Source organism: Orcinus orca, chromosome 15 (assembly GCF_937001465.1).
Source record: "Orcinus orca chromosome 15, mOrcOrc1.1, whole genome shotgun sequence".
Taxonomy (NCBI): domain Eukaryota; kingdom Metazoa; phylum Chordata; class Mammalia; order Artiodactyla; family Delphinidae; genus Orcinus; species Orcinus orca.
The window spans coordinates 6,823,851-7,044,409 of record NC_064573.1 but is presented as its reverse complement, the minus strand read 5'-3'; the positions used below and the strand labels follow the sequence as shown (position 1 = coordinate 7,044,409).

At 40.4% G+C, this 220,559-nt stretch overlaps 1 long non-coding RNA gene across 1 annotated transcript; it reads left to right on the top strand.

Annotated features, from left to right (window-relative positions):
- Positions 1 to 35,679: 35,679 nt before the first annotated feature.
- Positions 35,680 to 154,475, top strand: LOC125961258 (uncharacterized). The gene is made up of 3 exons (XR_007471708.1): positions 35,680 to 35,744; positions 143,510 to 143,673; positions 153,339 to 154,475. It is a non-coding gene; the product is annotated as an uncharacterized LOC125961258 (long non-coding RNA).
- Positions 154,476 to 220,559: the final 66,084 nt, after the last annotated feature.

Below are 220,559 nucleotides of genomic sequence, written 5' to 3'. Positions count from 1 at the left end.
AATAATCCCATTCATGAGGGCTCTACCTTCCTAGAGTCCCCACCTCTTTATACCATCACATCAGGGATTAGATTTTAATATATGAATTTTGGGAGGACACAAACATTCAGTCCACAGCAACACATGACTAGATAAAATACAGAAAGCTAAGAAAGCAATTTTCATGGACCTGGGTTCAATTCGATACAACAGCCATTTGTTGGAGTCCTACTGTGTGTCAGGTCCAGGGACTTGTTATTGGATCAACATGAGTGAATGAAATGTTCTTATCTGTAAGGTGGTTAGAGGGGAATTGAATGAATTACAAATAATTTTAACTAAATGATTGAAGGCAATTGAATTTTATGTAATGTTTGCCTTTATTTTTGTTATAAAATGCTTGCTTATACTTCAAGGCTTTTAAACGGTGATAGATATGGATGTTGACTTGACATTTCAATACTACTGATCACAAAAGTGGTCCTTGCATTATAGCCAGGAAAGAGATGCCCATACAAGGAAGAAGCCTCTGATGTGTCCCTATACATAGGTTAGAACAGACTACTTGTTAACATTTTGTGATTTTTATTTCATTAGTAAAATTGAAAATACACTGTAAAGCAACTAGCACTTCTATGAAAACATAAATATTTTAATTATTACATACCTTCAAGACCAGAAAAGGGAGTAATCTAAAAAAAGACATGTATCAATAAAACGCTGTGGGCTGCATTGAAGATTTAACGTATATTTACTTTGATTTCCCTTAATAAACGTTTAATTTTTAATTTTTATTATTAAAAAATTATCAGGGCTTCCCTGGTGGCACAGTGGTTGAGAGTCCGCCTGCCGATGCAGGGGACACGGGTTCGTGCCCCGGTCCGGGAAGATCCCACATGCCGCGGAGCGGCTGGGCCCGTGAGCCATGGCCGCTGAGCCTGCGCGTCTGGAGCCTGTGCTCCGCAACGGGAGAGGCCACAACAGTGAGAGGCCCGCGTACCGCAAAAAAAAATTATCTCAGACATTTCCGCTCTTCCAGAAGAGGAGAAAGAGAACTTTTCAGAATTTGGAGCTAGGGAAATACTTACACTTGCATCCACCTTTGTTATGGAATTTTAATCATACAGCACTGTTGCAAATAAATCTTCTGAAAAGAGAGCAGCTACAAAAAATTGCAGCTAGATGTGCACCAGATGTTTTTCTAACAGGCAGTTTAACTGGATTATATAAATCGAGTATAATGATGGTTTTTAAATCTCCATTTTCCCCAGGTCCATTTTATTTTATGATTCTATCATCAGATTTCTTTGGAGACACCCAGGTTTCCTGTCTTTTTTTCTGTATTCTTTTCATTTTATACCTGCTTTATCCTTTAATTTGAACTTGAATCACAGTCATCCTTGTCATCTGTTCTTTCCTTTTTCTCCTTTTAGTTCTCTCTCTTCTATATCTTTCTAGAATATTTTATACACACATAGCTTTTATTAGAAACAGAACTTTTTATTAGAACTTTAGGTTAGAAATTCTCCAACCTAAAAGTTTTCTTTACTTTAGAATATGATCCAAAAGGTGTCTAGTTGAATGGAAGCAGGGATTTAAAAGGCTGAGATTAAATATGTTAACTTAAATTTTGATATCTGAAAATAAGATATGATGAGCAGTACAATGAGTTTATTTGATGAATAATTTGGCCTCTTTTGCTGGCATTAGAATAAAATTGGTGAGGAAGAAACCTCATCTGTTTTGGTTAATTAACAATTTTCTTGCCGGTGTGTTTTGTCTGGATGTGGCATTTAGGAATGTCAGATACATAAATATTGTCATGCTAGAGAGAGATGTTGTGGGAAATACTTTGGTTGCTGTATATGCACTTATTTAGAATTTTAATTCAGCTTCTGGTATGTTTGTTTTATCTGTACATATGTTCAACTCCGTCTTGGTTTTCTATCCTATGGTGTTTAGGAAGCACATCTATCTAAAACATCCCATCTATTTTTTTTGTCTTTAATGATACAATACAATTTATTAATTTTATTAAACCTTGACCCTTGAGTAAGCATCTTTTTAATATTTTGTGTGACAAAATGGGAAGTATACATAAAACATTTTAGCTTTATATTGAAGTACGAAGGCTCTCATGAGGTTGAATTGTGAGCTGAACTGTTGGCTTTTTGCATAGAATACCATTTTTCCTTGAAAGAGCCACTGATACACAACCATACACATCTATGGCTGTTCAGATTTGTGTATTCGACAGACCTTTCCTTAAAAATGTCAATTCAAGAAAACAAAATACTATATTTGTTGCCAAGGATAAAATTGGAAATTTCAGGTAAAAATTTACATTTTTGAAAACTTGTGTCTACCCTGAGCTTGAAAACTTCCTAGTTCTTAAAGATTTTTCTGACGAGCTCAATGGTGATACAAAGGTAACTTTTTGATATTGTGCAGTGAAATGTGTGAACATGTGGAAGATCAGTATAACTCAGTAAACCAATATTTTCTAAAAAGTATCAATGTATAATGTCACAGAATTATGTGTGGTAAGAGAACGATCCAATGTAAAAGATAGACCAATCGATTTTAAAGTAATAGAGTAAAAATATTTACTTAGACAATTTAAGTTTCCACACTGTAGCTAAATTAAAAAAAAACTTCCACTTACTGAGTTTTGGTGTAGTTTCAAAAAAGAAATAATATCCCCAATCATCTGAAAATAACTATGAAAATACTTTTCCTTTTCTTAAGTATATATCTGCATTAAGTCAGATATTTTTCATATACTTCAGCAAGAGTAACCTCTCAACATATTGAATATAGACCCTTATATGAAAATTCAGCTGCTTCTATTAAGCCAAACATTAAAGATATTTGCAAAAATGTAAAACATTGCCACTCTTCTCACAGTTCTTTTCTTTCGGAAATATAAATAATTATAATTATTTATAAAAATATATCATTTTCTTTAAAAAATAATGGGTTTATCATCATTCATTTAAAATAAATACATGCTTCTGAATTTTTCAGTTTTAATGTCTAATATAAAAAGTGACAAATGTAACATCCATCACCATTCATAGTTACAAATTTTTTTTTCTTGTGGTGAGAACTGTTAAGATCCCCTCTCTTAGCAACTTTTCAATATGTAATACAGTATTATTAACTATAGTCACCATGCCCTGCATTACATCCCCATGATGGATTTATTTTATAACTAGAAGTTTGTACCTTTTGATACTTTTCATTTAGTATGTTTCTTCTTGATGATGTAGTATATCCTTTAATAATTCTTTCAGACAGGTTTGACTGTGGATGATAAATTCTCTAAGTCTTTGTTAAAACTTCCCATTTATTTTTCTAGGAAAGTAAGCATATTTAAGTAAATACTTTGGTGGTTCTGGAAATTTTCTGTAATTTTCTATGCAGATACACACATATACATATTAATATTTGCCCCTATATAAACTATATTTATTATGAAAATAACGCTTGACAGTTAAAAACCAAGAATATGGAAGTCCTTCCCAGAGCTTTATTTATTAATGATTGGGTGTCTGTTCTTCCCAGCTTTTCTCTACGTCCCTAACCGTGGTTCTTACATTTCAGAAGGCATCAGAATCTACAGGGGGGCTTTATTAACAGAGATTGCTGAAGCCCATCTCCACCATTTTTTTTTTTTTTTTTTTCGGTACGCGGGCCTCTCACTGTTGTGGTCTCTCCCGTTGCGGAGCACAGGCTCCGGACGCGCAGGCTCAGTGGCCATGGCTCACGGGCCCAGCCGCTCCGCGGCATGTGGGATCTTCCCGGACCGGGGCACGAACCCATGTCCCCTGCATCGGCAGGTGGACTCTCAACCACTGCGCCACCAGGGAAGAAGCCCCCATCTCCACCATTTTTGATTCAGTATGTCGTCGATGGGGACTGGTTGATTTTTAACCACACGCACATAATACTTTGAGCAAATTTCTCAAAAGTTTTTCGGTGTTGCTGATATTGCTGGCCTAGGAATCACACTTGGAGTCCACTGGTCTATAAAATGCTATAGGTTAAATTGGTATTTTTCTAATTTCCTTTCCCCAAATGTAAATTAGGGGAGGCATCAAATTAATTTTGCGGTGGCCTTGAAACTGCCTGCCTTGAAATCCTCACTTTGTCAACAATAAAAACTGTTGCTGTTGTTATTATTATAGAGTAATGTACAAATATGATCAAGTATTACATGCTTGAGGTTAAAAAATCATACGGTACAGAGGCATTTAAAGTGAATAGCAACTTCCTCCCCTTCTGTATTTCCAGTTCTCAGAGGGAACCATCTTCACCTCAATTAACCCTTTTCTCTGGCATTTACCCCTATATATTGCTATTATGTTTAAATTGTTTCTTGATTCATCACTTTTAGACACATACTTGTTTTGTGAGAGGAATCCTTGAATTAGTAAACCAAACTTCTCTGTCTCCATCCCAGAAGGATTGTATTACTAATTTTAGTTCCCTGATTATTTTTAGACTCTAAGTAGTATTTTACCTTTGTATTTCTTGTTTCATCAGTTATAGACAATAGCTCTTGATTCCTCACTTCATGATAGGAAGATAACAATAACATTATTCTTTCAGCTCTTCTCAATTTCTAGCTCTTGTTTTCTGTGATTTCGTCACATGACCTTTCATTTGATTCTATAACCAAAATTGTCCTCTTTTCTTTGTCAAGATTTTGATAAGAACTTGAAAATAGAATAGTTTACTTGATCTCACTATATGCTTATTGTTCACTAGAGGGCCATGTAGTGTAATGATTGTATTGTCTTTGTTTTATTATTATTTTTTTAAATTTATTTGTTTTTGCCTGTGTTGGGTCTTTGTTGCTGCTTGCGGGCTTTCTCTAGTTGTGGTGAGCAGGGGCTACTCTTTGTTGTGGTGTGCGGGCTTCTCATTGCAGTGGCTTCTCTTGTTGTAGAGCACGAGCTCTAGGCTTGTGGGCTTCAGTAGTTGTGGCGCACAGGCTTAGTTGCTCTGCGGCATGTGGGATCTTCCCAGACCAGGTCTCGAACCCGTGTCCCCTGCATTGGCAGGTGGACTCTTAACCACTGCGCCACCAGGGAAGCCCTGTCTTTGTTTTTGAACTCTGTTTCACATGGAGTTTCTATTGACTTTTTTTTAAAAAACTTGACTCTTTGCCTTTATCATAGTCTAATTTTTATTTTTTTTCTGTTTATTATTTATTTATTTGGCTGCATCAGGTCTTAGTTGCAGCATGTGGGATCTTTAGTTGGGCATGCAGATCTTTAGTTGCAGCATGTGGACCCTTAGTTGCGGCATGTGTGACCTAGTTCCCTGACCCAGGATTGAACCTGGGCCCCCTGCATCGGGAGCGTGGAGCCTTGGCCACTGGACCATCAGGGAAGTCCCCTCATTTTTAAATAAATCAATATCATACCAACTATGTTGTTAATTTCCCTTTACCCAAAGGCCTCTCTCTGAGACCTTTATCTTTTTTCTCTGATCTTAGGTGGCTTTTTCCTAGGACTGCTACATAGCTCTCACCTAGGGATCCCCTTCATAGCTCTCCTCAGTTGGGTCCACTCATTCCTATATCCCCTGATTTCTTCTTTCTCATCCTTTTTCTTAACTTAGTCCTTCCTTTTGCTGACTTACATTCTTAATAAAGTTACTAAGGAAATAAGTATTGTGAGTCCTACCATGTTTAAAAATGTCTCCATTTGGCATTTAAAATCAATTAATTGGTTGACTTCTATAGAAATTTCTGTTAAGAATGACTTTCCCATCAGGAATCTGAAGACGTTGCTACATTGTCATCTGCCATCCAGTACTAGTGATGGGAAATTTAATTCTTTCTCCTTTGTAGGTGATTTTCCTCTATCTTCTGTGGAAGCCTTAATATCTTCTCTTTATTCTCAGGGTTCTAAAAATTATCTGATTAATTTCTTTTTTCTGTTCCTTGTGATCTCTGTTTGGAATCTGTTACTTTGGTGGAAAACAAACTGGATTTCTTTTTTTATTTTATTGAATAACTGTCATCTCTTCTCTTTGTTCTGTTTTTCTATGAGATATTTTAAATTTATCTTCTTCCTGTCCTCCTGCTAACATTGTTGGCCATTATATTTTTAATCTCTGAGTCTTTTCTGATTCTCTGATTTTTCCTTTTTCATAGCAACTGTTATTATTTGTGGATGGAATATCTCCTAAGAGGCCACCAAATTAGACTTTTAAAAAAAGTTCTATTTCCTGCCTTGTGTGTTTTCCCTTTTTTTTTTTAATCCTGGGATCTTTTTGTTTTGTTTTGTTTTTATAAATCTTGGTCTTTATGTTGCAGAATTTCCTCAAATGTCTGGTGATGCTTGGTTGCCCATTCATATTTAAGAATGAAGCACTACGGGCTTCCCTGGTGGCACCGTGGTTGGGGGTCCGCCTGCCAATGCAGGGGGCGCAGGTTCGTGCCCCGGTCCGGGAGGATCCCACGTGCTGCGGAGCGGCTGGGCCCGTGAGCCATGGCCGCTGGGCCTGCACGTCCGGAGCCTGTGCTCTGCAATGGGAGAGGCCACAGCAGTGAGAGGCCCGCATACTGCAAAAAAAAAAAAAAAAAAAGCACTAACAGACAGACCCCAGGAGGCATGGGTTAGTTTTCGATATATTCTAAAATGCCAAGCTACACATGGCTTCGTTTGGTGCTGTGTCCACTATGATGTCCTCCCCAATTCTTCTCAACATTATTCTCAATTTCTTTAGGGAAGAGCATCTTTTTCTGTGACTTGTATTATACAAACAGTCTGCCAAGTGTTTTGCACATGGAAGTTGGGAGTGGAGTGGGGAATCAACATCTATAGGCTGTTTTAATCCACGTATCTCCTACTCCTTCTTTCCTGGCTCTTCTGAGTCTTGAGTTCCTCCAAATTGGCAGCTGGCTCAGTGGAGCTCCCCACAGGGCACCTTCTGGGCTGTGATCTTCCTGCTGTGCTTCGTCATTCACATCTCCTGCCTCCGGGCCATCTTGTAATCTTTGGCCAAATCTCTCTCTCATTTAAGAAAATTATTGTGGCTGTTTTTTATTCATCATTCTAATGACATCTCAGGAATGGAGGCAATAAAAGCATATTCTTAATCTTGTGTCCAAAATATAAAGGGTCACATATCAAAGTTTATATTGAATGTATGTTGTAGTATCTTGCTTTGGTGAAATCACAATTTATAAAGAATTGTGTTTCGGCAGGATTTTTAAAGTAATGGTAGACTTTTGTTGATGAGTTAGTATTCGGAACCAGCTGTCAGTCAGCGGGTCTCTGACAAAGTCCTTATTTCATTACTGTAAGCACAGGAGACTTTTTTACATGGAAGAGGTCCAACTGAAGTTTTTGTGATAGACATGTTCTATGTCGTGCTTTCCAATGTAGTATCCTGTGTGCCTGTTGAGCGCTTGAAACATGTCTAGTGCTGCTGAGTAACTGAATTTTAAATTGTATTCACTTTTAATTAATTTAAATTTAAATAGTCCATGTGACCGGTAGCCACCATGTTGGACAGGCCATTCTAGATCATTGGATCATTTAGTTTTCTTAAAGTACTTATAAGTGTTTGCTTTGAGCCCATCAGAGTATTAGTTCTTTAAAGGCAGCGATGTGGTCTGTCTTGGTCCCTCTTGTGTCTTCAATGCTTATTATCACTGTACCTGGCACACAGTAGGTGCTCAAAAATATTTGTTGCCTACCTAAATTGAGAATTGAGAAAGATGACACGTTTTTAGTGTGCACATAGATCTGAGTTTTTCAGCCGATATCTCGGTGGAGATTCAAGACTAGGACTGGGTTGTAAAGAATAGATACACCACTTTCTACTTCAAAACGTCATTTAACACAAGCTGTTATGTTGCTCATAGAAACACACTACGTTTCACGGGAAGCTTTTCTTCTACCTGGATGGCATGTTTGCCCTTTTCTCTGTTCTCTTTTCTACTTAGCTAAATCGTCTACATTAAGATTCAGCCTAGGTGACCCTGTACTCCAGGAGGTATTCTGTGACTGTTTCACCCACTCTTCACTTAGCCTTCTCCTCCCTCGGTCTGGATTAGATGCTTCTGCTGCGTTATTGGCGAGCTGCTCAGTACTCACCATGTGCCGCTCACATGTTTTCACCACGATACTGCGAGCTTCCTGAAGGCAACACCTTGTCTGATCAGCTCCGTTTCCCAGCATAACACCTGAGAAGGGCAGGCATTTGACTAGCTCTCTTACTCATATTAATTGCTAACCTTGGCTGTTGTATCTAGTACTAGTGGCCTAGGAGGTAAATATGTAATATCCCAACCTGTTTGTGGCTGTGGCTTGCGCTTCTCTTATTTTTAAATGCAATTATCAGAAGTTGAGAAAAGGACCTATCTTTCTTGGTACTTAGCATATATGGTACAATTTAAACATGGATGAATACCAAGAATTTATAGCTAATGAATTTCATTAATCCTCATCCATGTATTTACGGAAAAGATTGAGCATTTAGCAAGCTAGCATTACTTTGTCTGTGCATCTTCTCTTGTCTGGAGCTGAGAGGAGAATGCTAAAATGCATCTTGTGTCTGGGTCGAGGGCTGCACGTGGTGATTGTGGAGCTGACGTGAGAGGTTGCGGTGTTTCAGAGGGTGGGGATGGATACCATTTCCTTCAGTGGGGTTTGCATGTCTGTGAAGCACATTTCAGCAAAACAAGCAGATGCCAATAAACCGTCCTCTTAGTAAAACAGGAATGAGGCAAACAACCAGGTGTTTTCCTTAACATGAGCCACGCAGAGAGACACGGGCTGGATAACAAAACAGCCCAGGGTGCTTTGTGTCTTTATAGGAGAGAGGTGGGAGGGAAAGACACAGAAACCAGGGATCATCATAATAAAGGCTGTAAGAGGATTAACTATCAGGGCCGGAGGAAATGTTTCTGAACCACGATGGCCGGGAGATGCTGAGGCAACGTGATGTGCTGCCCTGGGGGGTCCTGCCCGCCCTACACCCCCCCCCCCCCCCCGCCCCAACCATGGTCTCCCTAGTAACTTACTGCCACATCTCTACCCCTAACTGAAGAGGAAAGAATCCATCTCAGGGCAAACTCCAAACTTTGGCCACACTCCCCACCTCAGGCTATCCAGCTCCCCAGGTTCCCTGAGATGGAGATGTCTCCTGCGGGCTGCACTGAAAGAGCAGGGCCAGTGTGTTCAGGGTGTCCACGTTTGATCCGTCAGCACAGCCTCCCATTTCCACCCAGGAGCATCCTTTCTGCTCGGGCAACTCTGTCTGGAAGCAGGTTTTCATTAGCTTCAGCCGGAGGGGGTACCTTATTCACACACATCCTCTCTGAAACTAACATGCAGTTTCTGAATCAGTTCTGGAACTGACTCTCACGAGAGGTTTTACTAGATTCCTCATCTCCCCTTGAATCTATACCACCCCCTCCCTCAGATCAGACAGAGGAAGGGAAGATACCTAGTGAAGGTCAGCAAAGGCCAGAACACGATGCCCCCGCGAGCCTGTCCTCTGCTCACCGCCCTCCCTCCACCAGCTCCTGTGACGTGGGGAAGCCAGGCCTTGGTTCTGGTATAGCACTGTCCAGGGCGTGGCCTCCCATGGAGCATCCTGGGTAGAGCCCATAGCTTTAGGCCAGAATCTTTTTTTTTTTTTTTTTTTTCCGGTACGCGGGTCTCTCACTGTCGTGGCCTCTCCCGTTGCGGAGCACAGGCTCCGGACGCGCAGGCTCAGCGGCCATGGCTCACGGGCCCAGCCGCTCCGCAGCATGTGGGATCTTCCCGGACCGGGGCATGAACCCGTGTCCCCTGCGTCGGCAGGCAGACTCTCAACCACTGCACCACCAGGGAAGCCCTAGGCCAGAATCTTGATCAAGTTTTGGCAGGACAAGAATGACTTTGATTAACTCCTATAACACCAAAACTGCAAAATATATTTAGCTCTCTGAGGTTGGTGGAAGCAATGAGAGTTATTTTCAGAGATACTGTCCATCTCTGGGGGACCTCCAAGCCTTGCTCAGGAAGGGAGAGGCGTCCAACACAGACCCCGAGCACCGCTGAAATCCACTCCTCTCAGCATCACAGGGTTCCCCTCAATGTAGCGTCAGCTGCACTCTCCCCTAAAGACTCAATACAATTGCATTAGCCGTGGAAGACACTGCAGAACCCACTGCTGCGTCTGTTTTCGGGGCCGTAATTGCAACGAGCATCAGCGTCCTCTCTGCGCCCATCCTAAGTTCCGGCCAGCATTTCAGCTGCTCTGCCTGCGCAGGTGAGGTGATCTGGGCTTATCCTTGGGGGCTGGAGTGGGGGAGGTGTGTTCTCTTCTTCGTCTTCCCAGGATTGGCTGCTGCAAAGACCTACTCCCTATTAAAGGCATCCAGGGCAGCCCAGGGTCCTTTCTTGTCTTGAGCCACTAGCAGGAGAGGCAACATGGCCAGGTGGGAGTGGTAGCTTTAGACTCGGGTAGAACTTTACCTTATCCTCTTGTGGGAGTGATCATCACTCTAGAAACCATAACCTCTGATCATGTAAACCTTAAGGGTACAGGGCTGGGGAACATAACTTCCCCAGGGGATGTCTGGGGCTGGTGGGTCGAAGGTCATCCCTGGTCTAAGGTCATGCTTCGCCGCTGGCTCCCAGGGTGTATTTTAGCCACTGGGGACACAGCAGCATACAGCAGCCTCTGGTTTCCTGCGTCCTAGAGGACGAAGCCTGGGTCGTAAACCCTCGCTGGGAGTCGCTTAGTGACTCGGCCACCTGGACTAAAGAAGGAAGAGCAGAGCCAGAGAGGGGCAGGTCATGTGGGACAAAAATGAAGGGACAGAAGCGAAGGAGGGGGAAGTCGTAGCGGGCTTCATGGGAAGGAGGGCAGGACACTTCTCACCTCTCGTCTTACTGTCCTCCAGTCTGGCTGCGTTTCCACGTCTCCCCTGAAACTGCCCTGGTCCCTCAATCTCTGAATCCTGAAATACTCCCCTAGGCTTAGTGCACTCGAGCCCGCAGCCTCAATACCTTCCAAACACTCTCCCACTGCTTCCGTAAAGTGAGGTCCGCTCTCTCTTCTCCAGTCCACACTGCCTGCTCCTTCTTAGATGGAGTCTGTTGATTCCTCCTTGTCACCTCTGTCATCACTGAATAGCAAAGTGCATCGAGGCTGGACCTCCTGTTCCTTGATGACCTTCCCTCCCTGGGACACATCATGGCATCAGGAATTCTCTGTATGCTTATACCCCCCAATTGGACTGCAGAACAAACTTCTCCCCTGGGCTATAACTCTTTGTATCCAACTGCCTACCTGACATCTTGAGTTCAGTGTGGAACACAACTCTTGCTTCCCATCCTTCATGTGTTGCTGCAAGTGGTTGGAAAAAAAAAAACTAACTTTTTATTCTTCATTAGAGTTAATTTATATAATTAGAGTTAACTTAGTTAAAATATAATTAGAGTTAACTCTATGAGTTTATTTAGTTTTGTAGCTTAAATCCTCCAGGTTTAGCTTATGTAGTGTGTGTACTTTAAAAAAAAATTAATTCTTAAGTGTACGTTTGTGGCCTCTTAAATAACAGCTCAAGGCTCTTCTCCATCTTCCTGCCCCACTTACTTCATTCTGTCCTAATTGCTTTTGCAAAGCACACATGGCTATGGAGCTCTGGAATTAAGGAGGCAGCTAGGGAGGAGGAGAAATGCCCAACCCCTGACCTCCTGAAAGATTCCGCTTCAAGGAATCAAGATCTCGTACAGTGAGGCCTCCTCTGCTTCTTTCTGCTGTGGGTGTGGGTGGTAATTCTGATGTAAAGTACACCCACTGCTTTCTTCTCTGACCTGGGATTCTGCATAAATATTATCTAAAATCTGGTTTCTGAATTTGGTGGAACTATAGGGAGAAGGAAAAAAACAAGGGCAGTGGTAATTCCTGGTTGGGTGTCCTTAACGACATTAGATAAGTTCTATGACTTCAGATTTCGGAATCATAGAATGTCTATTAGATTCATATATTTAACAAATTTACCAGGTGCTTACTAGATACCAGGTATAATACATGCTTGATTTTATCAGGAGAGAACTAAGTATCCACACTTAGCGATCATGAAAATCTAAAATATAGCTACAGAATAATTTCCTTTTCATTTTTTGAGAACACATATACAAAGAAAATACAACTGTGGTTTCCCACTGTGAAAATAGTTATATGGGAAAACTAGAAATGATGAATCAACAGGTAAGGTGGGGAATCCATGGGAGAGGGCAACTCAAAGTTATCCATGCCTTTCTTAATGTTTAGTGACTCAGGAAATATCCAAACATAGGGAATACTTTCTATTAATTCACTAATTTGTATTGCTTAGTCATTCTTGTTTGTTTCCTAGGTTTTTATAAATTTTCCTGTTATTTTGCTATTCAGTGATTTAAAAAACATTTTTTTTTTTCCCTTAGCCTGCTCTGGCTAATTGTTTAGTGAAATTTAAGAGGTCATGTAAGAAAGGAATATTTTCCCCTCTTATCCTGTTTGTGATATACTATCTATGTTAGCATTTCTGCGTGAGAAAAATAGGCCGTGTATAAATGAATAGGTGACAGATTGGCTCATTCTTCAATCATTATGTGAGGACAAAACTCAGAAAGGATTGTGTCGCATTAATTAAATATGAATAATGGCTATGAAAATGAATCAGAGAAACCATTGTTAGAAATCTCTTGGGAACCTGTTCTTCAGAAAATATGTGTGAGAAAAGTCATCCTCCAATGGAGAGGAAAATGTCTCTTTATGGAGTTTATTTGTATACGTATTTTGAAAATCTAAATTAACTTGTTAAACAGTGAAACATAAAATATATGTGAGTTATTCAAATCTATAAATTTAAACTCAGTGTAAATTCCCTAAAAATATTATACATGCATTAAAACTATCAAGCTGGTATGCCATGGAGTGGTAGGCTAACATTTTTGGGGGCACTGGGGCTCTAAGTATTCTTACTGTTTTGAATGGTTGAAACAGTGTCTGATGTAATTTTGGTGTGTGAGACTCATTCAAGTATGAAGCATATAAAAATGTTCAGAAGGTGTTTCTTATGATTGCTGAGATGCCTGCACGTGTGGGCATTTTCTTCGATGGCAGTAAAATATGTTGCTGAAGTGTAATTGTTTCTACTTTGACAGCATTTGACTATAAAAAGTGGTCAGATAAATCAGTACTTACACTTCTCATTGACTCTCTGGGGGAAAAAAAGGCAAGTCTTTATTAGTATTGATATTTTAATTCTTTGGATGAAATATTTCCCACACTCTCAAGTACTCTCATAAAAATTCTGAGAAAACCTTGTTCGTTCACTTAAAGATCGATCCATTTATCAAATTTATAGTGTCCATATTTTTAGCAATAGATTTAGAACAAAAGAATGGACCGCACCAAACAAATCTCCATTTATATTTATTTAAAATCTGAGAGATAGATCTCATTTTTCTCATTCTACGCTCAGGTTCTGCCCACCCACATGTTCATATTTAACCCGACTTCTTGAGCCGAGTGGTTCTAAGCACGCTCTTGCTGCCTGACTCACGTGAAAGCCAATACTGTTGTTGCAGGAAGGGGGACGCCTTCCAGGGCCCGAGAGTGGGCTCTTGTCTAACACTCGGAAATGAATTGTCCAAGGAGACACACGCGCTGACAAAGCAAGAGACCTTATCGGGAAGGGGCGCCTGGGTGGAGAGCAGCAGGGTAAGGGAGCCCAGGAGAACTGCTCTGCCACGTGACTCGCAGTCTCGGTTTTATGGTAATGAAGTTAGTTTCCGGGTTGTCTCTGGCCAATCACTCTGACTCAGGGTCCTTCCTGGTCACCGCCCAGCCAAGATGGAGTCAGCGAGGAGGATCCTAGGAGGTCGGTAGGACATATGGACTGGCGTCTCCTCTCTCCTTTTGACCTTCCCCGAATTCTTCCGGTTGGTGGTAGCTTGTTAGTTCCCCGTTCCTTACCTGGACCTCCTGGTGTAAGAGAACTCATGCAAGCGGTTACTATGGTGCCCGGCCAGGGCGGGCGGTTTCACTCGGTGGTTTCCCTAACACCATGGCACTGGCTTTTGAGAAAAGAAAGAGCTTTATGCAGGTGCACCAGCAAGCAGACAGGAGGCAAGCTCTCCAGTCTGTTTCTTCATCCAGTGTTTGGGGCACAATGTAAAGAGTTAGGGGAATTTCAAACTTGGAAGCTGATTGGCTCGTTGCTAGTTAATCCATATAAACTACCTGTGCTGCTGGGATCCTGATTTTCTTCACTGACCAGCTTCTTGCTTTGTAAAGGGCTTCAGTGGCAACATTTCTATTCTTTGAGTGCCGTGAACTGCAGACTCTTGGCTCCAGGGTCATCCTGGAGGCATGGGTTCCCGTCTTGCACCTGCGCAGTGTTGCCTCTGTAAAATAACCCTAGGTTTGATTAATTAACAACCTATTCAGGGAGGCCAAAGCAGTTTAAGCTGGTGCTGTTTCAAGTTGATTAACCAATAACCCATTTACGAGGCAAAACTAGTTTTAGCTGGTCAGTGTTTTGCGTGCTGTTTCAAGGTTACTGTTTGTTTTTATCATTTTGAAATAAAGATGCATATGTAACAAACAAATATATTCCTGTTGTTAAAAGTTCAAACAATGTGTATGAATCTAAATCTTCTCCCCAATTAACCTCCTTCCTCTTTTCAGAGGTGACCATGTATGTTACTTTTCTATTTTTGGGTAGCAAATCACCATAAATTCAGCAGCCTAAAAGAACGCTCGGGTATCATCTCAGTTCTGAAGGTCAGAAGTGCCGGGGGCTCAGCTGGTCTCCCTGGTCGGGGTCTCACGAGGCTGAAATCAAAGTGTTGTCCAGAGTAAGCTTCTCACCTGGGGCCCAGGGCGCTCTCCCAACCTCAGTGGTTCTTGGCAGAATCATTTTACTTCTCGTGCTTTCCCTGTGGTCCCCTCCATCTCCAAGCCGGCTGGGGGCTCTGTTTCTGGTGCTCTCATTGTTCTCCTGATGCCTTTTGATTGATCTCTTTGACTTTTTCTTCCTCATCTGGTAAGAAGTTCTTTTTCAAGGGCTCATGTGATTAATGCGGGGCCCACACATAATCCAGGAGGACCTCCCTATCTTAGGGTCACTTGATGAATAATCTAAATGACATGTTTTGCCATGTAACTCCTGGGCATGACATGAGGGGATGAAGCTCATGGGGGCCAAAAATCTGCCTACCGAATGATCGTAGTCGATTTGGTACTTCCTTTTTTTTTCTTTTTTAACATCTGTATTGGCGTATAATTGCTTTACAATCGTGTGTTAGTTTCTGCTTTATAACAAAGTGAATCAGTTATACATATATCCTCATATCTCTTCCCTCTTGCGTCTCCCTCCCACCCTCCCTATTCCACCCCTCTAGGTGGTCACAAAGCATGAGCTGATCTCCCTGTGCTATGCGGCTGCTTCCCACTAGTCATCTGTTTTACATTTGGTAGTATATATAAGTCCCTGCCACTCTCTCACTCTGTCCCAGCTTACCCTTCCCCCTCCCCGTGTCCTCAAGTCCATTCTCTACGTCTGCATCTTTATTCCTGTCCAGCCCCTAGGTTTTCCAGAATTTTTTTTTTTAGATTCCATATGTGTTAGCATATGGTATTTAGTTTTCTCTTTCTGACTTACTTCACTCTGTATGACAGACTCTAAGTCCATCCACCTCACTACAAATAACTCAGTTTTGTTTCTTTTGATGGCTGAGTAATATTCCATTGTATATATGTGCCACATCTTCTTTATCCATTCATCTGTCGATGGACACTTAGGTTGCTTCCATGTCCTGGCTATTATAAGTAGGGCTGCAGTGAACATTGTGGTACGTGATTCTTTTTGAACTGTGGATTTCTCAGGGTATATGCCCAGTAGTGGGATGCTGGGTCATATGCTAGTTCTATTTTCAGTTTTTTAAGGAACCTCCATACTGTTCTCCATAGTGGCTGTATCAATTTACATTCCCACCCACAGTGAAGAGGGTTCCCTTTTCTCCACACCCTCTCCAGCATTTATTGTTTCTAGATTTTTTGATGATGGCCATTCTGACCAGTGTGAGATGGTATCTCATTGTAGTTTTGATTTGCATTTCTCTAATGATTAATGATGTTGAGCATTCTTTCATGTGTTTGTTGGCAATCTGTATATCTTTTTTGGAGAAATGTCTATTTAGGTATTCTGCCCATTTTTGGATTGGGTGGTTTGGTTTTTTGACATTGAGCTGCATGAGCTGCTTGTAAATTTTGGAGATTGATCCTTTGTCAGTTGATTCATTTGCAAATATTTTCTCCCATTCTGAGGGTTGTCTTTTGGTCTTGTTTATGGTTCCCTTTGCTGTGCAAAAGCTTTTAAGTTTCATTAGGTCCCATTTGTTTATTTTTGTTTTTATTTGCATTTCGCTAGAAGGTGGGTCAAAAAGGATCTTGCTGTGATTTATGTCATAGAGTGTTCTGCCTATGTTTTCCTCTAAGAGTTGGATAGTGTCGGGACTTAACATTTAGGTCTTTAATCCATTTTGAGTTTATTTTTTGCGTATGGTGTTAGGGAGTGTTCTAATTTCATTCTTTTACATGTAGCTGTCCAGTTTTCCCAGCACCACTTATTGAAGAGGCTGTGTTTTCTCCATTGTATATTTTTGCCTCCTTTATCAAAGATAAGGTGACCAGATGTGCATGGGTTTATCTCTGGGCTTTCTATCCTGTTCCACTGATCTATATTTCTGTTTTTGTGCCAGTACCATACTGTCTTGATTACTGTAGCTTTGTAGTATAGTCTGAAGTCAGGGAGCCTGATTCCTCCAGCTCCGTTTTGCTTTCTTAATATTGCTTTGGCTATTCGGGATCTTTTGTGTTTCCATACAAATTGTGAAATTTTTTGTTCTAGTTCTGTGAAAAATGCCAGTGGTAGTTTCATAGGGATTGCATTGAATCTGTAGATTGCTTTGGGTAGTAGAGTCATTTTCACAATGTTGATTTTTCCAATCCAAGAACATGGTATATCTCTCCATCTATTTGTATCATCTTTAATTTCTTTCATCAGTGTCTTATAATTTTCTGCATACAGGTCTTTTGTCTCCTTAGGTAGGTTTATTCCTAGGTATTTTATTCTGGTTGTTGCAATAGTAAATGGAAGTGTTTTCTTAATTTCACTTTCAGATTTTTCATCATTAGTGTATAGGGATGCCAGAGATTTCTGTGCATTAATTTTGTATCCTGCTACTTTACCAAATTCATTGATTAGTTCTAGTAGTTTTCTGGTAGCATCTTTAGGATTCTCTATGTATACTATCATGTCATCTGCAACAAGTGACAGCTTTACTTCTTCTTTTCCAATTTGTATTCCTTTTATTTCTTTTTCTTCTCTGATTGCTGTGGCTAAAACTTCCAAAACTATGTTGAATAATAGTGGTGAGAGTGGGCAACCTTGTCTTGTTCCTGATCTTATTGGAAATGGTTTCAGTATTTCACCATTGAGGATGATGTTGGCTGTGGGTTTGTCACATATGGCCTTTATTATGTTGAGGTAAGTTCCCTCTAGGCCTACTTTCTGGAGGGTTTTTATCATAAATGCATGTTGAATTTTGTCGAAAGATTTCTCTGCATCTATTGAGATGATCATATGGTTTTGTCCTTCAACTTGTTAATATGGTGTATCACATGGATTGATTTGTGTATAGTGAAGAATCCTTGCATTCCTGGGATAAACCCCACTTGATCATGGTGTATGATCCTTTTAACGTGCTGTTGGATTCTGTTTGCTAGTATTTTGTTGAGGAATTTTGCATCTATGTTCATCAGTGATATTAGCCTGTAGTTTTCTTACTTTGTGACATCTTTGTCTAGGTTTGGTATCAGGGTGATGGTGGCCTCATAGAATGAGTTTGGGAGTGTTCCTCCCTCTGCTATATTTTGGAAGAGTTTGAGAAGGATAGGTGTTAGCTCTCCTCTAAATGTTTGATAGAATTCGCCTGTGAAGCCATCTTGTCCTGGGCTTTTGTTTGTTGGAAGATTTTTAATCACAGTTTCAATTTCAGTGCTTGTGATTGGTCTGTTCATATTTTCTATTTCTTCCTGGTTCAGTCTCAGAAGGTTGTGCTTTTCTAAGAATTTGTCCATTTCTTCCAGGTTGTCCATTTTATTGGCATAGAGTTGCTTGTAGTAATCTCTCATGATCCTTTGTATTTCTGCAGTGTCAGTTGTTACTTCTCCTTTTTCATTTCTAATTCTATTGATTTGAGTCTTCTCCCTTTTTTTCTTGATGAGTCTGGCTAATGGTTTATCAATTTTGTTTATCTTCTCAAAGAACCAGCTTTTAGTTTTATTGATCTTCACTATCGTTTCCTTCATTTCTTTTTCATTTGTTTCTGATCTGATCTTTATGACTTCTTTCCTTCTGCTAACTTTGGGTTTTTTTTGTTCTTCTTTCTATAATTGCTTTAGGTGTAAGTTTAGGTTGTTTATTTGAGGTGTTTCTTGTTTCTTGAGGTAGGATTTTATTGCTATAAACTGCTTAGAACTGCTTTTGCTGCATCCCATACGTTTTGGGTCGTCATGTTTTCATTGTCATTTGTTTCTAGGTATTTTTTTATTTCCTCTTTGATTTCTTCAGTGATCTCTTGGTTATTAAGTAGTCTATTGTTTAGCCTCCTTGTGTTTTTATTTTTTACAGATTTTTTCCTGTAATTGATATCTAGTCTCATAGCGTTGTGGTCAGAAAAGATACTTGATATGATTTCAATTTTCTTAAATTTACCAAGGCTTGATTTGTGATCCAAGATATGATCTATCCTGGAGAATGTTCCATGAGCACTTGAGAAGAAAGTGTATTCTGTTGGTTTTGGATGGAATGTCCTATAAATATCAATTAGGTCTGTCTTGTTTAATGTATCATTTAAAGGCTTGTGTTTCTTTATTTATTTTCATTTTGGATGATCTGTCCATTGGTGAAAGTGGGGTGTTAAAGTCCCCTACTATGATTTTGTTAGTGTTGATTTCCCCTTTTATGGCTGTTAGTATTTGCCTTATGTATTGAGGTGCTCTTATGTTGGATGCATAAATATTTACAATTGTTATATCTTCTTCATGGATTGATCCTTTGATCATTATGTAGTGTCCTTCTTTGTCTCTTGTGATAGTATTTGTTTTAAAGTCTATTTTGTCTGATATGAGAATTGCTACTCCAGCTTTCTTTTGATTTCCATTTGCATGGAGTATTTTTTTCCATCCCCTCATTTTCAGTCTGTATGTGTCCCTAGGTCTGAAGTGGGTCTCTTGTAGACAGCATATGTATGGGTCTTGTTTTTGTATCCATTCAACCAGTCTATGTCTTTTGGTTGAAGCATTTAATCCATTTACATTTAAGGTAATTATCGATATGTATGTTCCTACTATCATTTTGTTAATTGTTTTGGGTTTGATATTGTTGGTCTTTTCTTTCTCTTGTGTTTCCTGCCTAGAGAAGTTCCTTTAGCATTTGTTGTAAAGCTGGTTTGGTGGTGCTGAATTCTCTTAAATTTTGCTTGTCTGTAAAGGTTTTAATTTCTCCGTCATATCTGAATGAGATCCTTGCTGGGTAGAGTAATCTTGGTTGTAGGTTTTTCCCTTTCATCACTTTAAATATGTCCTGCCACTCCCTTCTGGCTTGCAGAGTTTGTGCTGAAAGATCAGCTGTTAACCTTATGGGGATTCCCTTGTATGTTAGTTGTTGTTTTTCCCTTACCGCTTTTAATATTTTTTCTTTGTATTTTATTTTTGATAGTTTTGATTAATATGTGTCTTGTCATGTTTCTCCTTGGATTTATCCTCTGTGGGACTCTTTGTGCTTCCTGGACTTGATTATCTATTTCCTTTCCCATATTAGGGAAGTTTTCAACTATAATCTCTTCAAATATTTTCTCAGTACCTTTTTTTTTTCTCTTCTTCTTCTGGGACCCCTGTAATTCGAATGTTGGTGCATTTAATGTTGTCCCAGAGGTGTCTGAGACTGTCCTTAATTCTTTTCATTCTTTTTTCTTTATTCTGCTCTGCAGTAATTATTTCCACTATTTTATCTTCCAGGTCACTTATCCGTTCTTCTGCCTCAGTTATTCTGCTACTGATTCTTTCTAGAGAATTTTTAATTTCACTTATTGTGTTGTTCATCATTGTTTGTTTGCTCTTTAGTTCTTCTAGGTCCTTGTTAAACGTTTCCTGTATTTTCTCCATTCTATTTCCAAGATTTTGGATCATGTTTACTATCATTATTCTAAATTCTTTTTCAGGTAGACTGCCTATTTCCTCTTCATTTGTTAGGTCTGGTGGGTTTTTACCTTGCTCCTTCATCTGCTGTGTGTTTCTACATCTTCTCATTTTGCTTAACTTACTGTGTTTGGGGTCTCCTTTTCACAGCCTGCAGGTTCATAGTTCCCATTGTTTTTGGTGTCTGCCTGCAGTGGGTAAGGTTAGTTCAGTGGTTTGTTTAGCCTTCCTGGTGGAGGGGACTGTTGCCTGTGTTCTGGTGGATGAGGCTGGATCTTGTCTTACTGGTGGGCAGGTCCACATCTGGTGGTGTGCTTTGGGGTGTCTGTGGCCTTATTATGATTTTAGGCAGCCTCTGTTCTAATGGGTGGGGTCGTGTTCCTGTCTTACTAGTTGTTTGGCATGGGGTGTCCAGCACTGTAGGTTGTTGGTCGTTGAGTGGAGCTGTGTCTTGGTGTTGAGATGGAGATCCCTGGGAGATTTTCGCCGTTTGATATCACGTGGAGCTGAGAGGTCTCTGGTGGACCAGTGTCCTGAACTTGGCTCTCCCACCTCAGAGGCACAGCCCTGATGCCTGGCTGGAGCTCAGAGTAAAAGGGAGAAAAAAAGAATGAAAATGATAAAATAAAATAAAATGAAATAAAGTTATTAAAATAAAAAATACTTATGACAAAAATTTTTAATGTAATAAAAATAAAAGAAAGACAGAAGAGAGCAACCGAAGCAAAAAACAAATCCACCAATGACAAGTGCTAAAAACTATACTAAAAAAAAAAGAAAAAAAGGAACGGACAGACAGAACCGTAGGACAAATGGTAAAAGCAAAGCTATACAGACAAAATCTCTCACAGAATCATACACACACACACTCGCAAAAAGAGAAAAAGAGAAAAAATATATGTATCATTGCTCCCAAAGTCCCCCTCCTCAATTTGGGATGATTCGTTGTCTATTCAGGTGTTCCACAGGTGCAGGTACATCAGGTTGATTGTGGAGCTTTAATCCGCTGCTCCTGAGGCTGCTGGGAGAGATTTCCCTTTCTCTTCTTTGTTCTCACAGCTCCCAGGGGCTCAGCTTTGGATTTGGCCCTGCCTCTGCGTGTAGGTCGCCTGAGGGCGTCTGTTCTTTGCTCAGACAGGACGGGGTTAAAGGAGCCGCTGATTCGGAGGCTCCGGCTCACTCAGGCCGGGGGTGGGGGGGGGGGTGGGGGGGGCAGGGAGGGGCGCGGAGTCCGGGGCAAGCCTGCGGCTCCAGAGGCCAGTGTGACGTTGCACCAGCGTGAGGCGGGCCGTGCGTTCTCCCGGGGAAGTTGTCCCTGGATCCCGGGACCCTGGCAGTGGCGGGCTGCACAGGCTCCCGGGAGGGGAGGTGTGGAGAGTGACTTGTGCTCGCACACAGGCTTCTTGGTGGCGGCAGCAGCAGCCCTAGCGTCTCATGCCCGTCTCTGGGGTCCGCGCTTTTAGCCGCGGCTCGCGCCCGTCTCTGGAGCTCCTTTAAGCAGCGCTCTGAATCCCCTCTCCTCGCGCACCAGGAAACAAAGGTAAGAAAAAGTCTCTTGCCTCTTCGGCAGGTCCAGACTTTTCCCCGGACTCCCCCCGGCTAGCCGTGGCGCACTAGCCCCTGCAGGCTGTGTTCACACCGCCAACCCCAGTCCTCTCCCTGCGCTCCGACCGAAGCCCGAGCCTCAGCTCCCAGCCCCGCCCGCCCCGGCGGGTGAGCAGACAAGCCTCTCGGGCTGGTGAGTGCTGGTCAGCACCGACCCTCTGTGCGGAAATCTCCCCACTTTGCCCTCCGCACCCCTGTTGTTGTGCTCTCCTCCGAGGCTTCGAAGCTCCCCCCTCCGCCACCCGCAGTCTCCGCCCACGAAGGGGCTTCTAGTGTTTGGAAACCTTTCCTCCTTCACAGCTCCCTCCCGCTGGTGCAGGACCTGTCCCTATCCTTTTGTCTGTTTATTCTTTTTTCTTTTGCCCTACCCAGGTATTTGGGGGGGTTTCTTGCCTTTTGGGAGGTCTGAGGTCTTCTGCCAGCGTTCAGTGGGTGTTCTGTAGGAGTTGTTCCACATGTAGATGTATTTCTGATATACTTGTGGGGAGGAAGGTGATCTCCGCGTCTTACTCCTCCGCCATCTTGAAGCTCCTCTCGGCACTTTCTGAATGAAGGTTTTGGTGGTCAAATATGTAGCTAACTTTCATGAGTTGCCATAAGTACTTGACAAGAGGGTGTTTTCACTGTTTTCTGAGTTTTCTATATAAATTAGATATTTTCTTTAAATCATTTAAATCTTGACATGTTTTTACCTGCTTGTGTTAGAGTTTCAACTCGTTTTAAGCATCTCATGCTACTAGCTTGTTTCTATTTCTTGTCTCTCCTGCCCTTCTTGCTTTACAGATGTTATGGCCATGCTATTTGGAGCACAGTGATTCCTAAGTTATGTTCATGGTGAATTGTACCTTCTGGGATTTGAAGTACTAGTCTTTGCCCTTGTAATTTTTTTTTTTTTAATTTTGCAAAGGTTTTGGCTCTGTATTTCACAGCATCACTTACTAAGATCATGATCTCTCTATTCTCTCTTTCTTTTTGGTTTTGTTTCATTTTCTTTTCCTTTTATAGTCAACCTTTTCGGTTCTGTTTAGATTTTTCTTCTGTGTACAGTTGTTTTTGTTTTGGAATCAAACACAGATTCTTTAAGTTGTTGAGTTTAGCTCATTTACAGTTATTAATGTGACAGATAAGTTTGGTCTTAGTTATTTTATAGTATATTGACATATTTTCTGGTTTTACAGATATTAAAAAGCATTTCCGAGGTCTCTGCTTCTTTCTCTTTTGGTTGTGGGTGTGTGTAGTGTTTATGATACTATAATGTTCACATTTCTTTGCTTTCATTCAAGGGGTTGTTGTACTTTAAGTTCCTCATAAAGTGTTTGGCCACAGATTTTTCTGTTCTCCGGCAACATTTTTTTCTTCTTCTGGTGAGTGTTATTCATCTGTTAATAAGTTTTACTGACCTCTTCCCTCTTATTTTTCATTATTGCATATTTGCTTTGATACGCTGCCACTCCCTTTTATGTTATGTACCTTTGAATGAATTGGGCTTTCCTGGACCACCCATTAGCAAGTTTCCTTGTGGGATATTAGATAGACCAGAGCAGAATTCCATTTTAGTTGCTTTTCTTTTTCTGTGCTTTGGAAACATGACTTATTTGTAGCCATATCTCATCGGGTTTTTGAAACAAAGCTGCATCCAACAGGCCTTTTTTGGCAGCTCAGTTCAATCTATTTCTCCCAACAGTGGTGGCAAAAAAGGGTTATAACTCTTGCCCTGAGCACGTGTCCATGCTTCTGGAAGTGTAACATTTGTGCTGTCTGAGCTATGCTGCCTTCTAAATGGCTCCCATTGTAGTTTAGGGTTTTTTCCCAACTCCTACATATGCTCTGAGGTCTGGGGTTTATAGGGGTCTCCTGGTATCCCTGAAATTGACACCTAGGAAGAGAAGGAAAGATCCTTGCTGATTTATGAGCTCTGTTCATAATGGGATAATGGATGGGGGAAGGGGAGGTCTCTGGAAGTTTTAAAATTTTGGATGTAGTCCTTTGTGTGTTTAAAAATATTTTCTTCCAGACTGGGCTTGTCTTTTTTTCAGTGGAGATTACCGTTTTTATATAGTCAGAATTATCCATTTTTCTTTATTGCTTCTCTGCTTTGCGTCTTCCTTCCTCTCCCCAAAGTTATAAGCAATTCCGCTGTTTTTTTCCCCAATGCTACCAGAGTTTTCTTTTTCACATTTAGTCCTTTACACATTGAGAATTGATATGTTGTTTATGTGATGCAGGGATCTAAATTTACTTTTATTTAAAAAAATTATAGTTACTGTTCCAACACTGCATGGACAAATTGAACAGTGCATCCCTTCCAACTGCTTGGAAAGGCCACCTTTTCATATTTTCAGCTCTAAACACTGGGACTGTTTGTGAATAGTTCTTGATCTATTTATCATTGCTGGCACTTTTACCCATGCTGTTTAATTTCCTACAGTTTTGAAGTATATCAAGCAAGTATTCCCTCCTTCTTTTCCAAAATCTCTTTGCCATTCATGTTGTTATTTCTCTTTTACATGACTTTTCTCATCAGCTTGTCAAATTTTGAAACGTTTTATAAACATTAGGATACATACTGAACTTTCATTGAATATATACGTCAATTTAAGGAACGTGATTAGCTGTATTGGTGTTGAGTCCCCTCCTGTGGGAATGGCTTTCTCCCTTCACTTATAAAGCTTGTCCTTCAGAAAAGTTTCAGATTGTTTATCATCTAGGTCTTGCACATTTCTTGAGAGATTTGTTCAGTGTTTTACAGTTTTTAAAAAATTTTGTGGCTCTTGTGAATGGAAATTTTTGTTGTATTCATTTGGTTATTGCAGGTGTAGGGGAAAGCTATTGCTTTTTCATTTGTTAATATTCTACACAACCATTTTTATGGTTTCCATTTACCCGTGTTGTTCTTCAGAGCTGGGATGTTTCCCTGCCCCTTTGCTGTAGCTTACGTATCATTTGCGGGTTAGCTGACAGCCTAGCTTCCTTCATACATGTCTCCTGCAAACGCCTTTCCTTAAAAATTTCCCCTTCCTCTGAAAAGACTGGCAGTCTGTTGATGCTGTTAAGGTATTTGTGCTATCTTTATTGTTTCATGAAGGTTTTATTTTCTTTCCAGATTATAAACTGCATGATGACTCTGACTAAATTTCAAGATTATTCTCTTTACACAAATGATTTAATGATGAGCTTGTGATCATCAGCAAATACTTGATCTAGTAACCATTCTTAGATCCACAGAACTGCGATTTTTAGCATGTTAATTATCATATTAGTTGGTTCTTATAATTCCAAAAATATTTATAAAAAACACATGCTTTTAAAAGAATCTGCCTTTTCCAGTTTTTGCTGAATCAATCCATGATAACAACTATGGTAATTATTCCCCAACTTAGACTATTGCTTTTCTGGAAAGAATTTGAAATTCAAGCAAAATTCTAATCACACATCTCATCCAAAAAGAATGCACAAGAGTCAGGGATTGGAAGTTGTTCAATTTCCTACGCTGTTTCATTGGTCCTGGTTGTAATATACCCTGGAGCATTTGTCATCATAAGCAGAGGAGGTTTATGAGTCTAAGACCCAGGAGGTCAGCTGTGGTATGCTGCTGCATTGCCCATTAGCGTTATTTACACTCACCCTGGAACTGAATTGGTTTCCTGTTTCTTTTCATTTAACAATGTTTACAATGTGGAAATAAGCTGGTAATAAAATTTCTTGGCCATTTTTAATCTAGCTGGTGAACTCCGCCTTCCCTGGAAATAGAGCAGCTGCGTGGTTGATTTTGTAACTGTCTTGTCCTGTCTTGTCCTGCCACTCTTCCCATCCCTGCTCCGTGCCCTCATTCCCCAGTGAGGTTCAGGCTGCTCATCTGTTTGCCCGCCTCACCTGCTCCGCCGGCTGCTTCGAGCAGCCTGGCTATTTGTATTAGCCTAGCTTTATTACACTTGGGGGATTAATTACCAAGTACAAGCCTATAGGGAGTCAGGAAGAATAGAAAATGCTTCAGTGCAGGCTTAGCAGAAGGGAAGTTTGAATCAACTTCTCCCCACTAAAAGGGTGGGTTAGATATAACACTTTATATGAGACTGTGAGTGACTAAGATGAGATTTCTTTATTTTCTTGTGCAGGGGTCATGAATATCTCATCCTGTTTCAATTTACGGGTATAAGGAATATAAAATTAGGGCTTCCCTGGTGGCGCAGTGGTTAAGAGTCCGTCTGCTGATGCAGGGGACACGGGTTCGTGCCCCGGTCTGGGAAGATCCCACATGCCGCGGAGCGGCTGGGCCCGTGAGCCATGGCCGCTGAGCCTGCGCGTCCAGAGCCTGTGCTCCGCAACAGGAGAGGCCACAACAGTGAGAGGCCTGCGTACTGCAAAAAAAAAAAAGAAAAAAGAATCACCAGGAATATAAAATTAAATCCTTCAAATGATGATTCATATGTATGTGTAAATGTATCATTTTAAACAAGGTCATTAAACAATATCATTGAAACAAGGTGCTCTAATCTTTATAGTTCAGACGTTTTTTTCTTAGTATATAAGCATAAACTCATAGTAAGACAACTGGGAGGTGGGTTATATTAAGGGTTAGATGAAGAATTCCAGAGGGTACCTGGTACATTCTTCCCAGGAGTCTTGAAAAATAGGGGAGATTGTCTTGCATCTGGAAAGAAAGAAATGAAATAAAAATCTCCTTCCAACCCTGTGTTAATGACTAGGGAACCCATCACTTAGGTAATCTCTGTAGACATACCTCCAAAAATACCACCAAGGGAGCTTGTAGGAGTTTTTAGGCAATCGAAATATTTTGTGTCATATTTTCATTTTAGAATCTGGCCCTGGTGTGAATTTTATGCCCTTGCTTGACAACACGGGAACGTGGGCCTGAAATTTGCATATTCTCGAATGCCCATGCTGGGCCTTGTAACTGAGATTTACAAATATTTCTTTCCAGCTAGGCAGGCAGGCTAAAACAAAGCAAATGAGTGGGCCATGTGCACAGGGCAATTAGTAATTCTCTTACATCAGAACTCCTGAGCCAGCAGGACCCCAGGATTGAGCTGCACGCTACTCTGTCACGTAGCTCTTCCTCTTAATTGCCATGACTTGTTTTTTTCAAGACTGGTTCAACCTCATTGTTATTCTGCATGTTCTGTGATACCCCTGCTTGGAGGCTGCTACAGTATCCACCTCGATTATGTAGACGGATAGAGATGTAGATACAGATCTAGATGGAGAAACAGTCCTTTCTGACAAGTGGTGGAATAACTAGGGTGGGATATGGAGGATGAAATCTTTCCAGTTCTAAATTGTAAACTGTGGCTCTGATTGCCTTCCAGCAGCAGTGAAACACTGTGGTTAATCCTGGCCACAGTGATTACTCCCTCTGGGGGTCTTGTTACTTCTCATATACCCAGAGGAAAGCCTGCTGAGAGACTGCAGGGGACATGGTCCGCTCTGGAAACAACCAGCATTGCCCATAGGTTAGATGGAAAAAGTTACAGGTACAAAAGGGCTTTCCTCTCGTTCTTTTAAGCCAGTTCCAAGCTTTGATACGGGCTCTGCGCTCAGAGATTTTGTTAGTAGCCCAAAGGAAAGCCCTATATTTGGCTAGAATAAAAATGAAGCTTCCTGGGAAGGACGCAGAGTTCTGTGTTTCCACCGAGCACCTGGTGATCTGCTTCTTTTCAATTTAGCTTGGTGACGACTGTTTCTGGAAACTGGAACCTTTTTGGTGTGGTTCTAGGGAGTCAGTCCTAACTCTGGAAGGCTTTGCTTCTTTGTGCCTCGCCATTCACTTCTCCAGGTGGGAGCTGGTGGGAACCTGGGGGGAAACCCACACTTTCCCTGTTAGATATAAAAGACTCCTATTGCTTTGTACTGAATTTGACTTGTAAAAGCCATAGGGCAATACTCACTGAAATAGACAAGGAATTAGAAGTTCTGGGACTGTCTCTGCACGAGGCCGTGAGCATCTATGTTAATATTACGTCTTATGGCTCTGTGCTGTCCCCAGCGCCATATGTCTCTAAGAGTAGTGAAACAGAAAAGAAAGTGGACATTTTAGTTTTCACATCATATCTAAAAGTTAAGCTCTAGCAGAATTTTTGAAAGCTAAGTTGGATGTAGAAAAAGACGAACCAAATAAGAAATAGCAAAATCTCTTCATTCAGAGCTTGGTCTAGCAAAGGGGTCAGCCACTGTCACTTGGGTTTGGCAGAGACTCAGAGGCTGGCAGAGGGGCAGGGAAGCTCTCTGGTGATAAATGAAGGCTCCAGGTGTGCCCTGATGGGAGGGTATTGTCATGGGGAAGCTGCCAGTGGGTACTTAGAAGCAGGGCATCCTATGTGATTGGCTAGAGGTGCATGTTTGGCTTTCTCTGGTTGGTCCTAAATTGGACGTGGGGGAAAGATTACGGAAGCTGTCAGTTATTGATCACGTCCTGGCTGTTTAGGGCTGATTGTTACGGGTTTATTGTTTGGCTTCCTGGACTGGTGGCTAAATATAATGGTCTGACTTTCTGCAAGTCCGACTTGCAGATAGTAGGTTAGCTTCCTGGACTGGTCATTGAAGGTAAGTTGGTTTCCTGGACCGGTTGCAGACTGTGGGTCAGAGTTCAGTTTTTCTATCTGGTCTGGCCATTGTCTGTTTCTGCACTGGGTCTCTCACAGGTTTGAGACCGTGACCCAGCAGAGCTGAGAGACAAAAGATTTGAAAACGTGTGGAAAAGCCTTTACACCAGAGGAATAAACTTAGCCACATGTTTGTTTCTATGTACAAAAGGTCTGTGTGCTCACAATGTTTTGTAGCCCTCTTGAAATGGAGTGATTCTGACCTTAATTTTTAGGATCTCCCTAGGCTATAATTAGAAATGTTCAACTGAGAGTGAAATTTGCCAAAGTGGCAGTGAGGGAATCCAATTTATTTAGCGTTGAAATTAGAACAAAAGTGATTCCTGAGGACAACAGGGATGACAAGTCATTCCGGAGCAAGATGTAGAGAGATGCAAAAAGTGAGGATAAAAACATTCTGGAAAAGCCAGTTAGGAGAAGTGCAGGTGCCCAGAGGTTACTGCAAGATTAATAAATTCCTGAAAGATCAGGCACGCATTCAGCCTCCACACAAAGTGGAATGAAAGAAGACCAGTGGAAAATTACAGCAGCATAAGAAATAGTTACAAGGAGAAGCAGCGATCAGATTAAAAAGTGTGTAACAAGGAAATAACTTGAAATCTGAGGCAAATCATAAGGCGGACGTTTTATCAAGGAAAATGCTAACATGGTAGGATGCTTTGTAGAAAATACACGTTTTGAATCCTGTCGTTTGACTGACGATTGAGGGCTTCTCATTATGAAATAGATGAGAATTTTTTTTTTTTTTTCTGGTGAGAGCTTTTAAAAGAGCAAAGCAACTACAGGTTCAGTGATAATTGAAATGACACCAAAGTAGTAGAAAGAGGACAGAGAAAATAAACCCTTTGTAGCTTATGGCACTTTTAATCTCAATCCATGAAAATTCACCATTATCAGTGTATGCTGTTGTCATTATGAGGCTGTCCTGTTCTTCGGTTCTTAGTTTTGATTCATTTCTTGATTGGCTAGAGGCAGTTTTTCAGTACCTTGTGAAAGGAATAATCTGTAGGTCATAATTTTTAAAACTCTTTAAATATAGTATATGTGGCCCTATTGTCTTATGGCAGTTACTGTAGAAGAAAAAATATATAAAGAAAATTATTTTTTCCTCTTTAGGTAACCTCTTTTCCCTATGCTGTGGAAATGTTTTAAAAAAAAACACCCCCCCCCCAAAAAAAACCTTGCCATTAAAATCACTGTATTGCATCAGTGATTTATTTACTGAATTATTTACTGTATTCATTTATTTATTTTATTTATTTACTTGGTTGCGCTGGGTCTTAGTTTTGGCTGGCAGGCTCCTTTGTTGCGGCTTGCCAGCTCCTTAGTTGCGGCATGTGGGCTCCTTAGTTGTGGCAGGAGGGCTCCTTAGTTGTGGCATGTGAACTCTCAGTTGCGGCATGCATGTGGGATCCAGTTCCCTGCCCAGGGATCGAACCTGGGCCCCCTGCATTGGGAGCTCAGAGTTACCCACTTCACCCCCAGAGAAGTCCCTGGCGATCCTTTTTGACTAGTTCTTGGGAAGCCCCTGGTTCTTCACATCTTCCCATTGCCTATTTATTTATTCTTTTCTTTGTATCATAAAGACCTTCTTACTCATCTCCCCCAAGTACAATCCCAGCTGCCTTTGTAGAGAACTTGCTGTGTGCTGGCACAGTGCTTTCTATACGTTCCCGTCTTATTTTATGTTTGTCACTCGTATTCCAGATTCCACTTTCTATAGCATCAGTCTAGCTGTGTACTATCTCCAATGTCAATTTTAATGTTTTTTTCCATTTTGAAATGTATCTGCAATTCTCCCTTATTCAACTGATCTTGTGTCCTGTTGGCTTTTTTCAATAAAGCCTATTTTTTCTTTTCCCCTTATAACTTTCTACTCCTATTTCATAAAGAAAGTGATTGCTTGAGTCTCTTTAAAACTTTTTATTTTTGAGGTGAAATATATATAATGTAATCATTTTAAAGTGCCAAGTAAGATAAGCTAGTTTATAAGAGGATCGTGTTATGATTCTACTTCTAGAGTAACCACATTCATAGAGAAGAAAGAGAGAAGGGAGAGGTTCGGTGGGCAGGCGAAGGGGATGGGGAAGAGAGAATGGGGAGTTGCTGTTTTGTGGGTGCAGAGTTTCAGTCAGGGAAGATGACAAGTTCTGGAGATGGATGGTGGTGATAATTGCACAATAACATGAACGTACTTAATCTCGAGTCTTTTTTTCAAATGCGAACGATGTATAGACATTCCTTCCCTTTTTGTGCTAAGTTATGTTTAGGGCTGTGCTCAGAATCTTTGGGATAACGTTCCCTTCCCACCTTTCTGCGTTTTTGGTGGGTGGAGCCCCACTGGTACGTAGTCCTCCCTACCTCTTTACTTTTCAGGTACTCAGCCTCACAGAGGAGGCCTGTGACCCACACAGACACGCCCTTCGGGGCTCTGGCCTCACTCGGTATGGACTTGGGCCCCCCGGATCCCCTTCTAGAATCTAGAACCAGATGGAGGCTGAGATCTGCATTTCCTGGTCCAAACCCCAGCATCTACTGGGTTTTAACGAGTATAATTTTGGTAAACAAGGCAGTATGTTCTTCTAACCCTGTCTCCTCTGACACTGACAAATAGGTACTGACTACATAAAAATTTGAAATAAAAATACGCATTGCCACACACTTTTCCGTCTTTACCATTCCTGCTGTGCTTTAGTGGCCCGGGCTGCGCTTTCCAGGATCAAATTTATGATGGCTGATTCTTTTTCTCTGATCCAGTTGTCCAGATGTTGCCATTTCTAATTAGATTGGTTTATAGGAAGAGAAGTATTGCTGGGAGGGAGGAAGGACAGTACACTGGTTTTCTTAAACACTCCTCCCAGTGTTAAAGTTGTGGTTATATAGGAAACGTCTGAAAAAGCCAGGAGTTGAAAAAGGAGGGATTGGTCTTGGTTGGGTCTGTGGGCACTTGGGGGATCCTGTCCAAATAAAGGGGCACTTGCTGCTCAGCCCTACTCACAGTTGCCAGATCTTTTCTGTTTTTTCACCAAAAGACAAAAATCTAGATTTTGTGAAATCACCCAATTATTTAAATACCAAATAAGATTAAAATGAAACTATAAGCATACAAAATACTCTGTTTCCCCAAGTAAACCTGGTCCACAGGCTAAAAAGGATGGATGCCCAGGGTCTGGTTTACAGTCATAGTGTGTCTGAACCAGGGGGCCTTCGCTCGGACAAGAGAGGCTACGATCACCTACTTTGGGAAGATGAGTTTTCTTAGCATCAGTGTGATGGTCAGTGTCTTAATTTGTGACGGGATGCTGAATTTTATTTCCCACTAGCTCTTTAGCGGTAAAAACAACAGAAATGTCAAATGTTTCTTCGTAAACTCATGAACAATTTCTTCACTTAGAGCCAGTAATCAGTATAAACTAGTTGATAAGAAATTTTAGATTTAAGTCAAATGAGACATTCTGAATTCTTTCAATATTCTTGTCTTTTCCAATAATGGATTTCATGTCTAAAGTGACTCAGATTCTGGCTTTGGCTGTGCACACCTGTGAATTTTCACCTTAGTTGTGTGATTTTCTGCCTTATCAGTAAGTATTTAAGTCAAAGCAATCTAGATAGCTTAGCGGACTTTTAATCTGTTTATCTCCTTACATAAACAAAATGGCCACATATAGAATAGGATACCATGTCTTGCTCCTGTGTTATTTTTAATGTGTTTCTGCTGTAAGTGGAAACGATGCTGCTACGATCTCATTCCTGGTGAAATAATATGGGTCTGCATCATCCTTTTTACAGGAATACGCAACAGAGTAGTTCATTCTGTTCCAGCTCTCAGGCACACACTGGCTATTGTGTTAGTTTGATTGGGCTGCCATAACAGAATACCACAGGCTGGGAGGCTTAAACAACAGAAATTTATTTTCTCACAGTTCTGGAGGCTGGAAGTCCAAGATCAAGGTCCAGCAGGGTTGGTTTCTGGTGAGGGCTCTCATCCTGACTTGCAGACGACTGCCTTCTAGCTGCCTCCTTACATGTCCTTTCCCCTGTGTGCAGGGCGGGATCTCTGGTGTCTTTTCCTCTTCCTATAAGGACACTGGTCCTATGGGATTAGCTCCCTCCCCATGATCTTATTTAATTATTATTTCTTCCTTAATAAGAAATAATTCTTATTTCTTTCTTAAATATAGTCACATTGGGGGTTAAACTTCAACATGATTTGGGGGGACATAATTCAGTCAATAACAGCCGCCTTGTAAATAGTTTTTATCAGGGAAACACTCTTTTCTACAGTGTAGCGTAGAGTGGAAGGATGCAAACCTAAAAATATAAATTGTCTCCTGGGATCAAGTAAATGACTACATAAATAGCAGAGGTACTGAAACTAGATGCTCTTATGTTTCCTTCTTCATATTGGTAAGGGAGGCTTTTGAGTTTACTTAAAATGAAAATAAAACATTTAAAATGGCTTAAAGTGCATAATCATTGTGTATAATTATATGTAACATTATATAATTATATATGTATATATTATATATTAATTACATGTATATATTTGTCTATAAACTGTATAGTATATATGTAAATCTATCAAATGAGATAACATATTTCCAGCTATCTAATTCATATTCTGCAATTTAATTTTGCAGATTGCTTAACCCAAGAGGAGTAGTGATGTGTTTGCTTTTGAAGTAATTACAATATAGGAAATGGCTTTTAATTGGGAGAGAAAAGCACATAGAATAAAATAAATTAAAAAGTTGATAGTGTACATTTTCCTATACTAGAAGGAAGAGTCCTCCTTACCAGATGATAATTAGGCTGTGTCACAAAGCTTTAGTGGACAGTCTTTGGCAACGATGATCCTTTCTTTCCACGACCCAAACCCAAACTTCCTGCACAGTAGACTTTGCTAAGGAGAATGTTTTTCTCCAGGTGACTACTTAGTTAGCTAGCTTCTGTGTGTTCATGTATTACGCTGTGCCTCATTTAGCCTTTCTATGTGTAGGGTTTGGGGCTAGATATTGAGTTCTCAGATATGTCATCTCTACCAATTATGCAGAAAAGGTATCTGATTTTATCCTATTTGTAGGGTAATTTACCTGGCTCTGCTTGAGGTGATTCCTCATTACCGCACTCAGATAACTCAAGCTCTGTGATCAGAGCATCCCACTCAACCAGCAGACCCTCCACTGGTCCTGGAGCTGCCCATCCAACAGGACCAAGGTCTACAGAAAGAGGGAAGCAGGGCCAGAGCACAGGTGTCCGTATACCTTAGTCCTTCTAATGTTGCAGCCAGAACCCTTTCTTCATGTTGCCAACTGGGACGGAGAACGTGGGTGTCGGTCTGGTCTGGTCTCTATCTCAGAAAACAAGAATTATGGCTCAACAGTCTACAGTAAAATTAAATTCTATCATGATGATTTACCTAGTGGTCTTCCCTAAGATGTCAAGAAAGCCAGGCATCTGGTCAGTGGTGTCATCCAGATTTTACTGCCCTCCTGAAGGAGGTTTGTGTAACTTAGTACAAAATACATTTATCTCCTGGTCATAATAGCTTCTTCAGCAGACCTTGTAGTTTCTTCTTAAAAGACTCCCTTGTTAGACTTAATTTGGTCATACTATTTCTTCTACTAAAACTTTATTTTGACTTAGGTTTTTATGGAGAAAGGATTTCCACTTCGGGGAGGTAAACTAACAGAGAGAGAAAGGGAGATGAGGGTGAAAGCTTGGTGACAGAAGCACAGCAGAATGGTCTGTGGGTGACCCCGTGGGGACTGAGCCAGTGAAACCTTTGTGCAGGTGTAGGGTTCTGACTAGAAAGGTTTCTTCATAGACCCTGCCTTTACTTTTGAATCATGATTTGTTTTCTCAAGAAGGGAGAATCTTCTTCATGAAGTTCTGCTGACAAAGCTCCCATCGTTTTCCAGTGAGGCTGGGTGTTACTTATTTATGTGACTGCTGTCAAAGCAGGTGTGGGGTGATCTGAAAAAACCCCACACAGCTTCCTGAGTTTATAGAAGAGCCCAGAAGTTTCCTGTGCGTTCATGTCAGAAAAGACCCTTTGGAGAGAAGCCGCATTTGGTGCAGGGTAAAGGAAGGACTGTTTCCGTGTTCTAAGTTCACAGTTGAAGCATATGTAAAGTTGAGTGAGTGGGTTTGTATATCTTTTTTTTTTTTAAGTATAAAATTTCACTCTCTCCCCTTTTCAGAGACCAATTAATCTAATCTAATATTTAGATTAAATAATCTAATCTAATCTAATCCATCCTTTTTAGCCTGTGGACCAGGTTTACTTGGGTAAACATAGTATTTTGTGTGCTTATAGTTTCATTTTAATCTTATTTGGTATTTAAATAATTGGGTGATTTCACAAAATCTAGATTTTTGTCTTTGGGTGAAAAAACAGAAAAGATCTGGCAACTGTGAGTAGGGCTGAGCAGCAAGTGCCCCTTTATTTGGACAGGATCCCCCAAGTGCCCACAGACCCAACCAAGACCAATGCACTTAGATTACTGAAATTGTGACATAAATAAAGATGATAGTTCTTCCTTTCTCAACGTGTGGCAAAATAACTAGAGGCAGAACTTTCAGAGGCAGGTAGGCTTAGAGCGAGGGTTTTGTGCTAATACAGAGGGGACAGAGCCGCTCTGGATTGAATAGTCCCTGTGAGATGAGTGCTATGGAAATACGAAAAGGCCCAAACAGTATTTTCCTCCAAGGCTATAGCGTCTGGCAGCTGTTTCGTCTGATATTATTTTTTCTTCCAATTACATTCTCTGTACAGACCTTTATTCTTTTTAAAGAAAAGGTATGTTTGTGGCTAAATGGCGCTACGCATAATAGAGGCCAGAAGGTGACCGCATGCAAGCTCTTTCATCTCAACTCATACGTCCCTGATACAGGGACTGGGCAATAGGTCCGGGGAGTGCATTTATATCGATGCTTATCCTGTAGAGCATGAGGCCAAACAGCATTGCTAAAGGGCGGTCAACACAGAAACAATACTAGGTTTCTTTAAACAACTCACCTCCTTCCTAGAAGTCTAAGCTTTAAGCGTTTTTCTCTTGTGACCTTGAGAGTTTCACCTTGTCTTGCATTATCCTTCTAGGATGTCACTTCAACCTTTCATGCATCTCCACCATGAAATAGTTCTCTACAGCCTTGCTGCCGTGGTCCTCCTTTGGGTTTGCTGTTACCCTGGGAAGGAGAAGGAATATCAGAAAGCTCCTGATGGAGTAAGAACCTGTTGCTCCTTTCCGATCGCTTCAGGTATTTCATTGCCGCATCAAGTACGTGTTTAGTGTGTTACTTGTCCTGAAACCACTAAATCCCTCTAGATGGAAAAGTACTACCTAGAAAAATAGTTTGCTCGTGGTGTTGGCTTATGTTGCAGCCCTGATAAACCATGCATTTGGGTTTTCATGGAGGAGAAGAGGAAGGAGCTTCAGTGCCTGTGTGCACATCACTACTTCTAAAAAATCACAAATGGCTCTGGGCAAACAAAACAGACAAATCTTCTGCGGCTCTGGGGTGTGAGACTAGAACTCATTTTAGAAATAGAAGGTTCCAGATAGCAAAGTAAATGAAATCAGGGTGCTTAGCTACTCATTTGGTATAAGTTATTATTTTCTCTGGGAAAGTTTATGAGTGGCTATTACATGTCTGTTCATACGCATAGAACAGGCTCACATATCTTCTTTTTGCAGACTTTTTTTTTAGCCTTGTAACATGTCCAGACTCTTACCGTCTTCACTCCATGATTATGTAGTGGGAACAAGAGGGACTTTTACGTTGAAAGTGCTCCTCAGGCACTTCTCCACGTTACGCAAAAGTTAGCAGCTTAGCAGCCGTTTTTCTGGGTTTTGGTGCAACCATTGTTTTTGGTGACTTTATCGGACTGCCATTTGTTGGGACCTCAAATGTGTGAAGCTGGTCACTGGGGCGGGGGCATGGATCCCTTTACACTGGGAACCCTACAGTCTTAAGGAGGGGTTAGGTACCAAAAGATCAACTGTTCTTTAAGATCAACCGGCAGAGCCATCAGAGTGGATTATGATAGCGTTGGCTGACATCTGGTGGCAGGAAAGGGGATGAAATCTCTTGAAATATAACTTCCTTGAGAAAAATGTGAGTTTAGGCTGGTGACCCATCCTCAGGAGTTCAAGGAGTGAAATCCACAGCTGATGCTGGAAAAATTTCTCAATTCAGTCACCTTAGCACAGTGGTTCTGCTATGAGAAATGCTAGCTGAGCACGAGAGTGTGAAATTAAACCAACTCCAGTTTCAGCATCCAACATGGGCCCTTCCACCGTGGCTTGGCCTGGACCTGGACCAGAAAGGGCATTCTGGCATCAGTAGAAAAGCATCATACGTCACATGGTATAGGATCATGACAACCACTCTGTGTGGCAGCATTCAGCTCTTCAGGGACCAGACCTCTCTCCTCGTGTTTGGACACAGGACTGAGACCTCCTTGCACTGGATCTCAGGCAGTTTGTGTGAGGGGAGGAGGGCATCTTCTGGGGATGATGAGCCTTTCTTTTAGGGAGTAGGGATCAAGTGACTTATTTGCTTGGAAAAAAAGAGATAAAACCACAGTTAAACTTCCTTCGTGAAATATGACCTTCCAGTGTCATAGACTGTGATGCTTCATAAAGAGTGTTTTAAGTCAGGATATGTGAAAATGTGAAGGTATAATATTATCAGCTGTGAACCAATTCTTAAAAATCAGTATTTCCTGCTACTCTTCATCTTCTCCAGCCAGGCAGCCATGAATTCATTCTCTGTATGTTTACTGCCCCCTCAATAGTGGTTCCACAGAAACGTAAAGGGAAAGAAATGATCAGCTTTTGAGTTTCCAAATAGACTTTTGTGGTAAATACTAGATGTAGTATCTCTGAGGGAAAATACTTTTTGAGACCCAAGGCGGGGAGTGGGTTTGGGAGAATAAAATGCAGTTGCAATTTACTCAGCGTTCTACATTATGAGAAAAAATAGGTATATTAAAGATTATATTTACAAATCCTTACATTCCAGGGAATGAGCATTGGAAAGCTCAAAATTCAGGAACGAATGGTGTTTCCTCTCTGCATTTTGGCTGTGGTATTTGTGTGACTAGGGTAGTGGAGGTTAGGGTTTAATTTGAAAGGAGGAGAGAGGGTAAATGGCATTACAAGGCAAATGCAGGAAAACTGACACTCCTCTCCTTTGTTTAAGCTGAGAAAGCGTCCTCGTGGATATAGAGAACAGGTTGGTGGGCGCCAGAAGTAGGGGCTGGGAGTGGACAAAAGGGGAGAAGGGGGTTAAAGTACAAACTTCCATCTGTAGAGTAAGTATGTCATGGGGATGTCAAGTACAGCATGGTGACTATAGTTAATACTACTGTATTGCATATTTGAAAGTTGCCGAGAGAGTAGACCTTAAAAGTTTTCATCACAAGAAAACATTTTGTAACTATGTGAGGTGATGGATGTTAACCAGACTTACTGAGGTGATCATTTTGCAGTATATACAAATATTAGGTCTTTATGTTGTATGCCTGAAACGAATATACTGTTGTATGTCAGTTATATCTAAATAAAAAAAGTATACTTGGATTTGCAAACATGGCAAGCAACACACTGTGCCCCTGAGATTTCTGCACGAGAGTGTAAGACCTCTCTGACCTAGGAGAGGGAGAGAGAGTTTCAGTAGCGGTCCAGAGGGCTAGCTGCCTTTACATGTGTCCGGCTGGACCGCTAATGATATAGAGGTTTGGGGCTGTCTCTGGCTCTGCCTCAGAATTACACGAAATGGTACCAGAAATGTAAGTGTCGCTCAAGAATTTTTTTCCTGTGTCATTTCAGCATTGTGGTTCAGCAAAGAATAGAAATTGAGGAGTTTTATGTTTAGATAAAGAGAGATGGGGAAAGATTCCTTAGTCTCCCATGACCAAGTTCAAGAGGGTAAGAAATGGCTGATAGAGACCCGGAGATGGTCGTTAATTTCTGCTTAGAAATATGAGGAGTGTTTAGATGAAGAAAGGGAGACTGATGACAATGTGAATATAAGAAGTCTAGCGAGATGGAATAAAATTGTGGATGTCTGAAGGGCGGGGGTCCAATATCTGATCATTCTCTCTGATGATGTCAAACCAGCGAATCCCCTCAAATCAGCTCATCACCACGAGGATTCAAGGGAGCGTCCACATTAGCTGTGAAGTGACAGTGTTCACATCCTACTTCATAGCCTGACAGTGTCACACCTGTTACAGTAGTGTTGAATTTGTGGATGCTATACAAATCCTCACACATTCATGTCAGCAGATTCTAATTCAAACTGATGAATGCTACAAGTGCTGAAATATATGTCCGCTTGCAGTCAGGAACCCAAATTCAGGGGCATGTCCACGGAACAGTGAAGAAGGAAGAGGGTGTCTGCCAAGGCAGATGAGTAGAACTAGCCCGGATCATCAGATTCTATAGCTGGAGGAAAGTTATTTGAGCAACTTGGCTTATCAAATGTGATGACTTTTCATATTTAGGATCCGGCCTGGCAGGAGTTATTCTCACGGTCAAGGATGTAGCAAAACTAGCATTCTGTGTTCTGGTGTAGACTTGCTATTGTGTTTCCGTACTTTCATACATTGTGAATGAATTCCCTCTTTGACATTATATACCTTGGACATTGGATTCAGTATTTACGTGAAGGACAGACCATTTCATTTAAGGTCTCAAAAATGTAAGACAGAAGAACAAAGATAATTCTTTAAAAGATTCACTGGTTATCAAGTTAAGAGCTGTCTTTGTTTGCAGGAGATGCTGACATGGTAGTAGGGTCACAACAGTTTCCATGTTGCATTCATATTTCTGTTGTTTGACATTCACAGAATAACAATAGCATTGTCAAAAGAACAGTCCATCGGGAGAATCTTTGCTGTGTTAGCTGAAGCACTCTCCATAAACCGTGTGCAAAAACAAAAATAGGGGCTTCCCTGGTGGCGCAGTGGTTGGGAGTCCGCTTGCTGATGCAGGGGACACGGGTTCGTGCCCCGGTCCAGGAAGATCCCACATGCCGCAGAGCGGCCGGGCCCGTGAGCCATGGCCGCTGGGCCTGCGCGTCCGGAGCCTGTGCTCTGCAACGGGAGAGGCCACAACAGTGAGAGGCCCGTGTACCACAAAAAACACAACAAAAATAACAAACAAAAAACCAAACAAAAATAAACGTGTAAGGAGTGTGTCTCCATCATTACATGATGACAGTCTCTCACGCTCAGGCCATGATTTCTTCTTGGCTGTTTTATTATATCTTGTGAAAACCTTCACTTTGAGGGCTAAATAAAAGCTTATCTGTTTTGGTCCCCCACTGTGAGTATACCTTACATTTGAGAATTAATTTCTCATTTAGGCTTCTGAGCATTAATATATTGCAGAGTTTAAACACAACGACTTGAGGCATTTCCAGTTAAAACAGAGCTTTTAGTATGATTCATGATGAATATTTTACATTTCCCTCTTTCTAAAGATGGAGGGCATTGTTATGTAAGTTGTAAGGAATATGTCTGCAAGAACAAAGCAACACGGTGTAAACAGTTCAGAACCATTCTGTGCAAAGCTCTTTTCTGTCTAGTTTATCCACGCCTTAGCAGCATTTCCCTGGCTTTCCCCTGGCAAAATATGAAATAGGATACCCTAGAGGGTTATAGATTGGTAATCCTAATACTTGGTGTTCCCAAAATCCATTTGTAAGAAGTGAGAAGAAAGTGTATCCATCTAAGGGTTAGAAGAGCAGAATTCTGGGGCCAATTCCTCTACTCTTCAGCTGTGTGACCTTGTCTCAACAAGGCACATAACTTCTTTGAATCCCAATTTTCCTCTTCTTTTAAATGGACAAACTGACATTTACTCAACATTCTTCCGAGTTGTGAAAATTGAAGATACTAGATGAGGTGGTGTTTGGAAACAGCCGTCTACAAAACTAAGGAAGAGTTGAGACAATCTAGAAAACAGGGTGGATCGTTTTATTAAATCACCTGAATGTGTGGTCTCCACTGCCCACAGTGGACCCTCACCCCCAGACTCATGCCTACAGTGCGCATGTTTCAGTCTAAGTTATCCCATCTCCACCCTTTCAGAGGTTGATGTTCTGGTGTTATCAGGAGTTATCGTAGTTCCCAAGATACATCAAATGGAGCCTAATTCCAAAATGACACAAGAGATTATCAGTCGTTACTAGTAATTGAAAGTCCATGGTTTTTACAGTTGTATCACATCCTTCCTGCAGTGAATGTTTTGTTATAACCAAGGTCTAATGGGTTTTGAAGGTGAGACTGATGAATTCGTATGTCTCTCGATCTACCTTTTTGATGGAATTCTCTCAAATCTGTACATTGGAGCACAGCATTGGTTTGAATGTGAATACTTATTCTTGTAGCATTCTTTTTAATTAAAGGTGGCTTTTTGGGCTGTAGTTTTGTTTTGTTTTCCCGGAGTCTCTCAACAAAACCTTTTACAGTTTTTCCTTTTCTTTGTTCAGTAAACAAGTCTTTACCTGACAGAAGGAAATAGCTGGAGATAGACCTTCACAAAACCCCCAGTGATGTTCCCTTGACGTATGCTGTCCCAGTTTTGTAAATTAGAAATCTGGTCATCTCAGCTCAGTCTCTGAGCAGTGCCAGCTGTCTTCTCTTTCTATCACTGCGAAGATGCTTTGAAGCTGCTCCTCTATTGTGTTGGCAACATTAGCACAGGAAGATTTGAAGACTATAATAGCTGGAAAAGGTTACACAGCTTCAGATAATTGACTATGGCAATATAAAATATTGCCTGCTCTGTTTTGTAACAAAGTAGGTATTGCTTTCTTTTGGATTTGAAGGGAAGCAAAGTAAAGCAGAATTGCCTTTTCTATTAAGTTTCCAGGTTAAAAGCTGCAAATCTGTGTTGTAAAGTGTGTCTTTCCTGGCTGCATACAGTAAATTACCATCCCATCCTGCTGTATGGACAATATGTTTCCAGCTTAATGAATCAGATGCTTTGTATTTTCTCCAGCTACTTAGTGTAGGGCAAAATGGGCTCATAAAAGAGGAACAGCCTTGAGGGACATCAGTCATTTTAGTTGATTTGCCTTCAAATAATTGTCAGGTGAAATAATGATGTAGATTTTTTTTAGACGTCGAGAAATAAAAGGCAAATATTTCCCTTTTTTTTCTTACTATGAATAAAAATTCAAAATGAATCATAAGTAGCCAGAAATGGCTTCGCACTGTGGTAGTAATTGTTAGTCCCAGGCCGAACCGACCCAGAGAGCTCTGGTCTGAGGAAGTCGATTTTTAATGAAAAAAACAAAAAGTTCTTTGTTTCCGCTACTATTGCATCATTTGAAGTCAAAGGGCAGGTTCGACCTAATCCTACATTTAGTTTGTGTGGTTTCAGGTTTATTTACTTGGTGAGTCTGATAGGCATTTAGGAAAACGTGGGCGATAATACCAGATTAATTCTTTCCATATTCATGACGCTCCCTTTAAAAATGAATGTGACAAGACACCCTTAAACAACAGAGCCATATGGGAACTCCTCCGAGAAGCTCTTAAGAATTCAAACACTATTCAAGCAATTTTCACATGACAAAACCACTATGGAGCACTTAGGAAACAGGTATCGAGGCAAGATAAAAATCCCCCTATATTTATATGTTAAACCAAGAATCACAAAATCAGATTCATTCTAAGGCAGGAGATAAATACCATTCTAATGGCTACAGAAGGAAAGAACAATGAAGAAACTATTTTCCAGGTATTCTAGAGGTAATAGAAATAAACCTCTAAAGAGAAGCGTAAAATATTTATTGAGGAGGACACTGCACACTCTAGAATTACACGGGGCTGGTGACAGTGATTTAAATGTTCTGAGGCTGCATAGAGAGATGCTGAGGTTTTAATGTACAAGATATTGATTCCATGATGAGTCGCAACAGTTTGTTTCCTGCAACACGGGGAGAAGTGAAAATAATGCACACACGTTTGTAGGCTACATTGTCCACAAAATGGCGCAGGTGATGAGCTAAATGAATGATGAGTTTCCTTCTCCCATTCATAAACGTGAGAGTTGCATAATGAATCTGTTTGAAACCAGGAAGTCTAGCTATAGCATACAATTATTAAAGATGTCAGTGAAATACTCAGATTTTCATTTCAACCTGAAGATTGGCCAAACCAAAGATTTATTTGGTTTTCATTTAAAATCTCAATGTGCAACGCTACCCATTAGGATTGCTTTTTTCCCCTAGTGTCAGCATTCAAGTGTGTAATATAGAGGACCCTTAAGCAAATCAGAGAAAAGTAGGGAAAAATTGCACATTTTGAAATGATTTGATGGTATTTATGATTTCAAAGCTCCTGTGTAGGTGGCTGCTACATAGATTATATTAAATTCAGTTACTCCTCTGATTGTTATCAATACCTTTTATTTTCTTTATTGTTTAACATCAAGCTTTAACGTTGACTATAGTTAACCCTAAATAAGAAACACATGGTTAAGAAGGGCAACCAGCACAGAATCAGTGGCAGGATGAGTAGATGTAAATGAGGACCTGGGTGTGAGGGAAGGAGAGCGAAGACCAGTTAAAAGTGTCTGAATCAACTTTCCTACCTATGTCTGTCCAGCCTGCTCTGTCCTGCGTGCTCGAGGGTCCATCACATTCTCCACTGACCACCCTGTCCTGAGCTTTTCACATCCTCACAAGAGCAAACCCCCCAAAGGTACACCTACCCCAGTCCTGTTTCTGTGAGTTCTCTTCAGCGTTCATGGAAACGTAATGGAGTCAGGTGCCAAAGGGAGCTTCAAAGCTAAGTCAAAAAATAAGACCCCAACAGAAAGTTCTTCGTAATACTATTGTCTCTTGTAAAACTTCTCCTTAATGGATGTTGAAAAGGTGAAGCACAGTTCAGAAGTGAGGGAGTTCATGGTTAATGGATTTTGGATGACATTGCATCTCGGGGCATTGGTCTCCTTGCATTTCCTTATATAAGAATATCTTGACATATTTTACAGGTTATAGAGTATACTTGTATACAGATATGTTTTAGCCAAATCATTTGTGAGTTATAACGTATGAAGCACCTAGTCTACTGCATACTTGCAAGTATATCGCATAGCAAATGATGGGACAATGTCATGCTAATTTTTAAGAATGAAAACAACGTGACTTTTTCTTTTTTTTTTTTGCAATTTACCTACTAGGAATGGTAGAGTGCTTTAGGAAAGATGATTTATTTAATAATGAACCTAGTCTAAAATTTAAAAGATTGAAGTCATCAAATACATTTAAGCTGTTTCAAATTGAAATGTAATATTTATCACAGGGAAAAATATTAGAGAAAGGATAATGTGTATTAAAAACATTTCTTTTTTTTTGGCTATGCCGCACAGCTTGTGGGATCTTGGTTCCCCAACCAGCTATTGAACCCATGCCCTTGGCAGTGAAAGTGCTGAGTCCTAACCAGTGGAACACCAGGGAATTCCCTAAAAACATTTTTGGTAATAAAACTTCCAAACCTCTCTAAAATTAGAGATGATCTTATGGTGAACCACTAAATCCCATCATTCAGCTTCAGTGATGGTCAACATATGATCAGTCCTGTTTCATCTAAATTCTCAAATACTTTCTTCCATCAGGGGATTGTTTTGAGGCAGATACCAGACATGATAGCAGTTCTTTCATAAATACTTCACTATGCATCTCTAAAAGGAAAGTTCTTCTTCTAAAGTGTGAAACTACTGTTATCACAACTAAAAATTAGCAATGATTCCCTAATGTTATGAAACAGTTGGTCAGCTTCATATTTTCCCCCATTGCTTTACATGTCTCTTTTTAAGTTTGTTTGTTTGAATCAGGAGCAAACAAGTTCACACCTAGGGAAGTCCATGTTCTTTTATAACAATTAATTCTTAGAAAAAAATATGCCTTTTGGAGCCTAGAAACTCACTTCTACAGATGCATCTGATGGTTCCACGTTATCTTGATAGATTTGGTTATCTTTCTTGAAAATGTAATCCTCCTTTTAGGTGTTTTCCTCTGAAGAATCCTTCAGACTAAGGAACCTTTTGAGGCACTGTCTTTCTTTTGTGAATCCTACAAAAGAAATGAAACTCTCTAAAGTAAGTGGTGACCCAGGAGTCCGATGACATTTAATTTGGGCACTTAACGTTTACGTGGTGGCCACAGCTACCGTGAATCTAAAGTGTGTTCTTTTATCTGTTTTATCTTGTCAAAAACTTCATGACTTCGACCTTTTCTTGCACAATCTATACATATACAGTAAAAAATTTAAAAGTATTTTTGGCAATCAAGATTTTCTTCTGATCCCTGTGTGAAAAAAGAAACACTTATGATCTTGAAAAAAGCATATGTTAACTTCCTTTGAATTCTTTAGATCAGCTAAAAGATGAATTTGCCATTTTAAGAATATAATATTGCAGAGATCTGTCTTCAAAGTGAACCCAGGCAGGAATACTTTTTTATTTAGGGGATTTATATTTTTTAAAGGAAACAGCAACTAAATTTGAAAACCAGTATGTACCCAATGCGTCAGGCTTTTCAAAGAACCATGTCTCAAAAAATAGAGCTCTTGATTCCTTAAAATGATCTCTGAAGTCCCATCTTGAAATACATAAGTCAACAAATTGAATTTTAATGGAAAATCAAGGGTGTTTTTCAAAGGACGGTTGAATGCCGATATGAAAAATGCAAAGACAGAGAATCATCAGCTTGTTATAATGGCATTGACTTGACACTAACATTTTATATTTAAGTAAGAAAGGGTGTGACATCAAGGACAAATGAGGAAAGCAGCTTGGAACTGGCACAGCCCACCTTTGCCCTCCTCCGTGGACTTTCTCATCAGCCCACTGAACCACCTGCCTGAGCACCAACAGCCAAAACCATAGTCACACGTTCTGCATCCGTGTCATTTCAGTAGAGCTGTAGGTGCCTCTTTATCATTATATGTTTATCTTTTGATTATAAAATAATGAAATAGAAGATGAGGCCACCATGTTGTTCTAGAACTCCTCCCATCACTTAATAATATAATACTCAAAATGTAGAAGGACATGGACTTCATGTACAGTAAATCTTTTGCAAACTAATGCTGTAAGATTGTTATATTATTATTCCCATGTCCTCGTGGAGGACCTGAGACGGTGGGTCTGGACGAGCTGCTGGTGTTGCAGTCAGTGGCAGGCGTCTTCCTCAGGTCTGGGTATTAGCTACGAGTCACGTGTGTGTTCCCCTCACTGTGCCGAGAATTCTACTAATCCATAAGAAAAAGGGCAAATTTAAAATGCAGAAGTGCAATTTCAGACTACTCAGGGCTTCCCTTTGAGTGAGAAAAACTGAAGAAATCAGTCAACATGCAGGAGAAAATTGAGAGTAATTGCTAAAGTGCCAGACAGTTAAAATGGCAAATCTCTTTTAGAGTGTGATAAGGGACTTACACTTATCGTTATTCCTCTACATTTCAGTCTCCCGTATGTTCTCTCAGTGGGGAAAAAGGGTAGTTACTGTGGCTGTTTGCTGTTTCCTACATCGAGTAATTACAAAGAATATATAGTCATTGAGAAAGATATTTTCCAGCTAAGGCTATGCCAAGGTGTCATAATGAAAAAAGGACATTATTAAATCTTAAATTGAAATGAATGTAGATAATTGTGTAATATGTCACGTATGCCTTAATTTTGATTGTGTATATATTTCATTCATGACCCATTGGAGATATTTAGGTCCTCTGTGTATAGAGAGGACGAAAAAGAGAAACACTACCTGTCTTTTTAAAATATATATTTATTTATTTTTAAATTTATTTTTTTACAATATGTCCTTGTTGGTTATCTATTTTAAATATAGCAGTGTGTACCTGTCGATCCCAGACTCCCAATCTATCCCTGTCCCCCACCCTTCCCCCCCTGGTAACCATAAGTTCATTGTCTAAGTCTTCAGTCTGTTTCTGTTTTGTAAATAAATTCATTTGAATCACTTTTTTAAAACCCACAATCTACTCCTTTAGTTGCTGGCTTGGTTTCATCTACACCATGGCCTGGAATCTTTACTTTCCGGTTCCCCGGATAGTTTTGCTGGGGACTGTGTGTGTCTTATATAAAGACTTTAAAAGTTCCCTGAATTTGGAGTGGGATGGAGTAATGATTTCATTTAATACATTGAAATGGTTCCCATCTGGAATTGTTATAATTGTTATTGAAATAAATTATCTTTATATTCTTGCTTCAATAACACATGGTGTTGCTCGATACAAACTAAAAAAAGTTGAGATTGTGTGTGAAAGCTTCATCGTCGTGGAAGTATCAACCCTCTCAGTAGGGTTTTATGTGGAAATTTCACTCGTTTTCTAGTCCTGTTTGTTTCCATGAATGATTCTGTTTGGAGCCCTCTGTACTCTGTAGGGTCAGCTTATGAGTTTGCCTCCCTGCCTGGGGTATTCTTGTGGGTTACGTTGGTCTGATAAGCAGGAATGTTCCAGAAGAGCCACCAGAGGTGGGTCGCCCCAGTCTGTGCCCAGAGTGAGGGAGGGGAGATCAAGGCTGTGCATTTCATTCTGCTCCTGGGACACTTCTGTAAGGATTTCATGCTAAAGGAGGGGGTTGAACTCAATGAATTCTCTGATTACACATTCAACTTACACATTTTCGAGGTGAGCCCTTCTTCCATTTTTAGCCATAATTTCCTTATTTCATTTCAGTAAACGGTTACTTCAGTTAGTCTGCAACTTAAAAAAAGAACACATTTGAAATGCTTTTTAATTTGTACCGCTGTGTACTGACCTTTCTTGGTGTGTATTTACCATATTGAAACTGCTGTTATTTAGGTACCTTTCTACTATTAATTTTTTTCTACATCTTATTGCTTTTCTTTATTGTATTTTATTTATTTGTTTTAGAAAAAAGGAGTGGATTTTTATTTATTAATTTATTTATCTTGCAGGAAGAGCATTTGTTTATTTATCTATTTATTTTTTCTTATTAGTCTTTCATTTTATACACATCAGTGTATACATGTCAACCCCAATCTCCCAATTCATCACACCACCACCACCACCCCCTGCCGCTTTCCCCCCTTGGTGTCCATACGTTTTTTTCTCTACTTCTGTGTCTCAATTTCTGCTCTGCAAACCAGTTCATCTGTACCATTTTCTAGGTTCCACATATATGCGTTAATATATGATATTTGTTTTTCTCTTTCTGACTTACTTCACTCTGTATGACAGTCTCTAGATGCATCCATGTCTCTACACATGAGCAATTTCATTCCTTCTTATGGCTGAGTAATATTCCATTGCATATATGTACCACATCTTTATCCATTTGTCTGCTGATGGACACTTAGGTTGCTTCCATGACCTGGCTATTGTAAATAGTGTTGCAATGAACATTGAGGTGCATGTGTCTTTTTGAATTATGGTTTTCTCTAGGTATATGCCCAGTAGTGGGATTGCTGGGCCATATGGTAATTCTATTTTTAGGTTTTTAAGGAACCTCCTTACTGTTCTCCATAGTGGCTGTATCAATTTACATTCCCACCAACAGTGCAAGAGGGTTCCATTTTCTCCACACCCTCTCTAGCATTTGATGCTTGTACATTTTCTGATGATGCCCATTCTAACTGGTGTGAGGTGATACTTCATTGTAGTTTTGATTTGCATTTCTCTAATAATTAGTGATGTTGAGAAGCTTTCCATGTGCTTCTTGGCCATCTGTATGTCTTCTTTGGAGAAATGTCTATTTAGGTCTTCTGCCCATTTTTGGATTGGGTTGTCTGTTTTTTTAATATTGAGCTGCATGAACTGTTTATATATTTTGGAGATTAATCCTTTATCCGATGATTCACCTGCAAATATTTTCTCCCATTCTGAGGGTTGTCTTTTGGTCTTGTTTATGGTTTCCTTTGCTGTGCAAAAGTTTTTAAGTTTCATTAGGTCCCGTTTGTTTATTTTTGTTTTTATTTCCATTACTCTACGAGGTGGATCAAAAAAGATCTTGCTGTCATTTATGTCAAAGAGTGTTCTTCCTATGTTTTCCTCGAAGAGTTTTATAGTGTCTGGTCTTACATTTAGGTCTCGAATCCATTTTGAGTTTATTTTTGTGTATGGTGTTAGGGAATATTCTAACTTCATTCTTTTCCATGTAGCTGTCCAGTTTTCCGAACACCACTTATTGAAGAGACTGTCTATTCTCCATTGTATCTCCTTGCCTCCTTTGTCATCGATTAGTTGACCATAGGTGCGTGGGTTTATCTCTGGGCTTTCTATCCTGTTCCATCGATCTATATTGCTGTTTTTGTGCCAGTACCATATTGTCTTGATTACTATAGCTTTGTAGTATAGTCTGAAGTCAGGGAATCTGATTACTCTAGCTCTGTTTTTTTCTCTCAAGACTGCTTTGGCAGTCTATGTTGAATAATAGTGGTGAGAGTGGACATCCTTGTCTTGGTCCTGATCTTAGAGGAAATGCTTTCAGTTTTTCACTATTGAGAATGATGTTTGCTGTGGCTTTGTCATATATGGCCTTTATTATGTTGAAGTAGGTTCCCTCTATGCCCACTTTCTGGAGAGTTTTTATCATAAATGGGTGTTGAATTTTGTCAAAAGCTTGTTCTGCATCTATTGAGATGATCATATGGTTGTTCTTCAGTTTGTTAATATGGTGTATCACATTGATTGATTTGCATATATTGAAGAATCCTTGCATCTCTGGGATAAATCCCACTTGATCATGGTGTATGATCCTTTTAATGTGTTGTTGGATTCTGTTAGCTAGTATTTTGTTGAGGAATTTTGCATCTATATTCATCAGTGATATTGGTCTGTAATTTTCTTTTTTTGTAGTATCTTTGTCTGGTTTGGGTATCAGGGTGATGGTGGCCTCATAGAATGAGTTTGGGAGTGTTCTTTCATCTGCAGTTTTTTGGAAGAGTTTGAGAAGGATGGGTGTTAGCTCTTCTCTAAATGTTTGATAGAATTCACCTGTGAAGCCATCTGGTCCTGGACTTTTGTTTGCTGGAAGATTTTAAATCACAGTTTCAATTTCATTACTTGTGATTTGTCTGTTCATATTTTCTATTTCTTCTTGGTTCAGTCATGGAAGGTTAGACCTTTCTAAGAATTTGTCCATTTCTTCTAGGTTATTCATTTTATTGGCATAGAGCTGCTTGTAGTAGTCTCTTAGGATGCCTTGTATTCCTGGCCTGTCTGTTGTAACTTCTCCATTTTCATTTCTAATTTTATTGATTTGAGTCCTCTCCCTCTTTTTCTTGATGAGTCTGGCTAAAGGTTTATATTTTATCTTCTCAAAGAACCAGCTTTTAGTTTTATTGATCTTTGCTGTTGTTTTCTTTGTTTCTATTTCATTTATTTCTGCGCTTATCTTTATGATTTCTTTCCTTCTGCTAACTTTAGGTTTTTCTTGTTCTTCTTTCTCTAGTTCCTTTAGGTGTAAGGTTAGATTGTTTATTTGAGATTTTTCTTGTTTCTTGAAATAGGCTTGTATAGCTATAAACTTCCCTCTTAGAACTGCTTTTCCGGCATCCCATGCATTTTGGATCGTTGTGTTTTCATTGTCATTTGTCTCTAGGTATTTTTTGATTTCCTTTTTGATTTCTTCAGTGATCTCTTGGTTATTTAGTAACGTATTGTTTAGCCTCCACGTGTTTGTGTTTTTTCCCTTTTTTTTTTTCCTGTAATTGATTTCTAATCTCATAGCATTGTGGTCTGAAATGATGCTTGAGGGACTTCCCTGGTAGCGCAGTGGTTGAGAGTCCACCTGCCGATGCAGGTGACACGGGTTTTTGCCCCGGTCCGGGAAGATCTCACATGCCACAGAGCAGCTTGGCCGCTGAGCCACGGCCGCTGAGCCTGCGTGTCCAGAGCGTGTGCTCTGCAACAGGAGAGGCCACAACAGTGAGAGGCCCACATACACCAAAAAAAAAAAGAAAAACAAGAAATGATGCTTGATATTATTTCAATTTTCTTAAATTTACTGAGGCTTGATTTGTGACTCAAGATGTGGTCTATCCTGGAGAATGTTCCGTGCGCACTTGAGAAGAAAGGGTAATCTGCTGTTTTTGGATGGACTGTCCTACAAATATCAGTTAAATCTATCTGGTCTGTTGTGTCATTTAAAGCTTGTGTTTCCTTATTAATTTTCTGTTTGGATAATCTGTCCATTTTTGTAAGTGAGGTGTTAAAGTCCCTACTATTATTGTGTTACTGTTGATTTCCTCTTTTAGAGCTGTTAGCAGTTGCCTTATGTATTGTGTTGCTCCTATGTTGGGTGCATATATATTTATATTTGTTATATCTTCTTCTTGGATTGATCCCTTGATCATTATGTAGTGTGCTTCCTTGTCTCTTGTAACATTCTTTATTTTAAAGTCTATTTTATCTGATATGAGTATTGCTTCTCCAGCTTTCTTTTTATTTCCATTTGCATGGAGTATCTTTTTCCATCCCCTCACTTTCAGTCTGTATGTGTCCCTAAGTCTGACGTAGTTTTATTGTAGACAGCATATATGTGGGTCTTGTTTTTGTATCCATTCAGCAAGCCTGTGTCTTTTGGTTGGAACATTTAATCCACTCATATTTAAGGTAATTATCGATATGTATGTTCCTATGACCATTTTCTTAATTGTTTTAGGTTTGTTTTTGTAGGTCCTTTTCTTCTCTTGTGTTTCCCACTTAGAGAAGTTCCTTTAGCATTTGTTGTAGAGCTGGTTTGGTGGTGCCGAATTCTCTTAGCTTTTGCTTGTCTGTAAAGCTTTTGATTTCTCCATCGAATCTGAATGAGATCCTTGCCGGGTAGAGTAATCTTGGTTGTAGGTTCTTCCCTTTCATCACTTTAAATATGTCCTGCCACTCCCTTCTGGCTTGTAGAGTTTCTGCTGAGAAATCAGCTGTTAACCTTATGGGAGTTCCCTTGTATGTTATTTGTTGTTTTCCCCTTGTTGCTTTCAATAATTTTTCTTTGTCTTTAATTTTTGCCAATTTGATTATTGTGTGTCTTGGCATGTTTCTTCTTGGGTTTATCCTGTATGGGACTCTCTGCACTTCCTGGACTTGGGTGGCTATTTCCTTTCCCATGTTAGGGAAGTTTTCGACTATAATCTCTTCAAATATTTTCTCGTGTCCTTTCTCTCTCTCTCTTCTCCTTCTGGAACCCCTATAATGCAAATGTTGTTGCATTTAATGTTGTCCCAGAGGTCTCTTAAGCTGTCCTCATTTCTTTTCATTTTTTTCTTTATTCTGTTCCACAGCAGTGAATTCCACCATTCTGTCTTCCAGGTCACTTATCCATTCTTCTGCCTCAGTTATTCTGCTATTGATTCCTTCTACTATAGTTTTCATTTCACTTATTGTATTGTTCATTATCTGTTTGTTCTTTAATTCTTCTAGATCATTGTTAAACATTTCTTGCATCTTCTTGATCTTTGCCTCTATTCTTTTTCGAGGTCCTGGATCATCTTCACTATCATTATTCTGAATTCTTTTTCTGGAAGATTGCCTATCTCCATTTCATTTAGTTGTTTTTCTGTGGTTTTATCTTGTTCCTTCGTCTGGTACATAGCCCTCTGCCTTTTCATCTTGTCTATCTTTCTGTGAATGTGGTTTTTGTTCCATAGGCTACAGGATTGTAGTTCTTCTTTTTTCTGCTGTCTGCCCTCTCCATCTTTTGCTTTTCATTATTCACTTATTTCGTGTGGTCCTTTAACATTTATCATATCTTATTTTTAATTTCTTTGATAAATGTTTAGCCATTTTTTATTTCAAAAGTTTTCTACTTTCTTTAATTTAAATATATTTGTCTTGTTTTCATACTCTTAATTTCTCCCTTTACTTTTTTTTTTTTTTTTTTTTTTTTTTTTTGCGGTACGCGGGCCTCTCACTGCTGTGGCCTCTCCCGTTGCGGAGCACAGGCTCCGGACGCGCAGGCTCAGCAGCCATGGCTCACGGGCCTAGCCACTCTGCGGCATGTGGAGTCTTCCCGGACCGGGGCATGAACCCGCGTCCCCTGCATCGGCAGGCGGACTCCCAACAACTGTGCCACCAGGGAAGCCCCATCCCTTTACATTTTTAAAGTTTTTTTATTTTCTTATTTTAAAGGTATGTGAATCATCCATAGTTCTTTGATTGTCTTCATATTTTAAACCTAGTTTTTAGAATTTTTTTTCATGTTCTTAACTTTTTAGTTTAATCTAATAGTTCTGTTTCATTTTACTTATTTTAAACATTGTATTTCTTTCTGTTTTCTTAAATAAAAGTTACACTTTTTAGTTAATGACAGTAAAGAAGCAGGGCTGCAGGGAGGCTTGTGAGGGTCCATATTGCAGGGGGAGTTGGCCTGCGCTTTCCCCCCTTATCTGTCCCCAAAGCCGTTCCTCCTATTTCTTTGTATAGATTTTCTCTCTTTTCTAATATCAACGTTCCAGATATTTCTTTGGGTTGCTCAGACTCAGAGGACAGTTACCCTACTTAGGATATTTGTGATTTTATGAATAGAAGGTGCATGTGAACTTGTAGTACAGTATTGTTTTTGAATTTGAGTATGATTCCATTTGTGGCACAGAAATATGTTGAAAATCTATGTTTTACGACAAAACTAAACAGAGTTTGGGCAAACTCTGTCAACAGTATTTGCAATAGTGGGAGGTGAAAATAAGCAAGACCTGTACTTGAGGATAGGGTAGATCCTTCTTGCAAGGACTCAGTTGAACTTAGGAAACTGTCAAGAGATACTAGATTTCTTTTTTTTTTTTTTTTTTTTTTGCGGTACGCGGGCCTCTCACTGCTGTGGCCTCTCCCGTTGCGGAGCACAGGCTCCGGACGCGCAGGCCCAGCAGCCATGGCCCACGGGCCCAGCCGGTCCGCGGCATGTGGGATCCTCCTGGATTGGGGCACGAACCCACGTCCCCTGTATCGGCAGGCGGACTCCCAACCACTCTGCCACCAGGGAAGCCCCTAGATTTCTTGATAAATATGCCTGAGAGTCAAGGAATGTAACCCTGTCTTTCCCTGAGCAATAGTGTTCAGGATTCTGTAATTCCCCGTTAGAGGTGATTTTATAGACCATAATAGCAGTGGATAACAAGAAGTGATACCCACCAGCGTTCTTGGCCTTCCCCAATCAATAGAAATTGACTAGAGGCCAGACAAGAAATTCAGGCCAGGCTTTATTGGGGCCCATGCTGCAGCAGCATGGAGTGAGAACAAGTAACAGCTTCTCCTGCTAGCTCGCTCCCTGAGGGGGAGGGGGAGCTTGCTCCTTACATGGGGTGAGGGGAGGGGTGTGTCTAGGGGTCCGGCTGGAGGGGTGGCTTAGGTGTTTTGCTCACCCCTCTGGAGGTGTTGAGTGCAGAGGGCATGGTCAGTACCCTGCTTTTGCTCCCAACACCATATTTTTGCTCCAGGCTCTTCGAAAGTGGCAGTTGGGGTTTTTTTTTTTGTCTCTTTGTATCTTTTGTCCATAATTTTGCCCCAACTGTGCATGCATGCAGTTATTTTTAGTCCCATACAGGTTCGTTGCATTTTGTTGCTCAAGGAGAGGTTCGTTGCTCAAGCATTGCAGCACTGCAGCAAAGGGTCCCAGGTCCCAACCTCCCTCAGAAGGGGCTGTACAATCAGAACAGATGTGGCGCCAGAGTGTGTGTGCAAGGCTTCCAGGAATACTTCTACAGTAGGTGGTCCCTCCTATGCCTACCTTGGCTTCATCCACCTTCTTTTTCAACCTAGCTTAAAAAGTTTCATTCTGTGGTACTGGTTTTCCTCAGGTACCTCCTGGAGTTACGTAGGGCCAACCAGACCTGGCCAGGGCTGGAGTAATTATTGATAGAGATTTTTAGGCATGCCTCTATGGGAGGGGCCCACCTGTAGACTAATCCAGGACTATTCCATTGATTTAAAAAATACAAAAAACCCTAAGGAGAAAAGATATCCCTTTCATTAATAGACTTCTGGCCTTGGTCTTTCTGAAAAATCCAAGAGAGGCGCCAAAGGGTTTTTGTGTTCCACTAGTCTGACTAGAATAAACCCGGGAAGCCATTGGGGAAGATAAAAAGTCTCCAGGCAGCTCAGACCGCAGAGCACTTAGGGCATTTAGCCCTTTTCTTGGACCTGACGGTTCCTTTGAGTTCCCCTCTCAAGTCAGCTTGACTTTGAGGGCTCAGTGGAGGGGAAACAAGGACGTTGGTGAAGCTCCCACACTGATCTTCATCCTCACTGACTGGAGTCCCCACAAAGTGTCAGTCAGTAACACTGCCCCTGTCTTTCTGGGCACTGCGTCCTAGGGGCCCCCATAATTTCCTCATTTCACCTGCCTTATGGTGCCCATGAGACTTCTCATTGGCTTGAATCGCCCTGATTTCTGCTCCAGTAGGATGTCTTAGTTTAGGAATCACCTAGGACTCCTGCTTTAACTCGTCCAACACACAGTCTCTTATTGGACAGGAGGTGAACCTGGCTTGTCGGATGTAAACTGAATGACTGACAGCATTCTGAGCAGCAAGGCCGAGCAGGCTATTCTTTAGCATCTGATAGACTTTCCAGAGTGAGCCTCAAGTTTGAGACTCTTTCCTAAAATATAGCTAGTTCTCGTCCCCAAAGGAAAGGAAACCCGGAGAACTAGATAAAGCAAACCCAAACATTTTATTTAGCAAAAAGTCAAGGGTTTAGCCTCCCTGCCCCCATGGTTAGGGAAATGAGCAGGAATAACAGTTGTTGGTTATTCTACTCTCTGTCAAATACCCAGATCCTGGCTCTTTCAATAAATATCTGTTTCTTCTCCTCTTGGTAGAGTTCCCTGAAGGCTGGTCGTAATCTGTCTCAATATTTAAATTATTCCTGACTCTGTGGATATCTGGGCAGCTGTGGATAATCTTTTAAGCACTATTTATTCATTATAGAGCAATTTAATAACATCAGAGCATTTGAATTGGCTGTGAGATTAACAATGCTTCACTTGCCATCTTTGAGTAAGTAGAACACTGCTTCCCCAAGGGCAGTTCTAGAATGCAAATACCGGTGGTACATTTCTCTTCCTGGGGAAGACTTCTTATTTTGGTTATTTCTAGGCTGTCACATAGATCCGGGGGCGGGGGGGAAGAAAAGCCTTTAGTTGGTCATCAGGTATTTTCTGCTGTTTTATAGTTAAACCATAAAAAGAAATGAGGATATTTCATATTTAAAAAAGACTTCCAGGGCTTCCCTGGTGGCGCAGTGGTTAAGAATCCGCCTGCCAGTGCAGGTGAAACGGGTTCGAGCCCTGGTCCGGGAAGATCCTACATGCCGCGGAGCAACTAAGCCCATGAGCCACAATTACTGAGCTTGCGCTCTAGAGCCTGCGAGCCACAACTACTGAAGCCTGCGAGCCACAACTACTGAAGCCTGCGTGCCTAGAGCCCGTGCTCTGCAACAAGAGAAGCCACCGCAGATGAGAAGCCCACACACCACAACGAAGAGTAGACCCTGCTCGTGGCAACTAGAGAAAGCCTGAGCAGCAATGAAGACCCAACACAGCCAAAAATAAATAAATAAATAAATAAAAATTGAAAAAAATAAAAAGAGTAGAGGTTGAAGCACTAGAAATCCTTAAGGATTTGTTTGTTCTCTGGAATCTTATTGATTATAAACTTATGAAAACCTTGAAAATGACCAGTTCTCTAACACACCAAAGTATAGGAAATATATATTTATACTAGATGAATAAAATGAATGATAAAATTATTTTTAAAATATTTCACTGATTTGACTTTTCAATTTAATTTTAAGGATGTCATTAAAGAAACATAAAGTGTAATTTTCAGATTTGTTGAAAAGCTTTAAGCAACTAGATGAATGGTAGGAAAATGATCAATTAATTAAACTAGAACTTACAAAATTGTTTTGATAACTATCAGAGAAGTCCCCATCTGAGGTTCTATTTTCCTGATAATCATTGTCAAGCAAACTGAAAATTGCATTACAAAAATTGCTTCTTGTTTTTATAATTGCCTTAAAACGAGTAAAATTATATACTCTATTTTTTGACAATTTCAGAACTGTAGTGTGATTGCTACTGTGCTTTCAGGTACCTCTCTAATCCTCTATTTTGCTAAATTAAAGATTTTAAAAGGAAAATGAGTCGAAAGACTCTACCGTAAGGTCAAAGCACTAATAGGGTTTCAAATAGGAGAGCTGGTTATTCTCCAGATTTATACACATGTATGTCAGGAGGCACTATGCCATTGAGTTATGCAATCTGTTTCAGTATTGATTTCTTACATTTTATTTTATGCTTTCGATAAAACCAATTTTCGAGCATATTGCTAAAGCATATTGGTTTCTTCAGAACTGCAGGGAGGACAAGGGTCAGATATCTTCTGTGTGTGTGTGGGTGTGAACATTTGTATGAAATAATTTATATATCAGTGTTCATAAATTTGCGTGAATTTTAGAGGCATCTGAGATGTAGCTTGAAAATGAAGTCACCGGACAGCCCTTCTCTGGATGACAAATTTAGGAGTGAAATGTAACATGGAATAAAAGTCTTACTAAAGGAGTTTAGTAAGTAGTGAAAATGAATAGAGAATTTACTTCTAAGAGTGTAAGAGTTTCTGCAGTGTTCACCAATCTATTATTGTTTCATAGGCTAGAAAATAATATATGGATGAAACCCAAGGAGCTTTCTAATGGCTGGGTTGCTAATTCTTCTTACAAATCCGTTATGTTAATACCACGTCAACCATCAGAGTGATCAGAATGGTCATCTGATCTGATTGCACTCTCTTCTATTTATATAACCTTATTTAGTTTCATTTCTTTGTTGTTCTTAAGGTATTTCATTAATATGTTATTATTCATGCTAAAGGAATAATAAAAGTATACTGAATTTCATAGTGCTTGAGACAATATTGTAGAGAAATATCACATCCAATTTTATCTTCACAACAAAGCTCTTTGGAAAATAGGTCAGGAATTAGCATTTCATTTAAAAATATCATGTAAATGTTTAAATGGTACATGTGTGAGTATGAAAGCTCACGTCATGTTTTTGCTTCCTCAGTGTTATTCCCCAAAGGTGACCACTATTAAAAGTTTCCCTCAGTCATTTCTTAATTTTTCTAAAATCTATATTAATTATGGACCTCGATATTCACATATAGCATATATATTTGCAAAAATATTATTTACATGTATTTTGATACATATAGGTTTTTTTAATTGAAGTATAGTTGATTTACAATGTTGTGTTAGGTTCAGGTCTACAACAAGGTGATTCCATTTTTTATATATATATATATGTATAAATATATACAAATCAAATAAGAACAGTTGATTTTCTTTTATTACATTTTTTAAAATTAGGATGAATGATGGATGCTAACACCTGCACTTGAAGTTTTTCAGAGTTAAATAATATTTCATGATCTATGGAAAAGATCAGAATTCTTAAAAGTACTGTCTACATGAGAATGAGACTTAAATTACAATGTATTTTAGGTTAATCAGAGAGAAAGCTCTAGATATTTACATATTGATTAAGAAAAATTGAGATGAAATATATATACTTGAATCCTTGGGAAAACAAAAAGGAAAAAACCCAATTATATCTATTTCACATATTTAGATTACCTAAATTGGGGGGAAATAGCAAATATGCATAAGAACAGAATCAGGATTCTAAAAATCTCAGCATTCAGGGATAATGCAATGACTCTAACAGAATGAAAATTGATTAGGACAAAAGTAAAGTTCTAAACAACAGCACAAGAAAAGATGAGGGAGAGATGAAATATTAGTAGAGCTGAACGGGATTTAAGTTGATATTACTGGTGTTAGGGTTGTCCCAGTATACTCATATAACCATAGGTTCCCTTTAATGAAAGCAGAGAAGCTAAAACCAGACATGAGAGGTTTGGTTCCATTGCCTTAGGATGTTAACTTAGTTCTTCGGAACCTCAGTTTCCTCAACAGTCAGATAGGTGTACTAATACCTGCTGGCTAAGTTGTTACAAAGTGAGACAGACTTCCTTTCCAGCCAGCCTGCCTGAAGGAGTCGTCTTTGTCTCTCCATTTCTTTCTCTCACTAACACTAACAGGTGTTTTTCTAACACCTTCTGTTTATGGCGCCCTTAGGTTCCACAGCCACAGCACCATCCAATGCAGCAGATCCTTCTCTGCTCCTTGAAACATGGTCTTAATTCGGCTTCAAGCACGGGTTTCCCTCCTGACTTGACCTTTCTTTCTCAGTCTCCTCTGCTGGCTTCTCCTCATTTCTTCTCTTAGGTGATAGAGCACCTGGGGCTCAGTCTCATGGCTTTAAATACCATCAATAAGAGGATGACACCAAATTTAAATCTCCAAGCTGACCCCTCCCCCGAGTGCCCAACTGCACATCCCACTCCTTTTTTGTTTCTTTTGTGTTTTTTTAAATTAAATGTTTATTTTATATTGGAGTATAGCTGATTTACAATGTTGTGTTAGTTTCAGGTGCACAGTGAAGTGATTCAGTTACACATATACATATGTCTATTCTTTTTCAGGTTCTTTTCCCATAGAGGTTATTACAGAGTATTGAGCAATGTTCCCTGTGCTGTACAGTAGGTTCTTGTTGATTATCTATTTTATCTATTTATCTATTATCCCTTTTTGATACAGCCACTTGGAAAAGCACCTGAAACTTGATTTCTCCAAAATGGAGCTCCTGGTACAAACCCAGTAAGCCTGCTCGCCCCTCAGTCTTCCTCAGCTCAGTAAACGGCAGCACCATCTTTCCAGCTGTTTGGGATAAAGCTTTTGGGTTCATGCTTCACTCTTTCTTTCAGGGACCACGTTCTATTCACCAGCAAGTTCTGTTGGTTCTGCCTTAAGCATATCTTGGGAATCAAACTATGCCTCACGTTCTCCTCTGCTAATGCCCTGGTCTGATCTTCTGTCACACCTTGTGTGGATTATTGATGTAGCCTCCTGACTGGTTTTCCCACCTCTGGCCTTGTCCCCTCTTCTGTCTGTTCTCAACACGCACCAGATGATCATGGTAAGACATGTCAGTTCATGTTCCTTACTTGCCCCAAACCCTCTGCTTCCATCTCATTCAGAAAAACCATGAACTCCTTCCATATTTGCCCACCCCTTGCTTGTCTCTCTAACCTTCTCTCCTATTAATTCTCTCTCATACACACTCCACTCCAGGTCCCTGCATTAGGACCTTTTCCTCTGCTGTGCCTTACCGCTAGGACGCCTCCATCTCTGAAGCTGTCTGTAGCATGTCATGTCTCCATCTCTGAAGCATCTCTGAAGCTGGTTGTTAACCAGCAGGGATGCAGTAGAGGGAATTCAAGGATCATAGGGGTAGTTGAACTAGCTGGATGTATAGAGCCTTTTCTGCTTCTGAGGCCATAACTTTATTATAATTAGTGGAGGAAATTCATTGTATACCATGTAACAGTTCTTGAGTTTCCACTAGTTGCAGGAGTGCTCAATTGCAGCCGGTAAAAATGGAAGCATTTCCTTTTGTATACATGTAGTTTTTAAAACCTTTAACAGTGAACAATTTAATAACTTTACTTGGAACCTCATCTCCAGTACATAACATCAGTGCAAGTGGGTTTGCTTAGGGCCGATGCCAGGCTGATAAACACGTGTCTGTCCATGATCATTAGAGCGAGATGGTGTCCATACTGATTGGGCAGCACCTGTGGGAACCGATTGCTCAGTGCTTTGACCTTCACCCATGGAGTTCGTTGGGTAAAGGGAGATGGGGATGTTCCTGAAGTTCCTTTTACCATGCCTCCTCCTTAAGGAGGTTGTTGCAGTTAATTTAGTAGAACCCGAGGACTTCATGAAACACAGTCAGGAAGACACTATTCTAGGTTGTATTTCTAGAGTAAAGATTACTTCCTAGGAAGTAATCTAGCATCTTAGGATGGACTGATCTTCCTTCTTAAATTTGGGAACAAAGCACTTATTCGTTCTCCTGACCACGAAAAAATTTTTAAAATGGCAGGAATCAAATATTTCTTGTAAAGATGTATAATATTCAGCAGAGGGATTTGGGAAGTCAGACTGACCCTCCCTCTGGGGCTTAGGAAATGAGTCAGGGACCCGCTTCATTTTAGGGTAGCTGGCTCTGAGGGACCTGGAGCCGTCTAGCTACTTGGGGGACCAGGAGAATTGTTCAGCTATTATTTTCAGTAGCAGCATTGCACTATTTAAAGACAAGTGTCAGAAAGAAGAGGAAAAAGTCTGTGCTGAAGAATTCAGAATATGATATTCAGAATATGATATCCTTAGGGAAAAATAGCACAGGTTGGTTGCCAGTCATCCAAGTGTTTTGTAATGAATGCATTTTATAAGATTGCACTACAAGTAGACGAGCTGATTGATGGCAAGAATGATCATTGATCAGTGACTTTTCATCCATTTCCTCCAACTGAGCTACAACAGTAAATTTTTTTCAGAAGGGGTTTTTCCAATATCTGTGGTAGAAAGATAACGATCAAGCTGAAATCTTGAGAGAATAATCACTTCTGAATGTAATGGAAAATTCAAGGCCCTAAAACTTTTCTTTGGCCTCTATCAAGCAGTTGTTACCCCAGTCAATATCCTGTCACTGTTAATTAGAAACTATTTGTCCCACAGCTGATTTGTCATTCTGTGAAATCCCCACAGAGGGACGCGGGGCAGGGAGGCAGGGCAGTCAATGCCACGGCTCACAAGAGAACAAAAGTGAGTTTTCAAAGGATCCAAACACACACTAAGTGGTGACCCAGGTTCTGCTCCCTCCCTTATTGCTGTTAGGCCAGAAAGCTAATTAAAATCTCTGCTGGCACAACTGTGTGCTTGGTGTCCTAAAATATGTCATCTCTGAAAGACTGACAGATCGAAGCTGCTGTAATAGGCCTTTTACTTAACTTTGTCTTCATGTATGCATTGATTTTAGACCCTAAAAACTGCCAAAGTTCTGCCCTTATTGAGCCCGAACGTTGCTGAGGAAATTTGACTTTAGCCTGGAAACGTTCCTAATCATCTGGACAAAGCCGGGAAGGTGATGATTTCTGGTCTCATTAACGGCGAAAGAAACATGGAGATCATTGCTGTGATTTAGTTGGTTACCTAATTATTTTCAAATCCTATTTTTCTGGAGCTTCAGCAGAAAACCCTTTAATAATTTTATCTTTTGAAGATAAACTTGATGGTCCCTCAATGAAATTATGAGGACTGGATATTTTATAATTGATCTGTACATGTATGATGGTCGTGGAAATGGGAGAAGTTAATAAAATGGGACACTAAAATACAAAGTGACTTTTAAAAAGTTCCATCACTCTGTCATGTAAATACAAATCACCTGTATGTGGCAGGTAGATTAGAAGGACTGATATTAGTGACTTAATTGCTATTCCTATGTTGTTTCTTACAACGGCCTGATAGGTCTTTGAGGCAAACATTTGAGGATCGTGTTAGATCCTACAGTGAAATCTTTATAGCTCACAGTATCAATTACGGCAAGTAATTATATTTGCAGACCCTGGGTCACACTTGCAAACGCACCTGCTCTATTTAAAGACGCTAAAAACAGGAATTGTTAGTATAGTTCCTGCAGAGTGCTCCACGAGCCATTTGACAGTCTGACACGAGGGAGGCAGCATCTGAGAACATTTGTAAGATGGTTAGTGAGTCTTAACGGTAGGCTGACAAGAAAATGGCCCTGTGGGTTGATCTCCAAAGATACGTATGACTCACGCATGTACGGGGGCCTTTGGAGGAAAGATCACTCTCTGCCTTACTGCCTTATTTGCCAAGAAATAGGGAAATAAGGGAGAGAGAAAAGAAAACTGTACTTGTACTGTTTAAACCGATATGAGGATTGGAAATTGCTCCTCGTAAAAAACTCAGCACGAGCAAGTGCAACACAGCAAAGAAAACTGGACGAATTTCCTTGCACACGTGGTGGAGCAGCGTGTTCATCCTTACTTTCCTCTAGGACCTGTGTCTTTAATTTTAAGACAGGACAACTTCAGGTAATAACAATGAGAACACGAGCATCACTTCGGTGGTTATCACCACGGGCAAGGTCTGGATCGAAGGCTTTGCAATTCAGATCCTCATGACAACCTAGTGTGTATTTGCAGGGGGTGGGTTGGGGGCCAGTAGCTGGTATTCTTTTCTTTTGTGTTATGGTTTATTACAGGATATTGAATACAGCTCCCTGTGCTATACTGGAGGACCTTGTTGTTTATCCATCCTATATCTAATAGTTGGCGTCTGCTAATGCCAAATTCCCACTCCATCCCTCCCACAGTCTGTTCTCTATGTCTGTGAGTCTGTTTCTGTTTTGTAGATAAGTTCCTTTGTGTCACATTTTAGAGTCCACATATAAGTGATACCATATGGTATCTGTTTGTCTGTATGACTTCCCTCACTTAGTATGATAATCTCTGCATCCAGGTTGCTGCAAATGGCATGATTTCACTCTTTTTATGGCTGAGGAATATTCCGTTGTATATATGTACCACATCTCCTTTATCCATTCATCTGTTGATGGACATTTAGATTGCTTCCATGTCTTGGCTATTGTAATAGTGCTGCTGTGAACATAGAGGTGCATGGATCTTTTTGAATTATAGTTTTGTCTGGATATGTGCCCAGGAGTGGGCTTGCTGAGTTGTATGGTAACTCTGTTTTTAGTTTTCTGAGGAACCTCCATACTGTTCTCCATAGTAGCTGCACCAACTTGCATTCCCACCAACAGTGTAGGAGGGTTTCCCTTTTCTCCACACCCTTTCCAGCATTTGTTATTTGTAGACTTTTTAATGATGGCCATTGTGACAGATGTGAGGTTGTACCTCACTGTAGTTTTCATTTTCAGTTTTCTAATAATTAGTAGCTGGTGTTTTAAATTAAGAATCTGACCTGCTGAGTGAGGCACAAGCCACCCACAGGGGGTTGGCAGTAGCTCCCTCAGTGTCCAGGCTCCTGCTTCGGGGAAGGGAAAACCCCAGCTTGTTTTGATTGAAGGGGCAGTTTCAGTACATTTGTACAAGGAAGTACAGTCACAAGATTTATCACTTACAGATCCCAGAATCTGGGGGGTGGGGGTGGGAAACGCAGGGATCCAGGGAAGGGCAGTTCCGTCCTGGGTCAGAGTGAGCAGGAGAGAGAGCATAGGGCACCAAGCACCTGTTACTTAAGGGGTTGGGACAGAGGTCACTAACTTCTCACAAGTTCAACTCTAAGGGGTTATTTTAAAAGGTGCCCTGGGAAGAGCAAAACAGGAACTTGGGGCAGGAATCCTAAGCTCAGGTCCTTCTTTAAATGTCCAGACTCCGGCATGATAGGGTTGTCATGCTGTGAAATGCCAGGGCAGCAACTCCAAATAGCTGTTTTGTCCTCACGGGGGCTGGGGGGGGGGTGCTGTTGTTATTCCCATTTTACAGATGAGGAAAACAGAGGCACAGAGAGGTTAAGAGATTTGTTCTGTTCCTGCTTCTAGTAAGCAGGCTGAGGTTGGACTTGAACTCAGGCAGCCTGGCCCCGGCATCCAGGTCTAACCCTCTATAGCATGCGGCCTCCTGAGGCAAACAGTCTTCCTCTCTCCCGTCTGGTCATGCTCACCACCTCTGCGCTGTGCACGCCTTCCAGGAAGTGTCTCTGCAAGGTTGTCTCCCTCAGATGGGGTCTCATAGTCTCAGTGATTCATCTTCTCCTCCCCCAGGCCTTCACATTTATCCTTTCCTTTCTGGATCTGGTCCTCAGACCTCACAGAAGGAGGAGAGCAGCTAATGTGTCAGGAGATGTTCATGACTGACTCTCTTTCCTCCACACGAGTAGCTGTTTCAACAGGTGCTTTCCAGACAACGCTTTGTTCCAAGGAGAGGCTCTGACCATTCGGAGTCAAGGCCTGGGGGCGGGACACTTGTGTGTATGTGACTTTGCTGATTTCGACCCACCCTGCTCTGAATATCCAGGCTCAGCTGCATAGTCCAATTAATTCTCTCAATCATCCATAACTTATTGCCCTGCGTCTTCTTTATTGTAGGCACACGCTCTTGGTGGCATCCGTTTCTAGCTTACTCCATAATATGGAGATTTTGATGATGGTCCATTTAAAATCCTAGAGAAATCTTGTCAATCTTACTTTACCTGATCAGAAACAGGATTCCAATCTTTATGTCTGAAAAATATTCGTTTGCTTTTCTTTTCACTGTAATAGAGGAACTGAGGGAACATATTTAACCTGTTAGTTTGGTGCTGGGAAATATACTCTATAGATTGAAAGAAAAATTATTCTCAGGTCTAATACACTGGCATGGAGACAGTAAACCACAGAATTTTCTGGAAGGATTCCTGTGCCATTGCAATAGGTAGAACTCCTGGGGGCAGCAGGGTGCTGCTAAATTCTCACATTTGGAAAACATATGAAACTTGTCCACTAGGCCTCCAGGCAGGGCCTCGGTTCCCTGGTGTGGTGTTCTGTGGTGTTTCCTCTGCAAGCTCCTGGTGGATCAGTCAGCACAGGAGGGTCTAACAGGAGACACCAGCATCGTGGTGCACCTGTGTGAATTTTCAACAGCTTTCAGATAGAATTGTTCTCTGTTTTAAAGCATTCTGGAAGGCGAATGTCAAAATAAATTAAAATTCTGATCCTATCAAGCATGCGGATACAATCAGCTTTCTCACCCTCTTGTGACAATAAAGGAACATTTACGAACTAGAAATTTCATTGTTCTGCCTGACCTTTTGAAGCCTTGGCAGTAATAATACGTTAAATTACAAAAACTGTGATCCTAAGTAAAAATTATGGATTTTTTGCATGGATTCATCTGAACTGTAATTGATTGTCTAACATGGAAACCATGCTATGTGAAGTATTTGGCCCAGTGCTAATATTGGCTAATTTCGAATGTAATTATAGTCAGCACGGATCCTTTCAGCTGCACTTATGAACTTAGCTACAGTGGGAAGGCATATAGGACTCGCCACAGTGCAGAAATCACTTGGTTCTTCGGAAGACATATAGTCCAAGTTTTTAATTATATTCGCCTGGAGTTCTTTTTAACTTTATCTATCTAAAAAGGCATGGATTTTCATATGACAAAGGTGAGGCTCATGTTATAAAGGAAGCACATTAAACAGAGTTTATAATACATCCCACTGAGATGAGCTTTAGCATTTAAAATGAGAAAAAGGTTATTCTTTTTTCTTTTTTTACGCGGGCCTCTCACCGCTGTGGCCTCTCCCGTTGCGGAGCACAGGCTCCGGACGCGCAGGCTCAGCGGCCATAGCTCACGGGCCCAGCCGCTCCGCAGCATGTGGGATCCTCCCGGACCGGGGCACGAACCCGTGTCCCCTGCATCGGCAGGCGGACTCTCAACCACTGCGCCACCTGGGAAGCCCGAAAAAGGTTATTCTTTACATAAAAATGTGATCAATCCAAATGGAAACCAGAATCAAATTTAAATGCTGTCTTGATAGCATAAGCTTATCATATTCCAGATACGTACTGTACTCACCTGTCTATAAAGATTTTGTAGCATCCAGAAGAATTTACTTGGTGAAGTCCTAGGAAAACAAGATGCAAACTTCCTACCCCAAGTCATGAGGGGAGAGATTCATTAGTTTTCCATGACTTAGCAAAATAACCGATATCCATGTTTCCTCCTCTAATAATAGTGGCAGGAAAAGAAAATTCCCTTGGTCTTGTAGTGATATTTTAGACATAGACAATCATTATATTCAAAGCACTTAATATCCAGCAACATAAATGTATTTTATTTTCCAGACTTATGAAGGCTACTGATGACTGCAGTTGACTTGCTAACAGAAAAATAAACCATTTGCAAACAGCTCTTTGCTTAAGTTGAATTGGGTTTTCATAAAAATGAGAAACTTTGCTTTTTAGTATAGAAACGGTGTTTACAGGCATGAATATGGTCACTGAAAGAATATAGACTAAGAAGTATAATTTTTTATTTTATCGAGGCTTCGAGATTGCTCTTGAAGACTTGAAGGGGAGGTGGATTGGGTGCTGATGAGAACTCACTCACACAGGGAATTCTGCTGATAGCAAGCCTGTGAGTCTGGGGAGAGTGGTTGCTTGGAAACCATGGGGCTGAGCGTAGTTTTAGTAGCTGCCTGTGCGACTTTTCCCTCATACTCTAGCAAAACAACTTTCAAACTTCAACACACATCAGAATACCTGGAAGGCTCGTTAATACACAGATTACTGGGCCCCATCCCCAGAGTTTCCGATTCAGTTAGTCTGGGATAGGGTCTGCGAAATTGCTTTTCCGAGAAGGACCCATGTGATGCTGCTGCCTTTGCTCTGGGGACCCTACTCTGTAGCTAACATGCCTGGAACCTCCAGCGTGGTGCTAGGTGCAGGAAGAGAACGGGCAGCTCTACAAAGCAGAACTGCTTTTGATGCGCATGGTCTGTTGGTCAAGAATCATGGCAGTAGACAGACCACCCAAATGAGCATGCTGTCTGTTTTCTTATCTACAGTCTAACTGCATCTCTGGATGGACTGTGGCAGTGCCCATCTTAGGGTACTGGAGCCCATATCTTTTGGCTTACTTAAGGACTTTTCTCTGAAATTATATTTATTCTTTTCTGCATCACCACTTTCTTCCTCTCTACGTCATCATTCTAGTTACCATTCATACATGCTCTATTTTCTCTCATCTTAAGAAAAAGGAAAAATCATCCATAAACCCACCAACTCCTCAAATAATAATTTATCTCTTTGATACCATTTATACCAAGTATTTGGAAGTTTTATGTTAACTTTCTCTACTCTTGTTATCCTATTTTTCTGACTTATTTTCTTCAATACATTTTTCATTTCTGCCACTCCACTCAAAGGACCGTTGACCATTTACCAGTGACCTTCCTCTTAGAACAAATGTGTGATCAGCATTTGGTTCTCCTCTTGCCCTTGCAGAAGCATCGGGTGCAGCTGGTCATGCCATCCTTCTGGAAGGGTCCACAGCACTTGGCTTCTAAACACCTCACTCTTCTGCCTTTCCTCCTCTCCCTCTGGTTGCTCCTTATCTTTTGTCTTGGTAGGAAAAATATTGTTCTTTCTGTTCTCGTGTTTTATTTAGCACAAATTAAAATATTCTCTCATCATTTTAACCATACAGTGAAATGCACCCAATCACAACTTTTCACGTGAAGAATGCCAAGTCTGGCCCAGTACATAATTAACCTATGCTACAAAAAGGGTTTTTTTTTTTTTTTTTACAGTGGATATCAAGGGGTATATTTCCTTAAGAAAAATGAATGTGCAAGTTGTTCCTGGTAGCTTTAAAATTCAACCATCTATGAGTATGCTACCCCTGAATCAGGTTTCATTATAAATAAGCATCAAAAACATAATATTAGAACTCCCTGAATTCTTTCATTGAACAAAGTGTGGTATCAGTCCGTCACTCTACGGAGCCATAGAGCATCTGTCTACAGGCTAACCTGGGCTGGGATTTCTAGCTAAACAGATTGCCTGTTTTTGCTTTTTTTAAATTTTTGTTGGAATATAGTTGATTTACACTGTTGTGTTAGTGGAACTCCCCATCTTTGCAGGGATCAGTCCTCAGCCTGATTTTCTTCTCCACTGACACTCTCTCCCTAGATAACCTGTTCATCTTCATGCTTTTAAGTCTGGTTCACACACTGATGGATTCCAAACGTATATCTCCAGCCACAACCTCCCTCCCAAGCATCAGACTCGTGCACTCGACATTTACCTAAATCTAGTCTAGCCTCATAGGCGTCGCAAAATTAACACGACCAAAATAGAACTCCTGATTTACTCCCTGCAAACCTGCTTTCCCCTAATTCTTCTTACTGCTTAAATGGCATCACTATCTACTTAGTTATCAGGTGAAAATCCTAAAAGTCTACCTTGACTATTATTGTGCCCACCCAATTCCACATTCAATCCATCACCAAGCTCTATAGCTCTACTTGAAAAATATATTCTAAGTCTGACAACTATCGTTACATCCACCACCCTTGCTGGGCCATCGCTGTTTCTTCTCTGGACATTCAGTTGCATTTCCACTTACCTTCTTGCTTCCACAGTGGTTGCTCTGTGGTTAATTCTTCATATAAAAGCCAGAGTGCTCTTTTGAACCTCAAAATTAGATCACTTTCCTTCCCTGCTTGTCATCCTTTCATAGGTTATCATCACACACACACACACACTCAGAATAAGACCCATGGTCCTTACTTCAGCCTATAAGTTCTTATATGATGTGGATTCTGACAGCGTGGCAGATCACATCTCCCCCAGCTTTACGCCCTCCCCCTCCGTGTGAGCTCAGTGGTCTTCCTGCAGTGCCTTTAAGACATTAGTTTTATTCCCTTTTCAAAGCTTTTGCTCTTGCTGTATTCTTCTAAGTCCTTGCAGGGCTCATTCCCTTACTTCATTCAAGTTACTGCACACAGGTTGCCTTCTCAGGAATCCATCGATCAAACTGCACCTCCCCCAAGCCACCGACTGTCACCTCACTTGGCTTTATCTTTCTTCAGGGGACTTACTGATGGGTGGTATTATATGATACATTTATAATTCTGTTTCTTAGTTGTCCGTTTTCCTATAAGCTCTACGAGGATGGGAGCTTTGTCTGTCTTGTTTGCTATTTTATCTCTAATACATGGAGCAGCCATGTACATACAATAAGTGACTGGTAAATTGTTGTGGAATGAAGGGGATTATGACTTATCATACATTTTCATATTTTGTCAGTTAAAGATTTAGCTTGTAATTACTATAAAACATTGCTGGTTTTCACTAGTGGATAGGGACCAGTTTGAATTAGTAAATAAATTTTAAAAATTAAATCACATGTTATTTTAAATATGTATTTTTTATTTTCAGTGTTATTTTAAACAATGAAAGACCATATCAGTGTTTTGAAATTAGATGTGGTCTAAACAATAAAAAATAATACTCGGTGGCTTAAGCCAGGTTAATATTGAGTCGCTAATGAAATTAATAACAATGATTTTGCCATAAGCAGTATTGACTGCCCAATGATAACTCCCTAACTTCTTGAAAAATAGTTATTTCTCCTGTAGAATAAATACTGTCAAGTCTACTTCAAACACTAATTTGTTATTCAGTCCTTTAAAAATTATTAAAATTGAAACTCATTATTCATTGATTTCGTAAAATATCCTAACTTAGCACAATTTAAAATTTTAAACACTTGTTTACAGATGAAATGATATCATACTTGAGATTTGCATCAAAGCAGGAAGTTGGGGTGTTGATGAGAGTACGGATGGACTAATAATGGCCATGATTTGAAAAACGTTGAAGCTGGGTGATGAGTAAAAAGGGCTTTACTATACTATTCTTTTGTATTTGTATTTGTTTTACATTTTGTATAGTAAATACTTTAAAAACAAAAATTGTTTACTTGAATTTTATCACCAAAAAACTGCTTACGAGAGAGATGCAATCATGATAATTTGAAACATTTTTTTAAAAAGCGTGTATGATTTTTGAGAGGTTTTATTCATTAGGTGAAGATGTAGCAAGCAAATTTACTGTATATTGTTGGTCAGTTCAAGAACCAACTTCAGAAATTTTTTGATTCATGCCAATTATAATTTTATTTCCACAGATTTTATTTATATATAAATGCACATTTTGTACAACTTATAGATTTCATATTTCTCTCTAATTTTCTTTATTAGACATAGGCCAGAGATATATGTCATTTACACTCTAAATTTACTGAGGCTAAGTAATCTCACGTGCCAACAGTGTTAAAAATTGTGCACACTGGAGATGCTGAAAATATGCTTTGTAAGGGCTGTTATTTAAATATTTAATAATAATGCGTTCTCATTAAATGATAAAAATCGTTTTGTAGACTTTAAAATGTGAGATCATTGTGCTTAATTGGCATACTAAGGCCAACACCAATGCAGTTACCTGCGTGTCAATTAGTTCTTCCCTCTTCTTTATTAGCCTACCTCAGGTCTATCAAAATGGGCATGATGCTTGCATTTACCAAGATGTTTTCTGCTAATTGGATGTCAGTGGATTGTCAAAAGTGCAGTGACTGAACATTAGTAGGGTGGATGGGAAAAAGTAGCCCAGCTGCTATGGAATTATCTCCAAGTCATATAGGGCATAAATATAAATTATTATGTCCTTAGAGCTCAGAGGGGAGGTTTTGAATATAAATGCCTTGAGATTTTTAAGAGATATGGTACATACATCATCATAAGAACGTCTGAATTTTGAGCTTCGAGGTTTCACAGAGAATGAGGATAAATGGCATTAAACATGAGTGTAGAATTTTGCGTTAAACTAGTGATGTAATTCAATTGCACTGATGTGATGTATGTACTCAATCACAGGGAGGCAGCTTGTCCCAGCTCTGATATCTACCAGCTGGGGGACCCTAAGAAAGTTGCTTAATATTTAAATGCCTCAGATCGCAATCCCTGAAATGGGGTGGGGGTGGGGAGATAGGGTTGCTAACTCATAGACTAATGCTTATTGATTGAATTTGACATATATTTTTATTTCTTTATCAGTAAAATGATTTTTACATTTAATATTGTTAATACATTAATCTTGATAATAGCAAGGTACGGTAACAAATATACGCCTGTTTTATTATTAAAAATAGATATTTGGTAAATTAATGCATACTAAAATTCTATTTTTTGTATTCTCTGTTTCTTCCGTGATTAGAAGAAACTCATGGAAGCCCAAGGTAATTCTTTAACTAAAAGCAGTAGCCAGATGATTTAGTAAGGGTTAGATAGGTCAGAATGTAGGAAGTCTGAAGCTAAAGCACTGTAAGTTGTATCTCCAGGACGTGGAGCAAGCATTCAGGAGAGTTTGTTGATGGGACAGATTCAAGGTGGCTGCAGTTTCTTTGATGCTCCTCAGGAGAGGTCAGATCCATGTCTCCTCCCCTTGAACCTAGCTAGGTCCTCATTGCTTTGACCAATGTGATGTAGTGGAAGTGATGCTGTGTTATGTATGAGGTCCAAGTTCTTAAGAAGATGTCAGCTTGGAATAGACTTTCTGGGAGCCCTGAGCTGCCGTGTAAAAAGTAGGAATATTCTGACACTGCCGTGAGGGTGAAACCACCTGTAGGTCCTTCAGTTGACACTCTGAACTGAGACTAGACTTGTAACAGTCCTCACCAAGGGGCATACGTGTGAGTGAAGGTGTCTTGCATCCTTGGGACCAGCTGTCTGCCAGCTACATACCACCAAGTGCCCTCATTCATCAGTGCCATATGGAGCATATGAATTATCCAGCTGAGCCCTGCCCTGGTTCCTCACTGACCAAGTGAGATGTAATAGAATGAATGGGTGGGTTTAAGCTAATAACTTACAGGGGTAATTTGTTAGGTAGCAATAGGCAAGGTTGGTTCCCCAAAAAATAACTTAATATGAAGAACCAAGAAGTCAAAAAAGCAGAAAATGATGGTAAAAATACCTGCAAAGATAATCATCCTACTCCTCTCCCTATTAGATCATCCTCCTTAATATTACTGAGTCTGATCATTAGGTCAAAGAGCTAATATTTGAAAGAAAAGAACATTTACTCATTTTCTTCTGACATACGTTTATAGCTCCATGCCAAAAATATATGTAAATTCTGATTACCATTGTTAAAAATAATTACTTAGTTTTTACCTATTATACAGGAATTTATCATGGAGTAGCTGATTCAAATACAAGGTAGACCATTTTACTGTGGAGACAAAGGGGCTATTACAGATCAGCATGCAGTAAACCCATTTATGAGTAAAGTATAGTATTTATAAACAAAGAAAAAGTTAATTGATTTGGGCTCCATCAGATTTGTAAACATATAGGATGCTTCATTTTAAGATGAGGGAAAAGTTGAGCTTCAGAGCTAGAATTTGTACTTTCTTCTCAAGGCTCATATTCCAACACGTTTGACAAGAATGCTATAGCAGCCTGGTTGCCTCACATGGCCTTTGATGTCAATGGAAACTGTGCGCTTCAAAGATGAGCATGTCATTTAGAACCTTTGTGGGAGGAGTTGGACCTGCAAGAAAGGAATGGTGTGTTGAAGACCTAATGATGTCTTTCAAAAATTGCTAACCAAATTTTGTGCTTCCAGAGCAGCATGAAAGAAATATTTTTGTTTATAGAAGAGAGCTTGTGCTTTCAAGTTAAAAGTATTGCTCTGTTAGAGCACTTGCTCTGCTAAACCTTCTACATTATTAACAAAAATGTGTTGCAGTGTGACTCAATGCTTATAAGAGTGTCTCCATGTACACGTTTAGAGATGTTCTTCATTCTGACTTAAAATTCCTTGCAGAGATTCCTTATTTGGTTTTGTTTTCCTTTTTATGCTCTTGGCTGCTAATCTTTTGACTACTTTTCAGCCCTTCAGCATACTTTACCAGAGGGTGGTCAGTGAGAATAGGAGAGGGCAAAACACAAAGCGATTAATTTAACGTTTCTGCTAAAACAGTTTTAATGGAGTATAATACTGAAATCAACAACAATAAGGGCTCTTAATTACATTCACATTTTACTTACCCATATAGCCAACAGTCAACTATATTAATTTCCCTTTAATTTCATGGATTTGTAAAAAAAAAAAATCAAGACACAATAGATTATTCATTCTTCTTTGTATAATTTGCATTTAACATAGTATCTGAATCACAGTGGATACTTAATTATATTTGCTAAATAAAATTATTAAAATCACCCATTTTTGTTAAAATGTTTTAGAGTCACTAAAAGAGAGGCAATATATGAAAAAAATGTTCCGACTTTATGAGATACACTTGACATATAGCATTGTGTATGTTTAAGGTGTTGGTTTGATACACTTGTATATTGCAAAATGATTACCATCAAAGTGTTAGCTAATACCTCCAATCACATCACATTGTTACCATTTATTTTTTGTGGTGAAAACATTTGAGATTTACTCTCAGCAACTTTCAAGTGTATAATACAATATTATTAACTATAGTCACCATGCTGTACCTTAGATCACCTGAACTTATTTTTCTTAAAAATGGAAGTTTGTATACTTTGACCAACATCTCCCCATTTTCCTCACCCCCCAGCCCCTGGTGACCATAATTCTATTCTGTTTCTATGAGTTTGGCTTTCTTAGATTCCACATATCGTATAGTGTTGTTCAGTCTCACAGAGTCTTTCTTCTGCTCCACCAAGTCTGCTGTTGGTGCTCTCTCTATTGCATTTTCATTGCATTCATTGTATTCATTAGTTCCAGAATTTTTTGGTGTGATTTCTGTATCTTTGTTAAGCTTCTTGTTTTATTCATGTATTGTTTTCCTGACTTCATTGAATTGCCTTTTTGTGTTCTGTTTTGTTTGTTTGTTTTTGTAGCTCATTGAGTTTGCTTCAAACAGCTCTCCTGAATTTTTAATTGGGTAAATCACAGATCTCCATGTTTTTGTCTTCAGTTCCCAGAAGGTTATTGTGGTCTTTCTGTAGTTTCATGTTACCTTGATTTTTTAAATATTCTGTGATGTTTTGCATTGCTGTCTTTGCATTTGAAGTAGCAGTCACCTTTTCAAGTCTTTACTGACTGCCTTCGGGAGAAAGATAACTTCTGTTAACCCTGCTAGAGAACCTGTGGCTACCTCAGACCTTCTATGGGTACACCTGCTCCGTCTTCTTGCTCCCTTTGTGGCAGAATTTTTAAGCTTGTGTGCCTTCTTTGGAACTTGCAACACACCAGCCTGAGTGCTGACAGCCTCTCTTCGTTTTCCTAAAGGAGGTGCTAAAGCTCAAGTTTGTAATCTCTCCCTGGCCTGAAGATTCAGATGATTTTATCTGTGTGCTCACTGGCCACCTGCCAAAGCCCATTCTTGCTGTCACCACCAGGAGCGTGCACAGAGAACTGGCCACAGGGCACAGTGGATCTGTGGGTGAGGCTTCTTGATTGACTCTGCAATGCAAATAGTAAAACCTGTATCCCATTAATGTTTCCTGAGGGTCCTATCTGCCCTCTTCCCACCTCTTCTGGTCTCATCAGGGAGCTCATGATTCAGTTCTCTGGACGGGGCAGGAAGGAAATGAGCCCTTTGGCAGCATCCCATATATCTGGGAAAGCTCCCTCCTACACTCTCCCTTTTTCCTGTAGGAGAAATCATGGTCAGAGGAAGATCTCTTTTATCCCTAAACTGTGCCACCTTTGGGGAGGGGTGATGTGGAAAAAGTCAAACCTCTTACACACTCCAGTACATCCAAATCAACTTGTTTGCTCCAGCAGTGTGCTGGAGCTTCTCTGGAAACCTAGCCCTCCAAGAAGACTCTCTTTCATAGGTGATTCTAGGTCACTGTGCTCCAGGGACTCCTGGACCATGGCTGAGAGAGGCTGGAGCCAGCATATGGGCCACTGCAGGGTCCCTAGCCGGGACAGAGGTCTGTATGCTTGTTACCTGTTGTAACTTGTCCCAGGTCCCTTGTAATTCCTCTGGACCTCACAGATCCCTCAAAGGTATTTTAGTCTGTGGATGGAGGCCAAATTTTTGTTGTTGGGGGAAGGCAAAAACAAGGGACGTTATGCCAGCATGATGCTGACATCATTCTCTGAACTATTAATAAAGTTTTAATATCCATCCAGTGAAGCTGTCAACAATGTGGCAAAGAGAATTTAGGTATGTTAGTTTCAAAGGTATGGGCATAAAATTGGAATTTCAAGATTTTTCAGAAATGGTAATTTAAAAGAAGTTTTGAGATTTTGTAAGTACGCATTGTCCTTTGAAAAGGACAATTATTACTGACATTTTGAGAAAACATCTGCAGCAGAGGATCCTACAATTGTGAAAAATGTCGTAAGTTTTTCATGCTCCCAGTTCTTTTGTCACAGAGTATCATCATATTTTCTGCTTAGAAAGTGTTTTTGGCTGAAATAGGCTAAATTCTGTCTTGCATGTAGGCATACTGGAAAAGTGACATGTAGCTGTCAGAGCCCTTTTTGAAAATATGTGTTTATATAAGGATATTCACAATAATACAGTAACTGTGGTGACATAGGAGACAAAGTAACATAATTAGTTATAATTTCTCAAAAATGTATTTGCCATTTTATTTGTACAGTTTTTTATCTGAAATATAATGGGCAAATATATAGAGGACAAAATTAATGAAATGAAATTTAGAGATAGATAAGTTCCCTCTTCAATAAAATACTTTAATGATGAACTTGAAAATACAAATATTAAGAGTCACTTTGCACTTGCAGGTAACTATTCTATGAAACTTAAGGTTATATATCTCAAATGATGGTAACTGACTGAATACCCACATTTCACATTCCTCTCAAATCTTAACATTTTTAACTAAGGCCTTCAAGTTAGTATATCCCAGTAAAAACCTTTTATATTTAAACATTTATTTGTTTTTATTGTGTTAATATGTATATAACATAAAATTTACCATTTTAACAATTTTAAGTGTACAGTTCAATTATATTAAGTACATTTACATTGTCATGCAACCCTCAACTCTATCTGTCTCCAGAACATTTTTATCTTAGCAAACTGAAACTCTCGTATCCATTAAACACGTATTCCCTATTCTCCACCCTCTTCAACCCCTAGTAACCACCATTCTACCTTCTGTCTGAATTTGTATGAAATTTGTATGAATTTGACTATTTTACATAACCTCATGTAAGAGGAATCATACAGTGTTTTCCTTTTGTGACCGACTTCACTTAGCATAATGTCTTCATGATTTATCCATGTTGTAGCATGTGTCAGAATTTTCTTCTTTTTGAGGCTGAATAACATTTCATTTTGTGTATAAACCACATTTTGTTTGTCCATTCAATTGTCAGTGGACCCTGGAGTTGCTTCCACCATTTGGCTCTTATTAACAATGCTTCTACGAACATGGGTGTGTAAATACCTGTTTGAATCCCTGCTTTCAATCCTTTTAAATATATAGCCATAGTGAAATTGGTGGATCATATGGGAATTTTATGTTTAATTTTTTGAGGAATTTCCATACAGTTTTCCACAGAGGCTGTACCATTTTACATTCCCACCAGCAATACGCATAGTTCCAATTTTTCCACATCATCACCAACATTTATGTATGTATGTATGTATGTATGTATTTAATAGCATCCTAACAGGTGTGAGGTGGTATCTCCTTGTGGTCTTGATTTGCTTTTCTCTTATGATTAATGATGTGAGCATCTTTTCATGTGCTTATTGGCCACTTGTATATCTTCTTTGGAGAAATGTCTGTTCAAATACTTTGCCCCCTTTTTAATCAGGTTGTTTGCTTTTTGTTTTGAGTTACAAGCATTCTCTCTAAATTCTGGATATTAATTATCGGATACATGGTTTGCACATATTTTCTCCTGTTCCTTGGGTTGTCTTTTCACTTTTTTAATAGTATTCTTTGATGTACTAAAGTTTTTAATTACGGTGAAATCTAATTTATCTATTTTTCTTTTGTTGTCTCTGATTTTAGTGTCATATCCAAGATGTCATTGCCAAAGCTTAGGTCATGGAGCATTTCCCCTATGATATTTTTTCTAAGACTTTTATAGTTTTTTAGCCTTTATCCTTAGGCCTTTGATCCATTTTGAGTTAATTTTTGTATGTGGTCTTTTGTAAGAGTCCGACTTCATTCTTTTCCATATGGATATTCAGTTTTCCCAGCACCATTTGTTGAAAAGACTGTCCTCTCCTCGTTAAATGATCTTGGCATGCTTGACTAAAATCATTTGCCCATATATGTGAGTTTCTTTCTGAGGTTTATATTCTATTCCATTGTTCTGTAGGTCTGTTATCATGCCAATACCACACTGTATTGATTGCTGGAGAGTTGTACGTTTTTAAGTCAGGAGGTATGAGACCGCCAGGCTTGTTCTTCTTCCTCAAGATTGTTTTGGCTGTTAAGGCTCCTTTGAGATTCCATATGAATTTTAGAATGGATTTTCCTATTTCTGCAAAAACTACCCTTGATATTTTGAGCAAAAATAAGGTACGATCTGGTAGAAAGAAATTAAGCGTTTTAACTTTTATTTTTCTTGAGCAATAGGTCATGAGATTCTTCCTACCTGAACAGAAAATGTTAATATATATAATTCTTCCCATCAAGTGACTGAAATATAGATTTTAGTTACTGGCTTTTGTGTCCAACTGTGCATCTAAAATAGCTCTACTCTGGGTCTGGGGGAACAGAATGCTAAGTGGACTGAGAACTTAGGAGCCTTTAAGTTGCTTTTTACCTTTGCTGTTTTTCCACACTGACTGCTAGGAATAAGAGAATATGTGACTAGCTAGTAGCCAAGCAGTGCTATGGAAAATACAGCCCAATCTGAGAGATATTAAATTTACTTTTTAAAGAATTCTCATATTGTAACAGCCTTTTGTTTCAATACACTATGCAGTGAATCCACAGAAAATCAATTATAGAGACTCCTAACATTTTTCTCAAATCTCCCTTGTAAAGCTAGTTGAGGAGACCAGACCTCATGGGTACAGATGTCCTCTCCTCATTTTCCTTTTTTTCCCCTCTTTCCAAATATTTAATTTTGAATTTGTTTTAGACAATCTTTCAGAATCACAAACTATTAGAACTAGAAGTCACCTTAGTGTTTATTCTAACTACCTATTAACTTATTTAAAAAGTTAAAACAGTACACATTTTCCAGTATTATTTCCTCTGAGAGAAACTTCTTAGTCCCTCATTATTTCAAATCAAATTTACAACATACCTTTTGTGCCAGTTTGTGCATTTGTGTTTTGTATGTGTCACCCCTGTCTTGCTATGTAAGATGGAAGGTCCGGAAGGATGTGAGTTACAGCCTTGAGGGCCTCAGGTTTCCTTTGGTCTTACTTAGTGCTCAGTAAATGTTACTGTTTGACTGACTCCTAATTAATGAAATGTAATTAATGGAAAATGGAAAAAGACCCTCCATATTAGTAGAATGTGACTTCTAAATGGTTTTGACCTCTGGAGAAAGGACAAATTAGAGGTTGTTTGTCTTTTTGACTATTCTAATCTCGACATAGCTATAGCCATTTATAGACCTGATAAGACAGTAGAAAATTTCACTGCTTCCTGAGCTCCTGAGCTCCTGAGCTATAATGGGGCACAAGTGGAATCAACTTTTCATAGACATGCCTTAGTATTGCAGAACCTGGTTAAAACAATTAAAACAATTCACAAAAAGGTTTATTGTTCCCAGGAAATATTTGCATCCAGGAAGGTAAACTTCTAAAGACAAATCAAACTTCTGTAGCACAAAGGACTAAAATGATACACAAGGTATCCCTACTGCACAGCATATAAATATCAGGTAATAGATACATAACTGATTCAAACGATAAATAGCCATGCAAAAAACAAAACCCAGTAAATCTCCCGAAATCAATAAAATCAGTAAATCTCCCAGATTTCAGGAGAGCCTGTTAGAGATGAGCAACAGTTTACACCTCATTAACAGGATAAAGGAGAACAATCTGACGTTTCAATAAATTCATAAAAGGTATTTGACAAAATCTAACACTTCTTCATGAAAAAAACAATCAGCGAGGGCTTCCCTGGTGGCGCAGTGGTTGGGAGTCCACCTGCTGATGCAGGGGACGTGGGTTCGTGCCCCGGTCCGGGAAGATCCCACATGCCGCGGAGCGGCTGGGCCCGTGAGCCATGGCCGCTGAGCCTGCGCGTCCGGAGCCTGTGCTCCGCAACGGGAGAGGCCACCGCGGTGAGAGGCCCGCGTACCGCAAAAAAAAAAAAACAAACCATCAGCGAAGTGGGGTTAGAAGGGAATTTCTTCAGTTGGATAAAGGGAAGCTATACAAAACAATAGCTAACATCATAATTAATGTCGAAATACTGATCACTTTCAACTAAGACTGGGTACAAGGCATGGATGCTTACTTGTACGGGAGATCCTAGCCAGTGAAATTAAGAAAGAAAAAGAAAGAAAAGGCATTAAGATCAGAAAGGAAGAAATAAAATATTTTTATTTGCAGATGACATGATTATGTCCATAAAAAAATCCAAAGAAATAAAAAAAAAATTCCTACTAGAGCTAACAAGTGAATTTAGCAAGGTTCAGAATTGAAGCTCAGTATACAAAATGAATTTGTTTCTGTATATAAAGAAAGAAAGAAAATTTAAAAAGACTACTAACATTAGAATAAAAAATCAAAATATACTCAAGAATATATATAGTAAGATATGTGCATGACCTTGGCAATAAAAAGCATATACTGCAGGAAAAATTAAATAAAGTCTTAGTAAATAGAGAGATAACATGTTCATGGGTTAAAATCCTTAATATATTGCTAGGGTGTAAGTTCTCTCTAAATTAGTCTATAGATACAATGTAACACAGCAAGCTTTTGTTTTGGGGTCAGAAATTGATAAATGGATCCTAAAATGTATATGGAAGGTCAAAAGGGCTAGAAGAAACAAAATCATCTTGATAAAGTAGAAAATTGGAAGAATTACCATACCTAATTGCATGACAATATAAAACTGCAAGTCAGACTATGTGATATCAGTGTAAGGACAGATGAATAGGTCAATGGAACAGAACAGAGACCAATAATAGCCTCCTACTAATATGATCAGTTAATTTTTGCAAAGTCATCAAAGACATTCAGTGGAGATAAGAATTATTTTCAATAAAGAGTGCTGAAACAACTAGAAAATTGTATGGAAAAAAATGGTCTTCTGCACCGTACACTAAAATTATTTGAGATTGATTTTAGTCCAAACTTTAAATGTAAAACTCAAACCTAAATATGAAACTCACATCTTCAGATATAAACATAACACATTTATGTCTTTGGGATGTCCAAAAAAAGAACCATAAAAGAAAAAAATTTGTAAATTGGATTTTATCGAAATTGAACATTTCTGTTCATTAAAAAAATATGATTAAGAAAATGGATATACAAATTACAGGCTAGGAGGAAGTATTTGCAGTGTATATATCTGACCAAGTAATTGCATCAAAAATGTACAAAGAACCTCTAAAGATAAAGAATAGAAACCCAATTAAAAATTACAAAAAAACTTGAAAGTTTACAAAGGAATATTATACAAATGACCAATAAATACATGAAAAGGTCCTCAGCATCATTAATCATCACTGAAATGCAAATTTCAACCAAAAGATATCTTTATATTCTGACCAAAAATGGCTTAATGAAGGCTGACAAGACCAGATGTCAGCAAGAATGTGAAACAACCATGACTCTGGTTTTCCGCTGGTGACAATGTGCAATGTACAATGATACAACTTTTTGTAGAATACTGTTTGACAGTTTCTTGTAAAATTAAACTTTCCCCTACAGCCCAGCAATTCCACTCCTAGGTATTTACACAAGAAAATTAAAACATACGTCTACAAAAAGAATTGAATCAGAATGTCCACAGCCGCTGTGTTTATAATAGCCAAAATGTGAAATGTCAAATGTCCATCAACATATAAAGTAATTACGGCATATTTATATTATGGATGTGTGCTTAGCAATAAAAAGCAATGAACTACTGATAAACATAGAACATGGATCAATCTCCAAACAATTATTTTGACCAAATGGAAGCCAGTCACAAAAGTGTACAGACTATATGATTCCATTTGTAAGAAATTATAGGACAGACAGCACTCATTTTTTCATTTGTGGTGATGGACATCATAATGGTGGCTGACTCTACAGGTACCATTTGACTTAATGGCAGCACAGAGGAACTTTCTGTGGTGATAGAATTATTTTGCTCTATCATGATTAGAGTGTGGATTTCCTCCTGCCAGTTCTCAGCAAACTTCCTGAGATCTGTGCATTTTGTTATATGTACATTAAGCTTCAATAAAAAAGATTAAGACACTGAATTATGGATCCAGAGCAGCCTATATTAAAAATTAACTCACATGAGGTGAATCAAAGGAAAATTATAGGGTAATATTAAAGACAAAGAGAAAAATCTTAAAAGAAACCAGAGAGAAGAGACAGATGACCAGTAAAGGAAAATGATTAGACTGACAGCAGAGAAAATAGCAGTCAGTCTAGAAATCTAGAATTTTATTTCCGGAGTAACTATGATTCAAAGGGCAAATAGAAACATTTTCCAGATAAAATTCAGAATTCTTACTGATAAACTGCAAAGTGCAGAAAATTCTAAAATTGATTAAACCCATAAGGAACGAAGGGCATGGAGCCACGAGAAATCTCTCACTGGGTCCCCTGGAATGTGATGGAGAGAGTGGGTTCCTCCAGGGCACTCTGTGGTCCTCATCTGTGTGCAGAGCTCCAGCACCTGGACTTACCTTTGTGTCAGCTGTGGAGTTCACTTCCATCCAGCGCTGGAGCTCTTCCCCAGGAGCTGCTGCAGGTTTGGGGTTCGGTTGCTACAGTGGTGTGGCTGCAGCCCGAGGTGCAGCTGGCTACATGGTTGGGAGCAGAAAGGAGGCACAGGGTGGGAGCGGAGGAGGTTTTACGGGCTGCAACTTCTAGAGGCAACTCTGAACCTTTCTTTTCACATGGATTCTTCCCCCTGTTTGTGGCAGAAATACCTTTTTTAGTGGTATTTACGTTAGCCATCGAATAACTGCTCTGATAACGTGTGAGGATCCTGAAAATTAGAGCTCTGTCATTATTTTGAAATACTCGACATGGAGAAGTTCAATGTGGTTTAAAATCCTTTCTTGTTGCAAGAAATTTCAATATGACCCTTGTCGCTGAAAGAAACAGAAGTGTGGTTAAGTTCTTTAAACGTAGTTCCAACTATTGTACATTTTTGAAGTTTTGGAAAAGTAGCTTTACATTTTTACCAGGCATTTTGTGTGAACAGAGTTTCTGGTCAAAGGTCAAAAAAAATTTGAAGAGATCATCATTAAAAGGTCTTGTTCAGGAAGTGCATACAGATATTTCAGGGATCAAATCTGATGTTGAAATATATATCCAAAGTAGCTTCAAGATTCTCATTTATAGATTTGAAAAATATTTGGAAATTTTATACATATTTTATATTTAATGTCTTCCCCAGAACTTCCCCAACACATACTAATTCTTCCTGTTATAGCTATATAATAAGAAAACATAATGAGGTTCTGAACCAAGTATGAACCAAGCTCCATAAAGATACTCCTGAATTCCTCTAGTTTACCTGAGTGTAGCAAATAAATATTTCCATTTTCTCAATATATCATGATGTAAAAATGTAAGGAGGCCTACATTAGAGTATATGAATATACAGATTTTTTTCAAGTATATATTGGACATTTAAAATCTGTCTCCATAATAGAACAAAAGAGGAAGAAAATAATAAATGTAACTCAGAACATAACAGAAAGTGAAGATACAGTATTGGTGGGTGTGATAGGCAGCATGGTCCCCAAATATGTCCATGCCCTAATCCCTGGAATATGTTATCATATTCTACAGGGACTTTGCAGATATTATTAAGGGTTACAGACCTTAAAATAGGGAGCTTATCCTGGATTACCTGGGTGAGCCCAATCTAATCACACAAGCCCTTGAAAGCAGAAAATTTCCTCTGGCTAGAATCAGAGAGAGGGAGTAGAAGCAAAAGCAGAGAGATTTGAACCATGAGAAGGGCCCAGCCCACTCTTGCTGGAGAGGGACCACAGGGAACACAACCAGAGGTGTGGGTGGGCTATAGGAACAGAGTCCATCTCCTGCCTGACAGCCAGCAAGAAAAGAGGACTTCAGTCCTATGTCTGTAAGGAGCTGAGTTCTGCCAACAAACTGAATGAGCTTGGAAGTGGCTTCTTCCCCTGGAGGCTCCAGAAATTTACACAGCCCTGCTGATTGATTTTGATATTTACTTTCCCAGTGATTTCATGGATTGAGTGGTTCATCTTCTCTTCACTGATCTACGAATATGCCTAGTTCTGGGCTTGCCCCCCTAGTCCAGGGTGTAGCTGTGAATTCAGGTCTGGTCCCAATTCACTGAATGTTCCCAGGCTCTCCAGCATCTAGACACATAGTAGAATTGCAGCTTCTGGCCCTTCTGGTGGAACGGGATTGTGGGATTCGTTTTGTCTAATGAATTATGAGCAAAAGTGATCATTTGACTGTCAGTGAGAAACCATCCAGGGCCAGCGATGTTCCAGTTAGTAGTGCTTGGGATCTGGGTCCCAGAATAAGACAGTGCAGAGCAGAACACTCAGCAAACCCGAGAAGGACGTGTAGCTTGTAAAAGAAATAAAAATCAGTAAAATCATTGAAGAGCAATTTCAGAGCTTTCCTCCTATTCTGCATGAAATTGAAATTCCCTCATCATCCTAAGTGGTACAAGAATCTGCAGTTTACTTTAAACAATTAATGATTGTGAAGATTACAGTTTGTTCTTCTTCTATCCCCCGAGGAACACCAAATGGTACTCTGAATGTCATTAATATAATATGCAAATGATCTCTCTGGCACCTCTTCTCAGTTTGGGGTAACCTTGTCAATCAGCCTGTTGGCTGTAATGAGCGATCTGATGATAGTGCGCCCCGCTGCTGAGAAGGTCGCTCAAAACGTTGATTGCCCCTTCTTTGCTTAGGCCTGCATGACAACATTTGATGGAAAAGGAAAGAGCTTTGACATTTATCTGAAATCACCAGAGTGCTAATTAAGGACTATACAGAGATCTTACTGGGATATTTCCTCAAACACAAATAAAGAGAAGCCATCCTTTCAACTGAGCTGTCTGAATATTTAAACGTTATTATATAGATACGATTTCAGAATCTTCTTCAAGTGGGGTTGAGGAGGGATGCTAGATCATCGTTTCATATTTAAATTTTAGAAACGTTATTTCAGCATGATAAGAAACATTACTGTATGACTGTATTTTGAAAACTGATGTTCTGTTAATATCCTTGTGCTCTGAGAGACTTTCAATCTGTTTAGATTAAAAAGGAAATGCTGTTTTATTGTAACTACGTAACTAGGTGGAGAGATAGGAAAACTTTCTTTAAATGTCATTGAAGAATTCCTAAGAGTAGAAATGAGAGAAACATAAGAAAGCATGGGAGCATTTAGATAAAAGTTTGTTAGCAACTTTAAAAAGTTTTTTTATTGAAGTATAGTTGATTTACAATGTTGTGTTAGTTTCAGGTATACAGCACAGTGAGTCAGTTATACATATATTGATACATACATACATCTGTATCTATATTCTTTTTCAGATTCTTTTCCATTATAGGTTATTGCAAAATACTGAATATAGTTCCCTCTGCTATACAGTATGTCCTTGTTGTTTATCTGTTTTATATATAGTAGTGTGTATCTGTTAATCCGAAACTCCTAATTTATCTCTTCTTCCCCTGGTGCTCCCATTTCCCCTTTGGTAATCATAAGTTTGTTTTCTATGTGAGTCTATTTCTCGTTCTGTAAATAAGTTCTTTTGTACCACTTTTTTAGATTCCACATATAAGTGATATGATATTTGTCTTTCTCTGTCTGATTTACTTCGCTTAGTTTGATAACGTCTAGATCCATCCACATTGCTACAAATGGCATTATTTCATTCTTTAATGGCTGAGTAATATTCCATTGTATATATGTACCACATCTTCTTTATCCATCCGTCTGCTGATGGACACTTACATTGCTTCCATGCCTTGGCTGTTGTGAATAGTGCTGCAATGAACATTGGGGTGTATGTATCTTTTTGAATTAGAGTTTTCAGCTAGAAACTTTTAAACGGGTATTTTTTTTTTTCTGCAAGAATTATTATGAGTAGGAAATTTCCCAAGAGAAGGACTTTTGTTGTGAAACAGAATTAATGGTGACCTTGGATGTCTGATGTGAGCAAAGCACTCTAATAGTTGCTGTGCGTGGATGAAAAATAAATAGAAGACACAGTCTTTGTCCCGTGCGGTGTACATGCTGGGCTGTGTGTGCGTATTTATCTGTTGAGCACATTTGATTTAGTGGTTTTAGCTGGTCTAAAAAGTCCCATCTAAGACACGGGCTTGTACTGAGGGTGTTTTCCAGACCATACCCAGGAAGCTGAATGAATGTGGGCCATCCTATCTGTATCCCCCCAGCGTTGTTTTGTGGTCTTCAAGCAGAGTAAGAAACAGCTGGCAACTGGCTAAAATGTGAAGCTTATCCAATCTGATGGTTTGAGGGGGATACTAGTTTGTTTACCTATCAGGAAAACTGTCAGCGATCGAGGTCAAGTGACCGTGACAGTGAAGTGAAGTAATAACGATGATCATGATTTCAGACGAGGCCCAGAGAGACCTCACGGCTACCAGGTGGCGGAACAGTCCAACTGCCTGCCCTTCACCACTGCATAATGCTCTCTTCCACCCAGATCAGACAGAAGGGCATAAGCTGTAGGTTTTAAAGCAGTGATTTGAGTCTCTCCCTCCTGAAAATTCAACGTAAATACCTTCACAAAGTGACCGTGATTAAAATATTCTTTTGCAACACTTCTTGGGCCTTAACTTTCTTGGGCCCTAACCTGCTTGAGACAGGTGCTAGCGTCTGGGGTCTGGATTTGCGTGATGACCAAGACCCACCCTCCTTCCTCCCCACACCCCACCCCTGTGTCCCCTGTACACACGCACACGCACACGCACACACACACACCCTGGGCCTGCTTGCTAAGCTAAAAGCGACTTACCAACCAAGCAGACATTCCAACTTTCCTAAAATGCTTGGACGGGAAGTGGTGTTGCTTCACCAGTACTCTTTGTCGTGGTGGGTGCTGATGGCAGGTCGTATCAGCTGCTGTGATGTTACCTGCCTCCCAGCAGTTCCTCTGCTCAGACAGGAACTGCCACCCGCAGGAGGCTGACTCATCTCCTACCCCAGCGAACATCAGCCCGTGACTTGCTGTCACATCTCGAGGGGGCCAGCACCACAGTACCAGATAGGCACTGGGCTTCCTTCCCCTTGGGGGAGATGAAGCCAGTCCCAAGCTGAATCCATTCTTGTTCATTCCTCCAGCTCTGCACGCTTCCTTCCCTCCCCTCAGCGTGAGAATACACCCTCAGCAAACCTTCTGTGACCCAACCTAAGAGGGTTGGAAACAGACTCCAGGACAGGGGTCTCAGCAGCTGGACCACGATGAGGACGTCCTCCTGTGGTCACTGGCTGGGGCTGGAGGTGGAGCAGGGTGTACTCACTGGCACAGTATCTCTGCATTTCAGAAATATGGGAAGTGGTGAGCCAAGGACAGCAGAGTTGGCGGCTGCAGCTAAGAGCCATTGATTCATCAAGAGACAAAATGACAAACCTAGTGACCAGCCGTAAATCAAAGTAGAAGTCACTAATCACCAGGACAAAGCAAATCAAAACCATCATGAAATATCGCCTCACACCTGTTAGGATGGTCATTATGAAAAACAAAGCAAAACAAAAGATAAGTGTTGTCGAGGATGTGGAGAAATTGAAACCCTTGTACATTGTTGGTGGGGATGTAAATTGGTGCAGCCACTATGGAAAACAGTATGGAGCTTCTGCGAAAAATTAGAAATAGAACTGCCGTATGATCCAGCAATCCCACCTCTGGGTATTTATCCAAAAGGATTGAAATCAAGAGCTTGAAAAGATATCTGCAGTCCCACATTCACTGCAACATTATTCACAATAGCCATGATATGGGAACAACCAAAGTATTTATTGAGGGGTTAATCAATAAGGAAAATGGGGTTTATACATAGAATAGAATATTATTCAGCCGGAAAAAAGAAGGAAATCCTGGGGCTTCCCTGGTGGCACAGTGGTTGAGAATCCGCATGCCAATGCAGGGGACACGGGTTCCAGCCCTGTCCCGGGAAGATCCCATACGTGGTGGAGCAACTATGCCCATGCACCACAACTACTGAGCCTGCGCTCTAGAGCCCGCGAGCCACAACTACTGAAGCCCGTGTGCTGCAGCTACTGAAACCTGCTCACCTAGAGCCCATGCTCTGCAACAAGAGAAGCCACCGCAATGAAAAGCCCGTGCACTGCAACCAAGAGTAGCCCCCGCTCGCCACAACTGGAGAAAGCCCGTGCACAGCAACAGAAACTCAGTGCAGCCAAAAATAAAATAAACAAACGTTAAAAAAAAAAAAGAAGGAAATCCTGCTACGTGAAACAACATGGATAAACCTGGAGGACATGTATGCTAAGTGAAATAAACCAGACACAGAAGGATAAATACTGCCTGATTCTACTTAGATGAAGTGTCTAAAATAGTCGAACATATAGAAGCAGAGAGGAGAGTATAGGTGGCTGCCAGGGGCTGGGGTAGGGAGGAGTTGCTGTTCAGTGGGTTTAAAGTTTCAGTTAAGCAAGGTACTTGAATTCTAAAGATTTGCTGTACAGCATCATGGCTGTAGTTAACAATACTGTGTTGTGCACTTAAAAAAATGTGTATCCCATTTTCCTCTTGGGGCCAGTGGCCGACCCAAGACATACTCTTTTCCCGCTGATAGCAGAAGGGCAAGAGTATAAATTCAACCACACAAACGTGTTTTAAACCTCCTCCTAAAAAATCACACTGGCCAAAACAATTGCACGTAGGGCCAAACGTCAAGGGGGGGAATACACTCCCTCCATGAGGGTATGGGGAAGGGAGTGTGCAATTTAAACAGCAACTTAATCTACCCCCTCGTCTATTGTCCCACTTAGTTCAATATTGTATTTTTCATACATAATATTTCTGTTTGGCTCTCTTGCATTTTTTTCTTCTTTTATGTTGGTAACATCCTTTCACAGCCATCTAATATGTATATTATGCAAATTAAAGTTCTTGTTTCATCTATTATAATCTTGTTGTCTGTTGGAATCTGTATTTCTGGTTTGTTATTTTCCTCAGGGATGGTTGGGTCCCTCGAATGTTATGTTATTTTGTTTTGTGGCTGAACCCCATTTATGTCAGCTCCAAGAGGCTTTGTCAGTAGGGGTGAAGGAACTTCCGGTTGGTGACCTCCAAGCAGAGAAAACAGAGCCAGTCATTCCTTAGACTGTAGTTGTCTAGCCTTGAGGGTTTGAAGGAGGGAAAGGGGAGAGAGAAGTGATTTATTAGTTCCCCCCTGCACCCACGGGGCTGTCCTCCGATTTTACTCCTGATGATTTAAGTGATGAAGCAGAGGGTGTCCACCCAGATCACACCTGTGTACAGTCAGAGGTGAACCACTGCCTGGAGATTCTCTGCAACTTCTGCCTGGGAATGCTGCTGGCCTCCCTTTTCTACTTGCTTCTGCTCTGAGAGGCCTGTGTTGTGCCCATAATGACCTTAAGTTGGATCTTGGGTATTCAAGGACTTAAGGCAAATAACTCTTAAAAAATATGATTCCATTAAAAAGCATGTACTTTTTCTGCGTCACTGATTTCTTATTTGTATGTAAAATGGCCCCTCTTCCAGTGGCATCCCATGAAATGGGAATGAATAGCACTGACCGAGATGTGGTTTAATGGGACGTGTTAAATAAACACATTTGAGAACCATTTAGAGTCAAGTGTAGATTTGTGTGTTTAGGAGACAAACAGTGGACTTCATCTTTGTACCACGGGTCCACATCCTACTGTAGTCGGTGATGATTTAAAGTGACTCCTTATGAACATGATAAATCGGTTCAGTCTCAGAATGTAAGGAATCCGTTGGGTAGTGGAGGGAAACTTTTTAATGTTTCTTTTTCCAGCTCTTTCATTCTAATACCAAATGTCATTGTAAAACAAATGCAGTGCCATTCTAAAATATTTATTAGATTCTTACAGTGAAATACTGGTTGTGCTTCAGAAAGAAGTTTCATAAAATCTTTTAAACCCCACTAAAATGATCCTACCTTCTTGTGCTTTCTGGCAATGTAAACCTTGTCTTCACCCTGAAGCATTAAATATATGTATAAAATTATTTGCAGAATTCACATTTGTGGCAGAAATACTGCATGTTCAAATCAGAGGCCAATCCAGGCTCTGAGCCTTCAGCCCTTTGGGAGGACGGGCTGTCCCGGACTCTCCTCCTCTGAGGGCCTGGACTCAGTACCCAACTGAGGGAGGGGCTCAGCACACCCTGGCTGCTTCTACGAACAGGTGGGAAATTGAAGTTGTTTACCCTGAGGTTTCTCTTCGCCGGATGTGGGCGCACAGCTTTCCGTACCAGTTGGTTTATTCATCCATCCGTTCAGTACTGTTAACTGAGCATGAGACGCGCGCGGAGGAAGCACCAATGAACACGCAGACCAGGTACCTGTCCTCAGGCAGGTTATGGTCACAGCAACCCGACAGGATGCTCCTCGTTCTCCTGGGCACGTGACAGTCCACTGACCACCAGCAAAGTTCCCTGCAGGTGGCAACGTTCTGACTGGCCTTCCACCCACTACGGTCAGTGCGCCCATCTTGTGAATCTGTACTGCAGCTTACTATTTCAGTTTTAGAATCACCTGCAGCTCTGTATGTGCTGTGGCTGTAAGAAGTGAGTTGTTTTCTTCTTTTTTTTAAGTTAGCCCACTATAGAAGTTCTTTGGTTCTCTGACTATATCTTGAACTGAGTTTCAACCCCTGAGCTTGTCATTTTCTCTCTTTATCTCTCCCGTGCATTCAGAAACCACTAGCCCACCCTGCAGTCTTCAAATCATCATCGCTACAAGTTACAATTAAATGAAGCAGCCACTTGGTTTCCCAAAGCCTTTTCTTTGGTAGAATTTTTATCTCAAGCTACCACAGGTGATTAAGTTATGACAATGCCATTTCAAGCCATAGTTTACTAGGTATCCATTTCCCCTGCTAATAAGGAGATCACTTTGTTCAAGCTCAAACAGGGCAGCAGATCAAAACGAGACTGGCTTAGAGTGAGTGTTTCTTGGGACCACTACTGGTACTGTTATATGTCAGTGTCCTTTAAGGGAAATAACCTAGATATTCTGCAACGAGGGGACTTCATCCAGGGAATAGCTTCTTAAAATGTTGGAAAGACCAGAATGGAGGTAGCAAGATAACTCAGAACTTGCTGGTTGAATCTGCTACTGACCGCGGATCTCCGAGAGCACAAGTGCCAAGGGAGCAGGGCACGTGGGTGCTGAAACTTACAGGGAAGGGTCGCCTGACCACAGCTGGGATTGGTGAGGGGAATCGTTTGAGGGTGAGGAAAGCTGGAAGAGGGGCGCCTTAGCCAGTGCTGGTGCCAGGGAGGAGGGGGACCACAGGGGACAAATAGGGCAACATCCAGAAACCCTGCCAGGTAAGGAGGAGGGGAAAGGGAAGGGAAGGAGGGTGGGGGAGGAAAGGATAAAGACTTCACTCACCCTCTAGCCTTCCCTTCTGCTTCTGCAGCCTAGGAATAATCACTAACGGGAAGTCCAGTGATGAGGTAGCCAGGGAAAGAGTGTGTGGACACCTAGCTCCAGCCTTACTAAGCGAGAAATGATGGGTAGGTGTGGGTGAAGTGGCAAGGAAATAATTGGTACAAAGGGATTTAGACTGACAAGCAAACAAACGAATTAAAAAAAAAAGGTACGAACTTATCTCTCTGTTGCCAGCATAGCTGGGAACATCCATTATTGGTATTCTGATCCCCAGATGATTTCTTGGATGCATTTTTGATAGAATTATAATAATATACAAAATACAGGGGAACAATAATTCAAAGATATACAACTACAACAGCTGCAAAGGGCCAGTTCCCAAATGCTCATGTTTCCTGATATTTGAATGCCCATTGCCTTGGCCATGAGGACTGAAGGACTGGGCACTCTTCTACGTAACTTTTGTTATCTCTTGACCGTTATGCTTCAACTTGCCAGGAAATGTGGAAGGATTCTCTACAGTAGACCTTCTGTGGCTTTAAGAACCTGTTCAGTACTCTCTGGTCATATTCTGCTACTGGTATGATTAGAAGTTAGATAATGATGAGGAAAAGAAGTCTATAGAAGGAAATAGTGTGCACTTATGCCCACACAGTATAATGACATTGGAAACTGATGGGACCTAGCAAGTCAGGGTAGACAGTGCTAATGACCAAAGATGTATATATGTGTGTGTGTGTGTATTTTTTTTCTTTTGGAAAAAACTTAAAGATGACGAGGAGGTCCCTTCACGAAAGGGGTCCCCCTACATGGCTTTTGAAGTGAGAAAATCATCTAGCATTGAAGCAGCGTGGAGACTCCAATTCTGGAGACAGTAATCCCAAATCGGTCCAAGGAAGAATCTACTTTGGAGAAAATATAAACTGTACGTGTATATAGATCTTTCCAGATTGCAAATCGTTGCCACTCACATCATATGTGTCAAGCCTTAAGACAGTCTTGCAGTGTACATGTTACCAGCTTCCTTTCACAGGACTGGAGCTCTTACAGAGATGACCTTCGTGCCCCACCTCTCAGAGCGAGAGGATTGGTCTGACTCAGGCCCCTGGTGCCCGTGTCTGTTCTGCTGACCCTTCCCCCCACCAAGCCTTTGCCCGCCGTCCTTGGCTGTAAACCCCTCGGGCCGGCTGCCCTCCAGACTTGCTGTGGCTGCTGAGATAGCTCCCAATGCGTCTCTCCACCTCCAGCTGTGACCCCTGTCCTCAGATTGTGGAGGAATGATCTGCTCACATTATTTCTATTATTTGCTTGAGTCCTGTTACCCCCAGAAAAAGGGCACCCAGTCTTTGGCAAGGCTCACGGTGGTGCGTGCCCTGTCCTTCTACACTGCTGACGGGGTCCAGGCGGTTAGCTGTGCGCTTTCTTACCTCCTTGTCTGGCACACCTGCGCCCTCTACTCTGTCTTTCCCATCTGCCTGGAACGTTGAGCTCATTTCATCACAGTCTGTCCTGGGGTTCTTCCTCTTTGTCAAGGGAGGTGGTTGTATCTCAGCATCACAGCACATCTCAGAATGCCTTGCTTTTTGCTCCTGGGATTGAATCCCGTTCCAACTTTTACTAACTTTAGAAAGACACCGGGAAATAACGGTGACCGTGAGAATGAGCGTTTACTGAGTGTGGATCCTGTGCCAGGCGCTGTTCTGTCATATGTGTATCAATTCGTTGAATTCTCCCAAGGGCCTCACGAGGTAGATAATATTACTCCTTGCATTTTCTGAGTTGACTCATTTCATCCTCAGAATTGACCTATTTCTCTGAAAGCCATTATTAGCCACGTTTTGCAGAAGAGAAATCCCGGGCGCAGAGAGGTCAACTACCTTGCCCAAAGTGACACAGCTACTGAGTTGTGGTGCCCGGTTTGGAACTCCTCCCAAAGAGTCTTGACCTGCAGGGGTTTCGTTGTTGGGTCCCCAGCACCTACTCAGTAAATGTTTGCTGATTTGAATTCAACGTAAATTAGAGGGAGTATTTGTGATAACCGTGGAAATTGTTTCCTGATTTAAGATTGGAGAGGTAAGAAATGTCTGTGAAGAAAAACATGCTTTCAGACTCCCTAGAATCTCTTTTAGCACATTAACGAGCTCAACTTTCAAATCCTGGGGATAGAAAGACGGGTTATAGGAGATCAGGTCTGATTTTTTTCACAAATGGAGGAACGGCAGCTCATACTGTATTCTTTGAAGTGCTGCTCTCTCATTTATGATCGAATTAGAATGCTTTTTCATTAAGGCCCCCTCTGAGCTCAGTGACCCCTACGAAAGACCAGATTTTGAGACAATTCTTGATTTCAAGGTCAGGGAGAGGAATTTTCAGGCATATAGCCCCTCTATAAAATTTCATACACACTGGAATGGTTATTCCACCTATGAACCTTAATGATTTTGATTAAAAAATAGCTATACTGAATGCTAAGAAAAATACAGTCTCGTCACTAATGGAACTGGTATTTCATTGCTTCAGTTTTGACTAATTTTCCAGTCATGACTCTGTTCCTGGAGGGCCACAGCAAGATAATGCACTGGGGAAGCTAATTATTTGGGGATGTAGTTTGGTTAAAAATGACAACCCCATTCTTTTTTTTTTCTAGAAAATTTATGTGATAGAATGATAAAGATACAGTCCTAGAATTGGATGAAAAATGAGTTGTCAAGAAAGATTTGATTTTCGAATACACAGAGGTGGAAATGGAGACTAAATCAAAGATGGATTTTCTTAGAGGCATGACAGAGAGTGGTCGCTCAGTGATTGCTTTGGGGGGAAGGTGCACAGGTGGAGACTTGGAAAGGGCGTGAGGTCAGGGTACATGCGGGGGAGGAAGCAGCTGTACTTTTAGAGGCAGGAAGACCGAGTTAGTGCATTACCGTAAAGCCCAAAGGAAGCCTTTCAGCAAGGAGGGAGTGGTAAAGAGTTTGATGTGTCAGAAAATGTCAAGGAGAATGGAAGTTGAAAAAAAGATCATTTGATTTGGGGAGAAGCCGGTCGTTCCCTTAGTTCCCGGGGCATTGCGGTGGTAAGGTTGTTTCCTGCCCTCTCCAGGTAAGTGCTGATGGTCATTGATGATATAACGTGAGTTTTCCAAGATACCTTTATTTCTGTTTGTTTATTTATTTATTTATTATTGGTTCTCTTCCATGTGCTTTATTTTTTAACATCTTTATTGGGGTATAGTTGCTTTACAGTGTTGTGTTAGTTTCTGCTGTATAACAAAGTGAATCAGCTATACGTATACATACATCCCCATATCCCCTCCCTCTTGCATCTCCCTCCCACCCTCCCTATCCCACCCCTCTAGGTGGTCACAAAGCATCGAGCTGATCTCCCTGTGCTATGTGGCTGCTTCCCACTAGCTGTCTATTTTACATTTGGTAGTGTATATATGTCCATGCCACTCTCTCACTTCGTCCCAGCTTACCCTTCCCCCTCCCCGTGTCCTCAAGTCCATTCTCTATGTCTGCGTCTTTATTCCTGTCCTGCCCCTAGGTTCTTCAGAACCTTTTTTTAGATTCCATATATATGTGTTAGCATGTGGTATTTGTTTTTCTCTTTCTGACTTAGCAAGATACCTTTAAAAAGAGAAAACGTGATTCATCAAGGGCCTGCAATGAATCATGAAGTGGATAAGCGTGGTATAATCAGTGTAGTATCCTTTTTTTTAAAATTAATTAATTAATTTATTTTATCTTTGGCTGCGTTTGGGTCTTCGCTGCTGCACACGGGCTTTCTCTAGTTGCAGCGAGCGGGGGCTACTCTTCATTGCAGTGCATGGGCTTCTCATTGCGGTGGCTTCTCTTGTTGTGGAGCATGGGCTCCAGAGGCGCAGGCTTCAGTAGTTGTGGCATGTGGGCTCAGTAACTGTGGCGTGCGGGCTCTAGAGCGCAGGCTCAGTAGTTGTGGCACACGGGCTTAGTTGCTCCGCAGCACGTGGGATCTTCCCGGACCAGGGCTCGAACCTGTGTCCCCTGCGTTGGCAGGCGGCTTCTTAACCACTGCGCCACCAGGGAAGCCCAGTGTGGTATCCTTGTGCTTTTATGTTAGAGATTCAATGCTTTTCTCATCTAAAGAAGAGGTGAAAATGAACCAAACCAGGAAAGTCACTTTTACATATGTGTAAATAACCCCATTAAAAGAGAAGGATGAGAGACAAATATGGTGGCCCTAGTTAAATTTTGGAGATAGAGAAAAGTCACCAACTATCTTTATCCATTGGTTATACTTGCAGATAGAAGAGGGCCAGGCATATAATGGAGAATTTTGCTGTGAAAACACACACACTCAGAAAAACCCATCAGACTGTCTTGTTCCCAAAGTTACAAGTAGCTTGTATTTTATTTTTCTTATTTTTTATTTATTTGAATTTTTTAATTGAAGTATTTTTAATTGAAGTATATTTAATTAATACAATGTTGTATTAATTTCTGCTGTACAGCAAAGTGATTCAGTTATACAAATATATGTACATTTTTTTTAATATTCTGTTCCATTATGGTTTATCATAGGATACTGAATAGAGTTCTCTGTGCTATACAGTAGGGCCTTGTTATTTATAGTAGCTTGAATTTTTTAAAAAAACTTTTAATGAATCAGTGTGTCCAGTATGCATCACGTTAAGAACCATATTTTTCCTCCTTTAAAGTAATAATGAAAGAAGCAACTCCTGTGTTCCTGTGGAGTTTTCACAGCTAATGAGCAGCTGGACGCCTTGCTGGAATTTAATCAACTCCTTTTCGTGGAGGTTGTTTGTGCCGCTCTTCATCGTGGCTGACACAGGCCTTGAGATGTGAATCGTTCACCCTGTGTCCGTGTTGCTAGAAATCCCTTATCCTGTGGCCTTACCTGTATCCTCTAATTTCCAGTTATATCCAGTTGATTTGACTCTCATTGTCTGTACCAGAATTAAAGCTAGAAACACTCCCCATTTTTACTTGTTAAAGTGATTGTTATTAATAATGATGAATAATTTAATTCTACAAGTCAGAATCACCTTCATGAGTGCCACATGCAGCAATAAAAAGTGACGAGACATTTTCTCAAATAGACAAACTTGATCATCCTATGGAAGATTTTTTTTTAAGAAATAATTGGAATACATCTGAATAGCAAATAATTGTCCTATTAGGAAGCACAGCTGGCTAGAGACAAAAAAGAAAACAATATAAGGGATTCATGTGAAAATTAACAGTGGATATTGAATTTCCTGAATTTTATTTCCAAGCTGCCTGACATGCTGTTTTCTTTTGGTCTCCTCATTTCCCACCTGGGGTTAGTCTTTTCACTGTGGAGGCCCGTTTTCTCTTAATCTTGCAGTTAATCAGTTCTGTGGCAGTTTGGATTTTGTGATTATTACGGAGTAGCACAAAATTCAAAAGTAGGCCAAGAATGAGTCTTTCTAATTAAAAAAATTGTTTACCATAGTCTCTTCTTGCCCCAAGAACTGTGTGTTCTCCCGACCCACTCCGGCTGTACCAGGATCCAGTGGAAGCCACTGGCCTGGTGCCCTTTGCTGTGGCATCCTGAGTTCTGAAAGTCGACGAGTGAGCTGTTCGCTGTAAACCCTTATCTGTCTGGTCCTGCTTTGCTAAGTGATAGCGAGTCAATACCTTTTAATGTGGTCTGGTATGAATTGTACCAGGTCACACACATGTACCCATTTTAGGGAGTGACACCTTATCTTAAAATAATGATTCTAGAGGGATCTCAGATCTCTTGGGCACGGGAGTAATGGAATCTTATCCCATACTTCAGGTCGCAGCACTTCACATTATTTGCAGTGGCTCTCATACTGGGAAACCATTTGTGGACATATGGGGAATTTGTGTTAGATGGTTTGCTTACCTTTTATCATTTTGCGACCCCTAACTGGATTATAATAGCCTTTGGGCTCATATTACTGGCAAAACAGTAAATGTTTTCCCCAGGAAGATGACCATTCTAATGATAAACATTCCAGCGTTTGAATTATAAATCGGTACTCTGCCTGGCTCGGTAGATAGATAATGCCAGCCGGCTTATCTTGAGCCTGTGACATTTGATTGTCTTGCTCTCCTTTGAAGGAGTTCTCTCTCAGCTGTCTGTCTTATAAAGTGAAAGTGGGTAGCGGCAGTTCAATCTTGCATTACGATGTGTTGTTTTTCTCAGTCAGCAAGTTATCCAGAAACTCGTGAATCACTTAAGGACACACATGGCATTCAACACAGGGTGTCATTGTCTGATAGGATCTTTAAGATATTAAAACTCAAGGGTGATTTACTGAGGCAGAATTGTCCACTGTGTTAATGTTTCGTTTTTCGGAGCCTTAAATATCTTCTTGGCTAACAAGGGAAGTGGTTTCTGTCCTTTGCACCTGAATTTTCCTCCGTGGCCCTAGAGCTTGCTTTGAGGGAGGAAGAGCCCTGTGTAGATAGAGGAAGATGAACTGCAAGGCGAGTGTGGACGTTCTTATGGGCAGTTTCATCACTATGCTTGTTTACTTGTCTCTGTACAGTTGCTCTTACTAAAGATGGAATGAAAGTGCATTCCTGTGTCAGATAACCATGCTGGAGCTTCATGTTTAAGGCGGGAAGCAAAGGATATATGTCCCTGAAATCAGCCCAATGTGATTATTTGCTAAGTTTTCATGAATACTAACAGGAGAAGATCGGCTAACATAAAAAATGTAGTGTACTGGTTCCCTCAGGGGCTGGGCACTGGTACAGTCTGCATTATTGATTTTTGATCTTCCATTTATCCTTTTCTAAGTATGAATAAAATATACTTTGAGATGTAGTTTCAAATTAAGGAAAATTAATGATCCCCTTTGAAATTCAGACCCTCTTATGTTATTAGTCTTTAAGAAAGTTAAGAAATCTTTCAAAATTTAATTAGGAGTCCACAGTTTTTTCCTCTGTTTTTCACTCTTAAAGTGTTGTTTAGATCTTTCAAGGGGAAAAACACCCTGATGTAGCTCAGCTCTTGAGTTTCCAGTAGATGCTCTATAGATCAAGGCTGGTGGGTGGCTGTAGAGCTGGACAGGTGAATTTCATTTCTCTAATTTTATACGGAGGGTTGACCTTGCTGTGTGGGCCGTCCAAAGCCAAAACTCAGATAAGAAAGGATCTAATGTATGCTGGGTGAATATTTCAGAAATTTGAGGTTGTTTAATCATTTTGCAAAATAGTAGCAACACGAATGGTTCTTTAACCACTATTTCTGTGAACAGTTGCATATTGAAATGTGCAAAAAAATGAAGTCTTTTGTATGTGTACAAGATCAGAACTGAGCAGATTGCTAGGCAGACATATGCTTACATTTGCATCTTCAGGTATTTAAAAAACTCTACTGATTTTGTCAGGGAGACTTGCCCTTCCCTGAGATGGTGGAGAATTATGGCTGGCGATCCAGCCTCTTGCGAAGAATGTTATGACTGTGCCATGTAATTGATCAGGGAGAAGGGCATCCAGCCAGAGTGGAGTATAACCGTCAAGCCAGGTATTCTAATACTTTTACTTAGTTGCCTGTACGGTAGATGAGGATGATTATCTCGGCTCTGCATTAGAGTCACGGGATATGTCAGCTAGGGAAGAGCCTGCAGAAAAGAACGATGTGGTCTCATCAGCTAACGCTAAACCAGTCTGGAGTCTTCATTGGGGATCGTGAAATTGGAGGATAGAGCATTTGTGGTGTCCAAGGGCCAGGTGTAAAAATCTTGCCTCTCACATTTATGACAGGGTGACCAAAGATGTCACTTAATCTCCAATTTTTTCATTAGTAGAGATACTGTTTTGTGCCTCACCTAGGTCTAAACGTGACACCAAAGTTTGGTGATTGTGAGGATGAAACAACAAGCATGTGAGATACTGGAGAGCACTGTATGAAGGTGGTTACTTTAATTAATTAGTCAGTAATACCACTGACATGGAGATGGGAGTGGTGTTTCTCTCTCCTGGTTCGTTTGTGCATGTTGGCACCGATGGATGGGATAAAACTTGCTATGGATAAGGTCTTCACGCTTTCTCACCTGGATTTTGAAGACTCTGAATTACAGACACGTTGTTTAGAAACAATGCACATTTCCTTTGGGTCTAATAAGTTCCCTGAAATGAGTATACTTAAGTCACTGGAGGGAAGGGATTCTCAGTCCTGAATATTCTAGAAAGAAGATCAGTAAAACTCAGTGATTAAGAAAGTTTAGAAAAACCTTTCCTCTTGGTCAAATTGGATCTCTCACTGATTCTAAAATATAACACATACATGCCGTTGCTGTTTCCAGAATTTAGAAACAATGTTTTTTTAGAACCCTGTCAAAAATAGTCATTACTCATGGTCACTGTCTATCCTCTCCTCTCTCATTATAAGTCTTCTCTTTATTTTAGACCCCAATTAAGTGCCCCTTGTTATAAAAGAAATCTTCCTTGATTACCTCAGCTACACAGTAAACAGGATCCTCAGAAGGCCTTTTGATGGATGTGGAATTTACGGGCTTGTATTGTTACTGTTATAGGTACCATGTGCGTATGACTTAGCTCCTGGGATGGATTGTAAGTTCCTTGTAGAAAGGTATATTCATTATACTTCAACTGTTAGAAAATGTTACAGGGGATTTATGATGTCAAGGACGCTTAGACAAGTAAGAAGTGCTGCTCTGGTAGGAACTATTTGAGAGTTTAAAAAGTTAATTGATCAGAAAAAGAAAAGAGTTCAAAAAACCATTTATTTGATGGAAAAAAGTTTTGAAAATCAATTTAAAGTCTGGTGAATTTGAGATGAAGGAGGCCAAGTATTGACTGGAAACCATTGATGTATGACCAAGGGTTTTTAGAGGAAGAAGAAATTTGTTTCATATTTAGAAAAAAAAGTTGAGGGTGCAATTAGACCCATTAAAAGGTATCTGGTGGGCCTATTTTAGTTGCCTTGCCATCTGTGTTCAATGCAACATAACTTCTGTATTTTTCACATAGAAAAACTACTATAGAATCTGTCTCTTGCAAACCACATACTGATCTTGAGGGCTGCATCAAGTGACTGGCATGAAAGGAATGCAGGATGGTTGCATTATTTTATTTCACATTTAAATGGGTAGTTTCCTTCTTATTTTCTTACCTCTTTTGACCAGAGTCAAAATAATGCAGACTTTAAAAAGAATAGATACTATTAGGATTATTCGCACCTATTTTGAATACCCTTAACGGGGCTAACTCTCGTTTAGACTGACTCTGTCCTTTTATTCTTCTAAAGTTTTCAGACAATACTAAGATAATTTCCTTTTTCATGCTATAGAGATACGTTACATAAAAATGAAATTTCTGGCATTGTCTTGTCCCTTCTCTATTCTTCAATATTGTTTTCCTGTTTTAGGCTGTCTTATGACTCTCTTTTTCTGTGGAATTTTCCACTCTACTGGATTTTTAGGAAGAGTATGTTTCTTAGGAGCCCAGTCAGAAATGGTCACTGCTCCTGGCCCCTCGGCTTCAGGCCACAGAAGGCGTGCAGGTTCACTTCACAGGCCGTGAAACAATATTCACTCACACTGGCTCTTGTAGGCGCACCTTCTCAAGAATTATTAACAAAATTGATTATAGGAAAGAGTTCTTTAGAGTCTTCATCTCCTGCATTGTCCACATCTCACCTTCATTCATAATTGAAGTGCACAGATCCAGAAAGCAGGCTTTCAAACATCTGAATGTCATTCTTAGAGCTGCTAAGAACAGAGGCTATTTCTAGTGTCTCTACTTCATGTGTAAGTTTGGATGTACAGTTAGCTCTGTTGTACGATTTTCTTCCCATCTTTGCAGAAAAATTAAGTACTTACAGCTAAAGTTTCTCTGAGAATAACTGTAATATTTACAGGGTTTTGGGTATAAAACAGACCAGTAAAAAGGCAGAGAAGGAGGAAGATGGTAAGCGAGAAGTTTATATTCCAGTGGTAATTAAAGTGTTGGTCGTACTTGGGATGTGTCATTGGTTGCTGAATTATGTCAGTGAAATCATTTTCTATACATTAATTCATATTTCACAGTAAAATCGAAATATTCTATGAAGAGAGAAGACAGTAGTGACCAAGTTTATTCTGGTTCACCTTTGTATACTTAGCATCCAGCCCAGCACCAGGCACATAGTAGGTGATTAATAAATATTTCTTAATTAAATGAATGGAAAAAAATGGAATGAAGATACCATTCTACAAATAATTTTAAAAATAATTTAAAGAATAAGGTTGGTTAACTGAATTCTTAAAGAGGAGGCTAATTCAAATGCTTAGTCATTTCTACTGTTGCCTAAAGCAGCAAAAAGCACAAAACAGCAGCTAAACTAGCACCCAGGGAAAAAGTCTAAGTAGACTTACAGAAGAGGTGATGCTGCCGTGTGTCCAGGAGCTGTGTATTCCGCACGCCTTGCTTTGACTCTGTGGTGACGCTGCCGTGTGTCCAGGAGCTGTGTGTTCCTCACGCCTTGCTTTGACTCTGTGGTGATGCTGCCGTGTGTCCAGGAGCTGTGTATTCCTCACGCCTTGCTTTGACTCTGTGGTGATGCTGCCGTGTGTCCAGGAGCTGTGTATTCCTCACGCCTTGCTTTGACTCTGTGGTGATGCTGCCGTGTGTCCAGGAGCTGTGTGTTCCTCACGCCTTGCTTTCACTCTGTGCTCCATGTGCCATTTTATTTTCCTGGCAGCAGTTTAACTAAAGACACAGAGACAAACTCACTGTCCAAAGAGCCCTTCTCTGAGCTTGATGGAAGCATGTTAATTAGCCAGATGACGGAAACGTCTAGGAATTTAGATGCTTTCCAGCTCCTGCACAGTCTAGACCTACAGGTGAAGATACAGATGTTTGCCCAGTTGTGCTCACAGTGATTATGGCAGCTTCATTCAGAACTGCGAGTGGATCCCTTACCTTCATTTCATCATGCTTTAACCTAACACATACCATTTTCCTGGTCTGTAAAACACAGTTTCCTCTGTTGGTCCTTCTTCTAAATCAATGCTGTCCAGTCGATCTTTGTGTGCTACTGGAATGTTCTGTGTCTCTGCTGTCCAATATGGCGGCCGCACGCCCCGTGTGGCTTTTGAGCCCTAGTGCGACTGAGGAACTGGATTTTGAATTAATTTAACTTAGAATTTGGACTTAAATAGCCTCATTGGCTAGTGTCTATCATGTTGGACAGGATAGTTCTAGATTATAGCCCCCATTGGCTAGTGTCTATCATGTTGGACAGTATAGTTCTAGATTATAGCCCCCATTGGCTAGTGTCTATCATGTTGGACAGTGTAGTTCTAGATTATAGCCCCCATTGGCTAGTGTCTATCATGTTGGACAGTATAGTTCTAGATTATAGCCCCCAGTGTTCAGTAGTGGAAAGAGCACAGGTCTGGGGTCAGATAGAGTCAGAATTTGAACCCAGTCTTACTCTTTTGCTCTTTATAGGTAACGTGAGCTTTGCCAAATCAATGGAGTTAATAATAGTACTTTAGGGGAGTATGAGAATTAATCAGTATATTGATATCATTTATATATATATTTATATATATTCTCTCATTCTCTCTAGATAGATAGATATTTGTTTTAGAAGAGTGATTGATGTATAATATTAGGCCAACAATGATCATTAAAGTTCTTTCAGTTTCTGGATCTTTTATAGATAATAATAATTACAATTTGTAAAGGAATTTACTTTGTGCTGTACATTTTATATTCTATAAGGGTAAATAAAGTGACCAGGGTAATACGTAATGAAGCCTGGATTTGAGCCCAAGACTGAATCCCTGCATGTTTGTCAATCTGATGCATATATTTATTTCCTTACCCCAACTTCGCCTTTTAGCCCCTTGAGTCTGGAAAGACCCTTCTGTTCAGTCTCCCTCAGTAGAGAACCTTGACCTTGATAGGCACTCAGCAGGTGTGTGTTTGTCATGTGATTGGCTGTGTCGTGCAGAAGGTTTTCATAAGTAATGGGAGACAGCATGGTAGGGGCAGCAAAGTTACTCCCCAGAAATTCAGTGTAAAGTGTCTCATTCTCGCTTCCAAAGCTCATGTTTTTAGGGGAAGGTGCTGGAAGATTGGCATCCAGACCTCCAAATCTTCTGCAATGGTTCACAGCACCTTGGCCAGACATCAGTGTGTGGACCTTATCCAGGAAAGGGCTCAAGGCCTAGTTCAGGGTATCAAGTTGCAAAAAAACATTTCTGAATTCCAGTATCACTGCCTGCTGTCTTTGGCTACAAAAGTTTATTGTCATTTTGTAAAAAACACATAGATTTTTGGCTATTTTCCTTGTTGTCTTTAATGTGATAACAGGGACCCTGAATCAAGGACTGAGGCCAAAAGATGGACACTTGCGGCAGATGGAAGCATGGGTCCCCCTCACTCAGAAGGAGCAAATGATGCTTTTCTGCTTCATAGGACATTGGAGGCTTGGACGTAGTTTTATGATAGGCTCGGGCAGAGGTAGGCAGAGAACCCACATGGACCCCGGTTCTGTCTGGGCTGCCCAAGGGGAGTGGATGTTGACTCTGCCTCTACTTGGGTTCCCTGTTAAGTGGAGATACCAGTATCTACACAGCACACACAGTGTGAGGACGTCTGTTCTAAGACAGATGGGACTAGTCCTTTTAGACGGTAGATAATTGCCACCTGCCTCTGCTCCAGTCTTAACTCCATCATCAGGAGAGGAATAGGCTCGGCTGTAAGGACTCATTATAGAGGCCCTTTTGGGCCCTTGACTGATGTTTCGGTTCCTTTAGAAACCTCCTCAAGCATCTAGCTGAGTAAGAACATTCTCTTCGATAAGAACAATTTCAAAAGGGGGCAGATGAAACCATATTTGGCCTCCCTTCTTTTTTAATCTTATTTCTCAATGACATGAAGCTTCTCTGGATGCTGGATGCCCTCTTGCTGTGGAGAATAAAAAGGGAGACAAGGCATTACTGTCAAAAACTGGAAATGGCCTCAACTGGTAAGTGGTCCTACTCTCAGGAAGAATGGCTTAAGATCAATTATGCTGAAAACCTAGTCATTATTTTTGGCAGACCTTCTCCAAATATAATTGACTCCTAGCAAAAATCCTATTCAACTCATTTAGTTACATGGGATTAAATTTTTATCCAGTTTATCTTGGCTGTATACCAAGAAGTTACCTTCATTAAAATTAGATGTCCTTTGGTGCAATATTGAAAAACTTTTAAATGATTTAAATGAGTAATTTGCAACGCCTGCTTTAAAAATTCTCCGGGATAAAATGCTTATTTATAGGCTGTGTAGTGTAGAACTTTGAGACCTTTGCTTTGAGTGGGCCAGTGCACTGTTTGCTGAGAACACTTGACCATTTGTGCCAACCTCCCTTTGCTCATCTCCGTGTATAAATCTCAGAGCTTTCTATCCAAGCATAAATCCTTAACTTTTATTAGGGGATTAAACCCTAATCTTTTCCTTTGTTTATGCACAAAATAAATCATTCTGTCCTTAATTGGCAGCATAGGTTTATTTACAAATTCTTCCCAAAGAGCTGTAACTCATACTATAGGAGCCCAGCCTAGATGTCAGCCTAGAACATCTCTTCAGGGTGACTTGAAGCAGATGCAATAATCTATTCTTGCTGTTCTCAGTTTTAGTCTTGGATCAAGTCAGACCACCAGAGAACCACTTATTTAGACCATCAGACAATAGCTTTGGCCTTTAAAAAACTACATTCTCATTTACCGTTTTCCCCTGGATTTAGCACATGCTCACGTGAAGGGATGTGGTCAGAGATATGTATCAGGGCGTCTATTGTGGGCCGACGTGGTGGATGTGCTCTCCACCGACGCAGTCTGACCTTCCTGGGAGCGCGCAGAACCGATGTCTCCTAGGTCTCAGTACAGGAGAATAATGCAACTTCTCCTGAACATTTTATTTCTTCTGGATCATTGTTAGTTTTTGGGGTTTTTTTTTGCGGTACGCGGGCCTCTTACTGTTGTGGCCTCTCCCATTGCGGAGCACAGGCTCCGGACGCGCAGGCTCAGTGGCCATGGCTCACGGGCGCATCCGCTCCGCGGCATGTGGGATCCTCCCGGACCGGGGCACGAACCCGTGTCCCCTGCATCGGCAGGCGGACTCTCAACCACTGCGCCACCAGGGAAGCCCTCATTGTTAGTTTTTAAAGTCATTATTTCCCAAACCGTATTCTGCAGAACCCTTTTTATTGCAAAGCCAGTAAGAAAAACGTTCTGTGCTTCCCACCATATCGGTCTCAGTATGTTAGCACGCTGCTGTCAGTGTGTAGCCTGCAGTTGAGAAGAAACCAGCATTAGCTCTGTTTTAATCCTGCATTTGCCAGTTTTTCTTACACTGTAAAGAGACAGAGAGAGAGAGTGTGTCACATTTTCAATTAGATCCGGCAGAAGAGCGTTCAGGAGATACCAGTTTGAGGAATGCTGTTGCAATTTCATGGTTGATTTCTTTACCTTGTTTTGGCTGTCAAGAGGCTCAGAGGGAAATTTGCGTGTCTTAACCTAAATTCCCCCATCTCTGGACTGGACAAGGTGTCCGTAGACGTCTTGGTAAAGCTTCAAGTCCTGCTTGGTCCCGCTCACCTTGTGAGCCGTGGCTGAGCTCTTCCGGCTTCTGCCGGGCTCCCTGACCCCTTTAGCACCGGGAAATTTGTAGGCTCTCTTTCTCCACAGCATGACATCAGGCTCTGCCTTATTTTTCTCATTTATTTTAGCTGCTCAGCTCGTTCTATCCTAGGCGTTTAACTGACTTACACTTTACTTTCAGTTCACTTCCTCCAAAGACCCATAGTGAAGGCATGTCCGTAGCCTAATCAATCAGCCTCACATTTTCTCTTGTTTCTATAGCTCTAACGACCAGTCTTCTCTGATTTATACAGGGAGCCCTAAACATCTGGTCATCAGCACAGACTATGATATTCTAGCATGCATCTTTTTATGACCTTTATTCCAGTCATCTTATTTTCTATTCCTCATTTCTCTTTGCTTCAAACTCCCAACTTATTTATTTATGATCCTGTTTTCTTGTACCTATCTCTGAAAGCTGTCTCAAATCTTTTATGCAGTGTGACGATGGTATAAATGACTGATTATTTTTAGTAATTAAAAATAGATTACTCTCTTTCTAATATCTGAGGAATATAGACAGAAGTGGGGATGATTGACGTTGATGGGATGTGAGTAGTGGTGTTGGTGAGTCATCTTGGAGAATGGGAGAGGTTGGGCAAAGCTGGGTAAACACACACCTCTTTGAGGTGCTTGATGTGACGGAATAAAAAAGTTCTTCTTGGCCTGAAGGACCTCAGTGGAAATCTCAGCTGTGCCCCTGACTGGCTGGGCCATCTGGGTCCGAGTCATGGGAGAGACCTCCGCCATGCTGCCTTTGGTCTCTTGTGTAAATTATCAGCGCCTCCTAAAACATGTGGATTTGGAATCCTGATCTGCAGAACCGTGCAGCCCATGAAGCTCCCTTCCCAGCACCTGCCTGCCTGTGCCCCTGTGGCTGTCCTTCCCCTGGTCCCAGCTGTGCTCACAGCACTGATTCCAGCTACACTGCGACATTTTGGGCGGAATTCTGTGTGTGCTTACTTCACTGATCAATCCTTCCGATTAAAATCAAATGACCTCTGTCATCTTTCCTGCTTCCTGGATATTCCAGAATGATACAATAAAAACCATGCACTGAGAACAAATGTTTAATTATTGAACAGGGCCCTGCCTCTGAACAAACAGATTCTTTTAATCTGTTTAATCAAACATTAAAAGAAACACCGGCACAATTCCAGCCCTGATGCCGCATCCTTTCTTTTATGCCTTGATTTGTCAACATTCATTTGTCTCTTTCAAAGCTGAAATAGAGAATTTCATAAAAGTTTTATTTGTCTTGAGTTAGAATGAACACACCTCGTGGAACTGATTGAGGTCAGCTCCTGCTGCATCCCGGATTCATCCTCATATCACTACCCATTTAAATTTCTGAAACATCGCTTTCATTATAGCAAAAACGCTTCCATGATTCCTGTGACCTACAGGTGAAAATCTAAACACCTTGTGTTTTGGGGCTTCTAGGCCTCCACAGTTCAGATCCCATTTCCACTTTAAGCCGTGTTTTCTATTACTACTCCATTTCACAAACCATTTGCTTCAGTCAACTTTTTAAGTTTCTGTTTTAGGATTTTGCTTTGAGTGTGTTCTAATATCGTTCCCAATATACTGCGTCATCACCACCATCAACATTATCACCACCATCATCATCATCACCAAGGTCACCAGAGTGACAGCAGTAGTGGTAGTGGTATTAGAAGTAGTGAAAATAATGGTAACCACAGTGAAGTGTTTGAATCATGTGCCTTTTTTATTTTCCAAATCTTTGTCTTTTGTCTTCTTTTCACACCTATCCTAACATCATTTCAAGGCCCACTCAGATCCCTCCTCTCTGTTAAGCCTTCAGAACCACTGTGGCTAGAAATAAGCTCTCTCACCATCCAACTTTTGCAACTCCTGCGACTAGCTACTGTTTTTTGTGTTCCGGAAGTTCTCCTAGGAGTGACTTGCATACGTTACTTACCTGTGAATGACACCTGCTTCAAATCCTCTATGGGATGTAGTGGATTATATGTAGAAAATGAAATACTGGTGTACTCAGACACACATGCATATGTGCCACACACACACACGTCAATAAATAGGAACAATAAACTAGAGGAGCAGAAACACTTGTAAGCAAATGGCAAGTGATGATTCTTCACCTGCTGAACTGAAGCCACTGGGTGTTATGCTCCCTCCTCCTCTCTCCCTTCTCTTCCAGGCAGGTCTCCAAGGCGATGCACTGTCCTGACCAGGGGAGGGGAACTGTGAACTGAGTTGTACTAATACAGTTCTAATTGAAAATTGTCCCAGTTTAGCATTTAATTTATGTGTCATCTTAACTTACAATTTGTGTTGATGAATTGAGTGAGTTTAAAACATTTTTTGATTAGATACGTAATCTTATGCTTTCTTGATATGTTCTGATACAGTCCAGCAAGCGTGATGCTGGTAACAGTAAGATCAGTGGTGATGAAAAGGGATGCACACGTGAAGACTTTAATCTACATAGACAATTTGATAATTTACATTCAAATTGCAATACAATGAAGAGAAATTCACTGTCTTCTAATTGTAAATAATTGCATGGCTTGTACAAGATCTTTTTTCCAAGGGCAGCTGGGGCTGTCTGGGAGTGGTGTGGAAGACTACTTGGCATGGGGCGAGGTGCGGACCTCCGGGGGGCCTGGCTGCCTCAGCAGGATGCCCTCCCCATCAGGCTGCAGCCACACCTGGGCAGCATCAATTTAGGAGAAATATGGATCTCGGGATATAACCTACTTTTGGTTTATGGAAAATATCCAAATGGAATTGTTAAAGTAAGTGTTACCTAATTATAACAACATGTTGATTTTCCTTGACCATCTTTGGGTTTGCCTTCTTTTTATCTTTAAAAATTTTATACTTAGGGAAGCTTGATTGGCTGTTTATGTGCCTTGTGTGGTGCGTGTGTGCCACACTCACTGAGCTAGAGAGTATCTGCATGTGCCCCCAGGCCATCGATGAAGTGAGAGCAGCATAGAAACTGATCAGTCAAGGCTTTGCAAGGATCCCTTTTGCTCTAGTCAGATAGGATGGGTGGATCAGTGTCCGTGATGCCCTGGCGTTTTTCTGAACTTTACTCCACCCCATCTGTGGCCTGCTCTGTCCTCCTGAAAACCCTTCAGGAGCAGTAGTTTCTGTGTGTGATGTTCTGCACCCTGGATTCGTGCTGTGCCGTTTACTTTCTTTCAAGGGAGGACAAATCAGTGGGGTTGAGACATAGGTCCGGTCTAGCCCCGGAAAGTGGAGGAAAGAGCTGGAAGAGAATGTGCATACCGTCTCTGCTCTGTATTATTTTCTAACTGTGTAATTATGACTCTTTTTCATTTAAGTCATTCATTAAGTCCATTTTATGGAGGTTGCTTTGAAGGTGCTGAGTATTTGGGGCTTTGAAACCCTGAGAGCTCTTCTTTAGTAGGGGGACACTTTTTTTCTTTTTCCTTTTCCTTTTCTTTTTTTTTGGCTTCCTGGTTTAGCCTCAGCGTAATCGAGGAGAAGCCGATTCCAGAATTCTTGAAATGACTACGAGGAGAATAGACACAAGATCAGTGGGTATCTCCATCTTTTTAAGATTCCATAGTGACTCTTTTATTATTTTTCTCCTTTGTGAGTCCGTATTGCACATACACACACCCCACACAAGGCATATAAACAGCCGGTCACCCTTCCCTAAACAATAATTTTTTTTTTAAATAAAAAGAAGGCAAAACCAAAGATAGCCAAGGAAAATAAATGTGGTGTTATAATTAGTTTTCTTTAGATTCCTGAATAGACTCGCTTATGTTTTTAAAAGGGAAACTTAACTTTCAGACTTGTAGTGTGAAATCTAGTGTGTGGGATGTTGATAATAATTACAAGAAGAAATTAGGAATAAGAAAACGAAGGAGATAATGTAGATTGTTGCATAGAACACACACACACGCACACACACACACACGCACATATGCCCATCACCTATAGAGATTACTTGTGAATCTTACTTTGGGGCTATTTCTTGTTAAATTATCTGGGACACACATGCTTTCTAAGGACAGCAGGCTTGAATTTTTTATTTCTCTTTACAAGCATTGTTAAGAATATATTTATTTTGCACTGCTTAAAGAATCATATTTATAAACCACCAGCATTTTTTGAATTGTACTTGACAGGTTACACCACTTGCTTCATGATCCAAATATAGTCTGTTTAGTGGGTGGCAGTGTCTTACACAGTCACTATTTAGTCCTGGGCCGGAGGGAAGAATGGCTGGTGGGAAGTGGCGTCTCTACCAGTAAAGAAAAAGCTGGGACACAACCGCTGATTTCCTACTTGCCAGTAGAATCATGAATTTTTTAAAGGATTCAGACTCAAAATCCAAGTTATCTTTTACCAGTTTACATTCGTGAATACAGGATGTCATAGCTAGATACAGGTAAACATAGATCTTTAGAATATCTTCATCTAAAATGATTATTAGCCAGTAACACACCTATCATTCAAGTTCGTGTTAGAGAAATCTGGGTGGTGGCTTAAGAAAGGATTCCAGTCACTCATGACAAATTTGCTTTCGTCATGCTGCCTTTTTATTCAATTTTGAAAATACATGGTAAGGCAGAGATTTCCTACTTGAATGTTAAGTGGAACAAGGAAATAATGGCCTTTAAGTGGTTGAGGAACATGAGGGATTCAAGAGGGTTAAACTCAAGATGCTAGAGGGAGCCCACAGGCTTGGAGAAAAAAGCCAGGCTGTGTTTATGCTGCTTATAATTAGATCATATAGTTCGATAACTGTGGAAAGTAATGTTCAGTTTTGTGGTAAAATAGAGAAAATAAATAAAATTTACTCGGTATGTTCCTCCTAGATGGAAGACCAGTGCTCTATAGTCCTCTTTTTATCGCCAGAGATAAACGCAGTGCATGGCACGATATTACCTCTGTTCTCAAAGGGCTCACATGCTCTGGGTACTCTGGTAAGCAGGCACCTGGGAAGCATTGGCTAATTGAATTCTCACAACCACCTGGTGTGACAGGGCATGTGTTTCCCTGGTTTTTTAAATGAAAAAGAAAGAAAGGTATTCATAAATACATTTGAAATCATCATCTCCCCAGTAGAAAGAAACTTTATTAAACATTTTGCTGTGTTAGATCTCTTGACATTTGGGAAGAAAATTTCACAAGGATTTGGGAAACCCCCAAATTGGTACCTGTATCTTCCCACAAAGTATAAGCACAGGGGTCTTCAGAGAAGATGGAGCTCATGGGAGGCGTGGTCTGGGGGTGGGCTTGGCTCAGCCCGTAAGTGCCCCCCACCCCCAAGTTCACATACCCGCACGGACCCCGGGCAGGGAAGGCATCAGAAGTGTGACAAGTTGGGGTTCTTGCTGGGGGCTTGTGGACAGCCGAGATTATGGATATTAAACTTAAGCATACCCTCGTATTCCTAAAAGGCCCTTTCTATACTTGCTTTTATGTATTTGAATAAGGGACAGACTTGTATACTGCTTTTCCCCTTAACATTATCATAAGCATTTACCATGTCATTAGAAGAATTAAAATTCCTCATGACTTGACTAGATATTTGATTATGTTAAGGAATTATTATTAACTTTTTAAATGTAATAATGATGTTGCGATGATGTTTTAAAAGTCCTTACCTTGGAAGAACCCATACTGAAGATTTTATGGAAGAAATGATATGAGTGTGAGGGCTTTGTTTTGAAGTATGTGTTTGAGAGGGGTGAAGTAGATGGGACTAGAAATGAAGTAGGTTTGGTAATGTGTTGATCTTTGTTGCAGCCAGGTGATGGGAACTTCGGAATTCATTATACCATTTTCTGTACTTTGTGCATGTTTAAACATTTCCGTGATAAAAAGTTAAAATTCTTTACAGATTTAGTTTCTAGTGTTCTTATGATATTCACAATATGGATACATTTTTTTTTCTCGCCCTACACCCCTGCCGCTTTCCCCCCTTGGTGTCCATACGTTTGTTCTCTACATCTGTGTCTCTTTCTGCCTTGCCAACCGGCTCATCTGTATCATTTTTCTAGGTTCCACATATATGCGTTAATATACGATATTTGTTTTTCTCTTTCTGACTTACTTCACTCTGTATAACAGTCTTTAGATTCATCCATGTCTCTACAAATGACTCAATTTCGTTCCTTTTTTGGCTAATATTCCATTGTATATATGTACCACCCTTCTTTATCCATTCATCTGTTGATGGGAATTTAGGTTGCTTCCATGACCTGGCTATTGTAAATAGTGCTGCAGTGAACATTGGGGTGCATGTGTCTTTCTGAATTATGGTTTTCTCTGGGTATATGCCCAGTAGTGGGATTGCTGGGCCATATGGTAATTCTATTTTTAGTTTTTTAAGGAACCTCCATACTGTTCTCCATAGTGGCTGTATCAATTTACATTCCCAACAACAGTGCAAGAGGGTTCCCATTTCTCCACACCCTCTCCAGCATTTACTGTTTGTAGATTTTCTGATGATGCCTATTCTAACTGGTGTGAGGTGATACCTCATTGTAGTTTTGATTTGCATTTCTCTAATAATTAGTGATGTTGAGCAGCTTTTCATGTGCTTCTTGGCCATCTGTATGTCTTCTTTGGAGAAATGTCTATTTAGGTCTTCTGTCCATTTTTGGATTTGGTTGTTTCTTTTTTTTAATATTGAGCTGCATGAGCTGTTTATATATTTTGGAAATTAATCCTTTGTCTGTTGATTTGTTTGCAAATGTTTTCTCCCATTCTGAGGGTTGTCTTTTCGTCTTGTTTGTAGTTTCCTTTGCTGTGCAAAAGCTTTTAAGTTTCACTAGGTCCCATTTGTTTATTTTTGTTTTTATTTCCATTACTCTAGGTGGTGGATCAAAAAAGATCCTGCTGTGATTTATGTCAAAGAGTGCTCTTCCTATGTTTTCCTCTAAGAGTTTTATAGTGCCTGGTCTTACATTTAGGTCTCTAATCCATTTTGGGTTTATTTTTGTGTATGATGTTAAGGATTATTCTAATTTCATTCTTTTCCATGTAGCTGTCCAGTTTTCCCAGCACCACTTATTGAAGAGACTGTCTTTTCTCCATTGTTTCTCCTTGCCTCCTTTGTCATAGATTAGTTGACCATAGGTACGTCAGTCTCTGGGCTTTCTATCTTGTTCCATTGATCTGTATTTCTGTTTTTGTGTCAGTACCATATTGTCTTGATTACTGAAGTTTTATAGTATAGTCTAAAGTCAGGGAGTCTTATTCCTCCAGGTCTGTTTTTCTCCCTCAAGACTGCTTTGGCTACTCGGGGTCTTTTGTGTCTCCATACAAATTTTAAGATTTTTTGTTCTAGTTCTGTAAAAAATGCCATTGGTAATTTGATAGATATTGCACTGAATCTATAGATTGCTTTGGGTAGCATAGTCATTTTCACAATGTTGATTCTTCCAATCAAAGAACATGGTATATCTCTCCATCTGTTTGTATCATCTTTAATTTATTTCATCACTGTCTTATAGTTTTCTGCATACAGGTCTTTTGTCTCCCTAGGTAGGTTTATTCCTATGTATTTTATTCTTTTTGTTGCAATGGTACATGAGAGTGTTTCCTTAATTTCTCTTCCAGATTTTTCATCATTAGTATATAGGAATGCAGGAGATTTCTCTGCATTAATTTTGTATCCTGCAACTTTACCAAATTCATTGATTAGCTCTAGTAATTTTCTGGTGATATCATTAGGATTCTCTATGTATAGTATCACGTCATCTGCAAACAATGACCGTTTTACTTCTTCTTTTCCAATTTTGTATTCCTTTTATTTCTTTTTCTTCTCTGATTGCCGTGGCTGAGACTTCCAAAACTAAGTTGAATAATAGTGGAGAGAGTGGACATCCTTGTCTTGTTTCTGATCTTAGAGGAAATACTATCAGTTTTTCACTATTGAGAATGATGTTTGCTGTGGGTTTGTCATATATGGCCTTTATTTTGTTGAGGTAGGTTCCCTCTATGCCCACTTTCTGGAGAGCTTTTATCATAAATGGGTGTTGAATTTCGTCAAAAGCTTTTTCTGCATCTATTGAGATGATCATATAGTTTTTCTTCTTCAATTTGTTAATGTGGTATATCACATTGATTGATTTGCGTATATTGAAGAATCCTTGCATCTCTGGGATAAATCCCACTTGATCGTGGTGTATGAGCCTTGTAATGTGTTGTTGGATTCTTTTTGCTAGTATTTTGTTGAGGATTTTTGCATCTATATTCATCAGTGATATTGGCCTGCAATTTTCTTTTTTTGTAGTATCTTTGTCTGGTTTTGGTATCAGGGTGATGGTGACCTCATAGAATGATTTTGAAATTGTTCCTTCCTCTGCAATTTTTGTGATGAGTTTGCAAAGGATGGGTGTTAGCTCTTCTCTAAATGTTTGATAGAATTCACCTTGAAGCCTTCTGGTCCTGGGCTTTTGTTTGTTGGAAGATTTTTAATCACAGTTTCAATTTCATTACTTGTGATTGGTCTGTTCATATTTTCTATTTCTTCCTGGTTCAGTCTCCGAAGGTTGTGCTTTTCTAAGAACTTGTCCATTCCTTTCAGGTTGTCCATTTTATTGGCATAGAGTTGCTTATAGTAGTCTCTTAGGATGCTTTGTATTTCTGCGGTGTCTGTTGTAACTTCTCGTTTTTAATTTCTAATTTTATTGATTTGAGTCCTCTCCCTCTTTTTCTTGATGAATCTGGCTAGTGGTTTATCAATTTTGTTTACCTTCTCAAAGAACCAGCTTTTAGTTTTATTGATCTTTGCTATTGTTTTCTTTGTTTCTATTTCATTTGTATATGCTCTGATCTTTCTGATTTGTTTCCTTCTGCTAACTTTGGGTTTTGTTTGTCTCCTCTAGTTCCTTTAGGTGTAAGGTTAGATGATTTATTTGAGATTTTTCTTCTTTCTTGAGGTAGGCTTGTATTGCTATAAACTTCCCTCTTAGAACTGCTTTTGCTGCATCCCATAGGATTTGGGTTGTCATGTTTTCATTGTCATTTGTCTCTAGGTATTTTTTTATTTCCTCTTTGATTTCTTCAGTGATCTCCTGGTTATTTAATAATGTATTGTTTAACCTCCATATATTTCTGTTTTTTATGTTTCTTTCCCTGTAATTGATCTCTAATCTCATAGCATTGTGGTCAGAAAAGATGCTGGATATTATTTCAACTTTCTTAAATTTACTGAGGCTTGATTTGTGACCCAAGATGTGGTCTATCCTGGAGAATGTTCCGTGCGCACTTGAGGAGAAAGGGTAATCTGCTGGTTTTGGATGGAATGTACTGTAAATATCAATTAAATCTATCTGGTCTATTGTGTCATTTAAAGCTTGTGTTTCCTTATCAATTTTCTGTTTGGATAATCTGTCCATTAGTGTAAGTGAGGTGTTAGAGTCCCCCATTATTATTGTATTATGTCGATTTCCTCTTTTAGAGCTGTAAGCAGTTGCCTTATGTATTGAGGTGCTCCTATGTTGGGTACATATATATTTATAATTGTTATATCTTCTTCATGGATTGAATCCTTGATCATTATGTAGTGTCCTTCCTTGTCTCATAACATTCTTTACTTTAAATTCTATTTTATCTGATATGAGTATTGCTATTCCAGCTTTCTTTTGATTTCTATTTGCATGGAATATCTTTTTCCATCCCCTCATTTTCACTCTGTATGTGTCCCTAGGTCTGAAGTGGGTCTCTTGTAGACAGCATATATGTGGGTCTTGTTTTTGTATCCGTTCAGCAAGCCTCTGTCTTTTGGTTGGAGCATTTAATCCATTCACATTTAAGGTAATCATCGATATGTATGTTCCTATTACCATTTTCTTAATTTTGGGGGATATGTTTTTGTAGGTCCTTTTCTTCTCTTGTGTTTCCCACTTAGAGAAGTTCCTTTAGCATTTGTTGTAGAGCTGGTTTGGTGGTGCTGAATTCTCTTAGCTTTTGTTTGTCTCTAAAGCTTTTGATTTCTCCATCAAATCTGAATGAGATCCTTGCTGGGTAGAGTAATCCTGGTTGTAAGTTCTTCCCTTTCATCACTTTAAGTATGTCCTGCCACTCCCTTCTGGCTTGTATAGTTTCTGCTGAGAAATCAGCTGTTAACCTTATGGGAGTTCCCTTGTGTGTTATTTGTCCTTTTCCCCTTGTTGCTTTCAATAATTTTTCTTTGTCTTTAGTTTTTGCCACTTTGATTACTATGTGTCTTGGCGTGTTTCTCCTTGGGTTTATCCTGTATGGAACTCTCTGCGCTTCCTGGACTTGAGTGGCTATTTCCTTTTCCATGTTAGGGAAGTTTTTGACTACAGTCTCTTCAAATATTTTCTCGTGTCCTTTCTCTCTCTCTTCTCCTTCTGAGACCCCTATAATGAGAATGTTTTTACATTTATTGTTGTCCCAGAGGTCTCTTAGGCTGTCTTAATTTCTTTTCATTCTTTTTTCTTTATTCTGTGCCACAGCAGTGGATTCCAACGTTCTGTCTTCCAGGTCACTTATATGTTCTTCTGCCTCAGTTATTCTGCTATTGATTCCTTCTAGTGTATTTTCATTTCAGTTATTGTATTGTTCATCTCTGTTTGTTCTTTAATTCTTCTAGGTCTTGGTTAAACATTTCTTGCATCTTCTTGATCTTTGCCTCCATTCTTTTTCCTAGGTCCTGGATCATCTTGACTATCATTATTCTGAATTCTTTTTCTGGAAGGTTGCCTATCTCCACTTCATTTAGTTGTTTATCTGGGGTTCTATCTTGTTCCTTTTTCTGGTATATAGCCCTCTGCGTTTTCATCTTATGTATCTTTCTGTGAATGTGGTTTTTGTTCCACAGGCTGCAGGATAGTAGTTCTTCTTTGCTCTCTGCTCTCTGGTCTGGATACTTTTCAATTCCTTAATCATTCACTGTTTTGGGACATTTTCTAATTTTTCACGATCGTATATGAAATAAAATCAACATTTTTTCTCTAACATTTCTTTGTGCATGAAATGTCATCCACATTTGAAACGTTTTCCTTGGGAGAGATTTGGAAGTGTAATGTTACTGCACCAATGAGTGCGATCATTTAAATGTGATGTGCCATTTGTTTTCCAGGAAGATTGAATGTATTTGCCATTCTTATGGGAATGACAGAGTCACCGCATACTATCAGCATTGCACACGATCTTTTAAAAGTGTGTCTTAAAACTGATATATCATTTCATTTAAAATATTAGGAGAATATATATTTCTTGAAAGACAAGACGTTTATGATGATGGTAGAAAATTTGGAAAGTACAAAACAGTCACAACTCTAAAAGAAAATCTCTGTTGAGATGCGGATGTTCCAAAACAATCTTTTTTCAAAGTATTTTGAACTATTCTCTGTTGTTCAGTTATCATGATAGCTTGAGGCTTTATACAACTTTATGTTGTAACACTGCTTTTCAGTACAGATGTGAAAAGTTTCATATCTGTTATTTACTGCACTGTCAACTAAAGTTAGTTAGAGAGGAGTTCCAGAAGAAAAGATAAATTTGAAAAAGCCCGTGGTCACTGAGATGGAAAGTACCATAAGGAAATCTCTCCCCATTGCAGCAGTTAGAAAGGAAGTGTGGCGTCAGGCATCTAAGTCGGCTGACAAATACATGTCCTCACTTTCTCTTCATTAAAACCAAGTGAAGATCTTACCTGAAATTTACAGATAGGGAAACCAAGGCCTGGGTGTACAAGATTCTTTGGAAAATGGCCTTAACTTCCTAGTTTCCCTCCAGGGCTAGGCCCTTCCTCTTCCCACCTTGGGGTCTGGCTGCCCTGGGAGTGTACCTGGTCCCTTTGTATCTTGCACTTTCCTAAGTGATTACTGTGAAACCTGTTGAATCCTCTTCTTGACATACTGTTGTCTTCCATTTCACAAACTTATAAAGATATTAAATGCTTTTTAAAAAAACTTCAAAAGAGCCCAAAAGTGTATAGAAACAGAATTTATACACAGTTTTTTAAAATTCAATTTTACCTTAGTATTGTACTGTACACAAATTTTCTACATGATTAAATTGTTTAAAAAAATTTTTTTAATTGAAGTATCGTTGATGTACAATATTCTGTTAGTTTCAGATGTACAGCAAAGTGACTTGGTTGTGTCTGTATATATATTCTTTTTTTTCGATTCTTTTTCGTTATAGGTTTTTACAAGATATTGAATATAGCTCCCTGTGTTATACAGTAAATCCTTGTTGTTTATCTATTTTATATATGGTAGCGTATATCTGTTAATCCTGGAGTCCCAATTTATCCCTCCCCGCACCCCTTCCCCTTTGGTAACCATAAGTTTGTTTTCTGTCTGTGAGTCTGTTTCTGTTTTGTAAATAAGTTCATTTGTACTATCTTTTAGATTCCGCACATAAGTGATATCTTATAATATTTGTCTTTCTCTTTCTGACTTACTTTGGTCAGAGTGATAATCTTAGGTCCATCCATGTTCCTGCAGATGACATTATTTCATTCTTTTTTACAGCTGAGTAGTATTCCATTGTGTATACATATGTGTGTATATATATATATATATATATATATATATACACACACACCACATCTTCTTTATCCATTCACCTGTTGGTGGACACTTAGGTGGCTTCCATGTCTTGGCTATTGTGAATAGTGCCATTAAAATTGTTTTAAATAGCACTGTTGTGGTGGCAAGCGGTACAGCCACATCCTAGGAACGTGTCACCATGGACGTAATGTCCCGCTATGTTGTCCATCTAGGCTGACCCCCTGCTGCCTGGAGCGAGTGGCTAAAAAGGCCAGACTCTCCTCCTTGGTGGCCTCCTAAGTCTTACCCAGAGTCCATTTTTTCCAATCACTTCAGGACTTGGATACAATGGTACAAAATGGGTTGGGGTCTGGCTTCCCAAATAATTAAGTTGGAAGTTACAATCTGGAACCAGCAGTTTTCCCACTCCTGGTGGGAAAACTTTTTGACCAATGAGAAAAAAAAGACCTTGGAGAGAGATGGGTGGACCCATTGCCTCTCCTCCTTCCCATGGGCTGTTCTAAGGCACTAGGGCCTGAGCGGCCTGTCTGAGATGTCCCTGTGGCCAGTGGGTGCACCCAGCAAAGTTCCCACCTCATGGAGCTCTGGCTGGGGTGGTCATAGGACACGTGGCTCTGCTTCTCACCCTGCCTTCCCTCGCTCTCTCCCTCCTGCCCTGGGACAGCCTCACCTACTTCAAGCATCAGCCTGTAGTCGTGGCCTCATGACTGGCTTTCTCAATAACCTGAGCTCAAGGAGAGAGTTATCTGGGTGAAGAGGGAGGTAACGTGTTCCAGGAGGAGACACAGAGTGTACCAAAGCTTGGAGAGTGGGGGAGCAGGGTAGATTAAAAATAAATGGCAAATGTGGTGGAGAAAGAAAGGGGGGTGGTGCCTGGTGTAAACCCGCTGGAGAACAGCATCGGCAAAGGTGGTGGAGACCACAGGAAGCAGTGTGTCTTGATTCTAAGAGCAAAGCATCCACGTAGGGCTTTAGGGAGGGTGGAGGTGGGACGGGGATGGGGTAGTGAAATCAGGTTTCATTTTGAAAAGACCACTTCAGCTGTAGTGGGCGGGGTAGTCAGATGTGGGAAGAAGGGTTGCAGTGTGGACGTTGGTTGATCAGTGGAGAAGCGAGTGCGTGTTACAGGAGGATGGTGACCTTGGCTCAGACTACAGTGGTGGTAACGGGGATGGAGAAAAACGGGCATGTTTGAGAGATGCTTAGGAGGCCAGAAGGACAAGGTTGATGACAGCTGGCATGTGTAACCTGGGGCGGTAGGTGATTCCTACAGGTCTAGATGAGCTAGTTTGGGGCGCTGGTGGCATCCATGGAGATGGGAAACACTGGGAGAAGGGGAGGTTGGGAGGATCTAACGTCCAGTTTGGGAAATACTGTGTCCTGTGAACAGAGTGATATTCAAGCCTGACCTCAGAAGACAGGTCTGGCCTGGGGACAGACATTTGTGAGACATCTGGCCTCACTGCTCCCCGAAGCCTTTGCTCAGTACCTCTGTGTAAGGGGAGCACCCCTGTCTCAAGTCTGAAGCTGAGGTACGTGCTGGTGAGTACACGACAGACCCGAATCCTGTCTGGGATGCGTTTGTACAGGGGCCTTCTGGACTGGGATTCACTCTTCTCTGATTGTTACTGGGATCTTTTATTTTTCAAATAATTCAAGACATGCTGCAGTTTTCCCACTGAAACCCCAAGCACCGGGACTGGGTGTCTCTGTCCTCAATCACACTGATTTATGAAAGAATCCAATCACAAGGCTTAATCTCCTATACTTTTTGCACTGCTGTCTTTGAGAGGCTGCAGTCCCAAACGTTTAGAAAAATGGGCAGCACATAATTCTGACGTCTCAGGAAAGAGTACCCGTACTGTGGTTAAGAAGGTGGAGTGTGGGAGGGGGAAAGGGGAATGGATGGTGTCAAACATTTTCCTGTAGGTTACAGACGCCATGTTTCTGAGCTAGGTTAGTTATACCACCTTCTAAGAAGATGGCAGTTCAGAGAACAAACTGGGTATAGCTCAGTGATTATGTTTAAAATGGAAGCATTGTTTTTTCTGTAGTTAGGAGAAATTCTCTGAGGCCCTTACAGATTGTTTGTGGAAACCTTGTTTTGCAAAGTGATTCGGAGTTTGTCTGTACGGTGTGTTGACTGGAAGTGGGACATGGCCTATTGTAACAGGTGTATTACTGTGAGGTTGTCATAAAGCTTCATTCTCAGTAACTTCTGTTTTTCGTATTCTGCGTGGTGGTGCCATCAGTATCATTTAATATCCAGAAAGTAAATTAGCTGAAGTAGACGTCCACAACTGTACATTATTAGTGCATTCTTTTAGTTTTAAGAATCTTGAATCAGCAGAATATGCGTGATTATCACTGACTTGGAAATCATTTTCAGCCTCCTTACCCGGTAGCATTTGGTCTCTTGCTTTAAGTGCTTTTAGGAGCAAAGGGTCATGTGGACAGTGACAGGTCTGTCACATCACTCCCTTGGTGGAGTGTTTTATTCCCTTTCTAACTGGCTTTTGGCCCCCAGTTCCCCCATACATCTGTCATTAACCTTTTGCCGTTTCCCACTTTAAATCCTCAGATGGCATCCTATTAGGGTACATTCTAAACGAATGATTCTTTACCTGGCGTGGAGAGAGCGTGTCTGAATAAAGATGTGGGGTGGTTTGAGAAATTTCACTGAACTGGATAAATTTATATTTGACACATGTAAAACCTTACATGATTTCACAGTGCAAATTTAAAAAATAATAAATACTAAATAAAATCAGAAGAAGTAACCCTTGGCAGAATTTTCATGGCAAATGGAGATAAGCTGCCTATAGAATGAGAAAGCACTTGATATAAACAGTGCTATCACAGAGAGCGCGGCGTGTTTGTTAATTATGCATAATGTTCACATGCATATGTGATACAATAAATGTCTCCTGATGTAGGTAGACAGATGCTGTTGGCTTGGGAGCTGCCCACCCAGTGTTTATGCTTCTATTTTTTCTTGCTAACAAAACTCCAGTTTTGTTAAGATGGCAAAGTGTTTAGCTCTGGTGGACAAATCATGGTTGGTCTCAGTATCATAGCAATTCTGGGTCCTGTAGAAGGTGAATGTTCTAGGGGACCATGTGACCCAGTTCTGGGAAGTGGTGTATGAAAGGAGGTCTGATGGACTTCTCTGGGAAGAACTTCCTTCTTGTTAAAAGAGAACTATAGTGAGAAAATCTCTTATTTATTTATTTTTTTGGCTGCTCCTTTACTTCTTGTGTTGGAAATGATGCCTGGCGCTATGGCAGTCATCTTGTGACAATGAAGATTGAATCCTGAGGACAAAGCCAAGACCTTGAAACCCAGCTGAAGAAGCCTGGACTTGATAGCCTCCTTGAACCATTGAATCAACTCTGTGACTCCTATCAAATGACTTCTTTTTTAGCAAATCATATATCCTTATGCACATAGCCACTATTAATCAAGTTTTTGATTATTCCTGTTAAAATTTAATTTTTGTACTCTAATTTGGTACACAAAAAGCATCTTTGAACCCTGTATCTTACTCTGTCTTCCTCAGGAGTTAGATTTCATGTTGACTTTACCAGCTAAGTATCAAAAGAACATCAATGTCTAATAATTTTTGTTTAATTGTGGATATCACCAATTGCTGACTAGTGATAGACTGTGGATACAGGTGTATACTGAAAATATGCAAAAAGTTCTTTTTTCATGACTCAGGAAAGAGTATGTACTTGGAAGACTTTCACCAATTACTGTTAACAGCTAGCTCTGTTTCTTTCTCTGCAAGAGTGAGCAGTCACTACTTTTTTCTTGTCTTTTAGGTAGCTGATGACAGAAATATAAAATTGAAAAATTTACAAAACTTATTTCAAAAAGAACAGGATTGCATTTTGGGGTAGAATATTTCATGTCTAAAAATTCTAAGCAATAATAACATGTGTCCCTCTTGATACTTGAAAAATATTCAAGTCAAATACTTAAGCAGACTATACCAAAAAGGTAGAGTCTGAGAACTTACACTTCTAATTACAAATATATTTTTTTTCTCAATGTCATATCTTTGAGGAAACCTGATGAAAAAGTTCATTATAAGGGCTTCCAAATTTTACTTGGAATGGAAACTGAGAAAAAAATTCCAGAACGTGAACTTGTCCAGATGCACAGTTATATTAGTCAGGGTTCTCCAGAAACAGAACCAATAGAATGTATGTGTCTGTGTGTGTATGTAGGTGTATATGCAAATATTTTTTTAAATATAAAAAATTAAAATATTTTAAAAATGTTTAAAGGAATTAGCTCATGGGGTTGTGGAAGCTGACAAGTCCTATATCTGCAGGGAAGGCCAGCAGGCTAGAGACCCAAGGAAGTGTTGATGCTGCAGTTTGAGTCACAAGGCTGTCTTCTGCTGGCAGAATTCCTTCCTCTTAGTTTTCCTTAGTCAGTCTTTGTCTATTAAGACCTTCAACTGATTGGATGAGGCCCACCCACATTATGGCGGCATTCCGCTTTACTCAAAGTCTGCTGATTTGTTGTTGTTTTTTTTAACGTCTTTATTGGAGTATAATTGCTTTACAATGGTGTGTTAGTTTCTGCTGTATCACAAAGTGAATCAGCTATACATATTCATATATCCCTATATCCCCTCCCTCTTGCATCTCCCTCCCACCCTCCCTATCCCACCCCTCTAGGCGGTCACAAAGCACAGAGCTGATCTCCCTGTGCTATGTGGCTGCTTCCCAAAGTCTGCTGATTTAAATGTTAATGTCATCTAAACAATGCCTCCACAGAAACCCCTTAGATAGTGTTTCACAAATATCTGGGCACCGAAACCCAGTGAAATTGACACATAAAATTAACTATCACCATAGTCAAGCACCAAATTAATAATTTAGCATATCAAACTATTAAATATCTCAAGAATGATGTCATTCCTTTTATGTTATTCATTGTGATGAATTTTACAGCAAAGCAATTTCCCCAAACTTCTGGTTTATGCATATGAGGCTAAAAAAAAGACTGAAAAAAATCCCAATTTGTCTCAAGCACTGAAGATCACAATAAAGCTGATGATATGATAGTTTCACAGCTGAATGCAATTCTTTGAGGTAATGAATTAATTTAGGAAAAAAAATGATTGGAGCATTAACTGATGAAATGCCAGCTATACTGGCTTTGTAATAGGGATTTTCAGTAGAAAGTCAAAGGAAAGACCAAGGTTTTTTTTCTGGAACGTGTTAGATTGTTCACCATGGAATGTTAGCTTTGAAAACCCTGTCTAGTGATCCAAAGGAAGAGTTCATTCTTGCCATCAACGTGGTTAATTACAAACATGTTGAATAGTAGATTGTTCAAGATGCAGTTGTGAAGATTCTAAGTGATAAACAGAATTTGCTTATTTTCCATAACGACATCATTTGAAAATCTATCAGGATTTTAAACATTCAGAGTATGAGTATCTTCCCATTAGACTTGAAATTTAAAAAGGTGAAACTATTTTCTCCCTGTGTACAGGAATTTTTTCTGAAGATGCTTTTACTATTCCAAGAAGGGAAAAAATAAAACCAAGGGTTGACTCATTTCTTAGAGTTGACGTGATGAATATATTTTGCCCCAGTGTATTAACAATCAAAAGATAAGTTTGTAAGAAGAATATTCTGAGTTATTTAGCCCTTCTTTATAAGTAAGATAAAAGTTCATCCAAAGACACTTAGAACCTCTGTACTCTGCCAGGGTTTTAGAAGAAAATCATCAATGCAATTGATAACTTCTTTCTGGCTACTTTAATGGCTTGGTGAGAATCTGGTTTTATTTTTCTTAGATAGGCAAAAACAACAGGCACTATTAAAAAATAAAAAAACTGTCACTTTGCCACATTCTACTGTGGTTAATGCAATAATTTCTCCTCAGTGAGACACAACGCCCAGCCCCCAGACTTGCTTGTGGTTGATAAGATGGTGTCTGCACAGTTGAGCCCTGTTCCAGGAGTCATCATTACAGACTCTCCAGAAGCACAGACTCCTCATAAGCCCCTGTCTATGGATTGGACAATGGGAGAATCAGGTGATAGACACCGTTCCAAAATCTTTCCTTTTTGTCCATCCATCCAATGCACTGGCTTCTTTTGTTAACATCCAGTGTTAAAGGGAAACAAATATTTAATTTGGTGAACCATGAACGTTGGCTCAGGAGACCTGGCATAGGCTGCTTATAAATTATTGAAATTAGCCCGTAGAAAACATGCTGCAATCATGCTTGCCCAGATTTACAACCTGAAGTTGCTCTGGTTTTGGAACACGAAGGAAAGATACCAAGTACTTCCAACTTCTCAAAATGATAATTTTCAAAAGAGTTTAGCATATTCGGCAAATACAATTGGACTTGGAATATGCTGAACCTGAAACTGAGGGGAAAAACCTACAGCATCTAGAGGTAAGCTCCAGCCACAGATAAAAACATTGTGGTGCCAATGCCTTCTCCTTTAATGAAGGTCTCCAAGGGCACTGGTTTTGACAGTGATTGAAAGGAAGAGAAGCACAGCTCATCTGGGGGAGAACGAATCCAGAGAACAAGTCTACAGCTGCCCATGCCGTGGCTGAGAAGGAAGCCTGTGCAAAACCCTGGTCAGAGATGGTCATTTCTGTCAAATGTCCCCAAAATTTAATTTTTAAACATTAATGTTTGATTAATTTGGCATAGTTAACTTCTAGAAAATCTCTTTTAGGATTTGATTATGAGATAAACTGGTGTTCTCCTGCTGGCTTTGGGTATTATCTCATTTTTCTTTTTATCTGTATGTAATCAGGAAGCTGATTTATTTGTATTGTGGGCTATGGAAATAAAGCAGTATAAACAGGTCAGTACTGAATGTGAGATATGTTTTCTGTCTTTCTTTCATGATTCATAGAATAGAAAACTTGTAGCCAGGAAGCAGATTGTATGATTAAATTATATGTGTGTTTGTGATTCTAAAGCTGTTATTTCTTTGTTTCTTTTTTAGTTGCAATATTTAATTTATTGTTGAAATTTCAATTAACATTAAAGGAGGGCAGGAGGTATTTCTGTTTATCTAAGGGTCATGGGTTAAAATTTGGTAATCCTGAATCTAAGCTCTTTAGTCTTGCAGGCAAGCCTCTTACAAATAGAACCACCTTTTTCTTCCACCATTCCCCCTGTCTGCACACACTTTCTCCCTGTTAATCACACCAAAATGTGAGCTCATCATATTTTGTCCCATATCTTTGTCCTTGCACACTCTGTTACTTCTCTCTTGATATGCCCCCACCCTCGCATTTGTAATCAGAGAATTCCTATTTATCCTTAGACAAAATTCAAATGACATCTCCTCTGAGATGGCTTCCATGATTACACACACACATTTAACATTTCCTTCATCTGTGCAAATACAAATTTTTACACATCACTATTAGAGTACTTGCATTATTGTAAAGGTTTTGAAAAATACATGAAATTTGCAAAAATACATCTTATAAAATTTGAAGTCTTATAGATGAAGGTAAATGCTCTTTAACCATTACCTCAATTCCTCCTTCTCACATTCCTTAGATGGAAACACTATTCTCAGTGTGGGGAATGTATTATTAGGCCATTTCTATTGATATATGCATGTATATGTCTCTATGTAAAATAGACAGTATTATCTTGTGTGTGAGTTACAAAGATGGCATAACAATACGTGTGTTGAGGGACCTTCAAGATGGCAGAGGAGTAAGACATGGAGATCACCTTCCTCCCCACAAATACATCAGAAATACATCTACATGTGGAACAACTCCTACAGAACACCTACTGAACGCTGTCAGAAGACCTCAGACTTCCCAAAAGGCAAGAAACTCCCCACGTACCTGGCCATGTGGCTGACAGGGTCTTGGTGCTCTGGCTGCATGTCAGGCCTGAGCCTCTGAGAGGGAGAGTCGAGATCAAGACATTGGTCAACCAGAGACCTCCCAGCTCCACATAATATCAAACGGCAAAAGCTCTCCAAGAGATCTCCATCTCAACACTAAGACCCAACTCCACTCAACAAACTGCAAGCTACAGTTCTGGACACCCTATGCCAAACAACTAGCAAGACAGGAACACAACCCCACACATTAGCAGAGAGGCTACCTAAAATCATAATAAGGTCACAGACACACCAAAACACATCACCGGATGCAGTCCTGCCCACCAGAAAGACAAGATCCAGCCTCATCCACCAGAACACAAGCAACAGTCCCCTCCACCAGGAAGCCCACACAACCCACTGAACCAACCTTACCCACTGCGGGCAGACACCAAAAATGACGGGAACTACGAACCTGCAGCCTGAGAAAAGGAGACCCCAAACACAGTAAGTTAAGCAAAACGAGAAGACAGAGAAATACACAGCAGATGAAGGAGCAAGGTAAACACCCACCAGACCAAACAAATGAAGAGGAAATAGGCAGTCTACCTGAAAAAGAATTCAGAGTAATGATAGTAAAGATGATCTGAAATCTTGGGGATACAATGGAGAAAATACAAGAAACGTTTAACAAGGACCTAGAAGAACTAAAGAGTAAACAAACAATGATGAACAACACAGTAACTGAAATTTAAAAATCTCTAGAAGGAATCAATAGCAGAATAACTGAGGCAGAAGAACGGATAAGTGACCTGGAAGATAAAATAGTGGAAATAACTACCGCAGAGCAGAATAAAGAAAAAAGAATGAAAAGAATTGAGGACAGTATCAGAGACTTCTGGGACAATATTAAATGCACCAACATTCAAATTACAGGGGTCCCAGTGGAAGAAAAGAAATAAAAGGTACTGAGAAAATATTTGAAGAGATTATAGTTGAAAACTTCCCTAATATGGGAAAGGAAATAGTCAGTCAAGTCCAGGAAGTGCAGAGAGTCCCATACAGGATAAATCCAAGGAGAAACATGCCAAGACACATATTAATCAAACTATCAAAAATTAAAAACAAAGAAAAAATATTATAAGCAGCAAGGGAAAGCAACAAATAACATACAAGGGAATCCCCAAAAGGTTAACAGCTGATCTTTCACCAGAAACTCTGCAAGCCAGAAGGGAGTGGCAGGACATATTTAAAGTGATGAAAGGGAAAAACCTACAACCAAGATTACTCTACCCAGCAAGGATCTCATTCAGATTCGACGGAGAAATTGAAACCTTTACACACAAGCAAAAGCTAAGAGCATTCAGCACCACCAAACCAACTTTACAACAAATGCTAAAGGAACTTCTCTAGGCAGGAAACACAAGAGAAGGAAAAGACCTACAGTAAAAAACCCAAAACAATTAAGGAAATGATAAGAGGAACATACATATCAATAACTACCTTAAATGTAATGGATTAATGGTCCAACCAAAAGACATAGACTGGCTGAATGGATACAAAAACAAGACCCATACATATGCTGTCTATAAGAGACTGCTTCAGACCCTGAGACACATACAAACTGAAAGTGAGGGAATGGAAAAATATATTCCATGCAAATGGAAACCAAAAGAAAGCTGCAGTAGCAATTCTCATATCAGACAAAATAGACTTTAAAATAAAGACTATTACAAGAGACAAAGAAGGACACTACATAATGATCAAGGAATCAATCCAAGAAGAAGATATAACAATTGTAAATATTTATGCACCCAACATAGGAGCACCTCAATACATAGGGCAAATGCTAACAGCCATAAAACGGGAAATCGACACTAACACAATCATAGTAGGGGACTTTAACACCCCACTTTCACCAACGGGCAGATCATCCAAAATGAAAATAAATAAGGAAACACAAGCTTTAAATGATACATTAAACAAGATGAACTTCATTGATATTTATAGGACATTGCATCCAAAAACAACAGAATACACTTTCAAGTGCTCATGGAACATTCTCCAGGATAGATCATATCCTGGGTCACAAATTAAGCCTTGGTAAATTTAAGAAAATTGAAATCATATCAAGTATCTTTTCTGACCACAACGCTATGAGACTAGATATCAATTACAGGAAAAATCTGTAAAAAATACAAACACAAGGAGGCTAAACAATAGCCTACTTAATAAACAAGAGATCACTGAAGAAATCAAAGAGGATATCAAAAATACCTAGAAACAAATGACAGTGAAAACACAATGACCCAAAACCTACGGGATGCAACAAAAGCAGTTCTAAGAGGGAAGTTTATAGCAATACAATCCTACCTCAAGAAACAAGAAACATCTCAAATAAACAACCTAACCTTACACCTAAAGCAGTTAGAGACAGAAGAACAAAAACCCCCAAAGTTAGCAGAAAGAAAGAAATCATAAAGATCAGGTCAGATATAAATGCAAAAGAAATGAAGGAAATGATAGAAAAGATCAATAAAACTAAAAGCTGGTTCTTTGAGAAGATAAACAAAATTGATAAACCATTAGCCAGACTCATCAAGAAAAAAAGAGAGAAAACTCAAATCAATAGAATTAGAAATGAAAAAGGAGAAGTAACAGCTGACACTGCAGAAATACAAAGGATCATGAGAGATTACTTCAAGCAAGTATATGCCAATAAAATGGACAAACTGGAAGAAATGGACAAATGCTTAGAAAAGCACAACCTTCTGAGACTGAACCAGGAAGAAATAGAAAATATGAACAGACCAATCACAAGCACTGAAATTGAAACTGTGATTCAAAATCTTCCAACAAAGAAAAGCCCAGGACCAGAAGGCTTCACAGGCAAATTCTATCAAACATTTAGAGAAGAACTAACACCCATCCTTCTCAAACTCTTCCAAAATATATCAGAGGGAGGAACACTCCCAAACTCATTCTACAAGACCATCATCACTCTGATAGCAAAACCAGACAAAGATGTCACAAGAAAAGAAAACTACAGGCCAATATCACTGATGAAAATGGATGCAAAAATCCTCAGCAAAATATTAGCAAACAGAATCCAACAGCACATTAAAAGGATCATACACCATGATCAAGTGGGGTTTATCCCAGGAACGCAAGGATTATTCAGTACACGCAAATCAATCAATGTGATACACCATCTTAACACACTGAAGGAGAAAAACCATATGATCATCTCAATAGATGCAGAAAAAGCTTTTCACAAAATTCAACACCCATTTATGATTAAAAACTCTCCAGAAAGTGGCCATAGAGGGAACCTACCTCAACATAATAAAGGCCATATATGACAAACCCACAGCCAACATTGCTCTCAATGGTGAAAAACTGAAACCATTTCCACTAAGATCAGGAACAAGACAAGTTTGCCCACTCTCACCACTATTATTCAACATAGTTTTGGAAGTTTTAGCCACAGTGATCAGAGAAGAAAAAGAAATAAAAGGAATCCAAATTGGAAAAGAAGAAGTAAAACTGTTCCTGTTTGCAGTTGACATGATACTGTGCATAGAGAATCCTAAAGATGCTTCCAGAAAACTACTAGAACTAATCAATGAGTTTGGTAAAGTAGCAGGATACAAAATTAATGCACAGAAATCTCTTGCATTCCTATACACTAATGATGAAAAATCTGCAAGAGAAATTAAGGAAACACTCCCATTTACCATGGCAACAAAAAGCATAAAATACCTAGGAATTAACCTACCTAAGGAGACAAAAGACCTGTATGCATACACAAAAATAAGCTCACAATGGATTAAAGACCTAAATGTAAGGCCAGATACTCTAAACCTCTTAGAGGAAAACATAGGCAGAACACTCTATGACATAAATCACAACAAGATCCTTTTTGACCCACCTCCTAGACAAATGGAAATAAAACCAAAAATAAAAAAATGGGACCTAATGAAACTTAAAAGCTTTTGCACAGCAAAGGGAACCATAAACAAGACGTAAAGACAACCCTCAGAATTGGAGAAAATATTTGCATATGAAGCAACTGACAAAGGATTAATCTCCAAAATATACAAGCAGCTCATGCAGCTCAATATCAAATAAACAAACAACCCAATCCAAAAATGGGCAGAAGACCTAAATAGACATTTCTCCGAAGAAGATACACAAATTGCCAACAAACACATGAAAAGCTGCTCAGCATCACTAATCATTAGAGAAATGCAAATCAAAACTACAATGAGGTATCATCTCACACCAGTCAGAATGGGTATCATCAAAAAATCTACAAACAATAAATGCTGGAGAGGGTGTGGAGAAAAGGGAACCCTCTTGCCCTGTTGGTGGGAATGTAAATTGATACAGCCACTATGGAGAGCAGTATGGAGATTCCTCAAAAAACTAAAAATTGAACTACCATATCACCCAGCAATCCCACTACTGGGCATATACCCTGAGAAAACCGTAATTCAAAAAGACTCATGTACCACAATGTTCATTGCAGCTGTATTTACAATAGCCAGGACATGGAAGCAACCCCTAAGTGTCCATCGACAGATGAATGGATAAAGATGTGGCACATATATACAATGGAATATTACTCAGCCATAAAAAGAAATGAAATTGAGTTATTTGTAGTGAGATTGATGGGCCTAGAGGCTGTCATACAGAGTGAAGTAACTCAGAAAGAGAAAAACATATACTGTATGCTAATACACATATGGAAACTAAAAAAAAAAAAATGGTTCTGAAGAATCTAGGCACAGGACAGGAATAAAGATGCAGATGTAGAGAATGGACTTGAGGACACGGGGAGGGGGAAGGGTAAGCTGTAATGAAGTGAGAGAGTGGCATGGACATATATACACTACCAAATGTAAAATAGATAGCTAGTGGGAAGCAGCTGCATAGCACAGGGAGATCAGCTTGGTGCTTTGTGACCACCTAGAGGGGTGGGATAGGGAGGTTGAGAGGGAGACGCAAGAGGGAAGGGATATGGGGATATATGTGTATGTATAGCTGATTCACTTTGTTATAAAGCAGAAACTAACACACCATTGTAAAGGAATTATACTCCCATAAAGATGTTAAAAAACAGAAAGAAATTTGGACAAAGATAAACTCCAATGGAAATATATGATCTCAGCCCTCAGCCATGTTGTACTTCATCATTACTGAATGGTTATGTGCCTTTTAACTCATCCATAAAAGCGGAGACCACAAAATTGAAAATCAGAATAAGTGGAACATGGGGCCAGCAAGGCTCCTTTGAACTTATGATGCTCCCCAGTCATGGGTGGCAGCTGAATCTTCAGAGACACTAGGAGTTGTGCCTCACCAGTTTCACTGTACTTTGCAAGTATCCCGGCTACCATTTGCATCAAGCCAGAAGAATCTGACCTCCATCCATAGTCTGGCTGTTATCAGACTAAGTTCAAACCTTATTATTTGACTAACTGCTTATTCTTTGGTTTCTCCTTCCCTCTTAGATGTTTGCTGAAGAACAAAGATAAATAAATAAATAATTGCAGCTTGTCTTAAAAAAAAACAATGCAGGTGTTGTTCTGCAAACTGGTGATTTCTTTGCATATTTGTCTTATCTACTAACTTGCAGGAGAGTTCCACCCATCCCATCAGATGGTGACAACTTTTGGTCCAAAGATGATCTCTGTGTGTGTGTGTGTGTGTGTGTGTGTCCGTACATGTGTGTTTCATTTTATCCCTTGCACCTGTTTGTCCACTCCTCCCAACAGTGCTTAGATGATGACCATTGCATAGTTAATAGTTTAATATATGTCTTTACTTATTAAGTATTATGTACCCATGTTGCTCCTTCATTTCTACAGAAAGACATAAAGCAAACTAAAATTTAAGACTGAGTAATGACAAGTAACATATTTAATGTGTGTAATTCCCAGGCAAATGACATATATGCACTGGAATTTCAGTCGGCAGTCCTCTTCATAAGGTAGAGTAGAAAGAAGTTTCCACAGTGATACTTCCATCACAATTACTACAAAATACCAATTATATTCATTTTCCTTCAGGATAGTTTCCTAATTAATATTATATGGACTGTCTGGAGGCTCCTCAAAAAATTAAAAATAGATGTATCATATGCTCCATCAATTCCACTTCTGGGCGTATACCCAAAGGAAAAGAAGACAGGGTATTGAGGAGATAGATGCATCTGAATGTTCATAGCAGTACTATTCACAATAGCCAAGATATGGAAATAACCTAAGTGCCAATCAGTAGATGAATGGATAAAAAAGATGTGAGATACATATATCTCACTGGAATTTTATTCCTATATACATATACATATACATACACACTGGAACATTATTCACTGGCAACATTGGCCTTCAGCACATTATGCTAAGTGAGGTAAGTCAGACGGAGAAAGACAAATACCGTATGATATCACTTATATGTGGAATCTAAAAAAGCCAAATTCAAAAAAAAAAAAACAACCCAAAGAAACCCAGAGTGAAATGGCGGTTACCAGGAGATGGCCAGTGGGAGGAAAAGAATAGATGTTTAAGGGTGTAAATTTTCAAAGGGTGGTATTTAAGCCTTGGAGACCTAATGCATAGCATAGTGAATATAGACAACAATATTGCATTATAATCGTCAAACTTCCTAAGAGACTAGAAGTTAATTATTCGAGCCACCAAACACAAATGATGATTATGTATTGTGATAGAGGTGCTAATTATCACTACAGTGGCAATCACATTACATAAATAAATATGTCAAATTACATATTGTATGTATTAAATTTACACAATTTTATATGTCAAATATATTTCAGTAAAAAATTAAAAAAAGATTATATGGACTCATCACAAGTGATGAACAAGTCCATTTCATATGAGTGTTTTCCTTAAGATAAGGGAAATATGGGAAATTATCTTTCCTTTTGGGAATTGTTGGACTATTGAAGGAGGTTAATGGAAGAGAAGTTTATTGAGGCCAAACCCAAAACTTGGTGACATGTATTTTTTTAATCTGAGTTTTACAAAGCACATTGCTAGTTATACTCTAAAAATTAGCTCAAATTGTCTTGGGGCAGATAGTAGCAGACAACTGAGCATAAATATTAACCACTCTAGTATTATATAAATGACAATCTCTTCTCTCAAGTGGCGGAAATGCCTCTGGCAAAGAGAAAAAAATGCCTGGGTGGCAGATTTTCTTCCTGTATGTGTGTCTTCAATAGATTAAAAGGAAAAGGAAAAACAAACTCTGAATGACTAGTCCTGTTCTTCATGTTATTTAAAGAATTTCTTGGATACCCAAGTCTCAAGGACCTTCAGCTGTTTCTAATATAGATGCAAATAGAGTTGATGAAAATCTAATCTTCCTTACTAGGGCTACATCTTGGGCCAGTGGGAAATCAAACAGCTTCTCACACATTGCCAGGGGTGAGGGCTTCCTACTGGAAAAGCATATGATTTGAAATCAGGAGACCTTATTTCAAATGCCAGTTCTGCCACTTGCCAGCTGAATGAATTTTGGCAATTTACTTACATTTCCTGCGCCTCGGTGTTCTCACCTGTAATATTGGGATGGTCATGTCTATGCAGAACACAGAGCACGATGTTAATGTCAGGTTAGGTGAAGTGTCACTTGGCCATGTTTCCATGTTCACATCTCGGTCATTCCTGGCCGTGTTTTTGTTGTTCTCCTTACACCTTTCCCAAACCTGTTCTAGGGGAGAGTCTCCGACTGTCTCCTGCTCTTGCTGAGGGTTGTCCTGGATATTTTCCAGTTGCTCCTTGCGATGTCCTGTCAGAGTCTGACCTTCATTGGCTGCATCAAGTGATGCTATTGTCCTCTGGCTTCTGGTCCTTCTTGGCCAGTGGGTGGCGTCGGCAGAGCTGGGAGCATGAGAGTGAGGTCAGAGGACGCCTCCATGCCAGCAACAGGAGGGGCAGCGCCTGGGCTCCTGGCCACAGCTCTCCCTCAAGAGCCTGGTGACACAGTATTTTAATGTATGTCTGTTGCCTAATAAGTATTATGTATCCATGTTGCTCCTTCATGATTATAGGAAGACAGTAGAATCAAACCAAAATTTAAGATTGTGTGATGACCAACAAGATATTCAACTGGTGTAATTCCTAGGCAAATTTATACATGTACATGACTTTCAGTAGGTAATCTTCCCCATAGGTTAGAGTGGAAAGAAGTTTCCACGGTGGTGCTTCCATCAAAATTACTACAAAATACCAATTATGTTCATTTCCCTTCAGAATAGTTTCCAACTTGACTATATAGACTGATCAAAAGGGGTTGAACAAGTCCATTTCATATGAGAGTTTTCCTTAAGTAAAGAACCTAAGGGATCCCTCCCTCACAACCTTACCTCTTCCTGGTAACAGATGCCCCATTCTTGCTTGCCGGGTCCCCCTACTATATAAACATTCCCTTTCTGGAACTCTCCTGTGAAGGTGTCTTGTCTTTCCGACAAACCCTGATCTATTGAGAGCAAGTGTGTGGGGCCCCTGTAGCTCTCTTGTCAGACTCCCCAGGCATCACAACTACGGAAAATCTGTGCTGATAACTGTTCCAAATTCTCAGATTTAGTACAGAGCCTAACAGCCTAGAACTGCAGAGGAATCTGTTTTCTGAGATTCCAGTGCAGTTGGATAGATTTATTTATTTCTAGAAAATTTGTCCAGAAATCTAATGAGAACTCTCTGTAACATTTCATGAGCAAGAAGTCAGTTACTTTTTATTTTTTGTTGAAGTACAGTTGATTTATAATGTTATATTAGTTTCAGGTGTGCTACATAGTGATTCAATATTTTTATAAATTATACTCCATTTGAAGGTGATTATAAAGGTTGGTATAGTCCCTGTGCTGTACATTATATCCTTGTATCTTTTTCATTTTATACCTAGTAGTTTGTTCCTAAGGATTCAGTTATTAAAAGCAAAAACAGGGGCTTCCCTGGTGGCGCAGTGGTTGAGAGTCCCCCTGCCGATGCAGGGGACGCGGGTTCGTGCCCCGGTCCGGGAAGATCCCACATGCCGCGGAGCGGCTGGGCCCGTGAGCCATGGCTGCTGAGCCTGTGCGCCCGGTGCCTGTGCTCCGCAACGGGAGAGGCCACAATGGTGAGAGTGTACTGCAAAAAAGAAAAAAAAAAAGCAGAAACAACCCAAAACCAAAACTGGTAGAAAAATGGAATGCTCTGATAATTTTTTTTTTTTTTTCCAACTAGAGCTAGCTCATGCAGGAAACAGGAATTTATTTATTTATTTATTTGCGGTACGCGGGCCTCTCACTGTTGCGGCCTCTCGCGTTGCGGAGCACAGGCTCCGGACGCGCAGACTCAGCGGCCATGGCTCACGGGCCCAGCCGCTCCGCGGCATGTGGGATCTTCCCAGACCGGGGCGCGAACCCGTGTCCCCTACATCAGCAAGCGGACTCTCAACCACTGCGCCACCAGGGAAGCCCCTCTGATAATTTTTGTAGGTACAGTTTTTAGTGTTGATGGCAATGACTTCAGCATCTTTTGGTATATTCTAGTCCTTTTTTCCCTAAATATTTTCTCTTGATTATCTTCTATTACTTCTATTAAGCTTTTTCTGTATACTTTTTCAAATATATGATAGTGTCTGTAAGAAAATGCGAAATCTCTTGCAAGTTTAGTAACTAGTTTTCAGAATTTTTAAAAATACGTATTTTGAAGTAATGGCATAATGAAAAGATAAGGTTTCAAGTGAGACAAATTTGAGTTAGAATTTTTAAATCTACCTTTTACTAGGTTTGTGACTTGGGGACAATTAGTTGTTCATTTATAGCTTTGCTTATCTCAAGATATATTTTAAGAATTAAATAAAATTGTGTCAGTAAAACCCTTGGCATGGGGCCTGGCATGCAGGAAGCATTCATTTTCATGTCTTCATGTCTGCAGTGACCCGTCTACTAGATATCTATCTGAGACAGTGAATACATTCATTGATGGAACTTTAACAAATATTGTTTTTTATCCCTAAGTTGGAATGCATTCAAGCTTCACTGTTCCATTAATTGCCCTTGAAAGATGCCCAGAAGTTAAGGCTTTGTTGTCTCTGTTGCTCTGAAAAGGAAATAGGATGGAAATAATGATCTCGTTGGAAGCAGAGCTAAGAAGAGCCTCTGTCCCTACATTACTTGCAACGCGGCGTTCACAGCACTGTTTATGAAGACAGAGGACAAGCAAGATCAAGGCCACTGCTAAAGTCAGCAGTCACACTCCCAGAGCTCCAACCATGGAGGGAATTTTATGTAATAGAAAGAACACCTTCAGTATAGCACTCCTCTACTCCGTGTGCCAGGGAGAGCCTCTTCCTGGATGAGTATTCAAGAAGCACAGATTTGAATGACAGAGAAACCTTAAAACAGCACCATGAATTTAAAGTGACAGATGCTTTCAACACAGTCCCCAGGTGAGCGATGCCCATGTCCCTTGCTCTCCAGCTGAACCAGGGAGAGGAGTGTTTCTAACCCTGCCTGGAGCCTAGCCTAGTCAGGTGCCAAAGGCCTTGGCTACAAGATGACTGTGAGTCTTCCAGATACCATTTTAAACTACCAGGCACAATTCTATTTGTTTAAAAATGAACAGTGTGGTTCACATTGTTAAAGGACTTCCCCATATTAGTCTGACTGCTCTGGGATTAGATCCAGGTCATGGCTGAATCTGCTGGATCTACCCTGGCTTCTAACTCCTAGTTTTTACATTCAGACCCTGTCCAAGCTCATGGAGCAATTCCTAGAGCATTTATAACATTTTCATCCAAGAAGTCCTCTTCCAGCCTTCACTAGTTCATTGCTTAGTTCTAAACGTATATGTAAATTAGAGATTTCAAAAATCCTAAATTTCAAATAGTGATCTGGAGGACTTGACGCTTCTCAAATCTGCCCCCGAATCCTGAACTTTGTAGTTCTTCCTGGCAGGTAAAATAAAGTGGACAACAACATAAATTTCAAGCTGTGATATTCCCCGTTGTGTTCCTTCTCCAATTTAAAATGATGTGATGGGGCTTCCCTGGTGGCGCAGTGGTTGAGAGTCTGCCTGCCGATGCAGGGGACACGGGGTCGTGCCCCGCTCCGGGAGGATCCCACATGCCGCGGAGCGGCTGGGCCCGTGAGCCATGGCCGCTGAGCCTGCGCGTCCGGAGCCTGTGCTCCGCAACGGGAGAGGCCACAGCAGTGAGAGGCCCGCGTACCGCAAAACAAAAAATAAAAATAATAAATAAATAAATAAAATGATTTGATGTGTGAGAGAAAGGAGAGGTAGCATTTCATTTATGCCTTTGTCAGATTACAGAGTAGATACAGAAAGAACATCCTCAGAAGAATATGAGAATGAAGCTGACTTATTTTTTGAAATCGTACAGAAAGATTGAATGTTCCAGGCAAACAGGGAGCCAGAAAAAGACAGTGAGGTTTTGAAAAAAAAAATCAATGGGCTGGAAAAAGATATAAACAAAAACAGTGAAATATTCACTCAGCTTCTTCACCTTTAAATGGAGTGAGAATGTTGAACCAGCTCCTCTGTCTAATGTTTTATAATTTTACACTTCTCAGCTCCCCAGCAACGATATAGACTGTAAAACCGTCCAGTGGAGAGGTGGGTAGGAGAACCACCAGAACCACCACAAGGAAGATAGAGAACTTTAGGTTTACCCACCATGAATTCAATAGTAACTGTCAAAAGCTATACACAGGTGATCCCTTTCATAGAGTGAGAATTGGGGATTGTTCTGGATGAAAGTGTTTGCGTGTCTCTGTGGCCTCAGGGTTCTGTGCCCCTGGATCAAAGGACATTCTGACTTTACCTAATGCCACAGCAGTGCCTTTAGAGGAGGCGAAATCTATTTACAATAAACCCTCTGCAAATAGCACAGCCTGCATTTTCAACCTGAGGGCTGTCACACAGGTGTGACTGGGTCGCATATTCCGTACCACAGCAAAAAAGCCCAGCACCTGGGCAGCCTGCACCTCAGTGTACCTGAACCTTAATAAGACGTGAGCCACCACAGCCAGACGTGCAAGGTCAAGGACGGCACGGCCCCTGCAGGCGAGGCTCCCAGCAGCCTCGGAGGGCAGGGCAGCTGTGACTAAGCGGACGGCACCTGCGGTGAGGGTGGTCATCCCTGCTCTAACAGTTGGTTTGACATAAGGGATTGTTCTTGGGAAGGGTCGCTTCCTGTTTCAACTTAAAAATCGCAACTGGCATCACTAAGTTTGATGTAAGGCTATTTTCAGCTTCTGCCACTATACCACACAACAATCAGAGGCAGTCACATAGTACAGAAGCATTGAATCAAGATAGGGCTGGGTTTCAGAAGGGCCATCTCCCAAGTATATGCATGTTTTTTTAAAAGAGAAGCCATAAAATGGAATTCTGGTTGTGCACAATGATCTCTGTCAAGGGTGACCCTCACGGCAGAGCCTCTGATCACTGTCTCTTCAGTAATAACAATAAAGGTGCCTGGCTGTGACCTCCTGCCAGAGCTGCATTTCCCCTTCCTCCTGACGCTGTGTCTCTGGAAGGGAGACGTGGGTCTTCTCAGGTTTCGGCATTAAGTTAGGTGCAGAGGCTGCTGCGGGAGCCCAGACGTAGGACATCAGTGGGGGCCTTGGGACAGCACAGGGGGTGTAGCCGAAGCGAACTTTTCATTTTCCAAGCATGAAGCTCCTATCAGATGACTGTTGTGCGTGTCCATGAAAATCATAATTTATAATTCTGGCCACCTCTGAGCTGAATCCTGTAGAAGATGTTTATTCATTCCCCCCTCCCCCTTCACCACCCTTCAGACATTGCCATGGTTACCAAGGAAGTTACTGGGAAAAAAGAAGGTTGGGAAAACCAGGGTGAGAAAACTCACGTGTTGAGGTTGCCTTCATGAAGCCCCAGGAGCCCTTGGAGAGAATAAATTCAGCTCATTTGTGATTTGGAGACATGTCAATAGCAAACTGAAGTTTTAAATTTTTCAGTGGAATATTTGGGGTCATGTGAACAGTGACTACTGTGGGACAAATAAAATTAAAGCCCCTTTTTGCTTTATGTTCTGTTTGATGTTATGTCATCCTTCAGAGATCTGCTCCAGTATACAGAAGTGGGTTGTAGGTAGGACTGTGCTATCTGAGCTTTTTATCCTCTACTTTCTACAAAAAGGACTTATGCTACATCATTGATCTTCAGTGATTCCTAATTTCTTACTGCTTTTCTTAGAATACAAACCATAGTTTCATCTAATGGGGTCTTCTGCTCTTTCCTTTTTGCATTATCTTCCTTGGAGATTGTACTCACTCTTATTGTAACTATGGTACCAGAATCCATGCCTGGGCTCACTCCCTCCCCCTCCAGGCCTGCGTTCCATCAGAGCCCTTCCGTGGACCCGTCACATCCACCTGCGCTTAATCCATCACTCTTAACATCTCTCGGCCTGTGTTCACAGCGCTCCCTTAGTCTACAGTGTCGCGTCCTGGCTCCTGCTTTCTTAGAAACTCAGCCTATCTCTAGGCACAATGGTGTTATAGAACTCTATCCCCAGGGTCAGGTGACATTCAAAACGTGTATTAGTCAGTGTGGCATGGGCGTCTGTCACGAGGCAGAGCTAACATGAGCCTGGGTGCTGCGGGCAGCACTGTTGGGCGGCAGCTCTGAGCATCACACTCTCTGACATTTATGTTTACAGATCTGTCAACACCATCACACACGTCGCGCTGAAAGTTCTCTGATGTCTCGGCCCTGTTCACACTTTGAATCCCAGTCATGTTCAGAGTGCACGGGTGCCTAAAATGCTCATTGAATTTGAGTGAATGAATCATCTTTCTTTAAAAAAATTTTTTGTTTGTTTTTAAAGAACAACTCTATTGAGGTAAAGTGGACACACATTAAACTGTAGATAGTTAAAGTATACCATTTAAGTTTTGACATATATGCCCATGAAATCCTTGCCAACATCAGGGTAATGGACATACCTGTGATCTCTCAAAGTTTATCATTCCCTTTTGTAATCTCTACTGAATCATCTTTCTTGATTTCAGTGCTTCGTTTCCACGAACCTAGCCTTATTTCACATTTGCTATTTGGGTATCATACTCCTCTGTTGACTTGTGTTGGCCCTTTCCATATGGACTGTTGTCAACTTTGTCTCTCCCTCTATTTCAGGAGCTTAATGTTACAAATTTCAAGCTGTTATTCTAAATTAAAATAATCATCTGACCAATTAACTACTGCTCTGAAATCTATGTTACACTGAAATTTTAGAAATAAATATCCTTTTATATCTCTATGTTAAATAGGAAAAGCCAAGGGTGGAACTTTGAGATATTTTAGAAACACTTCTCCCATTTAAAAAATTTCTGCATCAGCCCATTTACCAAGATTTTTTGTGATAGGATGTCTACCCAACTATGTGTATATGTAATCACATTGTTTTCTAGTCTGTATTTATCAATATATCTCCAAAGACATCTTGTCTTTTAAAAAAAGTGTCCTGTTGGAATCAAGATACAGTATATCTATAATACTGTATGTTCAAATCTTGCACCTATAGGTTTAGTTATCATAAAGATATTAAAAGAGGAGTCTGGGATAATGGGCCCTGGAAGACACATCTTTCCTCCTTGGGGGACCAGGAACCATCTCTCATTTGCATCTAGAGCGTATCACTGTGGGCCCTTTAGATATAAGACCACTGGCTCCAACTGTCCCTGTGGTAGACATTTGAAAATATCAACTGCCCAAGTAGAAAACATGAACCAAAACATGTAAGGCTTAAGGATTAATAAGAGATAAACACAAGGAGTCCGTGAGCCACAGCCAGAAAAGCAGGGGTGGGAGGGAGAGCAGGTCTTTTTGAGGCAGAAAATGTATTTATAAGTAGATCATGCGAGCAGCCGTCTCCTTGCCATTTCACTGCCGTCAGGATGTGCGCCGTGCATAGCCGTGACCTAACCTTTCTTTGATGTACAAGCTATTATGATCCATTATCCATTTGGGCTGCAACTGAACATCTGCACATTCTCTTTGAAATGGCTTCTCCATTAGAATCACAAAGTCCTTTCAATTCCTCGACATCTTTTCACCCAGATAGTGAAAATGATGCCTGTGTAGCAAGCTCAGCTCCGGGTTCCCCAGAGTCCCCCTGCACCAATCTTCTGACCCATTCTTGCCTTCCAGGGCACCACACTGTTTTTCCTCACCTTTCACGGGAGTTATGGGATGTAGAAGCTAACCCTGTGTAGTAAGTTCTAACGTGTGGCACAGAGTTTTCAGTTAGGTCTGCTGTGTTTGATTTTATTCTCGATGCTAAAAAAGAACTTTAAACATGACCCTTAAAAAGTGCCTTCAGGATTTCCCTGGTGGCGCAGTGATTAAGAATCCACCTGCCAGTGCAGGGGACACTGGTTCGAGCCCTGGTCCGGGAAGATCCCACATGCCGCAGAGCAGCTAAGCTCGTGAGCCACAACTACTGAGCCCGTGAGCCACAACTACTGAAGCCCCTGCGCCTACAGCCCGTGCTCCACAACAAGAGACACCACCGCAATGAGAAGCCCGCGCATCACAGAGAAGAGTAGCCCCCGCTCGCCGCAACTAGAGAAAAGCCCGCACACAGCAACAAAGACCCAACGCAGCCAAGAAAAAAAAAAAGAAAAACAGAAGTGCCTTCACTTTTGGAAAAGATGTCTAGAAGCAGAGGACGTGAAGGCGCCCATGGCTTCCCCTTGAGCAATGGCAGAGACCTGAACTATGAAAATCCTGACGTCTAGAAGCAGAGGACGTGAAGGCGTCCATGGCTTCCCCTTGAGCAATGGCAGAGGCCTGAACTGTGAAAATTCTGATGTCTAGAAGCAGAGGACGTGAAGGCATCCATGGCTTCCCCTTGAGCAATGGCAGAGGCCTGAACTATGAAAATTCTGACGTCTAGAAGCAGAGGACGTGAAGGCGTCCATGGCTTCCCCTTGAGCAATGGCAGAGGCCTGAACTATGAAAATTCTGACGTCTAGAAGCAGAGGACGTGAAGGCGCCCATGGCTTCCCCTTGAGCAATGGCAGAGGCCTGAACTGTGAAAATTCTGATGTCTAGAAGCAGAGGACATGAAGGCGCCCATGGCTTCCCCTTGAATAATGGCAGAGGCCTGAACTATGAAAATTCTGACGTCTAGAAGCAGAGGACATGAAGGCGCCCATGGCTTCCCCTTGAATAATGGCAGAGGCCTGAACTATGAAAATTCTGACGTCTAGAAGCAGAGGACATGAAGGCGTCCATGGCTTCCCCTTGAGCAATGGCAGAGGCCTGAACTATGAAAATTCTGACAGCTCTTCCTGGTTTCCGTGGTGAGAAGTGGGCTTCTTGTGGATGGGCCACTCACGGGATGCTTCTGTTCCTGAAGGTTTGAATTAGTTGTCTGGTGCACGTCTCCCTCCTCCCCATGTGTGACTGTATTGAACCAGGGCATCAACCTTACCTGAGGACCAGTGGGCTGATTCTTTAAGATGAGCGAGGATTCTCCTTCCCATCTCTACATTCTGTGTGTAGAAGAAACGTGCCAGGCATCGTTATTCTATCTCGAGTGTATGTTTGCAGGCACCTCCGACCACCTGCAGTATTTCCTTGTAAAATAATACGTATCCTGTGGCCTGACTTGCAATACAAAGCTGTAGACTTAATGCCACCCGACTGCGGAAGCCTTGCGTGTAATGAACAGGGCACTTAGAGTTGATGTACCTTGCACCTTCATTTCAAAGCAGTGCTTTCATACCATAAAACACACTTACTATGCAAAACTCATTTTTACATCCTGATTTTTCATTGCTATGTGGGATGGCCTCTGAACATTGAACAATTCCTAGCTTTCTTTTTTCTCAGCTGCTTATAATTATTTCACTTTCTCTCCCCAAAGTCAATGCTAATATCTTTTGAACAAGCGGTCTCTCTGTGATATCACCTTTGTATGAGTACATGAAAAAACTCTCAACCGTATCCCGCACTAATTTCTTTTCCTTTATTCTTATCCGGTGTTAAACGCAAAGTAATGAGAAGGCATTCATAATAATGACAGGATTGAAATGAGCAGAGCCAATCGTGCTACACTTGCGTTGTTATCACAAAGCGTGTTTCTTCTGTTTTCCCATGGAGACATATATAACGATTTGTAGAGGCAAGGAAGATAAAGCTTCTATGGAATTTTCGGGTGTCTGTTATAATCTCTGGATTCCAAAGACTGGGATTACTCACCATGTGATGTTCTACTCAGTTAATGAGAAAAATATAGAGAGTCTGCACCTCCTGGGAGTGCTTGGGCGGTTGGTTAAGATGCGTAGCAGAGTTCAGCTTCAATAGAAGCTATTGGGTGGTGATTAAAGGAGATTTAACTGCAAAACCTTATCTTAATGTACGGTTCTTAACAACTAATGACCTATCCTGTAACCAAGGATAAACTTCTGTGTATCAGGTGAAATACCTTATAATTTCAATCAGGGTCTTAATAGCACCTGGTGAATTGTGTTGAGACGATGAGTAAACTCTGCTGAGTTACTAACTGTCCCAATAACTTTTCTCATTTTTCCTATAATTGTACAACTTCTGGGTCTTAGCAGCCAAGAATAAGAATGATATTTTCTATACTCTTATTGCAAAGAAGTGTAGCCATGTTCTGGCCAGGCGGGATTTGAGTGGAGGCTATGAGGCCTGTCCTCCATCCCCCTTTTTCCTTCTTACCAGCAGGATCGCAGGTGTGAGTGAGTCCTCTTAGACCCCCGAGGATGAAGCAACCCTCTTGGGATGGCAGAACAACCAGGCCGAGGAAGCTGCCCATGTACCAGACCCCAGGAGCCGCCCTACAAGCCCTGGACAGCTTTTACCCAGACTACTGGATGAGTGAGAAAAAGGTCAATTATATTTAAGCTACCATTATCATTCTCTGTTGTAGCAGCCAACTCTAGCCTTAACCAACACAGAAAGTTGTAAGAAATCCAGGCCAAAAGATAAAATAGCAGAAGCATCATGAAGTGGTCAGTTAGACCACAGGGGTTGATGTTCAGGGAAGAAAAAACATTTGGTGAAAGGAAAACGAGGTGTGTTTTTCAGCTGTTTCCACAATGTCAAAGGCAGAAACTGGTGGAAAGCAGGTGCTCGAACAATGTTTGCTGAAGCTTCTGTTAAGTGAAACCCTGGGCAGGGGTGGGGTAGGAAGATCTTAATAACCCAGAGTGGAAATAAAGAGGGATCAAAAGGGCCTCTTGCTCCAAAAGTTCCTGTAGGAATACTGTTCCTAGTATTTTAAGAAAAAATAACAAGCTTTCTTGGGATGTTCTCATTGTTATTCAGACAACTTAACTCCAAAATTTGGACATTATAACAGTAACAGCAGCAGCAGAGGCAACTGGAAATAACATAAGTTAGCCAAACAAATGAAGAAGGGTAGAGACTGAATTTGTTTCCCTGGAGAAATTGAGTAAAAAGATTTCCTCATGGAATAGAAAGTGCAGCAGGATTGTTAATCTTGATAATCTGCTCAAGGGAAACTAGTCTTTAGAGACTAATATTTCAAACTAAGGGAAAACAGGCTGCTAGAAACAAAGGCACAGGAAATCCCTCAACATGATATTCAGTTGTGAGCAATTTATGTAAAATATCTTAAGATGGGTATGGTGTTTGAGATACGGTGGATACATTTTAATTGGAGATGGAGCAGTTAATGTATCATAGAGTCTATTGATTATAATTATCTACTAAGATATCAAAGAAATAATTTAGTGTAACAAATAGTTATTGAACACTCTGCTAAGATTTATGGAAGATGCAAATGAGGCCACATATCGTCTCTGCTCTCAGGTGACTTTCTTTCTGAAGAAAAAGCCTAGCTGTACTTGCAAATGCAGTTCCTAAAAGAAACAGAAATTGAACTAACCAGGAAAGCTAGTTATTGTTATTTCTGTGTGAATTTAGGACCTCTTCCAAATGGAGAAATATTCAATTACATTGAGTACTGTTTGGGTAAGTATGAACTATAGGAATCATTGATGCCTTGCTAATACCTGAAACACATGTGTTACGACTTTCTCCATTGCCTGACTTAGAAAATTAACTCAAACTTCCCAAGGCGGAAAGGATATGTACATATTGATTGCTGAACGTGAAATATCTACATTATTTTCACAGCTTGCCGTTTTCAAGCAAACCAAGGATCTTCTTTACTTTTCTTTTCTCTTTTCTTTCTTTTTCTTTTGACTGTAAAACCTCCAGGGATAAATCTGTCTGTTTTGCTTTGTGTCATGTGTACAACCCCGATCCAAGGAAGGTGGAATACTTTAGTCTGACTCATTCCTGGGCAGGGTTGGCCCCAACCAAACCTAATAGACTGAGAAGTATTTTTTTCATGTGAGAGAAAGGAGATTCACCAAAGGATGTCATTCTAGGTACACACACGTGTCTTCTTAAGTTCACCAAGTTTAGATGACTACTCAGGAGAAAGAGATGGAAAAAACTGGTGGTTTTGTTTTGTTTTGTTTTGTTTTTTAACTAAGTAGAAGATGGGATGAACAGAAAACAAGGTAATATTTTAATTTCTTCTTAGGGATGGAAGGTCATAACACTAAAGAGATAGGAGAGGACAAAGTGAACTGAGTATCTGATTATAGAGATGATTTTAAGGAATAGGGTTTAAAAATTTATTTATAGTAGGTATATGGCTTAGGACAGTAATTCCTAAGTATGTTTCCTGTGTGATATTATATAGTGAAAGGTTTCCATGAGCTAATATATATGGCAGACATTGTGTGTTATATCCTTCTCTTCAAAGTTTTCAATACACGTTAGTGTACAAAAGACTGAAGTGACCTAGGATAAATAAAACACCATTTATTCTATTTGACTAAAGATTTATAAAACTTACAAAATATAAAAATTCCAAACAGTGGTTTAGGAATGAAGAACCACCATCCCTATGAAGAGAGCTTGAAATGGAAATTTTTTCAGGAATGAGAAAATGTTAAAACTACTGTGTAAAACCAGGCATCATGAAGTACGGAAGGTATAATTTAGAGAAATTATGAACTATCAGGAAATGGCAATGAGGAATCAAAAGGCACACTGTCTTCACTATCTTTGGAAACTGTCAGATGTTTCTACACCAACAAATAGAATATGAATAATAATCAAACATGGAGCTGTAAATATGATCTTAAGCGTACTATTAAACAGGATTTGTTACTTATTGAAAAAGATATAACCACTCTTAGGCATGTTGGAGCTAAATAAGTACTAATTACTCCAAATGAGACTTATGTCCTATATAGATCAATAAACTCTTGTAAACATTGTGTATCTGGATTTCAGTAAGGCGTATGTTATGGACTGAATTGTCTCTCCCCCCAAAACGATATGTTGAAGTCTTAACTCCTAGAACATCAGAATGTGACCTTTTTTGAAAATAGAATCTTTATAGAGGTTATCAAGTTAAAATGAGGTCATTAGGGAGGGCCTGCATCCAGTATGATTGGTGTCCTTATACACAGGGGAAATTTAGACACAGAGACAGGCATGAACACAGAGAAGATGAAATAAAGGCACACAGGGAGAAGACGGCCATGTGACTGGAGCGATGTATCTACAAGCTAAGGAACGCCAAGGACTGTCAACAAGCACTAGACACTAGAAGAGGCAAAGAAGGTTCTTCCATAGAGCTGCCAGAGGGAGCATACCCTTCCTGATACCTTCATTTTGGACTTCTAATCTCCAGAACCGTGAGAGAATACGTTTTGGTGTTTTAAGCTACTCTCTTGTTGGTGTTTTGTTATGGTAGCTCTAGGAAACTGACACAGCATACAGCAAGGTCATGACATCAGAGGCTTTGACCCCCTTGTTACATGGCAATCTTACTTTATTTGCAGCCCTCCCATCCCAACTACCTACAGACGATAATTAGCACTCGCAGCACCCAGAAACTTGTTTCGGTGTTTGTGTTCATGACAGTCTCAGGGTCATCTGTACTTTATCAGCCCCCAGTCAGTACCTCTTGGTTCCTGGGGTCGTACTTTAACACAAGCGTGCCTCCTGAGTGCCCTTGGCTTGTCCGACTGATAGAAGAACAAGTGCATATCACCCATATCACCTTCACAAATGAGCTCATACCAATTTGTTAGGTAATTCATTAAGAATCTTCAACAAACACTCAACAGGCTGAGAGATCATCCAAAACAGATGATGTGAAATCGAATAGGGAAGAATATGAAACACTACAACTGGATTCCAAAGGAAAGTTCCAGGAGTCCCACCTCAAATGTAATTTCATTTCCTTGGGTTTCTGCTGGGAAATCCAACTTGCCTTTGAGGTCACCCAGCTTTCGCCTTTGTCCCCTGTAGGGCTGTCTTTGATGCATAGGAGGGCTGTGCTCCACACACAAGTCTGCTGGAACGATGATCCTCCTGTCCACGTGTGTCTGTCTTTTCACCAGGCTGTGCACATGCCTTATCTTTCCAAAGCATCACACCTGGGATCCAAGTGGGCACATTCTACACATTTTTGAAATGTTGAACTAAAGTCATTTTAGTGAAGACAGAGAAATTTTGGCAGCATAGTTTTGTTAGGTATATTTCAAGAAGTTTGAAAAACTCTATTCAAAGAATAGTGGAACACTTAATGGACAAGGAATGAGGATAATTATTATAATGGGATAGCAAGAAAAGCAGTATCTTAGATGAACCATACTGATTCCTCAAGGACCAATGTTTGACAGCAGCCTGTAAGTTTTTAGATCTTTTTTTAAATTGAAGTATAGTTGATTTGCAATGTTGTTAGTTTCAGGTGTACAGCAAAGTGATTCAGTTATTCTCCAGTATTAAATAGCATTCTGCTGATTCTTTCCATTCTTGTTCAGTTCTGCTTTGGTGAGTGCTACCGAATATTGTTATGTACAGGAAGCGTCTTTTATTAACAACAAATGTTAGTATACTACTTCTACTTCCCAGAAAGAGTTCTCTTTTTGTTATCAGATAGCCTTCTGTGTTTTAGGCTATTATTTACTGAACACCTGCTAAATGCAAATCGCTAGAGATACAAATGTATGATTCATCCATTTAAGGATATTTCCATTTAGAATGGGAATTATCACATATATTAGTTTAAAGTACAAGGTAGTATATAAAATATATGTCATGGTTGGTACAGATGGTAAATACCATGATGTCCTAATGAGGAGCAATTGTTGTATATGGTCTCAGCTGGGGAATGTTTTCAGCTGGATCCTGAAAAAAGAACAGTTTTTGTATAAGTGGAGAAAAAGTGCCAGATTATCAGCAATTCATTATTATTATTACCTGATAAAGTCTGTCATTAACTTTGTAAAATAGTTTTAATACGAAATATCACAGAAAAATAAAGAGATTTAGAGAATTACATATTATCTGGGTACCCATCATCCAAATAAGACCTAAAATATTACAGATACAATGGAAGTTCCCTGTGTTACCTTCCTCAACTTCATTCCTCTTCCTGCCCCTCCCTCCAGCAACTACTATTATTTTTTATTTTTTTTACATCTTTATTGGAGTATAATTGCTTTACAATGGTGTGTTAGTTTCTGCTTTATAACAAAGTGAATCAGTTGTACATATACATATATCCCCATATCTCCTCCCTCTTGCGTCTCCCTCCCACCCTCCCTATCCCACCCCTCCAGGCGGTCAGTCACAAAGCACGGAGCTGATCTCCCTGTGCTATGCGGCTGCTTCCCACTAGCTATCTACCTTACGTTTGGTAGTGTATATATGTCCATGCCACTCTCTTGCTTTGTCACAGCTTACCCTTCCCCCTCCCCAGGTCCTCAAGTCCATTCTCTAGTAGGTCTCTGTCTTTATTCCTGTCTTACCCCTAGGTTCTTCATGACATTTTTTTTTTCTTAAATTCCATATATACGTGTTAGCATACAGTATTTGTCTTTCTCTTTCTGACTTACTTCACTCTGTATGACAGACTCTAGGTCTGTCCACCTCATTACAAATAGCTCAATTTTGTTTCTTTTTATGGCTGAGTAATATTCCATTGTATATATGTGCCACATCTTCTTTATCCATTCATCCGATGATGGACATTTAGGTTGTTTCCATCTCCGGGCTATTGTAAATAGAGCTGCAGTGAACATTTTGGTACATGACTCTTTTTGAATTATGGTTTTCTCAGGGTATATGCCCAGTAGTGGGATTGCTGGGTCGTATGGTAGTTGTATCTGTAGTTTTTTAAGGAACCTCCATACTGTTCTCCATAGTGGCTGTATCAACTTACATTCCCACCAACAGTGCAAGAGTGTTCCCTTTTCTCCACACCCTCTCCGGCATTTATTGTTTCTAGATTTTTTGATGATGGCCATTCTGACCAGTGTGAGATGATACCTCATTGTAGTTTTGATTTGCATTTGTCTAATGATTAATGATGTTGAGCATCCTTTCATGTGTTTGTTGGCACTCTGTATATCTTCTTTGGAGAAATGTCTATTTAGGTCTTCTGCCCATTTTTGGATTGGGTTGTTTGCTTTTTTGTTATTGAGCTGCATGAGCTGCTTATAAATTTTGGAGATTAATCCTTTGTCAGTTGCTTCATTTGCAAATATTTTCTCCCATTCTGAGGGTTGTCTTTTGGTCTTGTTTATGGTTTCCTTTGCTGTGCAAAAGCTTTGAAGTTTCATTAGGTCCCATTTGTTTATTTTTGTTTTTATTTGCATTTCTCTAGGAGGTGGGTCAAAAAGCATCTTGCTGTGATTTATGTCATAGAGTGTTCTGCCTATGTTTTCCTCTAAGAGTTTGATAGTTTCTGGCCTTACATTTTTAATTCACAGAAAATTTTTATATTTAAGCAACAGTTCCAGGGAAAGCTCCAGAGATTCCAAGACTTACTGAAAAGTTACAGTAATCAAGATAGTGTAATCAACATAAAAGTAGACCTACAAATCAATAGAACAGGGTAGAGAATACAGAGATATACCCAGGCAAATATAGTTAATTAATTTTTGACAAACTTGCCAAGGTAACTCAAGTAGGAAATTATAATCACTTCTACAAATGATGTTATAACAGCTAATTATATATAGGACAAATAAACATCAGCCCGTACCTCACACAATAGACAAGTTTTAACTTGAAACAGATATAGATCTAAGCATAAATGCTAAAACTATAAAACATATTCTAGAAAACAGAAGATAAAATCTTTCCAAACTCAGATTAGGTAAAAATTTCTTAGAAAGCACTTACCATAAAAGTACTTACCATAAAAGAAAAGAAATGATAAGTAAGTGTGGTGGACAACATAATGCTCCCTTCCCCCAAATTGGTCCATATCTTAACCTCCAGAACCTATAAATATGTTAGATTGAATACCAAAAAGGACTTTGCAGATGTAATTATGTTAAGAATTTGGAGATGGGAGAAGGTTACCTTGGATTATCAGGGTGGGCTCAATCTAACCATGGGAATCCATCAAAGCAGAGAGAGACATGACTAAGGAAGAACTGCCAGAGATAGGCACTGTTCCTGGTTTGAACATGCAGGTAGGAGAACATGAGCCTAGGAATGTGGGCAGATTCTGGAATCTGGGCAACGTGAGAAAAGGCATCCTTTGCTAGAGCCTCCAAAAACAAATGAAAGAGCTGGGTTGATTCAACAGAAATACATTGTTTATAGAGAGAATAATTTTTCATCCTCCCCCAGAATGAATGTTTTGAAAATAAGCTGTGATGTGGAAATCGTAATGATTCATTATAGAGGTTGGTAATCACAGATGATATGACACCCACAACTAACAAAGGCTGTCACAACCAGCCCTGCCTTGGAACTTGATAAATTTCTTTCAACATGGCTTTTCAGCTATTCTAATGGCCCAGCCCAATTCATCAATCCTAGAGTTCATATTTGAATGGATGGTAGTTGTAATGGTTTAAGGCACGTACAAAATACTAATGAGAGGTTTCTTCATTTACCTCTCCAGAACAAAGAACACATAGTGTCTTAATTTACAAAGCAATCAGCTACTTCAAGCTTTCTGCACTTGTATTGAATGTCCAACCTCATAGCATCTTTCCTCACTCTCAAGAGATGGCTTGCTTTGAGAAAAGCCTGGAAATATCAGTTTTCTGCCACTCAGTCTATGGATTGAATTGTGTGTCCATGCTTCCTCCATGCCTTGTGCTCCAGTGCAGACGTGGGTTTCTTCTCCTGTCTCAGTCGAGTGGTTCTTCCGTGCTTATCATTGTGTCACCCTGTCCCTGTAGAGAACTTGTTTGCAATGATTACCGCTTTATCTCTTTTTCTCATTATCCCTCTTCAACTTGCTCTTCCCAAACAGTATTTAAACCTGCTCAGATTTTTTTCATTCCTTAACTTACCTCCCAGGATTGTCTGCACTAGCTTTTCACAAACCAAGCTGCACATCAGCACCATCTGGGAAGACTCTTCAAAATGCATTTATGCTCTATTATGAGAAATGCAGATTCAGTAGGTATTCTGTATTAGTAACTTGTCTTTTATTTTATTTCCTTAACTAGTTACTTTATTTTTAGTGAGCAAGTAAATTCCATGTAAATATTAAAGTCTCATTTTTCATTTATGCTGTACATTGTGTCACACTCTGCTGTTGGACAAAACGGTCAAAGAAATGAAAAATTACATGTTTTATGACATAAAATACTGTTAGTAGAGACCTTATGAGTTCAAATCACATTATGTCTGTTTGAAAATCCTTTACTGGCTAAGGGAATAGTCATAATATATATAATATATATATAATATACTTAAAATACCAGCTTTCACTATCTCTGCTTTTTATTTTTCATAAATTTATTTATTTTTGGCTGCATTGGATCCTCGTTGCTGCGTGTGGGCTTTCTGTTTTTAGTTGCAGCGAGCGGGGGCTACTCTTCGTTGCGGTGCGCAGGCTTCTCATTGCAGTGGCTTCTCTTGTTGCAGAGCACCGGCTCTAGGCGCACGGGCTTCAGTAGTTGTGGCGCATGGGCTTGGTGGTTGTGGCTCCCGGGCTCTAGAGTACAGGCTCAGTAGTTGCGGCACACGGGCTTAGTTGCTCCGTGGCATGTGGGATTTTCCCAGACCAGGGCTCAAACCTGTGTCCCCTGCATTGGCAGGCAGATTCTTAACCACTGTGCCACCAGGGAAGCCCCACTATCTCTGCTTTTCAATTTCCATTCATTCCTTGGCTCACCTGCTCAATACTACTTGTGTCTCTCTTTAGGAATTAGGCAGCTTTCCTGAGACAATAAACAGGGGATTTTTTTAGCCATTTATCACATTATTCGGCACACTAAAAACATACTAACATATGAAAACTTGGAAATATTAACACGTAGAAAAGATGGATATTTGGAAGACTTTGAAGTAGCCAAAAGAATAGAGCCACACAGAAATGCTTACTAAACTTTCTGTCACTTAACTACTCTAGAAAAAGAACTTTAAAAGGCTATTGGAGACTTTAATGGCATACTCAAACAGCTGTAGATTTGGAAATGTTAGCTATTTATACATTAAAATCACACTGTGACAAAACCCTCTGCAAGCCAGACCTATAGCTGCAAGTCACAGACTGTGATTTGCAACAATGAAAGACAGAGCTGGTTCTTAATAGAGCAAAGCTGTCTTTCTATAGAGCTTCCATTACAGGTCCAAATGTTGGGCTAATATCTTTTCAAGCTGGGATTCTCTTATTTTCGAGGACTTTATTCCAAGGTGAATCATGTGGTGTTTCTAAAAGAAGTGGCTTCAGTGGCTGAACAAGCAGAAGGCCTATCTGCTTTAGCTTTCTTGTCTACATTGTTGGAGTGAGTGGTTAATTATTGCCGGGTACTACACTTCTCATATTGTCTTTGACAGCTGGCTTCTAGGTAGGTAAATATATCTAAATTCTTAGATATATTTAGCCAGCATTTGAGTTTGTTACTCTGTTTAATGCTAACATAAAGACTTCACAAATGAGTAGACTAACATTTCCCTTCTTATTGTTGACCAGATGTCTGGTGGGCTTCCCTGAAGTCTTGACTGGCCCAGTTCATTGCCACTGTTTATGTTGAATGTTCCTCACGCAGACATGATTCCGTTGGTGCTTATATTTCTTCATTTGTACATTGAACAGATGTTGGTTGAGGTCTGGGGATTCAGCAATGAACCAAATATGTCTTCATATACTTTACATTTGATTTGATGGCTGCTCTGGTTATCCTCAAAAACTTTTAGCCTTTGTACACAACGACATGATTTAACCAATTCAGAAACTCCCTACATTTTTAGGGTTACTGTTGCATGACTTGGTATTGAACTCCATATTTATTTCCAGTCTTATTTGTAATCGAAACTCCTCTGAGAGCATGTTTTGGGTCTTATATTCATATTTAACAATCCTTTTATTTATTGCTAATAATAACAAATGTATAGTGCTCACTATCTACCAGAAATTTTTCTTTATATTATATATATATTGATGCTTTGTATAAATTAGCTCATTTAATCTTCACAACCATCATATGAGACAGATAGCGTTGTTATTCCTCTTTTACAGACAAGGAAATTGGTGCACAGACAGGTCTATGAACTTGCCCAAAGTTAGCTAGTAAGTGGCAGAACAGGTGTTCAAACCTAAACCATCTGGCTCTGGAGACTGTGCTGGTAACTGCTACCAGGAATGTTCATTTTGTAAGTGCCTTTTAATACTGTTTGTGCATATAATTTTACTAGTTTAATATAGAACATATAAAAAGACATATAGGAGTATTAGTATTGCAAAACCAACGTTAACCGGATATAAAAACACTTTTCTCAGACAATCACTATTAATTTATGATGTCTGTCACCCACAGAATCTTCTACCTTTCTGCCTAAATGCACTTACCTTGGGCATCATTGGGCACCTACGTTTACATCTCTAGCCACCCAAGGTTTTCACAGCTCTTGTATAATTTTCTTTTGAAGATAAAAGAAGTGATGGATGGAGAGATAAGAAGCGCTGTGGACAGAATTGTGTCCCCCCCCCACCCAAGTTCATATACTGAAGCCTTAATCTTCAATGTGGTGGTATTTGTAGATGGGGCCTTTGGGAGGTAATTAGGGTTAGTTGAGGCCATGAGGGTGGGACCCCTATGATGGGATTAGTGGCCTTATAAGAAGAAGAAAAGAGAGAGCCCACTCTCTCTGCCATGTTAGGACACAGAGAAAAAGTGACCGCCTGCTGGCCAGGAAGAGAACTCTCACCAGGAACGGAATGTGCTGGCCTTGATCTTGGACTTTCCAGCCTCAGAACTGTGCGAAATAAATGTGTGCTGTTTAAGCCACTTGGTCTATCACATTTTGTTAAAGCTATCTGAACAGACAAATACAAGAAGGAAGAAAAAAAAGGAGTGACAGATGGAGTTCTTATGGGAATTGTAATCTGACTTTAACCAGGTCTCAAACCTATTTGTTTCTTTGTTTTGGTTACAAAATGCCTAATAACTGTGACTAAAGGTTGAAAGTTTTATATATACCTAGTTATATATACTCAGTTACATAAACATATGCTTAGCTATATAAATATGTGCTTTAAATACTTATATATGTATATGTATATACAAGTGAATACACTTTTGTTGAACTTTCCAGTTTCATGAGTTGTTAAATACTTTAAAATTTATTAATGTAGAATACTTGAAGCATTAAAAATTTTTTGTCAGCATCATTCTTTGTGTGTGTTTAACGATTATTTCCTGGCATGTATCGCCATCAAATGACATTCTGTTATTTCTTAACATGTGTATTATTTGCTTGTGTCTGTTGATTTGTTGAATTTCATGAACAGATATGATGCAACCTGGCTGTGAGATCCATAGCTCCCTTAAGAACTCAGTGTAATATGTAATTACACTTTTTATTTAAAAGCTCTTCTAGACCCAACAACTAGAATTAGAGGAGTATATTTGCTTTGAGGTTGGTATTCATATAACCACAATATTTAGATTTTTCCCATATTGATCTAGCACTGAGCAGCAGACCTGAAAGATGTTTACTAAAAACACAGTGAATACCAAATAAATAACCAACGCAAATATGGAAATCTGAAGAAATCACAGCCACCTTGTGGTCAAAAGACTGTCAACTTCTAGAAGTGTCAACTTCTAGGATGACACATTGTTTCAGAGAGCTGTATAAGAGAGCAAAAAAAGAAAAGTTTCTGGAACTGAGCCACATCTTGGGTAAATGCTGGATTTGTGGATGTAACCTGTGAGCCACTTAAAATTTTAATTTTTAAAATTTCTTTATGCCAACTATAATGTCTAGGAGAATAGATCAAGTTACATGACCAAAAGAACATTTGTATACTTGTTGTACTCTACATTTTTCTATACCAAAAACATCCCTATCATTTAAAGATATCTTTCTAATATTACTGAATTATTTAGGGCAAGATATGTGGACTAGAATCAGTATTACTTTTTTTTTTTTTTTTTTTGCGGTACGCTGGCCTCTCACTGCTGCGGCCTCTCCCACTGCGGAGCACAGGCTCCGGACGCGCAGGCTCAGTGGCCATGGCTCACGGGCCCAGCCGCTCCGCGGCATGTGGGATCTTCCCGGACCGGGGCACGAACCCGTGTCCCCTGCATCGGCAGGCGGACTCTCAACCACTGCGCCACCAGGGAAGCCCCCAGTATTGCTCTTAGTGGGACTCTCAAGTTATATTTCTATCAGCTTTGAAAGATTCGGCCAGGACCTGTTAGCAAAGCATAAAATATTGTGTATGTGTTTGCTTATATGTTTGTATATCTGCATAACTGTGTTTAGGAATGGAGAGTTTGCATAGAGAAGTATATGACAAGAAAGTAGCTTTAAAAATACAAAGCGATTGTTAACAGGATATAGATTGATGTTATTAAAAGTGTCCCCTCTCAGCTTTCAACGTAATATCATAATGATATATACAGACATATTAAGGAAACACTTGAAAAGATAAAGTTAATAAATGTTGTTTAAAAAATTTTAAGCTAAATTCTAAATGGCTTTAATGATGACTAACTAAAATGGAATTGGGAGTTTCATAGCAGGAGGAATTAAAACCATTTTTCTTTCCTACTAGACCTGAGGCCATTTAGCTGTTATCCTCTGTTTTTACCGACTAGCTTCCTGAGGGTGGTCCTGTGTTGCTCTTTGCTCACAGAGGTGGTTTTGTTTATTTCACATTTTTTATCTTTTATATACAGTTCTCCACATAATCACGAAAATCTGCCTGTAAGCCTCAAAGCACTTAGACACGCTTTGAATTAAGGATCCAAAACAGAGTAATAATCTACCCTCAGAAGTTCATAATATACACTCAGCACTGGGAGGGTCCTATTTGGACAGCAGGCTGGTTTTGTTTTCCAAGTGTTTTGAACTCAAAGGGAAAAAAATGTTAACTTCTTAAATAAAACAGCAGTCATCAACTGCTGTTCTCATTTGAACATAGTTTGTCTTAATTTAACAGACTTTATGATGATGGGTTTAGAATATTTTTCATTTAATGATTTTTAAAGGCAGAATATTCAGGTCACAGATGCTGTATCTTTAGAATAAGGCAAAATGAAGTAGTATCAAGCTCTGTCTTAGTAAAGCATATTGTTTTGATCATTCAGAGAAGACAGGACAATAAAATATTGTGTAAAACTGTTGAGACCTTTACTTTAAAAGCTGTATCTGCTGATGCTTTTTTCCAAGGATGACGTGGAAAGACAGCAACACCTCCTTCACGGTGGTTCTCTCTTACTCACCGACTTTAGCTGCCTCTGGTCCTGTGGGTGCCCTCCGGGGAGACTTCATGGTGGTGGCAAAGCAGCCTGTCCCACTCCTGAGTCTTTAAGCCTTTCTTTCGTAGAGTAACTTACTGCCCTAGATTTCAGTCTCATGGCAATGGCAATACTTCCTGTCGGTACCTGGTGTCAGGGAACTGTGTGAAGCTGCCTATCGTGATAACTTGCTGGACCCTGTGATGGCGTCATGGTAGCTGATGCTTGTACACCTGGTGGTCTCTCACTCCTTGAACAGGTCCAGTCCTGCTGAGCTATGTCATCATGGCATGCTTCAAGGAGGAGGTGGCACAGCTGTGGAGTCATAAGTAAACAGGCTTCTTATCACTTACTTTTCAATGGCTTCTGTACAAGGAGCCCCGCTACAGCTTCACCTACCACCCATATGATGACCATTTACAGATCTTGCTCTGGTGCTCCAGACAAACTTCTCCAAGGGGCATTTCTGTGAGGATAACCAGTTGTGCCTTATTCTCAAAACATTCAAAACTGAAATCGGCTCTGCCATGACCCCCACTAAACCTGCTGGGTCTTCCAAATCCCATGTTTACCTTTTCCCCCAGTCTACAAAGAGCTGTCTGGGAGTCACCCCAGACTTTTTCTCTCTGGCCTTCTCCTTCCGTTTCTCATTGACCTTTATCATGTCTGTGGCGTTCTTCCGGCCCCCTATCATTTGGCATGGAACCACTACGGTAGTTTTGAGTTTGATCTCTCTGCTTTCAAGTTCATAGTCCTACAATCTGTCCCTGTTCTTTTTAAAGAAAAGAGAATGAGATATAATTTATACTCACATTACTCTTGCCAGAGTTATTTTTCTAAAAAGAAAATCAGAATATGTGGTTCTCCAGTGTGAGTTAATGAAATACCTCCCACTGACTGTAGTTTCCTTATCTATAAAATAGATAAGGAAACTTATCTAGCAGTAGCTGTCCTACCTATTCATTGTGGGCATTATATTAGATGATGGATAGAATGCCTGTCCTGTAATAAAAGTTTATTGTTATTAATGTAGCAAAGCCCCCAACCCCTTGCCCTCAGGTCTTTGCCACACTGATCTGCAGAGACAGCACTGGTTCCCCTACTGCTCCCTGCAGGCTGGGTTTCAGTATTTTTCCTCTTCGAAGCTTCTCATGGCAAAACCCTCCCTCACTCCTGAATATGAACTCCTTGGAGGCCAAAAGGCTGTCTTGTTAATTTCTGAAATAATATGTGTGAAGCACTTAACACTGAGCCTGATTCTAGGAAGAAACGTCTTTCATTGGTTAAATGCCGTGTCTGCACCTACATCTGCATGTACACCTACACCTATGTGTATCTATACTATACCTGCATCTGTTTATACCTACACCTGTATCTGTCTCTATCCATATCTAAATCCCTATCTATATCCAGTCATCTACACCATTAGGAGAATGATCCTGTTCAAATAATATAACATGGAGGCCAGGCTTAGCAATCCCCCAAGCAGACAGAACCATTGAAGCCACATAAACAAAACTGAATCTAGCTTATTTCATTCGCATAAGCGAAACTCAGCTTGTTTCTTGTAAATACCTCCGGTAATGGTAACAGAAACGTAAGTCCTCTTCCTGAAAACGGTATAAGATAATCACTTTTAACCAGTTCCCTGCTGTGTGGAAATCCTCTTTTAATAACCAATCAGTGTTAAGGTTAAACAATCCTTATTTTCACTTGATAAGCCATCCTGGAATGGTAGCCTCTGAGCTTCATGTCAGTTGTGCATGTCAAAGCTCCCCGTTCTAGAACTATCCTTATCGCACAATAAACTCTTACTTATTATTAATATTTTTAATAGACCCTTATTGGAGTATAATTGCTTCACAACGCTGTGTTAGTTTCTGTTGCACAGCAAAGCGAATCAGCCATATGCATACACGTGTCCCCATATCCCCTCCCCCTTGAGTCTCCCTCCCACCCTCCCTATCCCACCCCTCTAGGTCATCGCAAGGCACTGAGCCCATCTCCCTGTGCTATGCGGTTGCTTCCCACCAGCCAGCTGTTTTACATTCGGTTGTGTATATATGTCGATGCTACTCTTGCTTCGCCCCAGCTTTGCCCTCCCACCCCATGTCCTCAAGTCCATTTTCTACGTCTACTTCTTTATTCCTGCCCTGCAACTAGGTTCATCAGTACCTTTTTTTTTTTTTTTAAGATTCCATATATATGTGTTAGCATATGGTATTTGTTTTTCTCTTTCTGACTTACTTCATTCTGTATGACAGCCTCTAGGTCCATCCACCTCACTACAAATAACTCAATTTCGTTTCTTTTTATGGCTGAGTAATATTCCATTGTATATATGTGCCACATCTTCTCTATCCATTCATCTGTCGATGGACACTTAGGTGGCTTCCATGTCCTGGCTATTGTAAATAGAGCTGCCATGAGCATTGTGGTACATGACTCTGTTTGAATTCTGGTTTTCTCAGCATATATGCCCAGGATCTGGTGGGTTTAATTTTGCTATTCCTGGGTTTTTGACACTCGTTTAAAATGTACATTTCACTATGACACTTCTCTGATTTAAAACACTCTAGTATCTCTTCAGAGTCTAGAAGATAGAATCCAGAAGGCTTGGAGTGTCTGGAGTGTCTTGGAGTGTCTGAGAAGCTCCCTGGATGTACATCTGTGATCTGGACATGTGTCATTGACAATATCTGTTTACCTGTTCTGGAAGAAATCCAGGTATCAGCTTTGAGAAGTAGCTTCTAAGCACTTAATCTTCATTATCTCATTTCAGCCTCATCGCTACTGGTTGGGATGATTATGACTATAATTCCTAGCTTGTTATTGAGGAGACACAGGCACAAAAGTTTAAAACTTGCCTGTGGTCATAGGGCGTTCCATCTCCACTAGAGCTGAAATTTTGAAGGCAGAGACAGTGTCCTGTTCAAGTTTAATAATTAACAAGTGTAGCTCTAATGTTTGCTGGGGAAATGAAAAGTTTACCCATAACATGTTATCTGATAGCGGCTTCACCCTCACAACTTTCTGTAGTCAGTGAGCATTGCTACTGTGACAACTTCACACCTGACTTTCTATAAAGTCAGTGAGCATTGCTACTGTGACAACTTCACACCTGATTTTACCAGAATGTGTCATGCCTCCAAAGAACCTTCTGCCCTTCCTCCTTTGGTCTGCTGTGGTGCTGATTTGTGAATCTAAACATGGCATAAGCACCCAGATAGTGTCAGGTTTCAGCTCTGAATTTCCAACCATAGGGGCTGGCTGTAAGGCGTGACACTGTTCTGAGACCCTGTATTACCATCTACCAGGCAGATCTAAGTTCCTCCTGCAGTAGCTACAGTAGTTTTGGGTGAGATTCAATGAGAACTAGTAAAGGACAACCAAGCTAGTCCTGGGATTTGGACATCAGCAAGGGTAGGAAGAAACATTCAGTGACACCGAATTCTCCACTCACTGAATGATTAACTTGTCCAATGGCCAAATCACCAAATTTATGAAATGTACTGACTGACCAGAAGGTTATTTTTAATAGGTTTGACAAGATTGTTACCAACTTAAAAACAAGGTTGTAACAACTTTAGTAAGAATTTTTGATTTATTTACTAAATATTGAATATATGTCTATATGTTCTTGGCAAATCAGTAAATTGGTGAATTCAGCAAATTAGTCCTACTGCTGAGAAAATTCCTCTAACACCAGTGTGTTTATGAATTTAAGCTCCAGGAGGACATGGAACATGGGTATCTCGTTTAATGTTGTTTTCTTAATGCTCAGCAGTGTGCCTAGGACGTAATTAATTGAATAAATCATTGCTGAATAAATAAATGTGTCTCTATATGAGACTGTGGTTGACTCTTGTACAGAAACACGTTAAAATGAGCATAGCCTATGCCAATGTTCAGGCGTGTGAACATTTTGGTTAGTATTATCATTTTGTTATATGATTTGTAAGGTTGCATTAAACGTACTTGAATTGGTGAGCTATGGCTCCTTGTAAAAATACAAGAAAATATAAACATGGGTTTCTAAGCTTAAGTAAGTCTAGTGATGACCACTCATCTATTATTTTAATAGATGTTTCTATTCAGCAATAGTATTTACCCAGAAAACCAGTTGTAATGATTCTGAAATTAAAGAAAAATCATAAACGTCATTATATATATTTAATGCATTCTCTCAGGCAGCATAATGGTTTAATCAGTAGATGGTTGGAAGTTAGGAAGACAAAACAAATTTTGTTAATGTGTTACATAATTTGTCTCATTTTCATGTGAAAGACTGAATTGTCGCCCAGACTTAGAATCACCATATTCAAACAATATGATTGTGATTGACTACGCAATTAGCTTTTTTACTGAGACAAACTGTGATCTTCTGGTAAAGTGCTTTATTTGGGATTATAGAGGGTTATTTCAGCCTAAAGGAAGGAGTTGAGCAATGGAATGCCAAGTTGACTTATTTTATGTAAGATCTAACTGAACTAGTCATGAAACATGAGAATATCATTCCCTATTTTTCAACCTCTGGTAAAGTCAGATATACTATATCAAATTGCCTGGTTTAGGCAATAAGATAATTCATTATGACAACTAAGAATAGATGCATGGCTGTCTTAACTATTCTTAGATTCAGGTCTTAAGACTTAAATCAAAACCCGGTCTCTGATTATTCAACCTGTATGATGTGTCAGGCACAATTATGCATTTCATTGAAGATAGAGATAAGCCAAAATCCAGGAAAGACAGTATGTTCAGACTATGAGTGAGGGGTACAATGATGAAAAATAGAAGCTCCAGGATGAGAAACACCGGGAGAAAGCACATGTATATTCATTGCCATATATTCATCTGCTCTGGTTTTCTTCATCAATTTTAAAATGCGGATCCAGTTTTGAAATATTCATTGAAAAAAACCTTTTTTCTAGACACAAGTAACAGTATCTAAAAAATCCATTGAACTTATGCCAACTATAGGAGGTTAACCATTTTGTTTTTAGCACATCTTTACCACTCATGCACTGAGAACGTATGTGTATACTTACAGATTTAATTATATAAACATATTAATAATTGTTAGATAATATATTATACATTATGTGTAATTTACTTTTCTAATATATATGTTTGTATATGTTTAAAACCCCATAAAACAAATTCAACCCACAGCCACCAGGGGCCCAGTTTGCTCCTTACCGTCTGGGAACTTCATGAACTACAAACCCTCTTGCCAGCCACCGAGTTCTCTACCTTTTGGTCCTTCCTCTGAGTCTGTACTTCCTGATTCCAGCTCTAGATCATTCCAACCCACTTCCTTCCACGCTCCTATTTTTCTCCACTTTAGAAAATCACAAATTTGTGGCCTCCAATCACCAACGGGGTGTCACGTTTCTAGCCCGTCCTTCAGTGTTTCTCTAAGACAGCTGCTTTTCTCATTTATGTAACTACAGTTTCAAGACTGCATCATCCTCTCAGGCTGCTACTTCCCCCTGAAACACCACATTCCCAGAAAATACTGCCATTCATACTCTTCCTCTTTCTAATAAGAAACGAATCATACCAATAGCAACAATAATAATAGTAATAATGAGAATCATCAACATCTGTGAGATTACTTAGTATGTGCTAAAGTACAATTTTACTGAATTACATGTATTCTTTAGTTTAATTTTCACCATCAACCTATGAGGTAGGTACTATTATTATTTCTTTTTACAAAAAAGGAAGTTGAAGAACAGAAAGGGCTTCTTCCTCATGGAGTCTGTTATTACTGTCACTATAAATATACCATCATCTCCGGCCACTGTTGCCTTAGTTTTTTCCCTTGGTTGTGGCAGTGGTTACATGGGTATATGCATATGTCCAAACTCATCACATTGTATACATTAACTATGTGCAGTTTTTCGTATACCAACTATACCTCCATAAAGGACTTCTGTTTTATTGCCTGATGCCCTTCCCTGTTTATAGCTAATTCCTCCCTCTGTGTTGTATCCCAGCTCCTCTGTCATTTTCGAAGGCATGGTCCCTCTCTTATTTTCTCCTTCCCATCTCTAGACACCCCATTTCTATGTATATTTATTTATTTATTTTTCTCTCTCTCTCTCTCTCTTTTTTTTTGGCCACCCTGTGCAGCATGTGGGATCTTAGCCACCAACCAGGGATTGAACCTGCGCTCCCTGCATTGGAAGCGTGGAGTCTTAACCACTGGACTGCCAGGGAAATCCCTGTATATTTATTTTTAGGACCAAGCTTTTGCCAATTGTGTTTCCTGGGTTCAATTTCTAACTAAATCACTTTCTCATCTGGGTTTTTTTTTCTTCACGTTTCCATTGGACTACTCATCCCAAGTTTGCCTGTCATCTTCCAATGGCTATATCTAATGGATGCCTTTTTTCCTTATCTTTCAGAGCGTTTGATGCTGCTGGAATCTCTTTTTTGAATCACTTCCTCCAGTGGCTCATAGGTCAACACCGTTTCCAGCTGCATTTCCCTCATTTCTGTCAGTATCTTCTCTTTGGTTCACGGACCCCCTTCTTCAGATCACTCTTCACGTGATGTTCCCTGGAACTACTGTGCTGGTTCTCCCTTCTTTAACACGATGCGTATCCCTGAAAGACCTCACCTACAGATGATGTGAAAGTCAGTGTTTAACCATGGGTTTATTTTCTTATTTCAAATGTATCGCACTGCTAGACAGCTCCATGAAGATACCCTGCGCGTGCCTTTAACTAGAACTCCTCATCTGCCCATATTCTCTGCCAGATCTGTCCCTGCCCTTGTGGTAAATGATGCTGCTGTCCTCCTAGTCACCATGTCGGCGACAGATAGTAACAGGTGCCTTAGCTCCAATAAGATCAGTTCTGAAGCTCTGTCAACTCTCTACTTTCTGTCCACCCCCGTTGCGTTTACCCAGTTCAGGATATCTGGTCCTTATGTGATGATCTTTGACCATCTCGGTAAACCTATTTCCTACCACGTAGTTCCATGCACACTGTGTCCCAGCTAAGCTCACTAATGTCCAGTTTTCTGAGCATCTTTCCATATAACTATGCATTTAACTGTCATATGTTTCCCCTCTACTGTTCCTGATTACATCTGTTCATCTTATGAGATAGTTCATGTTTCCTCCTCTAAGCAGCTTTCCCTCATTCCTGTGTTGAGTTCAATGCTCATCTCCTGTGTTACACATCTTCTGAGATACCCCTAAAATAGAAGTTATCACGCTGACTACAATTCAGTGCAGCTTTTGGTTTACTTGCTTCTTGTTCCCCCTGAGCTCTGAGACACAGCAGGGCTCTCTGTTGTTTATTTCTTTGCCTCCAGCTCATCCTGCAATGTCATGTCAGAGTAAATGTTCCATAAATGCTATTTGACCAGTTGAATGAATTTCAAGTGACCACTTAACCAAAGAGAAAATAACAGATTAAACTCATTTTCACTACAACTATAGAGTGTGAAGTAGCAGTGCTTAGAATAAATTTTCTCAGCTATGAACCCGTGTTTGTATAAATATCTTGTAGATGTGCATTCTGTGTCATGATGAGACGGATTTTTTTCACCCTTATTTAGTTCTGAGTTGGAATTTGCATACACCTAGTGTGGTGAAATTATACAGAAATTGGAGTTGAAAAAGAACGAGAAGCTTTCACATTCCCTAGTAACCTTTCTATAGCTTCAGGAGATTTTTGCTGTCTGCCTATATGCCAGGTAATCATAGTCACTGAATCAAAGTTGGAAGATGCTTTGGGAATCACCTATTCCAACACCATTATTTTTATATATGAGGAAACTGAGCCCCACTGGACTAGTTTCCTAGGGCTGCCATAACAAATGACCACAAACTTGATGGCTTACAACAACAGAAACTTATTCTCTCAGTTCTAGAGTTTCCAAGATCAAGATCAAGATGTTGGCAGGGCCAAGCTCCCTCTTAAGATTCTAGCAGAGAATGCTTCTGCGTCTCTTCCGGGTTCTCATAGCTCCAGCCTTTCCTTGGATTATGGCATCATCACTCCAATCTGTCTGCATCTTCCATGGCCTTTGTCCCCATGTTTTTTCCCCCTGTGTCTCTAATAAGGATACATGTTATTGGCTTTAAGACTGACTCTAAGTCCAGGATGAGCTCACTATGAGATCCTTAATTGCATCTGTAAAGACGCTTTTTCCAAATAAGGGTGCATTTTGAGGTTCCTGATAGACATACTTTTGGGGTCCACCATTCAACCCGCTACGAGTAATGGCAGAACCGCAGCCAGATCTCGTCCCCTGTCCCTGAATTGAGCATGGCTGCAGTCATCCTGCACACTCAGCAAAGGGGAGAAATGAAATTGATCTCGTATGGGCCAGATCTCATCCATGATTCATTTTCTCCATTCCATTATATGTGTTCTGAAACACACAAGATTGGAAAAAAAGACGTGTGTAATGAAAATTGTTGAGGTTCTGTTCTGAGTGGTGCCCCTAATTCTTTTCTACATTATTTGGCTGAATTATCTTTGTAGATATATTGCCCTCCAGGAAAGAATCAATAGGTGCTCTATCCTATTTCAGTTTCTTCGCATATTAGTTGTATGTTTTCTTTCTACATATAAAAAATAAGGTTGGGTTTTCTAAATTGTTTTTTCATCAGAATCAGTTTTTCTACTCCATAGACACAACTCAGTTGGCATTCACAGGCATGTGCAAGCATTCAGAAGTAGCACTAGTACCACTTAATGCTGAAAGCATGGTAAAGATGCCAGCATGTGTGAAGAGTGGCTGTTACGTGTAAGTAAGGACTTTTCCCATATGTTCCTCCCAGCCATCCAGGTGAGGAACTGAAATTCAGAGGGTTAATTGAGCAAATCAGTGTCTGGTCAAAGATTTGGATTCTGTACTGTGTGTGGCCAAAGCATATATTCTTTTCTAAATGTCTGTCAGTCTCTCTTGATTTGGTGTAGTAACAACGACACAAGCAGAACTAACAGAACAACAGATATGTATTTGGTGGCAGCCAAAATCCATCAGAGCTCTCAAAGTCATCACATCATCTTTGATACTGGAGCTGCACCTGTGGGTACGTGGTGCGGGGAGATCAGAGGCTTAGAGTCACAGGAAAGGATGCAGCCAAGTTCTACACCAGTCTCTCTAGTAACCAGTCTTAGCTAAGCGTTCACCAGCACTCATGAGAGGAGGAATGCGGAGTTAACCACACAGCGCGTGGATTTATATTGGGTTCTTTTCTATGCATTTGCCTACTTGACTGAATAGCTAGTAAATAGAATATAACCTTTCTGTAGGTTTCAGTTCTTCTAAATAACCATAGTTTTGGATTTATAAATACCTAAGCCATAAGAATTTGCTATTAAAAGGGGAAAGCAATCAAAATCTCTGTTACTAGCCTGGAGCACTGAATGCCTGATGAGATGCAAGGTTTCAGAGGCAACTGTTCTACCAAGGATCTCACTTGTACCCTATTCTATTTCATTGTTAAAACAGTTAAGAGCAGTGTTTTGTTTGTCTCATTCATCAAAATTACATAAGCCTTTAAATATACAGTTTATAAATGCCTATGAGCAAATTCAGCTATACATCTTAGGCCTATAATAATTATTTGATGCATTTATTGTCATTCTATTGCTATAAAAGATATATGGAAAAATAGCAGGTACTGTAATTATGTTGAATTATTACGAGGATTATGTCCTAATACTGCCTAATTTTGTCTGTATCCAAATTACGTGATAAAATGTGAGTGCTTTTAGGAGATTGTAAACTATTTGAGAACTATCAAGTTTTCTTGAAGAGCTTTGATCCCATTAGATAGGACTTCAGTGATCATATGTTGAATTAATGTTATAGTGAGTGGGAAGATGTGTTTTCTTACGTTAATGACATGTTGATATTGTCTCTTCCAAAGAGGAATTGTAATGAACAATTGCACATATCGGCTGGCACTTGGCAGAACGTGTGTTAAACCGATTTGCCCAGGTCTGACGTCTCCCATCTCCATATCTGGCCCTCCTACTCTTGCCTGCTGTCTAAGTGTCACATGTGGCTTTGAAGTCAGCCCCTAGTCACTAGCTCAGTATCTCAGGTCAGAAGAGCTCAGCTCTAAGTTCTTTTTTTATTTAGTCAACATATATTAGTTAAGATGCTCGGGATACAAAACAAATACGGTTCCTCTTCTCATGGAATGTCTAACCAGGTGAGCAAGGCCAGACATCGAATATGTAATAATAAGGATGCCAAGTGTTATAAAAGTGGACATGCAGGACGCCATGGAGGTAGATTACAACAGGAGCCCGTCTTACCTGAAGCTTCGGGGAAGCCATCCCAAGGGAAATGGCATTCCAGAAATCTGAGGGGTATGGAAACAGCAAGGTGAAGAGAAGGGCCAGAGTGCTTTAGCTGCAGCAGTGCATGTTAGAGGAACTTTCTGGAAGAACAGAGGAAGACAAGCATGATTGAAGGGCAGAGACAAGGGAGTCACGGGGCAGAGGGTTTGTAACTCAGAACAAGGTTTTTAACTTGGCCATGGGAAGTCATTGAATGCTTTTAAGAGGAGAGCACAGTCAGTGAGGCAGCACTGCCCCCTTGCCTGCCCTAAGTTCACGTGCAGCTCTCTGTGTTGGAGAGTTCCCAGGCTCCCTGGTGCACCCTCTCAATGGGCTCTCCTCCATGGGAACTTCTTTGGTAGCACAGTGTGTGTTCAGCTGGTGTATGAGTCAGCAAAGCATTGGGCGTTTCATGCCATGACCATCAATTCTCAGCAAAGGAGAGAGAGCGGAGTTTTTCATCCTTCAGAGGGAAGATACTGAGGAATCACTCTACGATCCTTTAAAAAGCCCTAAAGGGACTGAGCTCCACTTACTCCTCTGAGTAACCTACTTACTAGATTTCTCCATTCTCTACTGCTTCAATTGTATTTCCAGAGTCACATCCTAAATAAACTGCATGCAGGAAAGTCCTTATCTCAGTGTTTTCTATTAGGGAACTCAAATGAGGGTTAGTACTGAAGTTACAATGAAAAGCAGACTCTAAGAATAGGGTTCTGGAAACTGGACCTTTCACTGGTGATGTTTACCATTTCTGACTAGTAAACGGGTTAGTGATAATCCCCAGAATGTTGTACCATCATAATTACCCAGTCACCCCTGCGCATTGGTTGAGGTAAGGCTGAAGCGGAACCAGTAACTTATGCAGTGACTTCTGTATCTGAGTCCAGTGCGGGGGCAATGGTAATTACATGGATTGTAGAGTTGTCTTCCATTTGTTAACATCCCTTGAAGCCTAAAGAAAGAAAACAACAGGCTCAGATCCACAGCTGTCATTTACGGAGCATTCTGAAAAGTGGAATACTACAGCCACAGGACAGGTTGTATTACAGATCTGACGGGAGATGAAAATCTGAAGGAAACGGAACGCACAGCCTGGTAGTTCTCTCATGTAAAAGTCAGGGTCCTAATAATAAAGTAGTAGGACGCTGAGACATGGGATGGGGACTTTTGGGTGGAGTCATGATAACCCTGAACCCCCAAATTCTCATTTGAACAGTTCACCTGTAGTGGAATGAACCCTAAGCCTAACCCTAACCCAGTCATGTTGACAGTTTCCGAGCTGTCGCATCCTCATCTCTCTTATTTCTACCTGGCAGCTGCCGTCCGTGACACGAAAGCTCACCACACCCATGGACAGACTTGGAAATGGTTGATATTTAATGTCCACTGGAGTAACTATCAACAAATGCTGGCTCTCCCATCCCTCACTGGGACGTTCTCTGCTTCAGATGTGCTCTGTGATTCTGAGATGTGCTCCGTTGGGTTGCTCAGAAGTGCCCACCGGTTGCCCTTTGTAGTCGTCTACTCAGGGCTCATTGCCATGTGCTGTCTCCTTTCCCCACTCCTTCACCTGTGCTTCTGGTGGTCACCTCCCAGACAGCTTACCTAGACCCAAGTCCTTGTTTCAGGGTCTAGTTGAGGAGTCCATCCTAACACAGAATTTTAAAAGGTCATTCTGGTTGCAATATGGGATGTGGCTGGAGCGGGTCGACGGAACCAGAGAGAATGTGGAGAGACCAATAAGGAAAGTATTAGTCATCCAGGAGAAAGATGCAGTGGTTTAGGCAAGCATTGTGGCTGGGCATGGGCAAATTCTAGAGATGGAATCTACAGTACAAAATTGATTGCATATTGAGTGGGGAAATATTTAGATTAATTTCCTGCCTGTAATAGTTGCCCCTTTTGCTACCTTGGGACCCATGTCTGCTACCACAATGGCTCTTAGCACTGGCTTTTCCAACATTTGCAGGGGAAGGACATTTTGCGTCTGAGCACAGGTCCACTTCTGGGATTTTGCTCTTTATTTCCATACATATCCTCAAGTTAACTACCACGTATACTTGAATCTCCACATACCATCACCTATCAGATTTCAATTATGTTTCACGTGCCTTTTAACCACCTTCCGGTTGCTTCCTGGTTGGCCCATCCTCCTGTTTAACTCTAGTGGTTCTTTCTTGCTTCTCGGTCTGACTCTTCATCATCAGGCATCCCTGATCTAAATGAATCCTTGCTCGGGATAAGGAACAGATAATCATCAATTATGTTCCTACCAGTCTAAACAAATATCCCCATCCAGTTGCCTCAACTCATGCAACTCTTCAGAACCGCTTACACGTTACCGGTATCATGTAAGGACACATCCTTTTTCTTAAAAATGGATGCTTTTGATGGGTATTGAGTGTTATTTTTTTCTATGCATGAGAGAGATCTCAAGGGCAATTCTGTCTACCTCTTCCCTTAAATTCCACCTCTTTGCTGGAGTGGGCAAGCCTCCTGTTTGGCTGAGAACGCAGATCTCTCTATTCAACTTTCACAACGTCATGGCAACTCTATCTCCTTACATCTGGTGCATAAAGGGTACAGTTCTGGCTCTTTACCACATCTCAGAATATCTGTACTTAAAAGCCCCTGTTAGTGAATCAGTAAGGATTGACAACAAGCCAGAACCTGGCAAAATCCTACCTAAGATCTTTAATATTTGTAAAGATTTGTGTTGTTAAGTAAATAAGCCATGGAAAATGTTAAATCATAAAAATGATATAACTAGTCATTAAAGGAGAAATGTTACATGTATCTGAAGAAGCATCATTACACTATTTCTGTGGCAGAGAAGCCTAGCTGTTTATAAAAGTCCGTATCTTCTTCTTTCTGGCCACATGGCTAGACTACATTTTGTAGTTTCCCATGAGGTTAGGAATGGCATGTGACTGAGTTCACAACTGCAATGAAATTGTAAGTATATACGATGTCCCTTTACCTAAAATTCTGGCGAGGTCTCCTCTTAGTGCTGTCGCTTTCTGGTGGGCTAGAATGGAGACCACCACCAAGGTCACCTTGGAAAAGATTCACTGAAACCCTTTGTCTTCCTGGTCAATGAATCACAGTGCTGAGATGGCCTGTCCCCACCTGTGTCTGGTCTGTTCCCTGAGCAAGCAACAAACTTTCCATTAGAACTGTTGCAGTTGATAGCTTACCTGGTTGATACAGTACCACAGTAAGAGTTTAATTCAGGCTGGATATTCTAAAGTACACTTTTTGGAAGATGTGGATTTTAACTGGATCTTGAAAGACAGGGTAGGCTATGAATTGGCTGACGTAGGGGTGGATATTCAAGATATATGATAATACAAAACGAAAATCAAGGAGAACTTTTTGTGCAAATAGGTTTGGAAGGGCTACAAACAAATCAGTTTGGGCAAAGTAAAAAGATTTTAAGAGTAGTTCAAAGCATGGATAATAGGATTGAGCCAGGTTTTGGGAGACCTTTAATAGCTGGATAAATATTTTGATTTCATAAGGTTGGCAATATATATATATATATATATATATATATGAAAATGTAAAAATATATATATGAAAAAAATGAGGGCTTCCCTGGTGGCGCAGTGGTTGAGAGTCCGCCTGCCGATGCAGGGGACACCGGTTCGTGCCCTGGTCCATGAAGATCCCACATGCCGCGGAGCGGCTGGGCCCGTGAGCCATGGCCGCTGAGCCTGCGCGTCCAGAGCCTGTGCTCAGCAACGGGAGAGGCCAGAACAGTGAGAGGCCTGCGTACCGCAAAAAACAAAAAGAATGTTAAGAAGAAAGTAGATATGGCTATTCTAGCTATGAAGAGAACTCTTGTCTTCCCATAGTCAAATTTAAATTCTGAGGATTTTCTTCTGTTTTGTAAATAAAAATTAAAAGGCAGAAACAATTAGTTTGAACTGCCTCTCTGCATACCAAGAAATTGCCTAATTATTTTTATGAAATGGTAGACATGTATTCTTTAGAACTGAGGTTGCTTGACCAGCATTTGTAATGGTCTTTTTACTCACTGCTCTCAGTCTGTTGAGAAAGACAGATATTCAAGAGCAATTACATAATTACAATTGGGTCTAAGCGCTTACAAGGAGGCTTATAGACATGACTGTGTAGCGTGGATCCTAATGTCACAGAGGGGGGACAAGCTGGCATTCAGGACGCTTTCCTGAGCAGTGGCAGTTATGGTCAGTATGGGACATGGGTCCTCCCAAGGATCATCAATTAATTTATAAGGTCGAATAGGGTTGAGGGTGGAGAGTATCAAAGGGGCAGTTGGTACACTATGTAGGAAACACGAAAGCACAGATAACTCAGGAGGAAATGAGCAATAACTACTTGGCTTATTGAACTTTCTTTAGTGTGGAGGAGAATGTAATGTAAAGGGGAGTGAAGGTAGGACCAGAAACCATAAAACTTAAGTTTCAGGTACACCGATTTAAATCCATTAGAGCTTCCCTACTTGGGAAACTGCTCAGACAGTGGTTAGAGAAATGGGATAGATAGCACCAGTATCCTCAGTGATATACTTAAAGTCGTTTAAAATGTTTATTGTCAGGCTGCCTTTAAATTTACCAGGAAAAAAAAAAAACCCACCTAAAACTCTTGTACCAGACTAATGCATTTTACTTTAATTTCCTTTTAAATCTCCTTCTCTGTGTTTAGCTTAAGACTCCATTTCCTCAGTTTAATTCTCATATCACTCATAGTTGCTTCTCCTTAAAATAGGTGGTTTTTTTAGCCTGATCATCTGGGAACAATTTAAACAAAATCCTTCATACGTAAGCTCAGCTTTCTGATTTCCAGAGACTTTCAAAATGATTCATGTTGACTAGTTACGTATCACCCTGGTCAATAAGAACAAGTAAAGACACTAGAAAAGCAAACATCAAACTCTCGTTCTGAGGCCAAGGAAGGAGAGTCTGTATTCCCGCCGCCCTCCACTCCCCTCCAGCAATCCAGAATCTCAGTTATATGCCTTGTGATTTATGCTTACACTTTCCTTTAGTGTAATTCATTGATTCCCTGGGTCTAGGCTATGCTTTAAGGAATAAACAGTGAGAAAGCCTTAGGATGTATGATTTGCCATACTTATTAAATCACTTAATCATTAACAATTTTTTGAGTGCCTACTTTGTGTCAGGGGGTGAGGATGGTCTTTGCTTAACCCCAGTGTGAATATAACCATCGTCCCTTTACTCGTAAAGTTGCGTTAGAGTGAGGAAACAGACGCTAAAGTCATTATAATGAACTGGGGTGCGTGTTCTAATGGGGGCATGCAGGGTGGTAAGCAGGCCTCCACGAGGCATCTGTGCTAATCAATGGGCCGGAAACGTTCTCCCTGAGAAACTGATGCTTAAGTTGAGATGTTGAGGAGCAGTGGAATTAGCCAGAAGAAGGTTTTAGGGAAAAAAATGTTCTTGGCAGAAAGAAGATCATTGGCAAAGAACACGGACAGCTTAGTGAGATAGAGGAAGCGAAAGAATTTCAGTACATTTTGGGAATAAAATATGTGTTAGGATATCCAGAGTTGAATCTGGAGAGGAATCTGGAGGTGTAGGCCATGCAGTAAACCCAGGAGCTTATGTTGGATTTTGTCTTAAGAGCACGGAAAATCCATTGAAGGGTTTCAGGTAGGAAGAGGCATGATGTTATAGGGTGGAGGTAGTTAGACTGGGAGGCCTGGCAGTTATCACACTAGTACCTGTGAGAGAGGATGGGCGTCTGCACGAGTGTGGCAATGGCTGTAAAGGAGCAAAGGTGCTACACCTGTAACCACGGCACGTGCTAGCTCACTGGTGGCAGGACTACAGCTCTGTTCTATAGACTCCTAATCTCTGATGCTGTGACTGATTCTTGGTGTGCTGTTATTTATCCATCAGTCTTCAGCGTTTTAAAGATGTGTGTATCATTGTGATACTGGTCTATTGGCATACAAGTCTAGGCCATGAAGTGAAGAGATTATACATCAGGTGAATCGCTAAGAGTACTCATTACCCGAGGCACTATTATCAACAACACCCGAAAATCACTTTCGGGTCTTTTAAGGATGTAAGAATACGCCTATAGAAGTTGAAGTGAACTAGCAGGTGAGAATGACAATATTTCAGATTTTTATGTAGCTTGTCACATTTTCCCCTGGGGCAGACTGCCCTGAAGGCAATTTTAGAAAAATAGAACATAATATTCTTCAGATGTGAATTTATTAGCATCTCTCCGGGGGTCAAGAGACACCCACAAAGCAGCTCTTTTATGTTGTGGCCTAAGTTTTCCACTAGTTTTTGGTATAGAAATATACATATCTTTTATTTTTCCAGAAGGAACTTACTGACCAGGGTATTCAGAAGGCCCAATTCTTTGTGGTATTAAAAATATTTATTCAGGGCTTCCCTGGTGGCGCAGTGGTTGAGAGTCCGCCTGCCGATGCAGGGGACACAGGTTCGTGCCCGGGTCTGGGAAGATCCCACATGCCGCGGAGCGGCTGGGCCCGTGAGCCATGGCCGCTGAGCCTGCGCGTCCGGAGCCTGTGCTCCGCAACAGGAGAGGCCACAACAGTGAGAGGCCCGCGTACCGCAAAAAATAAATAAATAAAATTAAAAAACATACCCACCGCCTCCCCCCTAAAAAAAGAAAAGAAAAAAAAGGTAGGAGCTTTTCTCTTACTTAAGTAAAATTCCAGCTTTCAATATTGTGACTTCATAGTATCCAACAATATTACTGCATAAACGCCTGCACATGCATTATTAAACATGCAGACCCTATCTCACTCACGCCTCCAACATGGAGTCTTTCACAAAAGACTAACTGCTGTTAAATTTATGGTCTCCTCTAAATAGTTTACTTGGTGTCCACGTCCATATGCTACTTGCAAAAGGTCTAATTTCTTCTGTTTACTGGGTGTGCCAGATGTTTTATGACAAATAGACCCAGTTTTTGGAATTACCCGCTAAGTGTGATATTTAGCAACTAGACAGTGACCCCAATTTGTAACATACGATGCTTGTAGTGGACAAGTTATGTGAATAATTGCAATGCTTTTTCGAGTTGTTGGTTTTCACTTTTGATTTTCTCAGTACTCTTTCTACACATCCACTGGAATTTTCAGTCATCTGGTTTTGTCAAATAATCGTTTGTATGAATTACATATTTTAATCATTGGCTCTAAAAATACTGACGAAACAGCTGCACAGATAGTTCAGTATTCACTTGTAGGCAAGGATAAGTTTCTGAGGAAATACTTGAGGTTATTTGCGTATGCTTACATTTACAAATGTTAACACGGAAATGCCACATCACCCTGATATTCCTCTGTTGTGCAAGGATTCCTACCGACCTCTCTGAGAAGTGTGAAGGCCATCAGGCAGGATTCCATTGTTTCCCCTCCCTTATCATCCACGCTGCCACCCCCCCCACCCCCCCACCCCCCCCCACCCCCCCCCACCCCCCCACCCCCCCCCCCACCCCCCCCCGCCTTCTGCTGTTCTTGATTTCTTGGCCATCGAAATTCAACATACCTCGAGGGCATCTGGCCGTCTGCTGGGAGCAGCTGGTCCCCTGGCTGCACCTCTTCCCTCTGTCCTGGCAGAAATGAGACAGCTGGCTCTCTGAGGAAGGGCCTGCCTGGGTGACAGCGGAGGAACTGGGTGGCTCGGGCATCTTCCCTTGTCCTCTCCGTGCTGGAATGTCACTGAGTTCAAGCTCGTACTGCTCGATGCATGACAGGCTAATAAATCGAGAGGCAAGCTGTTGGGTTAAGGAACAGAGAGTTTATTCGGACCGTCGGCAGACCGAGAAGACGGTGAACTTATGCCCCAAAGCCCCATCTTGCCTGAGTTAGAATTCAGCCTTCTTTTATACTAAAAGGGGAGGGAGGGAGTAAAGTCAAACATTTCCTGGCTTCCATCAGCCTCCGGAGGGCACGTGTCAATTTCTTCCTCCCTGCAGTTACTCACAGGTGGCCCTGGGCAGGATGTTTCCCTTGAGCTAAACAAAGGTATTTTAGCTTAATGCTCATTGCCTGGGAGGCAGGGTTCCCAGAGATGGGCCATTATGTATAATTTAAGCTTCTAGGCAACATCCCTTTAGTGATTAACTTGTAATAGAAGACAAAAGATTCTTCCCTATTACAAGAGGATGTCTCATTTGCACACTCAGGCGGTGGGGATCAGGAGAGCTGACTCTAAAATTACGTTTCTTAGTCTATGGTTTTACTCTGTGGAAACTCAAATTTGGACTAATTCGGCATTGCTAATATTAGGAGAATTTTTTTTCTTCTGGAAGCGTACCAGCTCAGTGGAAAGAACAGGGGTTCTGCACCCCGAGAGGCCAGCTCCTTGTTAGGTACACAGACACCAAGGGCAAGGGCTTAACATCCAGGTCTCAGTTTCCTGAGAGCTGGGAAGATTGAATGGCCTGTTCGTTAATCTGTCCACCTCATAGTTATCTGTCCACCTCACCAGAGAAGACTCCTCATCTGGATTATGTCCTGAGCCCCTGACATACACATTCGAGACATATTTACACCAAGTGAAAACACTGACTTACATTCGGTACTAAACAGAGTTATGACAATGGCGAGAGAGACTCTATCTCTGTTATCGCTTTAGGGTTAAACTGATTTATCTGTATACTGCCTAATCGTTTTAAAATCTCCAATGGAGAAAAATGCAGCAACTGTGAAAGCAAACAAAACAAAGAACTTTTCATACGATGCACTCAGATAGTCATTTATTCAAGCAAATGTACTGAGGTAGGTAAATGGAACTGAGAGGCAGTTTGGTGTAGTTAGAAGTGCATGTACGTTGGAACCAGATACACCCAGTATTGAGAACCAGTTCTGATTCATGGTAGCTGACGAAGCGAGTATTCCACTTGACATCTCTGAGCACTGATTCTCATCTGTAAAATGGAGACAATAATAGATTAGATTCGATCTTTGTAAGGCACCCAGCACAGCATTTGACCCGTGGAAGGGAATAAAAATATAGTAACCGTTAGTTTAATAGCATCGTTCTGTTAGGATGACTGAACTTTCTTATATTGTCAAATATTCATTACACAAATTTTGATTATAGAAAACTGTTTATGTGTCGAGTGAGAGCAAAAGCTAAAATAGATTCAACTGCATTCATTGCTTATCAGAACAGATGAGTTTTGGGAGGAGATGGAAAGGAACTTTGCCATGTTGGATGTGAGTAGTTTAAGAGGTAATTTGTAGGCTGGATGCTAAAATGCCTTTTCCCCCCTTAAAAAAAAGACTTTCAAGAGTTCTCATGGACTACAGTGAACTAGATTGCCTGTTCCTGAATTCCTTAAACGATGTGTTATATAATTTTTTTAAATGCCGTCTTGACCCAGCTTTGAGACCCTGGATAGAGGCTGGTTAGTGCCCCTTCTTTTTTTTTCTTTTCCTTGAACTTCTTGAAACGATAATATTTTTAATATATTGGGTTAAAGTATATCATTAACATTAATTTTACCTGATTTTAAAATTTCAATTGGAGTACAGTTCATTTACAATGTTGTGTTAGTTTCTGCTGTACAGCAAAGTGGATCAGTTATACATACACCTACATCCACTCTTTTTTAGATTCTTTTCCTGTATAGGTCATTACAGGGTATTAAGTAGAGTTCCCTGTGCTATACAGTAGGTCCTAATTAGTTATCTATTTCAGTGCCCCTTCTTGACAGCCGATTAAGTCCATCCCAGGAAGGTCTCTTATGGGGCTGTCACACCCCAGGCTCGATGGCCCTGCCCAGATCAGCCCAGGGCCAGGCGCCAGACAAGCAGGGACAGCCTCTTGGTTCAGAGCCCGCTGACTGTGTTCATGCCAGCCAATTCTCAGCCTGCTCACCCCACCTCTCCTGTCCCTCCCAGTGGAGACCGCTGTAAAGACTTGTTCCCATAGCTCTCCCCCTTACCCCCTGCCCCCAGCCTCGTGTCTTACCCCAGCGATCCCCTGTGTGGCTCCTTCTGGAGTGACATGGACTCCCTCTCACAGGAATATAAATTATCTTTTTTCCCCAGTTTTATTGAGGTATACTTGGCAAGTAAAAACTCCATAGATTTAAAGTGTACAATGTGATGTTTATATATATATATATATAAACATGTTTATATACAGTGAAATGATCACCACAATCTTGCTAATTAACATATCTATCACCTCCCATGGTTACTATTTTTTTTTTTTTTTGGTGTGATGAGAATGCTTGAGATCTACTCTCTTAGCAAAGTTGAAGTATGTGGTCCATTATTATTAACTATAGTCACCATACTGTACATTACGTCTTCAGAAACTATTCATCTTTCTTATATATATATATATTTTTTAATTGAAGTATAGTTAATCTACAATGTTGTATTAGTTTCAGGTGTATAGCAAAGTTGTTTTTTGTTTTTGTTTTTTTTTTGCCGTACGTGGGCCTCTCCCGTTGCGGAGCACAGGCTCCGGACGCGCAGGCTCAGCGGCCATGGCTCACGGGCCCAGCCACTCCGCGGCATGTGGGATCTTCCTGGACCGGGACCTGAACCCGCGTCCCCTGCATCGGCAGGTGGACTCTCAACCACTGCGCCACCAGGGAAGCCCTACATTTTTTAATTGAAATATAGTTAATCTACAATGTTGTGTTAGTTTCAGGTGTATAGCAAAGTATTTTTTTTTCAGATTCAGATTTTCATTGTAGGTTATTACAAGGTATTGAATATAGTTCCCTGTGCTATACAGTAAGTCCCTGTTGTTTATCTATTTTGTACACGGTAGTGTGTATCTGTTAATCCCAAACTCCTAATTTATCCCTCCCCCTTCCCTTTTCCTCTGTGGTAACCGTGAGTTTGTTTTCTGTGTCTGTGAGTCTGTTTCGTAAGTTCATTTGTGTCGTATTTTAGATTCCACATAAAAGTGATATCATATGATATTTGTCTTTCTCTGTCTGACTTACTTAATATGATAATCTCTAGGTCCAGAAACTGTTCATCTTATAACTGAAAGTTTGTGCCCTTTGACCAACATCTCCTCACTTCCCCCCATCCCCCATCCCCAGTCACCACCATTCCACCCTCTGTTACTGTGAGTTTGACTTTTTAAAACTCCACATATGAGTGAGAGCATGCAGTGTTTGTCTTTCTGTGTCTGGCTGATTTCACTGAGCATAATGTCCTCCAGGTTCATCCATGTGGTCATATAGGGCAGGATTTCCTTCTTTTTTAAGACAGAATAATCCATCACATACATACCACATTTTCGTAATCCATTCATGTCAATGGACACCTCGGTTGCTTCCACATCTTGGCTGCTGTGAATGGTGCTGCAATGCAATGGGAGAGCCGATAGCGCTGGGAAACAGGGATTTTATTTCCTTTGGATTTACACCCAGAAGCGGCGTGCCGGATCATGTCCTTGTCTGGTTTTGGTATCAGGGTAATGCTGGCCTTGTACAATGAGTTTGGAAGTCAGATATTTGGAAGAGTTTAAGGAGGATTGGCTTTAATTCTTTAAGTGTTCGGTAGCATTCACCCTTGAAACCATCAGGTCCCGGGCATTTGCAAGGGCTCCTGGGGTCTTGGGTGGCACAGGCTGCTGGGACCCTCCTGTTCTCTCTTCCCCGCAGGGGAACTTGTGGCTGAAGGGATTCCCTTTGATGCTAGGTCAGGCTCATGGTGCTGGTAGCACTGGTGTCTGACAGGTGGATGACCATGAAGTGGCCGCGAGGCTGGGTCTGATGGGTGGGTGCACGCACCTCTACCGCAACATTGCTAATCGTTGTGAGGCACAGGCACTCTGGGGGGTGGCCACGGCTCTAGGGTCTGGGTGTACAGAGGTTAGGGGAGCATGGAGGCCACCCGCGGTCCTGGAGCGATGCAGCAGCGACTCCTTCTTGGGGTGGTGCAGCAGCATGTCCCCTTGTGGGGGGTCTGCAGCAGCCATGGCTGTTGGTTGCCTCTGGCAACCAGAGGTGCCTCAGGCACTGTGGTCCATGCCAACGAACACTAGGGGCATCTGCCGTGAAAGCCGCTGGGAGCTGTGGCTGTCATACAGGCTGTGGAGGTCCTAGGCAGCAAAGGCTGTCCCGCCCTCTCTCTGCAAACAGGACCCTGAGGACCACAGTAGTAGCTGCCGCATGGTTGATACTGATGCCCGAGCTTCTTCTTGTCCTCAGCCATCTCCAGTCATCTCAGCCAAGCCCACCTTCCCTGCAATTTTTTCTGTGCAGCTAGTCTCCATTTTTTGTCCCACCATGTTGGTACAAGTTCTTAATTAGACTCTTGAACCCTTCCAGGGCTGTTTTCCTCTGTGGATCACTGTCTCATTGCTGTTTTTCTGTTGGGGGTTGAAGGCTGGTGTCTCCTATTTGGCCATCTTGCTGACATCACCCCTCAGTAACCTCTGCAATGGCCATTGTCTGCTGAGCTGCTGGCCTTACTCTATCTGAGTAATAAAAACTTATTAAAAGGGCTTCCCTGGTGGCGCAGTGGTTAAGAATCTGCCTGCCAATGCAGCGGACACGGGTTCGAGCCCTGGCCCGGGAGGATCTCACGTGCCACCGAGTGGCTGAGCCCATGTGCTGCAACTGCTGAGCCTGTGCTCTAGAGCCTGTGCTCTGCAATGGGGGAAGCCATGACAATGAGAAGCCCGTGTACCACAACGAAGAGTAGCCCCTGCTTGCCTCAACTAGAGAAATCCCACGCGTGGCAACGAAGACCCAACACAACCAAAAATAAAAACAAATAGATAAATTTTTAAAAACCCCAAAACTTATTAAAATACCCTGGTCTTATAGAAGCCATGCTAAAGGCAGTCTTTTCATAGCATTTTGATACAAAAATATTTTTTGCTGTGTACATAGATGTGGACAGTTGAACACATATAGGAGCATATATATGCACAACGTATGCACATTCTGGCCCCTTGAGTGGGGATAGACCAAGCTCTAGCATTGAGTTTTACTCTTTATTTCATAGTGCTGTTGTTAGAGACCAAAATTTACTTTGAAGCAAAAATGACAATTGGAAAAAAAAAAGGATCCTGGAGGCTCCCTCGTTTCCCCCCTCTGCCATTCTCTCTTTATAATAACTGTTATATCACATCAAGCGTTGTTCCAACACCCCTGAGAAATCTGTGCTCACCTGAAATGCCATGTGTATGTGAAGGGACCTAAATTACTATTTCCAGGGGGAGGAAGTACAACCTTGAGTCTTCTCTTCTGGCCAAGTTTAAAATTTCAATTTTAATATAACAGTAAAATGAGTTGATATATCTGCTTTGGATGAACAGAGAACCAATTCTGGGGATGAAAATCCTCCACATTTGGGGCCACTGACACAGTGACTTTCTGTTTCCATGGCTAAGAAAGATTCCCCAGAACCAGAGCTAGCTAGCTTTCTGACATTTCCATTTTTCCTTTAAAGATTTGGAATAGAAATATTTCATAACCTGACTATTAGTACTCCTTATCATGGTAGTAGGTTTTAAATTTGATATTTTCTCTGATATCAGCAACTAGTTTCTTCCTCAAGGTTGTTTCTTAAAGTTAAGGTCTAATGATATGTTTATGTTACTCTATGTACAAATTCATTTTTGTGTTTAAAAATTTCCAAAAAGTTTGGATAATTGAAAGCTTTTTGGAATTTTAATGCAATTCTTATCAGAAAAGTTGCATTTATTTTCCTGGGAATGATGGTTTATCATCATATTAAATGTCTTAAGGTTCTCTGGTTTTCTTTGCAGCTAGTGGGAACAGGTGGCTGTATTGATAGTTCATTTACAAGGGGACATTTTTAGCATGGCAGTGCCCAAGGCACCAGGGCAGTAGAGGTAACCAGGAATGATAATGATTAGTAGTGAGACACCTAGGGTCATATTGCTTAGGTTTTAATACTGGGTCTAGATCTAACTAGCTATGTGACCTTAGGCAAGGTGCTAAACTATACTTCAGTCCACTCAATAGATGTTGAAAACACAATGTATGTTTGCTACACTTGTTATTTTTCTATAATCACGCAGTGTCATAGAAAACTTGGTATTTTCTCACTAGGGGAAATTATGCTAATCTAGTATTACTTCACATACTATTTAATGATTTCAGTTATGAAGTTATGAAATTTGAAGCCTACTGAAAATTTCTCTCACTTATTTTCTTTGCAGTATTTGTCCTTATTGCATAAGGTAGAGAGACCCTTATTTTTAAAGGAAAATGTCAGAACAAGATTACATGGAAGTAAATGTATGCAACATACTAAAAGTGAAATATACTAATATCCTATTTAAAATAAAAGCCAGCATATAATATAAAAAGAAGAACCATAGGTCAGATTCACTGGCCAGGCCTCACTCTCAGCACAGTTTACACCTGATCTCATTTGATCACCACACCAACTAACCAAACCAGACACCGGTAATTGGTCCATTTTACAGAGGTGGAAACCGAAGCACAGAGAGGTAGGTAAATTTCCCAGGCCACACACGGAGTAGCTGATTGTACCAGGTTTTAAATAGGTAAATTTCCCAGGCCACACACAGAGTAGCTGATTGTACCAGGTTTTAAACCCAGGTTAAATCCATCTCTGACCCACTTGAGAACTAAACATCAAATATAAGTCAATTCAGCAAATGTTTATTGATGATGTTTTCCTCAAGGTTCTAGACAATTCCATTATGCTCTCAGATAAGGGGGGGGTAATGAAAGAGAATTTAATATATGGATTTACCTTTAAGTTTCTTAAAGACTGTAGGATCTGACACATATAATATCATTTTGCATTAAATTAATGAGATAATACATGCATTTCCTGTATAACTTTGCAAGACATGATCTCCTCTGATGGACTGATGGTCAGTACATGATAATAATATTCGTGTATCTCATCATCAGAGGCAGTCATTACCCACCAATATCACTTAACTTGGAATGGTAAATTCAGATCGACTAAGCTGTTACTTAAATGGATTACCTGTTTAGATTTTGAGTTAAATTGTAAAGAGAGACATCAATGGACATTTTGACGGCTAGGGAAGAACGTTGGTGTTTTCGGTTGGTTGGGACCAGTGTATTTATACTCTGGGAGACGCTAAGCATTTGAGAGCATAAGAGAGTGAGAGGCACCCAAGCAGGTATTTATCAATACTTTGGCTGGCAAAATTCCTTTACTTTTTTCAAAGCGTTTTCTAGGGCAGTTTTTCTGATTTAGATATTACAGAGTGAGAGTACAGGGTAGTTAAAATGGAGAGACAACTTAAAAATGTTGAGATTCTTAAATAACTCCTGCTTAATTCTTACTATAATTTTGTTATTGGTGGATTTTGTACCCTTTGCAGTTAATGTTGGTTGAAATTAATTGTTGAAATTGTGCAACCACCTAAGCCAGAGGCTGCGATGCTTTCTAGGAGAAGCAAAAAGCAGCTATTATCCAAATATTAGGTTTGCCAAATAGTAGCAGATTTTTCTCATTTTCTCTTCCCTATATCCTAGTGAGGATTAATAGTGATAAATATATAATTTAAGCTCTTTTAGCAGAAAACAAGTTTGGCATTGAAGAGTGCTAACATAAAAACTTTTCAGTAAATAAATCATTATTTTTATTATACTCCAGATTTCCTGATGAGAGCACCATTACTGGAAAATATTCAGTGTGTTAAAAGGAGTGAAAATTATTGTTTTGAGCATTTCATTAGATTCTCAATTTCCTGATGGTATCACTGTTCTTGAGAGAATACCATCCGTAAGAAGAACAGTGTGATTTCAAAGATTTATCAAAACCTTTGTTCCAGAGAGAGTCAAATGATTTTCTTGTCAAGTAAACACTTCATGACATAGTTAAAAATAACTGTAGGAAAATACTGACTAATACAGGGATTGGGATGCAAATGACACCCAAAGCCATCACTGACAGGGCTTGGCTTTCCGGGTGTTATTTCATAGGATTTTTCATTTCCATCTATGAGATGCCATTCCCTATGCGGTTTCCGTATTACAGCCGTTTCTCTGCAGCTGTGACAGAACACCGTGTCAGACTCATCTGATAATCTCCAAGTCCCTGTGGACCACGCTGGTGCACAGACAGGAAAGACATATATTTTTGTGTCAGAGGAGGTAATGAACATCTTTCTTTCCACCTGCAATTTTCACTGCAGTTCTTTGTTTGCCTGTTGATCCCAAACAATTCTTCCCACATGACATTCTGTCTCACCAGGCCCTTTCTTCTTCCGCTACCTTGCAACACAGGATGACTATGGAAATTTGAAAAGAACATGAAATAGAACTCTGACTTGGTGACATAGAAAAATAAAGATGAAGGTAAATGATGAGCCCAGTTGTGATATATTATTTAGAAATCTTGCCTTCCTTCCATGAGGCTCTCCTGAGGACCAACAAGAAGTGACAACAGGAGATGCGGTGATGGGCACATGGAAGAGAATCATGTTAAAGATGCTTTTTTTCTCATTTGCCTTTGTGTACTTGCCCAGGGGTCAAGAATGAAAAAAAAAAACCTTTCACCAGCATGACTTATAGTCATGACACTGCTCCAGATAATTGTACCTTGTTGATAGTCGGTCATTAATTATTTGTCTATTTGTCAAGAATCATCTGCTACGTGCTTGTTGTTTCTTTGCCTTCTTTGTATGAATGGTGTTCTATTTTATCTCATTAATGATGCTCATATGTGCTTTAACACAGGGGACTTAGAAACAAGGATGCATGTTTATACATCAGGCAGGTCTGGCTTTTACTGCTAAGGTAGCAAATAATGCACAGGGGGCTTCCCTGGTGGTGCAGCGGTTGAGAGTCCGCCTGCCGAGGCAGGGGACACGGGTTCATGTCCCGGTCCGGGAAGATCCCACGTGCCGCGGAGCGGCTGGGCCCGTGAGCCATGGCCGCTGAGCCTGCGCGTCCGGAGCCTGTGCTCCGCAGCGGGAGAAGCCACAACAGTGAGAGGCCCGCGTACCGCAAAAAAAAAAAAAAAATGCACAGGGATTTTTTAAAGCAAGAAACCATCTTTGCTTATATGGTGTCAAAAAGGTAAGAATACATTCATTTTGCCTGTAGAAACCCTAGGTAATTCTGCAGTATAATTAGAACCTTTTCACGAAGATTCTATTGTGTTTATACAGCCATATCATTTACGTAGAACCTGTAAAAATGGATTTTTTTTTTTTTGCGGTACGCGGGCCTCTCACTGCTGTGGCCTCTCCCCTTGCGGAGCACAGGCTCCGGATGCGCAGGCTCAGCGGCCATGGCTCACGGGCCCAGCCGCTCCGCAGCATGCGGGATCCTCCCGGACCGGGACATGAACCCGTGTCCCCTGCCTCGGCAGGCGGACTCCTAACCACTGCGCTACCAGGGAAGCCCTGGATGTTTTTAATTAAACAATGGAAACAGGTTATCCCTAGGTTAACGGTCTCCAACTTCATTACCACTCTACTTGTTTTGCATTACCCTCCTTCTCCTTTGTAAAAAAAATTAGTCAATGACTCATTTTCTCAAGAATTTGCTCTGGGAAATTGAGGAATCCTCCCACCTAGGTTTTGGTAGCTAAAGTTTCAAGTGCCCTATTCCATAAATGCCCACATCCGGGATCTGAAGGGATGAGTGGCCTCGTTTTGAATTTACATGTGGGATGTTAGGTCTGTAAATGAGGCTGGAGACTATTTCAAACGGGGCACAGAGTCTGCTTTGCGGAGCGGTGTGAGTGACAGTCATCAGAGTGACCACTTACCAGGTGCTGGCGGGCAGGATTATCTTTAACACCAAATAATAAAATTAGGTGATAAAGGTGGAAATATTAAAGACAGCACTTGGGGAATGATGGAAGAGCAATCCAGATGAGGTAAGACCCTCGCTAAAGGTTAACCTGACCAATTGATGAAGAAAAATTAGGACAAGAATAACCACGAGACAGGGCAAGGGTGCCATTATGCACAAATTGAGTGTTTAGGGGAAGACATAAATTGGGAGGAAGGAAGGTCCTTCCTAAGGGCTGTGTTGAGAGGTATCCTTTAGAATATTTTAATATCACTTATAGTGATAACTATAACCTGTGATGCATCCAATCAGAGACTAAAAGTAACTTACAATTGCTGCTAGTGATTTTATTTACTCAACAATGTTGAGATTCTATGTAATATTGAGATGTAAAAGGAAAATACGAAGTGTGCTGGCATTCTACCTTCTTTTTTTTGGTAGAAAACAGTAAGTAAAAGAGACAAAAGCTACTGTCCATATCTCTCCCAATTGTGTTCGCATCCTACACTAAAAGCTGGGAATGCTCATGTAGGAAGTTATGAAATAGGGGACGTATCTCCTGGTTGAGGAGACCTGTGGGTACTGCTCCCTGGGAGGACTGAAAGAGGGCATGTCTTTTGAGGGTAAGCTTCTGCTTGGCCAAAGGGTTATTGGTCATCATAACCCATACGTCTAAGACAGAAAGCCTTAGCGAGTTTGTTATAGAGAATGACTCCCGTGCCTTTACTCTCAAAGCATAGAGAAACAGCTGGGAATCCTACAGCTTGGTCCCTGACCTAAGGTGGTTTCATTCCCAGGCTCCTAGTTTCCTTCCTTGGAAGCCTAAAATCAGCCTGATAATCAGTATGACAAAAAGACTCAGACGCATCCTATAAGCTAGAGGTTCTAAGATCTTGAGCGCTTAATTGTTGCAACCAGCCTAGTCACGTTTTAAGTTTTGCTTGTAAAACAATTATGTACTATAAACTGATGCTAGTGATTTTGAAACTATGGATTGATAATGCTTGTAGGAAAATATGAATATAAGTGAATAGATCTATGTATGTTTTAGAAGCTGCAAAGTTTAATTTTATTTACTTCTCTAGATTTTGAGGCATAATCCTTGCGGTAATATTTGTTTGTTTCTTCAAGAAATACTACATTAGGACTTTTCTTTCTAATTTGTTTTACCCGCTGTGGTGATGGCACTAATGGTGCGAGGGCTTTTACAATTGGAATTCATTCATTCGTTCCTTTAATGTCCATTTATGGAGCGTCTGCCAATGCCACTGTTTTCGGGACTGAGGGTTAAAGATGAAGGCAACAGGGACTTCCCTGGTGGCGCAGTGGTTAAGAATCTACTTGCCAAATGCAGGGGACAAGGGTTTGATCCCTCCTTTGGAAAGATCCCACATGCTGCGGAGCAACTAAGCCCGTGCGCCACAACTACTGAGCCTGCACTCTAGAGCCCGTGAGCCACGAATACTGAACCCAAGAGCCACAGCTACTGAAGCTGGTGCGCCTAGAGCCTGTGCTCCGCAACAAGAGAAGCCACTGCAATGAGAAGCCCGCGCACCACAACGAAGAGTAGCCCCGTTCGCCGCAGCTTAGCGCAGCAACGAAGACACAACGCAGCCAAAAAAAAAAAGAAAAAAAGGGTGAATACAACAGACCAAGCCCTTATGGAGCTTGCATTCTAGTGAGAGAGAGAAACAGTCAGAAAGCAAATAGATACGTGATGTAAAGTCAGGTAATAATCAGAGCTAGGAGGAAAATGCAGAGTCTAGAGAGTGTTGAGGAGAGGCGTTATGTTTGATCCCATCTTCAGGACAGGCTTCTCTGGTGTTGAAACACGGAACTGGCGGGAGGGAAGGAATGTTTTGCGAAGATCCGGGAATGAATCTTCTCAGAAGATTAGCTTCACGAGGCTTCACCTGAAAGCTCACAACCGTACCCTACGTCTATGTTCTTTCCCTACTTTCTCATGAGTCTGTATTTTGTGCTTCTACGAATCAGTTTGGGGACCTCTACTGTTAGCTTATATTATGTTGATAATAAATTCCTTGGATTGCCACGTGAAGATTTCTCTCTGGTTTTGATGGTGGGTTATGTTCACTCTTGTTGTAACGTCTGTGATTTCATTTTCTGGGAGGATGGCTTGCCATGAAAGGTAGGAACGGGCACTGTGGTGGGCAGATGTGTAAGGTGGAAAAGGCGTGTGCTCACATCACAGAGCTTTTAATTTATTTCCAAATCGGAATTAATCACAAAGCCAGATATGGATTAATGATTGGTTTTGCAGAAGCGGCAATGGGTTAAAAGCGCTGAGAAACAATGTTATAGTCCCCCTCAGACAGATCATCATTCTCTTAGTTTTATTTCATGAAAAAATCCTAGACCAGTGAGCACCCCCTTGAATGAATTATACTGTTGGAGACATTAGTATTTTCTTGCAACTGTGTAAATTCTTTAAGTTCCTCTGTAGCAGCCAACCCAGCCCGGCGCAGTGCTGAATTACTTGGAGAAAAATTGATATATTTTCATGGTATGCATAAAGTAATCTGTATTTTCAGGAAAAGAGACTCATAGTGGCCTACCTTATTTGGGAGTTTGCTCTAGAAGCCTTTTGTTGGAATTTGTTAAAAGCTTGGGGAAAATAGCCCAACTCTTACTTAGTTGGAAGATAGATCCAAAAAATGGAGTATGTTGTATTTTGTGTATAATCCATGTGTACAAGGTGCCCAAGGTGTGAACGACCCATGAGGAAGCCTTGTGATACGAGATCTTTTCATCTTTAACCAAGTATGGCTTGGCTCTTTGACCCTTGTGGTGATGTACAAATTTCAAAAGTCAGATTGATGTCAAAGTTGAGGAACTTTTCATAGTTCTGTTATCGGACAATTTAAAAGGTACATCTGTTAGCCTCTGCAATTCTGTCCCATTGCATGTGATCACTAAAATTAAAAATGAACTTCTCATGGAAATAGAATCCCAGCACAGAAGTTGAACTTAGTACCTTTGAAATTTAAGGCAGTCACTTCATCAAACAGATTACTTTCTCCGGTTACGGCCGATGGGAATTCACAGGTGTTAAATCAGCTTCGGAAGGACTCTCCTGTTGTTTCTTAACGGAAAACTAGAACATATGGAGACTTGCACATGGAAAATAAGCATAAGTCAAGCAAGTGTAAGACTTACGGAGCGTCGTCTGAGCATTCGTCTTTAGTGTTCTGGGCATGCAGGATCTGTTGCCTACTGAGCTGTGTGATGTGGTTTGCTGTTTCATTTCAAAATAATAATGCAACAGTTTCAACATTTTAGCTTTAATCTTCTCTGTAACTAGAGGAACTCTTCAAATGCTTTTGATGTGATTGTAGAGTGATTTTGTCTTTTGAGAATGACAATCAGTGCCTTTGTGATTTCACGGTGTAAACTGTTTGAAGGGTGGAAATGAGGCAGCGAGGAGCCTGTGATGGTACTGAATCGTTTGGGTATGTTTCTGAACAGTTAGGGACAGAGAGGAAGTACAAAGCCAGACTAGAAAGAGTTCTTTTTACCCCAGGAATTTTTAGACTTTCTGGGTGCATATGGATTTTAGAAAAAAAATTTATTTGGATTTGATTTGGCCTTTGACCTTGATATAGAGTGAAGTGTAGTTTTCCTGTCTTCCTGTAGCAGATTTGGGGCATTACATGTTCATGTTCACACACTGTTTACAGATACCAAATGTGATGAGGTATTTGTAGACCACTGGCTCAGTAAAAGTCCTGGTAAGCATTTCTAATCTATTGTTACTCCATAGAGGCAAACTGCCTGACCTGAAATCATAGCATAGATTTATGTTGTCAGTAGGGTTGAGAGAGTAAAATGGGCTTGTTTTGGTCCTATTGTTTCAAAAACTTATTTCAGCATCTGCCTATATTTGCACATGCAAAGAATAGCTGCAAATCTCATTGCCTTTTGAGCATTAAAAAGTGGCAGTCATTCAAGAACACCATCCTTGGGGCTTCCCTGGTGGCGCAGTGGTTGAGAGTCCGCCTGCCGCTGCAGGGGATAGGGTTCGTGCCCCGGTCCAGGAGGATCCCACATGCCGTGGAGCGGCTGGGCCCGTGAGCCATGGCCACTGGGCCTGCGCGTCCGGAGCCTCTGCTCCGCAGCGGGAGAGGCCACAGCAGTGAGAGGCCCGCATAACGCAAAAAAAAAATATATATATACCTCTCCTGGAAGAAGACCAGAGAGGAGGGTGTCATAGAAGTACCCCGAAGAATGACAGTGGCCTGATGTAGAATGTTGGTGATGTACTTGGGGTGAGGTGCTTGGATTCTGTGTATACGCAGAGGTAGAGATGGCAGGATTTGCTGATGGTGTGGATGTGAGGTAGGGGCGCGCGTGCGTGCGTGTGTGTGTGTGTGTGTGTGTGTGTGTGGTTATAAACAAAGATGAATAAAAAGGAAACTCAAAGATGAGTGAGATAATAATGGCTTTTCAAATAGAATAGCTAATTTAGTTTGTGTTTTAAAAAATCGAATAAACATCTTTGAACAGTGGACATTTAAAACTATTATTATTAAAATGTGTCCAAAAGTTCCAAGATTATTTAAAAATACTAAATAAAAGACAAAATAAAAATATACCTCTCCTGAAAATTTTAGCGACTTATTACAAACTTAAATCACTTGTTTATTTTATAGTAATTGGTTCTCCTGCTAATTGGCCCTCTTGTGTCCTTTAGCGGTGGTGGTGTCATCATTCTGACCCATCACCACTTTGCATCCGACTGCTTTATGGAAAGATACTGCTCGTGGTCTGCCTTAGGGGAAACAAATCAATCAGCCGCAGCCCTCAAACAGATAGGAAACATTTGTACGTGCTAGGGAGGCTACCACCTCTGCTTCTCATTTGTAACAGCCCGAGGTTTCTCCAGGAAAAAAAGAGTGTCTGTAGCGAGTGAGCCATGGGTTGAATTCAAATTTAAGACTTCCTGTCTTTCTAAATTCTTGTTCAGTTTGTTGTGTCTTGCCTCCTGCTGTATAAGATACAGATGAAGAGATCATGGTTTTCCTGGGGGTTTGAAACTCAGGTTAAACCGACATCAGAAGGGAATTCTCAAATGAATTTTCAGTAAGTGTGTTGACAGTCTAAGAAATTTCAGCTCTAGCAAACACAACGTTCTTTTTCAATTAATGTCAAAACATCAGGGAGCTTGCAGTTTGTTATACTAACATGGTATCTATATTCTGTGGTTTTCAGCCTGGCCCTGTAGGAGGTGAGGATTAATTGTAGCCCGTTTCTTTGACTACCCATTGAATCATTTCAGAAATAGTTTTTACCGTTTTAATTGCCCTGAGGTTATTCTGATAAGAAACCTTCTCTCCTTGGTTTGCAATGTGCTGTGACTCCATCCGAAGTTGACTCAGTAAGAAGTTTAGAAAAGCTTTCCTGAGGTATAGAAGGTTTTCATTCATTTGCTGGGAGTTTGATGACAAAATATACATATGTGTTCTTTGCAGGAAAAACAGTTGGAAATTGTTTACTTCTGATATGTCTGATGTGCTTCTTAGTATAGCCTAGTTTACATCATTTGTAGAGGATATAGGCCTATCAGTGGTGAACTGTTGGTGGGAAAAGACTCAGAAGTAGTTGCTTCTTCTGTGTTTTCAATAGTTACGTGCTATCAGCTTTATGGGCTCTCGATATTCAAGGATCATTTTACATTTTATTTTGTACAGGTTAATTTGAATTTGCATAAGCTAATTAGGTTGTATGTCATCTTTCTGCATGTGTTAGAGTACGTTTGATGATTCAGTTAAGAATGGCCTTAGGGCTTCCCTGGTGGCACAGTGGTTGAGAATCCTCCTGCCGATGCGGGGGATACGGGTTCGTGCCCCCGTCCGGGAAGATCCCACATGCCGCGGAGCGGCTGGGCCCGTGAGCCATGGCCGCTGAGCCTGCGCGTCCGGAGCCTGTGCTCCGCAACGGGAGAGGCCACAACAGTGAGAGGCCCACGTACTGCAAAAAAAAAAAAAAAAAGAATGGCTTTAGCTGATGCCTTCTGAATCCTCCATCACATTGACGTCAAGTCCATGCTTCCTACCGGCTGCTCCAAGCCAGTGACTAAGTATGGCAGAAAGACTGAGACAGGTGGGAGGCACGGCTTATCCTGAGGTTGCCTTTGACTTGAGGAGTGCCCGTCAACTTGGCCGAACATTCTTGAGTCGCTCTGCGGTCCAGCAGTGCTTCTCTTCAATGCTCCTTCCTCTCTCTCTCCTTCTGCAGGTAGCAGACTTGCCCCGTGATCTGAATCACCTTCTTGCTTTCTCCTGCCTCCTCCTTCAATGTATTTCTTGAATATCTCATCTCATCGTGGTGTCTGCTTCTTGGCAGACTCAAAGTAATGCAGATGGTACCAAGAATGGTCCAAAAGCCTGGCAGAAGATGGAGGTTTGGGGTTGGCTCACTCACCGCACAGTGGGTGAAGAACACGTTATCCTGAGCGGCGGATGGGGCCTGGGTTATTCCTGGGACTCGGTGGCAGGCACCCTACCGTGGTGCCTCGCAGGTGCCGTGAGTCAGGCATTTGCAAGGCAGGGGTGGAGGGGGAGACTAAGTGCTTCAAGGACAGCAGAGACTCAGGATGTCTTGGGTGGACACGCCCTGCAGAGGGATAATAAAGGCTCACAGGCTGTTGAGTAGCAGGTAAAGACTTGTTACTTCCTGAGAGCCTCCAAGGTGACTTACAACAAAGCTGTTTCTCCTGCAGTGGAAGGAGAGACGACTAAAGAATTTATAGTTAGAATCCCAGAGCTTCAGCCATGTTTGAATGCTCAGCCAGCGTTAAGTCTGTAACACTAGGGTGAGGTGCATAATTGGGAAAATGTGGGACCTTGAAATACGGGGTGGGGATATCTGGATGGACGCCTCTGAAGGTCTGGCTCTATAGATACCGTGAACCTCAGAGCTTTCAGGGGGCCCATCCTTCCCTGTTAAGACCTGTGGGGAGATGCTGCAGATGCCTCTCCCCGTAAGGAAATCAGTGTCTACCTCAGGAGCTGTCCTTACCGCCTCTCATGAGTGCCTGCGTGAGCCACGCTTCTGACTTCCGTAACCTTCATGCTTTAGCATGTGCTCTACGTGCATAAGTTAAATACACCTTCTTCTGGTCACCTGCCTTGGCTTCCAGCCTCCCTCATCTTCCCCCTCTCTACCCCTTAGGAGGAGTCCTTTTCTCATACCAACCAAGCAGTCCAGCACCACAGTCGCCACCACCTTCTCTACGGGGCTCTCACGCCCAGGGCCACTATCCACCTGCCCTAATCACTCCACGGCCAGGTACCGGACAACTAGGGACAGCCCCTCAGCCCCAGAGCCCCCTGAAATGATTCAAAGCAGCATGTCCTTACCCTGCTCTGCCTGTTCCTTCTTGGAGGAACCACAATAAAAGCTCTTGCCCACAATCCCTCCCTCTCCTCTGCCGCATGAGCGACCCTAGAGCTTCCCCGTGTGCACTTCCCCGTCACCCCCAATGTCAGGGCGTGTCCCCTCCTCTTGGCAATATGAGTAATCATCTGTCTTTTCAATGGCAATCATTTCCTGATCTGTTAGCCTTACTATACCTCAAATTTTCTACTAATAAGAAATTTGTATTTTATTTTATTTTATTTATTTATTTTTTTTAACATCTTTATTGGAGTATAATTGCTTTACAATGGTATGTTAGTTTCAGCTTCACAACAAAATGAATCAGTTATATATATACATATATTCCCATATCTCTTCCCGCTTGCGTCTCCCTCCCTCCCACCCTCCCTATCCCACCCCTCCAGGCGGTCACAAAGCACCGAGCTGATCTCCCTGTGCTATGCGGCTGCTTCCCACTAGCTATCTACCTTACGTTTGGTAGTGTATATATGTCCATGCCTCTTTATCGCTTTGTCACCGTTTACCCTTCCCCCTCCCCATATCCTCAAGTCCATTCTCTAGTAAGTCTGTGTCTTTATTCCTGTTTCACCCCTAGGTTTTTCATGACATTTTTTTTTTTAATTCCATATATATGTGTTAGCATACGGTATTTGTCTCTCTCTTTCTGACTTACTTCACTCTGTATGACAGACTCTAGGTCTATCCACCTCATTACAAATAGCTCAATTTCGTCTCTTTTTATGGCTGAGTAATATTCCATTGTATATATGTGCCACATCTTCTTTATCCATTCATCCGATGATGGACACTTAGGTTGTTTCCATCTCTGGGCTATTGTAAATAGAGCTGCAATGAACATTGTGGTACATGACTCTTTTTGAATTATGGTTTTCTCAGGGTATATGCCCAGTAGTGGGATTGCTGGGTCATATGGTAGTTCTATTTGTAGCTTTTTAAGGAACCTCCATACTGTTCTCCACAGTGGCTGTATCAATTTACATTCCCACCAACAGTGTAAGAGGGTTCCCTTTTCTCCACACCCTCTCCAGCATTTATTGTTTGTAGATTTTTTGATGATGGCCATTCTGACTGGTGTGAGATGATATCTCATTGTAGTTTTGATTTGCATTTCTCTAATGATTAATGATGTTGAGCATTGTTTCATGTGTTTGTTGGCAATCTGTATATCTTCTTTGGAGAAATGTCTATTTAGGTCTTCTGCCCATTTTTGGATTGGGTTGTTTTTCTGTTATTAAGCTGCATGAGCTGCTTATAAATTTTGGAGATTAATCCTTTGTCAGTTGCTTCATTTGCAAATATTTTCTCCCATTCTGAGGGTTGTCTTTTGGTCTTCTTTATGGTTTCCTTTGCTGCGCAAAAGCTTTTAAGTTTCATTAGGTCCCATTTGTTTACTTTTGTTTTTATTTCCATTTCTCTAGGAGGTGGGTCAAAAAGGACCTTGCTGTGATTTATGTCATAGAGTGTTCTGCCTATGTTTTCCTCTAAGAGTTTGATAGTTTCTGGCCTTACATTTAGGTCTTTAATCCATTTTGAGCTTATTTTTGTGTATGGTGTTAGGGAGTGATCTAATCTCATACTTTTACATGTAGCTGTCCAGTTTTCCCAGCACCACTTATTGAATAGGCTGTCCTTTCTCCACTGTACATTTCTGCCTCCTTTGTCAAAGATAAGGTGACCATATGTGCGTGGGTTTATCTCTGGGCTTTCTATCCTGTTCCATTGATCTATCTTTCTGTTTTTGTGCCAGTACCATACCGTCTTGATAACTGTAGCTTTGTAGTATAGTCTGAAGTCAGGGAGCCTGATTCCTCCAGTTCCTTCTTTCGTTCTCAAGATTGCTTTGGCTATTCGGGGTCTTTTGTGTTTCCATCCAAATTGTGAAATTTTTTGTTCTAGTTCTGTGAAAAATGCCAGTGGTAGTTTGATAGGGATTGCATTGAATCTATAGATTGCTTTGGGTAGTAGAGTCATTTTCACAATGTTGATTCTTCCAATCCAAGAACATGGTATATCTCTCCATCTATTTGTATCATCTTTAATTTCTTTCATCAGTGTCTTATAATTTTCTGCATACAGATCTTTTGTCTCCTTAGGTAGGTTTATTCCTAGATATTTTATTCTTTTTGTTGCAATGGTAAATGGGAGTGTTTTCTTGAATTCACTTTCAGATTTTTCATCATTAGTATATAGGAATGCCAGAGATTTCTGTGCATTAATTTTGTATCCTGCCACTTTACCAAATTCATTGATTAGCTCTAGTAGTTTTCTGGTAGCATCTTTAGGGTTCTCTATGTATAGGATCATGTCATCGGAAATTTGTATTTTAAATCGGTGTCTGGCCAGTGGCTAAGGTGAATCACAGCCTGACCAGCTGGAGACGTACAGAGTCTGGAAAGGGAGACAGGAGACTCTGCACCACAGGAGCTGTGAGAACGAGCTCAGCTGGTGGTATTGCAGAAGCCAGGGGAGCAGCCTGGGCTTGGGTCCTGAGGCCGTTTGATCCGGGGGCTCGAATGCAACGTTGAACGAGCAAAACTTCATCGACTTAAGGGCACATTCTCAAGCCTTGGCATCTAACACCCTGGCAAGGAACCCAGGCCATGGGATGACATTATTGCTAGAATAGCTCTTAGAATCCTGGAAGAAAGTGACGGCCAGTCCCCAAGGAAGGGGAAATGCCTGAGTTCCTCTGGGGACAGCAGAGGAAGGGCTAAGGAGGCTGAGGGGGCGTGGACAGCAGTCACGGATGTTTTAGGTAAGGAGAACCCCAAGAGGGCCGGGGGGCACAGCATTCAGGAAGGCACTGATGACTCACTGGCAGTAGGGGTCCAGCAGCACCAAGGTCAGTGGTGGTCCTCCTCTGCAGACCCATAGAAATGGGTCAGTGCCGCCCACAGGGATGCTGGTGCTCTGGAGCCGTAGAAGCCGGGCGGTGAGTCTGTTGTGATGAGATTTCCTTGTGAATGTGGCTCTCTTACTACATGTGCACCAGATGGAGTGTTTCTGGAACTCTAGAAGCAGAAGAGTCCCTGCTTACAACCTGGAAATGCCATAGCTTGATCACCACCCCCGATGCCTCTTGCGTGGACATCCCAGACTTTGTTTTGTTTCTTTTTTTTAAAATTTAATTAATTAATTAACGTATACATTCTGTTAAAAATATTCTTTTCCATTATGTTTTATCATAGGATATTGAATATAGCTCCCTGTGTTTACAGTAGGACCTTGCTGTTTATCCATTCTCTGTATAATAGTTTGCATCTGCTAATCCCAACCTCCCCATCTATCCCTCCCCCAAACCCCTCCCCCTTGGCAACCACAAGTCTCTTCTCTATGTCTGTGAGTCTGTTTCTGTTTCGTAGATAGGCTCATTTGGGACATCCCAGACTTTGAATGTGTCCTTGACCAAAAATGGTTCAGATGCAGGACACATAAAGGAAGCGGAACCTGTAAATATTTTAATAAATCTAGCTATGTTTTTGCTGAAACTGCCTGATACCTATGGAGAAAAAGGAGTCTATTGCAGGACGATGGCCCATTATATCCATGTGCCTCCAGGAAGGGCTTATTATCCCTGTGCTGGCCCTTGTAATACCCCTGTTCTTTCCATCACAGAGACAAATGGGCACGGGTGCCACTCTGTACAAGATTTAAGGGCCGTTAGTGAGGTTTTACTTCCCTGCTTCTCTGGGTGTCTTCACTTCTAACAGCATCCTGTCCTCAGTCCTGTAGACTGCTGCTTACTCCTCCACAGCCATAGAACTACACTCAGCATTCTTTAGTATATCCTTCCTTTCAGACTCGCTGTATCTACTATTTGCATCCACTTGGGAAAATCAATAATACATATGGACAGTTGTGCCCAAGCGTTTACAGGAGCATCCTCTTACTTCTTGCAAATACTCAACTATACCTGAATCATTAGCGATGTCCAGTTCCCTGAGGACTACACGTCTATACAATATACGGCTGATCTGCTTGCTCTCCAGATTGAGAGTCTTGCAGAATTGATGTCTTCCACTTGCTGACACTATTAGTGTACAGGGACACAAAGTCTCTAAGGACAGACTCCAATTTTACCAGAACCAAGTGTATTTTCTTGGCCATGACATCAAACAAAACCTAGGAGTCCCTTTCCCCTTAAAGACTGGAACCTACCCATGCCTTTCCCGGCCAGTTAACAGGAGACGACTTAGAGGATTACCTTGGTCCCATAGGGTATTGTAGACATTGGATTCCTGACTTTTCTGGACCAGCTGCTCCTTCCTAGAAGCTAATGAAAGCTGACACCCCTGAGCCCTTGCCTTACAGAGACTCACTAAAGAATGATTTTTACAGCTTAAAGGACTCTCCAGTGATCATAAATCTTTCTTTCTATTTGTACATTGAGACAAGTTTTGCGGATTCTACCTTAACAAGACACCGGATATCTGAGACCCATGGCTATTATAGCTTCACGTTGATTTCATGACAAAAGCCTGCCCTTCTTGTTTGCACACAGTGGCAGCAGCTCAAGGTCAACAGAGGGTCCTGCTGACTTAGTCTTAGGATCTCCACTTAACCTCTGGCCCCTCGCACCATTCAGAGCTGCCTTTTGATAGAAAACACAGGGCCTTTTCCGCTTTCTAGACTGACTTCCTTTGTAATCCTTTATCTCTTACCTGCATGTATTTCTACCATTGCTGAAGCACCCTAAAACCTGCCACTCTTCTCACAGAAGGAGCAAGAAACTCATGATTGCCACGAATTTCTTCGGGAGTTTCCTTTGGTTTTGTCTGACCTCCTTGAACCCCCTTTCGACAACCCTGATTGTGAATTACTTGTGGGTGAGTCCTGTTTGAGAACAGAACAAGGAAGCTATCAACCTGGATATGCAGTCAGAACCCCCTAAGACTTGTTCAAATCCAACCCTCTCCGTGACATGAAATCCGTACAAGTTGCCAAAACTGTAGCCCTTACTAAGGCCTGCCAGTTAGCTAGAGAAAAGAGAGCAAATGTCTATACAGAAATGCTTCTGGAGTGGTTCAAGATTTCAGTTTGCTTTGGAAGAAAAAGCACTTCTTAACTGTAGCTGGTCTACTCCAATTAGACAAGCCATCCTACAAAAGCAGTTTCAGGAAGCAAAGGTTCACCTTTTCACAGACTCATATACTGAACAAGCTGTGTGAACACATCCAGGCTGCCCACCATGTCCAAAATTCAAAGCCAAGATGCACTCCTGACTATTGGCTCAGGCCCTCAGCCAGTTCCAGAATCCGGCACCCGATTCTGAAATAGCACATTCGTAAAGATCAGCTTGTTTGCTCCACCCAGATGACATCTGGTGGTGCCGAGATTATTTGGTCTGCATGGAGATTCTGAAATAGAGTGTCTCAAAAAGGAGCTATAACTGTCCAGAGAAAAGAAAATTTAAAAATATCCTAACTAAGTATTAACAGGGAAATCTCAGTGAGATGACACGTCTTCGGTGCAGGTTCCAGCTGTCAAACCCCAAATTGTTTTGAAAACTGTGCAGGTGGGCCAAGGCCATGAGCCCAAACTTTTAGACCGTTTAAAATGAATCTATTAATATCAAATCCATCTGCAAGTGGATTTCATTCAGTTGCTCCCAATGTGATTACGAATACATTCTTAATCACGGAATATGGTCTATTTTCTGGTTACCTGGAATCGTTTCCTTTCCACAAAGTAACTTTTCTGACAGTAGCAAAGCAACTTAGAGCTTCTATGTTTCCCACTGGAGTAATACTCATCTACAGCCATGTAACCAGAACAGTAATTAAGAGACTCTAAGGCTTTGCCTGTCGCCTGGAAGCCTCATTGGTCCTACTACCACCAGTCCTTAGGGGAATCAGGAGCAATGAATGACCCATTGAAAGGGAAACTTGCAAAACTCTGTTGCTCTGGTCAAAGCTTTTACTCTTCGCTCCTTTGGCTATTAGGCCCATTGTCACAGGAACTTAGTATCCCCATGTGGTTGGATGCCTGTGCATATGGGGATATCACCTCCATCCTTGACTGTGCTCGTTCACAGGCCACTGCAGCCAAATGTTGTAGAACCTTAAGGACAGGCTTATTTCCATGAAGCCCACATGGCTTTACCCAAAGAGACGTCATGTGCAGCACTGCATGGTGTTCAGCTGGAAGACCTCTTCTACTAAAAATGCGACCCATGAAGGTTGTTCTTAAACTCTTAATGAAAAACACTGCAGTGAAACTCCTAGGAACTGCCCTTGAATTCATGTCTCTGTCAGAAAGGCAGCATACACCCACCTCCCAGACATCCATGCCAATGTAAGCTCAAATGCTGAGACTCTCTTGGGCTTCTCCAGAAGCAAACGGCATCGTAAAGCAGATGTGTTTCTCGAGAACTTCAGATCAAAACCCATTAATGCTGGGAGCAGTTGATGGCCATCTCTTTCTCATCTCTTTTCCCCTTGTTTTCTATTCCTAACTCTCATTTTCCTTCTCTGTTGGTTGAAGGAGTTTGATTGTAAAAGTGAGACTCTTTAACTTTATACCCCTATTTGTGCCATTTTGGGTAAATCAGTATCCCAGTTCAAAAAGGATCTTGGTTAAAAGGCAATGTCCAAGGCTTACTGGTAACCTTATGTTAATGTCCCTCTCTGGGAGATTGGGATTGACATATATACAGTAATATGTATAAAATGGATAACTAATGAAAACTTGCTATATAAAAAAGTAAATAAAATAAAATTTAAAAATTCAAAATAAATAAAATCATAAAAAAAAAAGAAATTTAAGATCTTGTAGCAATGGGGCTGAGATAAGCTAAAGGAATGTGAGATCAGATCTGTGACATCAATTTAAGTTGGAATTGGATATACATTCACAAAGCTCTACAAAAAAATGAATTCTAAGATTTGCAAAAGTGCCTGCTAGGAGGAAGAAATGGACCCACCCCATCTTCCCACCTGAACCACACACAGCTCGCCCTCAGGCACCAGCAGGAGGTACCTGATGAGTACCTCGTGGTGAAAATGTAATTAACTTTGTTTATTTCTTTCTCAAGTCATCACAACCAATGAGATTGTTTCCCATCCAGGCTCCCAGCTGAATGAAATCAATGGATTATAAGCTTAAATCAGTATTTTGGTTTAAACTTTCTGGTTCTCAGCCCATAAGATATCTCAGGGCTTGGACCTCATCCCGGGGATGGAGAGGTTTTTTTTCTTTTAAATTAATTGATTGGATGTAGGTTGAAGGACCGTGTGAACAGATCTCTTCATGTAAAATAATGAAAGCGATACTGACCCTGCCTCTGAGGTTGTTGAAGAATGTTAACAGGAGGTGATTACAAAAGCCCAAAGGCACAGGGGCCTCATATGAATTCTAAGAGGCCTCTTTTACCCACAAAACAGCAGGAAAATATTTTAATCTTCCTGAGTGCAAAACAGAGATCTGATTTTATCTCCTCAAGGCAAAAATAATCTCATATGGCCATAAATATGCAAAATGACTTTCCTTTTGCTCCAGCTAATTGCTGTGGAATAGATGAGCTATTTCTTACATGGATGGAAAGGTAGAATGAATTGTATAAAAAAGCACTAGTTAAAAAAAAGTCCCTCTCTATCCTCATTGCTCTGTTTTCTGCAGCAGCTTTAATGCTTTTGTGCAACCACTCACTCAACAAATAATTGGAATTCAACTGCAAAGAAAAAGTCATAAGAAGCCCTGATGGCCGTCAGCAGCAAAGAGGTCAAGACTGCTGTTGACCAGTGGTGTAGATCAGGAATCCCGGGAGAAAAACAAAACAACACAGATACAGAGAATAAACTAGTGGTTGGGAGAGTGTGGGAGGCGGGTGAAAGAGGTGAAACAGATCAAGAGGTACAAACTATCAGTTATATAATAAATGAGCCACAGGGATGTAATGTACAGCACAAGGAATATAGTCAATTATGTTATAGCTTTGTACGGTGGGTAAAGTATAAAAATATTGAATCACTATATTGTACACCTGAAACATAATTTCGTAAGTCAACTTATACTTCATTAAAAAAAACCCAAAAGCCAAAAAACAAGGTATGATCAAATGTTGGGACTCGGAATCCTCCTGGACCCAGAAGGGAAGCTGTGAGAAACCTTGAAGGTCTGAAAGCTTCCACTTTGACCCTTGTATGACTTTAGTCCCCACAACAACTTCTTCTCTCTTTTTTGTCAGTCCTCACATGAACTTAGTGCCCAGGCATGTTGATAAACCTAAATTGCTCCATCAAAATCTCTCAAACTACAAAGATAATTACTTTCTCTTTTGGGTCCCGTCTTCGATGAACCATTCCTGAAACAAACTGAAATTCTGTGGTCCCCTCTTTCTAAAGTTTTATATCTCTTTCTTCCTTCTTCAAAGCAGCACATGCACATGCACATGCACACACACACCCGTCCCAGAACCTCAGGGTCTGCCTGGAAGGCTCTCTTGGTTGCCTCCGCTCCGCCTTGCTGAATTAACTCCTACTCATTCTTCAGTTCTCAGGATCGAAAAGGTCACATCCTTAGAAAAGCCACCTCCCTGATCCGCCATCATGTGCTCTTTTCCTTATGACACATATGCTAATTTCCCCTTGCCTTTCAGTGTGATTATTTGATTATTATCTTTCTTCTCTAACAAACTATAAGATTCCCAAGGGCAAGGACTGGATTGGATTTGCAACCATTTTCTCTCCTGCCGCTAACCACGGTTCTTGGTGTGTTGTAGCCTCTTGGTAAAGTGTTCCTTGAGAGATTAAGAGAATGAAATGGACAAAGTAATAGGAATTAATTTGTTCATAAAAGTAGGCAGGGATGATTTCACCAATGGGACCAGAAGATTTCAAATATCTAAACTCCACGTTTCTGCATTCTCTCTAGCAGAAGCAGAAGTGTCCTCACACTGGGTGATGGAACTTACTGGGTATTTCAGGTCGCCCTCATATGGAAGCATTTTCTTTTTAGGTTTGTGAATGCATATAACCAGGTAACCCTCAGATCTTGATGCTCTGAGATCTCAGACTATTTCGTTAGTGAAGGAGAAGGCAGAGGAGGAAGCAGCTTTCATAATGAGAAATATTTACAGCAGGACAAATTTTATTTCCTTACTGTAGTATTGTGGAGGTAGTTCAACTTTGTTTCGTTATACATCTAGAGTTATTATAAGCTCTAGTTTGGCTGAAAGATCTGATTTTTGCCTAATTAGGCAGGGCCTCCATTAGTGTGTGATGTGTTTTTCATGCCCTTTTAGAGGGAAGATTGTGAACTGTCGAAACATGGCTCTAAATGGAAAGATAATGTCAAAACTTCTTATAAAACACTGTAGGATATTTCAATTCTCTTAGCAAGAAAGAGCACAAATTTAATTATGGATCAAAATGCCTTCTGCATCAAGTGGAGAGAGGTGGGTATTGGAAATCCTGTGGTGCTCCTTATTTTTCAATATGACAAAAAACTAGAACGTAAATATCCAAGGAATCCAATTTATATTTGTTCCCATGGTTTCTAATACGTAGGAATGCTTCACACAGTTCTATCTGAAAACGAAAAGGTTAATGAATTTCCTGACAGTATGCTAATATATTTAAGCCTATTCTTATGGCCTCAGGTAACCCTCACAGACACACACGTTTGTAACCCATGGGGTGCTGGTAATTTACTGCCAATACCACACTTACTAGCAGTGAGGTAACACATTGTTACATGTCACTTGATTATGTCATGCCTGGTGTTTCAACCTTCTGGAAATAGATCCTTCCATAATAGCATCGCATGCTAAGCCCAGAGGTGGGAAAACCAATATCAGGACAGAGAATCTTGCTTTCACTTGTTGTCAGTGAATGTCCAAATCTGTAGAATAAAACCTAATCACAGCATTGCTACCATCCACTATTTTCCTGTGGATAACCTTTAATTAATGGAAGCTAGTTCTGCTGCTTTTAACATTTGCTTAGGTTACCAAGAAAAATGGCATGAGTCCATTCTCACATTAATCAGTATGAACTAATCTATCATGTGACCAAGTCATGGGGTCATGATGGATGACTGAAACCCTATCAGCTTCGGGAATGTGGCTCATGGTACATTCTACCTCCTTCATTGGAGGGTAATCATTTGTATAGACAGCTCATGAGAAATTTTTTGAGTTTAGTGAGTGAAAATGTTCCCAAAGCAAGATTGTTGGCTTTACTTATGTTTTTTTTTTCTTTTTCTCAAGACCCAGAATGCTTGAGACTATGTATCTGAAAAATATTGTATTATGGAAATATTCTTATACCTAATTTTTCAACTCTGAAAGAAATTTCACTTAGTAGCTTGACCCAATAACTATGTTTGTCGTAAGCAGAATGGTTTGTCAAAGATGTGTACAACCTAATGTCCAGAACATATGAATATGTTATGTTACATGGCAAAAGGGACTTTATAGGTACAATAAAGTTTATGGACCTTAAAATAGGGAAATTTTCTTGGACTGTTTGCGTGGGCCCAATCTAATCCCACGACCTCCTAAAAGCACAGTGTTTTCTCTTCCTGGAATCAAACGACAGATGTGGCAGAAGGAGAGGGTGGTAAGGTGTGGAGGGGAAATTTGAAGTACGGGAAGTACTGGACCCCACGATTGCTGCTTTAAAAATGAGGGAGCAGCATGTCAAGGGATGTAGGAGAGACTCCTGGTAGACAGCCAGCCATGAAACGAGGAACTTAGCGCTAGAGCTTCTAGAAACTAAATTCTGCCAACACCCTGCATCAGCTCAAATCAACTCTTAAAATCTTTAAGATCTTCCCCAGAGCCTCAGAGAGAACACAACCCTGACCACACCTTGACTTTGGCCTTGAGAGACTCCAGCAGAGGACCGCGCTGGACCAGGAATTATTGCTGATGAAACTTGGAGATAAAACCAGATGCTGTTTTATGCCACTGAATTTGTGGCAATTAGGGTGGCAATAGAAAGCCAGTGCACGTTACAAGATAAACTGAGGTGTATTCAAGATTTTAAGAGTTTATTTGAGCACAAATAGATTGGAATAAGGCCGTGCAAAAGCGGACAGGAGCCAGGGGAAAGACTTCTATAGAGAAAGTGCAGAAACAAAGTAATGAAGTTGTTGACCGGCTGGAGCTTAAAGCTTAGCTGGCTGGCTGTGATTAGGTGTCCTTCGCATTTTGATTTTGCGACCTTGAGCCATTTACAGGCTTAGATTTTTGTTTCCTTACACAGGCCACCCCGACATTAGAGCCACCTGAGCCCAAGGGCCTCCTTGATTAATTAAAAACACAGTATTCTTGCCATTTTAAGATTTAATGGATTAGGTGTCTGATTCAATGTATCGATGTATAAAATATTTTATGGAAAACATCCATCCACATATCTTGTTGTTTCCAGGGTTCATTTTCCACAAAATGTTGTAATCTCTCAGTGGAAAAAAAAAAACAAACCAAAAAACAGAACCTTAGAAACTAAACGCTTTGAACTCCGTTGAAAATCGTGAAGAAATATATTCCGAGACAGTTTTAAACTTGGCAAGACGTGTCCTTCCATCTTTGCCTTTACTCTCTTGCCTAACCAGGCAGAAAAACCCTCCCTGGAAAATTGGGAGCCATAGGTAACCCTGTCATGCTTCCATTCATTTAACACCTGCTGCTGCACCGGTCCTGTGCTCTTATTATCTCTGCGACAGGTTTTGCCCTTGAATATTTTGTTCAGTGGAAGTATAACAAGAGGCAGGCTGTTGACAAAAAAGATTACTGTTTTTCTGAATCGGTCCTTTTTATTTAAAACAGAGCTCCAGGGAAGAGAGGGATTCTTTGGCCAGATTTCCTTGCAATCCCATGGGGCGAACAGAGCTATCTTTAAGATTAGGTGCACATGACCCATGAGTGCCCCTACTTCTTATTGTACTTTGAATTCGCAGTGCTCAGTAAAAGTTTGTAGAATGAATGAATCATGACAGGCATTATATTGTAAGTTTGGGGGGCTATGTCACTGACTGCTGAAGTCCAATTTTTATGCAAAAATTTCCCCATAAACTTGCGGCAGCCCGCAAGTTCATATAATAGCTAGTGTCATTCGGAGTACCGTATCTGTACATCACAGGAGGGCGGCGGTCCTGTATTTCTTACCCTTAGAAACCCGCTTCTGCTCCGGCTCTGCAAACAATACACAGACCTCTGAAGTGCAGGATTTATTCTACAGCCGAGGGACCAGTGAATCTTTGAGCAGCCGTTTCCCAGGTTGTGGAGAGGTACAGTGATTTGCCACCGCGGGGAGACTTGCACTGCGATTGTGCTCTCAGGACATCTAACTCATAAGCTGTGCCCCGAGACAACCAGGGCGATAGATCTGTAAAACCAAAGAATCCTGCCAGCTCAAGAGCTAGCAAGGATGCACAATGCATTTCTTTGCACAGGAATAATTTAATTCTGGAACGTACACATCATGTTAGGGTTTCCTGATATTAAGGAAATAGATATTTCTTTTGGAAAAATTTGAAGCCAGAGTTCTAATATTCTGGGAAGAATAAACTGCGAAACTGGGCTTTTTGGTTTTACCAGAGTAGCTTTCTTCAAGGAGTAAAGGACAGACTCCCTTGGATGGTTAGATAAGAATTATCTTCTCTCTTCTATATTCTTTATTTATGGTTCTTTCTCATTCTAACCCAGAAAGCTTAAGAATATGTATCTTAAAAGAATTACGTTATGAAAATATTTAACCTAATTTTTTAAATTTGAAAGAAATATCATTTATCAATCTGTTATGGACCTACTGTAAAAAATTTTTGTTATGGGCTGAACTGTGTCTCCCTCAAACATTATATGTGGAAGTTCTAACCTCCCAATACCTCAAAAAGTGACCTTATTTGGAAAAAGGGTCATTGCAAATATAATTAGTTAAGATGAGGTCACCATGGAGTGGAGTGGGCCCTTAATTCAGTATGACTGGTGTCGTCATAAGACGGGGAGTTTTAGACACAGGCACACATGCAGGGAGACAATGCCTTGTGAACATGAAGACAGCGTGGAATGGCTCCTGTCCTCACATCCCTCAGAAGGAACCAACCCTGCAATACCTTGATGTGGACTTCTAGCCTCCAAAACTTTGACATTTCTGTTGTTTAAGCCACCGTTTGTGGTGCTTTGTTGTGGCGGCCCTAGGAAACCAATACACAATTTTTGAAAATCTCTTTTCAAGTTGCTGCCATAACTATATGTGTGTTAGGCAGGATGGCCTTTAAGTTATCAGGTGCTCTGTCTTCTATATCATCTGCGACTGAAAGTCCAGGAGGCTTAGGGAACCCCTGGATATTATGGGGTTTGAAGTAGATATCTGCCAAAGTCCAAATGAGAATTTTATCTTCTATTATTACCATTATTTATGTGGATTAAAAAGCAACATTAATTTTATTTGATATTTCAAAGCATATTGAGGACAGTGCAAGATTTTTATATTGGTCAATTATGGGTCAAAAAAAAGAAAAAGAGAACTCCTTCTTAGGGTTAGTTTTTCATGTTTTTAAAAGGACTAGATGGATAGAAAAACGACGCCACTGTTTTATGTTGCATTTAATACTCTATAGGAAATCAAATTACATATAGGTAGAGACCTATATGTTTATAAGATTGAACAGTATTTGTGAAGTTTTTTGTTTTTAATTTATTTGTTTAGAGGCTTTTCAGAGCGACATGTTTTTTCTTAATACCTGCACCTTGTTTATTTTTCCACATTGATTTTTAAATGCTTCTAACATTTTACATTTTCTGCCTTGTATTCTAAGCCCAGTAATTTCCCGGTTTTCCTCTTCTCTCTCTGTCAAATTGGCTGTTACTTTCAAGTCACTGACCCACACACTTACACATGACCCTTTTACATTTCCTCCATGCCTAAATGTATTTTTCTCTTACCATAAACCCGAGACACATCTTTTGAAGCACATAGAACGTCTTTTATGTCAGGAAGCCAGTTTCATGCCCCCATCTTTGACATTATAGAATGCTAATAAGGATCCCTCCGTGTGTGTGCTTGTGCATGGCTGGGTGTGTGTGGACCAGTGTTGCGCTTTAAGAGCATATTCTTTTAGTGACATCTGATTTCAGTACTTTGCCTTTTATGAGAAGTGATTGAACACAGTCCTTTTAAGCTGTATTGGTTCCTGACTTCTTTCAAATCTCAAGTTGTGTCAAAATCATTACAGAGATGGGCTTCCCTCGTGGTGCAGTGGTTGAGGGTCCACCTGCCGATGCAGGGGACGCGGGTTCGTGCCCCGGTCCAGGAAGATCCCACATGTCCCACACACCGCGGAGTGGCTGGGCCCGTGAGCCATGGCCGCTGAGCCTGCCCGGAACCTGTGCTCCGCAACGGGAGAGGCCACACCAGTGAGAGGCCCGCGAAGCCAAAAAAAAAAAAAAAATCGTTACGGAGAAACCGCATTACTTTTCGAAAAAAAGAATCCATGTCTGTATACTTGTTTTTCCACCATTTTCTGAGTTTGCAAAGTTATGAATTTGTATTTATCTTTTTTTCGTCAAGCTGAAGACTGGTGTTGGAGAGCTGTGGAGACATGCCCTCAAGTCCAGCCTCCAGGTTACGAGGTACCTGGACGATAATTCTTCCACGCTGTGTGCAATCTCCTCCTACACAGCTCCCTGCAGGGTTTTATGGAAGGCTCTAGAGGTCAAGGCTGCTGAGCAGGGAAGCAGAGAGCTCTCTTTGCCTTGCCATGCTGTGGTAAATTAATACTTTGGGAGTTATATAAAGGAAGTTTTGTGGCCATCCCACTGATAAGAGAATTAATTCATTACTTGCAGATTATTAATACATGCTCAGCAAATAGGTTTTTAAGATTGTTAAGAAGAGGAAAGTATAGTGGCTAATTAAACTTCCCATTTACTTTGTAGATTTCAGTTTGTAATTTTCAAAAAAGTGTGTGATGTGGCCAAAAAGGTCTCTTTTTTTAAAAAAAAAAAGATTTAAAAATTGAGAATTTTATAGAATAAAATCACTCTATGAGCCTCATTGTTTTAGTGCCAGAGAAGAGATGGAAGAGCAGATTTCAATTTTCATGGTGCTGTCGCAAACTGAAGATGTCTAAAAAAGAATTGACCCAATTCCTCAGGTTTTGTGAATGTCTCTTTTAAAATTCTGAGATCTCATTGTACATGGGAAAGAAAAGATATTATTCATATGCAAAATAAAGAGAAGAAATAGTTGATATAAATTTAGTCAGTCTGATTAGAGACCCACTTTATCTTTTAGCTGCATTTAGGATTTGAGCCTTTAGTTCCCCTCTCTGTCATTTATTCCCCTGAGACTCCAGCAAGACTGTAGGTCCATGGCTGGTCTTTAGGACATCTTTGAATAAATTAGAACAGGCTCCCCCTCTGGGTGGATGTGGGTACAGCGCTTGAGGCCTTTGTGAGAAGAAAGCATCCCTAGAGCAGCATCCTTCAGCTGAATGGCTTTGCCGCCAGTTTCTTAGCCCCCGGTGGAGTCCACTTGTGCATGGGGGCTTTGGGTTATGCCTGGCCGGCCAATCATACCATGAGTTTGCATGTTGGCTATACTACTGTTAGGCCCATTCTCCTATGTTGTCGCTAACCTGCTTATTCTTAAGAAAAACGTGTGACAGATCTACAGCTTGGGAATCAGAGCTCCCGTTCGAATCCTCTCTCAGGAGAAAGAGCTCAAGTGGAAACAGACCTATTTACAAATCAGCAGAGGAGATCCCTGTCAGACCTCAAGGATCGTCAAGCACACTAGGGAAACCAAGAACATGAAAGAGAAAACTGAAGAGAAATGAGCGACAGAGCTGATACCGGGGAGATGGAAATAATATAGAGAATGAAAGACAGCTCAAATGAAACAAACCGACTTAAACATTTCTTTCACTAACATATCCAGGGAGATGTAAGAAGGTACCACAACGAATGTAAAAAGGACAGAATGGTGTGGAACATGAATAATTCAAGAACTTCAGTTCAAAGAAATTAAAAAAATTAAATTTGAGTAATTTCCCAGAATGTAGGGCAACAAGGTAAAAAATGAAGCTATCAGACCATTGTGCAGTGCAGATGTGGAATGGAATTTATTGAGGGGAATTTTACCATGTGAGAAGTAGCAGAGGGCATGCATCCCCCTACCTCTCATTGTCCACACCTAGGCCAGGTGTAGGTGGTCTGCATTATGGTGATCAGGAATCTGGCGAGAGGGGCTGTCCCCTAACACCCCATGCATTTATGGGTGCAGCAAGGGGACATCTGGGTGACTTTGTAACGGGGGGATCTCCCTGGTCATGTAAGGGGTCTTGCTAGGAACGAGGGTCCTCAGGAGACCACTGGCTGTTGTCATCCTGTTTCTCGGTGGAACTAACTCTGACGTCCTGAGCCTGTTCTCTGCAAAGCTATCAGGGCAGAGGAGGTAGGCCTCCAGGGTCATTTAGGTGTCTCTCCTCAGAGACATTGATGATCAGGAAGTGCAGAACATCTGACTACAAGAATTCCAAAATGATAGGGAAGAGAACATGGATAAGAGCACATTCACAAAGGCATTAGAAATAACAATGATTTCTTAGTGCCGGAGATGGATTCAAATCTTCATACTGAGGGTCTAAAGAATGAAGAAGGTGAATGTAAGCCCCGACCAAGCATGTCCTCAAGGTTTTTAGAATAACAAGGATAAAGAGACGTTTCTGAAATCTTAGGAAGAAAAAACAAACAAAACAAATCAGATTACCTAGAGAAATTAGAATCAGACTGATAGCACACTTTTACCTCCAAAATGCAGTGCTAGAAGATAATAGAGGAATACCTTCAGAATTCTGAGGAGAAATGCTTTGGAACCCAGATTCCAAATGGAGATAAATTATCAATCAAGTGTGAGGCCAGAGAAAACATAATTTCAGACGTTTGAGTATTCAATACATTTATTCCCCCCATGCTTTTGCTTAGAATGTTAATTAAGTACTCCAGCAAAATGAGATATAAATCAAGATGTGGGCCTGGGATCTAGGAAAGAATGGATTCATCCCAGATGAGTTAGTGAGGTAGTTTCCAGAATGATCGCACATAGCAGTAACTGGGTTCCAGATTGGAGCAAGAAGATGGGGCCTCCAGGGAGAAAGGACAGAGAACTCCACTCAAGAAATGATATGATTGAGGGTCAGAAAAATTAGAGCCACACAAAACTCCAGGAAAAAATAAAGGGCAAACCAAAAGCTGTGGTCCAAGTACAAAGCAAACTAAAACGTGTCACAGTAATAACTCCCTGATGGTGGCTAGCAAAAGAATAATTCATCTGACATTTTCACTAGGAACTTTGTCTTTCAAGTGTCCCAGGGTCATGACATTGGAATGTAGAGAAGGAAGTGGCGTCCTCACATACTAAGTGACCTGAAGAGTGAATAGTCACACAGTCATAATAATGTAATTCTGTTTATTGGCCTTTCAACTTTTAGAATCCACCTATAAAGAAGGCACAGAGAGCTTGATCATGGTTAAAGAACAAGATATCCATGTCTTCAGCTCTGAAAGTCTGAAAGTCCAGCTCTGCAGCGAGCAGATGTGAGAAGTTGTATGGATGGTGGAAAGTACGGTGAGGGTGCTAATAGTCTCACCTTACAGAGTGAAAGTTGACCGATATTGTCAAAAATTGATGAACGAGAAATATTTAAATATATTATTCAAAACTACTCAGGTAATTAATAGAAAATTTTATATAATTATAACTTTACAACTGTATAAAAAAGAGAGCTATCTGAGTCAATATAATGAGCAGTATACTTACTTTTATAATGGGATATCAAAAATATTGTTAAGATTGGGAAACGATGGTGTAAATATATTCCTTCATTTTTTTGTACTATTAGAAGATTTGAAACAGAAAGAGTTAAGAGTTTGTCTCTGATGAGTGTTGGGATGGTGAGCTTTGGGAAAAGATGGGGGAAAGGAATACTACTTTTCATTATGAATCCTTCACTACCACTTATTATTATGAACATATATTTCTTGATAGAACATGAAAAATCACTTGAAAATACTTGGAGTATAAATAATTCTATAAACGTGAAAACAATTTGGTTATTTTTTAGAAATGTGTCTTACTGAGTTTATATTTTTTAATATTATTTAGCATATTATTATATCAATACACAACTCCTCAATTACTCTGAAATATTCAACCATATTGATGAAATAAAAGTTCCTCTTAACTCTCATCCAATCCTGTTCATCACACTGGTAATATTCTGTCATCGGTCCTTTGAGACCATTTTATACACACTTATATTACACATATATGTATGTAGGGGAGCTCCTATGATTTTGTTTTATTTTAACATAAATAGACCTCTAAATATTGATATGCAACTTCCTTTTAACCTTGCTGTATGTCTCAGAGAGATTTTCATATGTATGTTTTCTATTTCTGTTTTGTATATAAGTTCGTTTGCATCATTTTTTTTTTTTTTAGATTCCACATATAAGAGATATCATATATTTGTCATTCTCTTTCTGGCTTACTTCACTTAGTATGATGATACTAAGATAATACCACCTCTGGAACTTGAGGGCTCTGAGGTGTGAACATATAAATAGCTTTTATTACATAGACCAGCAGGGAATTTGTGCTAATAGAGAAAAGTTCTATTTCATTTAAGGAAAGGGGTTAGAGAGAAATGTTATTGGAGAAATTTAGAATTTTTGGAAATATCTGAGATTCAGAAACTTACAGGGTAGTTATGAATACACATATTATTAGAAAATTTCAATTCAGGTTTTTAAAGATAGTGACATGGAAATGCTGTGTTTGAATAAAAAAGCAATTTGACCTCTCTCTGTTTTTTTTTTTTTTTGATCTCTCTCTTTTGATATTTATTGTGTTGACTTTTTGTAATTGTCAGGGGGTACAACAGACATCTCTGACCATTTCAGTCCTAACTTTGCCCTCTTCTCTAAGCCTTTTCCCATCCAGGAATATAACAATTGAGGTATATTGGGTTGAAGTGTGGGATGAGATATAGGTGTCTTGATATATACATTTACAAGGTAATGAGTTGTTTTTTTTTAAGGGCTAAGGGTTTACAATAAAAAAAAAAAAAGATTGTGTGAAGATATCCGCTCTCCCAATGTGAACAGCTCTGTGAATATAGTCACATCAAAACAGCTCTGGCAAAATTTCAAGCATTCCTGTTGGAATATAAGGTAGGGTCAGTGGACAGGAATGAGTTACATCAGCTGGCTTACCATCTTTACTCACACTTTTCCTACAGTGGGGTTGGATGCTGGTGGAAAAAGAACAAAGAAAGAAAGAAAAGACAGATGACTTTGTCAATATGATAACTGGACTTCCTGGGAAATATAATAGATCAATGATATTTACTAGAATATCCTTACCTGTGGAATGTTCTTAACAGAATGTCTCTATTGAAAGACTGCTTAAAGTAAATAAGTTCCTAGGAATAATATCATGTAAGCTGGGGTATAAAATGGATACGTTGCATAAACTGAACAACCCCACTGTGAGGAAACAACTTCTAAGTACCTTGCTTACTTTGGGACATAGGACACTTGTTTGTGGCAGGAAGACCTTGGGAACTACCCTTAAAGCCCCAGATGTTTTACTTAATCCTCTTGATTATCTGTATCTTTGAAATTATTAAGTAATACCTGTTAACGAATAAGGTCTTTGGTTCACTTGAGTCTGAAATGACAATATTATCCTGTGTTTGCTCAGGCGCTTGTGTGAGTCTGTGGTTTCAGAAGAGGCGTTTTTGAAGAGTTGAGTCTAAAAGCTGAGCAGAGGTTATTACCAGGAGGGCACAGGTGGAATAAAGGAGCATGGGGCTTCCCTGGTGGCGCAGTGGTTGAGAGCCCGCCTGCCGATGCAGGGGACACGGGTCCGGAAGATCCCACATGCCGCGGAGCGGCTGGGCCCGTGAGCCATGGCCGCTGAGCCTGCGCGTCCGGAGCCTGTGCTCTGCAACGGGAGAGGCCACAACAGTGAGAGGCCCGCGTACCGCAAAAAACAAAACAAAACAAAACAAAAAACTGTGGAAGTCAATGAAGGAATCCACCAGGAAGGAGTAGAATAACATGGGCAAAGCACTCCTAGTTTACTGTCTGATTTGTATGGTCTGTGTATCGCTGGATTCTTCAGGACTCAATTAAGTTTAACTTATTTTGATCCTCCTGTTTAAAGCATACATAGAATGAACTTCCTGGGTTCCTTTGAAGATCAGCATATCAGTAGTAAAATGTGATGACGTCTAGTTTCCATAAGAGAATACATGTCATGTGCGATGATGGTATAATTTCCTTTATTCTCATTGTTCTAATGAATAGGAAGTCCTGCTGCATGCAGTGAAGGGGATGAGAAAGCCTCGCAGGAGGTACCGTTTTAGGCGGTTTATCTACGCCGAAGATTTTATGGCAGGAACCAAATCACATCTATATATTATTATACCTTATCATTGTGTACTCAATAATTGTTTGTTATACAGAGGCAGCTGTGCCTATGTGAAATCCTTTATTTTCTTTTTAGAAAGGGGGATATATATGCTAAACATGAGCTAAACCCTTTTACTGTTATTATTAATAATATCAAGGAACATAAATATCTTAGCTTCCAGAAAATTGTTATTGCATATGAGTAGCTAAAAACTATTGTACAATATAGTGCCATTTCATCATTTTATGAGATTCCTTTATTGTGAAGTTGAGGTGACTGCTAGCTTTATTCAAGTCAGTGCAGTATTGGATTTTCATTACAGATTTTCATTTTCATGGGTAATCATGTTTTTTCACAATGCAACACTGTTCATTTATTACTTAATTTTCATTTTTGAGCTTTTGTTGTCATACATATTCTAAAGTGAATAAGTTTAAAGCAAGCCTCTTGTGACTAAAAATTTCTTATACTTCAACCTTTTGAAAGCTTACATAAACATTACATGTCATCGCATTATGATATTGGCGCGTGGGGCACTTTTGCTTTCCTTTCCTTTCTATATTTTTTGTTAGACATGATGAGAATTTGACACACAAACTAAAATTCATAGCATGGAGAGAAATGAGTAACAGAATGAACTAAACAAGGACAGACTGCTGGAATTAAGGTATTACACATGGCAGAGCATTTTAATTATAGTGTACTTTTCTTAAAATTTTTCCTGGGCTTCCCTGGTGGTGCAGTGGTTGGGAGTCTGCCTGCCGATGCAGGGGACATGGGTTCGTGCCCCGGTCCGGGAAGATTCCACATGCCGCGCAGCGGGTGGGCCCATGAGCCATGGCCGCTGAGCCTGCACGTCCGGAGCCTGTGGGAGACGCCACAACAGTGAGAGGCCCGCATAAGGCAAAAAAAAAAAAAAAAAAAAATTCCTACCTTAGCAATTGCTTTTTTATTTTTGTGTCTCTGATGACCTTGATGTTTCCTTGGCTGGTATTTATTGTTTTATGTTGTATCCTTGCTTTACCTGGAGATGTTTATGGTGTAGTTCTCAATGGTTTCCCCATTATTGAGAACTTTTTCACTGGGAATAAAATTTCATTTCATTTAAAAACCAGTCGGTTTAATGCAGTCTTATAATGACTCATCACTCAACAGCAGCGTTTTGGAGAAAATGTTAATTATATCATGAAACTTCAATTATCATAATGGTGGTAACACTTGAATTTTCATTTTTAATCCCTTCAGTGAGTTAACTCTTTCTGTTATGACTCTGTGGTGTAAGGTGGTTGGCCTGCGAATTACAAAACAGGCCTGGTTTTAACAGAAATTAGCCCCATGATTTTAGATTCATCTTGGAAACTGTCTCACCTAGGTTTGTTCAACTGTCTGTGGAAGGAATTTAACTTCCCTCGAGCTCAAGATTTCTGACACTAATTTTCATGTTTGCTTTGTTTTCTTTTTTGTCTCCTCTGTCCCCTATTTCCCACTCTTTTCCTTTACCATTTTCCATGGTCCAGTCCAAGAGCTCACCCTGAAGGCAGCACTTTCTCTGCAGACATTAAGAATTAACAACCATGGTACAGTTTGATATCACTCTCTCAATTGTTCCTTTGGGGATTTACAAAGACAGCCCTCTTTGCGTGAGCTGTAAAAAGAAGTGCTAAACTAGTAACCCTAAAAATATATGCTAAAAGCCTAGAGTGAAAATATTGTTTAGAATTTTAAATATCAAAAATGCTCTGGATTTATTGTGCCTTTGAGGCTGAGTGAGATTTGTGCAGCCTGATTTTATATGTGACGGTGCTATTTTTGTCAGTTGACACAACATGATAACATCTTTTGATGGAGGTCCATGAAAATGTGGGTTGGAAGCCTTTAGGGGGTCACTGAAAGAATTACAGTCCCTTAAATGTCAACAAAAATGAAAGGACACTGTCGTTTTCTATTGGTATTTATATATCTACCTGCACTTGGGGGAGAGTTTCTTTGCTAAGCCCTCTCACCCTTCCTCAAGAAATTTCTGCAAAAATAAGCAAATACTTTCTCAGTATGAGGAGCATGTTTGTAGATCTCTTTGTACAATGTGAATGTAAATACTGGAAATGAGAGCAAATGCCAGAAATATAAAAGCATTTAAAATATAGGTGGGGAAAAACTAGCTATTAATATAAAGAAAGAAATACAAAGAAGAAAATCTGTACTGATGGGTCAGTGCTGGCAGGAGACAGCTGCCTGTCTATTAACTTTATATTGAAAGAAAATAAATTGAAATATGAAAAACTTTTTGGAAAACTACATTCCATTTGTAGTTGGAGAACAGAATTTCTAACCTCTTTTGCTTGTGAGGATCCAGAGAGATTCAGTGTCATGTAAAGAATTTGGTCTGCATATCTTGATTCAGTGAAAATTTCGTCACATGCTGGCTGCAATGATAGGCAAGATACTAACTCAAAGACAAACCTTAGTTTATTAGCTGTGAAACTGTATAATTCGGGGATTAAGAGAAGCATTGGAATGGAATCATAAAACTAAAAGTATCCAAGAACTACGTAAATACAGTAATACATCAGTATTTTATAGACAAATCATGTTTGCAACTCCAACCTTATATGTTTCTGTACCAATTTACCTCTATTTATGCACTGCTTTGTATCATAAATAAATTGTTGGTGGTTTAGAAGAAAATGGCAAAATGTGAATTTGAATAAAATTAGAATTTAGAAAAAAATGAATTAAAATAGGAAGTAGATTTCAGGGGAAAAGTGAATCCCAATTTGCTGGCCACATGTGCTTAATAATGGTTATAGCTGAGGCATCAATTTGGTTCAGAGTTTCATTGCAGACGTAACAAAAAAGGGAGATACTCATTTATATAGATCTTACTATTTAATAAGGTACACATTGCTTATTTGCATATGTGATATGAGTGGCTTTTTCTGACATCTCCAAAATAAAAAATTCACTTGGGGCTTTATAGAGAGGCACTAAGCAACTTAGAGATAATGGCCTCAAAAAACACAAAAACCAAAACCGCTAATGAGGAGGGGGCTATTCTTTCATTGCTACTCCATAAAAACTAAGTGTATAATAATGTATTGCCGTTCAGGTACAACAAGGTAATACAGTCTAAATAGGCATTATTCTGATAATTTTGGTGGATACTAAGCTAAAATATGGATTATTAAAAGTTTTGTAGACTACGTTGGAGCAATATTTCATGAAGAAACAAATTCATTTCTTAAATATTAATTGAGCATCTACTATGTGCAAAATATGGTAGTCCTGGTTGTGGCGTGTCCATTTACAGAGATCATTTAATGTTGATCTCTGTTAGGGGCCTTTTTCATATCTTCTCTCTACTCAAATCTCTATCAGCACCACTGTCATCCTCATTCTAAGATGTTGACCTTGTTTCTTCCTCCCCAGAGAAAATAGAAGCAGTCAAAAGGCATTTCCCCATTTATCATCTCCAATCTCCTGACCTCCATGCATCTACACCCTATACTCTGACATTCCTCCTCCAGTGTATGAGCTATCGCTGAGCCATCCAAAGCCATATATACTCAAGGACATTATTTCAACAACTGTCCTTCAGTCTTCTTGTCAGCATGCAAGTTTGATGTCATGTCCCATCAAAAATATCTTTTCCTCGACACTGCATCTCAGTTCCTATCCAATTTCTCTGCTTTATTTATAACAAGAATCCTTGAAAGATTTTTAAAAATACTCATTTTCTCCCATTTTTGTTTATTAAACATACTCTGATCAAATGTTGTCCCCATCAGTCTACTAAGACTGCTTTTGTAGAGGTTACCAGCGTCCTCTATTTTGCTAAATTTCTTGGTCAATTCTCAGTCCTTACATTCCTGACCTGTCATTCGCCCTGAGTGGCCACCTCCTCCTCCTTGCAAGACATCTTTCGTTTGGCTACAGGGACCCGGTCTTCCTGGAACACCTTTGTGGTTTCTTCTCAGCACCGGTGACTGTTTCCTTATCTCTCCAACCTCCCTAAATGCTGGAGTGTCTTCCCTCTTTCCTATCTATAATCAATAATCAATCTCTTGATGATCTCATTTAGCCTCATGGTTTAAACATCATTTAGACCAGTAATTGTCAATCCTCACTCCATGTTCATTACTGCCTGTTAGTCCTCGTTACATCTTAGCCCAGGACGCTTTTGTAAAGACTGCCAGGGACTACAGATATTTTGATATATCTGGTTGGTGATGAATGGCTCATTTGTGACCCTCTCCAGTTGATTCCAATGTGCAGCCAGACTTAAGAAGAGGCACACATATTAGGTAAAGACTAAACTCAGTTCTGAACAGAAAGAAGAAAAGACCTGTTCCTTTCCCTGCACACCCAATCAGCCACTTATCAGTCCTAAATATCTCCTAAATAAGTCTCTCCACTTCCATTCTTGTCATTTATGCTTTATTGGGCCAACTGAATGAAATTCATAAATATAACTAAGAGATTGAATAGAATGATGAAAAAGCGATCAGCATTTTCTAGTTTTCTTCACCATCCCTTGCTTTAAATTTCTTGCCCTTAGAAAGACATGTTATTATTTCATAACTGTTTTCCTAATGCTTGTATTCTAGAATAATCATAAATTAAAAGACAGAATTTTAGAACAATGTAGATTGTAACACAGCATGTAATATGATTCAATATTTAGCTCTGTGTGTGTAGGGTATCTGTAGGTGGGAGGTCTATAGATGGTTTATTTTCTTTGTGCTGGTTCTATTTTTATTAAATAGGGTTTAGAATCATCAAATATAATAAATGACAATTTAGAGATACATCTTATTTTAAGAACAAAACCTCACAACATATTACTATGTATGTATTCTACATATTTATAAATACCTGACATATTTTTATTTTACATATTTTTTCATATATTATTTTATACATTTTGACGTATTTGTTCAAATACTTTACATACTTTTGGTTCTTAGTGACAGTAGTGTTTGCCTAACTACTCTGTATATTAGAAAATGACACAAATAAAGAAATATGAAGATTCCGTGGATTAAATCTCTAATTCGGTAACACAAATTAAAAGATACAAAATTGTCTATGTAAAGTGGTAATTTCCTTTGCTTTCTTTATACAGTCAGACTTCCTCTGGTATTCGCATCCAGCAACCCTATACTAGTTTTTACTAGCTATCATCACTTTTTAAAGAAAAGGCATTTTTTTCTACACAGATTAAAATGAAAATGCTTATGTAATTAAACTGGAAGATCCTAACTTTTAAAAATGCAGATAGGCTGCACTTTTCATTCTCAATTTTGACCTTGTGTTAATAACACATTTCTCCTGCTAGGCTAAACATCTTTGCAGCTTACTGTAGGATAATTTAAGGGTTAATTGCTCCTGGAATCAAGACTAGGCAAGTTATTTTATTGTAATGAAATCAAAGCACATCTTGTTAGCAGCTCTGTCCACAGAGCAATCACCGTTTAGCAGAATCATGCAGTTTGGTGGTATTTGGCTTGAAAGAAAGAAAAATAAGAATGACTGAATCTTGCTCTTTATTTTCAAATAATGCTACTACCCCCCTTTAAAAAAATCTCACGTGTTTCTCCAGAATGTCCTAGTTGCTAGTGCTTTGCTATGATGCAGAATGCTGGAGTTGGAGTCTGGTGTAGGGCACTTTTTGCTCTCTGCATCCCCAAACCATGCCAGGACCTTGTTTCCAGATTCTTCACACAGAGCTTGTCACGGTACTTTTAAGACAGCTTCCAAAGAGCAGGACATTGCATTAGTTGGACAGTAAGCATAGAACAGAGAAACCCATCCAATGCAGGGGATAGATACTGAATAAATATCGCGTTGTCTATAAGTGAATACTGTTTTTGATTATAGAATTTACTCATTTTCTTACAACTTACCAAAATTTAACTCTGTGGTTTGCCTTCGTATATGCACTCAAGATTGTGCTTAACATGTGCCTCCTTTAGCAATTTAGACTAATTTCTCGATCTTCAGGGTGGCTTTGCCTGCTGTTTGCGATTTCTGACTCTAGATGGCGATGTAGTGCACATAATCCATATCTCTGTTCAGGCTGGTTTTGAGCCCGTGCTCTCAAAGACTCTGATCAATGATGTACTGGATTTCAGAGGTATTTTCAACTCTGTGTGTTATATAAAACAGAGATTATTTATCCATACTGCTTAACTTACCTATTCATGGCATGCCGCTTCATGCACTAAGTCATGTAATGCTGGTGTCTTTTAGTGGTTGAAAATTAAGGAATTGTTTGTGTGTGGACAAAATAGAATATGACATAGACCCCAAGAAAGACCAATTCTATTGTTTTTGTTGCAACAACTTAAAGATTTTGGGGTTTAATTTTCCACTAATGCCTGCTTTCTGGTGGACGCTGAAGATAAGGTGATGCTCATGAAAGAGGGAGACGTCTGGTAATTTAAAAAGTTATACCCTGTGATTCACCCTCAGTATGCACAATAAGACTCCGTTTTTGGGGGCAGTTCCCTTGAAAGCAGTGACACAACGTTACCTTGATTATCCCTAAAATTTCCTATTTCATATATTTCCCTTTTCCTAATTTTAAGGTAGGAAGGGGAGTCATGTTTCCTCCCGGAGTTATACACCGCCCGAACTTTAAAATGATAACGCCTGTCCCCGAGCAGAAAGTGTTTCCTAGCTGCGCGTCTGAACCTCTTTTCCACCAGCTCATGACCCTGAGCGGTTTCTTCTCTGACATCTTTCTCTTCCTTCTTTCTTCCCTTCTTCCCCTTTCCTTCCTTCTTTATCTTCCTTCTCCCTCTCTTCCTTCCGTCCTCACTTTCTCTCTCCCCTCCTTCCTTTCCTCCCTCCCCTCTTCTTTCCTTCTTTTGACCTAAAACAATACAACAGCCAGTTACCAGCAAAAGGCGTTTATTCGGGAACACCAAAGATTTGCACTTACGAACCTGCCATCCATAGCGAACCACAGGCAAGCCTGGAGAAGGAAAGAGAGGACCTTCTTTTATAGAGGAGAATGGGGGGGGGGGTTGGGACGGGCTGTTATAAATAAAGAGCCCATTGGAGGAAACTGAGAGTTCCAAGTGTAGTGGCTTTTCATTGGCTGACTTGTGGTGGTCTCTCATTGGTTGGGCTGTTGCTAAGCTGAGCCAGGGGAAATTCTTCCTTCCTCCGGCTTGGTAGAAAAGTAGTAACCTTCTTCCTGTTGGAGATGCAAAGGCACATCTCCTCCTGCTGGGTCAGCAGTTGATGGCAAGTGGTAGGGCTGAGAGTGCTCCCTTGTGGCCCCCTGACTCCATTTTAAATGAGGTTTCTGATCATTTTCACATTTCTTTCCTTCCTTCCTTCCTTTTTTTTTTTTTCTTCACTGGAGTGTATTGAAATCAGTACAGCCTTGGAGATTTGTTGTGAGTTGAATTTTCCTGAAACCTCATGCATGTTGAGTAGCCTTGGAAAAGTGACTTAACTTCTTTGAATATTATTTTTCTCATCTGTAACATAAGACTAACTAATAACGCTTTTCTCATACAGCTGAGAAGGGGGACAAATGAGTGAATGTGGTACGTCAGTGGGCACATAGTATCACACCCAAGAGCGGCTAATTCTGTCTTTACAGTAGGAGCCGAATAAATGGCAGCTATTACTATGTGAACATGCTTTACATATTTTAGTGTAATTTTTTTCATAGAACGTGCTTATGCTATTTAAAAAATATATTACTTACAATTCCTCAGGAACTTAGGGTCACTTCAGTCTGAGATTTCACCTTCCTGATGAAGATCATCTTGGGTCAGAAGCTCCCCTGTGCACATGGGCACAGTCCTAGAGCCAGGCTGGACTAAGCATCCCGAGACCCGCTTTGGGCTCTGCCATTAACTAGCCCTGGGCCCTGTATTGAATCTTTTCTTTGGTGGGAGAGGGCCATTCATTCTTCTGCGGGATTTAAAGGAGATTATATTATCTATCTTCCCTGGGCTGCTCTCAGTTTGGGCCATGTCCAGATGGGAAGCCAATAGACAGGAATGGGGGTGTGATCAATTTATTGTTTCTTCTCTAT